This window comes from Rhinopithecus roxellana, chromosome 13 (genome assembly GCF_007565055.1).
Source record: "Rhinopithecus roxellana isolate Shanxi Qingling chromosome 13, ASM756505v1, whole genome shotgun sequence".
NCBI lineage: Eukaryota > Metazoa > Chordata > Mammalia > Primates > Cercopithecidae > Rhinopithecus > Rhinopithecus roxellana.
This window is the reverse complement of record NC_044561.1, coordinates 58,775,659-59,028,659: the sequence shown is the minus strand read 5'-3', so window position 1 is coordinate 59,028,659 and position 253,001 is coordinate 58,775,659. Positions and strand designations below refer to the sequence as shown.

General features: G+C 50.4%; 2 protein-coding genes across 9 annotated transcripts; both read right to left on the bottom strand.

The window, feature by feature from the left end:
* Positions 1–14,476: 14,476 nt before the first annotated feature.
* Positions 14,477–15,381, bottom strand: LOC104676310 (the record flags this gene model as incomplete). Its single annotated transcript, XM_030915889.1, is given in 2 exon segments — positions 14,477–14,912; positions 14,914–15,381. Coding segments are annotated over 2 exon segments (612 nt in total), but the record flags the coding sequence as incomplete, so codon positions are not given.
* MICAL3 (microtubule associated monooxygenase, calponin and LIM domain containing 3) lies at positions 14,477–247,905 on the bottom strand. Of its 8 annotated transcripts, none has more exons than XM_030915881.1 (39): positions 225,322–225,519; positions 133,423–133,759; positions 131,298–131,505; positions 129,335–129,451; positions 128,581–128,682; positions 127,544–127,699; positions 125,927–126,027; positions 122,896–123,153; positions 122,417–122,532; positions 121,461–121,587; positions 119,947–120,043; positions 117,612–117,759; positions 114,835–115,031; positions 113,108–113,220; positions 112,955–113,017; positions 111,606–111,779; positions 109,981–110,064; positions 106,918–107,016; positions 104,889–104,945; positions 101,942–102,049; positions 99,395–99,502; positions 98,488–98,674; positions 92,685–92,773; positions 91,681–91,768; positions 68,875–69,070; positions 58,681–58,931; positions 54,896–55,033; positions 50,229–50,342; positions 49,312–49,452; positions 48,709–48,791; positions 44,401–46,219; positions 43,798–43,892; positions 39,071–39,121; positions 37,276–37,386; positions 35,492–35,585; positions 30,193–30,243; positions 17,998–18,097; positions 17,794–17,867; positions 14,477–17,712 (listed from the first exon to the last, which is right to left on the bottom strand). In XM_030915881.1, exons 2-39 carry the CDS (start codon positions 133,684–133,686, stop codon positions 17,528–17,530), a joined length of 6,564 nt encoding a protein of 2,187 aa, XP_030771741.1. In that variant the 5' UTR covers positions 133,687–133,759; positions 225,322–225,519; the 3' UTR covers positions 14,477–17,527. The 8 variants fall into 8 exon arrangements, with proteins under 8 accessions (XP_030771741.1, XP_030771743.1, XP_030771742.1 ...); XM_030915883.1 differs by lacking the exons at positions 30,193–30,243; positions 54,896–55,033 and adding exons at positions 20,523–20,588; positions 53,708–53,770; XM_030915882.1 differs by lacking the exon at positions 30,193–30,243.
* Between the last annotated feature and the right edge of the window lie 5,096 nt (positions 247,906–253,001).

The window sequence follows — 253,001 nt, the reverse complement described above, 5'->3', positions numbered from 1 at the left end:
TGCTGGGATAATTCCTAATGACTCTCCGGGAAACATTCAGAATCCCTAGGCTGTTTCTGGAGTAGTATGGGATGGTCATTCTCGGTCCTCACGAAACCAGGGGTTTGGAAAATGAGTGAAGCCATGTGGGTTGAGAGAATCTGGCCCAGCCCCTCACTAATCTCTGTGCTTGTTATTCTTCAATTATTTGGATATGCAACTCTGATTAAAAACAGAAGTTTAACATGTAGATAATGCTGGGACTGCAGGCGCACACTACCACACCCAGCTAATTTCTTTTTCAGTTTTTTGTAGAGGTGGAGGCGGGGGGGTGGGGGAGGGGGGGTCTCCACCTCTGGAGGCGTCAGGCTGGTCTCGAACTCCGGGCTCCAGCGATGCTCCCGCCCCGGCCTCCCAAAATGCTGGAATGACAGGCCAATTCACGCATCCTCAGATGCAGCTCTCACGGACAGTGCTGTGCAGAGCCTTTTGTGGGCGTCTTCACTTCTCTTGAGTGCCATACCTAGCACTGGAACTGCGAAACATAGGGCTGGACGAGCTTCATGGTATTAGAAACTGCCTGCTTTCCAAGGTGATGCACACCGTTCGGCACTCCCACCAGCCCTGTTGGAGCCTCCAGTTGCTCCACGCCCTCGCGTGGGCTCACTCCCTGAGCCTGCTGTGGGGCCTCCACCTGCTGCCCTCACTTCTACCTGGGCTCTCTAGACTCTTGCTTCTTTTATAAAAGGTCAGAGGATGTCACTCACCCTTTAACATCCTCCGAATAAAGGCCAAGTTCCTTTCAGTGCCCCCGCAGAGTCCCACGTGACCTGCCCTGCTCTAAGCAAATTCTGCCCTGTCCCTGCTCCTCCTCGGCAGCCCCATGGCCTCTGGCTCTCCCCGGGCCTCACTTCATTTTCCTCCACAGCCGGCATCGCAGCATGACATACTATGGAGACGTTTGTGTGTGTGTTGCCTGCCTCCCCTCTCGGAATGTAGCCTCCACGAGGACAGGGGCTTGTTTCCTGCATGCTCTTCACTCAGGCTTCGCACTTCCGGGGTTAAGCAAATGGAAGATCCTGTGAGCAGGGAAACGGTCAGATGGCGTTAGGGGCTGGTGCCCTGCAGAGGACGAAAGGGAAACTTCATGGGCTGAGGCCAGGTCATCTGCAGGGTGGTGTTCAAATTCATGGTGCAAAGTCAGCAGGCGCCCAGATGGGAAAAAGAGAGGTACGTGCACCTGGGCACATGAAGCTTCAGGGGTCCCTCCCAGGGTAGGCGAGAGCTTGGACACTGGGGCACAGTGGGCAAGGGGCCAGTGGGGTGGCCTGAAGGCAGGGAGGCTCCAGCAGCCTGGGTGAGCAGTTGGATTTTATCCTAATCACTGTGGGGGCCACTGGCCCTGTCATGCAGGGCAGGACCTGTACCAACTGGCGCTCCCAGTCTCTGCCTCTCCTGTTCACTTTTTGCAGGTCTCTCAAGTGCTTCTTACAGTCGGGGTAGAGTCACCCCACCTCAATCCTTCCTGTCCTGATTTGCTGCCTCCGTGATGCTTTGGGCTTCAAAATCTATCTGTAGTATTTGTAAAATGAGAGAAAGTGATGTTTCCTGCAAACCAACCACTTCAAAAAGAAAGGGGGGCAGGGTGTCAGAAAACAATTCAGGGGGTGAGGGACTTGGGGGCTATGGAAGGGCCCAGGGAAATTCTGGGGATGATGGGATTCTTCTATGTAGGGATTGTGGTGGATGCCACACAATTGTACACTTTTGTGAGAACTCTGCACTAAGAATGGTGAGTTTTACTGTATGTAAAATTATACCTTAATTAACAAATGAAACAATATACACATACATGAGAGAATGATGACTTTATTTTTTTAAAACAGGATCTAGCTCTGTCACCCATACTGGAGTGCAGTGGTGCAATCACAGCTCACTGCAGCCTTGACCTCCCAGGCTCAAGTGATCCTCCTGCCTCAGCCTCCCAAGTATCTGGGACTACAGGCGTGCACAACCACGCCTGGCTATTTTTTTTTTTTTTTTTTAAGATGGAGTCTAGCTCTGTCGCCCATGCTGGAGTGCAATGGCACAATTTCCGCTCACTGCAACCTCTGCCTCCTGGGTCCAAGTGATTCTCCAGCCTCAGCCTCCCGAATAGCAGAGATTACAGGCACCCACCAACATGACTGGCTAATTTTTGTAGTTTTAGTAGAGATGGGGGTTTCACCATGTTGGCCAGGCTGGTCTCGAACTCCTGACCTCAGGTGATCTGCCTGCCTCGGCCTCCCAGAGTGCTGGGACTACAGGTATGAGCCACCGCACCTGGCCTTTTTTTTTTTTTTTGAGACAGGGTCTTGCTGTGTTGCCCAGGCTGGTCTTCAACTCCTGGGCTCAAGCAATCCTCCCACCTCGGCCTCCCAAAGTGCTGGGATTATAGGCATGAACCACTGCACTCGGCCTGAATGATGTTTTTGGCAATGAAAATGAAACACCAAACCCAGCCAGGTTTGACGGGGAAGGCGAACCGGCGACCACATAGTCACCTTTGGCCTTTGGTTCTGCTTTTTGCTCCAGTTTCTCACTGTCACTTCCTGCCACTGGGCTCCTCCTCCTGTGAAAACTCAGCCCCCTCTTCCTCAGTTCCCCCTTTGCAACAGAACGAGGCTGGCATTTTCTAAAGCATTCTCGGGGAGTCCAGTTCCTAAAAGATTATTTCAAAGTCCACCGTTATGGGCTGACTTGAGTGCTCTCAAAATTCGTAAGTTGAAGCCCTGACCCCCCAGGACCTCAGAACGTGACTGTGCTTGGAGATAGGGACTTTCCGGAGGTGATTAAGGTTAAGTGAGGTCACTGGATGGCCCTGCTCCTATCTGACTGGTGTCCTGATGGGGACATGGACACCCGCACAGGAAAGGGCCCGGGGAGAACAACACATTGTCTCCAACCCACGGAGAGAGGCGTCCAGGGAACCCAGCCCTGCCTGCGCATTTAGCTCTGCCTTCCGGCTCAGAATTGTGAGGAAACCCGCTTCTCCTGTGCAAGCCTCCAGTCTGTGGTACTCGGGCCCCCGGATCTGCATCGCCTCCTGCTCTGAGCCACCCGGCCACACCGGAAGGGCTGAGCGTCTTTCCCTTTCACTGCCTGTGTTCTGGGAAACTTTCAGAATCCCCAGGCTGTTTCTGGAAAAGTCTGGGGTGGTCATTTTTGGTCCTCACAGAACTAGAGGTTTGGAAAGGGGGTTGCAGAGAATCTGGCCCAGCCCATCACCAGCCCCCGTGCTTGTTATTTATTCTTCAATTACTTGGATATGCAACTCTGATTTAAAACATCAATTTAACATACAGATAATGCTGGGACTGCAGCTTCGCCAGGTGGCCTTCCTCTCCTGGTCGGGAGGCCTCACGCGCATCTTGTCCCCCCATGGTCAAGGGAAAAGGGCAAACTTTTTTTGTTTTTTTGTTTTGTTTTGTTTTGCAAAATTCAAACCTTTCCCTCCTTCCCAGGTCTGGGTCACTTGCGACCCTCCTCTCAGGCTGCTTCTGACAGGCCCAGGTCACAGCCAGCTTCAGGGGGGCTGTGTTGGGTTCCTCGGAACTCCTGGAATGATGTGACCTCTCCGGCTGTGGCCCTGGGCCTCCAGGTCAGACTCGGCCCAGACCCTGGCTCACAGGGAAGCAGAGCCTAGGGCTGGCCTCCACCCGCTCAGACGCCCGCACACAGGCCAGGGGAGGGGCTTGGGGACAGATCTGGGAGGGTCCTTGTTTGTGCTGTGGGTGTCCAAGGCTGGGTGTGCAGAGTCGAGGTTGCCGCACACCTGAGGGACTCTCGTGTGAGGACGGCACAGGGCTGGAAGATGGACTGCGGAAGGCGAACGAGACAGCACTGCTGGCTCCCTCCGCGCCACGGACTGGCTCCTGTGCAGTCTCAGGGGCAAGTGTGCTGTTGTCGTGTGCGTGAGCTGACACGTTTTCTCCACCCAGCTCCATCCTGGGTCCCCCCACGTTGCTGCACATGTGGCTCCAGTGCCCTGGCGTCCCCACTGTGGGCGGCTCCGCATTTCGCCCACCTGCTTCCCAAAACATGGAACCCCAGTGACCTCCAACTTGCCACCATGACAAACCACTCTCATTCATATCCTCAAACACGGCGCTCTGAGCCTAAATAAGGGTTTCCTTAGAGAGAGATCTGGGGACCGAACCGTAGGGACAGAGCTCCTGTCTAAGGTGGGCCTGTGGTGAGGTCTTCCCGGCGGTACACTTTAATCCCACAGCAGGGCTTGCTGGCCACCCTGCGTCATCCCCACCAACACCGGGCAGGATCTAGCCTCCAAACCTTTGCCAGTCTAATAGTATAAAATGATACCTCTGTGTTATTTTGGTTTTGCATTTCCATGGTGAACAACGAGTTTGAGCATTTTTGTTCAAAAGTCCTTTGGGAGTTCAAGACCAGACTGGGCCACTCAGTGAGATGTTCATCTCTACAAAAAAATAAAAAAGATAAAAAATTAGCCAGGTAGGCCGGGCGCGGTGGCTCAAGCCTGTAATCCCAGCACTTTGGGAGGCCGAGACGGGCGGATCATGCGGTCAGGAGATTGAGATCATCCTGGCTAACACGGTGAAAACCTGTCTCTACTGAAAAATACAAAAATCTAGCCGGGCGAGGTGGCGGGCGCCTGTAGTCCCAGCTACTCCAGAGGCTGAGGCAGGAGAATGGCGGGAACCTGGGAGGCGGAGCTTGCAGTGACCTGAGATCCGGCCACTGCGCTCCAGCCCCTGCGATAGAGTGAGACTCCATCTCAAAAAAAAAAAAAAAAAAAAAAAAAAAAAAAAAAAAAAAAAAAAATAGCCAGGCATGGTGGTGTGTGCCTGTGGTCCCAGCTCCTCAGGAGGCTGAGGTGGGAGGATGACTTGACCTCGGGAGGTTGAGGCTGTGCTGAGTTGTGATCCTGTCAGTGCACTCCAGCCTGGGCAACAGAGTGAGGCCCTGTTTCTAAAATGAAAACAAAAAAAAAAAAAAAGAAAAGAAAAGTCCTCTGGGTTTCCTCTTGGTATTACTCAGCACAGGACAGAGTCAGTTTCCATCCTCAGGCAAGCAGATGCTGAGAGAAAGCTGGGTGGGAGGTGACACCCAAGAGGAAGGGGCGGGATTGGACAGGGACAGCCTTCAGGTCACAGTGGGGATCGGACCCCTGGGAGGGGAGAGAGGGAAGGAGAACTGGTCAGCTGTGAAGCAGATCTGATAGGGCCCTGCTGCCACACCAACAGCAGTTCAGGGCCAAGGATGCTGTTGCAGGAGCAAGGGACAGACCCCCATACCACTGGCTCAGTGCCTGGAGCACGTGGCCTCTGTGGCTGCAGCCTGAGCCTGTTGGCTGAGGCACTCCATGCACTTGGAGAGCACATTCTCTGTGGAAGGAGATTGCAGCGTTCCTACTGCTCCAAAGCAGTAGCAGCAGCACCTGGAGAAAGAAGTCCACCATCTTCTTGATGGCAGACTCTTTCTGCAGGCACGCTGCAGTAACAGACTGGGAGCTCCGGGGCTGGTGTATTGCTAGCTCAGTCTGACGGGGTCCCGGCTTTCCTCTGAGGGTCTCCTCCCAAGAGTGCCGAGACTGATGCTGTCCCATTCAGCATCTCCACAGTCATCAGCCCTTCACATCCCTGGGTGAAGATGAAGAGACAGTGCACAGAGCTCACTCCCAAGTGACGGGGCAGAAGTCAGGACAGAGAACTCTACAAGGGACACTAGTGCACTGAAGAGCAGGGCGTGGTTCTGACCACAAGCATTTGTGCATCTGGAGGGCAGAGGGAGCATGGGCACAGGGGTCTGGGTGGCCTCCCAGGGCGGACGGAGGTCAAGAGGAGCGCGGGAGGCCCCTAGCTTGGTGGTTAAGAGCTCAGCCTTCAGAGTTTGTTTTCTCAGCTCTATCCCTGACGCGCTTCATGGCTATAACTGGCAAGGGCTGCCCCCAGAAAAGCTGGCCGCCAGCTCCTCCTGTCCCGAGGCCCCAGAGCAAGTTTCTTGGGCCCCGATGTCCTGTCATTAAGGAGATGATAGTACATTCCTCAGAGGCGGGCTGTGAATACATGAAATGCAAGGTCTTAGGCAGCCAGTATGCGCTCAGGAAGCGTGGCTTGTGATTACCCAGCAGTGTGGTCGGAGGCCCCTGACAGCTCCATTTGCTGGGAGTGGGGTGGATGGACTCCCTGTGGGTGCTTCAGGCAGGGGGCTGGATGGCGGCTCCCAAGGGGCATGGGGAGAAAGACAAGAGCGGAGAGGCTGCCACACCCTGCCCTTTTCCTCTTCCACCCCAGCCCCCTTCTCAGTGCACCCTTGGAATTTCACCCCTCCCCGCCAGCTGCCCCCACCGCCTCCCCCTGCCCTGAAGCCTCTATCCCGACCATCTGCCCCAGACACTTCCATGCTCTTCTTGATGGTGGGCTCGCTGCAGGTGCCACTTGTTCCCCGGCCAGGCCGCTGTGCTCTCACTGAAGCTCAGGTGCTCTCAGAAGCAGAAGGAATGAGGAGTGGAGGGGCCAGTGTCCTCCTGGCCTGAGGACAGGGCTGGGGAGGCAGGGGCAGAGCTGGCCTGTCCCCTGCTGGCCAGGGCTGACACTCGGTAATATCTATTACCAAGTGGGCCATTTCTCCCTCCTGTCCCTCCAGGCATCTCATCCCCCCACACCGCAGGAGGCGAGGTCTGCACAAGGCCGCTGCTCCCCTGGGAACAAGCCCATGGGCTCCATGGTGCCTCCTGGTCCCTGAAATGGAGCCTACCCCAGTACTGGCGGGAGCCTGATTGCTGGAGAGAAGGGTTTCTTTCTTCCTGGCCACCCCATTCCCCTCATCTCTGGGACAGAAACCGACAATGCCTGCCTGAGACCTGGGGTAGAAAATCAGAGTGAACGCACACCATCGCGTGGCAGGGAGGCCAGGGGCACAGAGCCCTCCCTGAAGTTAGTACCCCAGGAACTGGGGCTGCAGGGATGGCCCAGGGCTCTCAGCCAACATCAAAGGGCCACAGCGCAGGGGCTGGTGGCTCCTGGCCAAGTTAGCACCGACCACAGAGCTCCCCTCTCTGCCTAGACTCAGCGCTCTGCCCTGACAGCCTGGCTGGTGGTGCCTGGCTGTGTGGCTCCCTGCCCAGGTGGTGCCTTCCCCAGGCGCTGGGCCTTGAAGGGCCGGTGGGTTGTGAGGGCAAGAGTCTTGCTGGAGGAGAAGGGAGAGATGGCAAGATTCAGGACCAGAGGCGGGCAGTGCGGTGTGGAGGGGGGTGAAAATCGTGTTCACGGCCATGGTGAAGACCAGTCCCACCCACCGACCGGCAAGTAGACCCCAGGGATTCCCCAGCCCCGTTGCTGGGGCGGGTGTGGCCCCGCAGAAGCTCTGGGAGGCTGGCATGACTCAGCTTTTGCAGAAAGACCAGTCTGGGGTTTCCCATATTGCTTCAAGCAGCCTTTTCCGTGGGATTGCTCTATCTAATGCCAACACCCCTCAGCTGCTAGTGAGCCCTCGCCACCAACTTTTGGAGGGCTACCTCCTAAGGCCCAAGGGCTGGAAAACTCTGAGCACAGCCCTCCCAGAGTCTGGCTGTGGCTCAGAATGGGTGGGGGGGCAGGGCAAGCAGGATTTCCCAGGGGGAGCTGGGCCCTCTGGCGTCTGCACCAGGGCTGGCCCAGGCCAGGGACCCCCATGCTATCCTTCCTCTCACCCTGCCCTTTCTGAAGTGAACTCTGGATGTTGGTCAAATCAAACCCAGCAGAGGGAAGGGAGTGGAGGACCCGGTATGGGGTCCTGGCGTGGCGGGGGCTGTACCCAGCTGGAATGTTTTGTTTTCTTTGTTTTTTTTTTTTTTTTGTTTGTTTTTTTTGCTTTGTTGCATTTTTTTTTTTTTGATTTTTTTTTTTTTTGATTTTTTTTTTCCCCCAGCTGGAATGTTTTGCATGGTGATTTGTTAAAGGGATATTGAGCAGAGGGTAAACCACCACTGTGTCTAGCATTCTGCTCAAAGATGCAGAAACCAAGAATGCCACGTGTAGAGTGAGTGGCATAGGCTGTGGGCCCCCCGGGGAGGGGCTGAGTCTCAGCACTGCAGCCTCATGCTGTGCAAAGTTCAGACCTGAGATAGATGAGAGGCCAGGAGACACATGCCTCACCTTACGTGACGTTTCTGCCACCTTAATTCCTGTGTTAGTTTCTGTACCAAATCTCCCTCACATGTGATCTGACCCCGTGGCATCCTTCCTTTCCTACAAACTGCACTGAGGCCCAAGTGTCGTCCTCCTCCAGCCAGAGGAGCCACTGTGGTGTTTCCGGCCATTGGCCTGGGCAGGAGCTGCTCCCACGTGTGCCATGGGAAGGGCCGGATCAGCCTTCAGGGAAGGGACGCCTGTATGGGACCAACTCAGGCAGCCACAGAGGGATGGCTCAGCACCCCACAAAACCCAAAGTTCACAGCGTCTAGGATCTGTTTACAGGGCAGAGAAACAGATGTTCTTTTCCTGGTTCAAAGGTAGAAACAGGCTTGGAGAGCCACGTCCAGCGTCAGCCAGCCAGGCAGAGGCCTGGTCTAGCCCTTGGTTCTCACAGGCATGTGGCCCCCAGTAAAGGATCTTCCTGGAGAGAGGGAGGAGGAAGGCTCTTGGGATCATCTTTAGAGATGCTGATGGAGAAAGGAGGGGCTTCAGGTGGGTGCATATCCCTTTATCTAGAATGCTTGGGACCAGAGATGTTTCAATTTTTCACATTTTGGAATCTTTGCCAGCATGATGCTCAAAGGCAATCCTGCATTAGGGATTCTTAGCCTGTATCTCAGTTTTGAACGCTGGATCCAAAGTTTTGAATGGTGGACCCACCCCGAGGACTTCCCGGGGTGGGGCGCTGCCACCCCTGGGCCCTGTGTGGGAAAGCCAGCTTCAATAGTACATGTGCCACTGGCTCCCAACCCCAGCCGAGCTCACCATCCAGCTCTCAAAGCCAAGGGCGATTCTTTGGCACCTGAAAATGCATCTAAAACTATGACGTTCATAACTGCCTCAGCCCTACTTAATCTCTTTCTCTACACCAAATCTCCTCTCTACTGCGCGTGCTTACACCTACATGCTCTGCTGCTACGGTGCCTTGCCAAGAGCGTGACTGTGCTTTAGTTCTCCCCAGGGCCTTGGAGAACTCTCCAGGGAGGAGGAGAGGATGGTGCTGCAGGGAGGATGCTGGGGGTGGGCCTTGTTCTCATGCCCCTTGTCTCATGCACGAAGTTCTTCACCCTCTTCCAAACCTTGACCTGGTGGGAGCAGAGACTACACCCTCCCTGGGGCCAGGGATAGGATGCCTGTGCCTGGGAACGCCAGCAGGCCTTCCCCCCTCACTCAGGGCTCTGCAAGGTTCTGGGGGCTGGTGCTCTCTTTGGTGCCATCCGATTGCTTCTGCTTGTGGGCCTCGCCCTAGGGCTGTTCACCGAAGTCCTTCTTATCACAATCCTGGCTTGAAATAAGTGGGTTTCTGATTTTCCATCCCTGATCCTGCCCTGCATCTTGATTCTGAGACTCCTCCCATCCCACCCTCTCCAACAGCAGCGACCCCTCCCATTAGCCACGATGGAGATGAAAAAGCATTGGCAGATGCTGGTGGAGCAGGCCTGCCCTTGACGTGGGCAAGAAGCTTGGGGAAAAAGACCATTTTCCCGCTTGTCTTTTCTTGTTAAAATACATGGCCACACCATTAGGGAAGGACAGGAAGAATTCTCTTACCAGCCAGCAGCGGCAACTCAGTAGCTACAGACACAGAGGGCAGAGGGCGGTCAGGAATGACTGGCCGTGGAGGAGCCGGGACCCGCAGGAGCTGCCAGCGGAGGTGGCCTGACGGGGCAAGTGGTCCCTGTGCTGGGCCTCCAGGCGGAAGGCATCCCAGAGCCCTCTGGGCGGGAGGCGTCCCAGAGCCCTGGTCATGGGCACATCCCAGCCCCCCGAGGGAACAAGTTTGGTCCAAGATGCATTTTTGAAAGGTATTTAATTCTCTAAAAACATTTTTTTTTGAGGTGGAGTCTCTCTGTTGCTCACTGCAAGCTCTGCCTCCCGGGTTCACGCCATTCTCCTGCCTCAGCCTCCTGAGTAGCTGGGACTACAAGCGCCCGCCACCACACCCGGCTAATTTTTTTTGTATTTTTTTAGTAGAGATGGGGTTTCACTGTGTTAGCCAGGATGGTCTCGATCACCTGACCTCGTGATCCACCTGCCTCGGCCTCCCAAAGTGCTGGGATTACAGGTGTGAGCCACCATGCCCAGCCTCTAAAAACATTTTTCTTTTTTTTTTTTTTTTTGAGACGGAGTCTCGCTCTGTCGCCCAGGCTGGAGTGCAGTGGCCGGATCTCAGCTCACTGCAAGCTCCGCCTCCCGGGTTCAAGCCATTCTCCTGCCTCAGCCTCCCGAGTAGCTGGGACTACAGGCGCCCGCCACCTTGCCCGGCTAGTTTTTTTTTTTTTTTGTACTTTTTTTTTTTAGTAGAGACGGGGCTTCACCGTGTTAGCTAGGATGGTCTCGATCTCCTGACCTTGTGATCCACCCGCCTCGGCCTCCCAAAGTGCTGGGATTACAGGCTTGAGCCACCGCGCCCGGCCTAAAAACATTTTTAAAAGAAGTAAGACCTTCCAGGGAAAGGGAGCTGCTGGCTGCTAGGTGCCTCTTTCTCCTTTTCTCCCAAGAAAGACCTGGCAGCCACTTTGCTGGGGAGACAACCAGGGACTAGAGAGGCAGGTTTGGGCTGTGTGCAGTGGCTCATGCCCGTAATCCTAGCACTTCGGGAGGCCGAGGTGGGCGGATCACCTGAGGTCGGGAGTTCAAGGCCAGCCTGACCAACGTGGATAAACCGCACCTCTACTGAAAATACAAAAACAGCCAGGCATGGTGGCACATGCCTGTAATCTCAGGTACTCAGGGGGCTGAGGCAGGAGAATCACTTGAACCCAGGAGGTGGAGGCTGTGGTGAGCCGAGATCGCGCCATTATACTCCAACCTGGGCAACAAGATCAAAACTGTCTCAAAAAAAAAAAAAAAAAAAAAAAAAAAAAAAAAGAGAAAAGAAAACAAATGCAGGCCCTGGACACTCATGGGGGCTGGCCACTGAGAGGCTCCTCTCGCCTGCTGGACCTGGCGCCTGTGGGTTGAGCAGTCCCTCAGCACTGACACTCCAGCATCCATCTGGACAAATCCTCATCCTTGATGATGGCCCTGTGAAGACCCAGGGCCCCATGGCCTGTTCCTGGAGCTGCTGCTGGGAGAACAGCTCTGACCTGCTGCCTGGGTGGAGGGGTGGCTGGGGGCGACGGGGCTGGCCGAACGCTCTGGGAACACTGACTCCACAGGGGCCCAGCAAGTTCGTGAAACAGGGAGGCTGGCTTGGAGCTGCAGGGGGCTGCCTCCTGAGTCTTCCTAGGGTTCTCCCATCACGAGGCATCTATGCATCTACATGTGCCCTGACTCCAGAACCTCCAGCCTTCCTATGTGCTTCCTCATCCTAAGTTGGTCACTAGTCCCAAGTTGGTGGGAGGAACTCGAGGCAACGGCCAGGTAAGCGATGTGACCAGGCTGACGCCGGGGGAAGAGACAGGAACATATCCCGCCAGGACCCTGAGCTGGTACTCACCTAAGTTGTTCTCCCTGCTGCCCTCTTGCAGGTGGGCAGACACCAGCAGCTGCAGTTGGTCTCGTGTCACAGCTGCGCGAGGTGGCTCCACATGCACCCACCGGATCCGGAGGATGCTGGCCCTGGCTTGAGGACCACTCAGTGCTGGCAGCCTCACCACGGTCCAGGTGTTGACTGTGCAGGGAGGCCCTCAGCCCCGTCCACCTAGTCCTGGGCCACCCTGCCCTGGCCCCCACGGCTGGAACCCAGCCTGCTCCAGTACTGGATGTGCACTCTGTGGCTTGGAGGCCACGCGGGCAGAAAAGGGGCTGTGTGTGCAGCACACGTGGCCTACCCACAGCAACTGGAGCCCACCTTCCCCAGCAAAGCCCCAGCTGCAGGAAGACCTTGCTTGGGGCAGGGGGCACACAAGGGGGCTGCTGAAAAAGCTCCTGGTGAAGCCTAGCAGCCACAGGCTGTTGGGGCGGCCATGGGCCTGGTCTCACAGGCTCCTGGGCTGTGTGGCAGATGGCTCCGCCCCCCAACCAGTGTTTGGGTAGTATGGCATCTCACCCTCCTCACTGGGCATCACTGGGGAGGGTCATCCGAGCAGGGGACACGAAGTGGAGAGGTCTAGTACATGGGCCAGTGTGGCCAGCTTATAAAATGGAATAAAGGCTGGGCGCGGTGGCTCAAGCCTGTAATCCCAGCACTTTGGGAGGCAGAGACGGGTGGATCGCGAGGTCAGGAGATCGAGACCAACCTAGCTAACACGGCGAAACCCCGTCTCTACTAAAAAATACAAAAAACTAGCCGGGCGAGTTGGCGGGCGCCTGTAGTCCCAGCTACTCGGGAGGCTGAGGCAGGAGAATGGCGTAAACCCGGGAGGCGGAGCTTGCAGTGAGCTGAGATCCGGCCACTGCACTCCAGCCTGGGCGACAGAGCGAGACTCCGTCTCAAAAAAAAAAAAAATAATAATAAAATAAAATAAAATAAAATGGAATAAAATGGCACGTCTTGTCCCTTCATCATTGTTGGCTGATTGTTAAGACGGGACTGTGTGAGGATTCAGGGTTCAGGAGGGACATTGGAGCTGTTAGATGTGGCGGTTCATGGAAGAAGAGCATCTTGTGTGTTGTTTTAAAATAATTTTTAAAATTTAGGCCGGGCGCGGTGGCTCAAGCCTGTAATCCCAGCACTTTGGGAGGCCGAGACGGGCGGATCACAGGGTCAGGAAATCGAGACCATCCTGGCTAACACGGTGAAACCCCGTCTCTACTAAAAAATACAAAAACCTAGCCGGGCGAGGTGGCGGGCGCCTGTAGTCCCATGCTACTCGGGAGGCTGAGGCAGGAGAATGGCGTAAACGCGGGAGGCGGAGCTTGCAGTGAGCTGAGATCCGGCCACTGCACTCCAGCCCCGGCGACAGAGCGAGACTCCGTCTCAAAAAAAAAAAAAAAAAAAAAAAAAAAAAATTAAAAATGATAAAGGCTATACTTTTTTTTTTTTTTTTTTGACAGAGTCTCACTGTCACCCAGGGTGCAGTGGCACAATCTTGGCTCACTGCAACCTCCACCTCCCAGGTTCAAGCAATTCTCTTGCCTCAGCCTCCCCAGTAACAAGGGATAACAGGCGTGTGCCACCACCCCCAGATAATTTTTGTATTTTTAGTAAAGACGGGGTTTCGTCATATTGGCCAGGCTGGTCTTGAACTCCTGACCTCAGGTGATCTGCCTGCCTCGGCCTCTCCAAGTGCTGGTATTACAGGCGTGCGCCACGGCGTGACCTTTTCGTGTGCTTCTGACAGTGGCACTGGCCTGGCCCAGCCTGCCTTCCTTTCTGATGTCCTCCCTAAAGTAACACTCATCATTTCCTGCTACCTGAGGTGGCCGTGAACTGCAGCTGAAGCCTGCCTGGTGCAGCTCTGACAAGCAAGCCCTTCCGAGGAACAAGAGCCTGGGGGTCAGGTGACTACCAAGCCCTGTTTCCTTTCCCAGCAGGCAAGTGACCCAGCTCTCTTCGCACAGGATGTCCTCTAGGGCCACAGGATATGCACTTTGAGCTGCTCTTTCATTTCTGTCCTCTGTCCTACCTGACATGCCCACATTTGTCCCGGCCAGGCTTTTGTTCTGGAATAGGTGGGAATGCAGCTGGAAGGACTGGGAGCCAGCTTCCACGAGTGACTTCCAGCCGGCCTGTGGGCGCCGCGGCTCGTGTGCACACAGCCACTGCGGTCTTTCCCTCCCTGCACGGTGCCTCTGGATTGTCACGGGGCCAGCCATGCTCCCAACAATGCAACACACCAAGGGAGGGGTTAGAGAGAGAGCTGGAGGTGCCTCAGAGGCTTCTCAGAACAAAGAAAGAGGAGCTGGCCAGGACTGTTCCCTGCCATCTCCTGGGGACAATTTTCAGGCTAAAGAGGAGTGACCCTACTGAGTGACCTCGAGATTGTTGAAACATCTGAAAGGTTTTGGCATGGGTGCTGTAGACCCCATGCATGCCATGGGCTCCCGGGTCAGCTGTGCTGCAGGACAGAGCCAGGCAGGGCTGGAAGGAGGGCTGCCAGGACCACAGCATCGCCCTGACTTGGAGCATCTCCAATTCGAAGAGCCCACTTCTCCTCCACAGGTTACTTGGGCTTCGTCTGAAGAGTGGCTGCTTCTCCAACTTGGCTGCCTAAGACATTTTTACTCAAGTGACAGCAGTTGGTGGCTGAGCCAGGATATTATGGAGGACTAAAAAAAGCACAAACTTAAAAAAAAAAGATGCATTCTTTAAACAGTCTTGCACACACCCAGGCACAAGCTAGATGCATAGTACTTTGCACCTACACCATCCACGTGAAAAATACAGTACAATGACGTAAAAAACACACTATTTCTTTGAAAAACTTTTATTTAGCGTAAAACAGACCCATACCCTTCATGGGTCAGATGTTACCACCTTTAAAAAAATGTTTAACTCTCCTTCCTGTCCCACTGAAAAAATTTTCTTGAAAGGGTTAAGAAGAGTCTATCATTGCTGGTCAAAATCGGCCTAAGGATGGCCGCCAGGGGCAAAGGCCTGAAGGCACCACTTGGGCAGGCCTGGAAGCCCACGGGTGCGGCACCCTCAAGCCCAGGGGCGGCTCCAGGGAGGCTGCATGCAGACCTCCACAGTGTTCAGCCTCCAGTTTAGTCAGCCTCGAGTTTGGGCTGCTCCTGCGCCTGGTACTTTATGTGCATGATACATGTGTATCCATCCTGCTTCCCGGCCTTCAAGGGAAGACTTAACTCTTGGAAAGAAAACCTGCCTGGAGCTGCACGTTCTCACAGCTGGAGATCGCTTCACACAGCAAGTTACCAGAGTACTCAAGTCAACTGCAAAGTGGTTACAAAATGGGAGCTTTAAAAAAAGTGCTCTCCTAGAACCGATGTCCTCACAGTCAGGAGTGGGAGGCTGGGGCTGCTGTGCGGGCCTGCAGCTCCATGGCGCCCCTCTGCAAAGGCTTGGGTCCGCTTTCCAGACTGCAGGCCGCTGTGTGTGCTGCGGAGGATGCCACAGTGTTAAGGCTGTCCAGGACCAGGAGGTGACGCTGGGCTCTCCTGCTACACCCGGCCACTTGTAGCAGATTCCTAGGCCACACTCCTTCCGAGCCACTTTGCAAACTGCTTCCCCGTTGTGGGGCCAGCAGGAGCTACAAGGGCCAAAGGCAGCTCTGCCGGGCCTGGACTGGTTTTGTGGCCTTCGATAGGAGAGGTCTGGGAAAGGCCACACCGCAGTGAAGGTCTTTTCCCACGTCCAATTTTATGGGAAGACTGGGGTTTGAAGATGGAATCTAGGAACCCTCCTCTCCCCTTTTTTAAGAGAAGAGAAAAGGAGACCTTTGCCTCACATGAGAGCGGGTAGAGGAGAATCAGAGCCATGGCAGCCACCAGCAGCGTACTTCCTGGATGTGCACGGGAGAGAGATGGCAGCTTCTGAACAGGGATGACACAGGTTCTTTGCTCCTTTGCAGTTGGGATGAATGTTCAAGTTGAGGCACAGTGTGGTTCCCATGGAAAGCCCAAGGTCAGCACGGCCCCTCGGCCTGCTCCGCTACGGGATGCCTTGGAGGGGCCAGGCCTCTGCTCCCAGCTGGCCCCAGCCCAGGGAGGCGGCAGGTGGCTGGAGCACCCCTAGGGGCAGGTGGGTCTAGCCCGGGGGGCTCCTGGCTGGACTATGTGCTAACTGCTTTGATGGACAAGCACCCCACCCCCAATTAGCTCAGTGGCTTGATGAGCTGTACACAGCCAGGCTGGTGCAGAACCGTGAGAAAGGAACGGTTTGGCTATAGGAGCTAGTGATTCGGGGCTCGCCACCCTTCATGGCCCCATGAAGATCCGGCACAAGGCAGGTGCCCATCACCCTTGGGAGGGAGGGCGGGAGTCTCTTATCTGCTCGAGAGAGGCCAGCCTGCATCCCAGCATCCACTGCAGCTCTTGCGTTTCCGTCTGGGTGAATCTTAGGCTGGGAGGAGGGACTTCACCAGCCACGATTCCAGGGTCCCACCCTGTACCCTCTTGGCCAGTGTGGACGAGGGCCCATCCCGAAACCGTCTTTAACATACGTGTGGAGGAAGGTGATGCCCTGGCACCCAAACTGAGAAAAGGGTGAGTTCTGCAGAGCCAGAATTCTCATTGGGAGGGTGAGAGTGGTGGCTCTGCTGTTAGCTTGGTCCAAAACAGAACGGAAATGCCCCCTCATCACGTGAGCGGTCCAGACGGTCTAGCGCCAGGGTGAGGCAGGCACCAGGTGCAGGAGGGGACAGAAAGCTGTGAGCAGGACCCAACGGGGGTCCTGGGCAGCTCCCTGATGCCAGCCAGGCCAGTGATACGAAGAGAAAGGCTAATAAATAGATGCACGTGGCGAGCGCCGGGCAGCCCTGGACCAGGCCGTGTGGGACGCAGCAGATGCCGCTGTGGCTCCCGCACGCGGGCATCAAGTGATCAGTGTCTCTAGTAAAGAAATACAAACCAAGTTACTTCTTTTCAAGTATTAAAAAAATAAGTTAATTGACAAAAAGGGTTTGAAGCGGCTGAGCGTCTTGCCAGGTTGTCAGCTCCATTTCAATGTGCAAACACAGGAAAGACACCGAGGAAGAGGCCATCTCCCGCCCCAGCATAAATGTGGAACAGGGACAATGCCTGTCTGCCAACTGGGGGCGTAGAATGTAGGGCCTCATCCTGTCCCCCAAAGTCAGCATTTTCCAGTGTCAAAATGGTTGTGAACTACAAGCAAAATGCAGCAACCCACAGGCCTCAGGCCGCAGCCAGCGAGAGGCCCAGGCATTTGGCCACTTAGGGTCCAGTGTGTGGTGTTCGGCTGGAGAGCACACCCCTCCTGCGTCCTCCTAATTTGCATAATCAATTCCGGAGCCTGCCCACACTTCCATGTCTCCTGTGATGCTGGCGTGGGCATGACTGGACACCTCCCCATCCTGGGTCTCAATCGCACCCTGCTTTCGTGGGGTACTGTTTACGTTTCTTTGGTGGTGCTCCAGGGAGCATGAAGAAGACAGTGGCCCTTGCAGGCTGTGGTGGCGCACTGTGGTTCTGACGGGAGCTGTTTCCCTCTCTTACCAAATGTGCCAGTGGAAGAAAGAGGCATAGCCAGCACATCCTCAGGGAGCGTGCGGGGTGGGCCCCTGCGTCATGCCATACACACCGTGCTCCTCCTCTGAGCGGGAGGTCCAGGTGGGCCTCCTCCCAGGAGGTGGCACCGTCTCAGATAACCACTGTCCCTGGGGCTCCCCACTGCATGCGGGACTCGACCACTTTCCAAGCAGCACACGGGCATCTGAGCATAAACTCCAAGGAGGTGCCAGGCCTCCTCAGATCGTGGCTTCGGGTGGTTTGGAGGCCACTACCCGGCCAGGCGGATGCCAACAGAAAATGGAGCGCTGGGTGTGAGCTCAGGACCAGTTAAGGCTGAAGCCCTTGGACAGCATGGCAGCCTCCAGGTCCTTGTCCTCCTCTCTCTCCCGGAGCCGCTGCTCCTCCAGCAGCGCCACCAGTGAGTCTCTCTGCTCCACCACCTCCAGCATCTCATTGAGAATCTGCTTCTCTTCAGACAGCTCCTCCTCAGTCTTAAGGTGATCTTGAAGGAGAAGAAGGCATGAGGTGAGGGGCCTGGAGGTGGCACCCACCCCGGGCTCCATGGGTGCCTCACCCCACTCACCTTCCACTGCCATGCGTTCCCGGAGCTCCTGCTGCAGTCGGCTCTGCCGGTCTTCCAGCTCCAGCTCCCGGGCACTGAGGAGGGAGGGCAGGAGGGAGATCAGCCACTGTGACTGGGGACCACCCCTCACCCCCAAATCCGGAAGGACCTCTATGCCTGCTGTGACAAGCATGGCACCAACACCCCCTACCCAAGGCCACTCACAAGATCATCAGCTCCGACTCGTAGCGCACCATGGCGTTCTTCTCCTGCACTAGCTTGAACCACTCCTGCATCAGCTTGGGGTCGTCCTTCTTGCCCATGCCTGCCGAGAGAACATTCGTGTGGGGTGCAGGGAGTGCCGTGCCCACCCTGGCCCGCAGGAATCACACGGGGCAAATGTGCAAAGAGGGCCGAGCAAGATGCTGCCGGAACTTCCACTCCCAAGCCAGGCCCAAGGTTTGCCTGCAGCCATGGGGCCCTGGCGCCCCCTCCCCGGGGCCTGCGCTTCCCCGTGTCCTGCCGTCCCTGCTCACCCGTCAGCGACCTCGCCAGTGGGGACCTTGCTCTCCCCGGGCCTGGTTTCTGCCCCTCCTGCTCCCTGTGCTCTCCTAGGATGACTTATGTCGCTTTCTCTCTTTCTTCCCATTCAATGTTTATTTAGCACTTTCTAGATGCTGGGTCTCCTGGGAGGAAACCACTCTCGGAAACAATGCAAAGTGAATTTGTAAACTGCACCCTGCCCTCAGGTCATGCTCATTAACTCAGCTCTTTCTTGGGCCACTCCCCTCTCCAGGGGCTACCAGAATAGATGCCTTGTCATTTGTTTACCTCCTGACCAGGCAGAGAAGACACCACTCCTTAACTTGTGGCCTATCAAGCTTCCGGATGCCTCCCGCGGGATCCCGCATGCTGGACGCAGGGATCTCAGGATGGCCACCGGGTTTCTCACCAAGAGCAGAGAAACGCTAGCAGCCCCTGGGGATGGAAGGAGGTGGCCACGCCCTGCCCTGGTCCCGTCCAATAGAATGCCTGTGGCTGGTGGCTGCCTGCTAGCTCAGGCTGCCTGAACCAACAGGTGCCCATACCAAACTGCCCCCAGGGGCGGCCTGACCGCTGGCTTCACTGTGGCAGGAGGACAGAAGGAAGAAGTCTCCAAAGGACCAAGCCACCCAAGGAGGGAACGAGGTCCTTCTCCTCGGAGCACGGAAGTTCATGGCAAAAGTGTGGTCCCGCCTAAAACACATGCTGTGTCAGTGGTTCTTCAATAGTTTTGGATTACAAACCACTTTGAGAATCTCATAAAAGCTAGGGACTCTCTTCCTAGAAAAATGCCTATGTGTGCAGAGCAAACCATTGGATGCAGAGTTCCAGCTGCTCCTGGGCTTCCTGTGGCCCGTCCGTGGGCCTCAGGTTAAGGGGCACTAGACGGGGACATCTTTCAGAGGCCCCTGCACTCTCCGCGTCGCTTGGCAGGGTGTGTTCTAGGCCAGTTAAGACAAGCCCAGGAGTGTGAGGAACACGGCCTCTGAAGGGCCAGCCACAGCCCGAGCCCTCCCTCACTGCTAGCTGCCTTTCTCCACCTGCCTTTCTGGCACATGGTACACAGACACATCTCTTATCTGCAGTGGTGTCTGCTAGACAGTTAGTCTCTACCCAGTGGCCACACCAAGGAGGCAGAAACGCATCATGTTCAACAAGCAGGGGTGAGTGTCTGTACCGTGCCCTAGTGCCCATGCGGTTCTGCTCCCAAGGGGGTTCCTGCCCCTGAGCCTCCTCTGAAGGACGAAACACCCCCGGCCTGTCCAGCCCGTGACTGTGGAGTGCCTGCCTGAGGGTCAGGGGACCAGCGCTCTCCTCACCCAATCCAATAGGCTTGGGTCTTGGCTTTTAAGCCAGTCCCCACTCAGTTCCATGCATTGCTTTCGGAGCGTCTCTGCACAATGTGCCCACACAGCCGTGGAGGAGGGGCCCCGGCATGCAAGCTGTCCAGTGCGCCCAGCCGCGGCGGCACCAGGGAGACTCTCCCGCTGCCCACCTCCCCGCGAAGACACAGAAAATGCCACCGGAGACGTGCGGACAGCGCTCACTAGCTACGGTGAGCTCGCCCACGGCCGCCAGGCAGGGGCTGTGGTGTGTGGGCGAGAGTCGGGTGAGCGCTGTGGATGGCAGGTAAGAGTTAGCAGGGTTAGTCATGGCCACACCCCCCACATGCCTTTCAACGACAATCTTATCACCACAACAGACTTCAAATCAGACAAACTTAAAAAACACACACTCAGCAAGACACGAGGTAGAGAGGTTTGCTTTCAGTGGTTGTTTGGAAAGGGGCCCGAGGGCGCTTGTGTAGACCAGTCTTTGTAAGGACAGTATTCCTTGACGCTCCCATCCAAATCGCTGCACACAGGCGGGAGGATCCTCACCTGTATCCCTGCCCCTCTATCTGGATCTGAGACCTACAGGCCCCAGCCATGAAAGGCCAGCCAATGCTGCAGCCCTGAAGGGCCCAGACCTGGAGGCTCTCTGGCTTCACTCTGCACCCTGGTCCTCCCCATAGACAGTCAAAGGGATACTGTACCTTTAGAAACTGCCACAGACTCATGACATTTTGTAACAGGACCATTGAGGGTCAGAGAGAGACAGAGAGAGAGAGAGAGAGAGAGAGGTAGGTGGGTTCTGGCTCTGTGTTTGACTAGTGTGGCTACACCCCCTCCGAGGTAGCAGGGATGGGGTTGGCGAGGTTACGTTACCTTCCTGGACACAGCAAGGGCAGAAGGAGAGAGGTCTACGTCGTGGAGTCCCGCCACTGGGCTCAACTTCAAAAGGACCAAACAAGGAAGAGGAGGAGGAGACGGAGAAAGACAAGAAGGAAGAGGAGAAGAGGAGCAGGAATTTGGAAGTGGAGAGGGACAGGGAGAAGGTGGAATAAAAACAAGCAGAGGACAAAAAGCATAAAAAGTGAGAAAGGAACAACAGGAGGAAAAGAAAAAAATACAAGAAATGGAGAAGCAGAAACAAGGGAAACAAAGTCTACAAATGAATTAAGTCCTTTTTTCAGCATGGAACTGAATGAGAGCAGACCCAGCTCCGGGCAGCATCACAGAGGGGGTGTGGGCTCAGAGCAGCGGTGTGAGTTCCTCCAAGTGGGATGACGTGTCCCCTACATGATGGCAGCAGTCGGGCCACAGGGCCCTCCCGCCTCTACTCCTTATCAGGAGGGCAGTGGCATCTGGGTTGTCATACAGTGGCCTCTGGGGCCTTGGGCCCCCTCCTCAAAGCCCCTGGATAGGTCTGCCTGGCTCTGAGAAAGACTGCATTCAGTAAGTGGCCAACATGGCTTCCAGGCTTGTAGGTGACAACCTGGGGTCACCTCCCAGACCCACATGGAATCCTCTAAGATGTCACCACAGGTATGTGCTTGAGGCAAAGCTGGCCTTGACAAGTGCAGGGCAAGGGGGGCCTCTTTGTCTGTGAGGGCAGCACCCCATCCTGTGATGGACCTCCAGGACGCTCACACCTGCGCTGCTTCAAATTCTGAGCCAGAACAATTTTGGGGAAACGTACACACACAGAGGTGACTTCCACCCGTCCGTGTCACTGTCCCCTCTCTCCCCCAGGCATGGGGAGAGCCGGCCACCCCCTTCTTCCTTCTGGTCCTTCTATGGCTGTGCGGGGACCTCATGCTGCAGCTGGGGGCTGCCACACTCTGGACTGTGAGACCAAAGGAGTAGGCTGACAGGACATGGCGAAACTTACAGGAACAATGCTGGGAGGAGTGCTGGCGGGGCACCGAGAGCCAGTGTGCACAGACATCTCTAGATCTGGGGTCTGATGCCTACTCAAGGACGAGGGAGAGGAGTTTGGCAAGGGACCATCACAGAACCACAGAGCACACACAGGGACAACAGAGCCCAGGAAGACACGGGGCCTCAGCCCACGAGCAGGGCAGTGTGTGGTTTACAGAGAACAGGGTTGAAGAAATAGCCTTGACTCAACAGAAGGCCAACAGGACAAACGGCTGGCTGAGAGGCCCCTCTGCGGTGCCGCTGCATGAATACAGGGGTTTTCTGCCTTTGAACCCTTCCAGTGTGGTGCATAGTGCTTTGGGCACACTGAATCTGCTGTTGGGTACAACTTCGAAAGCAAAGCCAGGGACAGCGTGCATGTGTGTGAAACGCTGACTGTACACAGTGTGCTCAATACACACGGCACAGCCAGCCGAATGCACGGGTACGAGGGAGGGTTTCTTTCCGCAACATTATTCTCTGCCTTACAGCCGACCTACAGTCAACCTCGGCTTCAAAGTGTAGTCTGTGTTGAGGCTTGGAACACCTGGATGAATCCCATCAAATACGTCCGTGCACACTCCCTGCCACCTCCTGCGACTGGTGTCACAGGTGAATAGGCCACGCTGTGGAGTGGAACAGCGCCCATGTGACACACGTCCACAACACATCCAAAAGGAAGAGGCAGGCGCCTGCAAGGGTATACATTACAACACGTGTTTCTGCTTTCTGGACAGCACAAAATACAGCTTTCAGCTGTTTTTATGTAGGCCACATCCTCATACGCCCTTCCCAATACAGAGGACAGAACAGAAATTATGAAATGAAATTAGGGAAAGGGAGCATCAGGTAAAGCAAGCATTTAAAGAAACCAAAAAGGCTTTCTCCTAGCAAGAGGCGGAAGCGCATGTCAGTGGCGGTGAGTCCACGCTGCACTGATTACCTTCGGACTTCCCTGTACGCTCCACCACTTCCACAACGAACGAGGCTACTTTTATAACCAGAAAAAACACCCTATCAATACAATTTTCAAAAGAAGAAGTGGAAGGGAAAAACTAATCAAACAAGGGGAGTTCCACCGGACTGGAACCCAACCTGAGCATGCATGGGGCCGGGGTGGGGGGTTTATAGTAAATGCTTTGCCTTTTAGGGGGATGTAAGAAACAGAAGATTTGGTTCACTGATTCTAAGAACAAAGATGCTGTCAAGCTTATGGCAAATGGAAGTTTTTTGGTTTTTCTTAACGTCAGGGTAACGGGTTTCCATCTGTTGCTAACAGGTGCTATAATTTACCACTTCTCAAAGCACTCTTGCGTGCCCTGGATGCCGGCCACCCCTCCTGAGCTCCCGAGCAGTGAGCGGGTCCTGGTCAGAGGACCCCTCCTCTCTGGAGCACTCTGCTGAGTACCCAACACTCGTGGGCACATCTGCTCCATCTTTCCCTCTGAAGCAGCACTTCCTTTGGACGTGTGACCTGGGGTTGGCTCTTTAGTGCCACTCGCTTGACCCGTGGCGGGCAGGCAGTGCCTGTCACCAAATTTCAAAAGCAACAGTACACCACCAGGGAGTGAGGCCTGTCCAGAGCAGTGCATGAGATGAGCATGGACAGCACTCTCTGGTTTCAAGGGGCCCTCATATGCACCGCCCACGTGATCCTCACACCGGCCAGGTGTGGCTGCCGGGAGGGGCAAATTCAAATGAGGGTTCTGAGGCTCAAAGGAGTTAAGTGTGGCAGAGCCTGGAAAAGAAGCCAAATCTTCTTGCCCACTCTGAACTCAGAGCTTGCCCTCTTTAAGGCCAACACGGACTCCAGGCAAATCTAACAAATGCTGGCGTCTCAGGCAGCTCAAGGAAGAGCAGTCCCACAGACCCTGATCAGAATGTCACACTTGGAAGGGAGGCCCGATGTCCCTTCCTGCCTCGTCTTCTGAAGAGGCCCTCAGAGGGTAAGTAGAGGCTGTTTTGTCTGTGCCGGGGAGACAGTGAAGGCAGGACCTGAATCCAGGCCTGGCATTCTTCAGTCGGGGTGCCCCCTACACTACCACCTGCCCCTGAGTGCACCCGAGCACCTCACTCCAAGCCCTGCCTCTCATGGACCCAGGACCCAGTGTGGGGTAGAACGGCCGACAGGGTGGGGAAAAGAGTGGCCAGCTGTAGGGCAGGTCCCCTTCTCTGTACTTGTCCTTCTATAGTCCCACGTTCTCTCCGACCAAGACTCTTCACCTTTGCACACTGCATCAAGACACCTGGGCAGCTGGAAAAACAAGCCAGCAGATGAGCCCGCACACTGAGCCTCCATGATCATCTGAAAGGCAGGCAGGGCCTACTTTAGTCCTTCTGGTACTCAAAATCCAAGAGCTATAGCCCTGAGACTGGGGGGCAAGAGGCTTGAGTGCCTTGCTCACAAGGATTGGTGAGGATATGGTCAGAAAGCTCGGAGGTGCGGGGGCTCACACCTGTGATCCCAGCACTTCAGGAGGCCAGGGTGAGAGGACTGCTGGAGTCCAGTTTGAGAGCAGCCTGGGCAATGCAGTGAGACCCTGTCTCTACAGAAATTAGCTGGGTGTGGTAGCGTGAGTATCTATAGTCCCAGCTACACAGGAGGCTACAGTGGGAGGTCTGATTGAGCCCAGGAGGTCAAGGCTGCAGGGAGCCGTGATTGCACCACTGTACCCCAGCCTGGGTGAGTGAGACCCTATCTCTGAAAAGTAAATAAATAAGTAATACCCAGAGGGGCCAAGACAAAGGCCCAACCCTGTTCACAGCCCAACAATCACCAGTGACAACCTGTGTGGTGGTGGGTGCTGGCTTGACGCTCTGCATTTCTAAGGAACTCCATCATTCAATTCTGCCTGGTTATATTTAACCCACTGGCTTCTACATTGATGCTGATATCAAAAACAGAAATGTCATACGTGAATCATGGCTTGTGGTAAGGACAATGTGGGAGACTAATAATTTATACCAGAAATGTTTACTGAGCACCCCAAATGCACCAGCCACCAATGCTAACCACGTGGCAGCCAAAGCAGGAAAGAACTTCTGCTGGGAAGCAGAGGTGTGTACAGCCACAGCAGGCAGGCCAGTTGGTGGGCTGTTCTCCAAGGTTGCTGAACAACTGGCCCTAGGGACCGGCCTCATCTCAGTGTCCGTCTCTGCCCACTAGACAGGTTCCCAGCCCCCCTGGTTGGACAAAGGCACCATCACCACAGAGCTGGGGAGGTCCCTAAAGCAATGTTCAGTAGACCAAATGAGGCCCACTAGGGAGACTTCTAGAGACCAGAGGTCCCAGCCTGGAATGTTGCATTTCCCCAGGGAACACGGGTTAGGTTGTGGCGTGTCACCAGACTAGTACCATACACAGAGGTGTAATGAGGAAAACGGGCTTTTTATGAACTGAGCCACCATTTACCACTGTATTTCCATGTGAAAATACAGAATTCCAAATAATCAGCTTGCAAGCGCTTTAGAACACCAGCCTTTCAAGAGCTGGAGGCTGGCCCCACACCCTCCCTGCTGATATGCTGTTGTGTGTTTCATGCACACAAACTCTGTGGAGCCCCAAGGTTAGCGTCTTCCCCGTTCAGCCACACTTTTGGAACATCCTGCATAGACAGAGATCATTTTTGGTTTTCAGTTCCGTTGGGTCTCTGAGGATCACACTCCAAGGCGTCAGGGCCAGGAAAGAGGCTCACTTATTTCTCAGGCATATTTTGAGGCCCCACTTTCCTTCCTCTCTGGGCAGCCGTGTGCAGCCCTTAGCTTACCAGGGTGGACTCTCATTTCTCACACTTATTTTGGCGGTAATGCCACTGTACTGACTGCTAAAGATAGTACCACTATAAATAATAACAAATATTATGATAAATATAGTGTTGGAGCAATGCCTTTTTATCTAACTCCTGTCACAGACACCAAAGAGCTTTTGTCACCTTTTCCTAGGAAACACCGGGGGCATTACCTGTCACAGCTATGCCCAACTGACTGGATTAAACTTTCAGAAGGCAGCCAGGTGCAGTGGCTCACACCTGTAATCCCAGCATTTGGGATGCCGAGACCGGTGGATCACTTGAGGTCTGAAGTTCAAGACCAGGCTGGCCAACATGGTGAAACCCCGTCTCTACTAAAAACACAAGATTAGCCGGGTGTGGTGGCGCATGCCTGTAGTCCCAGCTACTCAGGAGGCTGATGCAGAATTGCTTGAACCCAGGAGGTGGGGGTTGCAGTGAGCTGAGATGGCAAACCCACTGGGTGGGTTCCAGCCTGGGTGACAGAGCCAGACCCTGTCTCAAAAACTTTCAGAAAGCGAAGTGCTCAGGGCTGGAATTCCTTGGCGGCTCAGGTTTATGGAATGGCGCCACCACAGATTTTCCACTCTGCCTCGCTCAGGTTATGCAGCCTGGGAAGTGTGAGGGAAGACTGACCAAATGTTTTGCTGACTAAGAAGGCACTCGGCTATTCTGAGTCCCCAACTCAGGAAGCCTATTTGGTGGGCACCACCAGTGCCATGCTCCTGGCTGGGGGCAGCCTTGGCACTGCAAGGCTGAGGTCCAGTCTAAAACCTTGAGTGACGACAAACAGCATGGCCCTGACAGGGGTCCCAGCTGGCTGGTGTGCAATACTACAGACATGCGAGCAGCTGTCATGACAGGGTGAGGGTGGTTCAGCAGTCCCAGTCTAGCATACACATAGCGGGGCTGGGAGACACCTGGCGCTACACAGACTTAGTGCAGAGATAAAGCTCCAGGTTGGGAGGAAGAGTAAAGGCAAAAAACCAAACAAATGCATGTGAGAATTACAATCACAGACACATACACACATACACACACACACATACACGTACATTGAGAAACCGCGCAGGTTCCAAAGTTCCTAAGCAAAGCAGAGCCAGGCTGACAGTGGACTAGTCAGGCAAACCAAGAATCTATCAACATGAAACTCAGAGAAGCAGACAGAACAGGAAGATGGTTGCTCAGAAGGGCAAGGGGCAGGCACCCCTGCACCCCCATCTCACAATAGCAAGAGGCCACCCTCCAGTCCTTCATGTTACATTTCTAAACCTTTCGTGTTCTTTAAATTTTCCTTTGAGATATATAAATCAAGAGATGAGGTCCCCGAAAACTAGAAATTATGTGTGTGTGTTTTCAATCGGTTTTAGAAGAAATGTGGTTTTCTTCTACATTTCCAGTCATCTGTCTGTTCTAGTGCAATACAGCAGGCTGGGCTGGGCCTGTTCAGGGTCCCAGGGAAGAAGGCAGAAGGGGAGTGGCCACCTGGGGACCCTTCCTCTCTGGCCCAAAGGTTGTTTTGAGTCTTTTTAATGATTTCTTTGGAAATCACAAGGTCCAGCTATACGAAGAAGGGAAATTTTCATTCTTTATGTCCTGTGGCTGAAAAAAGAGACTTTCAGAGCCTTTAGGTAGTTCACTGAGAGCCACTGAAAGAGCCTGGAGTAGGACACACAGAGCACAGGGCAGGGGCAGGAGGTGGCATTCCTAGCGCTCCGAGGGCTGCTTGGAGCTTTGCTCTGCCCACGGGAGAAATGAGACGGGTGCTATGGCACAGAAATGGGGCTTCGGGGTGGCCTTTTGGGGATGCAGGCACAGAGGGGCAACCAGGTTTCACATATGAGGCTCCAGATCTCAAAAGGGTGATTTTCCTTCCAATTAACGAATATTACCAAGTGCTCCAAGAATGAAACAGCAGAAACAGAAAAGAAACCTAATTCTGGCATTGACGTCATCCTCACGGGCGTGGCGAGAACAGGGCCTGAAGTCCACAAGAGACTCCCTGCAGAGGGGAATGTCCTCTTATAGCAGCAGCCCCCATGTGGTGAGCAGAACCCAAGAAGGCTTGAATTCACGCAGCATAACGGTCTGGGAGAGGGGAAGTGATGGGCTGACGAGCTCACCTCCAAAGGGTTTTGAGTGTCAGTGGTGGGGTGCTGTACTTCACAAGGCACCCTGAGTTTCCTTTTTCTATTTACTTCATTTCCTCCTGGAACTTGTTGGAATTCTAAATCCAAAAAGCTAGTAGCTGGAGTCTGGGGACCCAGAGGAGAAAGCAGCTCACTACCTCTTCTCACTCAAACAAGGTGGGTAAAGAAAGCAGGAGATGCGGGCCAGGCGCGGTGGCTCACGCCTGTAATCCCAGCACTTCGGGAAGCTGAGGCAGGTGGATCACCTGAAGTCAGGAGTTCGAGACCAGCCTGGCCAACATGGTGAAACCCCACCTCCTCTAAAAATACAAAAATTGGCCGGGTGGGGTGGTAGGCGCCTGTAATCCCAGCTACTTGGGAGGCTGAGGCAGGAGAATCACTTGAACCCGGGAGGCGGAGGTTGCAGTGAGGCCAGATCGCACCATTGTACTCCAGCCTGGGTGACAGAGCAAGACTCTGTCTCAAAAAACAAACACCAACAAAAAATAAAAAAACAAAGCAGGAGATGCGATGGGTGTGTTGATGGGTGCATTAATGGCATCTTGAACTGCAAGGGAAGGGTGGATACAATCCTAAAGAAATGCGTTCTGACAGCCCCTTCCAGGAGATTCTGAATGTAAACAAATCTCTTTTTCTTTTCTTTTCTTTTTTTTTTTTTTTTTAAGAGACAGCGTTTTGCTCTGTTGCCCAGACTGGAGTGCAGCGGTGCAATCACAGGTCACTGCAGCCTCAAACTCTTGGGCTCATGTGATCCTCCCACCGTGGCCTCCCTAGTAGCTGGAACTACAGGCACGCGCCACCATGCCCAGCTAATTTTGAAAATTTCTTTATAGAGACAGGGGTTTCACCATCTTGCCCAGGCTAGTTTCAAACTCCTGGGCTCCAATGATACACCTGCCTTGGCTTCTCAGATTGCTGGGATAACAGGTGTGAATTTTTTCACACATGGAAATTTGCTTAGCATGGACATGAACACTCGAGGTGCTATTAGGAGGAGGCAAGAGGCATGAGACGGGATAAGGGTCTGTTAATTGGAATGGAAGCACCGGCCCTTCTGCAGCACCAGTGGCCGTTGAGTGTGGAGGTCCAGGAACACACCAGAAGCCCTGGGACACCGACGGAGTCTCCAAGGGGGTGGGTGCGTGGGAGCGCGGGATCGGAGAACATAGGAAGCATAGACAGCAACAGTCTATCTTCCCAGGGAGGCGAGAGCCCCGCCTTGGATGTGGCACTGTCTGATAGATGGAATCACAGAATTATGACATTGGTTTTTAAATGAATGGGCCAAGAAGTGACCCTCTTAAAAGAATGGGGTCAGGGTAAAACATGAGACAATTATCTTTGCCATTCTTCTGTTTGAAGACCACCTCTAGGCATGGAGCCTCCACGGGGAGATGAAGTGGGTAGACTGCCACATCACGGACACAGGAACAGGGAGGAGGAGCCAGAGTCCCCAGCATTCCCCTTGACACAATGGCAGCTGCCCAGGAGAAAAGCTGCCCAAAGCTTAGAAATGAGACACAGGGATCAGTCATTCCTCTGAACTAGTACAAATGGCAAGATGCCAAACATACTGCAACCTCTAAGCTAGTGGTTCTCCTGCTCTAGAGGGCATCAGAACCCACTGGAAGGTCTGTTAAGCACATAACCAGGCCTCACCCCAGAGTTTCTGATTCTGCAGGTCTGGGGCAGGACTGTCCCTTTTTTTTTTTTTTTTTTTTGAGACAGAGTCTCGCTCTGTTACCCAGGCTGGAGTGCAGTGGCGCGATCTCGGCTCACTGCAAGCTCCACCTCCCGGGTTTATGCCATTCTCTTGCCTCAGCCTCCCGAGTAGCTGGGACTACAGGCGCCTGCCACCTCGCCCGGCTAGTTTTTTTGTATTTTTTTAGTAGAGACGGGGTCTCACCGTGTTCGCCAGGATGGTCTCGATCTCCTGACCTCATGATCCGCCCGTCTCGGCCTCCCAAAGTGCTGGGATTACAGGCTTGAGCCACTGCGCCCGGCCAGGACTGTCCCTTTCTAACAGGCTCCTAGGTGATGCTGCTGCTGGTCCAGGGACCACACTGTGAGAACCATGGCCTTGAGCTTTTTCTGTCCTCACTGAAAGGAAGTACAAAGTGAGCCCCAGGACACAGCAAGGAGGGAGCGATGTTGTTATGGGCACCTGTCAACCTGGCTTTGAATCTGGTGAATCTGGGCAGAAATCACAACAAAGAAGCCTTTCCCTCGCACTCGGCTCTTCGGGGAGAAATGAGAGCACACCCCAGTGGAAATGGTCGGGCTGAGGTCTTGGCATGTTTTCTTCTTTGCGTAAGGGTGGCAGGCAGTGAGCTCCCTAGCAGATATGACTCCTACAAGCAGTAAGGGATGAGATTCAGGGCAAAAGCTGTGTTGGACTGTGTGTATTCAGGGGACCAGGATGCAGATGCAAGGCTGGTGGAGTGGGGTAGGCAAAGTTTTATCACAAAAAATGAAAACGACCCCAGGCAGCAAAAGCAAGCTCAGATCTTCCTCTGGAGCACATGTGGGCAGGGGGGAGATCAGCACGCTGCTGTTTTGAGCTGGAAAAGGGTCTGTGCTTTTGCCATTTGGTTACTGGGTTGATTTCTCTTGGTTTCTGTGAGCAGGGGCTGGGAAGCGCAGGTGGAGAAAGGGTGTCAGCGGGGTTAGTGTCAGCACAGATGCTGCCATACATACCACCCAGATGCAAGTCGATGAGGTCACTGTAATAAGACTCTCCCCAATAGTCTACAACAAGGAATCGGTGAAGAGAGAGTTATTCCACCAGGTAACCCTCCTGTCCCCCCACACCCAAAGCAATCAATGATATGGAGCGTAAGAAACAGACACAGCGAGGCAGTAGAGGAACGGCTGGAAAGCATGCGTGCCTAAGTGCATCACACACCGCATGTCCACACATGCCGTATCTGCATACTGCATGGCTGTGGGAGGAGGGCAGTAAATTAAACCCACCGTGGGGAGTCAACAGTCACTATCAACACATCCCACGCACGCCAGGGATCATCCAGGACAGAGGCTTTGGCTTTGCTGGGAACTCCCACCCCTGGGACTGAACCTTCTCTAACTAATGGTTAATAGAGTGGGGCTGCCTGCTTGTCAGTTGTGATACTGGAAGCCCCAGCCTCAGGGGCTGGAGGCAGGAGGCAAACATCCTACAGAAGCTCTGCAATCCTTAGGTTTCACAAAGTCGGTGCTCTCCCAGGAATTCCCACGACCCCACTGCTGACTCTATCAAACGCCTTGCACACCCACTTTTGCCGAATGGGTTTGAAAGGAAGGGGATCCTGTTTCGAGGCTTAGGCCTCCAAATTCAGTTGGCCTTCTTAAAAACAGGAAACAAGCAGAGACTGATGCAGAGTTCTTCCCCCAGGCACGTGCCCCAAGGCTCCTGGAGGTCTGCCAGCCCAGGGCACTCCTAGCCTGGTAGTTCCGCAGCTGTCTGGTCAAGAGCACTATGTAATTTCCATGCCTGAGATGCAGACTGGGCGCTGCCAAGAGGCTGGGCTTGAGCGGGCGGTCCTCATCTCCCCAGAATCATAAAGACACAGAGCACAGCATTCGGCCGCCATGGTGTTGCCTTTTCTCCAAACCCCGCATTCTGAATGCAGATCCTCACAGTCTCCGGTCCCACCTGAGGGCCTCCCCTTGAGAGTGACACAGCAGACAGTAGTAGAATGCGGTCCTGCCCCAGCTTTCCAACGCATGCTCAAGGCTGAGCCGGTGGTTTTGTAACAAAAAGCCTTCCCAGGTGCCCCAGGACTGGAAATTACCTAAGTTGTGGCCTGGCCCTAGGATCAAAGGCGCTGAAGCTAATCCTTGCGGCCTGGCCATACATTGTCATACCTTAGACAAATGGAGAATGGGATGGCAGGTCCACGCCAGAGCCCTTCTCTGGAAAGGTAGCTTGGCTAACAAAGTCTGACGGCCTCAGACGGCGATGGAAGCTGGAGACCACCAAGTGAGATGGTAGCAGGTTCTAGCCAGTTGTCTACAGTCCCCAGGGAAGGGTGGACTGCCATGATGAGAAGACTCCAGATTATCATCATGCCCAGCTGCCACTGCCTTTTTCAGGGCTCAGCCAGGTGCCAAGAGACTAAGGAGAGGAATGGGACGCAGAAGCAGGAGAGAGAGCAGCAGTAGCACGCACACTTGGGCTTCCCAGACGGCATCTGCCAAGGAGGAGCAGGGCCACGGGGAACTGTGACGTGAGACCAGCCTTGGAAGGGATGTATTCAATTCACGTAAGAGAAGGAACATAATATATTTGTAAATTCTTATATTCTTATGGTAGGAACCATAATTCCTGAAAATTCCTGAGAGTTTCTCAAATGCATCACAAAGAAATATCCCAACAGACCTACTAAGGCCCATCTTGAAAAACAGAACAGAAACATCTTTGGATAGAGATATTTGCTGAAGACTCACCTAAAGGAAGGAGTTTGGACTAGGACAGTGGTTTTCAAGCTTCTGTGGAACCCTAAAGATTCTTCCAAAGGCATTCCAAGGGGTCTCCCAAATACCTGATGTACAGACACTTGTAGCTCTTTTAAGAGACCTTATTAAAACAAGACACACCACCTTCAAATATTTTTGTTTTTGTTTTTGAGACAGAGTTTCGCTCTTGTTGCCCAGGTTGGAGTATAATGGCGCAATCTCAGCTCACTGCAACCTTTGCCTCCCGTGTTCAAGCAATTCTCCTGCCTCAGCCTCCCCAGTAGCTGGGATTACAGGCATGTAATCCTACCACGCCCAGCTAATTCTTTTGTATTTTTAGTAGAGACGGGGTTTCTCCATGCTGGTCAGGCTGGTCTCAAACTCCCGGCCTCTGGTGATCCGCCCGCCTCGGCCTCCCAAAGTGCTGGGATTACAGGCTTGAGCCACTGCGCCCAGCCCAAATGTTTTATATGCCAATTTTTCACTCACTGGAGACCATGAACCCAATAATCTGTGCTGCCAGGTGAGCTTGAGTTTGTGGTACCCTCAGGATCAGGTTTCCGCCTCTCTCTGTGTGTCAGTGACTGAACTCCATGGGAATGTGTTAGTGAAGAGGACATTTTATTCATTATGTAAATTCTGGCCTGCAGCATCGTGCTCACCTGCCACCATTCAGGGTCTGTCCAGTAGAGCTACAGCTCAGTGACAGCACGCACGCCTGTCAGCGAGTCCCTTCATTTAGGTGGGTAACACGTTTTGCTGTGGTATTCTAGCATAGCTGGGTTTTTGTTTACTGTTTGGGAGCCTCTTGTTTGTCATGAGGAATAGGAACTGCTGTTAGGTCTGCTACGATCCAACTGTGAAAAAAAAAAGCTCTTGCCTCATTTTAAATGTCTAGTATCTACATCATGTAAACTGCAGATATCCTGAGATTTCTAAGTAAGCTGTTAAAAAATCCAAAAACCAACCAAACAAAAAAGCCCTGTTTTCACTTATAGCAACTACAGTTCTTGTGTGTACTGGCTGGATGCTGGGACTCAGTCATGTCCAAACTCTCTGCTATAACTTGTATTTTCTTTTTTTTTTTTTTTTTGAGGTGGAGTCTCGCTCTGTCGCCCAGACTGGAGTGCAGTGGCCAGATCTCAGCTCACTGCAAGCTCCGCCTCCCGGGTTTATGCCATTCTCCTGCCTCAGCCTCCCCAGTAGCTGGGACTACAGGCGCCCGCCACCTCGCCCGGCTAGTTTTTGTATTTTTAGTAGAGACGGGGTTTCACCGTGTTAGCCAGGATGGTCTCGATCTCCTGACCTCGTGATCCGCCCGTCTCGGCCTCCCAAAGTGCTGGGATTACAGGCTTGAGCCACCGCGCCCGGCCTATAACCTGTATTTTCAAATCTGTGTTAATTATCAACATTTTAGAGTGCTTCTTTTTGACTTTAAACTTGAACTTATAATATTGTAAAAAGGGTTCTGCTGCTAAAAAAACAAGCTTGAAAACCACTGACTTAGATGGCATTTGGGTTGTATATGTTTGAGGAGATGTATCTAACAACTAGAAGAAAGAATTCTGGCAAAATCCTACGCCAATCTTCAACAGCATGTTATTTTCCAGCCCTTTGGCAGAAGCTTGAATAACAGGGCCTGTGACAGAGGCACTGAAGCATAGTTTTACACTCAGACTTCTTGGAGGCCACGGGCACTCAAGTGCTTTACGGAAGCCACCAACCTCGATGGCACCACCACCTCCACCTTGTGAGTAAGGAGGGCAGGGTGCTGTCTTCTTCCTGAAGGGCTTAAACCACGAAATGTGGGTGCACACACTGCTGAGTTATTCTGCCTGTGTGTTGAGATCTATCCATCTTGGCAGAAGTAATTTGCGGAGAAGGGCAAGAAGGAATGAAGATGGGCCTAGGCTCTCTCCTGCTATCTTCTGCAAGAAGAGAAACACCATGAGGGCAGGGCCCTGCAGGCCCCGACGCAGTCGGGCACAGGTGGGCTGGGGCCAACTCCATCTGGGCTCAGGCTTAACTGAGGAGGGCAGTGGGGAGGGGTACTGCAGGTTCGCCGGGAAACCTCAGACCCTCTCAGTTGAACCCAAATCTCCTTGCTGTGCTTGTCTCACAGTAACACAGCCCAGTCGTCTTGGCCTATCGGACGCTAAGTGCTTCAAGCTTTTGCATTTCCTTTGGTAGCCTGGGCTTCATGCGTTAACAGCATCAGGTGAGCCCAAACCAAAAACATCCACATCCTCACCTTTCTCCCCATCCCCTCTCTTTACCTGAAGGTCATCACTGAGGAGACTGATAAGGTGCAATTTCCAGGCCTTAAAGGGCCTGGCAAAGGAGACCTACTTCCATTCTCGACTCCCTCACTCCCCACCGCACAAACTTCAGTCCTACAGGTCATAGGAATTCATCTTGACACCAGGCACTTCCCAGGAACCCATGGGTCAGTCTTTGAGCTAGATCAGATGGCAGCAGCTGGCCCTGCTCCTGGCTGCCTCCTCCCAGTTCTTCTGTTTCACAGACAGCCCGCCTGTCAGCAGAGGCACCCTGCTCCCCTCTGCCACACTAGAGTGAGGAAGTAAGAGGACACTCCTTTTCTTCATCCCCAGCTCACGATTTGAATGCTGAACCCGCAGGCTATCAAGAGATGGAAGTTTCCCCATCCAGAGACTAGACGAAGATTTGTGGATGCTTGAGAAGGCAGAGTGGCCACTGCACTCCCCGGGCTGGCCCTGCAGCTTCAAGGTCCCAAACCAACAGGACTTCCTGGGCCGTGGGGCCAGAGACGCCTCAGACACTCCCTTGCATTCTCTGTGCGCAACTATGCTGAGTGCAGCCCCGCAGGTTCCCTGGGTGGAAAGGCAGGAATGAGCGCACCACACTCTCCAGTGCTTCCCTGCCAGGAGCAGCAGTCACAAGCACAGGGCCCTGCCAGTCACTCCCCGGAGTCTGCTCCACGTCGGCTAGTCACGTGCCCTGAGCCTCTCCAGCCCTACCCTGAGTGACCGGCCTTCAGCAGACACAGGGCCCGGGTGCCCTCTGGAAATGCGTGTGTGCCGAGGGTGGCCACGTGCTCCCCCACCAGTGGTGCCTAGGGCTCTGTGGGCAGGAGGGTCCCAGGGAACTAACGACAGGAGGGAGCCTGTGGGGTGCAGGCTGGGGACCTGCTCAGTGCAGTTCTGTGATGGTTCCTTGCGGTTCAATCTCCCTCACTCTCAGTTATTCCCTCCTAGAGTAAATGGAGGGGCGGGAAGGAGTGGGAAGAGCCAGCGCTCGCCATCAACATGCTGGGGACTGAGTTTCGCTCTGCGGGAAACAGCAGCCCAGAGGGGCTGTGGAGCAGGATGGGCCTGGGGCTGTCTCAGACGGGTATTTTCTTTTGCTTAACAGGAAGCCCCAGATCTCAGTGATGAAGGGCCCCAGAAAATCCTGCTGGAAAAGGAGCTGAATTCCAGGTGAGGTGAAGCAGAACTAGCCTACCACGGCGGGAGGGAGGGCTTCCTCCAGGAGCAGAGCTTAGGAGGGAGCCCGGCAGTACCTGCTTCTCCCCGGAGCGCCTTCTCCACAGCCACGCCCCTTTCCTCCAGCCGCCGCTGCCTCTCCTCCACCTGCTGCAGCTGCCGCTGGATGATCTACGACAGACAGCACAGCCTGAGCACCCGGCTCTCCAGCCTGGCTTCAGGGGGACACACAACTCCACACCCGCATGAGGGGAAACAAATGAGTTGCCGCTCTGGAAAGGGCTGTAGTCTGTGGGCGGTGCGCTCAGGGTGTGGTGTGGAGACCACCTGCACCAGAACCACCTAGCTTGTGCAGACGCTAGGCTCCGGGCCTTGCTAGTCAGCACCAAAGCGTGTGGACATGGCTCAAGTAGTCGTGACCACCCTCCCCAGAGTGTTGTAGAGACAGGAAGTGGATGTAAACTGTAGCAGGAGTACAGAACCTGAGTACCAGAACCTCAGACTGTTCTCATGGCAAGACTGCTAGAGTGCTGGAGGGCGTTCCTGAAGAGTGCAGTGGAAATCCCATCTTTACAAGAAAAATTTAAAAGAGAAGGCTGGGTGCGGTGGCTCATGCCTGTAATCCCAACACTTTGGGAGGCCGAGGCGGGTGGATCATGAGGTCAAGAGATCAAGACCATCCTGGCCAACATGGTGAAACCCGTCTCTACCAAAAATACAAAAATTAGCTGGACGTGGTGGCAGGCGCCTGTAATCCCAGCTACTCGGGAGGCTGAGGCAGGAGAATTGCTTGAACCAGGGAGGCGGAGGTTGCAGTGAGCTCAGCGCCACTGCACTCCAGCCTAGCCATGGAGTGAGACTCCGCCTCAAAACAAAAAAAAAAAGAGAACTCTACAATGGTCTAGATTCAGGGTCTGTGCAGCCTTAAGACAAGCTGGAGAATGGGAAGAGAGCTCTGACCTCTTCCCACAAAAATTCCAGGCCTATCAGAGGCTGAGGGGCCACAAATGGAATCCTGGCGACAGTCCTCACAATTGAACAAGGTGATTTACAATGATTGTTCCACAACAAGGGATTCGGGAAACTCAATGCAGGGCTCTTTTTTTTTTTTTTTTTTTTTTTTTTTTTTGAGGTGGAGGCTCGCCCTCTCGCCCAGGCTGGAGTGCAATGGTGCAATCTAGGCTTACTGAAATCTCCACTTCCTGGGTTTAAGCGATTCTCGTGCCTCAGCCTCCCAAGTAGCTGGGATTACAGGGACCTACCACCATGCCTGGCTAATTTTTTTTTTTTTTTTTTGAGATGGAGTCTTGCTCTGTCGCCCAGGCTGGAGTGCAATGGCACGATCTCGGCTCACTGCAAGCTCTGCCTCCCAGGTTCACGCCTGGCTAATTTTTTGTATTTTTAGTAGAGACGGGGTTTCACCGTGTTTGCCAGGATGGTCTCGATCTCCTGACCTCGTGATCCACCCGCCTTGGCCTCCCAAAGTGCTGGGATTATAGGCGTGAGCCACCGTGCTCATCCAATTTTTGTTTTTTTTTAGTAGAGACGGGGTTTTCCCATGTTGGCCAGGCTGGTCTCGAACTCCTGACCTCAAGTGATCTGCCTGCCCCAGCCTCCCAAAGTGCTGGGATTACAGGCGTTGAGCCACCGCACCCGGCCTGCTCTTCCCTTTTGACTGACAGCTCCACCAAGGCAGGGCCTCTGTGGCTGCACCAGCCAAAGGTGATCTGGATGGCAGGGAGGCCTGTCTCCCACTGCTCTGCTCTGCGCTGGCTTGTGCGGCAGGGAGCAGCTGGTGGAGAGGAAGATGCTGCCCAATCCTCCCGCGCATGTGCCCTGGACCCATCCTCCATGGTTTTACCTGGGCTCGATGCAGCCGCTTAAGCTCCTCCTGCTTGGCCTGTCTCCGAGCTGCCTTTTGCACACGCCGGGTCAGCTTGGCATTCAGTTCCTCCTCTGTGTAGGTTCTTGGCTGGAGAGAACAAGAGAAATTTCCTCAGTCAGGTGCACGGAGGCCTAGGACGGGGTGGGCGGCAGGCCAGCGGGGGCCTGGAGAGGTCTGTCCCCCATGTTGGAGTTGGTGCCCAGGCAGACAGGACAAGCTATCCTCTGTAGAGTGCTAGCAGGACGGGGGTGCTGATAGGCAGAGGGCATGAGGTCTGCAGAGTCCCCAGCCTGCAGCAGCCCTCAGTGTCACAGGCACACCTAAGATCCGCAGAGTGAGACATTTCCCCACCTCTGCACAGGGACAGGAGGTGAGTGGGGACCGACTGTTAGGCAGTTAAAACAGTAAAGGGACGCACACTCCTTTATCACTGAGATCACCTGCTTCCCCAATAAAGATGTCTGCTCTTTAAAACTTTGTGGGAGTAAAAACACTGGTAGGCTGTTTCACCAAGCCTCCTGCTTCTAGGAGGCTTACAAGGGAAGGAAAGAGAGAAATCAGGATCCTTTTATTTTCCTGTTTGGTATCAAGGGCCACTTTCTTTAGAAGAGCAGTATCCATGAGAGTCTTCCAAGAAATGACACCCAAGTAGAGAGAACAGGGATGCTTCTCTTTTAAGTCAAATACAGTCTGAAGAAAGAATTGTGGAGGTGTACCTGGACCGACTCTGGGGTCTGCAGAGGCAGCTGTTGGCCACTGGGAAGAAGAGAGGTTGTGGCCTGGCCAGGGCTGTTGCACCCAGTGCCATCAAGAACACAGGAGGTAATGGGCCAATCCAGTGCAAGTCCATGGACTGGATGGCCACAGCCCCCTGCCTACGTGGGTGCCAAGGGCTCAAGGGAGCATTAGATGCTTTGAACAAACCATGGGCAACCACAGGGGCAAAGGTTAGGGATTTACCTTTATTCATAAGACTCTCTTTATTGCCTCTAAGAAAATGAAACAAAGAAACTATATAAAAGATTTTTTTGAGAGAGGGTCTCATTGTCACCCAGGCTGGGGTGCAGGGATGTGATCATAGCTCACTGCAGCTTCAAACTCTTAGACTCAAGTGATTCTCCTGCCTCAGCCTCCCAAGTAGTCAGGACTGTAGGCGTGTGCCACCTTGCCCAGACAAGTTTAAAAATTTTTTTTGTAGAGACAGGATCTTGTTACATTGCCCAAGCTGGTCTTAAACTCCTGGGCTTAAGTGATTCTCCCACCTCAGCCTCCCAAAATGCTGGCATTACAGGTGTGAGCCACCACACCTGGCCAACAAGAAAACTTTTATAGACTTCAAAGATGCCAAATGTGACTTGGGGTCTATACTCATAATCTTCACTCGAAGAGCTCAAACGGCAGAGGGTCCCCTGAACAGGCAGTCCCGAAGGGTCATCAGTGGTGTTTCAGCACTGCACCTTGCTGATTTGAGCTGAGGGCTGCTGAACTGCCCCTCTCTGGGGTGCCCAGCCACATAGGAGCAGCTCGGTCCCGACCCAAGGAACCTGGAGCACAATGACCACATGCACTCCAGCCGGTGAAGAGCAGGTGTCTCATCCTCCTTCCCGCTCATGACGCAGCTAACGGAAGTACTGCTGCCAGTGTGTGCCACTGCCCCATGCACGCACAAACACAGTTAGTGAGGATGTGGCTGGAGGGCCAGGGCCGGCGACAGGTGGTTAATCACAGACATGCATGCAACAGTGACCAGCTGACGAGAACGAGACACTACCTTTGATGCATGGGATCTCCTGAATGCCAAGGCGTGTGGTACATAAATCGACTTTTAAGGGGATGGCATCAGAAAACAAAACAGAATAGTAATAATAATAATGATTAACAAATTAAAAATTAAGAACACAGAAATGGAGCAAAATAAGTTAGAGGTTTAAAACAAACACACAAGACTTAAAACACGTGATTATTTTCACAAAGTCACTGCCTACGTAGGAATCTGGGTGTGAAGATCCTAGTGGCGGCATCCGAGTGGACCCGGTTTTGAATACAGCCGGGGTTCACTCTTTCATTGGGAATAAACAGCTTCTTCCTCACCTCCCCCAAAACTCGCCTCATCCCAATGTCCCTTGTGTAAAGTCAAAGCCGTTAAAATATGTGATTCTAGATGCTTTTCTCCTTGAGTGACCATGTGCTTGTGGAAATTCAGTCCACTTTTTCCTGCTGAATGCTCCGGGGGAGGGGAATGGGGGGTGGGAGGAAAGGGGGTCCTGCTCTCAGAGACAGACGCAGCAAAACTGGGAAGGAAACCAACCATCTCTCCCAACAGGCTCTCCGCTGGCAGTGTTCCTGTGTGCCACCCAGCTGCCATTTCTTGACTGTGCCCAGTAAAGGGAAGTAAACTAGCATCAGTAGCTGCTATTCACCAAAAGCACGTCAGGCAGCAGCAGGAGCCTCTTCTCATTCTATTACACCTTGCACAGAGTCGCTCTGAGGGCCAAAGTGAGTCACATCTGCTCTTCTGGTCTCACCAGCCATATTAAACAGCTGAAAGGCACTAAGGAAACCAGGGTGTGTGGTGGCACACAAGACAGGGAAGTCCTGAGAGCTCCAGGCCTGCTGCAGCCCCGGCCATGCTCCCTGCTGCTCCGTCCATCCCATCTGTGGGGCGGCCTTGTGCGGAGCTGTGCTTCCCAAGCCTGTTGGCGAGGGAAGAATAAATTTGCCTCCTTTGACTTTGAGCACCTGTGTCCCACCTGCCTCAGGTGGACCCACCTCTCCCACAAATCAGAGCAAGAGAATGTCGTTATGAGAACAAGCCGGTTCAGAAAAAAAGAGAGACAGATGATTTCCCAAAGCGGCTTGCAAAAAGTCCACAGGAACTACACACCGCACCCTAAGGAACAGCACTAACAGCTTCGCTTGTGGCTGATGTCAACAGTAATGGGAGGCAGTGGCTGCCTTCCCACAATCTACCAATTTTCTGGGTTGGGAGGGGTGAAGTCACCACCCGTCCTTGTGTGCCTGAGGTGGTGGCCAGCCACAGGAGCTGGGGTTCTGCTGTGAATCTGGATGCGGGGTGGCAGGGTGCCCAGGCCACACCCTGGTGGGCTGCAGGGCTCAAGAGGCAGCTGCGTTGCTTGTATTTAAAGTCAAATGGAAGAGAAGAAAAGAGGTAAACACAAGTTCTCTCTTGTAGGTCGGGCTACAGGTGATTTTTTAAAAGTCTGAATTATCCTAAATTTTCTATAATAAACATTTTAAATAAAAATATAAGTTATTTTGACTGGTTTAAAAATTTCTAACAAAACAAAACCCAGGCTCTTGTTTCACAGACGCTGTGAGGCAGGAGGAGGCGTCTGTGCTGCTAGAGTGGCCCTGGGATCCTGGCCTGGCAGAAGTGGCTTCCTCCTTCTGAGGCAGGTCAAACCCCATCCTCACTTTAGAGCCCCTGTTCCCCACACTCATTTTGAAAAACTTAAACCCACAAGAAAGTTGAAAGAGGAAGACAATGAACACCCACAAACCTCTCAGCTGTGTCTGCCAGACGTTACCATTTTGCCACATGCTTCATCTATCTGTCATCTTTTATATGACTTTTTGTAATGAATCATTGGTAGGTATTATGATCGTTCGTCCCGAAACATTTTAGGATGTACTTCCTAAAAACTCAGACATTTTCCTATATAACTTTCCTACATAAAAGTACATTAACAGTGCCTTTATCACTTGCAAGGAACTTAACAATCTGATAATATTACACATTTATACTACCATACAGTCCTCAAGTAAATTTAATTGTTTCCAAAATGTCCTTTATGGCTGTTTTTGTTCAGTTTGCTTTCCTCTTTAGAATCCATGTCTTGAAAACGCACAGCACCCAGCTCTCGCTCAGGCTGACTCCACACCATGTGGGAGTCAGGTCAGCTGCCCGTGGCTTGGCCGTCTCCCATGTCATCTGTCTCCTAGATTGGCCATCCCCTAGGTCATCCATCCCCTAGCCTGGCCATCCCCTAGGTCATCCATCCCCTAGCTCGACGGTCCCCTAGGTCATCCATCCCTTAGCTTGATGGTCCCCTAGGTCATGCATCCCCTAGCTTGACTGCCCCCTAGGTCATCCATCCTCTAGCAAGAACGTCTCCTCGGTCCTCAGCCGTACCCTAGGTTGGCCATCCTCTAGGTCATCCAACCCCTAGCTCGACTGTCCCCTAGTTCATCCATCCCCTAACTTGACAGCCCCTAGGTCATCCAACCCCTAACTTGACTGTCCCCTAGGTCATCCATCCCCTAGCTCAACCATCTCCTCAGTCCTCAGCAGTCCCCTAGCTCGACTGTCCTCTAGGTCATCCATCCCCTAGCTTGACCACCTCCTTGGTCCTCAGCCATCCTCTAGGTTGGCCGTCCTTTAGGTCATCCATCCCCTAGCTCGGCCATCTCCTCGGTCCTCAGCTGTCCCCTAGGTTGGCTGCCCTCTAGGTCATCCATCCCCTAGCTTGACAGTCCCCTACGTCATCCATCCCGTAGCTTGACTGTCCCCTAGGTAATCCATCCCCTAGCTTGACTGTCCCCTAGGTCATCCATCCCCTAGCTTGACCGTCTCCTCAGTTCTCAGCTGTCCCCTAGGTTGGCCATCCTCTGGGTCATCCATGCCCTAGCTCAACTGTCCCCTAGGTCATCCATCCCCTAGCTCAATGGTCCCCTAGGTCATCCATCCCCTAACTTGACTGTCCTCTAGGTCACCCATCCCCTAGCTCGACCGTCTCCTCTGTCCTTCGCCGTCCCCTAGGTTGGCTGTCCTCTAGGTCATCCATCCCCTAGCTCAACCGTCTCCTTGGTCCTCAGCCGTCCCCTAGGTTGGCTGTCCTTTAGGTCGACCATTCACTAGCCTGTCTGTCCCCCAGGCTTGACTTTGACTTTAGTATTCCCTATGTGACCTCTAGCAAATGACTTTGCCTCTGTGGGTGCCCCTGGAGCATGAGGCCTTAGAGGCCACCCTCTGGCTCTAGGGTTCCATGACTGGTGTCCATGGCTTGTTCCTGGGGTCCTGTTCCTGTTCCTCCCTTGCTCCTCACACCTGTTGGGCCCTGGGGAGGCTCACCAAGTACTAGCCTTGGCACAGCCAGCCCAGGCAGCTTCATGGATGGAGAAGCAGTGGGCACACTGCCCACCACAACAACGTGAGGGATGTGGAGGTGGGTGGCCAACTTGACCCAATAGGTTGAATGTCCACACTGTCACCACTGAGGCAGTGAGCCTGGGACCACATTCTCCATTCTTTGCTGTCCCCGAAGGCAGCACCCATCACCAGTGTTGGGATGTGCTTAGGGACCCACACAGAAACCCAGGGGAATTACAGCTCAGCCCCAGTGCGACCGCCTGGGAAAGCTCGACAGGTAGCCTTGATGAAGACACACTCTCCCGGTCCCTGAGAAGGTGCAGATCCCAACCCTAACTCAGTTGTTGGCCTGGCTGGGGCACAAAGAAGCCTGGCTCTGCAGAAGGTGGAGCAGGAGGAGAGGTCTGGTTCTCTAGAATCTTCTAGGAGAGCGGCCAAAGAGCTGGCAAGGCCAAGGGAGACGAAGGAGGGGATGAGAAATAAAGCGTCCAGTTTGCTGAGTTATTTAAAGAGGAACTGGTTCAGGCTGCAGGAGCCACCTTCACTGAATGGGCACGTGACGGGCTCAGGCGCACCATGTAGCCTGACTGGGTTACTGGACAGCAGGAGAGGGCAGACTCAAGTCCAAGCCCCAGAAGCCTTGCAACAAAGGCATGCTACATTCTGGGGAAGCTTTTCACACAAAAGGGAGGCAGGAAGCAGGAGACAGTCGGGCTGCCCCCAGCCAGGAAGAGGAGCACAGGCCCCAGGGCTGGACAGCAGAGGTGGGGTAATGCTCCGCAGAGCTCTGCCCACCCTGTATGCTGACAGGTGCCTGTTAGAGTGTGCTCTGATTCCTCTCCCCTCCACCTTCACTAGATCCACCCAAAGTCCTGGGCTCTGGAAAGCGAGGGGCGGAGTCAGACCTAGCAGCCCTATGGGTCAGTTCCTGGACCAGTCCTTTAAGACGACAAACACTCCCTAACTACCAAACCCACCAAGTGAGCAGGACCAGGCACAATGCTCAGTGCCTGAGGTCCCAGCTCCTGCCAGCAGCCCTGGACTGGGCAGTGTTCTCCAGGCCCTGGGGAAGAATAGACAAGGAAGAAATAGACAATGCCAGGCTGCCTCCTCCAGGGAAGGGGAGTGTGATGCAGGTATGGCTCCAGTCTTTACTTCTTCACAAGAAAAGAAAACAGGAACCCTTGCTGTGGATGCCTACGGCCCCAGCTCCCATGTAGAAAGCCCAGTGTGACCGCCTCAGTGTATAGGGGTCAGCGGTCAGCTGGCTGTGCGCCACTAGCTGTCCATCCTTGGCTTCAGTTTTGCTCTTCCTCTCTACCCCACCAGAGCCCAGCAGTGAGCAGAGGGCCCCAGGCCTGGTGAAGCCCCTCTGCCTGACTACCCACCTCTCGCCGTGACTTCTGCGAGGACCTCTCAAGGACATCGTCGCTGGAGAGGTCTGAGTCCTCGGAGAAGCTTAGCTGGCGCCGGAGCTGCAGCTCTGTGGAGAGAGGGAGGCCACGTGAGGATGGCGCCAGATAGCAGGGGCAGCTCTCTCCCGATACTACGTTCCCACGTGCAGTGGAGGCTGGGTAGGGGGCTGCATTCATCTTAGTTTAAGGGACACCCCATCCTGGGGAGCGCCAGGAGCTGGGACACCAACATTTGCCTCGACAGGGCAGAGCTGACCCCAAGCAGGTGGCACCCGGGCCTGCCCAGCCCCTCCTGGCAGCACTGCCCTCTGCCCTGTGCAGGAGTGGGCCCCTCTGGGGTCGTCTGACTTCAGGAAGGGCACAAACCTCCACGGTCTTCCTGATACAGTTTCAAGCTGGCTTTGAAAACTTGTTACGCAGCCGGCTATGCCCTGTGAACCCATGGTTCAGTCCCTTCTCTAGGTCAGCACGGCTCCTGAGAACCCCTGGGGGGGCAGTGGAAGCATGGATCCTCAGAGCCCCAATGACCGGAGCCCCTTCCGCCCCACCTGCAAGTGGGCCCGGCCGCTGACGCACCTGCCCTTACGACAGGAAGCACCCTGTGCTTGCCGGAGTCCACCGTGGTCCCGCTGGAGGGGGTGCTGGGGCAGGACTTGTCGTCGGCCTTCTTCTTCTTGTCCTTCTTGTACCCAGAGAAGACCGACTTCCACAGGGACTTGGGTTTGGTGGCAGCTTCCTCCAGGAGGCTGGGGCTGGGCTTCTCTGGGGGCCGGCCCTCGCCTTTGGACTTTTTCTCCTTCTTGTTTCTGCGGGGGGAGAAGAGTGATGACCTCTTCTTGCTCTTCCCACTGGAGCCCTCAGATGAAGTGAAAGAGCCGTCTGGGCCCCCCGAGTCCGACGGCGCGGAGAGGACCTCCTCGCTGACGGCTTCATGCTTCAGGGTGGGCTCCTCGGAGCCCCTGAGAGTGGGACGTGTGGGGGAGTCGGGCCGGCGCTCCTTGCCCTGGGAGAGTGCTGATGATGCCTTGCGGGACCTGGGGGCGCCCGTGGCCAGCTCCATCTGCTGCATCCTGCTCAGTTGCCTGGCCATGGCGTCCCGCAGCGCCTGGCTCTTCACGGACTTCTCTCTGGCTCGCATGCGCTCCTCGGCCAACTCCTTGGCTTCCGCGGAGACCAAGGGCAGCCCTCTCTTCTGTGGCTGCAGCGCCCCCTCCAGAGCAGGTAGCCTCCCGTTCTCCTTGCCCAGGGGCGGGTGGGGAGGCTTCTCGGGGCGTGGCCAGCAGGACGGGGGCGTGAAGAACTTCTCCTGCAGGCTTGAGTCCTCAGTCTTGTCGTCGTAGGTGTCTTCCACGTCATCAGCGAAGGGGATCTCCTCCACGCTCTCCACAAAAGACTTCCGCACCTCCTCTCTGGGGGGCTGAGCAGGCTCCCGGGGGGGCCGCATCCATGTGACGGGCAAGGGTGGCGGGACCACCGAGGCGCTGGGCTCGGCCTCCCTGAGCTTCCTCCGCAAGGTGGCGGGCTCCTCACCCGGCGGCGGGGGCGGGGGCGGGCTGGAGGGTGGCGTGAGCATGGCGGAGTCCGAGGTGTTGAAGCTCTGGCTGCCCAGTGTCTTCATGTTGGAGGAGCTCCCGTGCAGGCCCAGGCCAGAGCTGCTGGACAGCTCCCTGCGCTCCTCCTGGGCGCTGCGCAGCTCTCTGTCCGACGGGGACCAGGGGGTTGGCAGGGACAAAGGCTCGCCCTCTGGCTTTGGCAGACCCAGCCTTTTGGGGACAGACAGAGGCTTGAGAAGGTGGAGTCCCTCATCCTGGGAGGACTTTTCAACGGAATAAGATTTGAGGGACACTGGCCTGAAGGCAGGCGTGGGGAAGCTGGGCTCAGGCCCCTTGCTGCGATCCACAGGGGTGAGCCCAAGGCTGCGGCGGATCTCCGCACTCTTCATCCAGAACTCCTCCACCAGGTCACTCCTTCTGAGGGCCTCATCCACAGCAAGGGGGCTGCCCAGCCTGTCCTTGGTGTCACTTTGGCTTTGGACAGGGAGAGGGGCCAGTGGGGTGGATGTTTTGGCTGGGACAGGCTGGAAGCGTATGGGGGACTGGGTAGGGGATGGGACAGTGGCCTCGGTGGAAGGCTGGGGCTGGGAGCAGATGGGGAGTGGGCTGGGTGGGGGCGTGGAGGCTGCCACGGGCGGCCGGGGCTGTGGGCTCCCTGGTGAGGCAGGAGTCCTGGCTTCTGGCAAGGCTACTGGCTGCGATCGGATGGGAGAGTGCACAGCTTTCGAATCCGAGGGGGCATCAGCTTTGGGCTTCTCTTTGGGGAGCAAAGGCTCAGGGAAAAGGCGCTCCTCAGGTAATGTCTCCCAGGTGGCGGCAGGGACAGGTGGGAGTCGGGGCCCCTGCAGGGAAGGAAGACAGAAGCCGCTGAGAAGTGGGGGCTTTCACGGCCAGCAGCATCCTCAGGGAGCTTTCTCGCTCAAAGCGCCTGCACCTGTGCCTGCTGCAGGACTTCCCCGTCCTTCCAGCTGTTATTAGAACAGCTCAAAGAGAACACTTTTCACTTTCTGCTCCAGTTGTTCAATGTTTAGAACCACTCTGCTTTAGTTTAGACAAACTGGGTTTTCAGGGTTTGGTTCATCTCAAATACATCCTATACTCTTTGTTCACTCATAGGAACACTGGCCAAAAGAACACGGATGAATGCAGTTCTCACCCTCCAGGAGGCCCCAGAGCGCCAAGATCCCTGACATACATCCCTGTACGCCAAGATCCCATACAGAGGGGCCAAGACTGTAGGAAGACTTACAATAGCTACTTATCACGGTGCATTATGATCAAACTGTCCTCCCCAGGAAGCTCAAAGATGTGCAGAGATTCCTACACCAGTCTTTATATCACCCCATCCAAGAGTCTCAAACAAAGCCTCCCCATTTCACAGATGGCTGAGTGCGGAGGCTCACACCTGTAATCCCAGCACTTTGGGAGGCTGAGATGGGCGGATCACGAGGTCAGGAGATTGAGACCATCCTGGCTAACATGGTGAAACCCTGTCTCCACTAAAAACACAAAAATTAGCTGGGTGTGGTGGCGGGCACCTGTAGCCCCAGCTACTCAGGACGCTGAGGCAGGAGAATGGCATGAACCTGGGAGGCAAGCTTGCAGTGAGCTGAGATCGCGCCACTGCACTCCAGCCTGGGCAACAGAGCGAGACTCTGTCTCAAAAAAAAAAAGAATCAGTGAACAGGCTAGGCACAGCAGCTCATGCCTGTAATCCCAGCACTTTGGGAGGCCGAGGCAGGAGGATTGCTTGAGCCCAGGAGTTGGAGGCTGCAGTGAGCCATGATCATGCCACTGCACTGTTGCCCATGCCAGCCTGGGCAAGAGTGAGATTCTGTCTCAAAAAAAAAAAAAAAAAAAAAAATCAGTCAATCAATTAATCACTGAATAGTTCCATGCTTCCTAGAATCCCAAAGACTATTTCAAGCAGATGTAGGCTTTGGATTCCAGCTTTCTCCCTGATCTGGCCTGCAGACGGTATTTCTCAAACCATGTTCCACAGGACCTGCTGTCACAGTTGGCTTCGCAGCATTCTCCATGTGGTTCACACACCACAGGCTGTCTGCATGGATGTAGTTTTTTTTTTTTTTTGAGATGGAGTCTCGCTCTGTCGCTCAAGCTGGAGTGCAGTGGTGCGATCTCGGCTCACTGCACGCTCCACCTCCCAGGTTCACATCATTCTCCTGCCTCAGCCTCCCAAGAAGCTGGGACTACAGGTGCCCGTCACCACGCCTGGCTGATTTTTTGTATTTTTAGTAGAGATGGGGTTTCACCATGTTAGCCAGGATGGGCTTGATCTCCTGACCTCATGGTCCGCCAGCCTCAGCCTCCCAGAGTGCTGGGATTCCAGGCGTGAGCCACTGCGCCTGGCTGGATGTTGTAAATTTCAATGGTTATACATTTATTTTAACATAATGTTAAAAATGCATTTGTCAGCCGGGCGCGGTGGCTCAAGCCTGTAATCCCAGCACTTTGGGAGGCCGAGACGGGCGGATCACGAGGTCAGGAGATCGAGACCATCCTGGCTAACACGGTGAAACCCTGTCTCTACTAAAAATACAAAAAACTAGCTGGGCGAGGTGGCGGGCACCTGTAGTCCCAGCTACTCGGGAGGCTGAAGCAGGAGAATGGCGTGAACCCGGGAGGCGGAGCTTGCAGTGAGCTGAGATCCGGCCACCGCACTCCAGCCTGGGTGACAGAGCAAGACTCCGTCTCAAAAAAAAAAATGCATTTGTCATATCAAACCAATCATCCCATCAACATTATTGCTTTAATTTAAACATAAATTTGTTTTTAATAAAATATCAAATATTTTATTATACCATTTATCATAAACAAATTATTTATTTTTAATAAATTTGGTTATTATAAATTTATTAGTTATAAAAATAAATTTGTTTTAATAAATTTATAACATATTTAAACATAATTTTAATATATCTTTATTATACATTTGTTATGTATAATAAATTATTAATAAATTTATGTTTAAATTAAACATATGGTATGTGGTATGTGTACCTAACACAGTGACATGGGGTAGACGACTCAGGTTTGGGATCAGAGTGGGGCAGAGTTAGTAGGTGCCACCCAGACGGCCTCATCCCCAAGAGTACTGAGCTGGAACTCCAAGGCCACTCCTGTCATCAACAGCTCCACTTACTACTACAAGGAGGATGAGTTTTCAGTCTTCCTCAGAATGAGGAGGCCAGCAGGCTATGTTAGCCCCAGTTTGGTAGGACCCACACCATAAGTCCTGAAACAGAGGTTAATATGTGTCCTTGGGGTCCCATTAGTTCTCTGTACCCCACAGCAAGCCCGAAACCCTTACCTCTGTTGAGGGGCTGTGGACTGGAGTGAACAGAAGAGCTGATTCCTGGGCAGACCGGATGGGGCTGGTGGCTTGGGAGGGACCTGAAAAGAATGAACACAGGGCCTTACAAGAGGAAGCCCCGCCATGTGCTACGAGGGCACCCCTATCAGCCAGCCCCAGAGGGCGGAGAGGAAGGTGGAGGGCGAGTCGCTGAGTCTGCTCCCAGTTCTTCTGGAAAGCACAGGTTCTCTCAGAGGCCAGGGTCCTGGAAGCGTCTTCCCGGGGCTGCCCGGCACTTTCTGCAGGTGCTCCTGTCAACACCAGGTCAGAGTGTGGGCTTCCTCCACGTGCAGGCTCTGCACGCAGAGCTTCAGGACAAACCTTCTACCTTCCCCCAGACCCAAACTACACAAGGAAAGGGCCATTGGCCAAAGCATCTGCAGCAGCCTGTGGCACAAGGAGGGTGGACAGAGGAGGAAAAGGCAAGGAGCTCCCTGCACCTCGGAGGCTGGTGTGCACCGTGGCTCTGCTCTGAAGCGCCTGGCCCCTGAGCCACTCTCATGTGCACATGGCTCTTGCAGGAATTCTTGAAGTTGTCTCTCCCATCAATGACAGGCTCACCTCTCTCTTGGTGCTTCGGTGAGGCGGGCAGCTTCTCCTCATCTTCTGATACCCTCAGCTCCGGCTCTGCTGCCCCCTCAGCTGTGTGCCGCAAACGCAGCTCTCTGTCAGCATCTGACGGGCTGTCAGACCAGTGCTGATCTGGCAGAGGGAAGGGGCAGAAGCAGGTGCACACCCTAAGTGAGGCCGACTCCTTTTCCGCCTGAGAGCAGCCCCGCCACTTGCTCATTTGCAACACAACTGCTCAGGTGCAGACCAGGAGGCCCTTCTTACACAGGGACAGACCTGGCTGCCAGACCACCCTGGGTCCTGAGGGGTCCGGCCAAGAGCACCATCCTGCCCTGGCAAAGTGGGGCCACATCAAAGCCTGTGGGGCTCTGTTTTTTTTTAAATACACCAACAGTCACACATGATGGGCTATGACAGAGAAAGACAGGGTGTGCCTGTGGAAGGTAGGCCTGGCCTCACAGGCCCCCTTCTATGCACCTCCTCCTCTCAGCAGCCCTGACTGCCACACCAACTCCATAGCTGAGGCCTGCGCTCCCTCACAAGCTTGGGCTCTTCTCATTCCTCCCAGTCTCGCCCCTGACCCCCTCAGCCCTCCACAACCAGACTGTGATGCAGAACACACCTCCAGGTATCTAGCTTTGGGAGCCAGTCAGCTGGATTAAAGGCCTTGTGTAAAGTCGCAGGTTGGCTCAGGCGCCCAGCCGCAGCCGGATGAGTGCAGGCCAAGTTGCCTGGGGCTCGTGGGTAGGTGGTGGGCGGGTGGAATGAGATGCATTCCAGTCATGGCAGAGCCAAGAAGGAACCAGGAGGCCCAATGGTGGCCTCCCTGAGCTTGATTTTGCTGGAAAGCACATTGCCTTCATCTTCCCTGAGCTCCCACCACAGGGGCAGGAAGGGTGGACCCCTACCATCATCCAGCTCAGCACCAGTGTCCCCTGGGTCCCCATTCTCTGCTGCCTCCCCTTCTATCTCGGCTGGTTCTGAGTCCACATCTTCCTCTAGGTCATTCTCATCCAATGGAGCTGCAAAGCAGAAAGGTTCAAAGGAAGGAAGAAAAGGAGAACAGACAGGCTGCATCTTCATGGGGGCGAGACGTACTGCCTTTCTCAGGGCAGTGCCATGCAGGCCCCAGAAGGGAGATCCTGCCAGGCCCAGGGGGCTCTCCACATGCAGCATGGGCACTGAGGGGCCCAGGGCCCCCAAACACAGGAGGTTGGCATTTCTCAGTGCTAGGGGCCAAGTGGGAAGAGAAGAGCGGCTGAAGGTGGGGGCACTGTTCCTCCTTCCCCAAACGTTGCTGTAGGAACCTCAGTTGGAGGGTGGAAGGGGAAACGCTGCTTCTCTGGGCCGAGGCCCAGCAGCATCTACCAAAGCCTGGCCGTGTGCTGACCGCCTCACACACCAGGAGCCATTCAGCCCTCATAACGCAGTCTGAGCATCCCGAATCCGAAAATCCAAGATCCAAAATCCTCCAAAATCTGAAATTTTCTGAGTGCTGACAGGAGGCCAAGTGGAAAATTCCACAGCAGACCTCACGTGGTGACCCACAGCTAACACTCTGTTTCATGCACACAATTATTAAAAATATTGTATAATATTATCTGTAGGCTACGTGTACAAGGTATATATGACACATAAATACATTTCGTGTTTAGACTTGGGTGCCATCCCCAAGATCTCTCATTATGTATACGCAGAGATTCCAACATCTGAAAGAAATTCGAAATCCAAAACACTTCTGGTCTCAAACATTTTGGATAAGAAACACTCAGCCTGCAATATAATTAGAGGGCCTGTTTCTTCAGCGAGAAGGCTGAGGTCCAGTTGGGTGAGGGGGCTGTCCACAGTGCCGCGTGCAGGGGCACCAGACGAGCTTCCCTTGTGATAATTTAGAGAAAGTATAATACTTTGGGAGAGCACTGGGTGCTGAGGGTATGTAAAGTTCATCCTCTGGACTCCAAGTGGCCCTTCAGGGCTGCAAAATGAGGCAAAGCCCTCAACAACTTCCCCTCCCCAGGAGCCAGCCCCTAAGCACGCACACACCCTGTCCCCACCTCCCACACTCAGAACTTGCACCGGCAGGAAGAGGGCGGCACGCTATGCTCTGAGGACACTGAGACCCGCACCACCTGAGACCCACAGGACCACTGGCGAGGGGATCTGCAGGCTCTCCTAGGGTTCAAGCCCAGCCACCCCCAAATTACCCCTAAGGGTTTTAATTTCAGGAGAAAGGAGTTATGCTCTGATGTCCATATACAAGAGTCTGCACAGATCAAAGCCCCAGGCTGGGGAGCAGGAACTAACGGCGCCCGGTTAGGTGGATTTCTTAAAAAGCTGTGTGGAAATGGGAGAGCACAGTCTCAGAAGCAACGTCTTCTCTCCACAGGCCAGGCACTTAGAAGACACTGGTAATGTTTTATTCCTTGACCAGGGTGGGAGTTATATGAGTTTTTGTTTCTTTAATAATTCCTTAAGCTTATGTTTATCTTTTATGCACAGTTTGTAAGATGATGGTTCAAATCTAGTGTTTGAAGAACTGCATGAAACAGGTTTGGAAGGGAACAGACAGGCCACGTCACAGGGAGAGATGGGTGGGTTCCCAGACTAGCTGACAGTTAGGGCCATGCGCCTCCCTGAGATGCCAGAGCGGCCCACGGAGCTGGCCGTGCCAAACGCTATCCTACAGCAACGGCACCTGCTGGGAAGCAGCGGGGAAATGCCTCAAGTATTTCTATTGGTTACAACCTCGGTGTGAGAACACTGCTTTTGGCCACTCAAGGAAGACAGTTCCTCAAATACCAGGGAGCGGGACTTCTGACGCAAAGACAAAAGAATTCATGGCTGCACTATACCAATTCTGAAAAGGAGGAACAAAAGCCCCGTTTAGAACAGAATCCGGCCCGTGCCATGGAGAGGGCCACTATGCCTGACAGATTTGTTGGGGTGAATCTAGGTACCCAGGGATCCAGATGGCAACCCTACACTCTTGCTGGCAAGTGAACTGGAGGCCAGCACCAAGGAGACCCACAAAGGCCTCCCAGCCGGGCACAGCCCAGGGCACCCTGGGTTAGCCTGACCCGCCCTGGTGCCTTGGTCCTGCACGTGGCTCTCCTGTAGACTTTCTACTAAGAAATGCCTGTGGTAGAGTCAGGTGGGTGAGAGGTCTACACTCCTTGGCAGTACCTTGAAAGGAACAATCGTCACATAGACAAAACAACAGGTGAGAAGTTATCAACGCAGCAGCAGCGGTGTTGAAAGAGACACAGCTTGAGGGGTGGATCTGGGGGTGAAATTCAGGTTAAGACGGAGTGCAGGGTGCTAGAAGCTGCCACGCAGGTTGATGAGCCACGCGCTATGAAAGCTAGGAGCCACTGACCCGCTCAGTTCTTGGTTTCCCTCAGCCGCCAGCTGGGGGTCTCTTGCCCCACTGCCCTAGGGACCCACACCGTCTAGAAGGGGAGCCGGCTGTCTCTGTGCAAAGAGCAGTGGCCCTCCCCTGCGGCTGTGTGCCTGTTTCTCCCACTGCCGGGAGGACACAGGGACAGGCTGGTGAAGCCCCATGAGCTCCCATGAGTGCATCCCAGAAGTGACCGCTAGGACAGTGGTGCTGCTGGGGGCAACGCTGCCCTTCCTCCGGCAGTGTCTGACAACTCGTGGAGGGATTTTTGGTGTCTTCGTGGGTGGTGGAGGCTGCACGGACATTGCAAGGGTGGAGGCCAGAATGTTAAACCTTCTGTGAGGGAAAGAGCTGTCCTGCCCCAAATGCCAGTAGTCCCTTGGTGAGAAACATACAGCTCCAGAAAAGTTTAGGAAGGACAACTCAGGCTGCTCAATGATCTCTTGCACTTGATGAGACGCCTGCAGCTCAGGCTGGATTTGGCTGTTGTCACCCCTGGTCACACCCAGCCTGTCAGCTGAATAGCATCCACCCATCCTCTGCCTGTCCCTCTCCACCGTCATCCTCCCATAAACCCCCTGGTTTTGACTGCCTCCTTCTCTGATACCTTGGTAGGCATGTGGAATATCTTCTGATTCCTCCCCTTTCACACTCAATCGGTACCCACCTCATTCTCGACACACTTGAAAAATCTCAGTGCCAAAAACGTTCCTTTGGCTCTGGCCGTTTTACCCGACTCTATCAATAAAAACCCGCCTGTGTCTGTCCTGCCTGCCCTCCTGTTTCCCTCTGAGCTGCCCTGAAGGAGGGGGTGTGCGTCTGATCCATGCAAGGGCGGGCTGTCTGGCAAGACATGCAGGTGCCCCCACCCGCCTCCGCCGCCCTGGCATGCACTTGCAACAGGCCCAGGAGTCTAGTGTTAAGGTACCAGCAGAGCCGCCTAGAGAGAGGTTACGGTGAGTGGGGAGAGAATGAACATCACCAGACTACCTCCGGAGACCGTCTCCAGCCAGGCCTGCACCGCCGCGCGGCGTATGGAGGGAAGGTCGGGCACTGAATTTAAAACAGACGACAAATACAAGGTTACACAGCAATATGTGTTCCCAACGAGGAGAGCCGAGGTCATCCTTAAAATCCCAAACCGAAGAGAAACTGTGATGGCGTTCAGGACAGAGGCCTGTCCGGCACCAACAAGGGGTGCGAGTCCTGTTGTTAGCCTGTGTGATGGAGAATTGGAATGCGAAGAGAAGAGGGAAAACCCAAGGTAGGGCCGCCGCTGGCCCAGGGCTGCAGAGCACTCCCGAGCTCACAAGCCAGCCCAGTGCTGCAGGTGTTCACAGTGCCATCACAAGCCAGAAATGGAGGCTGGTCTTGCCTATAGGTGAAGATTTGGGGCCAGGGAGGAACAAACGTCTTATTAAATGCTGTTTCATGGTGGCAGGAAACGCCGCTTTTGTATGCTCAGAGCCTGGCAGGGTGTGTGGCCCGTGACCAGTGCTGAATGAAAATGTGAACACAGGAGTGACAGCAGAGGTGACACCGAGGGTGGGTATTTGGAAGACAGCACACTGGGGAGGATGGCATAGCGGCCACCACGTCCCTCAACAGTCTCCACGGTTCTTCTTATTGCTATTTCTTTATTAAAAGAAGCCAGAATAAGGTGCATCTTCATCCTACTGTGTGACACAGATCGTCCCACCTAAAGCCTGGGGCTGGAGATGATGCTACTCTAGAGGCCTCCTGGATAGAAATCTCTTCCCAAGACTTCATTTCACTTCCAAACACGCCCCTCCCGCCCCCTTCCTGCCAACACACATTCACGTCCAGACACACTCTGTGAGGGAAGGACCAGAACGTTTTACAAAGTGAGGAAAGAGCAGCCGTGGCCAGAAACATGAAAGACAGACAGGAAATTCTTGGTTTACCCAAGATCACGTTCATTTTACCACTTTGCATCAACAGAGAAAGTGTCCACAACCTCTTAATCCACAGAGAACTTTACATATCCTCAGATGAAAAGTGCAGGCGTCACAACCGACAGCAGCAAAGTGGGATGCGCCCGGCTCCCGTGTGTGACCTCACGCGAGGCTCTGCCCTGACAGAAAGGCCGCCTGTGGTGACAGGCAGCAGGAGAGCGGTGCTCCGGGCACACTGCAGCCTGCGGCTGGGAGCGTTTACCTCTGGAAGCAGAGGACTCAGAGGCCGGCGCCATCCTCTCTTCCTCCTCTCTCTCACGGATATGAGTCCAGTGCACGTCAGCCTGGATCTCCAGAGGATCCGCTGCCTGCATGACCTGCTGGAGCCTCTGGTTCCCGGCTAGTATCCCAGGATCAAGGGGTAGAGAAATGAGGTGGGGAAGGAGGTGATGAAATAGCATGGGAAAGGAAACAGAAAGAGAAGTTACAGCATTGGCCAGGATCAGTATGAATCAGAAAGCAGTAAAAATTAAGAACATGTATGCACAAGTATACACACACACAGAGACACACGGACACACAGACACACACGCACAGTCCTGCTGCTCATTCGGTGTGACCCGGTCATTTCCAGCCGTATGTGTACCATTAAATTCAGTGAAGAGAATCACACATTCCTTTCTGAGACTCCTTTCATCCTAAGCGGCATTCAGGCGACCCATGTGCCAAGATGGAAACAGAGCAGATTCCAGCCTGCTCCCGCAGGCCCAGCCCCAGGGGCCACAAGGACCTGCTTGCATCCTAAGCTGAATTCAAGGGACCCATGTGCCAAGATGGAAACAGAGCAGATTCCAGCCTGCTTCCGCAGGCCCAGCCCCAGGGGCCACAAGGACCTGCTTTGTGCCTAGCACAGTGTGAGACCTCAGGAATGCACTACCCTGCCCCTCTGCTGGTCACACAGCAAGGTGCCCAGCACCACTCACCCAGCTGACGGCCAGGTGACGAGAGAGGTGGGAAGAGATTGTGTCATTCTGCCACCAGCTGGCCAGCTCACACAGGACAGAGATAGACTTTGCTGGCACTTTGGTTGGCATCTTCTGCAGCTGGAGCTGCTGCTCAAGAGAAACAGTCCCCCTCCCTTAGTGGGCCTCATGCTGCATGCTGGGTCTGAGGCAAGGACATGGATCCCAGCGGAGGGTAGAGTCAGGGGAGGCGATGGCTGGGAGGGAAGCAGAGCTCTTTCATGTCCATTTCCAAACCTTTGGAAGTTCACAGGCGAGAATGAGACCAACACCTCTGAGGTCAAAGTCCTTACCTGAAAACTCCATGTGGTGCCCTGCTTATCACCTCTGGAAACAAGGCCTGGTTTCTCAGCTATATGGAAACTCACCAGTGGCCTCCGGATCCCTGCCCTGTGGGATCCCTGTACTTAGTGTCGAACCGTGCCACACAGTTGGGTTAAGATAAAGGGACAGCCAGCAACTGGGAAGGGAAGGTGGCTGTTCAGGCAGCAAGAGCAGGTGCCACCTGATCTGAAGGATTTGTGTTCCTGCCAGGAGCCAGCTTCCATCTGGGAATGGGTGACATGCCTCCTCTGAGTCTAACCAGACAATCTGGCCTTGGCTTCAATCACTATGACAGTCTCTTCAAGCAACAGGGAATGTGAGATGGGCAGAAAGGACCAGCAAGACCGCCCAGTGTCATGAGCTCTGCCATACGTGGGGTATCAGCCCGTTGCTGGAGTTGCTGGTCTCTATAGATTTGTGGACTTTTTCTAAGGTCAATTTGCCTTTCTTTATGGTGCTGGGTGGGACTGAGTCACAGCAGAGTCACCTAACAGCCTGGATGTCACAGGACTCTCTCTACCTCCTCAGCAACAAAGAGAAGAGAGGCATTCTTCTCTCAGAGTCCTGCTGTGCTTCGTGGTAATACATGCAGCCCTGGGGACGTATCGACAGCACAAGCCAGCATTTCCTCCTTTCTTGGAGAGGCATTAAAGTCACCTGTGCTGGTGACAGGAGGTTTCCTGCATCAGAGAAGCAGCCAAGTCTTGGCTGGAGATGAGCAGCTTGCAGCAAAACATATGGGGCACAGGTGGGGCCGCATTCCATGAGGCCACTTCTGGAGCCTTCTCCAACTTCCTCCAGAACCTCTTCTGACTCACATGCTACTTTGCGCCTGGCTGTCTGGGCAGGCTGGGACCAGCGAGGTGTGTGCAGAGCTCAGTTCCATAAAACACAAGCCTTTGTCTGTGAGACGTGCTCTTGGAGGCACATTTTGGATGGCTACCAGGGAGCTGTGGTAGAAGGTGGGCACGGGGCAAAGGGGGTACCTCTCAATGCCCTCAAATCTTCCTGTGGGAGGTACCTGGCGTGGCCACCCACCTTGCAGGAGTGGTGTGTCCCGGGGCAGTACTCCCCTTCTACACCAGGGGGAGCCAGAAACCCACACAGCATCCGGAATCCCACAGGAGGGTAAGTCGGGAGGGAAGAGAAGAGAGCAGTGGTGTCCAGCCACTGCCTGCACAGGCACCGAGGTCGGCTGCCCAACAGACTCACACCTGGGCTAGGGACACAGGCTTCTGTCCGGGACTCTCGGAGTTTAGCCGAATTTGTCAGTATGTGTTTGTGTAGTTAAAGCTCATTTCCTACAGGAAATGAAAAGGGAACATGCTTCGACCCTAAGCTGTGCCGGAGCTCAGAGCTGCTGAGTGATCATCATCACATGGAGATGACGATGTCTGGAACAATGCAAACAAAACACCGTGCCTGGACCAGCTGTGCGTGCTCACTCCGCTGGCTAGCAGAGGCCATGCCGGCACCTGGCTCTGCAGACACAGCGGCATGGAGGGAGAGCCCAGGTTCACAGACCCCATTTCTCCTACAGCAGACTGGGTGTCGGGTGCGGGCCACTAAGGGCTGCCTGTGGGTCCTGCCCAGCTTCTGCCTCTGGAGGGAAGAGTAGAGAAGTGGAAAAGCAGCTCCTTAGGGAGCCCGAGGAAGTCCCTGACCCCGACCGCTCAGGCGGACGCCCAAGGGTCCACCTCACTGGGGCCAGCATCCCAGAGCTGCACAGCTCCCTGGGGAACTGGATCAGGAACATGAGCCCTGTCAGGGAAAGGCTTAGGCCTATGTACCAGAGAAAACAGATCCCCGGATGAGACTGGGCAGCAAGCACACAGGACCCGGGAGAAGCAGAGACGAGCTCAGTGCCAGTTCTGTGGGATCTGGGGCCACCGAGAACTCAACTGCTCCTCTGACCATTGCAGGGAGTCACTGATGCTCAGAAGTTAAAGGTCATGTCCTTCCTGATCACTCCACATCTATCTTGTGGGGACTCAGATCTCCACCTGCCCCGGCTCAGTCTTTACCATCCCCCAGGTTTCTGTGCTGCCAGAGCAGAGAAAGAATGGCCTTCTCTCCTGCACAGGCCCAGCACGTCCCTCCTCATCACTTGAGGCCACACACAGCCAGAGATAGGGGCAGAATAGAAAAATCTCAAGTCCAAGGTAAGAGACTATTTCAGAACCAGCCAAAGCAGCTGGCCCCTGAGCCTGAGTCTCCCTTCAGGACACTGTCCCCCAAACGCTGCCCTGGGTGCCATCGACTGAGCCCAGTCCAGTGGGCACTAAGCTCATAGCCACCTCCGAAACCCTAGACTAGGATCAAGGAATCCTCTAGAAAGCTAAATTCTCTTTCTTTATTAAAATAATTTTTTCAACTGAAACTAAAGGGCAAAAAGAGAAAACGAGGAGGAGACAAGAATGAGTGGCCTAACTTGGACGAGTCCTTGGACTGGCTCTCTGCCTTCCACTTCCAATTTCTAAACCAATGTGCACAAGGGACATTATTTCCACTGCCAACTCTCTGCTCAACGCCACAGTGTCCTTCCCTCTGCCCCCCATGTCTAAGGTCGGGAGGGGTGGTCCCTGGGCTGTGCAGGAGGCACGCCCGTGTGACGTCAGCCCCAGAAACCTCTTACACCCACGCGTGAAACAGATCACCTTGGGAGACAGGGCAGGGTTAGGAGCAGAGATTTTGTTCTGACCTTCACTGGACTCTTCCTCCTCCTCGTCATAGTCCTCCTCCTCCTCCTCTTCATATTCTTCCTCCTCCTCTTCCTCTTCATTCCCAGGCCCAAAGCTCTTGGAGGCCTCTAGCTCCTCTTCACTTTTCCCTTTCAGAAGGGCATGGATCCTCACGGCCTCCTTCCACGGAACGCCACCCAGGTCAGAGGGGGGCAGGCGAGGCTCCTCCTCCTCCTCCTCGTCCTCCTCCTCCATCTCAGACTCGGAACTACTGTGAGGAAATAACCACACGGCCAGAGTGAGGGAATGAAGAAAAACTGAGAAGGGGTAAGGAAAGGGCCACCGTCAGAAGCAACACGTCCCAGGCACAGCAGCGGCTGAGCAGGCGGAGAGAGGCGGGAGGGCAGAGAGAGCGACGCCAGCAGGACAGGGTACCCGGGCATCAGAAGCCACCTACCCAAGCCCGACTAAGGGGACAAAGGGAAGAATGTCTCCTGCTCACAGACCTCGCGCACTTCTCAGGTGGATGGGGTGGGGAGGGGACCACCGAGGGCTGCCTGTGGGTCTGGCCCAACCTCTGCCTGTGGAGGGGAGCGTGCAGAACTGGGAGAGCAGCTCCTTAGGGAGACCATGGAAGTTCCTGACTGCAACAGCTCAAACTTAAGGCACAGCCCCATCCCTCAGGGCGCTTCAACCAGCAAACACCGAGATCGCTGGTTTAAGTTTCACAGGGCCTTGAGGGCACAAGCAGGGGCAGTAGACTCCTTCTGATATAAACCCATGACACTGGGAATCGAGAATGGTGGTCCTGGCCTGCTGTCTAGTTAGAGGAACTCAATTCTGTGTGACTGCGGCCTGTCAGAAGCCTCTCAGGAGAGCTGTGGGCGTGGTGGGGGAAGCGGGGCCCAGAGAGGCCTGGACTGAACCAGCTGATGATCAAGGTCCGTGTGCCGGGGTGGGGCGACAGATTCCATTTCCTGGCACTCCTCAGAACCCACCATGTGCCGTGGGGACACACAGGGAAATGACGGCAGAGGCACCGCTCACTGCAAAGCCACAGGACAGAGACGACAGGGAAAGGGTGGGGACAAACCTCCAACCCCAGGGCCGTCGCTCCTGCCGGCTGCTGCACTGCCAAGCACTCCCCTCGCAGCTGCAGGCAAGCATGGTGGACATAGGAAGCTGCACCCCCGTGAGAACGCACACGCCACAACGCACACTACCCAAACCGTAGCTCCTCGCTCTGGCCACCTCCTGCAGCAGTGTACCCCACTCCTGCCCTGTGGAGGGAGGCAGGACAGGAACAACACCGGGTTCCCTGCAACCTGTGGGGCTCCAATACGCGCAAAACCCCCAACATTGCTGCATAAATGGAGATGCTTCTGAGTGTTTCGTGGTCTGATCATTCCTAAAGCATCTTTTTCAGGAGAGGCCTTGCCTGCAGTGAGAGGCCGGGGGCAATCGGCTTTCACGTTAAAGCCACAGCCTGACCTCTGACCCAACAAAACCCAAGAAGCATCAGGCACGAGGGAGCATCTGCCCTGACCTCTCGCGAGGGTGTGTCCTCTCTCTGCCCAGGCAGGCTCTTCCACAGCCCGCTTGTGTGTGAGAGGGCGAACCAGCGAATACGCCGCGATGAGCACTGAGGGGCACTGCCAGGGTGATCACTGCCAGGTGAAGAAGCTCGCCTTGTCCAAAGGCAGCACCCCAGCCCTTGTCTTGGCTTCAAGAAGGTAACCCAGACATGCCTGGGATGCCCTGTCTACGGGGCTGTCACTGTTTGCCAGGGGCCTCAGGTCATGTTGCATAGTCTAGTAATGTGATTAGGATGAGGCTTTGGGTCGCACGGTATCCAGTGACCTGGAGACTGACATCAACCATGTGGACAATCAATCAATCATTGCCTATGTCATAAAAACTCCAAACACAGAGTCTCAGGATGCCTCAGGTGAGCAACACTCCTGGCGTATTATCACACATCGACACCAAGAGAGTACGGCCGTCCTGGCCCCACAGTGAGCACAAAGGAAACCGGGTCTGGTTCCTTCCTGGACTCACCCGACGTACTTCTCTTCCCTTGGCTCACTGACATCTGTGCCCTTTCCCTGTAATGAACCATAATCATGAGGACAACAGCTTTCGGTGAGTTCTGCGAGTTCTAGCAAACTGTCCAAACCTGCAGGTGATTCTGGGAGACTCCGGAACTCGCCACTGGGGTCAGAAGTGGGGCAGTCTTGTGGGCTGTATTCCCTCTTTCCAGTTGGCTGATTCCTCACTGTGCCACACCAGCTCTGCTACTGGCTGGCTGCGGGACTGTGAGTTGATTATTCGTGCACTCTGAGTTTGTTCATTCATTTACTTGGCGAACATTTCTGAGCACCCCCGGCTCAGCCAGTGGACACAGGAATATGCCACGAGGAGCTCAGGGTAGTGAATTGGCTTCACTCATTCATTTACCTGAATAAAACGTACTCAATTATCTTCCCCTTACAACGCACTTGCTAGACACTGCAGGGAACACAAAGGTGACACAGAAAAGACTCTTATGCTCAGCTGGGCCCGGTAGCGACCCATCTGTGATCCCAGCACTGTGGGAGGCTGAGGCGGGTAGATCATTTGAGCTCAGGAGTTTGAGATCATCCTGGGCAACCATGGGTACACCCCGTCTCTACAAAAAATAAAGATACTAATAAAATAAAAAAAAAAAGCTCCTTATTCTCAAGGGGAGGAAAGGTGTGGCACGCACAGCATGCTAAAGCGTAGCAGAACACAAGCACAGTGGGCGGAGGGCGGGGAGGAGAAGTCTAAAGTGGGCAAACCTAAGACTGGGCCATGGAAAACCTGGCATCTGGATTTTGATTATTTTCGGCATCACTTTTTTCTTTTTGAGACGGAGTCTCGCTCTGTCGCCCAGGCTGGAGTGCAGTGGCCAGATCTCAGCTCACTGCAAGCTCAGCCTCCCGGGTTTACGCCATTCTCCTGCCTCAGCCTCCCGAGCAGCTGGGACTACAGGCGCCCACCACCTCGCCGGGCTAGTTTTTTGTATTTTTTAGTAGAGACGGGGTTTCACCATGTTAGCCAGGATGGTCTCGATCTGACCTCGTGATCCGCCCGCCTCGGCCTCCCGAAGTGCTGGGATTACAGGCTTGAGCCACCGTGCCCGGCCTTTCGGAATCACTTTTACTGGTATTCTTTGGCCTTACGTTGGTGTTTTCATTACTTTCTTATTAATGAACACAATACACAACCTAGTGCATGTCATTTAACACTGTCTGAACACAAAGCAAGGCTCAGGATGCATCTATGCTCATCTCAAATCTTCGCTGGGCCAAGGGCAGGCCCCCGGTTCCTCCTTCCCAGCCGAGCAGCCGGGGCCTATGCAAGGCGGCCTAGCAGTTGGCAGCAGGGCAGGGCCGCACTGCAGTTCACTGGGAGGGGCCTCAGTGCAGGCCTGTCCTCACCCTGCGCCACGTCGTGAAGACAGCTGCACAGGCACGATGTGGCACTGAAGAAATGCCCCGAGATGAGGCCAGCGAGGCCAGCCCACAGCCGTTAGTGTCCCATCAGCTGGTTCCACAACAGCTCAAGGACCACGGGAGCACAGAAAACAGCAGAAAGCAACCCTCACCTCCGCACCAGCTGCAAACCCAGCCCACCTCCCAGAGACCTTGGCGCTTGCTTCTGCAGCCCCCAGACAGGCCACCCTCTCTTTGGGAAGGACACAGAGGAACCCAGCAGGGGTTTCCAACTCCTTTCCAGTCCATCATTTTCAAAGGACCGGGGCAGTCTCTGGGTCTGCCCAGATCCTGCGAGTCACACACAAGATTCGCAGTGTGAATTCAGTGCCTCGAGGTTCTGAGCACCTGCATCTCTGGAGGGAGGGGGCAGAGGAGGGAGGCACCTGGAGGGAGGGGCAGAGGAGGGAGGCACCTGGAGGGAGGGGCAGAGGAGGGAGGAACCTGGAGGGAGGGGCAGAGGAGGAAGGAACCAGGAGGGAGGGGGCAAACAAGGGAGGAATCTGGAGGGAGAGGGCAGATGAGCAAGGAACCTGCAGTGCAGCCGACCTTAGCCTGCAAACTTCTTCAGCACAGAAGATCACTATACCAGAAACAAATGCAACACAGACAACCAACTTCACCCTCCCTCTGGGGAGAGGGTGACTTTTCAGAACACTGCCTCCCAGGAGAGACAGGGGTCAGAAGATCTAGTCATCAGGATCACCTTTCCCACCTCACAGGATCTGTTTTGGCACTGGTGACAACGTATTGCCCTGTGAGATTGCTTGATTCGAGTCTGCCTCCCCCAGGGCCACACTCTCTCCAAGGGCAGGTGCTGGGTCCCTACTGTCCTCCTCACAGGGCCAAGCGTGGCCAGGACAGCAGGAATGTGCCAGGGGCTGCAGTGAAAGCCAGGACAGGCTTACGCTACTTTCAGAGGCGTCAGAGGTTGCACCCCGACTGTCCCCCGGAAAAGCCTCCATCAGAAGGTGCTGGCTGTTCCAGTTAGAAGAGTGTCCAGCAAAATCCCTCCCTGCCTCAGTTTATACCCAGCCACTCAATTCAAAGCACCTGCTCTGAATTTCCCCCCAGCTGTCTTCTCACTGAGACACTGGTGGACCTAGCATGGGAAAGAAATCCAACGGGCACGCCCACTTGATTCTAAACAGACAAGGTTAGACCTACTTGATGTGCTCTGCAGCCCTCTGCGTGTCAAGAGGGGTAGATCTGAGGATGACAGTGATTGACGGAGGGCGGCCCTGACCGCATGTCTGCAGCACAAGCTGCTTTCCCCCGGTAGCTCATTTAATCACACAAATGCTGTAGGTCACGGGGCTGCCCTGCTTTTATAAATGATGAGACTGAAGCCTAAGGAAGTCGGGTCATTTGCATAAGGAGAAGTCGGGATTCCACCAGGGCCCACACGGTGTCACACTGTACCTTCCTGGGTGGTTCTCCCAGAGCCCAAGAGTTCCCAGTCAGTAGCCTCTGTCAGAGTGACAAGACCAGGAAGAAGGTCTCGATCAAGCTCCTGGCTGCCGGGATGCAACCTGAGAAGACCAGGAATTCAAGCAGACCCTACCACGAATGAACAGGCTGCTGCCAGCAACCACTTGAAGTTCCTGGGTAGTTTTCAAAGGGCAATGGGGAACCATGGTTTTCACTTTTGAATTAACCCACTCGTAATCAGAGGGACTCGGCAATCCTCTGTCCTGTTGGGCCGTGCCCCTGGGTTCCCTTCCCTGACAACTGTGCAAACACTCTAATGTTGAGCAGGCTGCTGGAGAAGATGGACATCATGCGGCAAGCTTCACACGGTGGAAATGTAATCCACGCTAAAACTAGTGTCCTGCTCGGCAATGGCTCAGGAACTGCCTCTGCAGGAAAAGTGGGTGAGGCGGGAGGGACAGAACAGGCAGAAATCCCCACTTATTCATGGCCAGTCTTGAAGGAGTAGACTTCTCTCACTTGCGTGTTATTCTGATAGAGAGCAGCGCGTGCCATCTACTTTCCTGTGACCTCGCCTGTCTCATCAGAAAACGTACCTGTGTGTGCTAGCCCTCCTGACTTCTCCCCAGAGCCAAGAATGTGGAAACGCTGAAGATCTTCAGCACATGGGCACTTTGCCAGCTGCCTTTGCTGCCTGGGGCACATTGTTCCAGAAAGGAAGGCAATCATGGAAAAACAACACTAACATCACAAAGCCAGCTCTCCCTGGGCTTTGGCCAACTGACCTTTCCAGTGAAAACAAAGGTGCTATTTCCAGGGTCTCCTCCAGGAGACAGGTTCCACCTTGACTGCAAGGTAGAGGCATGAAGCTGATTAGGCCTGGGCCAAGGGTCTGAGACAGGGTTTAGGATTTATAGGCGCTCGTGTGACTAAACCATGAATCGATTATGAGACTCACCTGGGGATCTGTTAGAAACGGACCTTCCTGGCCTCCACCCCAAACCCACTGAATCCCTCCAGGGAGGGCCTAGAAATTACGTTTGTTTTGTTTTGGTTTGGTTTTGAGCCAGGGTCTCACTCTGTCACCCAGGCAGTGAACTCCTGGGCTCAAGCGATCCTCTCGCTTCAGCCTCCTGAGGAGCTGGGACCACAGGAGCACACCACCACACTGGCTCATCTGTAGAGACTGGATCTTGCTCTGTTGCCCCATCTGGTCTTGAACTCCTGGACACAACTAATCCTCCTGCCTCGGCCTCCCAAAGGGCTGAGATTACGGGTGTGAGCCACCATGCCTGGCTGCAATTTTATTTTTAACCAAGCATCCCAGGTGATGTTTATCATCAGAGCAATTTAGAAAAATTAAAGGGGTGTTCCTCAAATTGTGGTCTTCGGACCACAGCATCACCTGGGAACTTTTTAGAACTAAAAATTCTGGGGCTTTACCCCAGAGGCACTGAATCAGAAACTCAGCCCAACGTGCTGTGCTTTCATCACAAGCCCTGGGTGACTCTGGCATGGGAAAGCTTGGTTATCAACATTCTTGGACAGGGTGAGTTTCAGCCTAGCCCAAGTCCGGGCATTAATCCCCCGTTTAAGGAAACCAATACAAGACCGCCTGGTCCTGCCCCTCCCAGTGAGGGAGACCTGTGCTGCACCAGGAGAGGAAGAGCAGCAGTAACTCTGGGCATCGGCCTTTGTCTGTGCTTCATATGACTTAATCCTCAAAACAAACCTATCAAGTGCAGCACCTTTGCAGATGAGGAAACTGAGGCATGGAGAGGTTAAGTAAATTGCCAACAGCTAGCAGGTGGCAGAGCTGGACTTCAAATCCAGGCTTTGACTCCAAAGTCAGGTTCTGAAACATCATGCTGCTGTCCCCTGCAGCAGAGGCCAGAGTTAAGAGTTCACTAAACTTGTGAAATGAGAGTTCCTTGGCTGGAATGGTTAATGCCTTAAAATGATACCATTTCTCATCTTCCAGTCTAACATTTCAGCAAGGAAGGACGAGGGCTGAAGGGCACCCAACTCTGTGCTTGGTGCTGTAGGGAAGACAGAGAAAAACACCACACACTTCTTGTCCTGTGTCCTACGGCCACCCAGGGAAGTAAGACATTTATAGCTCCTTCCCTGGGGTGCTGTTTTTTTTTTTTTTTGAGACAGAGTCTTGCTCTATCTCGCAGACTGGAGTGCAATGGCATGATCCTGGCTCACTGTAACCTCCACCTCCCAGGTTCAAGTGATTCTCCTGCCTCAGCCTCCTGAGCAGCTGGAACTACAGGCAGGTAGGCAGGTCCGGATAATTTTTGTATTTTTTGAAGAGACAGGGTTTCATCCTGTTACCCAGCCTGGTCTCAAACTCCTGGGCTCAGGTGATCTGCCTGCTTCGGCCTCCCCAGAGTACTGGGATTACAGGCATGAGCCACCGTACCAGCTCAGGCTCTTCACTTTTTTTTTTTTTTTTGAGACGGAGTCTCACTCTGTTGCCCAGGCTGGAGTGCAGTGGCACAATCTTGGCTGACTGCAACCTCCGCCTCCCGAGTTCAAGTGATTCTCCTGCCTCAGCCTCCCAAGTAGCTGGATTACAGGTGTGTGCCGACACACCTGGCAAGTTTTTGTATTTTTAGTAGAGACGGGGGTTTCACCATGTTGGCCAGGCTGGTCTTGAACTCCTGACTTCCAGTAATCTGCCCACTTCAGCGTCCCACAGTGCTGGGATTACAGGTGTGAGCCACCGCATCTGGCTGGGCTCTTCACATTTTTTTTTTTTTTTTTTAGATGCAGTTTCGCTCTTGTTGCCTCGGCTGGAGTTTGATGGCACGATCTCAGCTCACTGTAGCCTCTGCCTCCTGGGTTCCAGTGATTCTCCTGCCTCAGCCTCCCGAGTAGCTGGGATTACAGGCGACGGCCACCACACTAGGCTAATTTTTTGTATTTTTAGAAAAGACGGGGTTTCACCATGTTGGCCAGGCTGGTCTTGAACTTTTGGCCTCAAGTGATCCACCTGCCTCAGCCTCCCAAAGTGCTGGGATTACAGGCGTGAGCCACCACCCAGCTCTTCACTTTTAGGAGACTATTTTTCATTCTGTATAGCACTGAACGCTAATTTTAATTTTTTTTTTTTTTTTTTTTTTTGAGATGGAGTCTCACCGTCTCCCAGGCTGGAGTGCAATGGTGCGATCTCAGATCACTGCAACCTCCGCCTCCTGGGTTCAAGTGATTCTTGTGTGAGCCACTGTGCCTGGCCTTTATTTTAATTTTTAATTTTAATTTTTTTTTGAGATGGAGATTCGCTCTGTCACACAGGCTGGAGTGCAGTGGTGCAGAGGCGTGATCTCGGCTCACTGCAACCTCCGCCTCCCAGGTTCAAGCAATTCTGGTGCCTTAGCCTCCCAAGTAGCTGGGATTACAGGTGTGCACCACCATACCCAGCTAATTTTTGTATTGTTATTAGAGACAGGGTTTCAATATGTTGGCCAGGCTGGTCTTGAACTCCTGACCTCAAGTGATGTGCCCACCTCGGCCTCCCAAAGTGCTGGGATTACAGGCATGAGCCACGGCACCCAGCCTGAATGCTAGTTTTAAAATCTTTTTTTTAACTTGAATCTGAGTAAGATGGGGACGTGTATTGCATTGCGTAGATGCTGACTGGCTTCCTGTTTTCTGTGCTGCCCTCCTGTCATACCTGCTATAAATGCCAGGGGTTAGCCTTCCTGGAATGTCCTTGCTACATTACATGAACTTGCTGCCCCACTGCCTCTCACAGTTTATAAATTACAGTGGAGAAAATGGCGCTGACGCACACTCAGCCCAAGGTCAAGCCAGTAGCTCTGCTCAAGGGTTTCTAAATGCGTTTTGACACACGCATCTCTCACCATCACTGCAGAGCCAGTGAAGAGAGAGTGTGGGCTCCCCCTCATCTGGGCACAGTGAGGACAGTGGGGCCTCTGCGGGTGCCCTGGATGGAGAAGCAGAGTTCTAGATGAGGATGCGTCATCGGTGACAGCTTTGGAACTGCAGACGCCAAGGCAGAGGCTGCCCCTGTCATCCATGGAGGAGCAGTCTGGGAGGCAGCCCAAGAACGAGTCTAGTCAGAGGGTGTCTGACACGAGGGCTGAGGTGGTGGGTGCAGCTGAAAGCAGCTTGGCCCAGCAAACACCTTCTGGAAAGCGTTCTTGGACCTTAAAAAAAAAAAACTGCTCTGCTCTCCTTATCCCCACATGTTCCCTTCATTGTGGCTAAATCAAGGTGCCTAGTGTGTGATTCAAACGCTCTCCAAGGCGACTTGGGGCCTCCGCCCCTTGGGGCTGCAGCATGAGTTCCTGTCCTGAAGCCCTGCAGGACACTGGCCCCCCTTTTGGTTCTTGGCTCTTGTGATCATCTGTAATTGGCTGAGCACTTTGAAGCCTTCTCTGCTGACACTGGGAGCCCGGGGGTGCAGGGCAGCAGATACAGGGAGTCCTGGAATTAAAGCACGCACATCCCCAAAGGTATCACCCAGCTGGAAGTGATTATAGCTCAGGAACTGCCTAAGCATGCAACCACTGGTGCTGCACGTGGCCCCTGGGGCACAAATTTTCAGTCCCTTTCTTTACCTACAGGAGAAAAAAAGATGCCTGGGGAGATGGGCTGGCCTCCCTCAAGACGGCCCGGTGCAGTGCGCTGGCAGTGCGCTGGCGGCTGAATCACCCAGTCCGTCTCTCCCCAAGTGCCCATCCTTCCCTCTGCTGAATCTGTAAATAACTGGGGGGCGGAGGCTGCTACTTTCCTTCCCAGTGACAAAGTTGGAGCTGGGGACATGTCAGTTCCTCAAGGAATAAATACTTCCTGAATCTCTGAATTGAGTCTGATGGAGGAGTCCTCACTGACTGCAAGATGAGGCTAAGAACCTAAAAGGGACTGGGGAGAATGGACTGTGGGCAGCAGGGAAGACAGCAGGCCTCCTGGGCTGGCACCTGGGAAGCCTGAGTTGGAATCTCAGCTCCAGCCTCTGTGACCCCAGCCGTGGTCACTGTCAGCATCTTGGTTACTTTATGGGGCTCCTGTGAGGAGGACCCAGTGAGGCCACTGTGCAGAGCCACCTGCAAGGCCTCCGTGAGCCAAGTGCTGCCCTCAACAGTCAGGGCATGGACTCACTCTCCCCGCATGCCAATTCCGTGAGGAGGCAACGAGCGTTACCTCCCTTCACGGAGAGGAAACTGAGGCACGCAGAGGTGAGGAGGCTGTTAGGGCCGTGTGGCGGGTGGGCACCCTGCAGCCCTGCGTGCTGACCTGCTGGCAACGTCCTCCTCGGCGCCTGTGTCCAGCACGCTGCTCAGGTTGTGCTCGGCCTGGGTCTCCTCGGGCACCTCCTGCAGCGCCTCGGCCTGCCTCAGGGAAAGGCGGTAGTTCTCCAGCTCAATCCGCTCTGGGGTGCCCCTCAGCCGCTTGGCGATGCTGGGCTCCTCCAGGCCGTTCACGCCTGAACCTGCAGGACAAGCACAGAAGCACCGCACTGAGGTCCAACCACAGACGGGGCGTGGGGGTGGGGGCTGACACCCAGGCTGCAGGCCCTCCTGCCAGGATGTGGGGCAGGCCGAAGGCCAGAGCATTTGCGGAATTGCCACAGGCCAGAAAAGGACCCTGGCATGAGAGTGGGAATTTCGCTATGTAGGAGAAAGGAAAGCGGCCCCATCTGCCCTCCAGGTCAGGACGTTCTCTCTCCTTCATCACCCTGAACCCCGGTCCCCAGAGGGGAGAGACAGTCTCCCCGCAAGGGTGACTGGTGGTGAGGGGTGTGGGACAGACCGCAGGCAGCCAGAAGCCAGGTGCCCCTGAAGCAGCCTTGCCTGAGAAGGGCATCCCTGGTGTAGCCTGCCCCAGGGATCCAGGTCCCCACCAGGTTCACGCCCCACCACAGCCTGCCCCAGGGATCCAGGCCCCCACCAGGTTCACGCACCCCCCCACAGCCTGCCCCAGGGATCCAGGCACCCACCAGGTTCACGTCCCCCCACAGCCTGCCCCAGGGATCCAGGCACCCACCAGGTTCACGTCCCCCGCCAGCCTGCCCCAGGGATCCAGGCCCCCACCAGGTTCACGCCCCCCGACGGCCTGCCCCAGAGATCCAGACCCCCACCAGGTGCGTCCCCCACTGTGGCCTGCCCCAGGATCCAAGTCCCCACCAGGTACGTGCCCCGCCACTGAGGGGGCCCAGCTAGCTGCCTGCAGAATGTCTCACACTGCGGATCTGTCTCCTCATGGTTAGATAAGGCACTTTCTGTTTTATAAGGCCACGTGGGTGATGCTGCCCCTACTGCAGCATCGCTGCTCAGAGGAAGGACACCAGGCCTGACTGCTCACGGAGGTAGCGCCCAGGCCTCTCTCCAATGCACAGGCACACTTCCCCGTCAGTCCTCCGTGGGTGATGCCCAGAAGCCACGGGGTGCCCTGGCTGCGTCCTTTCACCCTGTGGTTTCAGCATCATTGGCGACCTCGGCCTGAGTCCTTTGTGTGCACAGGGGTCACACCAGGTGATTTTAAAATCCCATCACTCTGGCCGGGCACAGTGGCTCACGCCTGCAATCCCAGTACTTTGGGAGGCTAAGATGGACGGATCACAAGGTCAGGAGACTGAAACCATCCTAGCTAACAGGGTGAAACTCCATCTCTACTAAAAAATACAAAAAATGAGCTAGGCCTGGTGGTGGGCGCCTGCAGTCCCAGCACTTTGGGAGGCCGAGGCAGGCGGATCACAAGGTCAGGAGATCAAGGCCATCCTGGCTAAAACGGTGAGACCCCGTCTCTACTAAAAATACAAAAAATTAGCCAGGCGTGGTGGCGGGCACCTGTAGTTCCAGCTACTCGGGAGGTTGAGGCACAGGAGAATGGCGTGAACCTGGGAGGTGGAGCTTGCAGTGAGCCGAGATGGTGCCAAGATGGTCTCGATCTGTATTAGCCAAGATGGTCTCGATCTCCTGACCTCGTGATCTGCCTGCCTCGGCCTCCCAAAGTGCTGGGATTACAGGTATGAGCCACCGTGCCCGGCCTAATCTTTTATTTTTTAGTAGAGACGGGGTTTCACTGTGTTAGCCAGGATGGTCTCTATCTCCCAACCTTGTGATTCACCCACCTCAGCCTCCCAAAGTACTGGATTACAGGCGTGAGCCACCACGCTCGGCCTAATTTTTTTTATTTTTAGTACAGACAGGGTTTAACTGTGTTAGCCAGGATGGTCTCGATCTCCTGACCTCGTGATCCGCTTGCCTCGGCCTCCAAAAGTGCTGGGATTACAGGCATGAGCCACTGCGCCCGGCCTAAGTTTTTATAGTTTTAGTAGAGATGGGGTTTCACTGTGTTAGCCAGGATGGTCTCGATCTCCTGACCTCGTGATCCACCCACCTCAGCCTCCCAAAGTACTGTGTTACAGGCGTGAGCCACCGTGCCCAGCTAATTTTTTGTATTTTTAGTAGAGATGGGGTTTCACCGTGTCAGCCAGGATGGTCTTAATCTCCTGACCTCGTCATCTGCCTGCCTTGGCTTCCCAAAGTGCTGGGATTACAGGCGTGAGCCACCATGCCCGGCTGTGTTACCAGACCTTTAAGGAGGCAGAGAAGGGGCAGAGGTGCTGGAGGGAGCAGGTCATGACTGGCCTGGCATCTTGGCTGGGCAGGTTACCGATTCCTACAACATTCTAAGCTCTAGGAGATGACGCTGGGTTCTGGCATGCCACATCATACAAGTCAGTGTTGAGAGACAGGTGGTCCATCAGGAAAAAAACAGCTATTAAGGAAAGCAGCAGGTGATTTACCAATTTTTGTGACAGGTTGTGTGTGAAGTGTTTTCTGAAGGCCTGCACTTCTGTTGTGTGTAGTGTTTGAACGTCTTTGTGGCGGCCTCAGAAAGAGCTTTTTTTTTTTTTTTTTTTTTTTTGAGACGGAGTCTCGCTGTGTCGCCCAGGCTGGAGTGCAGTGGCCGGATCTCGGCTCACTGCAAGCTCCGCCTCCCGGGTTTAGGCCATTCTCCTGCCTCAGCCTCCCGAGTAGCTGGGACTACAGGCACCCGCCACCTCGCCCGGCTAGTTTTTTTGTATTTTTTAGTAGAGACGGGGTTTCACCGTATTAGCCAGGATGGTCTCGATCTCCTGACCTCGTGATCCGCCCGTCTCGGCCTCCCAAAGTGCTGGGATTACAGGCTTGAGCCACCGCGCCCGGCCAGAAAGAGCTTTTAATGAACCCCGGTAGTCACAGGATAAGGTCTTGGCACATCTGTTGGAATTACTGGCATCCTCCACCAAATAGCATCTTTCAAATTTACTAGAGAATCTTTACTAGAAAAGCAAGATCCAGTGGCGTATTTATATACAGATTCAGGTGATGGTGTGATGAAGGGGCAAAACACGAATACTTGGGTTCACTGGTGCCCTGTACACGTGCCCACCTGTTTTAGCCTTTGGCTCCTTGGTGAGGGTCTTTTGTAAACATCACTGCTCCATTCTCCAACACTGAGCTCAGGGCACAAAAAGAATATGCTATGATGCTGGGCTAGGGCATCTGGAAGATGAGGAAATGTGCACTACAGGTAATGGCAGAAAAGAGGCAGAGAGCAACCCTGATACATCCGGCCTCAAGTTTCTCCAGACCTGCCCTCCCAGGCCCTGGGAGAGCAAAGGCCCTAACTGCACCAGCTCCTCATTCCCAAATACCAGTCTTCCCATCATTCCTTCTCCTCGTCAAAATCCACAGCCTCCCCATCATGAAGGGGAGAGGCCTGAGGATACCCTGACTGCGGCGCCATTCGATTCTTTCCATCATTTATTTTTGACAACTGCCACTCAACGGAAAGCAGATGAGAAAGGGAGATCAAGTCAAGCAACTACCCAAGAATCAGCTTTCTGGGAATTCCATAAACACGAATAAAAAGGGATATTTCTTTCAGATGGGAGAAGAAAAACAGGATTAAGAACCATCACTTCAGGGAAACAAACAACTAACAGCCATCAATTCGGATGGAAGTGATTTTACAGTAGAGTGAACAAACACTCAGGAAGGAAAACATCCAAGAGGTGTCTGTTTGACGTGGGTAACTCATACTGTCTGGCAAGAATGCTACTAGGACCATGGAAAACAAAGCAGGTTAAAACACTCTTTACTCTAAAAGAGCTGCAGGCTAGCTCCTGGGAGAGGGTCCTGTAGAAATCATTTCAGTCCAATGTGTCAAGTACCATGAGCGAGTATGCACGTGGTCCCATGGGAGAACACAGAGAGGGTGAGTGAGCACACCTGGTAGAGTCAAGAAAGGTGTTCCGGAAGCATATGGAGTTAGCCGGCTGCAAAATAAACACATTCTGTGAGGCACTATCATTTGCAAATGAAGTAACTGAAGTTCACATAGCTAGTGAGCCCTGGAGCCAAGATCTGAACATGAGGAGGAAAGGCATCACTCAGGAGATCACCATGCTGTCCCTAGACTTACAACAGCCCTAGCCTTCCCCTTTGGGCATCTTCACCACTGTCTCCTCCCCGCCGTAATTTTCCAGGTGAGGGACACAGCACTTCACGCAGGTTTCTTGGAGCGAGAATCTGGCATGTGGAACGACAGGCACTCAGTCTTCCCACTGTTACTGCCCTGGAGATCCTGCAAACCCCGCAGACTAATGGCTTGTCAGGCAACGGAACGTGGCAGTCCAAGCCCAGGGCCGGGGCTCTGGAAGGGGAAACACTGATTTAATCTGGGGCTTGGCTACAACCAACAAAAAAGACACCAGAAGCTCTGGGGACTGTGCAGGTCCTTCACACGCCAGTCTGCGGAGAAAGCCTGCAGAAACGCTGCACGGGGGACGGCGGAAGAGGGGAGGTGGGAGGCCAGTTGCCTCTCCTGTGCCAGACCCACCAGGCCACTGAGCAGGATCACACAGAGCTCCAGCTCACCCTGTGGCGAGACAGGGACACGGAGGCACACTGGCAGGCCAAAGGGAAGGTGGTACTCAGAGGACACCGGGCAAGGACCCCAAACTCACCAACTGCCAAAATATGCTCCACATTCCCAGCCCTTCACCTCAAAGTGCCATGCGAAATTAAAAAAAACAAAACAAAAAACAAAACCACACACACAAACAAATCAAAATAATCAGCATCCCGGATTCTCTGTCCTGAGGAAGGGGCTGTCTGTCAGATGAATCAGATGGTGATGAGAAACTGAGACAGTGAAAGCAGTAACAGCGGGGGCCTGGGCAGCGAAGACAGTCCTGTGACCTCCTCCCTCCTCAACTAACAGCAGAGCCCAGGAGACAGCAGGAGTGCAGATGTAAAGAAGCGCTTTGCAAGGTGCTGGATTGCAAAGCTGAAGTCCACCCTGCCTGACCGGCTAGCGGGCCCCACCCCCAGCCCTCTACTTCACATGCCTTAGTGCAACAACAACCCAACAGCGACTTTCCAGACTTTCCAGCTCAATGCGGGATGAGAGATCTGCAATCATTTCCAAGGTCAAGTCTTCACTGGGTCAGGGCAGGCAGCTCTCAGGTCACTGGGAGGCCAATTACAGCCCCACACATACCACAAGGAAACAGCTCCCAGGATCTGGGCCACATCCTAAATAGGAAGAAGGCTCTGGGCCTCACCTCAGGTTCTGTTTTGGAATATCACTGCCTGCATGAGCTCCATACATCATTCTGGAAGAAACGTTTCTCCTAACAGGACAACCTGCTCTTGGCTGACGGGCAAGAGCTGGCAGGGGGCTTTATTTGCTTCCACCTGACTCCTGGAGAGGCAGAGGCGGGTGCAGAGGATACTAAGAGGCGGGGTCTGCCCAGGGCCTCAGCAGGCAGCTCCTCTTCCTCCCCTCTGCAGTGGTGGCAAAGCCCCCGTACTCGGCAGGGCAGCTGCTGAGGGCACTTCAGGGCTCTGGGCCACCGAGAAGGGTGTCACATAGGAAATCAGGATGTCAAGGGCCTTTTCTGCCTTTTTCTGGCCTGTCTTCCCATTCCTTTTTCCTTTCCTTCTTTACAAGCTTGGGAAAGTTTGAATGGAATCCGAGTCTGACAAGGACCGAGGGAAAGGTGCTGTGTACAGAGACTGATTCCCGTCCTATTTCCCATGTCTGTAAGTAGGATGGCTGCAGGGGTTCATTCATCCCATCACTGATTCAACAAATGTTTCCTGACCGCCTGCTTCCAGCCAGACACCCTGCAGGTGCTCAGGCACTCCAGTGACACAGCAGACAAGATCTGTGCCCTGGGGCGGCCCACATTTGGACAGCGCATGGGTGTCACCCATCTGCTAAGAGAGGCTGATGACCCCAGGAAGATTAAAGGGGCCGACTGTGGTCACCTTCCGGCAAGAATGGCGCTGTGATTTGAAATGACTCGTCCATTTGAGAAGTATGCTCCTGCCATTTTAAAATTCAGAGATTCTCCTTAAGCTAGTCCCCGTCACTCCTGCTGCTTTTACCAGGCGGTACTGAGTATTTTTGCTGTGACTCTGAAGAAAGATCGACTATCATCATTTCATCTTGGTTATTTCTCTTATTTATGTTTTTGTAGGAAGAGGGTCTCACTATGTTGCCCAGGCTGGTCTTGAACTCCTTGTCTCAAACAATCCTCCCAGCTCGGCCTCCCACGTAGCTGAGATTATAGGCATGAGCCACCACGCCCAGCCCAGCTAACGTCATTTCAGCTGCCTTCCCCACATGTCCACCCAAAGCCTTCCCTGCCCCGATCTTCTTGAACTAAAGGAAGCACCAAGCCATGAACCCATTCTGAACTGCAAAGTCTCAGGGCAGATGTAAGGAAGAGAAACCTGAAGAGACGACCAGGCTGGCAGCATGGGTCTAAGTCCACAGCAAAATTGGTCACAGTGACGTTTGTGCTGCCTGATCCACTGCTCTCAGAAACTCACAAAATCACCCTGTGAAATTGGGACACCCTCTTCGCACAGAGCCCAGATCGTGGACAGGGCTGTAAGGGGGACCCATGCCTCCATCTGTTTGACCCCATTCAAGTTGTAAACAATACAGTCCCTACATTCCCCCACATGTCCTCACACACTGGGAAACAGGATGAAACCACGTGAAGTGTGGCTGTTCTGAAACGTTCGGAACCATGTCTGCCCAGACATTTTCCTGTGTAGGGCCAGGCCTATGGAATGTACGAAGCCGAGAAGGACCCCACTGCCTTGATCTGGGTTGGTCAAAATACAGTGAAGAATCATCTCGGATACTGGTTCGTTCCTATCTTGCTTTGAGCTAAAGTTCTCGCAGGAGATCCCATTGGCAACATGGGTGCCATCCTGACTTAGAAACCTAAGTAGTGGGATGGGTCACTACCTGCCTCGGGGACTTCACCGTTCCTCTGGTCAAGCTGCATGTCATCTGCTATCTGCAGGAGAAGGGCTCTAGCCTATTTTTAGGAGAAGTCACCCCTGGGGAGGAAAGATTCAGAGGGTTTGTTAAAGAGACCTGCAGTGTACAAAAGGTCTTCCTGCACTCATTCTCAGACACCTGCTGCCACTAACTTGGGCTTTTCTCCTCTGCTGCCCCAGTCACTTGCCTTAGCAGGTTGCTTGATGGGACTCATATTTTTGTACCGTTGACAGCTATGTTCTCATTCCAGGAGGGCAAGCCCCAGAGCTGTGTGTGGAAAGCAAGTTTCTAAGCCACTGCTATGGCAGGGTGGTTTCTGTCCTCACACGCTGCCTCCAACAAACAACTTCAGTGGCTTCCTACTGGCAGGGAGTGTGTGGTCACAAGAGTTCTCCAAGATCACATGACATGCGGTGTTTCTTGCTTGTGAAGCGGGCGATGAGGGAGCAGCAGCAGTGTTTGTTGGGCGACTGCCTGTGCTGGGCACTACGACGGGCAGGCTACACATGTGGCCTTGAACGTCACAAGATTCCAAAGTCCCTGTGATTACACTGAGGGTTCTGAGTCAGTGATGTTGAATAACATGTCCAAAGACTCACATGAGCCAGAGCCAAGGCTAACCCTAGTCTCTAACAGTCCTTTCACTCGATCATGCAGGAATTTGTTTGTTTTTGACACAGGGTCTCACTCTATTGTCCCAGCTGGAGTGCCCTGGCGCAGTCATGGCTCATTGCAGCCTCGAAATCATGGGCTCAAGTGGTCCTCCCGTCTCAGCGTCCTGAGTAGCTGGGACTACAGGTGTGCGCCATCACACCTAATTTTTGAATTTTTTTAAGAAACAGGGTCTTGCTATGTTGCCCAAGCTGGTCTCAAACTCCTGGCCTCAAGTGATCCTCCTGCCCTGGCTTCCCAAAGTGTTGGGATTATGGTGTCAGCCACTATGCCTGGCCCAGAATGGAATATACATATTTTTGAGAGGGAGTCTCACCCTGTCATCCAGGCTGGAGTGCAGTGGTACAATCTCGGCTCACTGCAACCTCCACCTACCAGGTTCAAGCAATTCTCTTTCCTCAGCCACCCGAGTAGCTGGGATTACAGGTGCACGCCATCATGCCCAGATATTTTTTGCATTTTTAGTAGAGATGAGGTTTCACCATGTTGGTCAGGATGGTCTCAATCTCCTGACCTCAGGTGATTCATCCGGCTCGGCCTCCCAAAGTGCAGGGATTACAGGCGTGAGCCACTGTGCCTGGCCAAGTTAGTTTGTTACTGTTAGGGTAGTTTTACTGTTATTATTACATCATCTCCCAAGGTGCCTTTTTGGCAGATGGAAATCCTGGCACACATCAGTGTATCTGGTCAAGGCAAAGAGGTTTCTTTTAAGCTATACACCCAATTCTCCAGTAACATACAACTCACCAGCGTGTCATGCAGCTCTCCTGAAAACATGTTTTGTGTGTTATACTATCTCACAGGTAAACCTTGACTTAATTCATATCAGCTAGTCAGGCCATCCTTCCTGACGGCTGCTTCTTGGTGTTGGGAGGCTGTGGACATGTCTAAAGCACTGGAATTCAGCTGGGTCTCCTCTTAAATCACACAAGTGCTGTGCTCTAGCTGTCTATCTTCCTTACCTGTCCACCCGGATGTAGCCGGGTAAGATCTCAGAAAGGGTAGTGGTTATGCACTGGGGTTTGAAATATTTTAACTCTTTGGTTCAAATATGTGGCTCATGACCTGGAGGTTCCCTACAGTTAAATAACAAGTAATCCGTCAAGTCAGTAGTTGCAGGGCTGACCTCTCAAATCCTGAGGGGCAAGTGAAGACAGGAAGGATGGCTTCTCCCCTACTTCTGCTGTCGTTACCCAATCCTGCTTCTGGCTCCACTTCGCACCCTCGAAGGGCTTTTACATGCATCTTTATTAGGGCATCCCTCCCCTTCTGTTCAAGTCTGAACGGACTCCAAAACCAGAGGCTCCGCTGGGGAGAACGATTATTCTCATCATCTTTGTGTTCCTGAAGCCATCAGTGCATCAGGGTAGATAGTCCATCAAGTGTTTTGAGTAGGTGATCAGGCTGAAGAATTCTAATCCTGTGTCTGAGCTTCGCTCCACTGTAATGTTGAGCACACTCTGGCCTTGGTTTCCTCATCTTAACGCAGAGAGTTTATACTCACCATGCCTGTCAGGTAGCTTGGTGCTATGCAGGGCCCCAAGAACCAATGGGAGCTGCCACCTCATGGAAAGGGCAAGTCTACTGAGACAGCAACAGTTCTCACAGTACTCAAGAGAAATTCTGGTGAAGATGCCAATGGCACAGAGGACGTCAGAGTTCTGAAAAGAGACTACCTGGAATGGCTTGATGTCCTGACACAAGCATTTGACTTCACGGTAGAGAGGAGTTTGGTTCTGGGAAGCAGCCTGCTCACCAGAAAGGGGCCGGCCCAGTGTTGACACGTGGCGGGGGAAGGGCAGAGGAGGACACAGATCGGCACGAGCAAGTCCAGGCTGACGTGCTTTTCCCGAGACTCCGGGCTCTATTCCAACCCTCCCGTCCTCCAGAGCAGAGTGCCCCTGGCCCTCCCAGTCCAGAATGCCTCCAAAGCCAGCTCTGATGTGACCCTCCAGTGAGCAGCCGCACAGCCTCAGGCAGGCTCAGTCTCCATTGCAGGATCCACAGAGACAAACCCATGTTCCAACAAAAGGCTCTCTCATAAATAGGTTCAGATGCCTTTCTTTCAGAGACATAAAATCACATATACATACTCCCTTGGCTAGCTGCAGATGGATTTCTGGAAAGAAACGAAAGTTGCCTGCAGCAGTGTCCAAAGCTACCCTATGAAACATCTATCAGAGTCACACTTCTATTTACACCTGTCAGAGAGCCACTGAGGCCAGCCTGGAAGAGAAACACTGATCACAGTCACACTTCTGTTTTCACCTGTCAGAGGGCCACGGAGGCCAGCCTGGAAGAGAAACATTGATCACAATCACACTTCCGTTTTCACCTGTCAGAGGATCACTGAGGCTAGCCTGGAAGAGAATCATTAGTGTCTAGGGATGGAGAGGCTCTAAACGAGAAGACAGACACTAAGAACAAAGGCTGACGGTGCAGGAGCGCACAGCCCAGGCTCGGGGCACCCTTTCTGCAGAATCAGCAGCAGCTGAGCAGCTGCAAGTCTATCATCACCCATAAAGCACCCAATCACGCACTGATTCCGAAAGAGGAAATCAGGTGCCCTCCTCTCCTCCAAATGGGCCACAGGGTAACACCGAGGCTCCTGGGTCTAACCAGCAACCCCAGACAAGCCCTGGGACCACGCATAAACCCTTGCTCTGCCTAAGAGAAAGCTACCTGGCTCCCACTCACATTTCCGACTTTCAGGTTAGGAGTTGAAAATTTAGCTTAATGAAGGCCGGGCTTGGTGGCTCACGCCTGTAATCCTAGCACTTTGGGAGGCTGAGGCGGGAGGATCACCTGAAGTTAGGAGTTTGAGACCAGCCTAGCCGACATGATGAAAGTCAGTTTCTACTAAAAATACAAAAATTAGCCAGACATGGTGGTATGTGACTGTAATCCCGGCTACTCGGGAGGCTGGGGCAGGAGAATTGCTTGAACCTGGGAGATGGAGGCTGCAGTGAGCCGAGATCACACCACTGCACTCCAGCCTAGGTGACAGAGCGAGACTCTGTCTCAAAAAAAAAAAAGGAGTATTTAGCTTAATGTAAATCCTGTGTAGGATTGTTTGTGCTTTTGTTACTATTGTGAAGAGCCCCTAGGGTGTCATGGAAATCAGGAGGTGCCTTCACATCCCATTCACGCAGGCTGAGGGAAAAAGCAATGCCAAATCTAGCCAAGCAGCCCACAGAGATTTCACAGTGCTTCAAAACAGCTGGCACGCAACGCAGGTCAACGCCCCCAGCCCACTCTGCTGCAGCCTGGAGACAGCCAAGCTCACACCTCTTCTGCTTCCCTCAATTTCTGTTGGCTGAAGATACATCTCAATGACCACCTTGTCCTAACCCCACAGCAGGCACAGGCCAGAGAGGGAGATCTGTAAACAGACAGTAGAAATGATTCTAATTCACCTTAACTCCAATTCTGCCAGCATTTCCTGGAATCCCTGCCAATGACAATCATATTTGATATTCTTGTAATGCTTTTAAATAAACAAGTTTCACACATCTTATGTGCTCTTCACAACAACTTTAGCAGACAGAGGAGCAGGTAGCGTTTTTCTTCATTTAAAAGTTTTATACGTGGTGAAACTGAGGCCCACAGAGGTGAGGACGGCAAGCAGGGCAGGTGTCAGAACTGAAACTCAAACTAACGTCTTCCGTTTCAAGATCTGTGCTGGTTCCACTGAGACCCAGCTCCACTCTCTGAGGCTGGGGCCACCACCAAAGGGTGTGCCCATCCACTGGGGTACAGAAAACAACACAGGATCTCTGCTTTTATTTTGTAGGTCTGCCTTCTAAAATGATCTGCACCGTCTTTCCTACAGCATGCAGTCTTCGTATGGGGTCCCGACGTGTGAGGAAGCACAGCCACCGTGAAGTGTGTTCACGGTTCTGTGGGGGCTGACAGGTCTGGAGGCCTGGGCTGGGAGCTGGCAACACCATTCTGGATCACTTTTCTGATTCTCACCGCCCTCTATCCTGATGGACTCCTCTATCCCACTCCCACTTCTCCCACAATACAACTGAGGCTGACAGCATGTCAAGGTCATGTCCTTTCTTCTAACTGTAGTCTAGATCCGTGGTTCTCAACTGTGGTGATTTTTCCCCTGGGTCACCTGGCAATGCCTGGAGACATTTTCTATTGACACAGCCTGGGGAGGGGGTGCCACTGATGTCTGACGGGGAGAGGTCAGGGATATACCCAGCACACCACGAGGCACAGGACAGCCCTCACAGCAAAGGAGGATCCAGCCCAAGATGTCCACTGTGCTGGGCTGGAGAAGCCCTGCCTTACACGTTAGATCAAGTCATTTCTAATCTCTCACCTAACAGGCCAACCAACCAATTCTCCGCACGCTCTGACTGTGGCTTGATCTGAGCAGCTGCATTCAGAGTGGTGAGCTCATGACCCTTCACCGTGGCTGCCAAGGTGCAATGCCTGACCAGCAGGAGTGCAGTACACGGAGGACCAACTGAGGACTGCCTGGTGAACAGGTAGCTCTGGGCTTGCTGTCCACAGAGAGGAAATCCACGACAGAGGTGCATGCTGTGACAAACGTGGTCCCTGCCACTCGCTGGGCACCTGCACCCCAAGTAGCTACATGAGCCGCCCGAACTTTCCCTTGTCTCAAGGCACAACTCCACTGACGGAAGGCGACTCTGCTCCTCCCAGCAATGCCCCTGGAGGGCACCTGCACATCTCCTACCCGTCCGTCCATGTGTGTCATGTGCGTGAGGCCGCAGGAATTAAAGGAGACCAGGGATGAATCTGATGGGCTTCTCGCCCTCTCACTCACCTTCTCCTGGCTGGATGCTAGAAGCCTCTGACAGACAGAACGTTCTACTTGGACATTACAGCAGGATGTCTCACTAAACCCAGGAAGAAAACTCACTGGAGAACATGGCATGGAAAAACACATCTCCCTTTACTCCGTCTTCTCAACTCTTCTTTCTCCCCATTTTCCAGAAACCTCCAACCTGAGGGCTCTGAGGGCCCCTGCCACAGCGTGCCTTGCCCAAGTCAGGCCAGGCCATGCCACGCGTGCCCAGGAGGCTTCCTGAAAACCTCTCTGTGCTGAACCACATTGCAGTTGGCAGGCGCAACCAGGACTTCCCACGCACACTTAGCCCAAAGACTGAAGAGTCAGTCCCGTTACGTGTGAGTTCAGTACAGAGTGGCCCAAGCCTGAGTAGATCAGAATGTCCATATTCAGCACAAAAAGAGGAACAAAATCATCCCTTCCTCCCCTATCCCAAACCCCACACAGGCCCAGGGCAGGCAATGTCGTAAGAGGACTGTGAATGGCAGCTGTGAAGCTGTAACACAACGGAAGGGTCAGCTCCACCATCACTCAGGCCTTTGAAGCGTATCAGAAAATGAGGTGGTAGAAGAAAAGCCGACAGACTGATAAGCTAGAAGCGGTGACACTGGAACGTGAAGAAAAAGCATCCCTCAAACATGTTCCCCCATCCTCCACATCACTGGCAGGGCGGACGGATGGAGGAAGGGCTTACTCTTCACAACAAAACTTCAGGCTTGATTTGAGAGGACCAAAACAAGGGATGATACAGAGAAAATGAAGAGAAGGTCCATTTCATATTATTTACAGTCAATTCGGATGGCTGCATTCTCCTCCATTTCTGTTGATGACTTCCTCCCTTGCACCTCAGTGATGAAATCCTTTGCCTTTACTTCATGTGCTGTCTTTCCAAAGGCACATTCCCAACGCTGGGATGGTTGTCAAATAAATTGGGAGACTATATTTTCCAGGAGTAATGAAATGGACACCCACTGGCTTCTCCAGGGCATCTCTGCATAGACCTCTTGCCTCTCGCCCACGCTGCCGAACCCAGGCTGCAGGGAATGATCAACGGCAGCTCCTGTGTCTTCTGCACAGCCTCTACCCAACTCTCAGTTTATTGGTTACGAGGCCTTGGCCAAGCATGCCTAACTCCTGTGTGCCTGTTTCCCCATGTGCAACACGGGGCCTCCCTTACGGCTGCTGTGAGGATCCAAGGTCAGCTACATGAAACATCTGCTCAGGGCCTGTGCACAGCGCATGCTACATGTTAGCTACTGCTGCTGCCGCTACTGTGTCTCCCAGCATCGTCTTCTGTGAGTGAGCATGGCGACGGCCCCCATGGCTAACTGATCAACATCAGTCACCCGTGGGGAAAACAGCAGGAGTGAAGGCACTGCAAGTTTTGCTGTCCGTTTTTATTTGGGGCAAGTATTTCAGCAGAGAAGAGGGCTTTCTTGGTTGCAAACACAGACAAGCCCTAAGCACGGTGTTTTCAGCAGCATGAAGGATGACTGCTGGCTCTCGGCGACACAGCAAACCAGTGTGGACTGGCTCTTGCCTCCCCGGCCCTTCACTCTCCTCACTGAGCACCCAGTGCTTCCTGTTTCTCTGAGATCCCAGAGCCCCTTCCCCGCACCCTGCACCCCAGCGTTCCTGTACCTCTACCAACGCCAATGCCCCAAGAAAGCTGAACTGGCCAAAAGGCAGGCAGCAGCTGGTTCAGAGTAATTCACATTAGATGAAACTCGAGAAGAAAATGTTTACTTTTAAAAGAACCTGCTGACCTAGTCTCTCGGTAGTAAAATGGTGGGAAAGAAATTTTATAGCTGGTGTCACTGTAACCTGGTCTTTTGAGAGTCTTAGTTCTGGGGAAGAGGGCAACCATAAATAAATATGCCGCTGTAATCCAGTTAATTGATACCAGCTCTTCCTTGGTTACCAGGTTGTACTTTGTCCATGAAAACTACTCCGGCAGGAGTCCCCACCCCCTGTGCCGTGGCCCTGGCTGGGTCATAGACCCATGGCCTGTCAGGAACCAGGCCGCACAGCAGGAGGTGAGTGGCTGGCTAGCGAGTGTAGCAGCCGGAGCTCCGCCTCCTGTCAGATCAGCGGCAGCACAAGATTCTCCCAGGAGCGGGAACCTCTTGTGCAGCGAGCATGTGAGGGACCCACGCTGCATGCTCCTAAGGCCTGATGATCTGAGGTGGAAGAGTTTCACCCCAAAACCATTGCCCACCCCGGTCTATGAAAAAACTGTCTTCCATGAAACCAGACCCTGGTGCCAGCAAGATTGGGGAACACGGCCCTGCGGCTTGGCTCTTTTCCCTCACGTGCAGGAGAGTCGGCTCGTCCCCCTCAGGTGCAGGAGAGTCGGCTTGTCCCGCTTTTTGGTTTTCAGGTCTGAGCTCTGAGCGGCGACCAAACGCCAGGGCTACGCCCCTCTCTGGAGCTCTCCTATACGGTGTTCCTGGCTTCATTAGCCTCGGAAAAACATCAGAACAGCATGAAAACATACTCATTGAGGCCTCTGCCAGGAAAACGGCTCTGGATTTGCCAGGTTTTTGTTGAGGAAAACCCAGACCCACGAAAGCCCTGATCCCGGGGCCCTTGGTGTTGGTCTTCAGGAATTAATTCTACCTTAAGGAGCGCCTGTCACCAGAACAACTCAGGGCCCGTGCCCTTCCACTGCTTCTCCTTTCCTGGGGAATTGGCACTGGCCGAGGCAGGGTAACACTGAGATGCAGGGGCAGGGACAATCCAACCTTGCAGAAGGCTCCAGAATCCCAGTGAGGAAGGAGGCACTGGGCTGAAACGCTTTGGGTTCTTCTGGGGACAGGGACTACTCAATGTAAAACAATTACTGAAGACCAACAGTTCCAAGCATGGACCTAAAAGAAATCAGGCTGCACTGTCTATGAAATAAGAGTGATCAAGTGGCAGTAACTCTGATGTCTTACAGAACACAGAATAAGGAAATCAGTCACTTAACAGTCACACCTGGGCAGTCTCATGTGATTAATGTAGAAGCACAAAGAACTGGGTAAGTACAGAAAGAAATAGAGGTAAAGAAAACACAAGAGGCCAAGAGAAGTTCTGTAAGGATTTTTCTAGTAGCTGTCACGGCATGTCCCCAAGAGTCTGTAGCGAGGCGGAGCTGGGGCCCTAGACTCCCTGTCTGTGGAAGGGTGTTCCAAAACTTCCCTTTCATGCCAACAAGGGCCTTCTGAGGGGCATGTGCCTTCTTCCTGTTTTGGGCACATTCTGCCTGTGCATGGCACACTTCTTACTGTTGGGAGGACAAGCACATCAGTGACAAGGTTGGGCTTAGCTAGCCTGAGTTAGGGTGAGGATGCTGGCAGTGATTCAACCTCTTGCCCACTGTCCTTCTTGGAGACCCATTAAAGTGCCCCCAAAATATTCAGAAAGTGTTCATAAACTGTTTTTGCAAAGCGACGTGGAAGTTGGCCCACAGGAAGTAAAAGGGAGCTGGTGTTCACGTGGCTGGTAGAACCCGGAAGTAATTGATGCAGAGTCCCATCCGCCTGGAGGCCCGCGTCCCCTCCCGGGCCATGAAAGGTGTTTCTGTGCACAAGCCTACCACCCCCTCCCGCCAAGGTAAGTGGTGAGGAGACAAGGAGCAATTATAAAGAAAGAGGTGTTGGCAGCCAACAGGGTGCTGAGAATTCTGGGCGGTGGTGAGAGGAGACCACAGTGCCATGACCTGACCAGGGCAGGAGTGCCAATGGGCCTCGCCGCCCCTTGTTTCATTATGACTAATCTACTTGCTGGCACTTGTGAGGAGCTTGGCCGAGTGAGCTGCAAGGGCTGGTTTCTGAGTCTCGAGGTTTCAGGGCTTTGTGAAAGGGGCTGGAATTTGGAGAGACTCACCCTGAAATCTCTGCCTGGCTGCTGCCTTTCAGAGCCCCACATGGGTGTTTTTATCGCGGGGGGCACTTGTGGGACCTGGGTCCTATACGGCATCATCCTGCCCTATTTTTTAGCATGAAAATAGAGTGGCCCATTTTCACAGCCTGCTCTCCTTCCATGTCTGTGCCACGGCATCCCTCTTAGGCAGTGTGTTCATTAGGGAAACTGACAAGGAATTTATGAGAAAAGAGAACAGATTTCAAGAAGTTTCAGAAGGAAACTGAGATCCAAAGGGGATTTTCCAGGGTGTTCCCAATGGGCAGCACGGAATCCCATTCCTGATTCCACACAATCCCCACCTTCCTGCTAGAAGCTTCAGTGCCTTGCTCTAAACATCCCCTCCCCTTTTTTGCTGGGGAATGGGAAAGCAGCAGTAGCCAGGGGCTAAGATTTGAAAATTATGCACATGTATGTATCCATCCTTATTACTGACTCTTAATTTATTGTCACTTATTGCGCCTTCCACACCCAAATTCCTTCTCTCCTTTCTGCAGGCACTGACTGACTTATTTCAGAGAAAGGGGAGCAAGAGGCTACGGACCTGGGGGGCTAAAGGGAGGGAAGGCCATGAGTAGGCCAGGAGACACCGCCCAGACTCTCGGAACCAGCAAGGCTCTGAGGAAAATGACAGTGTCACAGCAGAGCTGTGAGCGACCGGGGGGTGAGGCCCTCCCTGACCTGTACTGTGGTTGTCGAGAATGCCAAGCAGACCCTAGGGCCCTGCTGCTCTGATCTATCGGGAAGCCAAGAGAGCTGCTCCGGGGGGACGGAGGCCAGCGAGGGCTCTTGCATATGAGAACACCCAAGTGCCTAGGGCCTGGCAGGTGCAGACTCGGGGCTGAGAGCTCTGCTCACCATAGCACAGTGCCCTCTCCTGGGTCAATTCAGCATGAGGCTAGGCCTGTGCCCACTGCAGGTGGCAAAATGTGGGAACAGTGCCATGGCTGCTAAAGCCAGCAGCGGTATGTGTGAGAAGGGAATAGTCTGTTTTTAATACAGGCTAGTCCCTCCAGGCTGGAGAAGGGGCAAACAGAATCAGATATCCCAGCTCAGTGTCCAGGTTACACCAAAGACAGCATGAGAGAGAAATCAGCTTGGGAGGAAAGAGCAAGAACTTCCAACCTCACCAGGAGCAAGGCTGCTGTGCCTGCGGGCATGGCTGGCAGAGCCTCCAGGCAGAAGACAGACACGTCCCTGGCCCGAGCTCCCTGCCAGTTGGAGGCAGGAAGAAGGTGCCTAGCTCTATGTCCCTAGGGTTGACCAGGCTGTGTGTGGCATTTCCACCCCTCCATCTGCCCAGCCAGCGGGCCCTCCTGCTGGGGGACTGCACCCAAGGCCCATGGGCACAGGTGGCATCTGTCTTGCTTTTCTCCACTTGCAGCTGCTGCAAAGCAAAACTTCACACCACTCCAGCCCCTACACAGGAGTCCTTTGTTAATGGGAACCTATGTCAGGTATAAAAACCTATTTCCCCACTTTGCACCTCGCTGTCTTGCTGACCCCCGGAGTGGGAGTCCTGAGCCACAGCGGCCTCAAGCCCACTCCCAAGACCTGCCTGAGCTTCCCCCTTTCCCACCCTCTGGTCAAGAGAAAGGGAAGGAAAAGAAAAACTCAGAAACCCAAAGATTGTTTGGAATTTATTCTCTTAAATAAGAATGTAACATTTGTTAAAAAAAATAAATAAATAAAAGCACGACACCTTGGTTTCACAGTAAACGGCAAAAACAAAGTTACACAATTAAATAAAAACTCACAAAGAAACACACCAAGAACTCACAAGAGCACAGGTTAAAAACAAGGGTAAAAATAAAGGTTGAGAGAAGGTGGGCAGTAGACAGGCAGCAGCGGAGTGTTCCTTGGCACAGCTAATCCTCTCCTGTTGGGCTCTCGTACTGCCGCCGGGAAGCCGGCTGGCTGTCCACCCCTCCCGCATGCACCCCAAGCTGAATGCCTCGGGAGAAAAGTGAACCCCTTGGTGCCCTGCTCAGACCTTCAAGGCTATGGTGGAACCCCTTTTGGGACGGCCTAAGAATCTTCCAGTGTCCTGCAGAAAAGAGCTGAAGATGCACTAACCACCAAAAGACAGGAGTGAGCTCACACAGCTAACTCAGTGGAGCCAGCATGCAAGCCAGACAGAAGACACATGAGGCGGGTGGCCGGCTCTCCGTGGTGCCCTGGCAGCGGTAGCCCCCTGCTGTCCTAGTTTGCTCTTGGGGTCATTTCTTGGGGTGTGTGCTGCTCCTTTTCTGAGATACCCACCCACTCATTTCCCTACAGGCCTGCTGCCCTTAGGCTGCTGTGTGTCCTCAAAGCCCTGACCTGGGGTACAGCTCCCCAGTGTGAGGCTCCCGTGGTTCTCAGAACCAGAACAAGAAGCTTTAGAAACAGCTTCACAATTATTATTATTACTGTAATTTAGGGTGCAATAAATAAATACCTACCCATTTATGTGCAATTAGATCTATATACATATAAATGTGTACCTAAACATAAACACTCACACATCACTGTCAACTGTGGCTCTTGGGGTCAGGTGGGAGGTAAGCTGGATTGCAGAATTCCCTTGCTCTACTAAAAGGCTTTCCATAAATCCCTAGAAGGGAAGAGGACTTGGGAAGCAGTAAGACTTCCTAACTTCCTCTGTCAGGTGGGAACCCCAGGGCTGAATGAAATTCTACTGCCTGGCCGCCCTTCTCGCTGCTGTGGGAAAGGCCTGCGTGTCCTAACAGCCCATTCAGGATCTCAACTATGGAACCTCATGGTTATCAGGAAAGGAGTGTCTGGGGACACGGGTCAGGCAACTGCCACTTGTGACCTTCATTTTTTAACTCCAGATCATCTTTTTCATAAGATGAGAGGAAACTAACGTGTTTCTCCCCTTCCATCTCTGGCCGGCACTGCCAATGAACCCGGTGATGAGCACTCGGCGGAAAAAGCTCTTCTGTTCCCTTCTGGCTATGCCTTCAGCTGCCCTGCTTCATTTTTGGTTATCGACCACATCAGATAAAAAGAAGATTCCTCCGGACAAAAACGAATTCAAGAAACCTGCAACTAAACTTCTCATGTCCCAGGGGGAAATAATCCCATTTGGGGATTTCCTTTCTCTGCCTATTGTTGTTTAAACTTTTTCTAAAGTCATGGTGGATAGTATGAGGCCAGGGTAAGAAAATCTGTGCCAGGACCACTAATATGTAGTAGTAAGTATAAGCTTGGAAACAGAGCATTTATAGATTTAAGAACAAAAAAGAGAATTTCTATATTAAAAGCACATTACAAACAAAAATACTGTAAACAATGCCCCCAAACACTAAATTAGGCAGCAAGTACAGATTTGGTTACCAGAGAAAGACAACACTTTAAAGCCGACCTAGAGAGGGTTCTTTGAACTGTGGGTTTAATTGGGTACGGGTGTGTTGTTTTGTTTTTGTTTTGGCAATAGCAAGAATTTTGGGATAAAAAGAAAAAGAACATAAAGGAGAAGAGAGAAATGCCACAATATAAAGAGGAGGCACAGAGTAAAAGCACAGCTGGGTCAAACACTGCCCAGTCATAGCTTTACCAGCCCTGCCTCCTGGGGACGTAGGTCTAGGGAGGATGGTTGAGTTACACACAAGAGAATCAAGTGCCTTCATCATGGCCTCTTCTGGTCGAGCACACAGTGGAGGCGGCTACCATGGGTCTGCACTAATGACTAGTCTCTACCACATACATTCTGGGGCCCTGAAATACCTCAGCTTTCCCTTCTCTTTTTTCTTTTTTTAGATGGAGTCTAGCTCTGTCGTCAGGCTGGAGTGCAACTGCAACCTCTGCCTTCCTGGTTCAAGAGATTCTCCTGCCTCAGCCTCTTGAAAGCTGGGACTACAGGCGCATGTCATCCACCAGCTGATTTTTTGTATTTTTAGTAGAGACGGGATTTCACCATGTTGGCCAGGATGGTCTCAATCTCCTGACCTCGTGATCCACCCGCCTCAGCCTCCCAAAGTGCAGGGATTACAGGCGTGAGCCACCATGCCCGGCCACAACTGAGCTTTTCTGAAATTTTTCAAAAGGAAGTCTAGTTAAGTCATCAAAGCTTCAGTTTCATATTTAAAGAAGGAAATCTCTATCAAAGGACAAAAAGGTATCTATTTCATGCCAGCCATAAAATACCACCCATAATCTGTTCCTTTCCTAGTGAGGCTAGCAGTGGAGGGAGCTCACCGGGAGGCAAGGTGCCCTGGACTCTGAGCTGCCCGAGGGTGAGCCCCTCAGCCCCGAGCTCACTGACCTTTGCCACCTAAGCTGGGGGACAGTGCCTGTCATTAACTGTATGGGTCCACACTGTGATTCCTTTGGAATACCACATTGTGAACTCCCGTGCTATACCAAGTCACTTTCTGGCTCAGGATCGAGAGCCACGTGGACTGAGACGTCTTCAGGGCTCTGACTCTTTCTTGGAGGTTTTGTTCTTTAACCACACTGCCAGCTCTCACCCTGTATCCCCACTACGTAGAACATTCTTCTTCTCTATGGAACCCTTAATTCTTTAGAACTCCCAAAAACCTGAAACCCATTATACTTTCAATTAGACGGCAAGAATGGCAACCTGAACCAGGATGGGAAGGTCAGCAAACCTGGCTTCATTCAGGAATAATCTAAACTTCATTGTGTTTCATTCTTTTTAAAGAATGTTCTGTACTCCAAACCCAAATGGACAGTTTAATCTCTTTTGAGTTGTTCTACTGAGTAGTCGGGTTCCTCAGAAAATCCATCTCTGCTGAAACAGGGCCCAGACTAACAAGGTGGCGCTCTCCCCAAATGAATGTACCTTCTATAGCATAAAGCCGAAGTCTCTGTCTAGACCCCTTTGGTTATTTTTCTCTACCAGTGATTCTGCCCATGCTCTGAGAGTGTCAGCTGCAAAGGCCTGTTGGTACTTAAGACAGATTATAAAGATCTTCAAGACTGCAGAAGGTTTAAAAGTCATTAACGGTTGAAACATGGCTCTAAAATGTTGGTCCCACCTGCAGGGCACTTAAACAACTTGCTCAGATTATAACAAGGACACGTTCAGTAGCAGAAGCTGAGTTCACCTGGCTTGGCTGGGGTTTGCTGAGTCCTGGCCTCCAGTTCACTGCTCCCAGGGTGTGCCGCCTAGCCTCTGGGCACATTTTCCCTCTCCCAGAATGAGCACCACAAGGCCTACATGAACCAGCTCTTAGGGAAGGGAAAGGATGCATCTCTGGAACCTCTCAGTGAGGGTCAAATGGGTAATTCTGTTGTCCCACCACAGGAATTCTATGACCAACTCCTCCACGGTTCCTGGCATTGGCTGACCATCTTCAATTTTTACCAGTTTTGTACATAGCTGCTTGAGATATATGTGTTTTGAACAAGAGGAAAGTGTGACAGACAGAAACACAGCCCTGCTGGCCCCCTCTTGCCCCAGTGACCCTGGGCTGTGAACCACCTGGAGCTGCATGTGGGACATTCAGAACACCCAGCAGTTTGCGGAGCTGCGGACGCATCTCACAGACAAGTTTTACATGGAACTGAGAGAGGCCATTTTAAGGAAAAAACCTACATAATTCTTCCCAACAGGCCTTGTACCCACAAACCCGGCAAGTCCTGCCATGCTATGACAAGAATAAATGTGTTTTTAGAGGTAGAGATGGTTTTGTTCACCTCCCAACACAAGGAAATGGTCATGAAAGTGGGACAGGTTAGGGCTGGGACCTCATGAGAAGCCCAGTGGCCACGGGGTCAGGACAGGGCATGCCCCCTCACGGTGCAGGGCAGACAGGAGAGCAGCCACAGCTCATCCAGACACAGTGACACGGAACAGGACGCAGAATCTTAAGTGAAGGTGAACGCAAAGCCAGACCATGGGGCTTAATCAATGCAGCTCCAGGCCATCAGAGGAGTTTGGAAGCAAACTGCATGAGGGACCGAGTGGCCTTGGCCTCATCAGGAGTGATAATGGGAGCAGTGTCTGAGTGCCTGCAAGCTCCTGTCTACCCACACAGGACCAGGGCCGCCCTCATGTGTGATGCTGCTGGACGGGGCTGAGGGATCGCACTTCATGGCTCTGCCGCCCACCGGATGGCCCCCTCACTGGGCCACAGCCTGCCAGTGGAACTCCCCTCCGATTTGCACCAGCACCTCCGACAGGCCATAGAGAAAGGGGACTCCGAACGCAAGCAGCTGGCACATGAAAAAGGAGTCCAGAGGATTTTGGGCCACTTGATGCCCAAATGAAGAAATGTTGCTTTGGAGGTGCTGGCTCATGCCCTTGGCCTTGTCACAGAGGCCGAGGGAGTGACGCGCCACCCAGCCAAACAAGGAAGTGAGGCTACCTGGGGTTCTCTCAGTCGAGCCGGCCACGGTACTGGCCCGTCCATTGGCGTCTGTGGTGGGGCCATCCTGCAGGGGTCCTTTGGCCTCCTAGGAAAGTTCATGGAAAAACAAGAGTGGCTCTGACTGATGCACTCAAATCCTCAAAGCCCCAGAGGCACTGACAATCTGACAGGCTGGTTTTAAATTTTATTTATTTATTTTTAAGAGACAGGGCCTTGCTGTCACCCAGGCAGGAGTGCAGTGGCATCATCATAGCTCACTGCAGCCCCAACCTCCTGGGCTCAGGCAATCCTCCCACCTCAGCCTCCTGAGTCACCGGGAGTCAACGTCTAGATCCACCCAGGTGCACCTCTTCCTGCAAGTCCCTCTGTGGGCAACAGAAGCCCTCAAGGGGGACTGACAGGCAGGCGTGCTGACAAGGTGGCAGCCATGCTGAAGAGACTGCTGGGTTCACCTTGGCAAAGAGAGGTGGAGAAGCCACCCTCATTAAAAAGAGCATAAGAAAGGAGAAAGTTCTCAAATAACTCACAGAATGAGTGAAACGCCCCGTAGGCAGGGCGCCCTCTGGGTGTGGGGAGTGAAGGTGGGGTCACCAAGGAGCAGAGGGATCCTCCGGACAGAGTCTCCTCTCCCACTCTGCCCTTCTGGGGGAGGCTTTAATCATGTGGAACATGAGTGGGCACCACCCCAGTGGCAGAGTGTCCTCTCAGAAAGATGTGTGTTGACAAAGGCAGATGTCTACGCAGCTGAGACGGAGAGCTGCATCATCTCCTGGGTCCCACTCAGGCGGCAGGTGGGGCCTTCACCTTAGCGAGGCAACCTCAGATCATCCAAGAAAGATGCTTCCCTCCCCACCTGGGGTGCCACTGCGTCTCGGGCCCTCCCCACTCCCAGGAGAGGCAAGGCCGCAGGGGGGTCTTTGCAGGTTGGCCACCCCTGGCCCATAGCCACACTGCTGCAACACCCACTGCTTCTCCCCCACTTACAGGATGGTCACCATTACCTTTCCAGACAGGGGAGCCACCGCTGGTCTCTTCCTTTGTGCGTAGCCAGAGAGTCGATAGCAGTAGTGTGGCTTACAGTAGAATTTACCTGCGGACAGCAAGAGGCAGGGACAGAGGCGATGAGCCAGGCACCGATCCTGAACGAGCCTCCCTGGTCTCAGCCACTCCTTTCCATCTCCTCCAGCCTCAGGAGGCCATCAAGCCACCCAGCCTTCCCTGGGCCCAGCTTTCTGGTTTACTGGGAAGCCGGTTCCCCCCAGTAAACTTTGATTCTAGCCCTCCTCTCCCCTGGCCTGAACGGGGTCTTTTCCTTTGGGAATGTGAAGGCCATTGAGCCATCACCCAATCAGTGCCCAGAGCGAAGATGTGAGGCCTGTGTGGCAGGGCCAGCAAACAAAGTGGCAGTGTGTGAGGAACAAAGATGTGGTCACATGAAACGCTGGGAGTAGCATTGCTGGGGAAAGCAAGAATGAATACAAGTGCGGGGTGGAGGCTGCAGGGGTGGAGGCATGGAGGCTGCAGGGGTGCGGCATCGCTAGGCATCGGCTCTGACAGGCCCATCTCTGCTGCTCTCCCTCCTGCACCCTATCCGTCACCCCTCCCAGTCCCCTCAGAGGGTCAGGATCAGCAGGAAAGGACATTAGAAAACAAAAAATACTGCAATGGATTATAAGTAGGATGGAATAGAACAGAATAGAATAGAATAGAATAGCATAGCACATAATAGAATAGAATAGAATAGAACAGAACAGAACAGAAACGAAACGAAACGAAACCAGAGTGTACTGTGGCGTGATGAGAATAAAACATTACTTCTTGGAACTTGCAGCTATGTCTGGGTCTCAATGTAATGTGTATCCCCATGGGGAGTGTGGTCAGAAAAATGTGAACAACACTGGACTTGAATTTCCCCATGACTTTGGTAATGGAATTAACCCACAGAGTCATTTTTTTACTCTCACTTAAACAGCGAAGACTTTTGAATCTCAAGTGATAAACCCTACTATAAAAACTGCTGAAACAGAAGTAATCTCATTTCACTTTCCTCATTTGTAGAGACTGCTTCTTAGACAAATGAGCTTCCCTGATCTCAAAGCTACAAGAGGACCTAAATGTCAAAGAAAATAAGGGTAAGACGGCATTCTTCCCTTTCCTTTTCCCTGATGATCTATCTTTCTTCTTTTCCTTCAGAGAAACTGACTTGTTTCACCTGCACTCCCTACCCAATGCTGAATAAATCTATTAGGAAGACACAGATTTTAAATACTTTTCACAATGCCTAGTATACTTTCTCAGAATGATTCACTGGCTACCGGCACTTGGTCAGGATGCAGAGACTCTACAGTGGCGACCCCTGATCCTTACAGCCAAAAGCCCGCCAATCTTACCGCCTGTATCTCCACCAGGGGGGTGGAGCCATGGGTTGTCGCCTGGAGCTTGGCCACAACTTCCTTTTCTATCTGAATAAGCCACTCAGCTTTTGTACATGTTGGCTACCAATAATTAGGATAAGATAAGATGTACAAGTGCTTGGATCATGTGCTACTTGTTTTGGTCTGTTTTGTATCTCATTCTTTAAGAAATACCCTTCCCTCCTCCATGAGACTCTGACAGGGGCTGGCAACCACCTGGCCTGAGCTTCCACCACCAGTCACGTATGACCCAGGCCACTCAGCAACTCACTCCCTCCACCCCACCCAGGACAGGGTGCTCTGGGGACTGGCATGTGGCTAAAGGCAGGCAGGCTCGCTGGAGACGTTATGGGGATGCTGAGGGAGGTGAGGGAAGGGGCAGCCCTTCCCTGAGGACTGCTATCTGGCCGGAAGCTGTCAAGCTAAGGCTTCAATTGTAATCTGCACTGGGTTTCCATTACTTGTAACCAAGAGCATTGCTTCTTACAGTATCAGAAAACTAAAATGCTATCATGGCTTTCATTTCTTCCTTCTATTTTTTTCCTACATGAATTTGCTTGTTTTTGCAAAAGTGGAATCCCAGATCTTAAACTCTAACTCAATTGAACTTAACCGAATCCTCCTTGAACTCTGCTCTGGTATCCTCAACTAATAAAGAAAGAAGGTTTACATTTCAGAAACAAGACCTCCAAGCCTAATCAGAAAGTTCCAGCAAACTGTGTTCTCTAGGAAGGCAGTACAGGCGATGCGAGGAACGTGGGCGCTAAGTGTGATCTCAGTTCTAACACCGTCTCAACTGCTCAGCAGCCGTGTGAACTCATCTGTCTTTTGGAACATGTCTCCTCCCATGGAGATGAACACAGTACCCACTTCATAGGTGGAGATATTAAATGAGGTGGCACAAATCATGTGTGCGCATCTCCCCATATCCCTTCCCAAACTCAAGACGATGGCACTTTTTGCTTATTAAAAAAAAAAAAAGCACTAATTTTAATGTTAACATTTGCCAAGTGCCAGATACTACTTTAACTGCTTTCCATCTATCAACTCATTTAATCCTCAAACAAGCCGGTGAGGCAGGTGCCATTCGTATCCACCTCTTCCTCAGTAAGGCACAGAAGGCCGAGCGACCTGCCCAGCATGTCCCACAGTCAGTGAACCACAGAGGCGGATGTGGTTCAGGATGCTGGTGCCAGAGCCTGGACTAACACGACACTACCATGCCTGCCTCAGTGGGAAACCCAGCCTTGCTATATTTTTAAAAATTAGCTACGAATTGTGGGTGATTCAGTCAAGTGACTGATTCTCAACAGTCCAAATTAAGGATCCTGATAACTGAATACAGGAGTGACTGGAAAAGGGAAATGGAGAAAACAGATGGCCACAGGGCAAACCCAAGGTCAAGTGGGCCGTCCATTCTTTCATTCACCCAGGCCTGAGTGCCACTGTATGACAGCCTCCGATATGAACATCGAGACCCCCAGGCAGGCAGGCAGACTTGTTCTCCCAAGACGCATGGGTAAGATGACACAGTGCGAGCCCTGCATGGAGAACCACACGGGCGCACCGGTGCCTGGGCAGCTGCCCTCTTTCAAAAGAGCCAGACCCCTCTCTGAGGAGCGACACATGAAGATGTGGGCCACGTGCAGCTCACCCTGTGGAGACCAGGGGGTGTACTCCAGGAGAGGACACAGCAGAGCCACGTCCTGAGGAGCAGTGGCTTCATTACGCTTATGGGATGGAAAGACACTGGAGCAAAGAGTGCAGCACATTGCAGGCAGCTGACGGCAGACGCTGGGGTGGACACGCAATGCTCTCTCCACCTGGGACAAGGTTGTGGGCTCTGTCTGCATGGCAGTGGCTAGGACACTGGTGAGATCCAAGTCACACCTTTTAAAATCCCTCCAGTTGCTCTGTGGAAACAGACTGGCGTGTAACAGAGGCAGGCATGGAGACAGTCTCAGGCTCGTCACTGATGAGGGCCACCCTGCACACATCACCTGTGGAGGTAGTGTGTGTCTCTTCTCAAGATGACAGGGAAGGCCTGATACTAATTTAGAGCCCTTGTCTTAAAAGCTGGCAGCGATCACAAACAAGCTAGTGCTTTGCAAAAAAGAGCAGCTCTGTGTTTGAGCAGACGGCATCCTCGAGAAAGAGCTGAAGATAGAACAAATACCACCACAAGTAAAACACGGGGACATCTTCAAATATGATTCTTAATTTACTAGTATGGAGTTGGCAGCGGGCCTGGAGTCACAATCCCTGAATCTCTGCCCTGGAATGAATCTTAGGTGTCATTTGGTGCAAGTGAGCTATTACTAGTTGTGTCAATTTGGACAAACAACATATAAGTTCTCTGAACTCAGCTTCCTGACTTCTGATTACAATAATAAAAAGAGTTACCTAATGGGGTTGTTGCGAGGACAAAGGGCGTGATGAGCTGGGGCCCAGCACAAGGCCTCGGTTACTTCCTCATGCCACAACCTCCCCAGCTTATTCTTTGTTCTCTGAGCCTCTTCAGTTAGACTTCTGAGACACTCGGCAACTTGGATAAAAAACAGGCCAAAACTTCAGTGCCGCTAAAGTTCCTTACTGGCTGTACTCCATCTGTCCTCTGACAGATGAGGGGGAGGTCTGTGGAGGGGCTAAGCTGATGAAAATTTTAGCTGGGTTAAAATTTGGGGAGCTGGTTTAGAACGGCTGTCTTTTCTGCTCCAGTGTTAAGAATACTGCACTCAACCAGGCTGGCCTCATCCTGTCCCGGCCTCTCACTGCCACCCGAGCTCCTGCCAGGTGCGCACGTCTGCCCTCTACTCCGCCGCCATACCCTTCTCTCTCAAAGTCTAGCCAAGGGTCAGCGAGGTCATTCCAAGCCACTCTTGAACTTCACAGATTTCCTCCTCCCCGCGCGTCTACAAAGCCACAACCTAGGCTGTGCACAGAGCCATTTGCTGCACACACTCGTGTCGCCTGCTACTCCTCACGGGCCCCATCCCCACAGGACCGTGAGCTACTGGAGGCACACATTACACTTCCGCATCTTTCACAGAAGGCAGCAAAGATGCACACACACCCATGGGCAAAAGTACCCGTAGATCAATCAGCTGCGCCTTGCAGCATCTTCTTTCTGGGCAGACTCCACGGTGAGAGGCTAACTAGAACACCCTGAGCATCAGGGACAGCTGAGCGAGGTTGGGTGGCTCCCTGTGCCAGGCCCCATCCTTGACATCAAATGCGCTATCCAAAGAGCAGGTGTGTGGGAGAGGTGGAACAAAAGACTTGACAGCAAACAATCTGCCTGCCTTATCTAAACAGCATCCAATTCTTCCACTCTTCCCTGACTCGGGAGTGCTTTTTACCAACATAGTAGAAGGGCCAGGCACCATGCAGTGTGCTCAGTCTTTCTTGGCTCACCTCTCTAGGCTCCTTCCTTGCTCCTTCTGACAGAGGTGCCCGTTTGTTCAGCCTCGGGACAGCTGAAGTGACTAGGTCCTAATTGCATGGCATCCCTCTCCTGTATGACATCACTGTATAATCTCACAGCCATGCAATCTTCTATCAATGTCAGGGTGTTTATGCCACCTTATAAAGATCACTGCCTCTCCTATTAATCTAGGCCCCCTCATTACTCTGGAATCTATAAGACTGCCTCCCACGAAGTCCCTGCAGCATCCTATAGGAATGGGGATGGGGGTCATCAATGCAGGGGTCCTCAGATGGCAGCCAGCCTGCCTCTGCCCATGATGATGGCTCTATCATCTGTGTGCAGAATTCTCTACTGTTTACCTTGTCAAGGTCTTTTCATTGTAAAAACTGGCACTTGTTGCCAAAGACCAGGCCTTGGACACCACAGTAAATCAGATTCAGGCCCTGTGCAATGGTTCACAACCCACCAGAGAGAGATCAGACAGATGCCAGAGAGGCGTTAACACGGGCCGCCTTGCAGGTATCTCCAAGAGCAAATGTCTGAGAACCCAGGGGCCTGGGACCCAGTTCCAACTGGCTGTCATCATCAACCTGAGGCAAAATATATGACTTCTATGGATGTGCAAGTCCCCTTCTGTAAAGTAAAGACGAAAACCTCATCTTGTGTTCCTTTTACCTCAAGTTCGCAGCCTGAGGTCAGAATACAAGTAAGTGTCCCTGAAGTCAGGGAAATGACTTGGGTAAATGCATGCCATTCTCATCAGCCTGGTGACACTGGGAAATATTGATAGTAAGAGTCTTAGAGAAAGAGCGGTGGAGGGAGAGGGGCAAGAAAGGTTGGGAGAGGCATGATGGAAAAGATGCACATGGAAGAAGGCAGAAGGGGCCCAAAGGCGCCCAGCTCAGATGGAAACACTGTCCAAGCCCAGTTTCTCCGTGGGGCCCAAGGCGCAGGGCATCTCACCATCCTCGATGTCGTAGGCGTAGGCTGAGAGGCGCAGGGTGGTGGCGCAGTACTCGCACTTGAAGCAGCTCCGGTGGAAGAACTTGCCCTCGGCGCTCAGCCTCTCCATCACGTAGACCCGCTTCTGGCAGAAGTAGCACGTGTCGCTGCCTCCCAGGTTCTGCGGGAACTCCTTCTTCATGGAGCCCTGCAGGTGGTGGTCGGGAGGAAGGGGAGCACCTCAGGGAGTGCTGCACAGGCCCTCCTAGAGGCACAGCCTGGCGAGACAAAGCCAACCCTCACTAAGTGGTCTGCTTTGAGCCAGACTACTGACTGGCTACGGTCAACCGTGCTCTTGGCTCTGCCACAGAGTGATGGCACCACCACAGTCACTGCCTCCACACGCTGACAAGGAACACTGGGCACAACCGCGAAAGCCCGGGTCAGGCTGCCGCAGACGAGGGAGCCAGCATCACAGTGCCTCACACCAGACTTGAGTAATGCTATGATACAGCCTGGCGACGCTGGGGAATACTGATAAGAAAGAGTCTTAGAGAAACAGCGATGGAAGGAGAGGGGCAAGAAGGGTTGGGAGGGGCACGATGGAAAAGATGCACATGGAAAAAGGCAGGAAGGGGCCTGAGGGTCCCTAGCTCAAATGGACACGCTGGCAGAGTCCTGTTCTGAGGGTAGCTGTATCTGTATCTATTCAGTGCTGATGTAGTTCACATGAATATATGTGGGTCCCTGGACTCACACAACAACTACTGCAGTCTTAGAAATTTGGTTATCAAAATCCAGACAACCTCAAAAGCAATTACTGCATGGCATACACGGGCTACGCAAGTTATAAGCGACTCAAGCACACAGGTGTGTTTCCCACGGCTGTGCTGGGTCTAGCTAGACAGTGCCTGGAGACGTCTCTTACCAGTTCCTTCTTGTCTAGAAGGGCTTTGGGTTGTTCTTTCCTTTGAAGCTGATTGGCTATCTGCTCAGCCAATGAGCTCACTCCGCCCGTGTACATCTTTATATACTTCTATTGGTTGAAGGTTACAAAATGACCAGAATGAAGGAAAATGAGAAGGAAAAAAATACATAAATTAAGAAGACATGGGAAAAAAAAAAATCTCTGGAAAGTGCAATTTGAATACAAGGTGCAGCAGCAAACCATGCCAACACAGTGCTCACAGGCAGGGAAACCGGGTGGTAAGAAAAACATTGTGTCAGTGTTCACACAGGGGTACCAGCACAGACAGGACCGCTGCAGGGAAAGTGTCTTCCTCGGGAAGAACTGGGTCTCTCCCATCTCTGTGGAATGCACAATTCCAGGCAAGAGTGGTAGAAGGCAGGGCGAATGCGCACAGAGACGGGCAGGCAGGGCCTGGGTCCTGCGCAGCTAGGCTGCGTTCACAGAACTCGAGGGGCACCCCCACGCACGCAGCGGTGCCCAGGCTGACGCCACCTTTCACGGTCCAGGAGGCCATCTCCTCACTCAGAAGGAGCCATGCTCGCTCCTGCACAGGCCGCCTCCGTGTGGGTGGCGGACGTCGCCATCTCCTGCTTCCTGATGCTTGACCCCACAATGCCTGCCACAGGCAGCAAATGCTCCCAGGCTGTTTTGGAAGAAGCCTTCTCAGCCCATTCTCCCTGCTGATGGTATTGGGGGTCTCAGGGCAGCATGATGAGGCCCGTGTGGCCCATCCAGGTGCTGAGGCCAAAGCCTTCTAGACTGGGCTGGGCGTGTTGGCCACGAAGTGTGGCCATGCAGCCAAGCTGCTCCATCAGCCCAGGGAGGTGGGAATGTGTTCTAGGCCAGGAGGGATTACTTTAGAGGCTGAAGAAAAGTGAGAGAAAAAAACCCAACCAACTCAAGCCTCTTTCTGGCAACACTGAAGAAACCACAGAAGAAACTTTCAGGTCTCTATCGTGAGCTGCCCTGCTCACACCTAAGCTGGGTGCCCAGGCAGCCCTGCCTTGACCTGTCCCGAGAGGAAGTCCTCTAGAGACTCCCACAACCAGGTCACCCTTCCATGTGGAGATGGCCACGCCACCATGTGGGTGGCACTCCTCTCATGAACTTCATGGAGTAAGGGGGCTCCCTGCCCCCGGGGGGAACCTGACCCTAATTCTGACTCAGAAACTCACCACGAGCCATTATTCTGGGGATGCCAACAGCTCCCTTAGGGCATGGCCTGAACGGACAGACGCATAAGGCCTTGTGTGAGGAATAATCACAGAAGCACCGGGCAGGGGGAAGCAGGCGCTCGGGGGACTCACAGATGCACACATGAGGAAGCCGTTCTTGCAGCTCAGCTGAAGGCTCAGCTGAGCTGAAGAAACAATTATAGTTTTTAATTCAAAAATAAGATTCCCAAGGATTGGTGCCATTTGCCCATTAACTTCACAGATTATACCTATTAGTGGCCAAGACAAACATATGGCTCTTAGATCTAAACCTTCTTTAGGCACACTAAGGAAGCTTAGACAGACACCAGGAAGAGCTGAGCAGATAACTTAATAGCTGACACTGAGGGAGCAGAAAATGGCATTTGTCTCATTCTGCAGCAGACACACGGGAGGGGAGTGTGGGCCAGATGCCAAATATGAGGCCAGGACACCAAGCCAGCCCTGGACCCTCACTGCTCAGCCAGGACCCTTCTCTCCTGAACTAAACCATCAACCTCAGCAGTGACAGTCTGGGGCTGCCCACGCAAAGGCATCTGCCACATTCAGTTCTCAGAGAGTTGGCAACACTGATGAGCATCCCTGCAAGAGAGGTGAAGGCTCAAGTTCTACTTGTTTCTGGCATGAAAAGTAGTGGTTTCCTTCTCATTCCTCTTAAAAAGTAGCAGAAATGTAGCAATTGCAGGATCTATCCTGCTGCACACCACATGTGTACATATGCTACCATGCACGTATGCCGGGACGTCCGGCGTCAACCCAGGATGGGAAATACCAATAGGAGTGGCAAAGAGACCTTCCAGTCTCTCTAGAAACTCTACAACAGGACCAGCAGTACTTCAGGTGACAGCCGCGTTCATTCCTCAAATGATGACAACAGGCAGCCAGAATACTGCATGGTCACCCCTCCACTGAGGTGATTTAATTACACTGTGGTTCCTACTTTGTAACACATACTATTTTGGAAGACGTGAAGTTAAAAAAGCCAGGGGCCGAAAAACGTTTATTATTACTTGATATAGTTGAAATAGCGTCAAAGCCGGTTCACACTGACAGACCTGGATGTGTCAAATACAGTTGGACGAAAGCCAGCAGCCACTTTAGCTGAGGAGTGTGCCACAGCCCTCACACACCAGACCGACATACGCAGACAGCAACACATGCAGCCGGCTCCCTACAGGAGACAGGCCCAAGTGAGGAACACTGCAACCTCCTGGGGCACATGACACTCGCAAAAGTGAAGTGAGTGGAGGCTGCAGAGGGCAGAGTTTTAGTGAGTCCTAGGCCATGCTACCTGTCGGAGGGAGTCGGAGGAGGGAGAGGCGGGGCGGGCAGAGGAGCGGAGACTAAGAGAAAGCTCCCACTGGTCGACAAAAAATCGACGAGGAGGTTCAGGCTCTGGCTATAAAATACAAGATGGAGAAAAACAAAATTAAAGGAAATGTTAAGTCACACACTGACCTCTGAACATAAGATGATTGGCAGCTGTACAGCCTTTTACTCTAGACCTTTCTCTAAATACTATGTGTACTAAAAAAAAGTAGCTCCCAGAAGCATAAGTGGCCCATGCAAGGCTTCCGTTTTGCTTTGATCTGTCCTTCCCTCATGCTTGCAGCAGAGCACGCCCTGGAACGCAGTCCCGCAGCTGTGGGCCACCCAGCACAGCCTCGCCCTCCCTCTGTGTGGGTAAGGAGGGGAGGGAGCGGGGGTCTTGTTGACTCACATGCTCTGTGCTCTGCAGAGAGCAACCCCTGGCCTGAGCTGGGATTTCTCCTGGGCAAAAAGATTCTCCCACCACCCCATCACTCCATTGGCCTTAGAAGTAGCAGTCAGCAGAGACAGCAAATCTAGAGTGAAGCTTGCTCCTTCTATAGAAGGGCCAGAAATGCAGCATCTCTTCCTTCCACTAGTGCTCAGGGAGGCTCTGCTTGCCAAGGAGGCAGCTGAATCCCAAGCAAAGATGAGGAGAAAAGGCTTGAGCCCAAGACCTCTGCAGATTGCACATAGCACATATAACAAAACTGAGCAAGGGTCTTCCTTAGCCGTGGGCCCATGCAGCTAGGAACCCAGTCCCCAGAGAGTGAGGCAGTGACTGAAAGCTTTGGCAACCAGTAACTGCTGAGTTTCCCACCAGGTTCAGAATGAACTATTTACAGGTGGGAAGGACAGCATTAACTCATGGTACGAGGGAGCCGTCTGCTCCTCCAGCTCCAAGTCAGATCGGTCACACTCTCTACCTCAGTCACAACGTGCACTTCATAGCTCTGTGGAGTGGCAACATGGAGTGGCAGTTACCTGGTACTTCAACAGCCTCTGCTTCAGACTCTTCGCCAGCTCCCTGGCCCTGGGCTCAGCAACACAGGACCCAGAGGGAGCTGGGGAGGACGGCTGTAAGCACCACCCACCAGAAGGAAGCAAGAGGAAGACTCAGTAGCCTCCTGGGGGGCACAGCAGTCACAGCCAAGGGGAGGAGTGGGGGGCTGGGTAGAGGTGGGCAGAGAGCAGGTGAATACACATGCAGGGTTATGGAGGATGGCGGCAAAGTCCAAGAAAAGAACTTAAGTCCTCAAAAGTATCCAATCTGGAGCCCTGCACCGAGGAGTGCAGAAACCAGCTCAGAGGGAAAAAGAGAGAATCACCTCTGCAAACTATTGCCTCCTGAGCTCAAAACCCTACCTCTTCCCCTCTCTGCACAGCAGCCCTAAACTTCAAATTGTTTCTCACTGGCAATCTCTCCTATTCAACATGCTTCCCTCCCTTCTTCTTTTTTGAGACGGAGTCTCGCTCTGTCGCCCAGGCTGGAGTGCAGTGGTACCATCTCGGCTCACTGCAAGCTCCACCTCCTGGGTTGACGCCATTCTCCTGCCTCAGCCTCCCGAGTAGCTGGGACTACAGGCGCCTGCCACCATGCCCGGCTAATTTTTTTGTATTTTTATTAGAGATGGGGTTTCACCATGTTAGCCAGGATGGTCTTGATCTCCTGACTTCATGATCCGTCAACCTTGGCCTCCCAAAGTGCTGGGATTAGAGGCGTGAGCCACCGCGCCCGGCCTTCCCCTCCCTTCTTTTAGGCACTGTTTCATTAAACATTATCAGTCTCTCATTAAATATGCAATCCCCAAAATGGACGGCACTGCCTTGCTCAAAGAAAAGGGCTGTTTTCCTTTTTGAGGGGACACAGCCTGGGAAGAAGGGAGAAAGAGGCTGGGCACACAGTGCCGTGGGAGAGCAGCCCCAAAAAGGGTGAGCACAGTGGGGCGAGGCCATGGAAAGGGGATGGGGAAGACGCTCACCTCCAGCCCAGTCTCCTCTCCCCGACCCAGCACCAGGTTCAGGCAGCACACACACTGCCCGCTGCTAGCCTGGTGAGAGGGTGCAGGAAGATGGCACTATGATTAGCTCCTATCGGGTCCGAGTAACCTAATTTACTGCTTGGCCATAACTGCATTTCTCAGAGAGCAAAGGCAGAAGGGGAGTTAAAAACCAAAATGGCTTTTGTGAGATTAACAACTAGAGATGATTCTTCCCAGTAGCTACAGAGCTACAGCCACTCGGAGATCTTTACGGGTACGAACAACAAGAACAAAAGTTTCCTAAAGTAAGCCAGCTTCTTTAACTGGGCATCTCGGCTATCCCTCACATTATATGACAGCCAGCTGCAATCAGTAACTTCCCCCTTAGTTTTCAGAAAAGACTAAAGCTTTCCACGGGTACAGCCCCATTTTGCCATCACCTACCTTTCTCCCCCTCATTCTCACCCTACTGGAAAAATCCTCACGCTGGTAAGAGCTTTGGCTCTCTTAGGATTTCCACTTCAAGATCCGTGACTGTTGAATGCCACTTGAATACTGATCTAGACCCTTTCCCTAAGAAGTTGTATCTGATGGTCCAAGGCTACTATTCTACCACTGGCACATATTTTGGGGGTAGAAATAGCATGGTATTGGAAGGGGAACAGTGGGCAGAAATGGGAAGTCACTAAGGCCCTTTACCAGAACACACACACTTAGGGTCAGCATCCCATCTGAATGCCAGATGAGTGCCTGCTTTACAGCGAATGCTATCTGCACTGCTCAACACTGCTAGCAAAAATAATTCTGGCTCTTGGCTGGGTGACAAGAGTGTGCAAAAAGCAAGGGGAGGGGGCCGTCACCCACATCCCCTCCCGCTGCCCCACCACCACAGCGTGCCCCGTCTGTCTGGCTCTCAGCATCCCATGCCACGGGTTCATGCTCTTTTACCCTCTCACGGTGGGGGCTCTGCTTGCCACGGTTGTCAGCATCAAGATCCCTGTATGTCTGTTGGCAATAAAGTAGAAACTTAAGCTCCATGCATAATGTTCTGTTTGGACCTACTAAGCAACAGTGGGAAATTCAGGGGCAGAAATTCAGAGTTCAACACATATCCCCTTCCTCTACTAACCCCATTCCCAGGTAACCATAATCCCATCCGTATCAAATCCCACTACACAAGGCCAACCTTCTGCACAGCCATTCTGCCCCCGCCGGCCTCCAGTGAGGCCAGCTACACAGATCAATAACGAACTATGGTTAGCACAAACGTGGAACAAGCATACTTCTTTCACACAGTGGCATAAGATCAGGGCATCAAATAGAAGGTTTGGAAGGAGAGGCAGGTTAAAAGGGTGACACATTCCACAACAAGACATTTTAGAAAGGAAAGGTGGGGAGGTGGAAATTGGCTAGAATAAATGACTAAGACAGCAGTCCAGAGGAAACTCCAGAGTGGGGAGTGGTCCCTGAATAGGAGCATCGGGCCAAAGAATAATTTACTAAAGGGAGAAGTGAATGTGTTTTTGGTGAATGGACTGGAAGGTATATGTGAGAGGGTAGAGACCTGTAGGTAGGGACATGGCCTTGCTCATCTGAGGAGCCAGGAGCCGCACTCAACAGGACCAGGGAAGGCTGCTTGCATTACTCTTTGGCTGGCTGAGGGTTCGCCTTACAGCCGTGTGCCAGCGGAAAAACAGTCCCAAGGCCTCTGACGTGGCTGCTCCTATCCAGCACCCGTGAGCATAATGTCTCTGTGGGCAGGGGGAGGCTGGAGTGTGGCCCCGGTCCCACAAGCCAGACTCCAGTTTGGCTACGGGGCCGCTCTTGAATGCTCCGCCTGGTGTACGAGTGCAGCGGGGAGAAGTGTTTGTTGGAAGATGCTGAAGGGGCAAGAGGCAGAGCTCCCAGAATCAGAAGGAACAAAACTCACGTGGAGAAGCCCTGTGGCAGCGCCCGAAGGCCTTATCCCACCTCACTGTGCACTGAGCGCTTACTATGTGGCTCAGACACGTGACACGGCCTCTCCACCCTATGCTTCAGTCTCCTCCCTGGTAAAACGGAGCCAATAATAGCACCTGCCTCACAGTGTTACTGTGAGAACTGATGGAGACATGGCTTGAGAAGAATTGAGTGTGCTTCCCAGGCAACAGTGGGTGCTGAGGACGGCTAGCTCTGGTATAGATGAAGGCACCCAGCAGCTGCTCAATCTGCAATGGCTCAGTTCTGAGAACCATGGACACAGGTGGGGCCTTTAAAATCAGTCTCGTTACTACGGTCACAGTTTAAATAGGCCACCTTAGGTGGGAAAATGTCTTTCCATATATCCTGCTCTTAAAACTCACATTTTATTTTATAGAAACATACCATGAAGGTCAACAATGCCATCCTACAAACATGCCACAGACACATGGCCGTCCTCACTGCCTGCTGTTCTCACCAGCCACAGCTGCGGCTGGCTACAGGGCCGCTCCTGAATGCTCTGCCTGGTGTGCGAGTACAGCGGGGAGGAGTGTTTGTTGGAAGATGCTGAATGGGCAAGAGGCAGAGCTCCCAGAATCAGAAGGAACGAAACTCACGTGGAGAAGCCCTGTGGCAGCGCCCGAAGGCCTTACCCCACCTCACTGTGCAGCGAGACAAAGGGCTGCCTTCAGTGGGGTTTCAGAAAAACAGGCTGCTCTTAGGGCTTCCGGGCCTCGGATGCGTGACAAACACCAATTACAGCTGAACTTCTAGTTCATGGTGGGACAGTCGCGTTTCCATGATGTGGGTGGGACTGACCAGGGTCAGGTGTGAATGTAGGATGCACCATCTTGAGGGCCATAAAAGTTGCTTCCACCATAAATGGTTTCTACGCATGGCCTTTCTTCTTGACAGTTACTGCTGATAAGAGGGAAACTGATTTGGTCTCTACACTAGCCACCTACACAGACAGGCAGGGAGACAGAGACAGGACCACGGAGCATGCAGAGAGGATCACCTGCTGGCTGCCATGCGCCCGACAGGGAGGTGGAGTAGGGGAAGGAGACAGGGTGATCACTTTTTTGGGGCAGGTCCGAGAACACTCCTTTTCCCGTTGCTTTTACACCAACAGACACAAACAGAGAGAACATTATTCAAATAGTGGCCACATGGAGGCTGGTTCTGGGAGGACTGAAGGGCGTTTGTCAGAAGCACCCCAGGGAGGCCTTTCCTTGCCCCTCCATCCTCAGAGGGCAGCCCAGTGGTCTCCCATGGGCCCCCAGGTGGGACGTGCACCCTCTGCTAGGCACAGCCACAGAGGTGATCTGCGGGACTGGGGAGAACCAGCAGCGCAGCACCTTCCAGGTGCCAGGGAACAACAGTTTTCTCAGGGAAGCCGGGGATATAAGAAATAGGCTTGTTGATGAGTAGAGAGAAAGGGCAAACAGGCCAACCACCAAGAGGGGACACAGAGACCCCCTCTCAAGGGCTTGGTCATGTGCATCCAATACAGCGAAGCAGCAGCCTCTTCAGGGCACAGCTGTGACAGTGGCTGGCACTGCTGCCCTCCCCTCAGTCCCTGCACTCACGGAGGCTCAGAGGGCTTCAGGAAACTAACAAGGAAATGCAAGAAAGGCAGGAGCATTATATCAAAATTAAAGGTGTCTCACTAACATTCAAATGCCATATACACGTCCCTGGCTTTTCCCTCATTCTGCCCCCTCCACTGTATTCCCTTCAAGAGTCTGTCTACAATTTACAAAGCCCCAAAGTCCCTGGTATTTGAGAAACAACCACACATTCCCAGGCCTCTCGGGTATCTTCCAGGGAAACTCTCATCTCCCTGTGCCCAGGGCAGCATGCAGGGAGCGGGGGAACAGGGAAGCCACGAGGCCTGGGGAAACAGCCCCGTACTCGCTCAGAGCTCCCATGACAATCTACTTCCAAACTAGGGCTGGTTAACGCACAGAGCTTGCCTTCAGGATGTGTTTCTGAGATCAAAAGGCAAAAGGATGGGGAAGGGAAGAGCCACAGTGCTTACAAAGGAAGGAAATGAAGGGAAGCCACTGGCAGGCTGAGCTGCTAGTATTTTCCCTCTTCCATACGATGACCTAGGCTGAAGGTGGCCCTTCTGTCAACTCAGCTATCACTACCCTGCCAGGCAATGCCCTCCTGCCTCTGAACCACCTCCAGAGAAGCATTATGAGTCACAATGGGGTGCTGGCAGTCAGCCCCGCTTCCTGAAGGGAGATATGGAGGGCCAGCCATGGGAGGCATCAGACGCAGGGCCTGGGTACCACTGGGGTTCCTCTGTCCCAGGTTTTTGCAAGTATCTGATACTGCAACTCCAACTCTTTCAGGAGATAAATTTAGAAGGCCCAAATTCATGATTCAGAGCTGGGAAAGTTCTATGTGAATACTATACATTTCACATGGACATAAGAACTGTGAGTTTTGGTTCACAGTGCTACTTCCCTGCCACCTGGTAAATTCGCAGATCCCTACTGGATATCCCCTAAGGTATCAAAGAACCTAACGGGGTTCTCACCGCTAACGATTTCTCACCAATCAGGTCTCATTTATACATCCGCCCAGCTACTGTCTCCAATTGTAATCTCTGGTGCCCATCCCACAGAACCTGCGTTTGACTTTCATGGTTCTGTTCCACTGCCCATACAGCCTGCCAGTCTCCTATTCTGCCATGACCATACTGACTCAGGTGACAAGTTGCGCTGGCAGGGACTACCAACATTCTCCAGGGAGCATGCTTCCAGCGGCCCTCAGCACCATTCCAGCCACAGCCACCCATTCCCCCCACTTGCCTGCGTTACTCCTGATCTTCCTCTCCCTCTGCTCCTCCCACCTCAGGCACCTGTTATGAATACTGTAAGAGGTTTTGGAATCCAATTTAGAGTACACTTTCCCCTTCAACAGATTCTCAACTAAATATCATCTTTCAAATCATATCTTCCACCTAGACATCAAGGCAAAGGTTAAGAAAATGAAATGCAAGTAAATTTCCAATTAGATTTTTCAGAAGACCTCCCTCATGCACAGAGAAAGGGTGAATTTGTCTTCTGTTGTGAGTTTGGACATTGCTCCCAAAATTCCAACTCAGCCTTTTGGGCCCTGTTTTTAACGTGCTATGTTACAAAAGAATGGTTAGAAAGGAACGTTTTTGCCGAAATGTAACTTAAATAAAACCCAACTCACCACCCCTCAGCATCTCCTGACAATAAAGTCACTTTACAGCACAGGAGGCTGGGGAGACCGACTACGGAAGGCGCTGATGGCATCCAGGGCCAGCTCATGGCCCTCTCAGCATCTCAGCAGACCTAAATGATATCAGACTACAAGGCAGCCAACCCTGGCTCCACTTGAGAGCAGGGACTTGCTCATCTGGGACATGGAGGAACCACAGTCAGGGCTCCCAATTCCTCTGCTGGGTTTTCTCTTAGAAAGTGCACGCCATCACCTGCCCTATTCTGTACCACTTAGGATACGCAGTTTTCCAGGAGATCCTGCCAAGGTTTTAGTGAAAATTTCCAAAAACATTGATTTAAATGTAGAGAGAACACCAATAAAACATCCAGGAATACTTTCACCCAGGATTTAAAACAAACACAAACTCATAGTTCCAGACTATTTTCCTGGATAACATTTTCCCATTTAAAAGGCTCCACGCCCCAATTCTCAGGCTTGACATACTCAGAATTCTCTCTCCCAGGGTCACGAGGAGACATGCTGGAAAAAAGTCAGCTTGAGACAAATGGACAACAGCAAACCCAAGAGCTCGGGTACCCCTAGGTGAGCCGCCTACCACACCGCTTCAGCGAGTTTCAAACCAAATCAACAGTCTCCCTGTTAACGCTTTCTCAAATCCCCAGGAGTTACATAAATCATGCAGTCAATCAGTCCTGCCTGTTCAATGTTTTCCCAAAGCTACTACTCGAATGAGCAGAGACTTCCGGCCCTCATGAGCTAGGATTCCAGAGCACAGGCCTGAACCCTGGCTGGCTCAGGAGGCGGGTGGGAAGGCCTGGAGAGACAGCACCCATCCTGGCCCTGGCAGTTCCTTTACCTGTTTCCACTGCGGGGTGGGGGCAGGGCGAACCTGCCCAGGCAGGCAGCAGGACGGCTGGCTGGCCCCACGCTCTTGTGTTAGCTGGGACACACAGGCCAAGTGTGGGTGGGGACAGGACATGGAGACAAAACAAAATAAAAGTACATTAAGGTGGGAGAAGAACAGAAAGAACTCACAAGGGACAGCCCCACACCTGTGAACTGTGGGGAAGAGGGAGGATTCATTCTTAGAAAGTGACACTTCTGAAGCAAAGCAAACAGCCTCCCCCAAACCAAAAGCAAATGCAAAAGAACAGAAAAAGGAAAACAGAAGCTGTAATATGCATCATCTCTTTTCCAAGCTAAATGTTCTCTGAGTCGAAACCACTAATTCTGATTTGGAAAACTAATACTCCCATCCAAAATGAAGAAAGCAACCTTCTCTTAGAGGCAACCTTCCTCTAATGGGCAGCTTTCCAGCCTTCCCAAGGCAGGGGAACCTGGGGCTGCCAGAGCCTCCAGACAACCTCAACTGTTCATCAATGAATATCATCACCTTTTCTGTGAGCCACAGCATGAAAAGACTGGCGTGCAAAGACTAGATGTGGCAGGTAGTTAATAATGGCCAGACTCCAAACAAAGCTGCTTCCACCCATCTGGTCCATAGGAAGAATGGCTGATGGGCATGGAGAAGACAAAGAGAGTGAAGGGAAATTCAGACAAGGGGCCGCTGCCCTCTGGCTGCTCTCTCCAGTTATCATGGAGATTTATGAGACACTTTCAGTGTGAATCTCCAAAATCCCAGCCCCACCTCTTGTAAGAAGTCAAAGTGACTTTTAGACAAGCAAGGGGAGAGACACACCCTAACAAAGACACCCCAAGCCACAAGCTGCTGCCATGCACTCTCATGCATGGTGTGTGGGAGTGCCACTTAGCACTCAGTGCTCATATTCCTAGGAAAATATCCCGGGAAACAGCTGCAACACACAAAAGAAGCTTTATCATAAGAACGTTTATCTCTGTATCTTATCATGAAAGATGAGAAACAACTCGAACATCCAACACTAGAGCAACAGCTAAGAGAAGCCTGATGCCCACACATTCTAGAAGGTGCTTGTAAAGAGTCAGGGACAACATGGGAATGCCTAAGGTGAAATGAAAAAAGGATAATTGAAAAGTATATGTTAAGAATGACCTTATCTACAAAAACAAGAATACACTGAAAAAAAAGACCAGAAAGAAGGGCAGAAAATATTAATTAATAGAATCACAGGTGGCTTCATTACCTTTACTGTACTTCTCAGCATGTTCCTCAGTAAGTGTGTACTTCTCTAAATTTAAATATATCTGCAAACGTGCACAGATGTACAGGTATATGAATACAGATTGTTTTACACCCCTCTGCTGATTCTTGTCAGGGGACAACCCGGGTCGGAATGCTGAGGACAGAGTGACCCTCAGAGCCTGAAGCAAGCAGATAAAGGGCTCTTCTCTGCTGCAGTCAGGCAAGGGAAAGCCAGACGCCCGTCTTGAGCCCGTGAACCCCAGGGTCTGTGACACAGCCCATCTCAATGGACAGAAAAGATCCCCCCTTCTTGTGTGGCCTGACCACATCGGTGTGGGTGAGGCACAGGTTGGGTTTACCTGTCTCCGTGTGCCGACGGACTGTGCGGGTGCATTCTCTTCAAATTTGGCCAGCAGCTGGGTCGCCATGTACTTCACTTTGTTCTGGTTCCCAACGGCAACGTCCATCCTCCTGTCTGTCAGAGTGCTCACCAAGGTCGGTCTTTCTCCTCTATGGCCCCGGGGAGCTTCCTCCTGGTCAATACCAACCCCAAAGAACCCGACACTGTGACAGGAGGCTCCCCCCATGTCCCTCCCTCACAGAAGTGTGCTCAGGACCTGGCACGGGGGCTAGTGGTCTGGCTCAGCTCTCAAAGCTCCCGTGTCCACAAGCGGACAGCAAGTCTCAAGCTAGTGCCATATAAAGAGTACTGGGACCTGGCTGGGCGCGGTGGCTCAGGCCTGTAATCCCAGCACTTTGGGAGGCCGAGGCGGGTGGATCACTTAAGTCAGGAGTTTGAGACCAGCCTGGTTAGCATGGTGAAACCCCATCTCTACTAAAAATACAAAAATTAGCAGGACATGGTGGTACACATCTGTAATCCCAGCTACTTGGGAGGCTGAGGCATGAGAATCGCTTGAACACTGAAGGTGGAGGCTGCAGTGAGCCGAGATTGCACCACTGCACTCCAGCCTGGGTAATACAGCCAAACTCTGTCTCAAAATAAATAAACAAACAAACAAACAAACAAATAAATAAATAAATAATTTACAAAAATTAGCTGGGTGTGGTGGCACATACCTGTAATCCCAGCTACTTGGGAAGCTGAGGCAGGAGCACTGCTTGAACCCAAACCCAGGAAGTGGAGGTTGCAGTGAGCCCAGATCACGCCATTATACTCCAGCCTGGGCAACAAGCAAGACTCTGTCTCAAAAAAAAAAAAAAAAAGAAAAGAAAAAAGAAAAAAAGAAAAGAGGCCGGGCGTGGTGGCTCAAGCCTGTAATCCCAGCACTTTGGGAGGCTGAGACGGGCTGATCACGAGGTCAGGAGATCGAGACCATCCTGGCTAACATGGTGAAACCCCGTCTCTACTAAAAAACACAAAAAACTAGCCGGGCGAGGTGGTGGGTGCCTGTAGTCCCAGCTACTCCGGAGGCTGAGGCAGGAGAATGGTGTAAACCCGGGAGGCGGAGCTTGCAGTGAGCTGAGATCCGGCCATTGCACTCCAGCCCGGGCGACAGAGTGAGACTCCATCTCAAAAAAAAAAAAAAAAAAAAAAAAAGAATAAAAGAAAAGAAAAAGCCCAGCAGAAATTCTCATAAAGGATGAATAGTAAAAGACCTGGCAATACCATTGTGGAAATGAAGGATTTTAACCAAAAAGGGCTATTCCACATGACCATTCTAGCAATTCCCCAAGTGAATCTCACCTCCTCTGATTGACTGGTCTTTCTCCTCTTCCCAGCACCATCCAAGTCCTTTTCCTTTTTATCCTGTACCAAGGGAGAAGGGAAACTGCATTATTCTAGCCACACATACCTTGCCATTAGCTTTGCAGCTGGTCGAGAGACTCCTGCACATACCTTGGGAGAACGCTTTCGAGAGATGGTCTGGCCAAGTTTGCTTAGGAAGGAGATAGGGGATCTGGTGCTGGCTATCAGGACTGCTTTCTCCTCAGCATTTAGGTCCAAGGTGTCTGGGAACAGAAACCAGAGATGTTCAAGCACAGCCCTTGAGGGCACCGCAAAATCCCAACCAAAACTACTCTCCCTTATGGATGGTTCGCAGAGCCTCAGAAAGGTCTAAAGGTTCACCAGCTATGAAAACACGTGGCCTCAGCAGGAAACTCCACGGAGGAAATGCATACTTGGGTATGGACACTGAGCCTTCTTTTTTTCATCCACATCAACAAAAATGACTCTTCTTCCCAATCTACTTCAGTTACCAAAACCTGAACTTTTGCTTTTCAGAAGTTAGAAGCTGGCTGTGATTGTGAGTTACAGCAGAGTACTGAAGGCTCGTTTTTGTGATAAAAATTTCAGGACACAGACAGACAGGGAGGGAGACAGAAAAGCAGAGAGGCGATAAACTCAGGGTTCCTGGTTTTAGTGTATGGAGATGCCACGCTCTGAGCTGCACACAGAGAGGGGTGGCACTGAATGGGTACATCAGTGTTAGAGCTGTGGCTTTCTGTTGTAAGAATGGCACGGCTAACCAGGAAAAGCCACAGATCCCTACAAGAATACATGGGCTGGAAAGTACTGGAAGGTGGTAACACAAGTTTCTTGGATTTCAATGTTTCATTAATAACAACAGTAATTTTAAAAATAGTCATTAATTCATAGTAAATCACTAACATTTATTAAGTACTTCCACTGGCCGAACATCCTTCTTGGCACATCACAATGTAATTATACATATTATCCCCATTTTACACCCATTATCCCATTTTACAAGACAGGTTGACAGAAAGTGAGACACAGGAAAATTTAGTAACTTGCCTAAGGCCAAGAGTGGAAGCCTGGGATACTGTAAATCCAGGTCAGACCCCACAGCCAACACTCTAGCCTCATGCTACACTTACTCTAAGCGACAATTAATGACAACAGGAATATTTTTTGTAGCACTATGAGAGTCTGAGGCAGCAAGCTGAGGGCCAAGCAAAGACTTTTGGGAAGTGCTAAGAGGTAGGAGTAGAAAGAAGCCAGAGAAGGCACAGTGACAGGAGAAAGAAGGGGGACAAGTGTGGTTCAGGATCACAGACATGGAGGAGACGAGAGAATTCCAAGAAAAGGGACATCGTTCTCTGGCGCCCAACAATGCAGAAAAGCAAGTGCGTGAGAGACGGGAACTGAGAAAAGAGTTAGGAGGTGGGAATCCTCCTCACTGGGGAACAGCTGCGGTAGTGCAGTATGAAGAGAAGCTGGATTATAACCTGTTACGAAGTTTGGGCCGTGCAGAAGCAGAGGCCACAAGCACAAACCACTTCTTCAAAAAGGCTGGCTCTGAGAACACAAGCACTAGAAGGTGGTGGAGTCATGGAAAAAGACTTGGTACAGGAACGATTTCTGCATTTTTATAAATGCAGCAAGAAAGATTTGGGAAAGAATGAGGGGTTGAGAACATACTACTAGAGAAGGGAAAAATAATGAAGCAAAGCTCCAGAGATTTCTCTGACAGCTAACTGGTAAAAACACAGAGTAACTTTGTGTTTGGTAGCACTGCTGCGGGACAGTCGAGAGGAAGGAAGGAATAGCCGGGCCACAGCACAGCCAGCGGGGGCCGTGCAGCAGCTCCTCCCAGGCCTTACCACTAGAGGGGAGGGAGTCCTTAAACATCTCGTAGAACTGAGTCAGGTACATCACCATGGACAGCTTATCGGGCTCCCCCACGGAGGCCATTTCTTTGCCTGTCATGATGGGAGAAATGCCCAACTCCTTCTCAGCAATGTCAAAGGCCAGTTGGTTATTCTTCTCCACATTTTGCTCATCCAAAGAATCAAAATCTCTGAGAAACAGGACAAGGAAAACGTATCAAGATAGGCTGACTGTCCTTAAACAGAAACACCGTATCCTGGAGTCATCGTCCTTTCTCTATTTTCAGGTAAAATCCAGGGTGCTGTGCATCATGGACATCTGAGGACAAACCTGTTTTATATCACCTCTTGTTCTTTTTCTTTTTACTAAGGAAAAGCAAAGTAACCTCAGGAAATGATGAAAGGTTTACCCACCAAAGGAAAAATAAAGGGAAAAAGTCGAAAAACTACTCTCATTTTTCTGGTAACACAAATTTACTACTAAAATGTGAGCTTGAGAATAGGAACTGGCTGGGCACAGTGGTTCACACCTGTGATCCCAACATTTTGGAAGGGTGAGGCAGCAGAATTGCTTGAGCCCAGGAGCTCAATTTAAATTAAAAATTTAATTCAAATTAAAAATTAGCTAGGCATGGTGGCATGTGCCTATAGTCCTAGCTAAGTGGGAGGCTGAGGCAGGAGAATCACTTGAGCCTGCAAGTTCAAGGTTGCAATGAGCTATGACTGTGCCACTGCCCTCTATCCCGAGAAATAGGGCGGGACCCTGTCTCTAAAAATAAAAATAAAAAGTAATAGGAACTATCTTATCTTTAACATATTTTGATCCTTGCATATGGCCCGTCCATATTAAACTAATGTGAAAACATGCTACATCTCTTATTTGGATCAGATTACCCCTACAGGCGTGGGACTGTCACCCACCATGGCCCTTAGATCCGACGAGCTGTTAAGGTACTAAATCAGCTCTGATAAATCTTAGCCTTCTCCTGGAGGGGAAATTCCAAAATCCTCCTCAAAAAATTTTTCCATTGCTAAGTTTCCTATTTAGATTAATGGCCATTTCCTACTGGGTTTAAGCCTCTTGCTTTTCAGAAGACTGATCGCATTCTTCTTTACATGACTTCAGGCTAACCCAGCAGCCCTTATTCTGTGTTAACCTAGGACCCCACAGCATTTTCCACTTTCTCAAACTCCCCCTCACTGTAGGTTCAGCCTCTGAAACTATGACCCCACTGCTGCTGAACAGTGCCGCGCTGTCTCTGTGCTGCTTTGCCTTCCTAGAAGACGGTCCCCTAATCTTCTCCCGGTGCCCCTCCACCCCCACCTGCTAGGCTCCCTCAACCACTTCTGCCTGTTCCATTCGGAACACAGCTGACTCACCTACCCATCCTCTGCCACTGATTACAATCTTTCCCAAGCTGCTCTTCCTTGCCCCACCCCCTTTCTTTGGCGGGAGTGAATAAGCCCTATTCTTACTTACTTGTTATCAACTTCTGGGTGAGCTAAGTGACAGGAGCAGCAGAGGTCACCTACCTCCATCCAAGCACACCAGAAATCCCCATTGGTAATCCACACTGCACAAGGCTATTTTTACCAGCTCTTGCCTCGTCAGTTTATAGCCATCATATAAATAGCAACTGTATCTTGCAGGATTCTTTAAGCAATCATTAAACAAAACAAACAGAAACTGGCCTCTTAAGTGGACCTCATGATGGAAAGGACAGGAAACCAAAATAACGCAACATGCTCTGCTTCTGAATCCTTCTGTCTGGCTTCCGTGGTAACAAATGCCGATGGGGGAACCTGAGTGTGCTGGCCCCCACAGCTGACCTGGGGTCACCCTAGAGTGCTGATTCTGTAGACAGGTGAGTGGAGAATGGCCAAAGGAGATGTCACTGGGATAGGTGGGTAGGACAACAGAGTATGTCTGTAAAAAATGCAGTCTTTAACACAGAGAAAATACCAATGAACCATCATGAATTGGTTAAGTGTTCATGATGTTTTGCTTTGTTAGTAGTGACACATTTGCCTTGAGCTGGCCAAATGTTCTAGCCAGGTTTCCCTTGTGACCCACAGAATTTGAGAAATAGCTAGGTCGGGTGCGGTGGCTCACGCCTGTAATCCCAGCACTTTGGGAGGCCGAGGTGGGTGGATCACGAGGTCAGGAGATCGAGACCATCCTGGCTAACATGGAGAAACCCCGTCTCTACTAAAAATACAAAAAATTAGCTGGGCGTGGTGGCGGGTGCCTATAGTCCCAGTTACTCCAGAGGCTGAGGCAGGAGAATGGCATGAACCCGGGAGGTGGAGCTTGAAGTGAGCCGAGATGGCGCCACTGCACTCCAGCTTGGAGGACAAAGCGAGACTCCGTCTCAAAAAAAAAAAAAAAAAGATTTTGAGAGATAGCTGGCCGAAACGAAGAGTTCAATCGGGGTCAATAAACAGAGTTTTCCTCTGTGTGAAGCTAACAGGCCCAGGTGGGTGTCCAAACCAGTTTTTGACTTATCAGTGTTGTGATTTTTCAAACTCAGCTATAGGAGTGCAAAAGGCTTATTGGAAAAAAATAAAAATAAAAATCATTCTTGGGTTGAGCTATATAATACATGACATACAGAGTTTCAAATACAGTGAAATCAAAATCACTGCCTTCTAGAGAAAGTATCATACTATGAACCTCATTCTAGGAAAAAGGACAAAATGTTACTTGATAACAGAGTGGTCTGACATCCTTGGGGAATATTAAAAAAACACACAGTTTGATCACAACTTACATCAGGTCCGGGCGGTATCTATGGATAATTGCACAAAGGGCCAAGCCACTTTTCCAAGACATGGTGAGATCTGTCACGTTTACCCCTGCATAGCCATCTGTCTGCCTCTGGCACCAACCCAGCAGTTTGCTTGAACGAGCTACAGACTCTAAAACAACAAAACACATTATTCTTGGAGGTGTGGTCACCTGGTAACGCTGACAGAGAATCCTCTTTGCAGGACACATGTCCACTTTGAAAAATTACTGTGGGTAGGGACAAAACAGTCAACACTAGTTTCCATTCAAAGAAAACAGGAACAAGGTTATGCAAATGGTATCATGACAGTGAATTCTAAGAAAAGAAACTACTAGTTTATCCAGACTCTAAGGTCAGTGTCCACCCCGCAGCACCCTGAGGGACCACAGCCTGAGAGCCGCAGCCCGCTGTCCCTGCGGCACTGAGGTGGAGGAGCGCCACCTACTGTGTGGCCAGCCTGGCTTGCAGCAGCTCTGAGTTCCCAGGTAGTCACCGGCACCTGGCTGAGGAAGCCTTCCCCCTCCAAAGTAGCACTGGGAAAAGGAGAGGAGAAAAGGCTCCATCCTATAGGGTGGCACATTCAACCCAAAGCACCAGGTCCTGCCCCTGCACTTCCAAGGCACTGTGTAACTTGCCAAGAGAATAAGCCCTGCAGGGCTCTGCTGACAACACCGGGGCCCCAGATCAGACAGTCCCCGAAAGGAGCCTGGCACCTCGTACTATGAATTCTCAACCCTGAAAAACTGAATAGGCAAACACATGTGCTGGGATGCTTTTTACGGTTCATTGAAATGTCTTCTAAAACCTGAACAGCCTCTTTAAAAATCCTACTATTAATCACATCAGAAGAGCTCTGATACGGGCCATTCAAGAGAATCTATGAACTATTTATATCCAAGAAAGTCTGTTCCCTCACCGAGGGCAACTGAAGTTTGTACTAAGTCATTTAGTAATTTGTGAACACAAGATAAAAACCACGTATCATGAAAATCCTGTTTCATTTAGGTTTTTCACCATGAAAATGTATTCTGCAATAACACATAAAACCACTTTCTGGTGCCATCTCTTGGCTCAGAAATGAGCTTTTACTCAGATCTGTCTCCTATGTGTATATCCAACCATCCAATATGTAATAGGCAACTTCAATATTCCAGGCTCTAAAATAAAAACAGTGAATAAAGATACACTCTCTGCTTTCAAAGAGAAGACGCTCCAGTGGAGAAAAATGCAAATGTTTCCGACTGCCTGCTGGCCCTCACATCCACCCTGGCATCCCAATGGCACATCAAATTCACAATGTCCAAATGACTCAACCCTCTCAGCCCTCCCTCTGCCTTGCCTACACTGATATAGCACCATCTACAAACACCCACCTCTTGCCCCACAAGGCGATCAGCTGGCCCTGCCCATCGATTTCACCTCCTTACCATTCTCTCTCACATAACCAACAATGGGAATGACCATCCACCAGAGGCCTGGCACTCATGATCACAATGTGAGGTAGACACTGCTGCCCCCACGTCACAGACAGGGAAACCAAAGTTCAGAGCTATTCAATCACCTCTTCGAGGCCGCACAATTCACCAATGGCAAAGCTTGGCCTGGGACTCAGTTGCATCTGGCCCAAAGTCTGAGGTCTCCTCCACTACCTCCTCCCTTCTTCATCCTCAGCATCAGGGCCTTCACCACCTTCAGCCTGACCATGGCTATGTCTTTCGACCTGGTCTCCCTGCCTCTGGCACTTCCCTCCTCCATCCCCTCTCACGTGTGGCTGACCAGGTGTGCTCATGTCATTCTCTTTCAAAAAAGTCTTCAGGGCCTTCAATACGTACAAAATCTGGAGTGGTCCTCACCTGTCACTGAATCCTGGCAATGTTGCAGGACCCAGCCAAAGACTTCTTCCACAAAGTTTTCCCCCAAAACCTTAGCTCTCACACTCTCTCCTCTCTCCCCTCTGCCCAGCATCTGTATCTGGTTTCTCTCTATGCTCTCATAACACCTCAGGCCAAGGTAATTCTGTGTGATGGAGACCTGTCTTGTGCATTGCAGGATGTTTAGCAACATCCCTGGCTCCTGACCACTCCCTGGCTCCTGCCCACTCGAGGCCAGGAGTACCCACTCCCAATCATGACAATCAAAAATGTCCCCACACAACTACCAAGTATCCCCTGGAAGGCAAAATCACCCCTGGTTGAGAGCCACTGTCTCAGACAGTACTTCAGCCAAGGCCTCGGACCGCACCTTATGGCTTGGTGAATGAGTACAGACTTCTCTGAAGGGGCTGCCTGCATTTTAAAAAGCCACCGCCAGAACTCACCATTGCGAGTCAATTTGGGGGTGGTTCGGGAATTCACCAGGCTCTCCATTTCCAGGTGAATATCTTTTGTTTCGCCAGTATCATATAAATGGCGCACCTGGCAGAAATTTACAAAGTCAAACAGAAGGAAAATCAAATATCAAGTAACAAATTCCTACCTAAGAAAAGAATGGCTGAAAGGAAAGTCTGGGATAGCAGGCTGGGCAAAGTCCAGACAGAAGCTAGGATGATGACCTTTAAATCCTTTATGAAATAAGGTGGGGTTGAAGAAAAACAAATACATTTTAACTACGGGACTTTGGGCTACAAATCAGCTACACACAGGGCGGGGTGCGGTGGCTCACGTCTATAATCCCTACACTTGGGGAGGCCGAGGACAGCAGACTGCTTAAGGCCAGGAGTTTGAGACCAGTCTGGGAAACACAGGGAGGCCTCGTCTCTACAAAAAACTTAAAAATTAGCTGTAGTCCCAGCTACCTGGGAGGCTGAAGTAGGAGCATCACTTGAGACCAGGAAGTCAAAGCTTCAGTGAGCCGAGATAGTGCCACCACACCCAGAGAGCCTGGGCAACAAAGCAAGACCCTGTCTTAAAAAAAAAAGAAAAAAATGAGTTACTCGGCCATGGAGGTCCCTCAAAGAGTCTTGGTTGGACTAATGACGGACGCTGCCTCTTAACAGAAGGCTCCCTCTAAGAGTCTCGGTTGGACTAATGACACTGCCTCTAACAGGAGGCCTAAAGGTGGAAACTTCAAGTAGAAGGTGAACAGAAAATTACATCAGGGGCTGGGCGCAGTGGGCAGATCACGAGGTCAGGAGTTCAAGACCAGCCTGACCAACACAGTGAAACCCTGTCTCTACTAAAAATGCAAAAATTAGCCAGGTGTGGTGGTGGGTGCCTGTAATCTCAGCTACTTGGGAGGCTGAGGCAGGAGAATTGCTTGAACCCAGGAAGCGGAGGCTGCAGTGAGCCAAGATCGCGCCACCTCACTCCAACCTGGGTGACAGAGCGAGAGTCCGTCTCAAAAAAAAAAAAAAAAAAAAAAAAATTACACTAGAACAAATTCTTTCAAGTGAACAAACTCTTTTGTCCTCACAATAATCCTTTGAGTAGTCAGGGATTATTATTCCCATTTTTCAGGTAAAGAAATTGAGGCTCAGAGAATGTAAGTCACGGGTGACTGGCAGCAACAACACAGGTGGAAGTTACCTCTCCTCACTACGGGGCGAGTGCTCTTCCTTACAATAAGAATTTGAATTAGGAAACGTGGCATAAAGGCCTGGATTCTTATCACATTTGATTTTCTCCAAGTCATTTAACAACTCTATGCCTTAGCTCTCAATCTGTTAATGCAAAATAGTATCTACTTCTACCAATTCAGAGAGACATCTATCTGGATTACTAAAAAAGCATCCTTGTATGTGTGGTATTAATAGGTGCACGCATCTCAATAGATCAGCATTCTCATCAGTCCTGCAGATGGGCCCAGATGTAAATGCTGACAGGAAGGTCTCACCTGGCTTGGCCGGAGGAAGTTGACGTTGATATTGGGATACCGAGTGACTGGGTCGATACTGTACTGGCTGAAGTTCTTACTCACATTCTCAGGGGTGGTCTGAGGCAGCAACCTATAAATACTTTCCCTGCAATAACACAGCAATATACTCTGAGTCGGGACCAGCACCACGAACATCTCCCTCGTTTCATGGTAATTCTGACAGCCCAGCAAGTCACCTGACATGCCCGACAAATCCTCATCCTTGACTAGTCTTCTTGGGCCCTACGTCAGCCCCTGCTCCCCACACCCACTCGCAGTGATCCCATGGGAACCGACCGGGTAAGAGCCGAGGAGAGAGAGCAGGCACAACACCGTCAGTGCCCACAGACGCTGCCTCCAACTCAAAAGGCCACACGTTTACTCTTTTATTTTTTCAAGCATGCCAATATTTACTTCAATTTTAAAGATAATCAACACAAAAAAAGAATTATCACTGTATTTAGTCAGAATACCTTAAATAAGAGACAAAATAAAGTGATATCAACTTCCAATTTCATCCGGGAAATCTTGTCTCACAATTATTCTGGTCAAGGCATTAGTTCCTTATCAGAAAGCAAATCATAGGATTTTTATTGCATTTGCAAAAATCTGCTTCAACATAACCCATTTAGGGGTTTGAGAAACATTTATAAGCAGTTTGGCATTTTTCCTCTGAATTCAAAGCTACTTTTAATTTCTTCTCTGTCAGTAAGAAATTTATCTTGGAAAGGAGTAAGAGAAGACTTAGTCCAGGAGACTCATCTTTAGGTTTCTATGATTTTATGAAATCCTATCTCGCCTTTCCTCTTTTCCATGAAAACATCTTTAATTAAGAAAGCAGAAAGAGAAGGAAGAACTTGCACTCTGCCTGAAGAGTAAACCACTCCTTCTTCCCAGTTTTCTCATGAAAGGAACCCCGGATTACTTCCCATTACCTCTCTGCCAGCACTTCCAAAGGGCTTGTTCCTAGAGACCAACTTCGGACCATCCAGGCAGAGTCCATGGCAGCAAGAAAGCCCCGGGCTATTCCTGTTCCCATTGGCCAGAAAGGCTGTAAATAAGACATAAAACAAAGAATTAAAAAATAAAACACCTTTCAAAACAGGAAAAATAAACTAGGGAACAAAGAGTTAGCTGTTGACAGTAGCGTTTGGCAACTGTTTCAATAACAAACTGCTCTGCTTCCCCGACTGGTAGGGAGCAAGTCAAAAAAGGTGCAGAATTTCCATTCATACTTAATAAGCCTGGGCTCCCAGTGGCCTGTAGCGCTCCCCTACTTCCTGGTGTGACTCCTGCAGGGGGTTTACCTGTGCTGTACAACACTGCAGACGCTCATTCCAAGACCTAGGATGCCCAGATTCACTCCTAATTATTCCTGCCCCCACCACAGAGCGCTGCCATGCTTAGCACTCACCTCTAGGAGGCTGTCCCCGACCAGAGCCACTAGTAACTGGTGTCCGTTTTGCTCCCGCACCAAGGCAGCGTTCTCGGAGGCATACATACAAGTGAAGTCAAACATGGCCACGTCGGGCTGCCCATAGTGATTGATGGCAAAATCCAGAGACGGCAGCTGCTGTTGGGTGGAGAAGTCTGCCGCCTCCCTGGCATAGCTGAGCAGAGCCTCCTGGTCCACATTTTCCCGGGAAAGCAGGAGCTCTGTGTCGGCGTAGTCCTGTCTCCAGAGAAAGAGGAGGGTAGGGATGGAGAAGCCCTGGCACGGGGCCAGAACCATCCTATATGACCCAGGGCCACAGCTTATCCTTCCCCCTAAAGTGACTCCACATTCCAAAACCAAAACTTTCAAGCCTGTAATCCCAGCACTTTGGGAGGCCGAGACGGGTGGATCACGAGGTCAGGAGATCGAGACCATCCTGGGTAACCTGGTGAAATCCCATCTCTACTAAAAAAATACAAAAAAATTAGCCAGGCTTGGTGGCGGGCGCCTGCAGTCCCAGCTACTCGGGAGGCTGAGGCAGGAGAATGGCGTGAACCTAGGAGGCGGAGCTTGCAGTGAGCCGAGATCGTGCCACCGCACTCCAGCCTGGGCGACAGAGCGAGACTCCTTCTCAAAAAAAAAAAAAAATAAAACAAAACAAAAAAACCAAAACTTTTATACCATTAAAAGGGGCAAGGGGAAAGGCAGCCAGGCACAATGGCCCACAGCTGTAATCCCAGCACTTTGGGAGGCTGGGGCGGGCAGATCACTTGAGGACATGAGTTCGAGACCTGCCTGGTCAACATGGCGAAACCTCGTCTCTACTAAAAATATAAAAATCAGCCAGGCATGGTGACGTGTGCCGGTAACCTCAGCTACTTGGGAAGCTGAGGCAGGAGAATTGCTTGAGCCTGGGAGGCAGAGGTTGCAGTGAGCCAAGATAGCACCACTGCACTCCAGCCTGGATGACACAGTAAGACTCCATCTCAAAAAAAAAAAAGGGGGGGGGGGGTGGATTATTCCCAAGAGAACATAGACCTTGCTGCCTAAACACACAGTCATGGCTTTTCCATTTGCTTGGAATAATTACTATTCCTTTGATCTTATCCAATCTGCCTCAGGGTTGTTCTGAGTATCACATATGTGACAGTACTTTGTGAACTGAAAGGGCATTTCATTATCTTCTGGGTAGTAAATGACGTTTGTCAAATGGGACCACATGAAACAGTCAGCCTTGCATAAATCATGACACCCAAAGGAAGAAACCAAAAAAGCTTGAGTGCCAAAAACACATGGAGGTGGGAGCAATGGTAGTTCAGGAGGCTGGGAAGGAATATGTTGAAAATGAAACAGAGGGTGTCAAAATAGTAAAATGAGACTCTGAAGGACTCCATGGAAACCCACAAACAAAGAAGAACAAAGGACTGAAAAACTCCTTTTCTGTTTTGGAGGTTCCTGGCACACTGAGCCAAGTCTTTATTTTCTGAAAGTGGGGCCTACGGTTTCTAAGTGGCCCTGATGGTCCTTTCAGCCACCACTACAAGATGTTAAAGCCAAAACACAAACACTCAGGTTGGTCCTAGAAAGACTTTGTTCAACACTAAGTAGCCACATGGGTTTAGCGTTTAACAGCATACACCGAAGGTATGGCCCCTGCCCTCTAAAAAAAAAAAAAAAAAAAAAAAACACGAAGGCAAAGTAAACCAGGTCTTGGCATTCTAGACTGCTCCTATCGAATGCTGACCAATAACCACAGTTCTGCCTAGGTGGCAGATTTAAGTCTTCACCTTGTCTCAAGGCGTACGAACTGCTTCACTGGCTATTTCTTACTAACAGCAATATAACCCTGATGTAGTCCCAGATAACCAGCAAGACAATTTTAGAAAGCATCTAACTGGATATAACTTGCTTATGATTTTGGGAGAGTGGGCTGTATAAACAGCTTTGTCCTGGCTCTCCCTGAAGGCACACAGGATGGCAGTGCTGAGAAACAGCTCAAGGTTCCTGGGTAGAAAGAGGGAGCTCTCTGTCACTGGCACGTGCTCATCAGCTCACTCCCCTCTCTGCTGTCAGATAAGGTAGTACTGCAGCTCAGACTAAAGGGACTGCATTCACACCACCCTGCAAAGACAAAGGACTCCCTGAAGTTCAGCTGTGAGACTCTTGTGGGAACTGCACAGGCCTGAATCAGCACAACTGGTGTCTCTGCTTCCGTTCTTCTCATCACATGAGCTCAGTGATTCTCACGTTGAGACCAATGAGACCAGGCAAGACTTAAAAAACTCTCCTTCAGGGACCATCCACGTGGTGGTCTTCTGACTTCATATTTCAGGCCATCGTCTCGGGGCATGCCATGCAGTCACCTAGAAACAGCCTGAGCTGGACCTGGCTAGGATGGACGCTCAGACCTGTTCTGTGGTCATAAAGAGGCCTAAGTGTAGCCTGATCTTGTCGGTGCTGCCTGGACCTCTGAAAGCTGTCTCTGCACTGACAAGAGAACCCTCATCAGGCTCCCATAAACACCAATTACTGCTTCTTGGTCAAACTCCCTTCCCTCTATCACTCTCCCTCCCGGAAGACAATTCTTCAACCAAGCAATCATCAGTCAGCTATGGAATTCACAATAACCAGAAACCCCATCACCTAACATTAAACTGAATGTTTATGCATGAAATGCCGCCTGAAACTCGCTCTCCAAGAATCCCGTGGTGAAGGAGGAGTGCGCTGGAGTATTACTGACAGAACACTGGTCACGTGTCGACAACTGTGAAAGCTGGATGGTGGGTATGTGAGGGTTCATTACACTATTCTCCCCCCATTTTTATTTACATTTGCAATCTGCCATAGTAAGAGTTGTTCACGCTAAACTGGAAAACATCAGGGGTTACCAGAAGATGCGTTCAGTACTCATTTTCATTCCCTTGCAGGAAAAACCCATCAGACAATTCTTTCTCTTGGTGATATTAACCACTTCAATAAGAAAGAGTTTTGAAGGAAATCCGTGGCTCACATGTAGTATCACTCCTTTGTCCAGCAAACTCTGCTTTTTGGCTGTCATAACGAAATAGTGTGTGTCATCTTTGTAGTAAACGATGTTCTCCAAGTCAATACCTAGGGCCAGAAGACAAATGTGTGCATGTAAGAAGCCCTGGCACGGGGCCAGAACCATCCAATATGACCCAGGGCCACAGCTTATCCTTCCCCCTAAAGTGACTCCACATTCCAAAACCAAAACTTTCAAGCCTGTAATCCCAGCACTTTGGGAGGCCGAGACGGGTGGATCACGAGGTCAGGAGATTGAGACCATCCTGGGTAACCTGGTGAAATCCCATCTCTACTAAAAAAACACAAAATATTATTTTATTTTTGCTGAGATGAAGGTGCATCAGGGCAGCCTGAAGGTTACACACAGGCCTACAAAGACAAGGGCCTGAGGCTCCAGGCAGGGAAAGGTGTCTAAGCCCAGATTCTCACGTCCTGCATCATCAGTTCATGGAAATACTGGGAGCTTTGTTTCTCCGTATTCACTCAACACCTCAAACGATCCTAAAAACAATGACTGCTAGGAAACAGAACTGGAGGGACGGGAATAAAAACAAAACAAGCAAAAAAAAAAAAAAAAAAGAGGCTAACCTCTAAAGAGGGCTTGGATTAGTTATGGGGTTAAGCCTCTCGGGACAGTCATCAAGGAAGCTGGAGGAATCTCCTAGATTCTTAAGAACAGGATAGACAACTTGACGCCTGGAAGCAGAGAGTGAACTACTGACTTTTTAATTCAATTAATCTAAAAAATAGATGTAATGGAAAGAAATCAAGTTCTAGAAAACAAAAGAATGAAGGCACATTTAGCAAAATATCCACCTTGATCTATTCAAAACCTATCATACAACAATCTCACTGCTATCTGACACATGGTTTGTCTTCAAGCCTGAGCTGGAACTCAGGAAGAAGACTACATACTTAAAAGGCCTAAAGTCAGCTTCCCAACCAAACCAGGGAGCCACCAGCCGGCAGCTACACCAAGCAGCATGAATCAGCATCACAGCACAGGGCAGGCATTGGGAAGAACCAGTGGAGGCAGAAAGTACGCTTTAAAACAAATAAACAAACAAACAAAAAAACTCAGGCTGGGTGTGGTGGCTCATGCTTGTAATCCCAGCACTTTGGGAGGCTGAGGCAGGTGGAGCCCAGGAGTTTGGGAGCAGCCTGGGCAACATGGCAAAACTCTGCCTCTACAAATAATATGAAAAATTAGACTCTTGCCTTTAGTCCCAGCTACTCAGGAGGCTGAGATGGGAGGATCACTTGAGCCCAGGAGTTCCAGGCTGCAGTGAGCCGAGATCACGCCACTGAACTCCAGCCTGGCAAACAGAGCGAGACCCCGTCTCAAACCAAAAACAAAACCCAGAGCAGCCCAGTCACTGTGAGGAGGTTAAGAATACATGCGGAGGAGACAAGTTCTGCAGGAAGCATTGCGCTAGGAACAAGGCACAGGAGTGAAAAGAGCGGGAGGGGCAGACAGTGCAGGAGAGACACTGACGGCCACTCATCCCACCAACCCCCCAAGAAAAAGTCACCAGGGACTATTTAAGTTTCTATCCTAGGCTCCGGAGACATCAACACCAACCTGTGGCTTCCCTCAGTTCCTGGAAAAATTTTTGGTTGAATATAAAAGCCACACCACTGATCTCTTCCACTTTAGCTTCTGCTGTTGTATTTCGGTTGATAAAATTTGCGGTGATGGCGATGGCCAGTTTGCCACGGAATTCTTTCCGACGAAACCCTGGAGGGAGGTGATAAATCGTTGGCTAGAGAAGGAAGATCACTTCAAATGAAAGTGGGGGTGCTGATAAAGACATCAGGGAAAGCTGGGGATGAGAACTGATGGGAAAGTTAGGGCAGCTCTTCTGCAGATGAAAACAAGGTATTTACCTACCCAGGAATATGAAAATTCAGGAAAGAAGTCAAAGTCTCCGTTAACAAACAATTTGAAATCTGACTGGCCAGAATATTACTTAGTACCAGGAAGTCAGGAATTCCTCTTTAAAAAAGGGATGCGTCGGGGGAGCACCTGCTTATTAATATGTAGATTAAGTCCTACAGGTGCCAACCACTCAAGGTATGGCTGGTCTCCTAGTGCCCCAGCAAGAGTGCCCTGTAAGCAGCAGCCTGGGCGAGGTGAGGTGGTTCACGCCTGTAATCCCAACACTTTGGAAGGCCAAGGTGGGCAGACTGCTTGAGCCAAGGAGTTTGAGACCAGCCTAGGCAACATGGCGAAAACCCAATCTCTACAAAAAACATAAAAATTAGCTGGATATGGTGGCACGCACCTGTAGTCCGACCTACTGAGGAGGCTGAGATAGGAGGATCGCTTGAGACTAGGCAGATCGAGGCTGCAGTGAACGTGCTCATACTACTGCACTCCAGCCTGGGCAAAAGAACGAGACCCTGTCTCAAAAATGAAATAATTAAATAAAATAAAAGCAGCAGCCTGAGTGCCAGCTGGCTAGAGGAAGGCATGACCTGCCATTCCATCAGGGCAGGAAGCACACACTCAGGCTCTCAAAAGAGAGGACCCTGGTCACACACAGTCTCACCCCCGGGGCAGGACAGCATCTGCTTTCCCCTCTGCTATGAGTCAGGCAGAGGGGCACAGACCAATACCTTCCAAGGTGTTCCTCCGACCATCCCCACCGATGATCACTTCAAATTCATACTCTGACACAGGATGAGTCTTGGGGTGCACCAGTGCCCGCCAGCCTATCCCTGTGGACCAAAACCAAATAAATGGGGGTCACCACCCAGACCACATTCACAGCCAGGACCATCTCTAGATACCCAGTCATGTGAACTGCACAAAACCCTGGGCCAAAAACACTATGTGTAGAAGCAGTGGAGACAGAGGCTGGGCGTGGTGGCTCACGCCTCTAATCCCAGCACTTTGGGAGGCAGAGGCTGGCAGACTACTTGAGGCCAGGAGTTCAAGACCACCCTGGCTAGCATGGTGAAACCCTGTCTCTACTAAATATACAAAAATTAGCCAGGCGTGGTGGCGTGGGCCTGTAATCCCAGCTACTCTGGAGACCTAGGCAGGAGAACCGCTCAGAGGTCACAGTGAGCCAAGACTGAGCTACTGCACTCCAGGCTGGGCGACAGAGTGAGACTCTCGTCTTAAAAAGAAAAAGCAGTGGGGACAAACTACAGAAGGAAAGAAGCCTTGCAGATGGCCCACGAGGCCCTTGCCACCACATGTGCGCCTGCGACATCGAAGGCTGCATCCAGGCCACGTCCCCACAGGCACAGGCTTTGGCTACCTCTGGAAGCAGCCCTCAGGGGCCTTTGGTTTGCTCCCTCAATCTCATCTTCCTCACCCATCAACACCCTCTCACGCCTTCTTCGCTCCTCCAGTATAACTTACGTTCATTCTCTTGGTCCTCAGGAGGCTGTATAAGTCCTTGGAATTCCACATTGACATGGATTTCAATGCCTAGGATCAAGGCTACTTTCAAAAGTATTAGTTGGAGCTGACGGATACCTGGGAGAAAACAGAGATGGTGTTGGTGGGAACACATGGGAGAAGGGGGTACCCATCCGTGTCGCGGCTCAGGCTCCCACCCCACCACCCACCCTCCCTTCATTCAGATTCCCAAAGCCTGCTGTAGCAGGAGACATTCCGAAGCCACGCTCCGTAACTTCTTCCTTTCTTTAAGGCAAATATAACCCAGTGGAAAAGATGTTCTAGAGCAACACACAGGACACTCCTACCTCTTGGGTTCAGTGTTCTAAACAATCAAAAGCTTGGAGACAACACGGGATTGTGGCCTACAGGAGATCCCTTTCCATCTTCCCAATTCGGGGCTGCCATATTGGTGGCATCTCTGATCCTGCTAGGTCAGGAGGCAGAGGTGCACCCACAGGGTACAGCCCACAGTCAGATGCAGAGCTGCCGCATGACCTCCCCGCCCACGGGCGTCTCTTTCAGCCCATTCTCTGGTTGATCATCACACATTCTTACAAGGCAAGAAGGGAAATCGTAATCCAACCAGATCCTCCTCCCATTCCCCCTGCCACTCCTGGTCTACAGCTATGGAAACCGAGGCCAGAATGACTGACAATCTTGCTTATTATCTTAGTGAGACTGATTGATTTATTCGACGTCCATGAGCACCTGTAGGCACCAGACATGGCAGGGCCTTAAGGTGGAGAGATGAAGATCCAGGCTCTGGTAGAAGACCCTCTCATCCCTAAGATGAATCTTGCCACAAATAAGGCAGACAAATCCACTGAGTTAATGACCCTTGGTCCTCTCTTAAGACCAAACTTAACTGGGTCTAATGTGCCAGGAGCAATGCAAACCCTCCTCACGTCATCTTGGTTGTTCTCTCCAGTTTACCACAGCCACCACCCTTCTGAGTCCCACTCCCAAAGACTTGTTAAACTCTGCACTAGCACAGTATTTTTGCAGAGAACTGTGGGTTCCAAGATGCTTTATAAACTACAGCCAACAGATGGGCACAGCGCTTCCTCTGCCAGTGGAATGTGGTGACTGCCAGCCCGCGTCTGATAAATTGGCACAGCTGCTGCAAACAGCAAAAGGTTCCATGACTGAATGTGTTTACAGGACACATCTGGAGAAGCTCAGAACAAAGGCTCCTTGATAAAGCTTTCCTGAAAGCATTAATGATAATCAATAAAAAGCCTTCAGTTTCATAACGCACACTTTCTGTTCGAATTGCTTTTCTGGGCACTTACAGTCAAACACTGCTGATTGCATTAACTTGTATTCATACCCTGTCGGATCTCAGAAAAGCACAGCCCCGGGCTGAGCTTGGAGGTGAGAAAAGTACAGCAAGGGCTTGCAGACCACACAAGAACCACCTAACCAGAGGGATGCCATTATCCCCTTGCCATTAGTGGCCCGGCCAGGGCTCTGCTCCTTCTGCAAGTGTGGCTTCCCCCAGGACTCTGTCCCCATAGCACTTTGTTCTTACATTAGTAGAGCATGTATCAGGTCACAGCACAGACAGCTGCATGCCTGTGTACTTCTGCCACTGCAAGAAGGACCACCAGAGGGTCTGGGCCAAAACTGGTCATCGCTTCCCCAGTGCCTGGCCCCAGTGCCCATCCCGCAAACTGCAAGAGCTCAGTAAGAGTCCAAGAGTTACCGATACGCTCACATTTAAGAGTCCTAAATTACAGAACCACTGCACAGCAGGTGTTTTTACTTCAAGATGAGTGCACTTACTACAAGAAAGAAGGCAATGAGATTAGAAGAAATTGGGCAGCATATGAACTCCTCAGCTAATCCACCTATCTCTTTCTAATGAACCACGTGTGCGAGGGGTAGGGTGGAACCTTACAGGAAAGCTAGTTTTACTTACTGATATGGTCGATGGCTCCGGCACAGAACTTGCCATAGAACTTCTTGGCACCCAGACCTCGTAGATCATGTATGGTGAACGGCCAGAGATGCAAGACGTTGTTGCGGGAGAAGGCATCTCGTTTCTCAATAACAACCACCTTGGCCCCCAGTAAGGATAAGTCGATGGCTGTACGGAGACCACAGGGGCCAGCCCCAATGATGAGACACTGAAAAACACAGCTACTTTCAGGGCAGGCAGCACTTCCAACAAACAATTCTAAAGAAGTCTCATGATCGTATGATCATCACTCCCTAAAGCCCTGAAATAGGGCTATTCTCCCCACTGCCAAGAAACCTTCACACCTATGTGGGTCACAGCAGAACACCTGCCATGGCTGAAGAGAAGAGCTAGTGATCACCATGAATGGAGAAGACAGAACCAACAGTGCTAGACACAAGCCCGGCACCTGTTCACCTTGGCCAGCCTGGAAGGCCCTTGATCTGCAGCATATTTAAGTGGCCATCATCTCAACAAACGATATGAAAATCAAATGCAATCTTACATCAACAGGAGAGGACCATTTGGAAGGTTTCTAGGTCAGGCAGATTTCTGTCCAAAGAGATACAGAGTCCTACGTACACAATCTCAAGCCTGCTGGAATGAGTCTACCACACACGATTCCCAGGAAGCAATTTTCAAGACAAAGTTTTATGTGCTGAAAAGAGTTCCAAAATCCCCATTTCTAGATTGAAAGTCCAGGAATACGATCTTGAAAATCCACACTCCAGAGAAGTACTCAGCAGGAGACTGGACACATATCTGAAGTAGTTTGCTCTGTGTGTGCGGAAGGAAAACGTGCAATGCTTTTGGCTTTGTTTTTGTTTTTGTTTTTTTTGTTTTTTGTTTTTTGTTTTTTTTTGAGACGGAGTCTCGCTCTGTCACCCAAGCTGGAGTGCACTGGCCAGATCTCAGCTCACTGCAAGCTCCGCCTCCCGGGTTCATGCCATTCTCCTGCCTCAGCCTCCCGAGTAGCTGGGACTACAGGCGCCCGCCACCTCGCCCGGATAGTTTTTTGTATTTTTTAGTAGAGACAGGGTTTCACTGGGTTAGCCAGGATGGTCTCGATCTCCTGACCTCGTGATCCACCCACCTCGGCCTCCCAAAGTGCTGGGATTACAGGCTTGAGCCACCGCGCCCGGCCTGGCTTTGTTTTTGTTTTGCTCTTAGTAGAGTCCAGAATTCACTCATGAATGTCACACCTTCACAGTTCTTGAATTTTGCTGATGAATATCTACCCCAATGCAAATCCACTGGGGGTGGGGCTCTAGGTATCCCCTATTGCACAAATTAAAGCTCGTGAAACATAGCCATGAAGTCATCTGCAAATTTGTGTCCCTGCTAGCTTGTTCCAAACTTCTCACATTAGGTGTTCTTCTAAGGAGGGAAGTAGGAAATGTATTTCTCCATAGCCGCTTCCTTGCAGCTATCCCAACAAAGGCAAGTGCATAACTCAGGTCTTTGCCTGGGCCTACCTGCTTCGTGGAAACCCTATTTCTCCACGTGGTGAAGAAAGAAACAGAAATACTTTGGTTCACAAAGTCGTTGCTTATGAATCAAAACAGACCTTTGGAACATGGATGGGAAGAGGTCGGAAGCTCGTGGCAAATCCCAAGTTGGCAAATAGCATACCTTACCAGTTACTGAGTATGGAACGATGACTTTGGAAAGAGGACATGTCAAGAACCCCAAAGCTGTGTTCAGACAGGATACCAGCAGGGCTTGGCTCCGTCCCTGCTAAGTGACCTGCATCCTCCAAACCACATGAGGTTCAAAAGAGAGCTTTGGCAAAATAAAAAGTTCCCATGCCACTTGGCTTTGGTTGTTCTTAAATACTTGAAACTTTGAATGTTCAATATGTAAATACATGAAATACGCTTAAAATAGGGTCTGGGTCATGCACAAACAAAAAGAGGTAAGAGATCCACAAAGTTTCAACAGGGTCGAAGCTTGATTTCCTGTGCTAGGTTGTGGCTAGACTTTGCGTGGTTCTCACTCAGCCTACCTCTAACTCAATCCTCCTCTTTGGCACCTGGATGAATCCTCATGTCAGTGACCCCCAGGGCCCAACAGGACCAAAGCTTACCTTGGTGTTGGTGCATGCTTTTCCCTTTTTGTAGTCTTTGTGACTGCCCCGTTTGTCCAACTTTGCCCAGAGGGCTTTGGCCTTCCAGTAGTTAAGCTTGGACTTGAGCTTGTGATAGAAGGAGCGGTAGTCTTTTGGCTTCAGTTCCAGGTGGTCACAGAGCTCCTGGAAGGCCTTGAGGGTTCCCTTGCAGGTGGTGGCCTGGACAAACCGGTCAAAGAGGACATGAGCTGGGTTCATGGTCTCATGCTTCCTCTCCTCCATGCTGCCTCACTTTCAGCACTCCCAGAGGGGGCGGTGGGATGGCTGTGGGTCCACCTGACACTGTCACGTTAATCTGACAAAAAGAAAAAGACGGTCAGTATTTCTCTGTCTACAAACATTCTCCAGGAGACATACTCCTCTTCAAAGCAGAGTTCTCAAGTGTCGCAGTCATCCATCCGCAAGTATGGACTGCACACCTGCAATACTCCAGGCACTACAAGACACTGGGGCTGGAAAGGTGAGCAGGATGGTTTTTGCTCTCAAGGATCTGATAGTCTAGGAGATGAGGCAGACACACACACAGAATGTCTTGATGGACTGTACCAAGTGCCACTAAAGAGGGAGACACAAGGGGAGCTGGGAAACAAGAGAAAGAGGATCTAAGTCACTATTGGTGGTGAAGCGGGAGTCCCCACTGAAGGTGAGCCTCTGAAAGGTGACAGCTGAGTCTCTCAGCATAAATGTTAGCCAGGCAGGGAAGAAGTGCAGGACATGGGAAAGTGACACAGGCAGGCCTGAGTGACTCATAGGGATCAAAGGGGCAAGGATGACTCCCAGGTTTCCAGCTTAGGCCCCAGATTAAACGGAGACATCAGGCCAATGGATTAAAAATAGAAGCACTCCTCGGTGCCGGTGGAGCAGCGAGCCACCTTCCCCACCTGCACCCACCGGCTCCTGTGAGTCTGCGGAATCGTTTTGGCGTCACATCTGGTGAATCCTTGCCACTGGAACTGTATTGGGAGGCAAAAGGACAAAGGACAAAACTAGAGAGTGGAGAGTGGGTCAGGGTGGCGAGGCAAGCGTGACCACAGGGCTGAGCCCACACAGCCAGACCTCAGCGGCATGACCCCGCTCACAACCCAGGGTGAGCACTGTCACACGAACCCTTGGTTTCCCTGTGTGTAAGGCAAGTAGGTTAGACAGCACCCCTAAGACTCTTCACTTCTGAAGTTCTCCAAGGCTACTGCTGAGAAATCCACATGCCCACAGCACTTGTTCCTGGTGCTCACATCACAACGGTCCAGCACAGGCACATCACCAATTTACCACGAGGCTGACCAACACAAGTGGACTGGACTTTGCTCTAAAGATGTAACCTTGGGGTTGGGCGCAGACAGAGGAAGGGAGTGATTGATGCACTGTGTTCAGGAGGCATGTAGAAGCAAGAAACTGCCCACTCTTCAGCTGCAGGTGCTGCTGAAACCAACTCTCGGAAGATAGGCGCCATGTTCCAGAATGACACAGAAGAGGCCCTGAAGCTCTCACTTTGGGTAAGACACTGAGCAGCAGTGTGAAGCAGAAATGACATGCCACTTCTCTCTGCACCTCACCATGGTATCATGGGATTAAACCAAACCAAATGAGATGCACCTTAAGTTTCATGAGAGAAAGTCATAACTAAATACAAGGAACTCCCCTCTCCGCCTTATGTTTTCTATGTCAACAGACACAACACTCATCACATAATGTGGAGGATACACTGCAGACAGAACACACCGGCTCGGCTGTTCGCTTCAAATATGTCACGTACTCAACAACCGCTCTTGGCTCTAGATATTAAAAACTACACTGTTGGCCCAGTGCGGTGGCTCATGCTTGTAATCCCAGCACTTTGGGAGGCCAAGGCGGGTGAATCACTTGAGGTCAGGAGTTCAAGACCAGCCTGGCCAACATGATGAAACCCTATCTCTACCAAAAAATACAAGAATTAGCAAGGCAGGGTGGCACATGCCTGTAATCCCAGCGACTCAGGAGGCTGAGGCATGAGAATTGCTTGAATTCGGGAGGCAGAGGTTGCAGTGAGCTGAGATTGTGCCACTGCACTCCAGCCTCAGCGACAGCGTAAGACCCTGTCTCAAAAACAAAACAAAACAGGCCGGGCACGGTGGCTCAAGCCTGTAATCCCAGCACTTTGGGAGGCCGCGACGGGCGGATCACGAGGTCAGGAGATCGAGACCATCCTGGCTAACACGGTGAAACCCCGTCTCTACTAAAAAATACAAAAAAAAAACTATCCGGGCGAGGTGGCGGGCGCCTGTAGTCCCAGCTACTCGGGAGGCTGAGGCAGGAGAATGGCGTGAACCCGGGAGGCGGAGCTTGCAGTGAGCTGAGATCCGGCCACTGCACTCCAGCCCGGGCGACAGAGCAAGACTCCGTCTCAAAAACAAAACAAAACAAAACAAAATCCAGAAAAAACAATACACTGTTAACACATATAGCTTCTTCCAATAGCCACATGGCCAAGAGGCCAGCAAGAAATGTAGCTAACTGGAATTAACATTCAGTTTCCCCCAAAAAGAAAGGTTTTATTCTAGGTAGCAGAAAGATAAATACTTTACAGCTCCTAAAAAGGGCCCATTGTTTCTCTTACAAGTCAAGGCTTATCTTAGAAATGTCAGAAAGTTAAAAGATGGCTTGTAGGGCAGGAAAGAGCAGATGTGCTTATGTGAAGGCAGGAGAAACGGTGACAGCTGACAGCCCATGACTGGAAACAAAGGTCCCGCAGCATTTTCTACATCAGGGGCCCTCTTTGCCTCCTGACCTCTTTGTGGGGACTTCGGAGGCTTTACCTGCTCTTTGAGAAGCACACAGCACGGCGCAATCCGGACCCTGTCTGTATGCCCTGCCTGCCTTCACAGTCAACCTAAACACCAGAGTCACAGTGTTTGGTAAGCTTTGCATACACTGGGTCTCATCCACCGCTACCTCATGTCAAAGAAGAAAATGACTTTTCTTTGTTCCTAAACAGTAGCCACTTTCGACTCCTTGCCAGGATTCAGAGCGCTCAGAACCACGACATTCTTGCTGAAGTCAAGACATTAAAGATCCTGCAACCCATAATTCCAAAACCCTTCCCGTCATAGCGCCTGCCTTGGCTTACATCTCCCCTGAAAGAGGGTCTTGGGCACTTATTTCCCAAAAAGAGTTCTTCCGTGTGAGCTAACAACCCCTTGGTTAGCTGTAACCCACTCAGTTTGAAATAATTCACTTCCGAAGAGCTGCTAACCACCATAAAGAATTTCCAAATTGGCCGGGCGCGGTGGCTCAAGCCTGTAATCCCAGCACTTTGGGAGGCTGAGGCAGGCGGATCACAAGGTCAGGAGATCGAGACCATCCTGGCTAACACAGTGAAACCCCGTCTCCACTTAAAAAATACAAAAAATTAGCCGGGCGAGATGGCGGGCGCCTATAGTCCCAGCTACTCTGGAGGCTGAGGCAGGAGAATGGCGTGGACCCGGGAGGTGGAGCTTGCAGTGAGCTGAGATCCGGCCACTGCACTCCAGCCTGGGCGACAGAGCGAGACTCCGTCTCAAAAAAAAAAAAAAAAAAAAAAAAAGAATTTCCAAATCAAACCCCACTACAGAGGAACGCCTTCACTAATAACTGTCCCCAATCCTTCTGCTAGTGAAAAACACTTAAATTAACAGATGTCAGCCACAGCTCCCAGAGAGCTGCAGAGCCAACCAGCAGGCAAGTATTAAGTCTCTGGCCGAAGAGATTTTGACCTGCAGGGCACTGGGGACAACAGATGAACAGAGGCAGGCTGGCTACTGGAACAATGCGACCAGCACCCAAGGTAAGACAACACAAGATGAATTCCCTTGGGCTGCCTCACTTTTCCTGCTTTGCGGCTGAATGACTGCAGCACAAAGATTCCTCCAGAGTGTGACAGCATTGCTCTGTGGCTCTGCTGGGCTGGGCCTGTCTCACTCTGCAAGGGGCTTACCCAGCATTCTCACTGGCTCTGACAACAGCCGGGAAGCAGGGCTATTCCTGTTACCGCCCCCATTTCCTTCATTCCTGAAGGTCAAAGCCTGATCATGCTCCTCCTGGCCTGTCCTGTACCACCCTGTGTACAGTTCATAATCACAGGAACCTGGAGACCAGGAAACCTGGCAGGAAGGTGCCAGAAATCCCAGCAACTGAAAAGCCAAGGTGTGCAAGGAAGGGGTAGAGGAAGTGCGGAGCCGGGCTAGGGGGTTGCGGGGAGGAAGAGGAGGTGATGCCAGGTTTCCAGGCATCTGTGAGTCTCTGCCAGCTGACTCCAGCCTGCATGTTTTGTCCGCGGCAGCTGACTGCTGACTCAGAAGCCCCACATGGGCCTTGTCTGTGGAGGACGGCACTGCAGAGACCGCTTCTGAAGCACATGCAGGACCCGGATATGTTTCTATTTACAACAAGAGTTGAAGGTTGTCACTGACTTCTAGCTGGCTATGAGAACACGCAAATCCCTAGTTCTTAGAAGAGGTAGCTGGATGTTTCTGGGGGAGTAGAAAGGAGAATCATCTTTAAAAACAGAAAAAGAAAAAAACAAAACAACAAAATACGAATGACACTTCGAGAGTATGGCATCAGAGTGAAGCTTAGTTTTCTCCCTAACCAATGCACCATGAACATACTAGCGAACGTGCAAATCTCTGAATCTTACACAGCAATCTGTGAACTGCGCCTTCCCCTAGTCCATTCAGTCAGAGGTATGTCTCATCTAAATAGATCTTGAAAGCGGGTAGAAGGCCAGGTGCGATGGCTCATGCCTGTAATCCCAGCACTTTAGGAGGCCAAGGCGGGAAGATCACCTGAGCCCAGGAGTTCAAGACCAGCCTGGGCAACACAGTGAGATTCCGTCTCTTTAAAAAATAAAAAACAAGAAAATTAGCTGGGTGTGGTGGCATTCGCCTGTGGTCCCACCTACATGGGAAGCTGAGGTGGGAGGATTGCTTGAGCCCAGGAGGTCAAGGCTGCAGTGAGCCATGATCATGCCAATGCACTCCAGCCTGGGAGACACAGCAAGATCCTGCCTCAAAAACCAAAAAAAGAAAAAAGTAGGTGGAGAGGAACACTTGCTTTGGAACGCCATCAGGAGGAAGCTTAGATGAAAAATGCACTATGGATTACTGAGATTCCCTCATATTTTCCCTCAGAAACCAGGACCCAAATTGCCAACATGCCTCGGGCTCCTGATCCGTCTTCCTGCAACATAGGCAACTTAGCATCATCATTTGAAAAGGCTGTCCTTTCTGTACCAAGTAGTCTTGGTATCCTTGTCAAAAATCATTTGACCACAAGCGAGGTGCATGAGGCTGAGGCAGGAAGATTATTTGATCCTCCCAGGACCCTGAATCCAGCCTGGGCAATACAGCAAGACCCCATTTCTTAAAAAAAAATCATTTGACCATATATGTTAGGGTATGTTTCTGGGCCCTCTATTGTATTTCCATTGGTTTATATGTCTGTCTTTATGCCAGTACCACATTGTTTTGATTAGTACAGCTTTATAGTAAGTTTTGAAATCAGGAAGCACGAGTCCTCCAGCTTTGGTCTCCTTTAGAAGGACTGTTTTGGCTATTCAGGGTCCCTTGAGATTCCATGTAAATTTTAGGATGAATTTTTCTATTTCTTTTTTTTTTTTTTTTGAGACAGAGTCTCACTCTGTCACCCGGGCTGGAGTGCAGTGGTGCGATCTCCAATCACTGCAAGCTCTGCCTCCCGGGTTCACGCCATTCTCCTGCCTCAGCCTCGCGTGTAACTGGTACTACAGGCGCCCACCACCGCGCCCGGCTAATTTTTGTGTTTTTAGTAGAGACAGGGTTTCATCATGTTAGTCAGGGTGGTCTTGATCTCCTGACCTCATGATCTGCCCGTCTCAGCCTCCCAAAGTGTTGGGATTACAGGCGTGAGCCACCGCACCCGGCCAAGGGTTTTTCTATTTCTACAAAAAAAAAAAAAAAAAAAAAATCACTGGGATTTTGATAGGGATTACATTGAATGTGTATTGTTTGGGTAATTCTGATATCTTAACAATAGTAAGTCTTTCAGCCCATAAGGATGAATTTGTTCTCATTTACCTTGTAATTTATTCCAGTGATGTTTTTTAGTTTTCATTGTACAAAGCTTTCACCTCCTTGGCTAATTTCGAAGTGTTTTATTATTTTTGATGCTACTGTAAACAGAATTATTTTCATCATTTCCTTTTCAGACTGTTCACTATTAGTATATCAAAATGTAACTGGCTGGGCACTGTGGCTCATACCTGTAATCCCAGCACTTTGGAAGGCCGAGGCGGGCAGATCACAAGGTCAGGAGATCGAGACCATCCTGGCTAACACGGTGAAACCCTGTCTCTACTAAAAATATAAAAAATTAGCCGGGTCCAGTGGTGTGCACCTGTAGTCCCAGCTAGTCAGGAGGCTGAGGCAGGAGAATGGCGTGAACCCGGAAGGCAGAGTTTGCAGTGAGCTGAGATCACGCCACTGCACTCCAGCCTAGGTGACAGAGCGAGACTCCATCTCAAAAAAAAAAAAAAAGTGATTTTTGTGTATTAACTTTGTATCCTGCTACGTTGCTGAATTTATGTATTAGCCTTGAACAGGTTTTTTTTTTGGTGGAATCTATAAGATTTTCTATACATAAGATCATATCATCTACAAATGGAGATAATTGTCTTCCTTTCCAATTTAGATGCCTTTTAATTTCTTTTTTTGGCCTAATTGCTCTGGATAGAACTTCAGTACTATATTGGATAGAAGAGGCAAAAGTAGGCATCTTTGTCTTGTTCCTGATCATAAGAGGAAAAGCTTTTCGTCTCTCACTGTTGAATATGACACGTGCTGTGGTTTTTCACATATGGCTTTTACTAGGTGAAGGTAGTTTTCTTCTATTCCTAGTCTGGTGAGTATTTCTATCATGAGAAGGTATTGAATCCACATGTATTGCATCCTGGGATCTATCCTAACTGTCTATCCTTTTTATCATCAAGCTGACACTCGGCGGGATGGAGAGAAAACATGAAGCCAGCTCCTCCCCCCACCACTGTGCCCTTCCCCTCTCCTGCCTGTCACTCACCCAGCTGCACTCCTCATCTGCTCCTGCCACTCTGCAAGGACATTATTTAAATGTCTCTCTCCTCCACTAACTGTGAACTTCCTTAGGGTAGGGACTGGGTCTCTGCACTATAACCCGACTTGGAGTAGAAATAGGTCGTGTTTCTGTGGAGGTGATGAGGGTAGGAAGGAGCCCAGCAGCTCTGTACTTGAAGGACCGGTCCTGGGGAAAGCACTAGCCTGGCCTGTGTGGCTGCAGAAGGTGAAGGAGAACTGGACACATGTTAGAGAGAGACGTCCAATGTGCTACCAAAAAGCAGTATCCAGGAGTGCACAGTCAGCCTGGGCGGGCAGTGACAGTCTATGAAGAACACTCCCAAGAGTGTGGCACTTTTCTCATGACCCGCACTCTGCTGGGCTGAGTGTGGATCACCCCTCTCTAGAGGCATCTGAGAAGAGCCGGGCCCAGATAACCTCTTCCAAGTCCCTAATCCTGCAGGACCATATGGTCCTAACCCTTATGTTGTATCTTTTCTAATTTTTCATTTCCATTCTTTGCTAACAACCTATTTCTTCATGAAAACCAAGTTAAGGGCCGGGCGCGGTGGCTCAAGCCTGTAATCCCAGCGCTTTGGGAGGCCGAGACGGGCGGATCACGAGGTCAGAAGATCGAGACCATCCTGGCTAACATGGTGAAACCCCGTCTCTACTAAAAAAATACAAAAAACTAGCCGGGTGAGGTGGCGGGCGCCTGTAGTCCCAGCTACTCGGGAGGCTGAGGCAGGAGAATGGCGTGAACCCGGGAGGCGGAGCTTGCAGTGAGCTGAGATCCGGCCACTGCACTCCAGCCCGGGCGACAGAGCGAGACTCCGTCTCAAAAAAAAAAAAAAAAAAGAAAACCAAGTTAAGAACATCTATGCAACTGAGAAATGAAATGAGTTAGAAGTGAGCTGACCTCTGCCTTGCAGTTCTGTCACCCCAAACACACATTAAAGTGTCTGAATCACAACGAGGCACCAAATAAACATAATCACCGATGATGATGTCAGTTCATGTTCAAAGTAACCCCCAAAACAAGTAATGAAGAAGAATGCCTGAGGTCCACCATCTCACAGTCTCCTCATCTGTAAAATGAAAATCACAGGATTCTGTAGGAAGTAAGGTAATGAATGTAGAATGTTTATCCGTGCCAGGAACAGAGCAAGGCCCAACCAACAGTAGCGCTGTTATCATCTAGCAGTTTATCAATAAACCCCAGCAATGAAAGTGTATACTCAGTCTATACGACGGAACAACAGGGTTCAGATGGTTTTGTTTTTTGAAGGAAAGAAAAATGGTTTGGAACTTTCTCTGCTCCATGATCACTCTTCCCCTCTCCCTCCATCTGCTCTAGAAAGCGTGAGAATGGCATTGGGTGGGCGGACGGGGGGTGCCTAAAGGAGTAAGATCTGTGTAACTCCTGCCAAACTGTAGTGTTAAACATGACAGAAGATACTGAGTCGTTACTACTCGGTGTCACATCCACGCCTATGGCATCTTCGCCACCATCCCGCAAGGCAACATGTATGACCTCCATTCTGCAGGCGGGGCAAGTGCAGCTTAAAGAAGGTGAAAGGTCACAAAAGCAAGAAGGAGGCAGTGCAGGCATGTTTTGGGTCCAGACTTCTCCAATTGAGAGCCTAAGTCCTTAGCCATTACGAAAAACCACCTGAGAATACAGCTTGAGAAATAAAAGTTCATGAGAATGCATGCCTCCAGTCCCTAACCACCCGAGAGCAGGAACTTGCCTGCCAGGAAGATAGCTGCCCAGCTAGCAATGGATATGCAGTTTCAAGTAAATTTAGCAAGGACACACAATACAGGATTATTTTTCTCCTCATGATTTATCACTGCATCTGCTCCTTTGAAATGGAGCCCTTTCCAAATGGCAGTGAGAGCAGTCTGGTTTCACAGTAATTTTTCTCACGGGCTGCCAAAAGGCTAAGCAACTAAAACAGTGCTAACACGGTCTGGATCAGTCAGCGTTCTGAAGCAGCCTCCTGCACCTCAGCAATCAGCAACACCTACGAGGAGTCAATTACAAAACATTTTCCAACCACCTAATACCACTCCATCTATTGTAGGAGCCTGGGGAAGGACAGAAGGTGGACCTCAACTTGCCCACTGTCAACAACAGTACAGACCAAAAGACCAATACCTTCCTGACCCACCAATCCAAGAACCCTACTCTCAGGGGTGATGAAAGGCCTCTGGGTGGGGAGAAAGTCTCACTGAGGATTTGGGGAAACACAACTAAAGGAGAACCCCAAGAAAAAGCTGTTATCCTCAAGGGCCGGAATCCAATCTATTAGGCTGGTGCAGAAGTCAGTGTAGTTACTTTTGCCATTACTTTGAACGGCAAAAACCGCACTGACTTTTGCACCACCAACTCTGCTGAGCACCACGTACCCAGTTCCAGGTACACAGCAGGTGCTCAATAAGATTCTGCTGATTAAAGGGCTTCCCAGTCACCTACACTTGTGCAGACCCGGGAAGCTGGCTGGTTGGTAGGCCACACAGGGCAACCGCCAGGCCACGGCACACAGGGGCTCAGAGAGGGCTAAGGCTCCAGCAGTCCGAAGGGAGAGAAATACCTCACGAGATGACTAGAGAACTTGTGGAAAACAGGCAAGGTCCCACCAAGGCACTCGGTCAGGTCGTTTCCTTCCTCTCCCCGGACAGAGCCCGCAGCTAAGGCTTTCCAACACTGGCCCAAAACACAGCTGGCAGGAGACTAACCTGGAACAGAATCTGGGGTTTCTCAGATGTCTCGCCTACCTGTCATCACTGCCACAGAACCACAAAATACACTGCAGTCAAGGCTCAGCACCATCTGAAAGGTCATCTAGGCCCACGAGCCATCCCACACCTGCCTATCGATGACATGTCAACAGTACCAAGCTGAGCAGCTTGCAACCAATGTTCATTCCTTCAGGATTCCATTTCTGTGTAGAAGACCAAAATAGGCTGGGTGTGGCGGCTCATGCCTGTAATCCTAGCCCTTTGGGAGTGTGAAGCAGGAGGGCTGCTTTAGGAGGAGTTCAAAACCAGCCTGGGCAATATAGCAAGACCCTCATCTCTACAAAAAATTAAAAAATTAAAAAATTAGCAGGGCATAGTGACACACACCTGTCGTCCCAGCTACCCAGGAGGTCGAGGCTGCAGTGAGCCATGGTTGCGCCACTGCATTCCAGCCTGCGGAAGGAGTGACACAGTCTCAAACAAACAAACAAACAAAAAACCATAAACAAAAACACCATTTCTCTCAAAACCACCATGGTTCTCAGTTTCTCCACCTTCTTGGCATTCTTCCACAAGCGTCTATCGGTAATCAATGTCTATGCCCATCTCATCTGCCTTCCCTCCAATGACAGTGAGCAACATCTGGCATGTCTAGCTGAAGCCAGCCTCCGCCTGTGCTTCTGACCCTGTCCCCGTTCTTACTCAAGCATGGTGCCTCCCACACTGGTCCCTTCCCTGCAGTGATCCTCCCTCACCCCACTCAACTGTCTTCGGCAAGGACACGTCTTTCAACACCTAGTCCAAGCCCAACCCACTCCAACTAACTTACTTTGCTCCCCTTGACGGTAAAACTCGCTGAAAGAATTGTCAATGCTTTGTTCACAACTTTCTCTTCTCCCACTATCTTTGAACCTCCAACAAGTAGACCTTGTCCTCAGCCCTCCACAGAAATGCCTCATCAAGATCATGAATGACCTCCATGCTGTCCAATCCAATGATCAGTTCTCAACCCCTGTTTTCCTCAACCTGTCTGCATCACAAGTCACAGCTCACCTGCACACAACCCCACCAGCCTCCAGGACAAGGGGACACTACCCTCTGGGTCTGGCTGTGGACTCATAGCCCCTCTCTGCATCCTTTGCTGGTCCCAGACCCATCCCAAGCCTCTGCATGTTGAAATGGCCCTGGAATTAACTCAGTCTTTGATCTCTTTTGAAAATACATCTCCTTCTACATCAGTGGCTTTTAAACTGTGATCTACAGTTAAAAAAAAAAAAAAAAAAAGTCTCGTACTGTGATCTGGGACACAGCTCTCTTTTTACATAAATTTAATTTTAAAAACGTTTCATAGGACAAAATTCCCCCATCAGTCGACATAAAAGTAAACATTTTACAACAGCCCTTACTACTGAGATATTGTTTTCAATTCTATTTCATTTTTTGAAAATGGCTGGTGCCCACTGTACTGACTTCGTGACCCACCGAGATACAACCCCCTGTGAAAGCTATGCCCTGGAGGATCCTCCCTCCCGTAGCTTCATCTACACAGTAGCGATAACCAAAGGTGCCTTAATATTTATTTCCTCTCTCCTGAACTTGCACAACCAATCGCCTGTGTGACATTTCTACCTGACTGTTTGACAGGCATCTCTAACTTGAAGCACTGGAGTCCCTACTCCCGATGCCTCTCGCCAGAGCCTGTTCCTTCCCTAGTGTTCTGCGTCTTGGTAAACAGCACCGTCAGATACCCAGAAGCTCCACCCAAAACCTTACCCCCGTCTGCCTTTCTGTCACAACCCACGGTTCGTTCTTCAGAAAATTCTGTGTTCTGCCTTCAAATACAGCCAAACCCAACCACTTCTCACCATGTTTTCTCTGTCATCCTCATTGAGACACCACCAGCTCTCACTTGCTCATTGCATGAGCCTCCCCTACTTCTGCTCCTCCAAACCCACCCTCCAGCATATTCCACAAAGCAGCCAGAGCATCCACTTAAAACATGCATCAGATAAAACATGCTAAACGTGTGGCGACTGCTGCACCTCAGCCCCAGGTCAGGTCCTGCCACTCTCCCCAGCACTCCTTAGGCCCAGCCAGACGGCCTCCCTCCTGCTCACCAAGGCCTCCCTGGGCGGGGCTGCCCTGGCCAGTCATGCAGAGTGCCCCTCGCTCTTCAGGTCTTGGCTCGCCTTATCAGAGAGAGCTCTGCTGACCACACCCAGGAAAGAACGCCCTGCCCCTGCCCGTCACTCTCGATCTGCATCCTGTGGACACTGTGTACAAAGCATGTCCCTTCCCTCTATCTCCCCTGGCAGAAGTAAGCCCAGCTATGAGAAAAGAGTGGAGCATGAGCACACAGTGACTCCAGAGACTTCTCCTGCTGAGGTGCCCGTCCACAGCCTGCCACCCGCCCGGATACACCTGCTTTGTCCTCAAGGACAAATCAGGAGTTGGTAAACTGTCTTCACTAAATTTCCTCAGCTGATTCAGCCATGACTTCCCATCTCAGCCAGCATAAAAGCAAATATAAAATAGTGGCCTACAAGGCCCTATAAACATGTCATAAACATTTTGGTCTCAGGACTGCTTTATACACTTCAGAGCTACGGAGGACCAGAGTTCGAGGCTGCAGGGAACTACGATCATGCCACTGCACTCTAGCCTGGGGGACAGAGCGAGACCGTCTCTGAAAAAAAAATTATTGAGGACCCAAAGAGCTATCAATATTTACTATACGTAAAATTAAACCTGAGACAAAATTTCAATATTAATTCATTTTAAAATAACAATTAACATACCTTATGAAAAAAATTACTTTCCGGCCGGGCGCGGTGGCTCAAGCCTGTAATCCCAGCACTTTGGGAGGCCGAGACGGGCGGATCACGAGGTCAGGAGATCGAGACCATCCTGGCTAACATGGTGAAACCCCGTCTCTACTAAAAAATACAAAAAACTAGCCGGGCGAGGTGGTGGGCGCCTGTAGTCCCAGCTACTCGGGAGGCTGAGGCAGGAGAATGGCGTAAACCCGGGAGGCGGAGCTTGCAGTGAGCTGAGATCCGGCCACTGCACTCCAGCCTGGGCGACAGAGCGAGACTCCGTCTCAAAAAAAAAAAAAAAAAAAAAGAAAGAAAAAAAGAAAAAAACTACTTTCCAAGACAGAAATTTAGTGAGAAGAGTGACAGTGTTCTACATTTCTGCAAACCTCTTTAATGTCTGGCAGCCAGATTCTCCCGCCTGCTCTGTCTGCAGCAGCAGCACAGATAACGTAGCCTCTAGAAAAGCCCACTGTACACACCTGGGCAAACAAGGGCGGAAAATGCACACAATAGCACTCAGTATTATTACAAAAACAGTTCTGACCTCATGGAGCCCCCATGAGACCTGCGCCCATACACACGCCTTCCCTCTGTTGCCTCCTTTCCTGCCACCAGCCTCTCCCATCCCCACCGGCCGCAATGGCCTCCCCATGTTCCCCACCTACCAGACACCCTCTCACCTCAGCCTTCGCATCTGCAGCTCCTTTTGTCTAAAAATGCTCTTCCCTCCGATCCATTCACTCAAAAAATATTACTGAGCATCTATTATGGGCCGAGCACTCTTCTATGCTCCAGAAATAACAGCGGTGAACAGAGAAAACAAGCTCTGACTTCCAGGCCATGAGCCTTCTACTAATGCAGCTGACACATATATTCAAACGCCAGCTTCTCAATGTGGACTTCCCCAGCCACACTGTTTAAACCTGCTCATCCTCTTTCCCTGGTTTTCTCCAAAGCACTTACCACAATTTGACATACTCCAAATGTTTTTGTTTTTTGTGGGGTTTTTTTTGTTTTTTTTTTTTCTTTTGAGACAGGTTCATTCTGTCACCCAGCCTGGAGTGCAGTGGCATAATCATAATCAAATCATAATCATAGCTCAGTGCAGCTTCCTGGGCTCAGGTGATTCTCCTGCCTCAGCCTCCTGAGTCGCTGGGACCACAGGCGCACACCACCAAGCATAGCTAATTGTTTTTTATTTGTAGAGATGGGGTCTCACTATGTTGCCCAGGCTAGTCTCGAACTCCTGGGCTTCAAGCAATCCTCTTGCCTTGGCCTGCCACTGGGATTACAGGTGTGAGCCACCACACCCAGCCTCTAAATGTTATTTACTTACAATCTATCTTTCTGCTACAATGTAAATTCTGGAAGGGTGAGGATTTTTGCCATTTTGTTCACTGTTGCATCCTTGCACCTGGAACAGTTCCTGGACCACAACAGGTGGTGGACAGTGAGGGCCACCTGATGAACAAATGGCTATGTTTCCGAACTTCTCCAGGCAGAACTGAGTTAGGATATGAGACAGAAGTCGTATCAAATGAAAATGAACTGTGTGCTTTCAGGCAGTGTTACCAGGCTGGGAATCACAGAGACTGGGACCCCTTCAAGGGGAGTCCAGATGGCTTCTGCCCAGCGGGGGAGGTGCTACCCTGGAGACCTGCCCTTTTTCCATGACCACGACCGGCCCTGGACCTGGCTCACACAGGCTCTGCCCAGCAGGCCCTACACCCAGCTCAGGACCTGTTCTTGCCAGCAGGAGAAGAGAGCCTGTCAGGAGCCAGGACCTGGAAGCAGCTTTGTTTCAACAGCCAAACACTTTCAGTGTAACTGTGCCCTATAAAAAGAAACTGGTTTCTAGAAAAGAACTGTGGTATCAGTGTCAGCAAATGCTATGGAACAGGCCCAGCCTACTTCCCCAGAGATGAGTAGGACACATAGTATTTCTGATTCCAAGTTACCTGTATGGCTAACATCTGCAGGAGAAAGCCACAAAGCTGCCACAAGCCCAGGTGTCAGACAAGGCAACACTTCTTCGTCGGAGGCAGGAGGACACAGGACTCAATGGATACTCGCTGGGCGGCGACGAGGAGACTGCCCAGTGAGAGGGAGAGCTGCATGCGCGAAACGCCAGCCTCGGGAGTAGAATGAGGGTGAGACAAAAGCATATTTTCTGCAAGTCCCTGCAGTGAGGAATGATGTGGCCATACCTGCCCCGTCATCTCCACACACAGGTGGGACCCCAATACTGCCTTCTGCAATACCCCCACTGGTTCCTCCAGCCTGGCCTTGTGTCTTGGGGCCCCCAGCCCGTCCCCACCCTCCTAATGACCCTCTTCCGATCATCTTTTCACTCCCTCTCCAATCTGGCCTCTGTCTCCAACACTCCACTGACGGTGACAGTGGCTTTCAAGCGAGGCGGGCTCAGATGCGTTCCAGTCCTATCTGGCTAGCTCCCTGGCTGCAGCGCTTCCTGGAACCCGCCCTCCCCCTGGCTGTGCTCTGCCTCCTGCTTCTGCCCTCTCTCCTCACCGGCCTCCAGTCTCTCAGCAGCAATTCTTTCATCTGCCACTCTCGTAAAATTGGATAGCCCTTGATTTTTATCATTCTGACCTTGCTCTGGAGATCCAAAGCTACTAAACATCTCCACTTAGCCATCTACAGGTGCCTCCCACCAAGGAAGTCTACCTACCCCACATGGAGTCAAACCCGCCACCCACCAAATGGAAATCTGGGGTCATCTCAGACCCTTCTCTGTTCTTTACTCCTCAACCCAACCTGTTGATTCTAACTTTACAATGTTCATCTCCCTACCATGATCCTGGTGGAAGCCCTGAGATTTCTAGTGTTAAAGGAAAATAAATCTCAGGGCCCCAAACTCACTAAGCCAAAGGAAAAGGCCAACTGGGAAGTGTCATGCAAACCCACCTTCCATTCTGGTTCCTGAATAAGATGACTACAAAGACGACTCCCTCACATTTTGCCCACAGGGAAATTCCTTGTGGGTGCCAAGATCTTTACCCTAAAGCATTTCTGTCAAAATTCACCATGGCAATGTGAGTTGATGGCTTATCTTCACAGGTGCGGGGACATAAGACAGAACTCAAGTCACCCCTCTGCCCACCTGTGACAAACGCATATCTGACTGTTTCCTCTGCTCTACTGTCTACGTTATCTCATGTAAAAATGCAGATTCAGAGTCAAAGGCATCAATGACTATTTTTCCCTTCCCTCAACATGAAAATTGTGTATTTCTCAATATCCCACTTTCTCCCTTAAATACTGAAGCTCTCAAAATCATCTTCGGAGAAAGGCATAGACCCGTCTCCCGGGCGTGCATCCTTAACTTTGGCAAATGAACCTCTTAAAATGACTGAGACTTGAGACTTGTCTTGGTCATTTTCCTTGATTGACACCAGCTTGGACTAGCACAGCTGCCCCTTAATCTTTGTGTGTGTGTGTGCTCTGTTGCCCAGGCTGGAGTGTAATGGCGTGATCTCAGCTCACTGCAACCTCCACCTCCAGGGTTCAAGTGATTCTCCTGTCTCGGCCTCCCTAGTAGCTGGGATTACAGGCGCGCGCGACCACACCTGGATAATTTTCGTATTTTTAGTAGAGATGGGATTTCACCATGTTGGCCAGGCTGGTCTCGAACTCTTGGCCTCAAGTGATCCACCCACTTCGGCCTCCCAAAGTGCTGGGATTACAGGCGTGAGCCACCGCGCCCGGCCAACTGCCCTTTAATCTAAACTTGCTCCAAAACGTACCCCACAAATGCCAGAAGGGTCTTTCGTAGGAACCAACGTGACCCGTTGCTGCCTCCGTTGACACTAGGAAACAATCCAAACCCGCAGCAAGGCTCAAAAAGCCAACTCTTCTCACTACTATTTATAGATGCAACCCATTCTCTCAGGTTCCTGGCATGCACCGCGCTCTTAGGCGTTCCTCACCTCCGCCGCCTCCTCACCTTTGCCTACAATGCCCCTCCTGCGCTGGAGACTGCAGCTCGCATTCTGGACTTCACTAAAGTGACCCCGCCCACCCCAGCCCCAGGCAACCAATCCCCTTTTCCTCTGTGTTCCCTCCCACCTGGGTGCGTGCCTCCCCTTCAACATTCCTCACTTGCTCTGGAATTAAGTCCAGGTCTGCCTACCCGTTTGTGTTTGGGTCTGGCTAGGTAGAGGAATTCAGGTTCATGCTTGCACGTAGTACAGATGCGGGCAGACGCCAAGAAAGAAGGGAAACGGTAAACAGAAGGCTCATCTGGGTCATAACATCTAATGTCACAGAACTACACAAAAGGAGAAAGGGTATTTGCATGATGATTAATTTGTTACTAACTTGTTACAATTTAGGGGGTATAAGAAGGACCAGGAAGCAGCCAAAGTTGAGTTCCCTAAGGCATGTCTGAATGGCTCCTGATTGTGAACAGGACTGCTGTTTTCTGTTCACATTCCAGGATGATCCTTACCTTTTTCAGACACTAAGTCACTGGTATTGTGATGTTGAAGCTTCCAAGAATTAGACTGGCTGAAGGGAAGGCTCATGCCCCACAGGCTTCTTAGAGATGCAAATGGCTCCGGAAGGAAGAAAACCAGGTTCAAGTGTATGCACCAGGGCACAGCATGGTGAGCACAGGAGGGTCTTTATTCTCCAATAAGGTAGCTGTGCATGCTCAAACCCAAGCACAGAAAGGAATGGGGAAAGAGGGCTAGCTAGCTCCAAGGCCATAGTTTTCTTCCTATTTTCATTGAGAAAATCTCAGTTGTTCTTTCCAAAACAGAAATAAATCTAGACAACCAACCCCAAACCAGCTCAGTGGAATGTGTTTTCCCTTGAAATTAGCTTAAAAGAGGATGGGACTTAGGCACAATTAATCAATGGATCAAATGCTTCTCCAAGCCAAACCTCTCCCTCTGCTGATGGCCACTGACCTCTGAGATCACTCCCCCAGCTACATCCCTCACCACACCACCTCCATGGTAAGGAGACACATTTGGTTGAAAATGAAACATTCAGAGAAAGTGAGTCACAAGCTTACTTTCTTCTGCTCAAGGAATACTGCAAATTCCCCAAGCTACACTCAGGCAGGGTCTTGAAAGTTGACAGCCCACAACTTCTCCCCACTTATGCATCCCTGGCTCTAGGGGTGACCCTACCCTGTCCAGGGCATACAGAACTATAGCCAAAACTGTGGTTTCTTTTCTCCCAAAAACCAGTTGCCAAAAACCAACTGCCATGACCTCTTTGGGCTCCAAAATTCCAACTGCTCTGGGCTCCAAACCAGCAACCTACATTTTTTTTTTTTTTTCTACAAAAGACTTATTAATCTTTACTCAATTCAGCACCAATAAGATTAGCCAGTGTAGAGACAGAGGGGCCTACTGGCTCCATTCCACATCTACCCTGGCCTAAGATGCCAGCACCTGATGGCCAAATGGCCCGGGCCACCTTCCGGTCCCTGCTGGGGCCCAGTGGCAGTCTCGGGTTCTGAGCTGGGCTTTGCCCACCCCTTGGTTTTCTAAAGCACTTGTCTAGTTTGCTACAGGCACAGGACTCACTGGTCTACTGGCTCTGGGATACATATTCTTTGGCTTGCTCCAAGGACTGAAACCTAAAATCTGAAGTGTTCCCTAAGGGATATTAGAAAGTGTTACTGCTGTGACCCTCTTGCCAACTGCGGCTTCCACAAGTCTAACTCCAGGGAAGCCATCTGTATTAGTCCATTCTCATGCTGCTAATAAAGACATATCTGAGACTGGGTAATTTATAAGGAAAGAGGTTTAATTGACTCATAGTTCAGCATGAATGGGGAGGACTCAAGGAACTTATGATCATGGTGGAAGGGGAAGCAAACACATCCTTCTTCACACGGCAGCAACAAGGAGAAGTGCACAGGCGAAGGGGGAGCAAAGCCCCTGACAAAACCATCAGATCCAATGAGAACTCACTATCACAAGAAAAGCATCGAGGTAACCGCCTCCATGATTCAATTACCTCCCACCAGGTCTTTCCCACGACATGTGGGGAATATGGGAGCTACAATTCAGTATGAGATTTGGGTGGGAACACATCCAAACCATATCACCATCCTTATGGGAAGGCCACCAAAGGACACCGTCAGTCCTCTCACAAATCCTGCAGACAGCTCTCTGCAGCCAAGCACCATAGACTCCAACTCACCAGGGCACAGCCAGCAGATCAGGCATATCTCACCCCCTCGGACCAGTTCAGGCACAGATTAAATATACCACCTTGAGAAATACCACTCACTGGGGCAAGGAAAAGCCAATGTACTCTGTTCAACTTAAATCAATATTTGATATAGATACAGGTTATAAATCCCAAATTGGAAATATCCCAAAATCTGAATGTTTCTGAGCATCAACATGACACTCAAAGGAAACAATGGGGCATTTCTGATTGCAGACTTTCAAATTAGGGATGCTCAACTGGTAGGTATAGTGCAAATATTCTAAAATCTGAAAAAAATATGAAATCCAAAACACATCTGATCCCAAGCATTTCAGAAGAGATACTCAACCTGTGCTAAACACCATGGACATAAAGACTTTGTTAAAGGGCCTTAATTAAGCAACCCTGTATTTCAGAAGACATCCAACTGGAAGCCCCAGAGCATCTCAAGCCACAGTGTGAGAACAGCAGGTATTTCATAAATACTGCTGCAGGATGACATAGTAACATGCCCACAATAGCTTCAGTGCTCTGACCTTCCTTCCTCAGGGCAACTCAACCCACCATTCACAGTAAGCTTCCATCCCTGTTGGCAACAGCAAATCCGTGTATTAGCAAACTGGTATGTAACAAGAGCTGGCACAGCAGTGGGGGCAGACAAGACCTTCACCATCATGGAGGCTACTACTCTTGAAGAGAAGATCACTAACAATCAAATACTGAAACAAACTTGCCTTCTACCACTGCAATCCAACGCATAAAAGGCATTTGGGACAAAGGCAGGGAAAGTGTGTTACCTGATTTCCAATCACCTAGATACTTTTAGGAAGAAAGCAGTAGAAAGAGCGTAAAAAGTTAGAGAGCATAGACAACTGATATCATTCTTTAACCACAGGTGCAACCTCCTCTCCTACTTCAAATGAAGTTTCACCAAAATTCCCCGCTTGCTGTGTGAAATGGTTTGGATGTCTGCTCCTCCAAATCTCATGTTGAAATGTGTTTCCCAATGCTGGAGGTGGGGCCTGGTGGGAAGTGAATGGATCATGGGAGTGGATCCCTGATGAGTGGTTTAGCGCCATCCTTGGTGATGAGTGAGTTCTTGCTCAGTTAGTTCACATGGGATCTGGCTGTTTAAAAGCCTGGGACCTCGCCCTCTTGCTCTCGCCAGGTGACATGATAGTTCCTCATTACCTTCCACCATGATTGGAAGCTTCCTGAGGCCTCATCAGAAGCAGATGGTGGCACCATGCTTCCCGTACAGCCTGCAGAACCATGAGCCAATTAAACTGCTATTCTTTATAAATTACCCATCTCAGGTATTTCTTTATAACAACACAACAATGGCCTAACACACCCTGCAAACTGGGTGTCAACAGAGCAATGAAACTGACCAAATAGCAACAGAGGGGAAGAGTCATGGGATCCGAATAAGCCACAAACTGGATATTGGGCTCTGGATCCTGGAGAGCTACCCTCTAGCCAGAAACCAAAATGAGCTTGTCTCATTCCTGGTAAATATTCCAACCATGCTAGGTGCCGAGCACCTGGGAGAGCAAGGGCAGGGGAGCAAGGGGAGGAGAGCCAGGTGAGAGCCACAAGCTGTACCAAGTTCCTGACTTCAGGACCTCTGGAGGGCTCGGCCAGGAAGCCAAAGGACTCGGAGCAGGGCTTCTCGCTCCCCTAGAACCGCCAGGCTGGAAAAACATACTGTTCTCAGGACTGGAGGGCATGTTTTTCTATACCACTTGATTGCGGTATAACTTACAGACAATAAGATTCACTCGTTTTCGGTGCACAATCAGTGATTTTTAGTAAATTTGCCAACTTGTGCAACCATCACCACTATCCAGTATCAGAATATCTCCATCACCCTGGAAGGGATATTTAATATCTCCCAAACCTGAAGATGATTATGATTCAGTCAGTTTTACGAGGAATGTGAAAAAAGAGGTTGATATTTACCTGTTGTTGCTGCCCATTCAGCAACACGAAGGGAGCTCAGAGCAGGCAGGAAGCTGAGGAGGTCACAGCTATCCTGCCTCTGCCTGAAAAGCATTCAACTGGGCTTGGCTGGAGAACCTCGAAACCTAAACATTTTTTTTTTTAAGTAACACTTGTTGAGAATAGTGCTCCCCAAACTAAAACGAAGAAGCCGTTCACCTGTCCATGTTTTCCCGGCACCCCTCCTTCCACAGTGCCGGAACGGTACTACCGCACAAATCTCTCTTCACCATGACAGATCTCAGCACTACAGCCAAGGAACCAAACACGTTTCGGTTAAATCCTCAAACAGGCACTGTCCCTTCCTCCCGGATGCTTTCAAAAATACTGTATAAAACGACGGGTTGTGAGTCCCAAACCCAAAAATCTTCTAAATCACTGATCAAAGAAATAAAATTTGTGAAAAAAAATGTTTTGACCTTGGAAAACGTAAATGCACAGGCATTTTAATTGATGGTATCCATGGGACTGTAAGGTCTTACCGATGTCTTTCATCCTGACTTTGATGCTGGTCAAAGCTCTCAATTTTTCTTCATATGCAGAACATGAGCAAAGATGCAATGAAGGGACAGTGGAATCAACAAAGCAGAAACGGTTAGAAGACTAAAGGTCTACAACTTCCCAATACACAGTCCAACTTAGAGAGGAACACCCTTCCCTGAGCCCATTTCACCATCCTCAACCTTGGCATTCCAGGACGTCTGTGCCCTCCCAACAACAGCCTGGCTTGGAAAAGGAATATCCCAAGGGAGAAGTGTGAATCTGTAGAGTAACCAAAAAGCCAACCTGGTGGAGAACAAAGGATTATACAGCTGAACTCTCCCGCCCTGGTTTCTCTCTGCATGCTCCTCTGGCTTTTTACGCCACTTTCTAAGTAGAGAGGGCGCTTAGGGCTCTGTCCTTGGCCCTCTTTCTTTCCATTTCGTTCCAGCGCCATCTTTGTAACTGTCCCCTGGACATCTCCATCAGAATATGCCAGGGCGCCTCCAACTCAGGTTACTCAAAACAGAACCCCATCTTCCCTCCCAAACTTATGTCTCTCCCTGAATCACAATTCTAGTAAAACTGCTTTCTACCTAAGTCAGAACTCCAGGTGTTGGCCTCCACACCGCCCTTACTTCCCACTGGAAAAGGCTGGGGGCGTGGGCGTGCAGGCGACTGTACCATGACAAGCATGGTGGGGACACAGCGCAGTGCAGGGTATATTCGCATTTGCTCTTCCTAAATTCCTCGCCCATTTATTCCTTTCTTTCTAACGTCACTGCATTGGACTTCATTGTCTACACCTGGACTCCTGCAATAGTCTCCTAAATGTAGACCCTTCCTCAAGGTAATTTTGGTTTATTTTCTTAATGTGTTAAGCTATATACAATATAAAAGTTGTTTCTAACCATTTTTAATTGCACAATTCAGTGGTATTAAATTTATTCACAATGTTGCACAACCATCGCCACTGTCTGTCTCCAGAACTTTTTTGTCATCCCCAACAGAAACTCTGTACCCATTAAACACTGGCTCCCCATTTCCCCCTTCCTCAGCCCATGGTGATCACCATTCTATTCTGGCTCTATGAATCTGTCTACTCCAGGTACCTCACATAAGTAGGATTATGTATTTGTCCCTCTGTGTCTGGCTTATTTCACTTAGTATAAAGGTTTCAAGGTTCAACCACATTGTAACATAAATCATGACCTCATTCCTTTTCATGGCTGAATAATAATTCCATTGTAGTCCACACTGCATTTACTTTTTCCATTCACCCATCAATGGAGAGCTGGGCTGTTTCTACCTTTGATTACTGTGCATAAGCTTGCCGTGAACATGGGGTGTAACACAAATACACCCTGCTCAAGTGTGCAATTCCCATACTATGTGTCTTCCAAAGTGATCTTTTTAAACAAATCTACTTAAGCCACCCCTTGCTTACACTTTGAAAGACACCATTTTCCTGCCAGGCTAAGCTTGGGGTTGCAGGTCCTGCTTCACCTCCACCCTCATCACCTAACCTCCTAACACCCCTGTGCTCAGCCCCTGACGTCTGCCTGCTGCTCCAGGAACACCCATGTTCTTTCCGGCACGGTTTGTTTTCACAACCTAGAACACACGTTCCCTGCCCGTGCACACACTTCTCTGAACCTCTGCTTGTCCTCTGAGCTGCTTCGGTCTTCTCTGAACTAAGGCAGGTAACGAACATGAACCTACTTATCCATCAGGGCATTAGGGTCACATCTCCAAGCCCTTCCCAGAACAACTCTGCAATGCCCTTCTTCCTACACACAGATCTTACCTCTGCTCTCCAAGCACCTCCTACCAGGTGCTGGGCTCCTAGAAGACAGCAAGTGTCTCTCCGTCCGGCTTCTATTTCCAGCATGTAGCAGTGCCAGAGCCCCAACACACACTTTAAGGAGTGAATTAAAGGTTTGGCTTCTGCGTGTATACTCTGAGCACTCGAGATAAATTGGGGTTTTATTTACATGTGTCTTGCCATAGTTTACTATATGCAGCACATATGCAGAGGGTGGACACATTCACATTACTATATGCAGCATATATGCTGTGGGTGGACACATTCACCCACTGCAGGAACATGACCTGATGCGAGGAATAGTACTGTTAGAAACACCTGTCTGCAGGCCGGGCACGGTGGCTCATGCCTGTAATCCCAGCACTTTGGGAGGCCGAGGTGGGTGATCACGAGGTCAGGAGACCGAGACCATCCTGGCTAACATGGTGAAACCCCATCTCTACTAAAAATACAAAAAAATTAGCCTGGCGTGGTGGCAGGTGCCTGTAGTCCCAGCTACTCGGGAGGCTGAGGCAGGAGAACGGCGTGAACCTGGGAGGTGGAGCTTGCAGTGAGCCGAGATTGTGCCACTACACTCTAGCCTGGGCGACAGAGCGACTCTGTCTCAAAAAAAAAAAAAAAGAAAAAAAAGAAACACCTGTCCGCATGCGTCTTCCAGTAGCATATGAGACATATCTACTGTGGTGAACACATTCACTCACTGAAGTAAGACTGCTGTGATCACATGTGCAAGGAGTACTTAAGAAACATAAAGGCAACTTTACGTAACGCAGTACACGCACCACACTTTGGTGAACACATTCACTCCTGGAAATAACACTGCCCTGATACGATGAACAACCAGAACACTTAGAAAGACATGTTACCCTGTGGCTTTATATACTGTGCTACACGCACCATAGGGGGGTGAACACAATTACCGTAATGACACTACCCTGATGACTGTCACCCTTAGAACTTTTTTTTCTTGAGACGGAGTCTTGCTCTGTCGCCCAGGATGGAGTGCAGTGGCGCAATCTCGGCTCACTGCAAGCTCCGCCTCCCGGGTTCCCGCCATTCTCCTGCCTCAGCCTCCCAAGTAGCTGGGACTACAGGCGCCCACCACCACACCCAGCTAATTTTTGTATTTTTAGTACAGACGGGGTTTAACTGTGTTAGCCAAGATGGTCTTGATCTCCTGACCTTGTGATCCATGCGCCTCAGCCTCCCAAAGTGCTGGGATTACAGGCATGAGCCACCGCGCCTGGCCCTTTTTTTTTTCCCCCAAAGAAAGAGTCTCCCTTTGTCTGCCAGGCTGGAGCGTAGCGGTGCCATCATAGCTCACTGTAACCTCAAACTCCTGGGCTCAAACAATTTCTCCCACCTCAGCCTCCCAAGGAGATGGAACTACAGATGCACACCACCACGCGCGGCTAATTTTTTTTTTTTTTTCGCAGAGTCACGGTCTAGTTCTGTTGCACAGGCTGATCCTGAACTCCTGGCTTCAAGCAATCCTCCTGTCCTGGTCTCTCCAAGTGCTGGGATTAACAGGCATGAGCCACTATGCCCAGCCTTCAATATTTTGTTTTTAAAACCATGTGTAAGTTGGGCTATTTAACTTCCAATTCCTGAAAAAAGACCAGTAAGTAACAACATTTTTTCCAAAGGCTTCCCTCTGTAAACAGGCCTGAAAGCCATCTGTGCTCTATTTCATTTTTCTTTCTCTTTCTGTTCTTTCTTTTTTTTTGACAGGGTCTTGCTCCGTCGCCCAGGCTGGAGTGCAGTGGCGCGATCTCAGCTCACTGCTACCTCTGCCTCCCAAGTTCAAGCAGTTCTCCTGCCTCAGCCTCCCGAGTAGCTGGGACTACTGGCATGTGTCACCATGCCTGGCTAAGTTTTGAAGTTTTAGTAGAGACAGGGTTTCACCTGATGCCCAGGCTGGTCTCGAACTCCTGACCTCAGGTGATCCACCCGCCTTGGCCTCCCAAAGTGCTGGGATTACAGGCGTGAGCCACCGCGCCCAGCCTCAGTGCTCTATTTCAGAAGGAACAAACCTCTTTAAAGCAAAAGGGCTATGTGTAACCAAGAAAACTCTCATATCTGGAATGTAGAAAAAGTTTGCATAAATCATTAAGGAAAAAAAAAACACAGACACCAAAGGAAAATCAGGCAGAAGATTTGGTCAAGCATATCACAAAAGAGGACACTCAAATCACCAAGGCATATGAACAGGTGTTCAATGTAGTAGTCACTAGGAAGTCCATCCAAACCACAACGAGATCCAATTACCCATCAGAATAACTAAAATTAAAGACTGACAATGCCACAAGTAGGCAATGATAGGGAACAACTGGAACGCTCAGACAATGTGTGTGTGAACCCGTACAACCACTATGGAAAACTGTTCAGCAGTGGTTCTTAAAGCTACATATACATCTACCCTAAAACTCAGCAATTCTGTTCTTGGGGATACAGCCAACAGAAATCAATGTCTTATGTTAGCCAAAAGACAAGTACAAGAATGTTCATTGCAGCTTTATTCATAATACTCAAAAATTGGAAACATTCAAATGACCAACAGCAGCAAAGTGATACGGTGCAGTTACAGTCACACAATGGAATACCACACAGCAGGAAAGAGGAATGAACTACTGCAACATCCAGCCACACCGACGAAACTCACAGATTAGTGCTGGGCAAAAGAAGGCAGACACAGGACAGAAAATACTGCATGACTCCATGTGCACAAAGACAAGAGCAAAGTTCATGTCTACGGTACAGAAATTGGCTCACACAGTAGCTACCTGGGCAGGGCTGGGACTTGGGACCCTGATCTGGACAGTGGTGCTGTGTCGACTTGGTTAAGCTGGGAACTGTTTCCCAGGGCCCCCAGTTAGAGTCTGAGTTAGAACTGGCCACGCCAAGAAGTTCCCTAAAGCTTGGAAGGTAAACTGAAGCAGTGGCCACGAGGTGAAGGACAGAGACATGGGCACCTGGAGGTCCCAGCCTGCCCCGCCCTCCACACTGCGGCCAGCTCCTCTTCCTCACGCTGACCCTGCTGGCCAGTCACAGGCCCCAGGTCTCCCACCAGTCACTGGGCCGGGAACCCAACTGGACAGCAGCTCCCCAGATGCCGCGCCTCCCCACACACTCCCCTCCGGCGGCTCCACCTCCGCAACGTACTGGGGTTCCGGGCGTCCCTGTGAGCTCGGGCACGTCCACCCACACCAGTGCTTCAGGCGACCAGGGAGTGACTCCTCTCTGACCTCCCCACCATCTGGACCCCCACATCCCTTGGTCCCCCAACTTGTGCAGAGTTTAATTCCTGCAATAAGTCCCTTATCCCTAACTCCGCTGACTAAACCCTGCTGGGTACACACAGATGTTCACATACATAAAAATTCAAGTTGCACACTTAAGCTTTGTGCACTTTATAAAATGTATGTTATACCACCATTTGGAAAGAAACTAAAAACAAAAGCCCCACAAGGGTTATCGCGTAAGTGGTCTGAGAAACAGTGATCTGAGGGGCCCAGCAGCCTGTGAATGGCATCTGCACCAGGCTTCACATCCTAAGGAACACCCACACACCACCGCTTGGCATCAGATCTGGCAGACAGCTGGGAGCCCAATGGGGTGTGGCTTCTGACCAGGACCAGGGTTGTGTGCTATATAAATAGCCAACAGGACACATGCTCCCTGCCTGGCAAGCTACCAGCAAGTTACCAACTCCATGGAACCAAGTCCAGAGTGACTTGTCCCTTCTGAAGGGACAGACTGATCAAATTCAATGTGTACCCTGAATGCAAGCTGAGTCTGGCATCCCTAAATGAGCAGAAAGGGACATGTGGGGGAAGGGGAGGGATGAGTCACAGATCCAGCCTGTGGCATTTAGAACCTGCACCAGCAGGGTTCTTAGATACCCTTCTCAGATGTGCACACGGCTTTGCATGAGAAGACACCAACGAGGTGTGCACCTGAGCATCCCCAGAGCAGCTGTGTGTCAAGCAGAGACCCACGTGTCTTGCCACCTTTCACTCCATTTGGCACATTATTTATTGAGCGCGTGGTATACGTCAAGACCTATGCTTGCAATTAAACTGACAGTGGTGAATGGAAACACAGTGCCTGCCCTTGGGGAGCTTACCGTCTAGTGGAAAATACAGACAATAAACAAGTAAGCAAGCAAGCACATAATTACAACTTATGGGTGCTGGGAAGGATATGCACAGGCGATGGTGACTTAGAACAGTAGGAGAGGCCCAACATTCAAATTCAGGAAATACACAGAACACCACAAAGATACTCCTCGAGAAGAGCAACCCCAAGACACAGAATTGTCAGATTCACCAAGGTTGAAACGAAGGAAAAAGTGTTAAGAGCAGCCAGAGAAAGGGTGAGTTACCCACAAACGGAAGCCCATCAAACTAACAGCAGATCTCTCGGCAGAAACCTTACAAGCCAGAAGAGAGTGGGGGCCAATATTCAACATTCTTAAAGAAAAGAATTTCCATCCCAGAATTTCATATCCAGCTAAACTAAGCTTCATAAGTGAAGGAGAAATAAAATCCTTTACAGACAAGCAAATGCTGAGAGATTTTGTCACCACCAGGCCTGCGTTACAAGAGGTCCTGAAGGAAGCACTAAACATGGAAAGGAACAACTAGTACCAGCCACTGAAAAAACATGCCAAACTGTAAAGACCATTGACGCTAGGAAGAAACTGCATCAATTGACGGGAAGAATAACCAGCGAACATCACAATGACAGAATCAAATTCACACATAACAATATTAACCTTAAATGTAAATGGGCTAAATGCCCCAATTAAAAGACACAGACCGGCAAATTGGATAGTCAAGACCCATCACTGTGCTGTATTCAGGAGATCCATCTCACATGCAAAGACACACATAGGCTCAAAATGAAGGGATGGAGGAAGATCTACCAAACAAATGGAAAGCAAAGCAAAAAAAAAAAAAAAAAAAAGCAGTGGTTGCAATCCTACTCTTTGATAAAACAAACTTTAAACCAACAAAGATCAAAAGAGACAAAGATGGCCATTACATAATGGTAAAGGGATCAGTTCAACAAGAAGAGCTAACTGTCCTAAATATATATGCACCCAATACGGGAGCACCCAGATTCATAAAGCAAGTCCTTAGATACCTACAAAAAGACTTAGACTCCCATACAATAATAATGGGAGACTTTAACACCCCACTGTCAATATTAGACAGATCGACGAGACAGAAAGTTAACAAGGATATCTGAGACCTGAACTCAGCTCTGCAACAAGCAGACCTAATAGACATCTACAGAACTCTTTACCCCAAATCAACAGAGTATACATTCTTCTCAGCACCACATCACACTTATTCTAAAATTGACCACATAATTGGAAATAAAGCACTCCTCAGCAAATGTAGAAGGACAGAAATCACAACAAACTGTCTCTCAGGTCACAGTGCAATCAAACTAGCACTCAGGATTAAGAATCTCACTCAAAACCGTTCAACTACATGGAAACTGAACAACCTGTTCCTGAATGACTACTGGGTACATAACAAAAAGAAAGCAGAAATAAAGATGTTTTTTGAAACCAATGAGAACAAAGACACAACGTACCAGAATCTCTGGGACACATTTAAAGCAGTGTATAGAGGGAAATTTATAGCACTAAATGCCCACAAGAGAAAGCTGGAAAGATCTAAAATCGACACCCTAACATCACAATTAAAAGAACGAGGAAAGCAAGAGCAAACAAATTCAAAAGCTAGCAGAAGGCAAGAAACAACTACGATCAGAGCAGAACTGAAAGAGATAGAGACACAAAAAACCCTTCAAAAAATCAATGAATCCAAGAGCTGGTTTTTTGAAAAGATCAACAAAATTAACAGACTGCTAGCAAGACTAAGAAAAAGAAAAGAGAGAATTAAATAGACACATAAAAAATGATAAAGGGGATATTACCACTGATCCCACAGAAATACAAACTACCATCAGAGAATACTATAAACACCTCTACACAAATAAACTAGAAAACCTAGAAGAAATTGACAAATTCCTGGACACATACACCCTCCCAAGACTAAACCAGGAAGAAGTTGAATTTCTGAATAGACAATAGCAGGCTCTGAAATTGAGGCAGTAATTCATAGCCTACCAACCAAAAAAAGTCCAGAACCAGATGGATTCACAGCTGAATTCTACCAGAGGTACAAAGAGGAGCTGGTACCATTCCTTCTGAAACTATTCCAATCAATAGAAAAAGAGGGAATCCTCCCTAACTCATTTTATGAGGCCAACATCATCCTGATACCATAAGCCTGGCAGAGAGGCCACATAAAAAGAGAATTTTAGACCAATATCCCTGAAGAACATCGACGCAAAAATCCTCAATAAAATACTGGCAAACAAAATCCAGGAGCACATCAAAAAGCTTATCCACCACAATCAAGTCGGCTTCATCCCTGGGATGCAAGGCTGGTTCAACATATGCAAATCAATAAACATAATCCATCACATAAACAGAACCAACAACAAAAGCCACATGATTATCTCAATAGATGCAGAAAAGTCCTTCGACAAAATGCAACAGCCCTTCATGCTAAAAACTCTCAATAAACTAGGTATTGATGGAACATATCTAAAATAATAAGAGCTATTTATGACAAACCCGCAGCCAATATCATACTGAATGGGCAAAAACTGGAAGCATTCCCTTTGAAAACTGGCACAAGACAGGGATGCCCTCTCTCACCACTCCTATTCAACACAGTGTTGGAAGTTCTGGCCAGGGCAACCAGGCAAGAGAAAGAAATAAAGGGTATTCAATTAGGAAATGAGGAAGTTAAATTGTCCCTGTTTGCAGATGATGTGATTGTATATTTAGAAAACCCCATTGTCTCAGCCCAAAATCTCCTTAAGCTGATAAGCAACTTCAGCAAAGTCTCAGGATTCAAAATCAATGTGCAAAAATCACAAGCATTCTTATACACCAATAACAAACAGAGAGCCAAATCATGAGTGAACTCCCATTCACAACCGCTACAAAGAGAATAAAATACCTGGAAATCCAACTTACAAGGAATAAAGAGGTCCTTCAAGGAGAACTACAAACCACTGCTCAACGAAATAAATGAGAACACAAACAAATGGAAGAATATTCCATGCTCATGGATAGGAAGAATCAGTATCATGAAAATGGCCATACTGCCCAAAGTAATTTATAGATTCAATGTGATTCCCATCAAGCTACCAATTACTTTCTTCACAGAATTGGAAAAAACTACTTTAAAGTTCATATGGAACCACTAGCCGCCACTGCCAAGACAATCCTAAGCAAAAAGAACAAAGCTGGAGGCATCATGCTACTTGACTTCAAACTATACTACAAGGCTACAGTAACCAAAACAGCATGGTACTGGTACCAAAACAGAGATATAGACCAATGGAACAGAAAAGAGCCCTCAGAAATAATACCACACATCTACAACCATCTGATCTTTGACAAACCTGACAAAAACAAGAAATAGGGAAAGGATTCCTTATTTAATAAATGGTGCTGGGAAAACTGGCTAGCCATATGTGGAAAGCTGAAACTGTGTCCCTTCCTTACACTTTATACAAAAATTAATTCAAGATGGACTAAAGACTTAAATGTTAGATCTAAGACCATAAATACCCAGAAGAAAACCTAGGCAATACCATTTAGGACATAGGCATGGGCAAGGACTACATGAGTAAAACAACAAAAGCAATGGCAACAAAAGCCAAAATAGACAAATGGGATGTAATTAAAGAGCTTCTGCACAGCAAAAGAAACTACCATCAGAGTGAACAGGCAACCTACAGAATGGGAGAATATTTTTGCAGTCTACCCATCTGACAAAGGGCTAATATCCAGAATCTACAAAGAACTCAAACAAATTTACAAGAAAAAAACAACCTCATCAAAAAGTGGGCAAAAGATATGAACAGACACTTCTCAAAAGAAGACATCTATGCAGCCAACAGACACATTTTCAAAAAAATGCTCATCATCACTGGCCATCAGAGAAATGTAAATCAAAACCACAATGAGATACCATCTCACGCCAGTTAGAATGGCAATCATTAAAAAGTCAGGAAATGAGATGCTGGAGAAGATGTGGAGAAATAGGAACACTTTTACACTGTTGGTGGCAGTGTAAATTGGTTCAATCATTGCGGAAGACAGTGTGGCAATTCCTCGAGGATCTAGAACGGGAATACCATTTGACACAGCAATCCCATTACTGGGTATATACCCAAAGGATTATAAATCATGCTACTACAAAGACACATGCACACGTATGTTTATTGAGACACTATTCACAATAGCAAAGACTGGAACCAAACCAAATGTCCGTTAATGATAGACTGGATTAAGAAAACATGGCACACATACACCATGGAATACTATGCAGCCATAGAAAAAGGACGAGTTCATGTCCTTTGCAGGGACACGGATGAAGCTGGAAACCATCATTCTCAGCAAACTATTGCAAGCACGGAAAACTGAACACCGCACGTTCTCACTCATCGGTGGGAACTGAACAATGAGAACACTTGGACACAGGAAGGGGAACATCACACACCAGGGCCTGTCGAGGGGTGGGAGACTGGGGGAGGGTTAGCATTAGGAGAAATACCTAATGTAAATGACGAGTTGATAGGTGCAGCAAACCAACATGGCACATGTATACCTATGTAACAAACCTGCACATTGTGCACATGTATCCTAGAACTTAAAGTATAATTTAAAAAAAAGAAACTTTCTGAGTTAACAGAAAGAGTTTACATCTTGATTATGGAAGTTATGTGGATATATATTCATCTGTCAATGCCCACCTAACCATAAGAGTTTAAAAAAATCTGCGGATTATTTTGCATGAAAATTATACCTCGGCCGGGCGCGGTGGCTCAAGCCTGTAATCCCAGCACTTTGGGAGGCCGAGACGGGCGGATCACGAGGTCAGGAGATCGAGACCATCCTGGCTAACACGGTAAAACCCCGTCTCTACTAAAAAATACAAAAAACTAGCCGGGCGAGGTGGCGGGCACCTATAGTCCCAGCTACTCGGAGGCTGAGGCAGGAGAATGGCGTAAACCCGGGAGGCGGAGCTTGCAGTGAGCTGAGATCCGGCCACTGCACTCCAGCCTGGGCGACAGAGCGAGACTCCGTCTCAAAAAAAAAAAAGAAAAAGAAAAAAAAAGAAAGATGGATTGCTATCAAAGACAGATTGCTAACTTCACCATACCTCAAACTAACTTATATCACGACACCTGGAAAGTTTAATTATTCTCTCATAACCAGTTTACGTGATTGTCTCCCCAGATTCATGAGCTCCTGGGAGTGAGGACCATGTCTCATCTTATTTTCAGCATTAAAGCAGTCAAGATATGAATGAAGCCAACAAATTACTTGCAAAAGTGCACATATTCTCTTCGCCTTCTGACAAACAGTTATATTTCAAGGTCAGATTTCAAGCTCTGTATTGAGACTTCACAAACATTCCTTTCTTTGCAAGGAGGAGGCATGAGAGGTCTGTCGGCCGTGTCTTGCTGATTATAGTATCTATCTCCATTTATTAATTATTTTTAAGTGTCAAGCATGGTACTGGGCACTTCACAGAAATCTTTTCATTTCATTTCATCCTCACAACAATCCAGTAAGAACTCATGATTCTCACCGTACAGATGAGAAAACTCAGGATCACAGGGTAATTAACTTGCCCAGCTAATAAGCAGAGGAGGACAACATTCAAACTCAGGAGTGCCTCACTTTAAAGCCCTAATTATTCCACTTCGCCACAAAGAACTCACAGGTATCAAGAATGAAATACAAACTAATACCTCCATGTGGCGACCACAGTAACCAACGGGGAGGGAAGTAGGTTTGAACTCAGATCACTCAATAGCTGGACATATGGTCAAGCTCAGCAGGGTTCTGCCATGAACACAGTTCCACAGGCAATACAGATTTGGTAGGGGTGGGCTGCTTTTTCCTTACGCTGCTGTGTTACCAACGTTCCCCCTTACCAACGGAGGAGGCTGTATTCGGCCGCTGGGATTCTGTGCATTCCTGCACTTAAACTTGGCAGACCATTGTGCTGCACTCTGATGCCAAGTTCAATTCTGGACAACAGATTTGAGTGTGGAAATGAATGAGGAGTCCCTCGGTCTAAGCTGATGCTTTGATACCTAGAGTCTAAAAGGACTAAATGGAATTGTGGCAGAGGGTGAGGCCACTGCTCACTTGTGAAAGTCAGCCCACCACTCTCCACACCAGTGCTCCTGGCTCGAGCTGACATCTCAAGGTCACTCAGCACCTGTAGCAAAAACCATCTGGGTAACACGCAGTGAAGGCGAAGCACACATCTACACAGGCGTCAGAGCTCAGGAACTGCGTGAGTCCCAGGCTCTTGCTCCCACCCCGGCTACCATGTACAGTACACAAGCTCCCAGTAAAGGGGTGTTGTGGTTGGAATGTTCGTTCCTTTTGAAGTTCATGTAGAAATTTCATCTCCAATGTGGCAGTACGGAGAGGTGGAACCTTCAGGAAGCCACTGGGGTTAATGACTAATCCATTCATGGACTAATGGGTTAGTGGATTAATGGGTTATCATGGGAGTGGGACTGGTGTCTTCAAAAGAGGAGAAAGTGACTTGAGTTGGCACATTCAGCTCCCTCACCATGTGATCAACCCTGTACCGCCTGCAGAGTCCCACTAGTAAAAAGGCCCTCCCCAGACACCACCCCTCAACCTTGGACTTCCCAGCCTCCATAACTGTTAAGAACAAATTTCACTTCTTTATAAATCACTCAGTTTCAGGCATTCTGCTACAAGCAACAGAAAACAGACTAAGACAAAGCAGGTCAGGGAACAGGGCCTGAGATTCAGCTGGCACCCCACTCAGCAAGCCACACACCAGCTGAGGACCAGTGCCACAGAGAAGAAGGACTGTATCTCCTGTCATCTCACAAAGGTGCTGCAGGGGCAAGCAGTAGCCACGTATCCCTGCCATCCCCCCAGGAGACCAAACTCCAGAGGCAGGGCGTGAATGCTGGGAGACTGGGCTGAATTCTGAATAGTGAATTTGGCCACACGAAGGGCTCTGACTCAACCCTCTATACCTTATGAAGAACAGACCTGCCTCTCTCTGCAATTCTGTTAAGATGACATCAATTATTTCCAAAGGAGCTAGACAAACACTTCTTTCCACATGCAGAAATGAAAAGTCCTCCCTGGCTGGAGAGTGATTGGGAAACCAGGCTGCTATCTTTATGTTAAATTAGAGCAACTGCCCTCCTCTACAGCAAATAGTCTCAGTCAATTCTGCCTATCTAATGCCAGAAAGAGCTACTCTACACAAGACACCATGGAAACCTGGACAACCAATTCAGAGGACATCGGGACCAGCAACACTACTGCACACTGATGACCTGAGCCCTTTTCCGCAGGCACAGAAGTACGTACACACTGTATTTACTGAAGGTACTAATAATCCCTGAGAGTCAAAGCATCACAGCCGGCAGTCCTGTACCACTCCCAGGCCAGAACATGCCTTCAGATCACCAGAGAAGGCCCCTGGACTTCATACCTCTGAAGTTAAGAACAAAAACCTAGGCAAGGAGATGCCACCATCTGATTATTTTCAATGTATCAATCAACTGTCATTTTACTATCTGCCCTTTCAGGGCCAGTTGGATACAATTTCCAAAATAAGATTTCTTACGGTGAAAAGTATTGTGAGTCAGCCTACGAAGAGGAGAACTGATCCTGCCAGGCACGGTGGCAAGCACCTGTAGCCCCAGCTACTCAGGGGGCTGAGGTGGGAGGATCGCTTGAGCCCAGGGGATCGAGGCTACAGTGAGCTATGATCGCACCACTGCACTCCAGCCTGGGCAACATAGTGCGACTCTGTCTGAAGAAGGAAGGACGGACGAGGAAGAGGGAAACTGATTCTGATGAAGGATGTTAAACCCATACATCACAACTTCAGAAAAGCCAAATCAAACCCAAAGATGAAAGGGAACAGGGAACGACTAGTTCCATGAAATAGTCAAGTCTAGCGCCAGAATACAGGGAAGAATATGACAACTTTGAGAGTAAAAGAATAAAAAATAAGCTCATTACAAGGAAAGAGGCAAAGGTAGGATAAATCCAACAATGTAGCATAAAAACAAAAGCAATGGCAGCCAGAGAGAGGATCAGAAAGGGAAACCAGGCAGAGGAGGCAGTCAGAATCAGGCAGAGAATACTCGAGCAGTTGAAGAACATTTTCCAGATCTGTGGACTAATTTCTCAGAGGAAAGGCTATAAGCCTTACCTCACAGGACAGGCCAGCATCAAATAGCTCAAGAGGTATTTAATCAGGGTAGGATGATTTACACAAAACAAGCCAAATGCCACATAAAATCCTGTGATATCAGAGCCCTCGGTAGAATTATGAGCCCACCCACTCCTCCCCAACCCACCCACTAAAGAAAGCACGAGACAGTCAGTTATGCCCAGGCCATGGGATGAATAGACCAAGCAGAGCATTGCTTCCACTCCCTACCAGACAGAGCAGGACCCCACGGTTCACCTGCTCTCTTTGCCTCATAACAAGTCTTCACTCAGAACTGCTCCACATCATGCTTCTCAGCCTGCATTTGCCCTAACAGACTCGAAAGACTCCTGCCCAAAGAGATTCCATCATGAGAACAATGGCAACACGGCACCCATGTAAGCCAAGTTGAAAACTAGTCATTCTAGGGTGGAGATGACAGCTGTCAATCAGTGGATAATGATGACGCTAAGTGTGGTCTTGAGCTCATCCCCATTCTCAGCTTTTCTGGAAGAAGAGTACCTGGGGCTTGGAGAGAGGCCAGTGGATTATGAGGACCTGCATGAGACCCTGCAACTGGGTTCTTCCCAGGAGACAAGGGGCCCCCTGCAAAGACGAAAGTCAAAAGACGGAAAGTAGAAACAGGTTGAGCTTCAAATGCGACACCGGAGCAACAGCTGTCGCTGTTCATAAAATTCAGGCAGTTCTCAGTTCGAGAAAGAACTGCCACATGCTTTCAATATGCCACTCTTGGGATACAGAAACTGAGAAGCGAACAAGAAAAATGTATTTTTACTGTACTGTAAGGTTAGCTGTTTGGTCGGCCTTCACAGGGTATACATAAAGCTCAGTAGAATCACCAATGAACTTTAAAACTACACCAATGTTCAGGCCCCGCTCCAGACCCATCCAATCAGAATCTGTGGTGGCCTGGGGCAGGCATGGTAATTCATTCCCTCCCGCCCCCATTCTAAAGTGCCATCAGGGCCCAGGAAAGGGAAAGCTGAAGGCAGGCCTGGGGCTATAGCACAGGCAGAGGACCAGGCAGAGGTTCACCTACCGTCAGGCGGGCCTTCTCCCCTACCTGCACATCATCCACCAGTGTGGCAAATTCCTCCGACCCCCAGCCTTCACACAACAAGGAGAGGCGCCCAGCCACAGCACTCAAGGAAACGACTTGCCTAATCTCGGAGTGTGTCTGTTTTGTTCAGGAAAATGTGAACCAGCTATAACATTCTGTCTCTCCAGAGGTGCAGCCACACCGCAACATGGCTAAAGATAGCCCGGTGATTGTATGCTTGCAGGGAGGCACAGGATTAAACACAGCCAAGCGGGCAAAGGAAGTCCATGCACCAAGTGACCGTGGCTGTCCAGCCAGCTGCAGAGTTTCCTCTCAGCCAACAAATCAAAGCCCAGGGTGCTCCAGAAGGGTAAACGGAGCCCAGTCCCACTGAGAACAGCTCTGTGGGTGGGGAGGGAGGCTCATCCAGTCGTCTGCCTGTACCGCCTCCTGTCAGACATGCCTCACCTCCTCCACTCAGCGGAGTGGTGTGGCTCTGACAGCCAAGCTTTCTAGAAGCGGCCGTGAAGGTCTGTGCAGATCCATGGGCAGGAAGTGGCAATGATCATATGTAAAATCTAAGGAGAGTGGCTTTCAGATGCTCAGAGAACTCACTGAGTCTGAAGACAGTCGCCCGCAGACCCCTGATGAAAAGAGAGCTTCCTGTGGGGGACTGCTGTCGGGCCACTGTGGAAGCCCTCTGACGGAGCCTGGCCTCACACCAGGCTTCCAGAGGGTCTGACCAGCTGTAGATGGCAAGCACCTAGAGACGCCCGTGACGCTGCCAGGCAGCACCGGGTGGGCCAGGCCCACAGTGTCAACCAGGGCAGTCCCAGAGGGCTCCGGCCTGATAGGTGCTGCCCTAAGAAACTTGGGCGAGGCCTGCTCCGCTGAATTCTCAGCAGCACGACCGTCCTCTCTACAGCACAGCAAAGCCCAGGGTGAAAGCAGATCTCATAGAGTAGCTTCTGCCCTCAGGCCCTTCAGAACACAGGCGATGCTAAACTCACACAGGAGAGCCACTGCTACAGAACTACAGTTCACCTCTGTGATGGACACATGCTGACGGCAGGAAGAATTCCCAAGCTCTGCAAGGAAACGAGTGACATTTTTCTGATTATTTTTTATTTCTCTAAAAGCAACTCCTCTTCCTACTCTTTCTTGGGCCAGAAGAGATTTCTCTGAAATTGTATCTATCTATCTTTTTTTTTTGAAATGGAGTCTCACTCTGTCCCCCAGGCTTGAGTACAATGGCACGATCTTGGCTCCCTGCAACCTCCACCTCCTGGGTTCAAGCAATTCTCCTGCCTCAGCCTCCTGAGTAGCTGGGATTACAGGCACCTGCCATCATGCCTGGCTAATTTTTTGTATTTTTAGTAGAGACAGGGTTTCACCGTGTTAGCCAGGCTGGTTTCAAACTCCTGACCTCAGGTGATCCACCTGCCTTGGCCTCCCAAAGTGCTGGGATTACAGGCATGAGCCACCGCACCCTGAGCTACATCCATCCTTCTCTTAACAGAGATTAAAGCAGACAGGCAAAATATCTCCAGTGCAAAAAGTATTGTTGCTCTCGTGAAAAACAAAGGCTTTTTCCTGATGTGAGAAGCCCTCCTTACTCTAGGGGCCAGAGGCTGAGCTTTACGAATAGTTCAGGAGATGTGCAGCTGTGGCTCTGCTCCCACCTTTCCCATCTTGTTTGATAGCGTGAACTGGAGGAAACAAAAGAGCAATAACAGCTTTGCTGTCTGCTGTTTTGGGACCTGTCCCATAGAGAAAACAATCAGTTTGAGCTTTATGCCATGACATCATTGGCCACCAATCAGCACAGAGAAGGTGGAGTACGTTTTGTCTGTGAAACCAACCACTGCAATCGTTGCATTGGAAAGGGCAGTGCAGGTGGGAGGTGGAGTTTTTCTTTTACCTTTTTCTACATCAAACTATAGAAGAGAGTGAGAAGCAGAGGACAAAAGCCTTTCTATGGAAAAAAACAGGCACCCCAGGGATGCACCTGCACTCCTGCCCCTCTCCACCTCCCACCCCTGCCAACACTGGCAGTGGAAGCCTCTGTCCCATCTGCCCAGTGCTCCCTGCCAAGGACAGAGTCAGGGCCTTAGGAAAGCTGTTTTTGTTACCTGAGTGCATGTGTGTGTGTGTTTTCAAACAGGGTTCCACTCCAGTGAAGAGAGAGAAAAAGACTTTGGTTGATATGGACATCAGTTAAAGCCTCTACCCAGAAACTAACTAATCAGTGTTTACTTGTGGGTCACAGCCAGAGGTTCTTGAGACTTCATTATTTTCAGCCACTTTCCTACCAGAAAACACTGGCCATCTCATGAATGAAGCTGTTTAGCCAAGGTTAGAATATGCAAGGAGAGAGGGGGTGGCAGTAGGAGAGGGCGCAGGGTCCCAGGAGAGCAGGGGGTGAAGGAGAACGCTCACAGAGCAAATATTGTTTACAACTGCAGAGCCAAGCTAATGTGATCTCCCGCCTGTTCAAGCATATTATTACATTAAGTCCCGAACAATGAAGTCGGAGGCAGGGAGAGCAGAGCCGACCCAGCCTCCGCTTTGCTAATGGCACAAGGGCAACATTCCATGCAAAGTTTCGGTGTGCAGGCCTCCTGAGAACCCAGCAGTGCCAGGCAGCAGGGAGCACAAGCACCCACCAACGACAGGACTGCAGGGACAGGCAGGTGTCAAGAGGAGGGCACTACACCCTTTCACGCACAGCTCCAGGGGAAAGCAGGCGGGAGAAACTGCATTTTTAACTGAAAATAGGCTACAACTGAACATGTTAACAGAAGCACAGGCTGCTGGGCCCTCCAACAGCCATCTGAGGGTGGAGCAGGCCACGGCAGCAGATGGGAGAAGAGGCTGAGGCAGAGCAGGGTTCTCCCCACAGTTCCTGGGACCACCATACTATTCAGTTCCAGGAACATTACTGCACACCTCTGAGATCATCAAACTTACTAGAAATGAAAAATATACTATCAAATGCCACTAAATATGAAGTTCGCACTCAGACACCAGGACACCAATGGACCTTTTTGTTTGTTTTTGTTTTTTAACAGTATGATCAGGTATAAAACTAAGATTAAGCCAATAAATATAGGGTCTAATACCTCAGGCTGGACTCAGTCTATACCCATTAGGGCTGAGTGCTGTCAACTCCAACTCTCCCTGACTCCCAGGAAAAAAGCTTCAAGTCCTCTCTCATACGCCATTTCAGCCTTTACCCTTCCCCATAAGGAAGCCCCCATCCCCGTATTTCTTTCTGCATTTCAGCCTAGCCAGCAGTGGTGTAAGACGACTGCCAGCCGAGGGCCCAAGTCTGAAAAGCACCCGAGGGCCTGCGTCTCCTTCGCCATCGTCCACTAATGCACATGAAAATCTAAATTAAGAGGGCACCTTGGGCGCTGGCCCAGACAGAAAGCGGGGTCCTTGGCCAGCTCCCCACACACGTGCTGCCAACATCCGCTGTGGGCTCTGAGCACCCCTGCACAGAGCAGGGTGCAGGAGAAGCACCTCAAAGAAAAACAACCCGAAACTCAGGCACCAGCCAGAAGACCTTCAATCATTCACACTCCCGGGTCCCCACGCTCCCGAGGAAAACAGCAGGATTCACAGGAGGACCTGGGTTCTTCTCCCCGAGATGTGGAGAGCAACTACTGCCCAGGGAGAGGAGGGGCTCGGTGAAGGCAGCGGGCCCCTCCACACAGCCCCCGCATGCCCCAATTCCACCAGGCACCTCCCTCCCCCACCCAGGATGCCTTCCAGTCTAGCCTCCCACATCAAAGACCGCAGCCAAAGCTTCTCTTCTGCCCAGAGAGCAGAGAAAGAAGGGATGAGGGAGAGAAGAGGCTGTATTTAGCAGGAAGACCGAGATAAAAGGGATGAGGTGGGTCACACAGGCCAAGTCCCACAGGAGCATGTTCACTCAGTGGCGAAAGGGCCACAGGAGCTGAAGGGCCCAGCTGCTCTCTCAGGTTACAGGGAGGGGCAGACACAGGCCCAGAGGGATCCAAAAGCAATCACCTTATCAAGTTATTCAAAATCCAGACTGAAAGTCAGGACAGCAAATCCTTCCTAGTAACAACAGGGTATTAAGTGGAGGAGAGTGTGGCAAGCAGGTACAGATGACTCAAAGCAGGTGGCATCTCAAGTCCTTGGCTGGGTTTTCCTGGAAGTCCCCTGAGGCTGTAGCAGGCAGCAGAGACAGGATTCTCTTGCCAGTTTTAACCAGAGCAGCTCTACCTGACCAGGAGGCCAGAGAAGACTGCACTTTCCCTGGCTTCGGAGGCGGGCAGGCACCCCTACTTTCTAAAAGAACAAAGAGAGAACAAAAGCTGCCTCACAGCTTGTGGACCATCTTAGAGCAGCCAGCACAGCTTGCATTCTGACACTCTGCCCTGCAACCAGGACACTGCCCGTGTGAAACAACGACCCACATGTGTATTTACTGCATGCACACGGCCCAAGAGAGTTCGCTCATTTAGTGTAGGGAACTAACTTATAAATGGGACACATGTTTGTATGTGCAAAGATCCCTCAGGCGAGCCTCTGTGAGAACACCTACCTGCAGCCCCGGAATGTCTCAGCACGTGCGACACTGAGTCATCTTACTGCCACACACACGCAGACACAGGCACTGCACACACATGTGGACACATCCCCAGAGTACCAGGGGACACAAATCCAAAACCACTAGGTGATTGGAGAAAGTTCCCCTTATCTGGAACACGGAGGAAAAGCCAGCTGCTAGTGTGACGTTTAAGTGAGAGCTGGCTGATCTATTTTCCCCCTCTCTGCTCCAAAGCCATCCTACCCCAAGTGTGTGCATCACAGGAGGACCACATGTGACCCGAGGGAGTGGTGAGCAGGTTCCTACAAGCCGCCTATTTTTAACCTCTGGTCTTTCCTGCCCTCTTCCCTGGGGAACACCCCTCCCTCTGCCCTCCAGCAAACGGCCCAGCTGAACCACACGATACCCTTGCCAAGCCGGAAGGTGGGTGGGGAGGGCCCTGGTATCGCCTCTCCATACTTCAGATTTCAAAGACTATGGACTGCAGAATTTGGACAAAAAGTGGGAGGGAAGAAATTGTTTAAATCACAAAGAAAGGAGGAGTGAGACTTAAGAAGAGAAATGCAGCACATCAAATGTCTGCTGTCCATCTAAGATCAGAACCGGCTGCAAGGCCGCATGGCTGGATTGGCACCCTCTCCCCGCTTTGTTCTCCCAGGCCAGCCTACAGCCCCTGCACACTTTCATCCTGCAGCCTGGACCCTGCCAGCAAGGCTGTGCCCGCCAAGACAGCCTCTGCACACCCAGAGGACAGCAGGCCCCCCAGCATGGCCAAACTGCCAATGAGACGGTGTTTTCCCTTCATGAAGAGGTAACTGGGAGAAGGAAACCCCTTAAGGAAAGAGGAAAGGACCTGGGTGCCTGCCTCGTTCCAAACTCCAATTTGCAGCCCTGCTTTCCCTCACCTTCACAGTGTTCTGTCCACGCCACTGAGACAGAATTCCCAACACGAACTGAACAGGGAATTCTGCTCATTCTGGTTTTGCATCAACTTGTCACTGTAAAATCACAAGTATCAGAAGATGCCTCAATCCCCTCAAGAGCAAATTTTGTTCTTATTTTCATTTGCTCTGTTGTCCAGGCTGGAGTGCAGTGGTGCCATCATAGCTCACTGTAACCTCCCAACTTCTGAGCTCAAGCGATCCTCCCACGTCAGCCTCCCAAGTAGCTGGGACCACAGGTGGTGGTGCGCACCACCACACCCAGCTGATATTTTCTTAAATTTTTTGTAGAGATGGCATCTTGCTATGTCACCCATGTGAAACTTCCTGGGCTCAAGTGATTCTCCCACTTCAGCCTCCCAACGTGCTGGGATTACAGGTAATGAGCTACTGCACCTGGCCCTAACTTAATGATGTTCATCTTCAAACCGCTTCAAATACAGTAATGGATTCATCTACATACACTGTGCCTTCTACCAGACTGACAAACATTATGCGTTTAACAGCAAAAGGTTAAAAACAAAAACAAAAAACCCACCAAACTGCCAGTACAGATCTAGGATACCAACTCTAAGGTCCTGTGTTCTCAAGCCTCTGCTCCTGTAAAGCAAGGCACGAGAGCTTGAAAGCTCCAGAGATGATCTACCAGATGCCTGTGTCATCCACCTCCCTCCTATCCCCACCACCGGAAAAGAAATCACACTGCAGTCTGGCAAGTCCCCACTCCCGCTGCCTGCCCCGCTCTGGTGTGGCCTTCCTCCCTCCACAGCAATCTGCAAGCGCCCCCGCAGGAGGATGCATGAGAGCTGGGGAGGATGTTTCCACAGTGCCGCCACAATCTTGCTGGTTCTCCAGCTGGAACCCCAAGAGCTCCCAGGACGGTTACTTTGGTAGACTCCACCTCTTGGTAGTTTGTTTTGTGCAGCATGGACACCGGGAGCCACGACGGTGTCCCAAGGCAGGATGTGCCAAGGCGGCAGTGCTCTCCCTGCCCAGCTCCTGCTCCTCCCCTCCCCAGTCCTCACATACCAGCCACAGAGCATTTGACACCAGGCACCCACAAAACATAGACCCTGCTCCTCAGAAGCTTGGGACTCGTCTTGGAAATCAGGGAGCAGTACAGGGGAAGACAGAATATGAGTCTCAGAAGGTTGTCTATTTTGTCCCTCTTAAGAACAAGATTTTTCATACCTGCAGTCCTAGCACTTTGGGAGGCTGAGTCTGGGGGATCTCAGAGCCTAGGAGTTCCAGACACCAGCCTGGGCAACATGGTGAGTGAGATCCCCGTCTTCCCAAAAAATACAAAAATTCGCTGTGCCCAACATGGTGGCGTGTGCCTGTAGTCCCAGCTACTCGGGAAGCTGAGGTGGGAGGATGGCTTGAGCCCAGGAGGTGGCAGTTGTAGTGAGCCAAGATCGTGCCACTGCACTCCAGCCTGGGTGACAAAGCGAGACGCTGCCTCAAAAAAAAAAAAAAAAAAAAAAAAAAAAAAAAAAGGCAAGCACGGTGGCTCTTGCCTGTAATCCCAGGCCTTTGGGAGGCCAAGGCAGATGGATCACTTGAGGTCTGAAGTTCGAGACCAACCTGCCCAACAGGGTGAAACCCCATCTCTGCTAAAAATACAGACATGGTGGCGTGTGCCTGTAGTCTCAGCTACTCTGGAGGCTGAGATGGGAGGATGGCTTGAGCCCAGGAGGTGGCAGTCGTAGTGAGCCAAGATTATGCCACTGCACTCAAGCCTGGGTGACAGAGCCAGACACTATCTCAATAAACAAATCAATCAATCAATCAACCAATCAATCAAGATTTCTCAAAGATGAACAAGAATCCAGCTAATGTAACTGAACACTTAGCTCTGGCTGAGTACATACACCCAGCTACCCCTTACAGCCAAACACTGTGACATGATTCACTTGCACTATCTCATTTTATCTTCCAAGCAACATTATGAGTATAACGTTACCCCACTGGAGAAATCAGGCAACTACATTAAGGTTCAGGAAGCCTATACACAATGAGCGACGAAACAGGGAGAACTGCTTGGCTAAGGGTGGGCTGCTTCCAACACCTGTGCCCCTCCCCAAACAGTGCCTTACCTGGGGGATTCAAATGTATTAACTATGCCCTCTCTTACTTGTCCTTGCCCTCTCTGTCATAAACTTTTGTAAGTGTGCCTGCCGCATCTCTCCTGCAATTCCCTATATGATCTCACAAGTTTTCAAATAAATGGGGACTGTCAGTCAATCTCAAATACCACAGTGCCTGCTCAATGCCAAGGATGCATCAGGTGCTACAAAGGGGTCCAAACAAATGATGGATCTGTAAAGCAGAGGACGAAACAGCCAGGCAGTGACCCCTAATAAAACGTGATAAGGACAATACACGATGCAGGGGCAGATACTCCCTGTGCGCACACAAAGCACCGGGGGAGCCAGGCACAATGCGAATCTGGGTCCAGCAGGTCTGGGTGGGGCCAGAGATGCCGTGCTTCTAACAAGCTCCTGGGCCAAGCCCATGCTGCTGACCAATGGGAGCTAGAGTGCTTCCAGAGACTCTCTGGGGTGGTCTAGAAAAGGAGAGATGTGATCAGAAACAGCCTGTAGAGGACTAAGTAGAATCTGCAGAAGTGTGGGGGCAGTGTATCATCAGGAAGAAGGAAACAGTATTTCACAAGGAGGGAAAAACTCAGGCAAGGAAGAAGCACAAACGCACAGGTCATTCACGTGGTACAGCCGCCTTTTTTTTTTTTTTTTTTTTTTTTTTGAGACAGAGTCTCGCTTTGTCACCCAGGCTGGAATGCAGTGGCGCTATCTTGGCTCACTGCAACCTCCACCTCCCAGGTTCAGGCGATTCTTGTACCTCAGCCTCTCAAGTAGCTGGGACTACAGGTGCCCACCACAACACCCGGCTAATTTTTTTATTTTTAGTAGAGACAAGGTTTCACTATGTTGGCCAGGCTGGTCTTGAACTCCTGACCTCAAGTGATCCACCCGCCTCGGCCTCCCAAAGTGCTGGGATTACAGGCATAAGCCCGGCCAGCTGTCCGTTTAAAAAGACGTAACAGCACTCCTCAACAGCACCACTCTGGTGCCAGGACTTACAGGACAACTCCCTTTGAAGAGAGTCTTACTGACTAGCTTGGGAATGAGTTCCGGGAAGGGAACGACTGCTGCTGCTGATCTGAGGAAGAGTCACATCACGACAGATGTCTTGCGGAGGGCAGCCCCACCAGCGCCACTACTTGGTAAAGGCTCAGAGGCTGAAGCCATGAACTCTGCACACCACAGCCTCTAGCCAAAGAATGCTTCATGAGACATTTTTAAATACCCACCATCCCATAAAGAACAGGAAAGGAAATCCCACGGTCAGCCCCACCCTGGGCCAGTCTCCTACCACGGGTCTCCCGGGAGAAGGGCCAAAGCAGTGCTCTCTCCAACTGGGCATCTGGCGATGTGGCCTGGCTTCCTGGCTGGGCCACTTCCTCCACTGTCGCGAAGTGGCACTGCCCTTACTTCACAAGTTCCTCCACAGACAGAAATGAATGCCCAGACTGTAAGGAAAGGTCACCGCGACCCTGCAGTATGCCCACTGTGAATAGGCAGGGTGGCACAGCTGGGAGCGCTGGATCAGGATCAGGAGACAGGGATCTGGACCCGGGGTCCGTCATTTAGTGAGCCGCACAACCTCTCCATGTCCATCTTCATGCTTACACAATGAAAACTATGACCCGAGCTCCATCTACCTTCCTAATGTGGGTGCAATTCAGCAGTGGAAAGTGCTTCACACACTGGCAAGTATCATAAAGGCTCTGAGAGATAAGAGTCCCTGTATGATGCTCCTCCTTTCATGACACACTCTGCTGCTGTTTGATCTAGTACTCATTATCCCTGCTTCCCCAAAGGAAAAGGTCACAGAGGCACAGAGAAGAAACATGACTTTGTTCAGGTCAAACACCAAATCCATGACTGCTGAGGAATAAAATGACTGCTCAGGGTTGCCATGAAATCAAACACTCTTCCGTTACGGAATAACCAGAGAATAATCTATTAACTTGCCTCTAGAAAACCGGTATTTAAATTTTTTTTTTTTTTTTTTTTTTGAGACAGGGTCTCGCTCAGGCATCCCAGCTTGAGTGCAGTGGCGTGGTCTTGGCTCACTGTAACCTCTGCCTCCCAGGCTCAAGCGATTCTCCTGCCTCAGCCTCCTGAGTAGCTGGGATTACAGGCACTCGCCACCACGCCCGGTTAATTTTTGTATTTTCAGTAGAGACAGGGTTTCCCAGTGTTGGCCAGGCTGGTCTCGAACTCCTGGCCTCAAGTGATCCACCCACCTCGGCCTCCCAAAGTGCTGGGATCAGAGGCGTTGAGACACCAGGCCCGGCCTAAAATTTCTTAAAAGTGCCCCACAAGAGCCAAATCACTTAGAACTCAAGTGCTGCTATGTGATGCATGAACACTCAGGGTGGAATGAACTGCAAGGATGGGAGCGAGACTGTAGCACTGGCTCCATGCTTACTGGACAACCCATCCTGGGAAAGGATTTGGTTTTCTTTTCTGTACAAAGACAGGACTGGACTAAGTGATTCAACCTTTTGTTAGCAGCCTATCCCTAACACCCGGAACAAGTAAGCCCCCAATCTCCCCAGCAACCTCCCCAGCAACCCCCTCTCCTCGCTAGACCCTTCCAACACAACCTTGAGTTTTCATTTCCTTGAGAAACCTCCAAGGAAATCCGCAGCATCCAGCCCACAGGCCTGTACAGTGGGGCATATCAGCAGCCTGGCTCCACTCCCCTCTGCTCTCCCAGCCTCACCCTCGCCACAGGCCTGGAGTTGAAGAGGCAGAACTAAGTCAACCTGGGTGCACTGTGTGGGGGAGAAGTAGCAACAGAAAGAGGGAAGAGGCCCAGGAAGCAGCCAATCACACACTATAAAACACAAAGCAGCCAATCAAAAGCTATAAAACAAACAACAAGCAGCCAATCACACGCTATAAAAGACAAAGCAGCCAATCACATGCTAGAAAAGACCAAGCAGCCAATCACATGCCATCTGAGCTCCCATGGCCTGCAGCGAAGGCAGTGGGTACAGCGGTCCAGGCGGGGCTTCAGAGAGGCCACTGAGCACAACCCAGGCGCCAGTTCTGCAGGACCTGCCTGATGAGGAAAAGACTGGTCTGTGCATGAAGTCCCGGAAAGAACACTGGGACTTGGAGCCTCGGTTCGATCCCAGCTCTGTCCATGTGGCTTTTGGGGAGTTCTTAACCTCTCTGTTTCCTTTTCGGGCAAAAGAAGATAACACCCACCTCAGAGCACACTTGTAACATAGGTAAAATGCCTTTACCGTGCCTGACTCAGAGCGGCTATCCAACAAAGGCTGGAGATGACGACAACAGCGACTCTGCCTCCCATCCCTGACATCGGGAAAGTTTTGGCAACTTCAACCAAAATCCTCGCCCAGCGGAGCTCAGGAACACAAGGTGTGCACAGCCACTCCAGCCCTGCACACGCGGTTTGCAGCGGGAAGCACTCTCCCATATCCTTCCTCGATCAGACTGAGGCATCTCTCTCCAGGTCCCTGAATCTGGTCTGAAGATAGACAGTAACATTCAGCCAAGTTTCCCTTGTATCTGTAGGGCCTGAACCGACTCCAAAGGAAAAATAATAAATTACTCCACTAAAATAAATGGAACACAAGAACCTCTCTGCAACCAGCCCTAATGTCAGCTCCCAACTAAGGGCTGACCGCACGCCCTTTACTCCTTCCCACCTCTGAAACAACTTCTGGGGAGTGGGGTGGGCAATGCAACTGGATGTGAGCCAGGAGAACCCTTCCCTGGGAAGATGGGACACAATCTGTCCAGAAAGGCCAGGTTTAAGGCCTGGGAGAATGTCCAAGCCCCCTACAAGGCACTCTACCTTGGCTGTCCTGCTGTCTGGACATGATCTCTCTGGCACATGGGGGCTATAGGGGACATCAGGGTGTGGGACATTAATACCCCAACGTCCAACAGATAAGAAACTCATCGCTCTAGTGTTGAGCAAAGGAAGACCGGCTGGATGTGGTGGCTCATGCCTGTAATCCCAGCACTTTGGGAGGCCTAGGTGGGTGGATCACCTGAGGTCAGGAGTTTGAGACCAGCCTGGCCAACATGGTGAAACTCCGTCTTTACTAAAAATACAAAATGGGCCTGGCGCGGTGGCTCAAGCCTGTAATCCCAGCACTTTGGGAGGCCGAGATGGGCGGATCACGAGGTCAGGAGATCGAGACCATCCTGGCTAACACGGTGAAACCCCGTCTCTACTAAAAATACAAAAACTAGCCGGGCGAGGTGGCAGGCGCCTGTAGTCCCAGCTACTAGGGAGGCTGAGGCAGGAGAATGGCGTAAACCCAGGAGGCGGAGCTTGCAGTGAGCTGAGATCCGGCCACTGCACTCCAGTCCGGGCGACAGAGCCAGACTCCGCCTCAAAATACAAAATGTAGCTCAACGCAGTGGTGCGTACCTGTAATCCCAGCTACTTGGAAGGCTGAGGCAGGAGAATTGCCTGGACCCAGGAGGTGGAGGTTGCAGTGAGCCGAGATCGCACCACTGCATTCCAGCTCAGGCGACAGAGTAAAACTCCATCTCAAAAAAAAAAAAAAAAGAAAGAAAGAAAAAGAAAAGAAAGAGTCATGTAAGGGGCATTCCAGGGAAAGGGTGTGACATTTATATGAAATATATGAGGTGAGACAGATGTAATACAGGAAACTGTGAAAGATGGTGGGAAACTCCCCCTGCTAGACTAGAGGTTCCATGGGTATAGAAGCTTTTCTCGTCTGGCTTACTGCTATCATCCTTAGCACCTAGAACCTGTTAAAAAAAAAAAATTATTTGGTGCTACTTGTGAGAATACAGTAAGGAAGCACCACTATGGTAGGTGCAGGGACCTTCGCAACAGGGCCTTGCAGTCAGGGACAGAGACCAGATTCAACTCCTAACACTGCATGGACCAGTGGGAATTCAAAGCCAAGGAGCAGGTGGGGTCAGTGCATGGAAAATCACCAAGAGGAACATCACAGGGAAGGAGATTCTGGCTCAGCCAACCTAACAGGATTCTTGCTGAAGATGGGCCAGGGTGATCGGACATCCCCTGGGGCATGGGGACAGTAAGGAATACATCAGTTACAGAAGATGAGGGTTTCTGGCTAAACCAACTCAGCAATGTTCTTTGCTAAAACTGGATTTTACAAGGAAGTGCACAGATGGGCCTAGTGAAAGATTCAAAAGGCTGGCTAAAGTTTGGCCAGGCAAAGAGGCAGCCTTGTTAAACCATGCCACGAACACCATGGACACGCCAACACACTTGATGAACAAATGAAACAGGACAGCAGAATCTCAGTGTGGTTAAGGGCAGAGGCAAGTGAGTCAAACAAACTGGATTCAAGTCTTTTCCCTTTTTTTTTTTTTTGAGATGGAGTCTCTCTCTGTCGCCCAGGCTGGAGTGCAGTGGCATGATCTCAACTCACTGCAACCTCGTCCTCCCGGGTTCAAGCGATTTTCCTGCCTCAGCCTCCCGAGTGGCTGGGATTACAGGCACACATCACCGCGCCCAGCTAATTTTTGTGTTTTTAGTAGAGACGGGGTTTCACCATGTTGGCTAGGCTGGTCTCAAACTCCTGACCTCAAGTGATCCTCCCACCTAGGCCTCGCAAAGTGCTGCGATTACAGGTGTGAGCCACTGCACCCAGCTTCAAGTCTTTTAATTACTTACTAGCTGTGTGACTTGAATCAAGTTATTCAACCTCTCTGATAATACCCACATAGCAGGATTCTTGTTAAGGATTAAATGACAATGCATTTAGTCACTGAGAATGTCCAGCACACAGCAAGCTCTCAGTAAATGGTGGCTATTCACTGTGATCACCTCCTTTCTCCTGCTCCACTCCTTCAAAATCTTCCTGGTTTAGTGTAGAAGAGAAAAGCAGGCACCATAAAGAATCCAAGGATCTGTCCGGAAGAGACGCTGCAGCCTGTTCCAGCCTAACCCTCTGCCACAGGTGTGTCTGCCCTGCCCCCAATACCCGCTCTTATCCCTCTGTTCCAGTAAAATCCATGCTCCTCCATCCCATTCTCCACAGGGAACCTTCCTCATATCCTCCCCATTGGGAGGGGACGTAGCTATCAGTAGGCTGAGGAATAGGCCGTACTTAGCCAAGGCCTTGGAGGAAGCAGTGTGTGGCAGGGAAAGCAGACTGCATCCACAGAGGGCCCTGGCTGAGAACCACTGTAAAGCCAAGAGATGCCTACACTCACTCACACACTTATTCCCACCTTCCAACATCCCATAATATGCTCATTTAATTCTTACAAATTAACACTTTCTCAAGCTGATCCTTGGAACAGCATTTTCTAAGATGAACCCCACATTTCTCTTGACAGCTGCATTTGCTATGCATCTCAATATGTCAGTGACAACTTCCTGGACAACCTCCAGCCTAGAGTGCGAGGTGGAAATAGATCTCATGCCTGAAAAGCCCCAGCCAGCATCACAGAGCTGCCGAGCACTGGACCTGGAAAAGATCTGCGAGATCGACTAGCTCACTCAGCTGAATGTTTGCTCCAGGGTTCCTCAGGACTTGAATCCACAGAGATTTTAGGAATTTCAGATTTTTAGTCATAAACCAAAATCTTGGACCATTAAACGGTGTTTGTGAATGTCTATGAGCACAAGGGAAGAAAATGTCCAGGAAGAGGGGCTCTTGAGAGAGTGTCCTCTGAAATTCCTGGTCTTGTAGGAGAGGCAGCTGCAGAAGGGAGCCACAGAGGGCACACACATGCCTGTATCAGGCATGACTCATGCCGACATCTGCACTGGCTGGACCCAACATGTTCAAGGGTGCTGTGTGCTCATCCAGAGCCCACTACTCCAGGGCCCCACAGTGCTAAGCTATGGGGCTAAAAGGGCCACATGTCAAGATCACAACTTCCAAACAGAACCGGACTCAGAAAGGGGATGGGGAAAAGAGCCCAGAAACACAGAGGCAGCAACCTCCCAGGTATGCCAAGCTTCGCACTGACACTGCTATGGTACCTACAGAAATCCATGTACTTCCGGTCGGGCGTGGTGGCTCACGCCTATAATCCCAGCACTTTGGGAGGCTGAGGCGGGTGGATCACCTGAGGTCGGGAGTTCGAGACCAGCCTAACAAACATGGAGAAACCCCATCTCTACTAAAAATACAAAATTAGCTGGGCGTGGTGGTGCATGCCTGTAATCCCAGCTACTTGGGAGGCTGAGGCAGGAGAACTGCTTTAACCCAGGAGGCAGAGGTTGTGGTGAGCCAAGATCGCACCACTGCACTCCAACCTGGGCAACAAGAGCAAAACTCCATCTCAAAAAAAAAAAGAAAGAAAAGAAAAAAGAAATCCATGCACTTCTAACCGACTCCTGCACTGCGACGACGACTTAGCTCCAAGAAGAGCAAAGGAGAGCTGCGAGGACAGCCAGCCTGTGTCTGGAGGGAGGACTGCTACGTGCATACAATGCTCAGCCCGTCTTGATGGCCACAGGAGACAGGGCAGGCAGAAGTGGACTCACATGAAGCAGAAGGTGCTCATGTGAGACACTACAGAGACGAAGTCAGACACCAACTGGAGAAAGATTTCTCTTTTAGTAACAGTACCCCAGTCTTACTAGAGCCAGTGATGCACTCGTTTACAAAACCGCATTTCTCAACCTTCCTTGAAGCTAGCTGTGACCATGTTTTCTAGGTTCTGGTTAATGAGATATAAGCATGAGTGTGTGGGTCTTCCTGAAAGACTCCTTTAAAGGAGTCTCTCACCTAGAAAAACCTTTTGTCGGCCGGGCACAGTGGCTCATGCCTGTAATCCCAGCACTTTGGGAGGCCGAGGCGGGCAGATCACGAGGTCAGGAGATCGAGACCATCATGGCTAACATAGTGAAACCCCATCTCTACTAAAACTATAAAAATTAGCCAGGCGTGGTGGTGGGCACCTGTAGTCCCAGTTACTTGGGAGGCTGAGGTAGGAGAATGGCATGAACCCGGCAGGCGGAGCTTGCAGTGAGCCGAGATCGTGCCACTGCACTCCAGCCTGAGCGACAGAGTGAGACTCCGTCTCCAAAAAAAGAAAAAAGAAAAACCTTTTGTATTTCTTTCCATTTCCTCCCTTTGGTGTTCGACCTAGAAAGAAAAGAAAGATGGCTGGAGCTCCAGCAGCCATGCTTTGTCATGAGGTAACCTTAAGGATGAGGAAGCTATGTGCCATGGCAGTGGAGTTAGGTCAAGTTGAACTCTTACCTGTCAATCCGTAGAGTGGACTACACAATCACCAGACTTTAGCTGGCAAGTCCAGGTAGAAGGAACGAGACAAAATCCTGATGGTCACGCAGCTGGCTATACTAGCTCTGGGCTTCCCATCTCTAGGGTCCTTTTACATAAAAAGAAAATCTTCTTTCATGCTTAAGACAATTTTGCAATTTCCGACTGAAACTAATCTCAACTGATACAAAAATCTGAATAGAGAGCTTTCTTTACTGAGAGCCTGGGCTCGGTGACTCACGCCTGTAATCCCAGCACTTTGGGAGGGAGGATCACTTGAGGCCAGGAATTATAGACCAGTCTGGGCAACATGGCAAAACCCCATCTCTACTAAAAATACAAAAAATTAGCTGGGCATGGTGGCGTGCACCTGTAATCCCAGCTACTCAGGAGGCTGAGTCAGGAGAATTACTTTAACCAGGAAGCAGAGGTTGCAGTGAACCGAGATCAAGCCACTGCACTCCAACCTGGGCGACAAGAGTGAAACTATGTCAAAAAAAAAAAAAGAGAGAGAGAGACAGAAAGAGAAAGAAAAAAAGGAAGGAAGGAAGGAAGGAAGGAAGGAAGGAAGGAAGGAAGGAAGGAAGGAAGGAAGGAAGGAAGGAAGGAAGGAAGGAAGGGAAACAAAAAAAGACTTTCTTTACTAAGAGAATCTCTGAAGAAGATGAAATGGTACAGAGTCACAGGGAGCCTAGAGAGACCCCACCATGGCAGCTTGTTAAATGGTGCCTGCATATGGAAGACAGCTGTGGTGACTGGAGTTTCTTAAGTGGCAAGCCCTGCTACTAAGAAAAGAGCAGAGCTTTCCTCGGGGAGTTAGACCAAGGAAGATTCATCCCGAAAAACCTAAAAATTCCACATAACCCATAACTGAAATCTTAGGAAAATACCCAGTGAGTTGGCATAACATGATCTCTTTAGTGGACCCCAGATGGCATAAACCTACAGATTTTCCTCACCAATTAAAATAACATGGACCCCATTACAATTAACCCATGACACTTTTTGGATAGCTTATCTTCTACTACCTCCTGCAGAAAAACCCTATATAGAACTCAACAAATCTCCAGTTCCTCTGTCCATTACCTCATCGGCCAAGACTCACCCTTGCTAGGGTCACTTTGGGTCCTCAGGCCATGTTGTTAATTGTGTTCTGTTCCCTAAAAACAGTCAGAGAGACTGAGTTGAATGCACTCAACACACTGATGATGATGGCAGATGGCCAGAGGCAGTTACAGAAGAAAGAAAAGACAGTGGGGCCACAGCTCAGATCTGCCTTCCTGCTAAGGCGTCTCCTCCACTGGCCTTGGGCCTCAGCTGCAACCCATCCTCACACTCATCCCCTGTTAAAGCTAGAAAACTGGCTCCCCTATCCCAAAAACCAGAGGGAGCCCTCAACAGGGTAAGAATCATCCATCCATGGAGTGGACCACAGCACCACCACACAGCAGCCAGCAGGGACAGAACTGACCACAAGAAGTGGGCTGAAGAGGGGCAGCCCGGTCTCAGGGCCTGTTGTTTTTTAGTTTTTTGGGCTTGGTTTTTTTTTTTTTTTTTTTTTTTTTTTTTTTGAGACGGAGTTTCACTCTTGTTGCCCAGGCTGGAGTGCAATGGTGCCATCTCAGCTCACCGCAACCTCCACCTCCCGGGTTCAGGCAATTCACCTGCCTCAGCCTCCCGAGTAGCTGAGATTATAGGCGCCCACTACCACGCCCAGCTAATTTTTTTTGTATTTTTAGTAAAGACAGGGTTTCACCATGTTGGCCAGGCTGGTCTTGAAGTCCTGACCTTAGGTGATCCACTCGCCTTGGCCTTGCAAAGTGCTGGGATTACAGGCATGAGCCAGCGCGCCTGGTCTGGTTTTTTTTTTTGTTGTTGTTGTTGTTGTTTGAGACGGAGTCTTGCTATGTAGCCCAGGCTCACTGCGAGCTCTGCCTCCCAGGTTCACGCCATTCTCTTGCCTCAGCCTCCCAAGTAACTGGGACTACAGGCGCCCACCACCACACCTGGCTAATTTTTTGTATTTTTAGTAGAGACAGGGTTTCACCGTGTTAGCCAGGATGGGCTCGATCTCCCAACCTCGTGATTCGCCTGCCTTGGCCTCCCAAAGTGCTGGGATTACAGGTGTGAGCCACCACACCCGGCCATCGGCCTGGATTTTTTTGAAACAGAGTCTAGTTCTGTCATCCATGCTGGAGTGCACTGGCGCAATCTCGGCTCACTGCAACCTCTGCCCCTAGGTTCAAGCGATTCTCCTGCCTCAGCCTCCCAAGTAGCTGGGATTACAAACACCAGGCCCGGCTAATTTTTGTATTTTTAGTAGAGACAGGGTTTCACCATGTTGGCCAGGCTGGTCTCGAACTCCTGACCTCAGGTGATCCTCCTGCCTCAGCCTCCCAAAGTGCTGGGATTACAGTCATGAGCCACCACACCCAGTCTCAGGGCCTGTTTTATATGGAGTATATTCTAAACGCAGCCAGCACCAGTGGAGGTTTACAAAGATGACTGCCTATGTGTGGAAAAGGGTGGGGTTGGGGGGGGCAAGACTGTTTTTGTTAGTAAAGACTTAAGTAGGTTAATTCTCCCCATAATAACAGAATCCTTCTGGGATAGAAAAATAAAGGCAAATAAAGGCGGGGGCAGGGGGGAACCTGGAAAGGGTACAGAAAAAAAAAAAAAAAAGATTAACTGAATGGAAGACAGACCTTATAAGGCAAGGCTGAAGGAACTGAACTCATTTGACATGAGATGAAAAGCTCATGATACCTTCCCTACCTTCAAGACTCAATGGTATTCCAATGCCTAGGAGTGGACTCTGAAAGCAAAGCGCACTTAACGTCTGTGGATAAACTGATGAGCAAAAGGAGGCTTCTCTCTCAGCCTCACGGGGACACAGGAAGAGAAAGTGTGCACAGAAAGCAGCACCACAGTTCCAGGCACGGCGTCCTCTCTCCAGGCTGAGTGAGGCTGTGGCTCCCTGCCCCAGCATGGCTAGCTCGCTCCCATTCCCACAGCAGCTTCCGCAGCATCTCTTCACGGGTGCTGTTCTCCCTACACTGTTGCTACGTGCTCCGCACCAGGCAGTGAGCTCACTAGGGGCCAGTGATTCATGTCCTCTTCCCTGAGGGTGTAGGACTCTGTGTACATGCATGTGCATGTGCCCCGAAGCCTGGTCCTAGGACATAATAGATGCAGAACAAATGAAGTCCGCAAATACTTACTGTTCACTCTATGTGCCAGGCACGGAAGGCAGAAGAGTGAACAAAACAAAAATTTCTGTCCTTATGGAGCTTCATTCTAGTGAGGGGACAGGTACCACACATGTGAACCCAGCACATGGGAAGGAAACACGTGCCCTGGAACAGCCCGCCCAGGAGTGTGTGTGGAAAGGAGACTCCAGGAGCTCTGCGGAGCTGTTCTGGACCTGGACCTGTTCAGGATTGGCAAGGGGCTCTGGGAGCAGATTCTGTGGGTGTGAGACTGTGTGCCCGTCTGCTTAGGGAAGGACCATGGGGGTGAGAGGGTGGGCGGAAGGAGGTCAGATTTGACCTGGGGGACCTGCAAAGCGGGGAAGGAGGACAGGAAGTGCTAGGCTGTGCCGGGGAGATTCTGAGGTGAGCAGGAGCAGAGCAAGGTCGGAAGTAGCCGGCACGGGGTCGCTGGCAGTCCTCCAGGCACGGAAAGAGCACACGCTCAGCAGGAGGTGCTGGGACCCAAGGTAAGCGGGGCAACCAGATGTGCGGGACCTGGTAGGCCACCTGGCAGCTTTGGCTCTGACTAGGGTGCGAGGGGAACCACTGCAGGAGTCTGAGCAGGAAAGAATGACGTCGCTACCGTGTTACCAGGGCTCCTGGTTGCCAGCTGCCAGCACACCTTGGGATGCCAGGGTGGGCATAGGGAAGCCAACCTGGAAGTGCCTGCAAAAATCCAGAGGATGGCTGGCGGCAGCCTGGCCTAAGAGTCAGTGTAGGTTGTAATGAGAAGCCAAACATGAAGGCAGGAATGACAGGACCTGCTAACGGATAAAACATGAGGTGTGAGAACCAGAAGGAAAAGCAAAGGTTTCTGGCCTGAGAACTGAAGAGATAAGTGAAAAACAAGCTAACAAAGCACAAACATAAATCTCCTTCCCTCTAGTCCTACTAGAGGCAGCAGAAAGGACTGAAAAACCTGTGGCCATTCTCACTGGGGGAGCGTCAGCCCTGGGCAATGGTAACCTAGTGGAGGCCCCTTTCTCCCTCAGATCTGACCGGGCGGGTGGTCAGTTTCCGAACCTGCCTCCTCCCCCACGCTCCCCGGGGGTTGTCAGTTTCCAAATCTGCCTCCTTCCCCCAGCCCTCTCACCCCTATGGTCCTTCCCCAAGCAAATGGACACACAGTTTCACACCCATGGGATCTGCTCCCAGAGCCCCTTGCCAATCCTGAACAGGTCCAGAACAGCTCCACAGAGCTCCTGGAGTCTCCTTCCCACACACACTCCTGGGTGCCACTTCCGGAAGCAATCGTATCTCCAACATGGCAGGAGGTGGCCCAGACTTGGGGTGTGTGTGGGAAAACAGGGCCTGCACCCCTAACCCACTCTGGGGCTGGGCCTGCCCTTAGCCATTCTAGAATTAGCACCCCTTCCGAGGCAGGCCCACCCCACCCCCACCCTGCTGCTGCCACCAGCACCACGGCCTGCCTGCCTCCAGGTGCTTCTCTTCACCACCACCTCACCTTCCAACGGGCAAACGGCGGGGCTGTGCATTGCCACAAGATTAGCCTTTGAAAATATCTGTTTGGGGTTTCCTTTCCTAGGCGAATCCATACAATCTATTTCTCTTCACCACCACCTCACCTTCCAACAGGCAAGCGGCGGGGCTGTGCAGTGCCACAAGATTAGCCTTTGAAAATATCTGTTTGGGGTTTCCTTTCCTAGGCGAATCCATACAATCTATTTCTCTTCACCACCACCTCACCTTCCAACAGGCAAGCGGCGGGGCTGTGCAGTGCCACAAGATTAGCCTTTGAAAATATCTGTTTGGGGTTTCCTTTCCTAGGCGAATCCATACAATCTATTTCCTAAACATTCAAACTAAAAGAGACCATAGGACCTACAGAAAAATGGGTTCAGAATGAGGCAAAGATAGGAAAATGCTTCTTACAGATCATTTTCAAGGCCAGTGACTGGAGAGAGGGGTAGGTCTGTCAATTAGGCGCTTGCTGACTGTACATATCATGTGACGACTGCTGGGAGAGGAAAGCGAGACATCATTCCAACCCTCCAGAAGCTCAAGATCCTGGAACTCAAGAGGAAAACTAACATAAGTGCGAAAGCGAACAAACAAACATTTCCTAAACTGCATAGCCGGGCTGTCGGGGTACAGCGTTGGGTTCTGGGAAGGAACAGAGAGGGCCACTCAGGGAGAGGAAGCACAGTGCCAACGGAGGCGCACACTCAGCAGGCACTCGCAGGCTGGGCAGAGGCAGAGAAGTGGCGCTGCACAGGCAGGCAGCTGACCCAGGGCTCTCAGAGCCAGGTAGGAGAGCTGGTGTGGGACCTGGGGGGAGGACAGGAGCCTTCAAAGCAGCACTGCCCGACTGCGGCCAGGAGGGTGGCATCAAGGAAGATGGAACTGTGGCCAGGCCACTTCCACAGGTGCTTGAGCACAAGAAAAAAGGGGACAGGTTAGAACTGCGGTAGTGGGAACCAGAATTTAAAAAGGGAGAGTCAGCCAGGCGTGGTGGCTCACGCCTGTAATCCCAGCACTCTGGGAGGCCAACGCAGGCGGATCATGAGATCAGGACATCGAGACCATGGTGAAACCCCATCTCTACTAAAAATACAAAAAATTAGCCGGGCGTGGTGGCAGGCGCCTATGGTCCTAGCTACTAAAGAGGCTGAGGCAGGAGAATGGTGTGAACCTGGGAGGTGAAGCTTGCAGTGTGCCAAGGTCGCGCCACTGCACTCCAGCCTGGGCCACAGAGCGAGACTCTGTCTCAAAAAAAAAAAAAAAAAAAAGAAAAGAAAAGAAAAAAAAAAAGGGAGAATCATTTGGCAAATGTGGAGCACTAACTATGGCAGGTGTAGTTTTAGGTGCCAGGGATAAGCAATTTGCAAAGACCCTTTGAAGAGAAATGAAGCAAATGAGCTACACAGGGCAGCATAAAAACCAGCTGCTGGTGTTACTCACTGCTTATCTGTATCCTGTGAAGGGGCAGGAAGGTCACAAACACTTGTTTTTTTGTAGGTGCCCAGGTTGGTTTTGAACTCCTGGCCTCAAGGGATCCTCCTGCCTTAGCCTCAGGAGCACACCACCACGTGCAACTAAATTTTTTTAAATTTTAGAGACGGGGTCTCACTATGCTGCCCAGGCAGTCATGAACTCCTGCCTTCAAGTGATCTTCCTGCCTCAGCCTCCCAAAGTGCTGAGATTAGAGGTGTGAGCCACCACACCTAGCCAGTGAGAAACACTTCTATTCCAATCAATAATTTAACTTCAGCTACAACCTTTCTAGACACAGATTTATTCATGTTTTTTTGAAACAGGTCTCACTCTGTCACCCAGGCTGGAGTGCAGTGGGGTGATCTCAGCTCACTGCAGCTGCCGCCTCCCAGGCTCAAGTGGTCCTCCCACCTCAGCCTCCCAAGTAGCTCGGACTACAGGCATGTCACCATGCCTGGCTGATTTTTGCATTTTCGTAGAGACGGTTTCGACATGTTGCCCAAGCTGGACACAAGATGTTTAAAGGAAGACAGGGACACCCATGGCGTGAGATGAAATGACAGCCATCTCCATTCTTTAGTGACGATGATTTTCTTCCCCTTGCCTTCACATAAATGCAGGGGAAGGACCTGACAGTCCCTATCTCCCAAGCACTGAGGCAGGACAGCTGTGAATACGTGATGGGCCTCCATCGCCGGTTCCTTACCCTGCCACGGCCAAGCGCCATCCTACCTCCATGCGACCCCAAGGGGAGGAGGACAGTGAGCATCTCTGACACCCCTTGGCACTGCGGTGAGACCCTTCCTCTGAGCCCGTACCCCCATCAAAGTGCTCCATCAGCCATAGGAGTCACCATAAACTTTGCAAGTGGATAATAAAGTCAGGCTCCACTGAAGACACAGCCACCGGTGCTGATCCAGCCAGGAGGGTCGCTTCTACATCTCCTCCTACTCCACACCCACATGAATCCCACAGGACGAGCGTCGCCTTGCAAGGTAAGATGCCCTGGTGCAGACAAGGAGCCGCTTTACCCATCAGGCTACCAGCTCAGCATCAAATAGACACAAGGTCGTGGGGACATATTTTAAGGACGTGGTCCCTACTCTCGTTGCATTTGTAATACACAGTATAATCTGAGACCCTCACAACTTTTGTAACACAATGGCAATAACCACCATTATTGGTAACCCACTAATTGGTACCATTAAGGTAATAACAGAAAGACTTCCTTCTGGGCCTTCCCCAAAGGCAGACAAAGGTTGGTTTGCTTCCTAATCCCAGTCTCCACGACATTACAAAGGATTCAAAATGGTGTTACTACTGGAGCTGGAATTCCATGTTCTAAAAGAAAAGAGCCGATCAAGACCCAAAAAAATCTGCCTCTCCTCAGCTCAAGAGGAGGAAGGCCAGCCTGCTGGTGCCCTCTGTCCCTGCATTCCACAGCACCGGGCTCTTCCCTCACATTCGTATCTGATACGGTTGAGGCCAAATGCGCAAAGCCCGTCTCCCAGCCATGTACACAGTAGCTGCTGGCTGAGGACACTGCTGCCAACACCAGAGGCCTCAGCGAAGAGCCCTGACTCTTACGTGACGACCTGCTTTTGGGTCCTGGCACTATCTCCGCACACAGCACACGTCCAGTGTATCACCGACCAGCACTAACCGGGCGAGGGTGGGATGTCAAAGAGATGAGCTCCACAGGACTTTGACCCCACGTGAGATTAAAAATTTAAAATCAAACTCACGCGTTTCTGCCATCTGTAACCCACCTCCACACGAGAACCTGCTGACAGTACGTTTCTGCGGGTAAAGAAATCTGGTCCACAATTAAGCTGTCCCTTTAAAGATCTGCAGCAACTAAAAACCAGCTGGATTCTGGTACAAGCCAGTCCTCAGAAAGCAACTCTCACTTCATCTACAAAGGATAAGGTCCAATGATTTTGAGTTTTGTTTTAAAAAACAAAGCAAAACAAAAACTCCAAATTGCTCTACACAGATAAATGCTGAGGCACTGGCTGGTTCAGGAACAAGGGGTTGTTTTCAGAAGCAGCAGCCGCACAGCACTGCGGACCGTAAGTGCATTGCTAAAGTGAAGCGTGGTGGAGGTCTGGGAAAAGGGGAAAGCAAACAATCCCAAACAGAAACGCCATCGCTGAAGGGGCACAGAGCAGGTGCGCGGCTCCCCGTGGGGGCTTGGTACCACTCAGTCTCAGGAGGGATCCAGCAGAGCTGGCCCTGCCCCGCCCAGGTGTCTCCCACTCCCTGCGGTAGGAAGTCCTCTGACAGAGGGAGGAAATTGGGCCAAAGGAAATCCATGCATCCTCTGCTCTCCTTTACCTCCCTCCCCTTCTATTTAAAAAGGAGCTTGAGACCAGCCTGGACAGCAGAGTGAGACTCTGTCTCTACAAAAAAAAAAAAAAAAAAAAAGAAGAAGGGAACTATTTCTGTGCCTAAGAATGGCTGTGCTTACGAGAGTTCTTCTGTATTAGAAGGCAATTACTGACTTTTTATAGGATTGCAATAATACCTGGAACCCCTAAAAGACCCTGGAACTGGCACAAGGGTGCCTGTAATTTCAATGCTTAAGAGAGGCCCTGAAGGCATGTCACTAACACAGTGATTAGAGACGATTTCTTACCACACATCAGAGAGTCTCCATGCTTTGGTCTCCCACCTTCGAGAAAGCACTGACTCCATCCCAAGGACTGCGGTGCTGGTGCTGATGAAGATGAGGCTCCCAGGAATAACTGCAGCTATAATGTATTCACCACTTACTACTGAGGTATTGATTCTCACTGTGAGTTAAGTATTTAATACAATGATCAGCCTGATGTGATAGACAAGAAAAAGGAGACACAGAGAGGCTAAGTAACTTGCCCAAAGTCACACAGTAAGAGCTGACACCTGATCCCAGGAAGTCTGGAACCACAAACACTTAATAGCTTCCATAGTGATATCTGCTATCATCTTAATCCAGAAACCACCGTGTAAGTGGTTATAATTATCTGCAAGTTACAGATAAGGGGGAAAACAGAATTAAGAAAGGTCATATCACTTATCCAACTAGTAAGCTATAAAGCCAGCAGTCAAAAATCCAGGTCTCCAACCTCCACATTCTATGCCTTTTCACTGCACTGCATTCCAGGGTGGTTTGACCAACCAATGTGGAACTTCCGTATAGACAGCTGTTCCCATGACCAGAAGAAATAATACCGGGCCATGGGACACACAGGCAATGAAGAGTCAAGAAACACAAACTAGAGAGGAGTCTGAGGCAACTCCATGCCATGCAGGATCTGCCATCTGCTGCCAGCTTCATCATTCTGAGACAGAAACCTCATCCTGCCACGTCGTGCTTGACAACCATACACATTTCCTTATCATTCACTGCTTCATGCCTCCCGTCGAATTTCCAGTCCCTGACTCTGGTCACCCAGCTTCATCCCACTTTCCCTGAAATAACTGCCCTCCAAGGCGGCCTCACTGCCCATGGGCACATTCCACTCCCTTGGGCCTGGGTGTGCTCCCCACACCTGAGCGCTCTTCCTCCCCTCTCCAGCCTTATTCCAGAACCCCGCAGAAGACCTGCCTTCCTCACGAAGCCTCCATCTCTTCTTGTTCTTTCTGAGCCCCTCCACCTCCTTACTCCTCTACAGTTCCAAACAATTCAATCCTTATTCATATTCAGACAGTATTGTTTGCATTGTTTCTGTTTCTCCAACGGACTATTCCTCAGGGGAAGAACCATGACCAATCCTCAGGAGACGAGGGTAGCAGAGGGCTTCAGAGCACAGGCTTGGGAGTTGGACTGAGATTAATCCTGACTCTGCCACACACTTGGCTGTTCAATTCCTAGTTAACTCCCCTGCCAATGGTGATAAAGACAGTACCAACTGTATAGGGTACTTCCAGGAAGTAAATGACAGAATGCATTTCTAAAGCACCTTCCATGATACCTGGCAAAAATGGTCCATGAGTAATTATTTCAATGATTATGTCTCTGCCCCCAGTATAGCCTGAGGCTTGCTGAATGTGCAGGAGGCACTCAGGAAGCAGCTGCAATTAATTGACAGAAAATTATTGGAGGTTAGAGGTTATCTGTAAAAACTAGACAAAGGAAGAAAAGTAAGAGGGATTTCAAGAAAGTAAAACAGCAGATGGGAATGGGTAGTGGAACAGGGGAAATCGGATCCAACGACTAAGTCAAATCTGTAAGTATTTCCTGGGCATCCATGTGTGCACGCACTCCAAGGGACATCAAGGGTAAGTGAGACAGAGGTTCCACGGACAAGGGCCACCATCCAGCTAAGGGGTCAACCAACACACACTGAAAGAACAGAACACCTGCAGCACAGATGCAAATGAACAGGATGGCCAGCGTCCCTGGTCTATCCTGGCAGGACGACTCCTTTTCACCATCAGTGATTTTGTTATCTTTATGTGATAGAGGCTGTTCCATACGACCTATTGGTTGAAAATAATGCCTAACAATCAAAAAGTTACTAAGAATTCAACATTCTCCCGTGCATTTGTATTCTGTTCGTCACAACGGCATCTACGTACACTGCAAAAAAAGTGGAACACATATATTTGAGGCATTTACTCAAGCAACAATATTTGATGAATCTGCCCTATGGACTCACTATGGATTCACAGTCTTTGCCACTTGGCAGTGTGCGTGCAAACCACACACACACACACTCAAGCCTACAGCATGGGGATCCCACTGACAACAGCTCAGAAGAGAGGTAAAGGTTAAGGACAGGCTTCTAAAAGATTCAGTTCAATAAACATTTACATACATATTATAATAAAAATGAGGACCAGGTGTGGGGGCTCATGCCTGTAATCCCAGCACTTTGGGAGACCAAGATGGGAAGATCACTTGAGATCAGGAATTTGAGACCAGCCTGGGCAACACAGCGAAACCCCTTCTCTACTGTAAAAATGAGTAAAAATTGGCTGGGTATGGTGGCTGACGCCTGTAATCCCAGCACTCTGGGAGGCCGAGGTGGGCAGATCACAAGGTCAGGAGTTTGATACCAGCCTGAGCAACATGGTGAAACCCTGTCTCTACTAAAAATACACAAATTAGCCAGGTGTGGTCATGCGCACCTGTAATCCCAGCTACTCAGGAGGCTGAGGCAGGATAATCGCTTGAACCCGGAAGGTGGAGGTTGCAGTGAGCCAAGATTGCATCATTGTACTCCAGCCTGGATGACAGAGCGAGACTCCATCTCAAAAAAAAAAAAAAAAAAAAGAGTAAAAATTAAAAAAAAAAATTTAATGATGCTTGTAAAAATAGGTAAATAGATGCAAGTTTCATGGAAAAAAGGGTGGATCTGAGATCCTGAAGCATGAGACCAAGTTCAGCAGTGGGAAGAGGAAAGGAAGGAAACAGAATTCACATTCACGGCCAAATGAAGTCTCCCGTAAAAATACATGTACTTTTCTCTAAGGGACGAGAAAGAAATGTAAAATGACGGCCGGGCACAGTGGCTCACATCTGTAATCCCAGCACTTTGGGAGAGCAAGGCGGGTGGATCACGAGGTCAGGAGATCGAGACCATCCTGGCTAACACGGTGAAACCCTGTCTCTACTAAAAAAACAAAAAAGTAGCCAGCGTGGTGGCGGGCGCCTGTAGTCCCAGCTACTCGGGAGGCTGAAGCAGGAGAATGGCGTGAACCCAGGAGGTGGAGCTTGCAGTGAGCTGAGATCACGCCACTGCACTCCAGCCTGGGCGACAGAGCGAGACTCTGTCTCAAAAAAAAAAAAAAAAAAAAAAAAAAAAAAAAAAAGTAATGTAAAATGACGAGCAGTTTGTCCTGCAGATCATGCTGCTTGGTTGGTGTGGAGCCGACAGGCATTGTGGAATGACAGTGTCCGTCTTGAGATTAACATGAGAACTCCTTTGATCTAGGCAAGACACATGCTTTTTTTTTTCCCTTCTTTCTTCCTTCTTCCCTGCTGCCTTTACTCCTTTTTTGGCTTATCTTAGAAATGATTTAAGGCAACACGGGCCCTTGATCTGTAAGGAGGGTGAGGCAGGACTGTTATTCTGTTCTGTGGAATTCTAGAAACTTATTTTGGGACTTTGGAGGTATTCACTTTTTCCTAAGCTCTCAGAATCATTTTTGAGAAGCAGCCGATGCTGCCAGCCAGAACAGCTAGGAGAAGCGCAGCGTCTAGGACAGTCTCTTTGCCGACACCCTGGGATGGGTGCATGCTTCCTCATGTTTTAGAGAGGACTGCGGCTCTTGGCTCTGTGTGCTGGGACGCCGTCTGTGACTTGCCTGAGAAAACGCCTATGGAATGAGTGTGAGGGCCTCATGAGGTCACGTCCATGAAAGCACTGGGAGCTCGTCAGAGGAGAAGGGCACTCTGAGGTCATACTATAGTTGGTAATCAGACTTCCCTTTGGTCCACATCTCTGCCCTGGCTGCCAGGATTCAGTGTGCGGAGGGACCGGGCCATTGCTCCAGCCCCTCCAGCAGGTTAGCAGGCTCTGTGCCACTGTCCCCAGCAAAGTCTCCCTGAGCAGGGTCTCTGGGCTCTTCTCTCGGCCCCACCTTCAACATCCACCTTTCTCAGCCTGGTGAGAAATGAGAACAGATGGCTTCCCCTCCACTGTCCCCGGCCCACGCTATTGAATGGGATTTGAAAGTGGATGCCAGGTTCTAAATCTGCCGTTCCGTCCATCCTTGAGTGAGCGGCTGACCAGCTGCAGGGCCATGCTCAGAGGGTCTTCGTGTTCTGCCCCAAGGCCCACTGGTCCTTGAGTGAGCAGCTGACTAGCTGCAGGGCCATGCTCAGAGGGTCTTCGTGTTCTGCCCCAGGGCCCACTGGTCCTTGAGTGAGCAGCTGACTAGCTGCAGGGCCATGCTCAGAGGGTCTTCGTGTTCTGCCGCAGGGCCCACTGGTCCTTGAGTGAGCGGCTGACCAGCTACGGGGTCATGCTCAGAGGATCTTCGTGTTCTGCCGCAGGGCCCACTGATCGGAGGCCCCTTTGGGAGTCAGATAACAGAACTCTGCAGTCACGGCTGTGACCGACTCACTATGTGGCAGATGGGCTTCTGTGCTTTTTAGTTCTCATTTCCTAAGAAGCATCAGGTTTTAGCACTAATATGTATACACTTTTTAAAAATCCAAAATCGGAAGCAGAATTTAGTAATTTCCCACCACTTCCTGTCTGTGTTCCCTCCCCTAACACCTGTAATATTCCTGGCACACAGTACATGCCTTAAATAGGTCCTTGAATTGGAGTTGGTGGGAAAAGGCACTAAGTCCAACTGTCTTTCCAAGCCATTTAATTGAGCAGGATTTTTTTTTAATCTGGAAATTTTTTTTATCTGTTATGTCTTTCCTATTCTATTTATCTTGTCCTTGATTTCAGCACCCCACCCTGCTTGCAGGCAGTATTTTCTAAACTGTGTTCCATGAGCTGTTAAAAAGCCTTCCGGAGGCCAGGCATGGTGGCACACACCTGTGATCCCAGCACTTTGGGAGGTCGAAGTGGAGAGACTGCTTGAGCTCAGGAGTTCGAGACCAGCCTGGGCAACATGGCAAAACCCCATCTTTACCAAAAAAAAACCAAAAAAATTAGCTGGCCATAGTGGCATATGCCTGTAAGTCCCAGCTACTCAGGTGGCTGAGGTGGGAAGACCACTTGAGCTCCAGAGGCAGAGGATGCAGTGAGCCGAGATCACGCCACTGCACTCCAGCTTAGGCAACAGAGCAAGACCCCATGTCAGGAAAAAAAGGGGGGCTGGGCGCTCATGCCTGTAATCCTAGCACTTTGGGAGACTGAGGCAGGTAGATCACTTGAGGTCAGGAGTTTGAGACCAGCCTGGCCAACGTGGTGAAACTCCACCTCTACTAAAATACAAAAAAATTAGCTGGGCATGGTGTTGCGTGTCTGTATTCTCAGCTACTCAGGAGGCCTCCGCCTCCTCGGCCTCAGCAGGATAATCGCTTGAACCCAGGAGGCGGAGGTTGCAGTGAGCCAAGATCGCACCATTGCACTCCAGCCTGGGTGACAGTGCAAGACTCCATGTCAAAACAAACAAACAAACAAACAGGTCATTCATCTAGCATTGACTGAGTCGACCAGGCACCAGGCACTATGTTGGGGCTAAGCACAGAATGTGAACAGAACTCCTATGTCTCCTGTGCCCCAGAGATGGAAGCACAGTGGTGGACACAACCATTTGTGTAAAAACACCAATACATAGATACGTCCATACTGACACACTGTGAGAAAAAGAACAGCAGAACGTAAGAGAAAACATCAGAAGGGGACCCCTGGCCCTTCAGGTGGTAATGAAATGGTATCCAGTCCAACCCGGGAGGGAGGATGCCCAGGGAAAGGAGGAGCTTGCAGGTGCTCCTGCAAGCTGTGCTGCAAGGAGAAGCAGCACAGGTGCACAGGCAGGTGACAACAGACATGGCCTTCCAGCACCACCGGCCAGTGGGCTCAGGGCTCAGTGAGAGAGGAAGAGGAGATCGCAAGGCAGGCAGGCCACTCCACACAAGGCCAGGCAAGACCTCTTAATGAATCTGGATGCAAGGGCCTCACTTTTTTCTCCATCTTTCATTGTCTGCAAGCCCAATGCGCTCCTCAAGGCAAACACTAAGAACACGTGCTCATTCAGCAAATCAGTTACAAACCAATGGCTACTTAATAAGCAAGGTACTGTTAAAATCTTGGCCCACAAATTTTATAATTTGGTTTGTAGAAAAAAGGAACCAGACCATCCCATCCCATCTCAAACAAAACACAAAAAATCTTGAGACAAGAAAATATATATCCTGAGGCAGTATCTGATTAAATACCAAATGAAATGTTCAAGTCACATGGTCCACTGGAAGGGGAAATAATTCCCAGGTAAGGTGGTGATGACGGGTTTCCCAAAGAGGGCGGGACTCCAAGTAGAAACTGAAGTCTGGGGCGAACCGGGCTAAGCCACCTGGGAGGGTGGGCCAGGCACACGGAACAGGTGAACAGACATACGGGAGTAGGGACAGCAAGGCACATCAGGGAGGGGTAAGCACACAGAAAGGTTGTACTCCCCTACAACACACAACAGCCCATCCCGGGTAGCTCACCCCCATCTTCAGGGCCTTGGAGGCAGAAGGAAGATTCCCACAGGTCAGGACCCTGGGCTGGTCTCCTGGCAGACACACTTTGGGGCAGCAGAAGAAGGAAGGTGGGTAAGACTGTCTGCCCCAGGAAAAAGGGCAAGGGCAGAAAGATATGGATCTTATTCACTGCAATAAAAAATTAAGTGCCAAGGAGGGAGAGGAAAGGGAGAAAAAAGAATCCAAGTTGTTGTAGTATTGTGCAACTGAAATTCCACGCATAAGCCAGGAAATTCAGAGGCCACAGTTCCCACAGCAGCTGTAACTTGACCCGTCAGCATAAGTAGCCTTTGGCACTGCCAGCCCCCAAGCGCCCGCAGTCCCGACAATGCCCGCACAGACCTGCCCTCAGGCCCCTGCGCATCAGGCATGTCACGCCTTGCCCAGCTGGGCCCACATGGGCTGCCCACCTCCAGCTACAGGGGGCCCTCAGCCATGCCCAGTAGTTCTCAGTTCTTTAAGGAGTGTCCTGTGACTCCAAGCCTGCCTGCTGTGTGTCTTTACTCCTGACTCTTCTGTGGGGTGAGTAAGCCTCCTTCACCACCCAGATGGGAGGAAAAGGGAGAAGAGAGGCCTGTGCATGCAGACAGAGGGTCTGCTGCCACCCTCTTCACTCATGTCCTGTGGCATCAATGCTTGCCAAGCCTCACCATGGGGAAAACAAGGGTTGGGGGAGGCCTGGGGAGGGAATGTTGTACTTCAAAGGACATCAGAAAAGATGGCTCACCAAATGGGAGAAACTTTCTACCAGTCTCAAATCTGGTAAGAGACTTCTTTCTGTAGGGTACATAACTGAGCATACATATGATCCTTCCCCAGAAGGCCTGGGACACAGGCTTGATCATCATGAGGCCCAGGATGGAGCCACACACAGGTCGTTGACAGTGGAGGCAGCACAGGGCGTAAAGCTGCTGGCCACAACCGACCCCTTCCAGCCCCACTGTGGAACCAGGGCAGCAGTTCAGTTTCGGTGTCTGCTGTGTGCAGAAGGGAGACCAACCAGAGCCAGGCTTAGATGCAGGCAATCATGGGCCCTTTCTAAAAGACAGACCAGCCAAGTGCAATGGCTCATACCTGAAATCCTTGTACTTTGGAAGGTCGAGGCAGGAAGGTGAGTTGAGCCCAGGAGTTTGACACCAGCCTGGGCAACACCGTGAGATGCCATCTCTACAAAAGATTAGTCAGGCATGGTGGCACACACTTGTGGTCCCAGCTACTGAGGAGGCTGAGGTGGGAGGATCATTTGCACCTGGGAGGTGGAGGCTGCAGTGAGCTGTGATTGCACTACTGCACTCCAGCAAGAGTGAGACGCTGTCTCAAAAAAAATTAAATTAAAAAATGTTTAAGATAAATAAATAAAAGACAAGTTCCCTGAGCTCCTCCTCCTATTTAATTACCACAACAGAAAAGACTGAAGATTCACCCAGGAGATGGAGATCATCTTGGCTAACACAATGAAACCCTATCTCTACTAAAAATACAAAAAAAAATTACCTGGGCATGGTGGTGGGCACCTGTAGTCCCAGCTACTCAGGAGGCTGAGGCAGGAGAATGGCGGGAACCCGGGAGGCGGAGCTTGCAGTGAGCCGAGATCACGCCACTGCACTCCAGCCTTGGCGACAGAGCGAGACTCGTCTCAAAAAAAAAGAAGTCTCTAGAGCTAAGTAGTCTGTAACACTCTCATAACCTTTAATACGCAGAACTTATGTCTGGTGACTGTTCTAGCTTTTGGAAACTTAAAATCCTTTGAAAGCAGAGCCTAAGTCACAAGAGCTCTTTAAAGCTTGCAGTGAGCCGAGATCGCGCCAGTGCACTCCAGCCTGGGTGACGGAGTGAGACTCCGTCTCAAAACAAACAAACAAACTCTATATATACATGTATTCTATCCACCATGCCACTGATTTAAAATAAAAAACCAGCCATAAACTGATGACTGCTGAGCACAGTGATTGCTTCCAGGCTTCTGGGAATAGCTGGAGGCTGGATACAAGTGTGTTGAGGCTATATTTAAGCAAAAGCCAAGAAAATGGGGCAGTGCTGTTTCCCACTGTAGCCTTAACTCCCTTGTGTTATCTAATTAGATTTTCAGCTTTATTTACTCTAGTATAAGACATGGAATTTAACACCAAGAAGTGAATTTGGGTTATGTGGACAAGTTACCAGAATGAAAAACTTACACTGTCTTCTACCCTGATCCCCACAACATATTTTGGCAATCCACCTCTGCCTATATTGTTCAGCTAAGATTACAAAGAAATAAAACATTTAACTTACAGACTAATGTTCTGTTGGCCGTCTTATTTGCTCCGGCTTTGAGCCATGTAGCACTCTTTTTTTTTTTTTTTTTTTTTTTTTTTTTTTTTTTTTGAGACGAAGTCTCGCTTTGTCGCCCAGGCTGGAGTGCAGTGGCGCAATCTCGGCTCACTGCAAGCTCCGCCTCCCGGGTTCACGCCATTCTCCTCTCTCAGTCTCCCGAGTAGCTGGGACTACAGGCACCCGCCACCACGCCCAGCACCCATGCCACCACACCCAACTAATATTTTAATTTTGTATAGAGATGGGGTCTCGCAATATTGCCCAGACTGGTCTGGAACTGCTGGGCTCCAGTGATTCTCCCACCTTGGCCTCCCAAAGGGTTAGGATTACAGAGGTGACCACCGCACCTGGCCCCCAGCAAGTCTTTCTGAAAGTGCCTAATACGAGTTCTTGAGGAACAGGAGGAAGCATGGGATGTGGTCCTCTCTAGCAGTCTGGCTAGAGACAGAATTAGCATTCATGAAACAGCAGCAGCTCAGGGCAGGGGAATGGAGATAAACTGGGAAATAAAGACGGTAAGGACCTTTGGTGAAAGGTGGGATATTCTTCTGAGCTTCCAAAAGGAAATTGCTGCGACTACTTTCCTGCCTTCCCCATTCCGCAATCAGAATTAATGGCCTCCTCCACAGCATTTTGTTCAAACCTGCCTGCTACCACAGCAGACTGCAAACACGTCTGGTTCCCTACCATGGAATACATTCCTAGTGGGCAAGGACACCTTTCGGCTCCCGGAAAACCATCAGCAGAGTCTTGAACACAGGAATTGGACAGTCTGTATTTGCTGAACTTAAGTATTACTTCACAACAATTATTACTTTAACACCCCTTTTCTGAAGCCTAAAAGTATCTGTGGCAACGGAGGGGACAACCCGCCTGACGGCAGAATCCTCAGGCTGTCAACGTGCCCTTCATGCAACCTCCAACGAGCAGCTGTGCACTCCGGCCACACCCACTTTCTCCAGAGTGCCATAGTTTCCGCCTTATCACTCCACGGCGGCAAACCATCTGCCCGTCTGCTCCACTGCCTCAGCCTCGCCCAGATGCAGCTGTGCCGGCCAGTCACCCTCGGTTCCTGCTCAACTCTATCCTCACCTCTGACTAAGTGCCAGGTCCTGCACTTTGGCTGGACCTGCCCTGGCCCCCATCAGTGCCCTGCACACTTGGAGGAGTCTGTGATCATCTGTCTATCTGTCCCCCCAGACACTGTGGACTGCAGGAGGGCAGTATTTATTTCACACACTGCGGTACTGTGCTAGTAAATGCTTAACAGACTGGTCTCCAAAAACATGTGCATGTATTTATATGGACACACATTTATTTTCAATTTTAATGATATAAAAGATATGCCACACACAATGGTAATAAAATATATAATATAGTAATAAATATATATCATAAAATACACAATTATATACTGTAATAAAGCACATAGGAATAAAATCTATAATACTCTTCATTGTTAATTCCACAGAGCTAACTGATTCTTCCAGAAGGCTTTTCTAGATTTTTTTTTTAATTTGGTCCAACTGTTACATCTGTGGCCATTTACTGTACTTTAAGGAATAAAACAAAACTGAAAGAAAGAAGATAAAGATCAATCATGATATAAGCAACTTCTCTGCTGCACTGGACACTAGTTTCAAATACCAGAAGAATATTTACTCAATTTTCTTGTACTATTCACAATATAATGACTATAGACACAAAACACTGTAGGTTTAAACTGCAATGTTAATATTTTCTTCATTACTTTCTTACACAACGAACAAAACAATAAACCCAGCCTTACTAATGTGTCATGTTTGTGAGTGTCCATGGTGTAAATGCTCCCACCGAGGCTAATGTCCAGACCCCAACGTGACATATCTGAGCACAGACACAGTTGTGAAGAGATGCGTACGGCACATCACTACATGGTGTCTCCACCAGACACAGCAGATGGGATGGCACAGGTGATGCTAAGGTCACAAGGAAGTGATGAGTTTTGAGTATTTATTACCTTTGTCTTTATTATAATTCATCTAATCATAATGGCGGCAGTTAACAACCCACTTGCAAAATTCCTTAAGAGACGGGTGAGGTGGCCCACGCCTGCTGAGGTACAAGGATCGCTTGAGCCCAGGAGTTGGAGACCAGCCTTGGTAACATAGCGAGACCTTGCCTCTACAAAAAAATTAACAAAATTAGCAGTGAGTAGTGGTGCTTGCCTGTAGTCCCAGCTACTTAAGAGGCTGAGGTGAGAGAATCGCTTGAGCCTCGGAGGTCGAGGTTGCAGTGAGCCAAGACTGCACCACTGTGCTCCACCCTGGGCAACAGAGCAAGACCTTGTCTCAAAAAATAAAAAAAAAGTAACAACAGGGTATGAGCTGGCTCTGGTAGTCCACGGCTCACTACTGAATTCCCAGCATTCAGCACACGAAAGGTGGGTCAGGCACTTGTGGAAACACAGCGCAGTCCCGCAGTGGCTGCACTCCTGAAGTCTATGCTCCAAAGGGAATCCAGGCTTTCCCACAGCCGGGCACTGGAGGAACCACACATGTAACACATTATCTTTTCAAAAATGGGGGAAAATGCCATTTTTAAAACTTAGCATAAGCTGAAATAGAAAACGTTTTCTTGGCCAGGCGCGGTGGCTCATGCCTGTAATCCCAGCACCTTGGGAGAGGTGGGTGGATCAAGAGGAAAGGAGTTCAAGACCAGCCTGGCCAAGACGGTGAAACCCTGTCTCCACTAAAAATACAAAAATTAGGCAGGCGCGGTGTCAGGCGCCTGTAATCCCAGCTACTCGGGAGGCTGAGGCAGGAGAATCGCTTGAACTCGGGAGGCAGAAATTGCAGTGAGCCAAGATCGCACCACTGTACTTCAGCCTGGGCGATAGAATGAGACTTCGTCTCAAAAAATAAAATTAAATTAAATTAAAAAGTTTTCTTTAATACATTCTCCCTGAGGTATTTCTTCTACAAAAACACTTAGGCAGCGGGGAAGTGCATTTTAAATCCTTCAACAGTCTGACTGGGTTTAGCACCCTGGGTGGCGTCAGTCATAGAGTATCCCTTAAAGCTTGTGAGCTCGGCTCCTGATCTGGAAAGGACAGAGTCCAAAAAGTACCTCAGACCCAGAGAGCCTTGGGCTGAGGCTGCAGCCTGGGAATGCCTCTGGGCCCCATGGGTCTCTTCTAGCTCAGTAAGTCTCTCTCATTCTCTCTCTTGTTTTTTCTTTTTTAGAGAAGGGGTCTCACTTTGTTGCCCAGGTTGGTGTCTCCCGTCTTGGCCTCCCGAAGCGCTGGCATTACAGCTGTGAGCCACCGCATGTGGCCAATTCTGTCTCTTCTTACATTGCTGCACCACCTTCCCTTCAACCTCCTTGGGTCTTCACCCCTCCCCGTTTCCCTGGGACCCTTCCTGCACCCCCCTAGACTGGCTTTGGCCCTTGGCTTCCCACCATCCTTCCCACTCTTTAAACAACCAAGGGTCTTAATTCCACCTGCTGTTGTCACTAGTGACTCCTAAGTCCACACGGGACTACGGCACGCTCATCTCTACCTATTATCCTCATGACAGAACCTTGTGCACCCCGAGGATGGAGGCCGGCAGCGTCCTTCAGACTCAGCTGCACCTCCAAACTCTGACTCTGTGCTCCCAAGCATGAGGCTGAAGTTAAACCTGCCTCCTTACAGTCTCCACACAGCTTTCCTCCCCAGAAGACAGCGCTGCTTGTCCCACTCCAGGTCTCTTGGTCCACGTCTCTTCTCTGTCCCCAGTCACTACCCTGTCCTCACCACCCCACCCTTCAGTGGATACTGTTCCACACTGCCTGCCACACCTTCATCCTCTCTGGACACCTTCACACTGTGCCACTTTCTGTGGAAGCACCCTACGCTAGGGTGCCCTATCAGACTCCGGGAGAATATTCTTGTTCCCAGGAAACAGACACTGAAGGATTCAGGAGTTAAGGGGGACATTTTCACTAATTTACAAATTGTTCTGGGGAAAAAAAAATTCAAAGAGAAGAAAAAAATATGAAAAAGCAAATGGGGCAAAACGCAAACCACTGGTGACTCTAGGTGAAGGGTAAATAGGAACTCATGTACTATTCTCAAACTTTTCTGAAACTATACCAAAATAAAGCTATCCCCCAAAAATCCAAACCCTCACCTTAGCATCAAAGTTCAATAATCAACAGCTCTTCTTAGAAGCCACTCCTGCCAGGCGAGTTCCATCTATCCAACATCTTGTTTCCGCCCCCGTTCAACACCTAGACTCAGGATTTCCCCAGTCCCTCCCTTGAAGCCACTTCCTCCACTGCCCCGAGAGCCAGTTCCCGACTCACTTATTCCAGGGGTGCTGAGGAAGGAAAAGGAACTAACATTCCCCAACCATCTGTTGCCAGCCAGGCCAAGACTGCACTTGGCACATACTGTACAGTGTTTCACCTAATCCTGTGTACGCCTCTGTGAGGAGGGCCTCCCCGGAGACTCCGAGAGATGAAGACAGTGGTCCAAGATTACGCAGTCACCAATGCAGAGCTGGAACAGGGACCCAGTGGCCTGCGCCATCCACAGCACTGACCCATACCCCACCGCTCCCTGACGCCTTCCCAGACCACCCCCCCAACTCCCCACCCAGTCACTTGTTCAGTGAACACAGATGGGTTGCTCTGCCCCACGTCCCACTCTAAATGCTTAGGGATCTGTCAGAGAACAAAACAAATAGGGTTTCTGACTTCATGAAGCTTCTATTTTTGTGGAAGAAGGCGGACAATAAAAGCTGTATTTATTAAACACTTACATAATACAGCTCTGACTCCAAGGCAGGTGTTATGCTATGAATTTTATAAATATAAATTCACTTGATCCTCACAAAACTTCTGAGTTAGGTATTGTTCATACAAATGAGGAAACTAAGGCCAAAGGGGTTAAATAATCCACCCAAAGCCATATGAGTAGCAAGTGGTGAAGCTACAAATCAACCCCAGGCAGCCTGGCTCCAGAGCCCGGGCCACCTCTCAGTAAGCATGAGTGAGCAACACAGCATGCTAGAGGGGTCAGTGCTCCGGAAAAATGGAGAGTAAAGCAGAGTACAGGGAATCCGGAGCACTGAGGGAAGGAGACACACTGACATTTTACATTGGGAGGCATGAGGATTCCCGGAGGAGGTAACATCTGAGCAAAGGCATGAAGGGTTGAGGGAGTTCGCATGCAATATTGCAGGAAAGAGTGTTTCAGAGAGGGGGAGTCTGTCCCACAGCCCTGACGCAGGGCGTGCCTGGAGCATGGGAGGAAGGACCAGGAGGGAGGGAACAGCCCCTGCCTTTGTGCAGCAGAATGCCCACGCGTGCTGCGTGTCTGATTCCCTGCCTCCCTGGTGCCCACGTTGCTCTTTTAGTATTCACCTTGACTTCCAAAGTGAACTGTGAACTCTGAGAACAGAGCCCGTGACCTCTAATCCCTCTGCTTGTCCCTAGTACTTTCAAGCTGATGTTTGCTGAATCTGTCTGCCTTGCCTTGCGGATTCCACAAAACTACAAGGTCCAGGAGGATGAGCAGGTCCTGCCAGGGAAGCTTCTGACACCTCTGTCACTGGTCCTCCTACACTAGTGATGAGCAGTAGCCTCTGCCTGGGGCGGGGAAGCAGCAGTAAGTAAACGGCACTTGTATTCTGTACTTTTTTTTTTTTTAGATGGAGTCTCATTCTGCCACCCAGGCTGGAGTACAGTGGCGTGATCTCGGCTCACTGCAAGCTCTGCCTCCTAGGTTCATGCCATTCTCCTGCCTCAGCCTCCTGAGTAGCTGGGACTACAGGCGCCCACCACCACGCTCGGCTAATTTTTTGTAATTTTAGTAAAGATGGGGTTTCACCGTGTTAGCCAGGATGATCTCGATCTCCTGACCCCGTGACCCGCCTGCCTCAGCCTCCCAAAGTGCTGCGATTACAGGCGTGAGCCACAGCGCCCGGCCATACTCTATATTTTCAAAGCATGCCTGGCCAATTCTATATTCAAATTTTATTCCCAGCCGGCCCCTTTAAACTGGCAGGCAGCCAATTCCACCCTACTTGACAAAGGCGAAACCATCAGGTTACTCACCTGAGCTCACTGTGCAGCAGCAGAATGGAGGCTTTCTCATCTAGACTGGGAGATCAGGGTCTGCAGAGGCCATTCGCATCTTCACCCTCCTTTATGACCCACCCGCCTTCTCTCAGGCCCAGCCCCAGGCCCTGCAGAACTCATGACTCTTGAATTTCAGATATGCTGGGACACAAGAATCACTCTTTTCTTTTTTTTTTTGAGACAGAGTCTCGCTCTGTCGCCCAGGCTGGAGTGCAGTGGCAGCAATCTCAGCTCACTGCAACCTCCGCCTCCCAGGTTCAAGCAATTATCTGCCTCAGCCTCCCAGGTAGCTGGGATTACAGGCACCCGCCACCACGCCCGGCTAATTTTTGTATTTTTAGTAGAGATGGGGTTTCACCATCTTGGCCAGTCTGGTCTTGAACTCCTGACCTTGGCCTCCCAAAGTGCTGGGATTACAGGCGTTAGCCACCTCGCCCGGCCACAAGAATGACTCTTAAGAGGTCAGTAGGCCAGGCGCGGTGGCTCAAGCCTGTAATCCCAGCACTTTGGGAGGCCGAGACGGGCGGATCACGAGGTCAGGAGATCGAGACCATCCTGGCTAACCCGGTGAAACCCCATCTCTACTAAAAAACACAAAAAACTAGCCGGGCGAGGTGGCGGGCGCCTGTGGTCCCAGCTACTCGGGAGGCTGAGGCAGGAGAATGGCGTAAACCCGGGAGGCTGAGCTTGCAGTGAGCTGAGATCCGGCCACTGCACTCCAGCCTGGGCGACAGAGCGAGACTCGGTCTCAAAAAACAAAAGAGGTCAGTAATGACTGGTCCGGGCGCAGTGGCTCATGCCGGTAATCCCAGCACTTTGAGAGGCCAAGACAGGCAGATCACCTGAGGTCAGGAGTTCGAAACCAGACTGCCAACATGGTGAAACTTCATCTCTACTAAAAATACAAAAATTAGCCAGGCGTGGTAACACATGCCCGTCATCCCAGCTACTCGGGAGGCTAAGCCAGGAGAATCACTTGAACCCGGGAGGCAGAGGCTGCAGTGAGCCGAGATGGTGCCACTGCACTCCAGCCTGGGAAACAGAGTGAGACTCTGTCTCCAAAGAAAAAAAAAAAAAAAAAAGAGGTAGGTAATGACTGAACAGTACAGGGTCCTGATCCCATCTAAGTAGGTTTAAGGCAAAGACTGAGAACTTAGTTAAGTCACAGATAATTTAGCTCAACGCAGTGAGTCATCCACTTCACACAGAGAAAAATGCATCCCTCTACTCCTGTCTCATCACGCGCAGAATGCCCAGATTTCCTTCCCATGGTTCCCCTTGAACTATGCAGGCTACGCATAAGGAATTATGGAATACGCATCAGACATTTCCCTATTTCTAGTTTCAGTCTTTTAAGTAGCCAAAAGAAAATGCCTTTTTGTCCTACGTCAGAAATGGTAGGATACCTCTTTTTTCCCATTTATTTCCAAAATAGATTACACCAATTTAATTCCATTTTATTTTCAGGAGTAAGCACACAAAAAAATCCATCCTGGAAGAATCATTTTCAACTGGGTGTGGTGGCTCACCTCTGTAATTCCAACACTTTGGGAAGCTGAGGCAGGAGAATCACTGAGACTAGGAGTTCGAGGCCAGCCTGGGCAACACAGCGAGACCCCATCTCTACTAATAATAAAAGAAAAATTGGCCAGGCACAGGGGTGCACACCTGCAGTCCTAGCTACTCAGGAGACTGAGGAAGGAGGATTGCTTGAGCCCAGGAGTTCCAGGCTGCAGAGAGCTATGATCATGCCACTGCACTCCGGCCTGGGTGACAGACCAACACCCTGTCTCGAAAAAGAAAAGAAAAGAGAAAAGAAAAAGAGGGCCGGGCGCAGTGGCTCAAGCCTGTAATCCCAGCACTTTGGGAGGCCGAGACGGGCGGATCACGAGGTCAGGAGATCGAGACCATCCTGGCTAACACGGTGAAACCCCGTCTCTACTAAAAAAATACAAAAAACTAGCCGGGCGAGGTAGCGGGCGCCTGTAGTCCCAGCTACTCGGGAGGCTGAGGCAGGAGAATAGCGTAAACCCGGGAGGCGGAGCTTGCAGTGAGCTGAGATCTGGCCACTGCACTCCAGCCCGGGCGACAGAGCAAGACTCCGTCTCCAAAAAAAAAAGAAAAAGAAAAAGAAACAAGAAGAATCATTTTCCATTTTCCATAGATTGACAGGCAATGGAGGAGAGGAAAGCGGAAAGAGAAGGTGTCTGAAACTGTAACTGAGCAGCTGTTTTGTTCAGAAGATGGCCTTCCTCCTGGAGGCAGCAGGGACTGGCAGGAGCTATGTGAAGGAAAGCACGGCCCCCATCCTCTGCAGCTCACATGCTCAAGACAAGTGATCCATGAGCCCTAGAACTGCTCTCCCTTTAGGCAACTGCTGGGCCTGCTGCCCCCCAGGCAGCCTAGCATGGGTGCTGGGGAACCGCTGCAGGCGTGTGTGTGCAGAGACGGGCAGGTACCTTCCCACTTGTATGGAACAGCTGCCACGTCAGTATTTACCTACGGCAGGTACTCTGTGAGCAAGGGCAATTGGAGGGATGCTAGCTTCAAAGACAGAAACAGCACTGTCACTGGGAACTTTCCCGATCACTGTCCTGTGGTGTGGACAAGAACATCCTTATTCTTGATAAACCACTGGGAACTTTCCCGATCACTGTCCTGTGGTGTGAACAAGAACATCCTTATTCTTGATAAACCCACACTGAATTATTTAGGGTAAAGGGGCACAGTGTCTTCAACTTTCAAATTGGTCTGGGAAAAAAATGCGTCTACACATGGGGAGAATGATAAAGCAAACAAGGTCAAACGATCCAATCTAATAAATCCAGGTAATAGACAGGGAGTGCCTAGTAATCCTCCTGCAACTTCTCTGTAAACAGGAAATTATATCAAAATAAAGTTGCCCTAAAGATGACTACCTGTGGCCCCAAAAACAGGCGGGCATGCTGCCCCAGTCACAGCGGGGGGCACCTGCTGCCCAGCACACCTGAGGCCAAGGCAGCAGAGAAACCGGCACAGCACCGCTCCCAGGGAGACGATGGGGACAGCTAACAATGCAGATGGAAGTCTGCGAGCATCCGTCATCTCTGGGTTTTTCTTCAGAACCAAGTCATACTGCTGACACTTGGAAAACAAGGCCAGCTTTACCAACGGGGGCTGGGAAGGCACCTGCCCAGCATTATCTGGGGCGCTGCCCTTTCCTTATCCCTTCTATCTTATCAGTGTCCTCTTCCCAAAAATGTATCTGGCATCAGGTCCCTTCCTCTCCACATCCACTGCCAACATCCTGTTCCAGTTCCGTGTCGTGTCACACCTGAATCATCCCCACCTGCCAGGGGTGGACACACCACCGCCCACGCGCCAGACCCGGAGGTGGGCACACCACCACCCACGCACCAGATCCAGCCTGCAAGCCAAGAATGGTATTTACATTTCTAAAGGGCTGGGGGGAAAATGAAAAGGAGGCTATTTTGTGACATGTAAAAATGACATAAAATTTAAATTTCAGAGGCCACAAATAAAAGCATTACTGGAATCCAGCCACAGCCATCTACTTCTGTGCTCTCTGTGGCTACCTTCACACAACAGCAGAGGGGGCCAGCCACGGAGTCCAACCAGCTCATGGAACCTAAAACATTTACCTTCTGGCCTTTTACAGAAAAAAGTTTGCTGACTCCTCCCCAGCTGATCTTGCTTGACTCAGTTCTCCCGCCTCCACAAGATTGACCTAAAACTCGACTTCCATGCCGTCGCTCTGTGTTCAAACCCCCGACAGATTCCCCGATGTCCATAAAGCCCACACTGTACCCTGACATCCATTCGACCATGAGAATAAACAAGAAAAGCCCTCAAGGCCATGCCTTTGCTCATGCTGTTCTCTGCCTTTCGAATTCCTTCCTGCCTTCCAATTAAGCCTGCCGTTACCTTACCTCGCCCTTGCAGTCAGGGCAAGGCTCTGGGAACGCTCCCGGCTCCCTCTGCTCTGCTCCCACAGCTCCCCATACTTACCCTCATCGCAGCTCTTACCATATAGCACTGAAATCATCTATTTGTGTGTCTGTCTCACCAGCTGCAGCAAGATCCCAGAGGGCAAGGAACACATCTTACTTACCTCCCCTCACACAAACAGAACCAACGCTGAACGCAACCCCAGCCTGGCCAGGCTGGCCTCCTCGCTGCCCCTGAGCGCATGCTGCTCACTCTCAGCCCTGAGCCTGTGCTCACCCCAGCACCCCCACATCTCACTTAGACAATCCTACCATGGCCTGGGCACAGTTCAAATTGCATCTCCTCTGTAGGCCCACAGAAGTCAACACGGTCACAGGTTCAAACCCCCAGCTCCTCTCACCCATGTGCTGGGTGTCCCTGCACAAGATGCTTCTGTCTCTGGGTCCTCACCTGTAAAGAGGGAATGACTCAGTATCCCCTAACTTGCAGGGTTGACGATGCATATAAAGCTTCTGAACCGACGCTTGGCATATAATAGATTTTCAAGAAGCAACAGCACGCTTGTTTTCCCGAACCACACTGTCTATGCCATGTGGGTATTTCGGCCCTTTCCTTCTCCATGACTGTTGTGTACATTACTCCTGGCTCTCCTGAAGCAGGCAGGTTTGTCATGAGCAGAGACAAGGTCGTAGTACACTTCCATGAAGCCACCCCTGCCCTAAAACCCAGGACAACACAACACGTGGAGTTAGGGACTAATGGATACAACTTTAATAAATGAGTTATTTCAGGAGGTTTAAAGAATTGCTAATAAAAAAATGGAAAGCCCCAGGGGATCGGGGGTGAGCCAGAGAGCAGGCTTCTGCAGATGCTTTCACACTGATGAGAAAGGTAGTTAGAGAGCGGGAGCAAGTGGGATGAGGAGAGGACCAGCAAGACAGGAAAGAACTCCCCCTTGGAGGTGGTACTGTTCATTCTCACCCATCCAAACACTGCAAAGAAACCTGTGCTGATCACTGGATAGTGTGGACCCAGCATGCTCCCCTGAAGACTGTCTCTGGAGGAGAGGCAGCCCCAAGCCTCAGAATTCCGTCCCAAGTTTCAGGAGCACCAGTCAGTGACAGTACCAGCTGATGCTTGGGGTGCTCGCTGCGTGCTTACCACGTGCCTGGGAGGATTCTAAGTGCTTACGACCATACGAGGTGAGCAGGACTATTACGCCCTTCATTGCACACATGAGGAAACTGAGTCTCGGGAGGATAAGGAACACACTCGCGGTCACACACTCTAGTAACTGGTATAGTACAGCACAGTCTGCTTCCAGAGTCCAAGCTCTTAACCACAACTCATTTTCACTGTCTTGCTCTGATTTAGCTCCACCATTTACCAGGTGAGAGATCTCAGGCAAGTCATCTAACCTCACTGTGCCTCATCTTTCAAGTGGGCTTCACATGGGTAACTTTGTGAGACTGTCATGAGGATTGAAAGCAAACATGCCATGACATATATTATAAAGCGGACTCCTGAGAAATCAGTTCCCTCCCACTTTTCCCATATCCCAATATAAGCGAGATTTTTAGCCAAACCCCTTGACCTCTTTTACTACTGGGAATGATCTATATGCCCTGCTGGATTTTCCTGCCTACTGCCTGTGCCTAAGCATCTGGACCTCATAAAAGCTTAGAAAAATGGCCTGCAGACAAGCAAGAAAGGAAAGCAACTGCACACGGAGCTGAGTGGGGCAGCATAGCAGAGATGGTCCAGACGGCTCCTGGCGTGCAGATGAATACTGCATGAGCAGAGACTAGGCCAGCCAGGCCCTGCCAGGACACTCCACAACTGACAGCCTGTGACAGCACCTAGATCCATGTGCCGCACCAACAGGCCCAGATGACAGGCCTGGGAGGCTGCAGGCAGAATCAGGAGCACCTGTGCCTCTGAGCCTGTATGTAAGTGCTGTAGTGGGACAAAGAGGGGCGGGCAGGTGAAAGTGACAGGCAGTCATTCCCACCAATGGTGGGATATCACACTGCCTAAAATATTGTCTGTAGCAAGGTAACTTTTAAATTACTACAGAAGGAATTCTGTTGCAAAATTCCTTTACTGTGAAGAATTTAATTTCAAGCCAAGAAGTACAGATACACACTAGTTTATTTTGAAGATAAATCCACGTTTCCATACATCAAGTATGCCTGAAGGGTAAGAGATACCTTTAAGCTATGAACCCTTCCCCCAGGCTGGTGGTCATACACGGAGAGAACTTGTCATTAGCAGCACGTAAAGTGTCCTTCATGTTAGCCAGTCAGCTATATTAATATAGCAGGAAGCAGAGATCAGGTGTTTAACTCATTTCTAGAAGATATACATAATTTCTATTTGAATGGACCTGATCAAATGGAACCAAAGGTCTTAGAAAATAAAAGTTAAGACCCAAGCAAAATGGTATCTCACTCATCATATCCAGTAGTAAGAAGTCCTATTAGGCCTTTTCCCACAATACATCAGCTTCCAAATACAGCACATGACAAAGAAATACTTCAGGAAGATGGAGGAACGGGGGACTTGCTACCGTGCTGGCTGATGACATTATTACAAGGCTCCAACCAGCTCCAAGGTCATGGTAGACACAGCACTGTGGTCCTAGGGTTAGAAAGGAGCCCTAGAAGCAGCATGGACAATCTAATACCCAAAGCATGGATGAGGCGCCTCCATGCCCAGGACTGCTCCCATCCACCACTGCTAGAGCACCCAGGAAAGAGCACAGCCCGCAAAACGCTCCTCTGGGAAGGGCTGCCCGGTCCACTTGGGGCACCTACACCTCTCGATGAGTAGCTGGGCAAGGACAAGCACATTGAGAGCACTAGGTCCAAAGTGGTGACGGGCCCAAGGGCAGCCTGCAGGCAAGGGAAATGGTCCCAGCCTTTCCTGCAGCCAAAGTGCAGGGCTGGTCCTCAGGAAGGAGTTGCAAAATGATCCTGTTTGCAAAACACAAACATTCCACAAACAGCAGCCACAGGGGGTAGGTAAATTCTAGAAATTCTCAATCTTATGTGCAAGAAATAAAACCAAATCAAGAATATTTTACTAGTTAGCATAAATTTGCTTAGCACTCTACGTCCAGGGCTTCCTGGCCAGTTAAATCCAGGTTACTGCACTTGCATGGCTGACAATGCATCTAACCTCTTAAAAATATCAACCTCTTGCAGACACAGGCTGTCTTACCACATGGCACTTACATACAACAACAGGTGCTCAATTAATGTGCTGAAAAAAGTCAGTGTGTAAAGGATCGCTAAAGTAGGAATCCCCTCTGCTCCCTGGCTCCCTGGGGGTGGTTGAGGCCCAGGGGCTTGTTTGTGTCCCCACCCTCCGCTAGGATATAGCATGGTGCTCCTACACCCTGAGGGCTGATTCAAGCTGCCACCTGTGAATTTTTTCCCTGCCTCATATTGTCTTTTTCTGCCCCATTCCTCCTCCTTTTGCTCCCTCAACATTTATCTCATGGGATTTGGAGTCATTAGCTATGCAGATTATCGGGTTAATGGCCCTTTACCTCACTGGAACAGTTTCCCTGCGTAAAATGCAGTGAAAGGACCCTACCTGAAGATTAGAAATGAAGTGTGCGCAGTCTGGCCACGGGAAGGCGAAGCGGTCACTGTTACGACTCTCTTATATAATTGTCCACACGCCCCACTGTCTAAAGGTGCTTAGAATACCAAAAGCAGAAAGCTTGTTTTTCCTACCCCTGCAAGGGTGGTTTTGAGAAAGCCTATCTGTTTTGGAAAGAAACTGACCCAAGCCCATGTCACTAGTTAAAATATTTCCTTTTTCCTTTTTCTCAGGGAAATGGATGACTCTGACTAGTCATGGCCAAACTGGGTAAAAGGTTCTGTTCCATAAGTTCACGTGCCAATTATACACAGTGATGCAGATTCCCAGGTGGGTCCTTCTCTTTAATTTTTTTTTTTTAATTTTACTTTAAGTTCCGGGATACATGTGCAGAATGTGCAGGTTTGTCACACAGGTATACATGTGTCATGGTGGTTTGCTGCACCTATCAACCTGTCATCTAAATTTGAAGGCCCATATGCATTAGGTATTTGTCCTAATGCTCTCCCTCCCTTGCCTTCCTCCACCTCCAGCCCAGCTCATTCTCTTAAAAGAACCATCCATAAAGGACTTTAGCTGGGGCAATAATGGATCTGCTTGGGTTCCACAACTTGGGAATCAGAAGGAAGGGAAGGGCTTCCTCACCTTTTCCAGAAGCAGGGCTGCCCTCAGCACTCTCTGGATCCCAAGGCACAGCCCCAGGTTCCTGAACACACAGTGTCCTAAGTTCCTCCCTGGGAAGTCCCACTGCACCCATGCTCTCCTCCCAGTGCTTCAGAATTACCTCCTGACTGCACCCCCGAGAAACAGGCCAGGAATATTTCAAGGAATATGCCAATTCACCTCAATGCACCTCTCCCAGCATTTCAGAGATATCTCCAGAGTGAAGAGAGGGAAATATGGAGGAGGGATCTGAAGACAGCAAGGGGTGACCCCCAGGATGGAGGTAACCCTGTGGAACACGCCCAAGTCAGTTGCCCTCAACTGGTCTGCGAGAGCATGAGTCCAAAACCCAATGCCTTCATCTAAATCCTGACGCCACCATGTTTTTTAGCCTTCTGTGCCCCACCTTCCTAGTGTGAAAAGCAGAGATCATAACAGCACCCAGCCTGTCCGCTGTGGTGAGGACTGAGCGTATTAAGACACGTGGGCACTCAGGACAGAGCGTGCCACGGCCAATGGTCTCTAAGCATCTCTGCTGCTGCCATCGCTGCAGTGCTCATCAAGCGCCAGGTGCTGCTCTCCCACCCCGTCCCTGTCCCCTCACAGCCCGACAATTCTCAGCCACAACAAGGAGCTTTGTTGGTGGAGGAGGGAGGAATATGCTAGAACCTTTGTAAGCTGACTTTCTGTGGGCTGGGGACAGTCCATGCTAAAGGGTAGCTGCCATTCCCCCAGGGGCTGCAGGTGCCACGAGTGAGCACTCTGCATCTTCCCCCCCCCCCCCCCCCGACCAAGCTGCTCCTCCTCTCTTCCCAAGCTTCCAACACTGGCACCGGCCTCCCGGGACCCATGCCACCTCCAGACTTCAACTGGCAACCGAAAAGAGACAGGGGGCTGGTCACAGTGGTTCGTGCCCATAATCCCAGCACTTTAAGAGGTTAAGGCAGAAGGATCGCTTGAGTCCAGGAGTTCAAAACCAAACTAGGCAACACAGGAAGAGCTTGTCTCTACACAAAATTTAAAAATTAGTCAGGTGTGGTGGTGTAGGCCTGTAGTCCCAGCTACTCAGGAGGCTGAGGTTGGGGGATGGCCTGGGCCCAGAAGGTTAAGGCTGCAGTGAGCCAAGATCATACCACTCCAGCCAGGGCCACAGAGAAAGACCCTGTCTCCAAAAAAAAAAAAAAAGAAGAAGAAGAAGCATGGGCAGGAGAGAGGAGAAGGCTGGCACCCACTAAGGTTTCATTTCACCTTTACATAGGAAAAGTCCATTAAAGCTACTAGTTAACCACATGGCTGTGCTGTTCATCCCTCTCCTGCCAGAGTTAACCAGACCGAATCTCCTGTCAGAGTTAACCAGACTGAATCTTTCAGCAGATAAACAATTCAACAGACACCTGCAGATGTGCCTAATGCAGGAAGACTCCTCTGCTAGATTCCCTCACACGTAACACATGTGCACTCAGCCGGGTGCTAGAGAGGCACGGCCTAACAGAACACCAAAAAGATACTGTTGTCCTTGCCAAGGTACTCACTACTTAGCAGAAGCTCTTGCCCTCCACTTCCACTTTTCATCAAGGTATAAGCCAACAGTCTCACTTCTTCTCTCTTCTTTAATCTGATTTCTGTCTTCCCTTTCTTTTTTCTTTCAAGAGACAGGGTCTCACTGTCATCCAGACTGGAATGTAGTGGTGTGATTATAGCTCACTGCAGCTTCGAACTCCTGGCCTCAAGTGATCCTCCCACCTCAGTCTTCTGAGCAGCTGGGACTATAGGTGTACACCATCATACCAGGCTAATTTTTTAAATTTTTGTAGAGATAGGGTCTCACTGTGTTGCACAGGCTGGTCTCAAACTCCTGGCCTCAAGCAATACTCCTACCTTAGCCTCTCAAAGTGCTGGGATTACAGACGTGAGCCATTGCACTCAGCCTTTTCTTTTAATTTTTTTTTGAGACAGCAGGGTCTTGCTCTGGCACCAAGGCTGCAATGCAGTGGTAAATCTCCGTTCCCTGCAGCCTTGGCCTCCCAGGCTCAAATGACCCACCTACCTCATGCTCCTGAGTAGTTGGCACTACAGGTGTGCAACACTCACAGCCGGGTAATTTTTGTATTTTTTTGTAGAGAAAGGGTTTCACCATGTTGGCCAGGTTGGTCTGGAACTCCTGACCTCAGGTGATCTGCTCGCCTCAGCCTCTCAAAGTGCTGGGATTACAGGTGTGAGCCACCATACCTGGCATCTTTCTTTTTTAAAACTATGGCAATCATCTCTCCTCTGTTGAACTCGTCAATGAGAAAAAGTCAACAGGCCAGGCGTGGTAGCTCACGCCTGTAATCCCAGCACTTTGAGAGGCAGAGGCAGGCAAACGGTTTGAGCCCAGGAGCTCGAGACCAGCCTGGGCAATGTCACAAAACCGCATTTCTACAAAAAATTTTTAAAATTAGCTAGGCTTGGTGGTACACGCCTGTAGTCCCAGCTGCTCAGGCAGTCAAGGTGGCAGTGAACCATGATCGCACCACTGCACTCCAGCATAGGCGGCAGAGTGACATACTATCTCAATTAAAAAAAAAAATTGCAACCAACTGCAGGGTTTGGGGTGACAGTTTCCTGGTCATTCCTCCCAGTTTCTTGATAGTGGTGCCTTTATAGCTAGAGATGACTAAAGCCCACCTCCAAGAAAACAGCAAGTCATGTACTACTGAGGCTCTCCACCGGAGCAACCCAAGCGCTTGAGTGTCTGACACCACCCATCACCCCCCAACTCCATGGGATCAGAGTTGAATTCTGAAGAGTGGGACCAAAGATGACAGAGTGCGTGGCTGGAGAGAAGGGGAAGTCCACAGAGTTTAGGTAAATTTCTGAACCACATTCCTACCATGCCCACAATGTACTGCATTAAAGTACATTAGAAGCTAAAGACCACAAAGGAATCAGATTTTCAACTCTGCCACCTAAAGTATAACCTGAGAGCCTTATTTACTGCACAGATTTTAGCACAAGTGCCTCCAGTTTCACAATTTCACCAGCAGCTTAAGCAAAATGGCCTGGACACTAAAGATGGTCTCTGGGTATCAGTATCACTAATTTCCTCTGTCCACAAACCACTTTGATTCTCTTTGATTCTCTGATTCTCTCTGTCCCTAATCTCCCATCTAGTTTTTTGTTTGTTTGTTTGTTTGTTTTTGAGACAGAGTCTTGTTTTGTCACCAGGTTGGAGTGCTGGAGTGCAGTGGTGTGATCTTGGCTCACTGCAACCTCGGCCTCCTGAGCTCAGGCAATCCTCCCACCTCAGCCTCCAGAATAGCTGGGATCACAGGTGCACACCACCATGCCCAGCTAATTTTTGTACTTTTTGTAGAGATAGGGTTTAGCTATGTTGCCCAGGCTGCTCTCAAACTACTGGCCTCAAGCAATCTGCCCACCTCAACTTCCCAAAGTGTTGGGATTACAGGCATGAGCCACTGCGCCAGCCCATCTGGTCTTATCAAATACTTCATTCTCTGCAAATGCAGATGTTTTCTCAGCTCTGATTATTTTTTCTAAAGTAATGACCCTTACCTGGCTAGATGAATGCTTCTAGCAAAGGAAAAGACCAGGGCGTGAAAACTGTACTGCAATAGAACATAACATAAAGCTCCGTCCAACCCCCACCACCCATCAGACCTGGGGTGGTGGCAGCAGTAGGCGTTGGGGCTCTCAGACTTGCCCATTAGTCATCCCTAAGGCCCATTAGCACACGGGTTAGGAGGGGCACACACTCTGGAATCAGAAAGTCCAGGATTGAGCCCAGTCTTCTCAAGGCTTTGTCACTCACTATCACTCCATTGACCTAGGACCTCACAAAACCTTGTCATGTGCAAAACTGGGGATAGTAAGTTCTACATTGAACGTTGTTGTGAGGAATAAACGAGGTAATGTCTATGCAGCACCTAACACAGATTCCTGCAGATAAACACTCAATAAATGTTAACTATCATCCACTATCTAGTCATCAGAAAAGCACAATGATCTGGGATCTTTCAATCCTTCCGCTTCCAAAAAAAAGAAAGAAAAGAAAAAAGAAAAAGATGTGTGGATTTTTCTCCCCCTAAAGGTACCAGTGAAGTGAAACTTCAGAAGGAAAACCTGGGCCGGGCGCAGTGGCTCATACCTGTAATCTCAGGACTTTGGAAGGCCAAGGTGGGCAGATCACCTGAGGTCAGGAGTTCAAGACCAGCCTGACCAACATGGTGAAACCCTATCTCTACTAAAAATACAAAAAATTAGCTGGGTGTGGTGACAGGCGCCTGTAGTCCCAGCTACTTGGGAGGCTGAGGCAGGAGAATTGCTTGAACCCAGGAGGCAGAGTGCACGAGCCAAGATCACGCCACTGCACTCCAGCCTGGGCACAACAGAGCAAGAGACTGTCTCAAAAAAAAAAAAAAAAAAAGGAAGAAAAACCCAATTCAAATCCCACTTCAAGGACCAACTCATTTGCAACTTAAAGCAAATCATGTCACCTCCATTTCTTTGCCTATAAAATGGGAATAACAGACCCTACTAAACTTTGACGACTTCAGAGATGAGTAAGAATCAATTAGATAACAGGTCACGAAAAAGTTTTCACTTCCTCAAATAAAAAGCAACAAGTAGTAAATCCAGAGCATAATAATAATAATAATAATTTTATATATATATATACATATTTCTTTTTTTTTTTTGAGATGAAGTCTCACTCTGTAGCCCAGGCTGGAGAGCAGTGGCATGATCTCAGCTCACTGCAACTTCCACCTCCCGATTCCCGGTTAAGCAGCTCTGCCTCAGCCTCCCCAGTAGCTGGAATTACAGGCACGCAACATCATGGCCAGCTAATTTTTGTATTTTTAGTAGAAACGGGGTTTCACTATGTTGGCCAGGCTAGTCTTGAACTTCTGACCTCGTGATACGCCCGCCTCGGCTTCCAAAAGTGCTGGGATTACAGGCGTGAGCCACTGCGCTGGGCCCAGAGCATAATTATTATTAAAATGCCAGGTCCCATAATATCATGGAACAAAAATAAGTCAGTGATGACTCTTACTTTTTCTAGAACATTAGATTTGATGGCCCTTTGGTCTGTTCACATGAAATCTGCTACAAGCTGGAGTAGGCAAATGGCTGCTCCCAGCAGATCCCAGTTCAGAGGCCCGGCCCAGCAAAGCTAGCACTCTGCCAATGGTCAGGCTTCGACCACCCTGGGCCACTTCTCAGATGCCAATGCCAAGAGAAATTAGGTGATTCATCTGGTTCCACCTGGACATGTGAAACCAACGACAACCAAAATCCTCACCTGCAGGACTACTCGACAGACACAAGAAAGGGTCCACTTTGACCCTCTGCTCTTCTGTACTGAATGGTGCTCCACTCTTCCAAGGCACGTGCCATCCTTCCTTTAAAGTGCAACGCATGATCCAGGAGGAAGAGCTCAATTTTTCCTTATTTTTACTTCTAGGTCCAAGACGTGAGTTTCATTTTTAATCTACCACCGAAATGTCTGGAGAGCTGGAAGTTTGAGTGGGAGGAGGAATGGGGGGCACCTCATCTCCCTAATTTAAAAACAGGCATGCAACCAAAACTGCATCCAATTTCATCATCTCCGGGTCTCTCCAACCCAAGGAAGAGGGGAAAAATTACCTTGTTGAACATCTGCTATGTGCCAAGGACTGTGCTAAGTTCATCACATACATTATTTCCAAAGCCCATTTTCTCTTCCACACCTAGTAACACCATGGAATAACCATCACAGAACAGGATCATCCCAGGTCGGGGGGTGGGGGGAAGAATCACAATATGCAGTCCAGTTTAACACGTTTCAAATGTTAGCGTCGTAAACACAAATAAACAGCCTTGACTGAGGAACCAGGTCTAAGTTCCGAAACATCCTTTATAGGAGGAACACCCAAACCAAGTCTTTCCTATAACTATACAATTGGCTCATGCTATTGAATACACTATCAAAAAGACTTTAAACTTTTAAAACCTGGAGCACAAGAACTCACTACAGGACTCGCATAATCTGGGGCCGGGTTTCTGACCTGAGAAGTACATCTGGCAATCACATACGGAATGCAGGGCATCCCCTGAGAGGGATGCAGAGATGTGCTCACGGAGAAGGCAACCACAGTGAACTGGCCTGTGTGCGGCCAGGGAACCAGAAGGCGGGGCTTTCCCGCAGGCGGCAGCGACTGTAGGAAGATGTCTTTCTCAGCTTAAAACCTAGTTCATCCTCATTCCTGGGGTACAACGACTGTCTGTGGAGCAAACTGTCAGATGGGGCCAAATACACATTGGTGGCCCGATATTCAAATGTCATTCTCTCCATGCACATCCCACTAAAAAGAAGCTTAGGGAAAAAACAAACAAACAAAAGCTGTCCACCTGTCCACAGTTGACCTTCATTCCTCTGCATCAACCCGTTTCACATAAATCACAGTTAACATCTGCACTAAACACCATTAAAAGAACACAAATGTGGTTTGAACTCTTGGACATACTTTCTCTGCATTCGGAGTCAGGAAAATCAGCCAAGATATGGGGCTGGTCCCCACCCCTTAACGGGATGCGGCACAGAGGCCTTGCCTGAGGGGCCTGCCAGACCCCTTCTTCCCCGCAAACCACTGAGCACGTGGGGTGGCGGCTCACCAGTGCCCCATGCCAGGCGGAGGCTCTGGCTGCAGCCGGCTTTCTGCTAGGCCAGGCAAGCCCGACTCCATGTAGGGCTCCTCAAGGTGGTTTTAAAGTTGGGAATTTCCAATGTGCCCCGGAGACCTCCAAGAGTGCGGTCCCCTCCGAAGGCAGCTAGCGAAGGGGTGTCACTGAGACCAGAGGCGCAGGCGGCTGCCATTGCCCGACCGCACCCACCGCCCCCACAAATAGGAAGGCGCGCCAGGGTCCTCTCAGCCACCTACCTGCCAGGGTCGCAGGAGCCCACCACCCCTGGCGCACGCCAGCGCCAGGCCGGGGCAGCGGGACGCGAAGGCCCCGGGGACCGGGCCGCGGAGGAAGGACCCCAGGGAGCCTCGGCCCCGAGCCTGCGGACTCCGGTAAAGACAGAGACCTCCCCCGCCCCAAAAATCCCCCCATCCAGCGCCGGGCTAAGCACCCTCCCTCCGCCTCCCGCCTGACGCGGGCAACGTCCCCGTGGTTCCCCGTGCCTGCTGCCCGGGAACTCGGAACCCGCCAGCGCAACTGGCCGCGCATCCTCCGGCGGGAGGCGACCACACGGGAACGCGGGGCGGGGGCTTCCTCGCGGCCCGCCGGCCGGGCGCAGGGCTATAAGCGCCGCCGGAAGGAGGCGCCCGCGCCGCGGCGGGTCCCGGCCTCAGCGCTGCCCCGGCGGGAGGCTCGGCGCGCGTCCGCTCGCGGGGCCACCCGCTCCAGAGCCGCCTGCCGGGGCCAGCCCGGGGCCCGAGACCCCGAGCTCGGGCGCGAGCACGATGCGGCTCCCCGGGGGCGGTTGGAGTCCCGAATCCCCGTCCTTACCTCTGCCTCATGCTGCGGTGTCCCTCAGGGCCGGCGTCACCGTGGTCGGCCAGTGCTGCCCTGTCCCGCAGCTCCGGTGTCCGGCTTGGTAAGCAGCAGCCGGAGCAGCGGCGCAGCCGGGGGATGGGCGGGCACATGGAAGGGCGGGGGTTGCGGCCCTCGGGCCGGACCACAGGACCCCAGCCTCGGGGGCGAGAGATCTCAGCGCACCTCGAAAACTGGCACGCGACCCCGTCCTCAGGGACCCCGTTGCTAACTGCACGCTGGCCTTGCCAGAATCTCACGGGATATGCGCAAAAGGAAAAGAAATAAGCTGTCGCCACGCCCTTCATCCTCTCCTTCCCCCCGCAGGGTCCATATGGTACATTCCTCAAAGCCCAACGGGAGACGGGAAAGAGGTGATTGGTTGGGAATCTTGGAAGGGGCGAGAAGCCACATGAAGTGGCCAATGGAGAAACCCGGTGGGCATATCAAAGCCTGCCAGCGGAGAGAAGAGAGGATGTATTTAAAGGGGACTTGTCGGCCGGGCGTGGTGGCTCACGCCCGTAATCCCAACACTTTGGGGAGCCTGCAGCGGGCGGATGACTTGAGGTCAAGAGTTCAAGACCAGACTGGCCAACGTGATGAAACCCTGTCTGTACTGAAAATACAAAAATTAGCCGGGCGTGGTTGCACGGGCCTGTAGTCCCAGCTACTCTGAAGGCTGAGGCAGGAGAATCACTTGAACCAGGGAGGCAGAGGTTGCAGTGAGCCGAGATGGTGCCACTGCACTCCAGCCTGGGCAACAGGGCAAGACTCCATCTAAAGAAATAAAAAATAATAATAAAGGAGACTTGTCTGTTGCTCTTAGCTGCCACAAAATGAAACTAGAATTTTCATTCTGACACTGTTCAGATGGGAAGCAAAGAGGTTAGGGGAAATTTCAGATTTTTGGAGGAAGGAGCTAAGAGAAAATATAGAGCAGAGGCCGGGTGTGGTGGCTTACGCCTGTAATCCCAGCACTCTGGGAGGCTGAGGTGGGTGGATCACAAGGTCAGGAGTTTGAGGCCAGCCTGACCAACATGGTGAAACCCCGTCTCTACTAAAAATACAAAAATAGCCAGGCATGGTGGCACGCGCCTGTAATCTCAGCTACTTAGGAGGCTGAGGCAGGAGAATCGCTTGAACCCAGGAGGCAGAGGTTGAACTGAGCGCAGATCGTGCCATTGCACTCCAGCCTGGACAACAGAGCAAGATGCTGTCTAAAAAACTAAAAGACAAAGAAAACATAGAGCGAATTGAACCAAATATATCTGTATGACCTTGAGCAGGTAAGTCCAACCCTCGGCCTCAGTTTCATCATCTGGTCCAGTAAGGATACTGGACTGCACTTGGTGTCTCACAGCCTTCACTCACTTCATGTGGGATCCTACCATCCTTTGCACGGGAATAGCAATACCTACAAATATTCTTCAACTTTGGGCACAATCCACCATCTTAAAGAACTTTAGGCCTGGCGCGGTGGCTCATGCCTGTAATCCCAGCACTTTGGGAGGCCAAGGCAGGCAGATCACAAGGTCAGGAGATCGAGACTATCCTGGCTAGCACGGTGAAACCCGGTCTCTACTAAAAATACAAAAACAAAATCAGCCAGGCGTGGTGGCAGGCGCCTGTAGTCCCAGGTACTCAGGTGGCTGAGGCAGGAGAATGGCGTGAACCCAGGAGGCAGAGCTTGCAGTGAGCCAAGAGCGTGCCACTGTACTCCAGCCTGGGTGACGAGCGAGACTCCATCTCAAAAAAAAAAAGAACTTTAGTTGAAAGTGGATAGACCCTCTGACACCTACTTTCAGCAACAGTATCGACCCCACCTTTGGTAAAGGCGAAGCCAGTCTGCTTTCTGGGTCCCTCATCTCTTAGAGAAGAATATTCTTGTTATATGTGGAGCCCCCCACCTCCAAGTAGTTCATAATTTCTACTTCTCCAAGAGGCATCCCTTTCTCTTACTTCTCCCTTCCTTCTCATAATCAAAGCTTCGATTAATAATTCATCCACCCAATGAGCTATCCACAATTCCTGCCTTCAGCAACAAACCCCACTGCTCACCCCTCCCGAGAGCTGCAAAAGTGCTTGTCCCTAACTCAGTCTGTGACACGCCATTCAACCACACATGGCCAATTGTGCTTTCAAGCTCACTACAAGCCAAATTTCAGACTTTCTAACCATTCCTTGGGGTCTGCTCGGTTTTAGAGTTTTACACTGGCCTGCTAGGCTTACAGTTTGGCTACCAAGCTTCAACTCCACCTTCTTTATTTCAGAACTTTTCAACTTCCCACAACTTCCCAACAGCTGGTCACCCCCACTCAACCAGCTTCCAAATCATGTAGGGTGTCTGGGATGCCGTCTCTTTTTTTTTTTTTTTTTTTTTGGATGCCCACTCTGTTGCGCAGGCTGGAGTGCAGTGGCGCAGCTCGGCTCACTGCAAGCTCCGCCTCCCAGGTTCACGCCATTTTCCTGCCTCAGCCTCCTGAGTAGCTGGGACTACAGGCGCCCACCACTACGCCTGGCTAATTTTTTCATTTGTTTTTAGTAGAGATAGGATTTCACCGTGTTAGCCAGGGTGGTCTCAATCTCCTGACCTCATGATCTGCCCACCTCAGCCTCCCAAAGTGCTGGGATTACAGGCATGAACCACTGTGCCTGGCCTTCCTTTTTTTTTTTTTTTTTGAGATGGAGCCTCACTCTGTTGCCAGTGTGAAGTGCAGTGGCATGATCTCAGCTCACTGAAACCTCTGCCTCCCGGGTTCAAGTGATTCTCCTGCCTCAGCCTCCCGAGTAGCTGGGACTACAGACATCCACCACCACACCCAGCTAATTTTTGTATTTCACCATGTTGGCCAGGATGGTCTTGATCTCTTGACCTCATGATCTGCCCGCCTCAGCCTCCCAAAGTGCTGAGATTATAGGCGGGAGCCACCACGCCCCCCCCCCCATTTCTTATTGACAAATTTCCCTGTCTCCCTGCTGGCTGCAGCAGGAGCAGCCACAGCTTACATAATAAGTGCTCACTATGTACTAGGTACTGTTGGGAAGGGCTTTGCCTGCATTATTTCATTTCACCCTCATATCAACTCTGTGATGTTCCATTATTATTCCCATTAGTACCGTTTTGCCCTCCTGAGGAAAACACGAGAGCTTAGTGAAACTGATCTGCCCGAGTGCACACAGAGGTCTGACATCTAGTGCCCCCCGCCGTAACTCCACAACGCGATACTGTCTTGAGTTTCTTGAGAATCTACTGCATGCCAGACGAAAGATAATCTCATATATTTACTTATTCATTTTTATTTTTATTTATTTATTTTTTTTGAGATAGGGTCACACTCTGTCACCCAGACTAGAGTACAGTGGCACAATCTCGGCTCACTGCAACCTCTGCCTCCTGAGTTCAAGTGATTCTTGCGCCTCAGCCTCCTGAGTAGCTGAGATTACAGGCCTGTGCCACCACGCCTGGCTATTTTTTGTATTTTTAGTAGAGATGGGATTTCACTATCTTGGCCAGGCTGCTCTTGAACTCCTGACCTCAGGTGATCCACCTGCCTTGGCCTCCTAAAGTGCTGGGATTACAGGCGTGAGCCACTGCACCAGGCCTCATACATTTATATTACGTTTACATTTATTTCTATACCTATAATATCATTTCAGTCTCAAAACAGTCACGTGAGGAAAGTTGGTAGGAGTCTGTTCACAGATGAGGAAGGAAACTACAGCTCAGAGAGCAGAGTTTGGCTAAGGTAGCAAGGCTGGTAAGTAACTGAGCCTGGCTTTCCACACTGCATTCTCTCCACTGCAATTCCTGCTCCCTGCATGAACACAACCTTTTTGCATGTAACAACCAGAGAAGGAGAAACAAATACAAAACAGCAAAACCGAAGCTGCGCGGTTTAGGGAGTGTGGTACAAGGAGCACTTACAGGGGTCAGAAAACAAGCCAAAGAAGACTTCCGTGAAGGGGGAGAATCACTGTGGACTTCTTTATACTGGTTTGTTGTTTATATTCTGCCCATGAGACTGTCTCGGACACATCTGGCAAATTCAATAGCAAAAGGCCACAAAACTGCCCCGTAGCACTGGAGTGCTGGTGGCTAGAATTAGCCCCGTGTCAATGAAGAAGGGACTTCTGTGTGCAATGCTGCTGCCGACCAGTTTGGGAAAGTTCTCAGCTGGCTGTTTAGCAAACTATCCTGCTCCACTAGCAGTTTTAACACTCCCCTGCAAATACAGGCTGGGCTCATTATTTCTTCTTTTTCAACTGTTGACATCCTCACAGGGTTGGAGAGCCTAGCAAAATTGTGTGGAAGCAGCGAACTTTTAATATTGATTACGCAGCCTGAACAAGGTAATTATGAGGCCAATACTTCTGAATTGTTCTTTGCCAGGTCCAGCCATGGTCAATCAAGTTAATTCTCACTCCCATAGCGCTCTCTTTTCTCATCCCCAGAGAGCTCTAAAATGTCTGCTTATCTGAGTGCTTTCTTTATACATTCAAACATTTATTGGGCACCCACTACAAGCAAAGAACTGGCAGGTTGTGTGGGTTATCCTGACGGATCGCACATGAAGTGTGTACTTAGTGCATGGGGTGATTACATGTCAGACCCCCTTCCCTAAGGAAGGAATCTGCCTGAGCCCCTCAGAGAGTGCAAGTGGATCCCATCCATGGCTAAATGTAGGTGCTCATGTTGGAAAGTCCGCCCCCCTAGTAGGAGAAGGAGCACTGGGTTGAGAAATGGCCCTGGGTTGGGGAGATGGGCAGTGTCCTGGGGAGGTGGAGGGTGCCCAGAAATAACTGGACACATCACAAACAACAGGGAGAATCATCTAATTCAATCCACAGTGGAGCCAGTAGAAGATTTGTGGAGTATGCTCTTATTTTCAATTTAAAAAATATTTTCTGGGCGGTGCACAGTGGCTCACGCCTGTAATCCCAGCACTTTGGGAGGCCAAGGCAGGCAGATCACTTGAGGTCAGGAGTTCAAGACCAGCCTGACCAACATGGAGAAAACCCATCTCTACTAAAATTACAAAATTAGCCGGGTGTGGTGGCGCATGCCTGTAATCCCAGCTACTTGGAAGGCTGAGGCAGGAGAATCGCTTGAATCCAGGAGGTGGTGGTTGCAGTGAGCCGAGATTGTGCAATTTCTCTCCAGCCTCAGCAACAAGAGTGAAACTCCATCTCAAAGAAAGAAAAAAAAAACTGATTTCTTTTTTTTTTTCTTTTCTTTTTTTTGAGACAGAGTCTCGCTGCACCACCCAGGCTGGAGTGCAGTGACCAGCCTGACCAACATGGAGACCAGCCTGACCAACATGGAGTTTGAGACCAGCCTGACCAACATGGAGAAACCCCATCTCTACTAAAATTACAAAATTAGCTGGGCATGGTGGCGCATGCCTGTAACCCCAGCTACTCAGGAGGCTGAGGCAGGAGAATTATTTGAACCCAGTAAGCCAAGGTTGCAGTGAGCAGAGACGACGCCATTGCAGTCCAGCCTGGGCAAAAAGAGCGAAAATCCATCTCAAAAAAAAAAAAAAAAAAAAAAAAAAATATGGTCAATAGGAGCTCAGTCCCTCCCTTGCATTCCAAATAACACACCCGTGACTGCCACCAGTTCAGTTTATCATGACCCCCAAGAGTATTCTAAGCTTTAGGCAATCTCCAGGGAAATCCCAAGCCATGTATAACCTAACCGCTCCCAGGATGCCTGAACTGGCTCAAAAGCCCATCCCATCTATCCTTTGGCTAAGACAGTCAAGAAGGAAGAACAAAGTGGTTTAGAACAAATGTGATTCCTGGGCTGCATTCATAGTCATGTGGACCTACTGAAGACATGAAAGGCTCGATGTTCTTGCCCCTCTTCTATACTAAGGGACTGGTTTGGAACCTACCCAGTGTTCTGGAGAAAAGCTAAGGAGATCCATGGATTGGGATGTCCTAGAGCTGGAAGACATCATCCTAGGTTCTGGGGTTTGTTTCTAGGCTAATATCTCATAGTGAGGTTTAAGAAAATTATATATCTTTTACTTTTTAACTAATTCCAGACTGATTTGCATGTTTTCACCCTGCCAGGAAGAAGGAAATTAAGATTAGGTGTGGTGGCTCCACTCGTAGTCCCAGCATTTTGGGAGGCCAATGTGGGAGGATCACGTGAGCTGAGGAGTTTGAGGCTGCAGTGAGCACCACTACACTCCAGCCTGGGTGACACAGCAAGAGTCTATCTCTACAAGAAAAGGAAATTAAAATGCAATTTGACAAAGTTGCAAATCTACTTCTGCATCAATTTCTCACAATACAATGGCTAAAAATTGGGTGGTTTTTCTCCTAACTGATTCCATATGTATGTTCAGCAGTAGCCAGAAATTCTTTTTTTTTTTTTTTTTTTTTTTTTTTTGGTATTTTTTTTTTTTAGTAGAGACGGGGTTTCACCGTGTTAGCCAGGATGGTCTCGATCTCCTGACCTCGTGATCCGCCCGTCTCGGCCTCCCAAAGTGCTGGGATTACAGGCTTGAGCCACCGCGCCCGGCCTTTGAAATTCTTTTTTTTTCTTTTTTTTTTTTCTTTTTTATTATTTATTTATTTATTTTTGAGACGAAGTCTTGCTCTGTCGCCCGGGCTGGAGTGCAGTGGCCCGATCTCAGCTCACTGCAAGCCCCGCCTCCCGGGTTCACGCCATTCTTCTGCCTCAGCCTCCCGAGTAGCTGGGACTACAGGCGCCCGCCACCTCGCCCGGCTAGTTTTTTGTATTTTTTAGTAGAGATGGGGTTTCACCGTGTTAGCCAGGATGGTCTCGATCTCCTGACCTCGTTATCCGCCCGTTTCGGCCTCCCAAAGTGCTGGGATTACAGGCTTGAGCCACCGCGCCCGGCCTCTTTTTTTTTCTTTTGAGATGGAGTCTTGCTCTGTCACCCAGGCTGGATCGCAGTGGCGCGATCTCGCCTCACTGCAAGCTCCACCTCCCAGGTTCGCCATTTTCCTGCCTCAACCTCCCAAGTACCTGGGATTATAGGCGCCTGCCACCACGCCCGGCTTTTTTTTATTTTTAGTAGAGGCAGGGTATCACTGTGTTAGCCAGGATGGTCTCGGTCTCCCGACCTCATGATCCGCCTGCCTCGGCCTCCCAAAGTGCTGGAATTATAGGCATGAGCCACCGCGCCCAACCAGCAGTAACCAGAAATTCTATGTAGTGAAAACAGACAAAACCAAGATGGGAATATGCAGAAGAAATCTCTAGTTACCAAGGCACTGCAAAATAAAGTCTACAATTGCACATCACAATCAACACCAAAACAGGGATTTCTAGAATCCTTCTGTAACTCATAGGAAGACTCCTTCCCTAAGCAAATTTGGGCTGAATTCTTGAAAGTCTCTGGGAAACACAGCAAATTTTATAAACAGGGTTTTTCTGGACTTATATTTTCATATGCACTACATCCAAGAAAAACTTACATATATTATATATATAAATATATATTAAAATACACATGCACATTCTGTAGGACTTGATTCTTTGAGCACAGACCTTAGGGCTCTGTGCTCTGCACTAGACAGGAGTAAATGCTATACCTCTGCAGAACTAAAACAAGTAAACTTGCCCTTGTCATTGGTTCCTTTTGCAGTGAGGAGGGGAAGTCTTTCTAGTCCTGCCTTCCTCCACTGCTTAGACACGTTGCTGTTAAAGATAAAAACAGTAGGGTAGGCATAGTGGCTCACGCCTGTAACCCCAGAATTTTGGGAGGCCGAGGCAGGAGGATCTGTTGAAGCCAGGAGTTCGAGACCAGCCTGGGCAACAAAGCAAGACCCTGTCTATAAAAAACACAAAACTTATCTGGGCCTGGTGGTGCACACCTGTAGTCCCAGATACTCAGGAGGCTGAGGCAGGAGGATCGCCTGAGCCCAGGAGGTGGAGGCTGCAGTGAGCTATGATGATGCCGCTGCTGCACTCTAGTCTGGGTAACAGAGTGGGACCCTGTCTTTAAAAATAAAAATAAAAAATAAAATTAAAACATTGGCTTCAAAATTACCTGTGGTCAAATTCAGCCCAGTTGGGTTCTATCTGAATATGACTTATTTTACACAGCTCTGTTTTCAATTGTGAAAGAGAAAACGACAGAGGGAAAGGACTGAGGGAAGGGAAGGGAAGGGAAGGGAGGGGAGGGAGGGGAGGGAGGGAAGCGGGGAGAAAGCATACGATACTTCCCATTTAGGAAGTGGGATAGTGGTAGAAGATGCCCTGATAAAGCCTCAGAATAGAGCTAATGAGCTTGAAACCGCCAGCATACACATCGGCATTTTCAGATTTCAGAGAAGACGCACCTGAGGGGAGGAGCCTCTCGTAGGGACGGGAAAGAAGTCAAGCCTTCCTTTGTCCTGTGCACAGGACAGACTCCAAATCCTTCTCTTCGCTCGCATTTGAGATCATGTGAACTTCTATTTGATTTAAGCGTCTGATTATTTTTCTTTCATTCATCCCTTGGTGTCTGTGACGGGCAAGGCACTTGTCTGGTTGCTGAGAGCTGTACCAAGGACAATTAGACATAGGGTCTAACCTTAAGGAGCTAACAATAGTGCAGGAAAAGTGAGACTTGGGTAGAGAGAGTCTTTGTCAGGTGGAAAGTGCTCTCAGACTGAGAAGGCTTCTATCTAAGAGAGCAGGGAACGTTCCATGGAGGAGGGGGTATTTGAGAGGTCGCTCAAAAGAATGGTAGGATTTCATGGGGAGATGAAAAAGGTATTCTGAGAGGTGAGCTTCCTTTTTTCTTATCTCAGCTCCCACTGACAGAAAAGGAGCAGAGTTCCTTCCACCTTCAGCCAGGGTTTTTCAGGCAAGGCACCTCACCGTCGGGAGGTGGAGGCTTGGAAGGTTAGAAAGAAGGAGAATTGAGATGGATAAATACTAACATGTTCACAGCCAGGTGAATAGAGGGATGGGTGAGGAGTTGGGTGTTTTGAAATTATCTTCTTTTTGCTTATTTGTACTTTTTCCTTTGGGAAGAGAATGGAGCACGGAACATACTCTAATATGGGGAAAAAATAAACACAATTTTAAAACAGCAGCCCCCCTCCTCCGGCAACCAAAAGCAAAAAACAAGCAGGAAGAAAAGAAAAGCGATTGAGAAGAACATGCATATCTCTTTGAGACTGAATGTCTCCTCTGTGCTCTGACAGCCTCAGCGATCACAGGCCTGCAGTGCTGCTTTTGGCCCTGCTTGGAAACCCCCATGTGAGCACCAGCAATTGCAGCTCGGCCTCCAGGGAGTGTATCACAGCACAGTCATTGATTTTCATAATCAATGCCGTCACTGACAAGTAGGCAGAGAGATAAATGCTCTAAAATCGTCTAGGCCCCTTGGGCCAGATGTTCCCGGCCTCATCAAGAAGAGAAGTTGGCCAGACGCAGTGGCTCACGCCTGTAATCCCAGCACTTTGGGAGGCTGAGGCAGGCGGATCACCTGAGGTCAGGAGTTCGAGACCAGCCTGACCAACATGGTGAAATCCCATCTCTACTAAAAAATACAAAAGTAGCTGGGCATGGTGGCACATGCCTGTAATCCCAGCTACTCAGGAGGCTGAGGCAGGAGAATGGCTTGAACCCAGGAGGTGGAGGCTGCAGTGAGCTGAGATCAAGCCATTGCACTCCAGCCTGGGCAACAACAATGAGACTCCATCTAAAAAAAAAATAAAATAAAGGCCAGGCGTAGTGGCTCACGCCTGTAATCCCAGCATTTTGGGAGGCCGAGGAGGGCAGATCACGAGGTCAAGAGATCAAAACCATCCTGGCTAACATGGTGAAACCCCGTCTCTACTAAATATACAAAAAAAAAATTAGCCGGGCGTGGTGGCGGGTGCCTGTAGTCCCAGCTACTCAGGAGGCTGGGGCAGGAGAAAGGCGTGGACCCGGGAGGTGCAGCTTGCAGTGTGCCTAGATCGTGCCACTGCACTCCAGCCTGGGTGATAGAGCGAGACTCCGTCTCAAAAAAAAAATAATAAAAGAAAGAAATAAATAATTTTTCAAAAATTATAAAAAGAACTTACAGCAGGGTCTGGTGGCTCACACCTGTAACCTTAGCACTTTGAAAGGTCAAGGTGGGTGGATCACCTGAGGTCAGGAGTTCAAGACCAGCCTGGGCAACAGGGCGAAACCCCGTCTCTACTAAAAATACAAAAATTAGCCGGGTATGGTGGCAGGAGCCTATAATCCCAGCTTCTCAGGAGAATCACTTGAACCCGGGAGACGGAGGTTGCAGTGAGCAGAGATTATGCCACTGCATCAATCCTGGGCAACAGAGCAAGTCTTTGTCTCAAAAAAAATAAATAAATAAGAAGAGAAGTTACTTTTTATTTCCTGAAAAGCTTGACTTCCTGACAATGAAAGCCCTAAGGAGTGAGTGGCAGAAGACAGCTGGCAGTCATTGGTGGGGCAAAGGCAGAGGTACCACTGCTGACTCTACTGGGCCTCAGGCCTCAGCCCTCAGCCCTCATGGGGAGGGACCCTCTTTCAAACTTTTGGAGGGGTAAGGGAGGGCCAGGCAGAGCTGGGACCAAGGCGATGGTGGTGGGCGGGGGGCCTGAAGTTCTGTCATCTAATTGGGCTTCTTCACTGGTGCATCGCCCATAAGAGCCGTATTGATTCCCGCAGCTCCCAGGGCTGCCAGATAGGGCCGGGGTGGCCAGAGCCTCCCAGCCAGTCTCCTCCTGCAGGAGCACCTTGTCAGTTGACCTCAGATATTCGCTGCTCAAATACCATCTTCTGTGTGTATCACAACATGACACGCCTACAAAGGATGCTGAGCTAGGATTTCTAGGTGCACTGTTACATGGTGATTTACTGGTCTGGAACTGCGGCCTCGCAGGAGGTCATGTGAAAACACCACCAGCAAAACCAAGCATTTGTGGAGCCACTCCCTTATGCCAAGTCCTGGGCTGGGACGTCTGACTGCATCAGCTCCACGGTGGATAACTGTGGCTTTTGCCTGCCTGGCATTCAGACCCCCTTGGTTGGTAACAGTGCCTACATCTTAGCTTCTATTGTGGAAACTACTTTTCCCCCACTGCAAGCAGGCCCGGTGGGCATGGGGATGGAGGCACCTTGCTCTCCATCCATGAGGAAGGCAGCACATGGCTCAGCCTCGTCCAGTCTGACCTCTCTTCCTGGAAGTTGAGTGTCAAGCAGAGAGCCACAGAACTGAAAACAACTGGAGCTGCTTCATGCAGTCAAGAATCCACTGAAGAAGGAAGGCAGTTACCTCCCTGTTCTTGAGATCTCTTCAGCTGGCCTGGCTCTCATCCTTTTCAAAACCTGGCTGTTTGCTTTGCATTCAGTTATGTGAGCTAATTCATATCTTTCTAATAAATATCTTCCATCCTTCTCCAAAGTTAGCCCTAGAGTATATTTCTGTTGTTTACAATCAAAAAGCCCTGGAGGTATACTCACTCTCTCTCTCTTTTTTTTTTTTTTTAGACAGAGTCCCACTTTGTCACCCAGGCTTGAGTGCAGTGGCATAATCTCGGCTCACTTCAACCTCTGCTGCCCAGGTTCAAGTGATTCTCCTGCCTCAGCCTCCCGAGTAGCTGAGATTACAGGCACCTGCCACTGCACCTGGCTAATTTTTTTTATTTTTAGTAGAGATGGGGTTTCACCACATTGGTCAGGCTGGTCTTGAACTCCTGACCTCATGATCTACCCGCCTCAGCCTCCCAAAGTGCTGGGATTACCGTGAGCCACTGCGCCCAGCCAAGGTGTACTCTCTTAATTTTCTTAATAACTTCATTTTCTGTCATTACCCCTGTTTTAGTACAAGTAGCTGAGCTTCAGAGAAGTTAAAAGATGTACCCAACGTCACACAGCTAATGAGTGCCACAGTCAGAATCTGAACCCAAGTCTGTCTGATGTGGAGTCATGACAAGAGCATGGGTTTTCTTGGGAGAGCAAAATGACTTCAAATCCCCACTTCCCGCATACAAATGCACAATGGGTGTAACAATGCCAAAGCCACAGAGCTGTTGAGGATGGATAGGTGATGCATAGGAAAGCACATAGCCTAGTGTATGTGCTTAGTAAACAGAAATACCTGTCCCTAAGAATGGAAATTATTTTATCTGCATAGTAAACTAAACAAAGCAATTGGCATTTTTAGTCCAAAGATTACTGCTTCTGAGTTGATCCAAACACAATCTCTCTGTCTTTCTCCCCCTCTATTTTTTTGTTTGTTTGTTTGTTTGGCATGGAGTCTCACTCTGTCGCCCAGGCTGGACTGCAGTGGTGCGATTTTGGCTCACTGCAAGCTCCGCCTCGTGGGTTCACGCCATTCTCCGGCCTCAGCCTCCTGAGTAGCTGGGACTACAGGTGCCTGCCACCACACCCGGCTAATTTTTTGTGTTTTTAGTAGAGACGGCGTTTCACGGTGTTAGCCAGGATGGCCTCCATCTCCTGACTTCGTGATCTGCCTGCCTCGGCCTCCCAAAACGCTGGGATTACAGGCGTGAGCCACTATGCCGACTCCCCCTCTATTTTTTAAAAAATAGAAACAAGGTCTTGCTATGTTGCCCAGGCTGGCATGCAGTGGTACAATAACAGCTCACTGTACCCTTGAACGCCTAGGCTCAAGCAATCTTCTCACCTCAGCCTCCCCAGTAGCCGGAACTATAGGTGTGTGCCACCACACCTAATTTTCAAATTTCTTGTAGAAACGGGGTCTTGCCATGTTGCCCAGGCTGGTATCAAATTCCTGGGCTCAAGCAATCCACTCACCTCAGCCTCCCAAAGTACTGGGATTATAGGCATGAGCCATCATGCCTGGCCTCTCTCTCTCCCGCTCTTAGACACACACACACACACACACACACAAACACACACAGAGACATTTCTTGGTTTCCTGTCTGTGGAAGTCCTACCAGAAAATTCAGACACCCTTAGGAAAAAGAGCATAGGGTGTGCATAATACAATCGAACTCTCCCATCCAACATGCCCTGAGAGAAGGAAGACAGTAAGAATTTTCATTCCTCTGAAGGATGATGAAAATGAGGCACTGAGACACCAAATGTTTATCTCGAGTTTATGTAGCAAACCAAAGGTTCAGGAGAACCCAGGAACTGTATATTAGGCCATTCGATCTGAAAATACCAGAGCCTGGAAGGAAGAGAACAGCTTTTCCAAGTTGTTGGGTTTGTTCCTGCTCTTACCGTCTTCCCCTTCCCTCTTTCCCACGTCCAAAGAAAAAGCTCCATCACCTAAACATCCACATCAGGCACGCTTCTAAAAAAGCTGCCCCACAGCTCTCCTCATTACATACGCTTCTTTCCCCTAGGACTTGTGGCCTACTTAGAATATTCTTACAATTCTCTTAATGAGGGAAAAAGTCCCCAAAGATATGTTCCCTATGCTGGAAAAATTAAAGTCCTAAAAATAAACAGTTGAAGAGAAAGTGTTAGGCCGGGCGCGGTGGCTCACACCTGTAATCCCAGCACTTTGGGAGGCCGAGGCGGGCGGATCACGAGGTCAGGAGATCGAGACCATCCTGCCTAACACTGTGAAACCCCGTTTCTACTAAAAATACAAAAAATTAGTCGGGCGTGGTGGCGGGCACCTGTAGTCCCAGCTACTCGGGAGGCTGAGGCAGGAGGATGGCGTGAACCCGGGAGGCGGAGCTTGCCGTGAGCCGAGATCACGCCACTGCACTCCAGCCTGGGTGGCAGAGTGAGACTCTGTCTCAAAAAAAAAAAAAAAAAAAAAGAGAAAGTGTTACTTGTACTAAGATTTCTGATGCTTTTTCATAGATAAATTCAAGTTTTCCCAGGCCTGTGATTGTGAAAAGTACAACTAAAAGATGGCCTTGGCATTGATCAACAGTCAGTTGATATTCACAAGCTACCTGCCATAAACAAGGACTTCACCAAAGTTAAATGACAGCAAGAGTGAAAGAAAACCTACACAGCCTGGATTTATTCAACATAATTGTGAGTCTTGGGATTCTTCTGGTTTCTGGGGCTAAGAAAAAACATTCTACATTGGAATATATCATAATTTCTGGGATTTCTCTTTTCTTCTACATTCATTTCTTCCAATCTCGAAGGTTTTATTGGAGGCTTCTTTGTTATTGAAAAGGCAGTATAACAACAGCAAGATAATTTTGCAAATTTAAGATTTAAGACTAATTTTTTTGTTTTGAAATGGAGTCTCGCTCTGTCACCCAGGCTGGAGTGCAGTGGCGTGATCTTGGTTCAAGCGATTCTCCTGCCTCAGCCTCCCAAATAGCTGGGATGACAGGTGACTGCCAGCACACTTGGCTAATTTTTGTATTTTTAGTAGAGACGGGGTTTCACCATGTTGGCCAAGCTGGTCTCGAACTCCTGACCTCAGGTGATCCGCCTGCCATGGCCTCCCACCACCCCCGACCCTAAGACTCATCTGTAATCCATCACTTCAGCACAGATATGGCACATGCATACAGATTATTACAGTTACGAACATGATGTGCTTGCTGGGCTCTATTCGCTATTGTTCCTTTTATCAGAAGTATTTTCCATGTTTCTTTCTACATGCCTCTTGATTTAGGCTTTGGTTGTAAATGCAAGATATTCCATTGTATCAATGTACCAACAAAATTTCAAACTGTCCCTGTAATATTAGACATTTCAGTGATTTCTACTTATTTCTATTATAGCCAACACAGTAGAGAGTATTTTTTATGCATCTGAAATTTTAAAAATATCTTTGTTAACGAAGATATTTGTTTATTGGGACAAATTCCTGGGTCTGGTAATTGTATGGCTTTTCCTACATAGTAGTAGTAATTTTATGGCTTTTCCCATATGTTATCATGTTGCATTCCCCACAAATGTTATCTGTTTATAATGCAACCCATAATAAATATGGAATTTTACTGCAACCTCAATAGCATTATGTTGTGGTTTTGAAAAATTATTAACCATTAGCAAGAAGCATAACAGTATAATGGTGTTGTAATTTGCACTTTTGATTGCTTGAATCAACAGTGAACACATATCAATGTATTGTTCATTGCATTGCCTCATGTAGATGAATTTCTTTCTATAAACTGTGAATTTATCCCTGGGGAGTTGTTTTTTGTCTTCCAATCAGGTTTATTCAGGTATAATTTACATACCAAAAGTTATTCTTTTTCGTGTGCAGTTCTATGGCTTTTAACAACTATAGACAGGTCACCGAATGGTTCTATGATCCTGAAAAGTCTCCTGCTGGGCCTTTGTAGTCACATTCTCCCTCCAAACAGCCCTTGGCAATCACTCTTCTATTTTCTTTCCCTATAGTTTCAACTTTTCCAGAGTGTTATATAAATAGAATCATACAGTAGACAGTTATGCATAGAATTGTAACGCTTTAAAATTCTTTAAAATGTTTCTTTTCTTTCTGCAGTATTCAAAATGCTTTATTAAATATGTGGTTCAACATCAAAAGAGCAGTATGTAGTGGGGGAAACAGAAATTGTAACTAGTTTACCACTAACTCTCTTGCACCACCACACTCAGGAAAAAAGCCTTCGAGAACCCGGCCTTCCAAAGGCCCAAGTCAATCCTCCAGTCTCTGCCTCTCCCTTGTCCACGTTCCCATGCCTCTTCTCCTTTTCTGAAATAAATTATTGGTTTAACAGAGGTTAACTTTTTTTTTTTTGAGACAGAGTCTTGCTCTCCTTGCCTAGGCTGGCGTGCAATGGCGCGATCTCGGCTCACTGCAACCTCTACCTCCGGGGTTCAAGTGATTCTCCTGCCTTAGCCTACCGAGTAGCTGGGATTACAGGCACCCACCACCATGCCTGGCTAATTTTTTGTATTTTTTTAGTAGAGATGGGGTTTCACCATGTTGGCCAGGCTGGTCTCGAACTCATGACCTTGTGATCCACCTGCCTCCGCCTCCCAAAAGTGCTGGGATTACAGGCGTGAGCCACCGTGCCCGGCCTAACACAGGTTAACTTTTAATTTGCAATATATAATGCAAATATTTCCCCTACTTTGTTCCTTTTTCATTTGATAGAATTTTTTTTTTTTTTTCTTGAAACAGAGTGTCACTCTGTCACCCAGGCTGGAGCACAGTGGTGCGATGTTGGCTCACTGCAACCACCACCTCCCAGGTTCAAGCAATTCTCCTGCTTCAGCCTCCCGAGTAGCTGGGATTTCAGGCACCTGCCACCACACCCAGCTAATTTTTTGTATTTTTAATAGAGACGGGGTTTCACCATGTTGCCCAGGCTAGTCTTGAACTCCTGACCTCGTGATCCGCCTGCCTCGTCTGGCCTCCCAAAGTGCTGGGATTACAAGCGTGAACCACTGCGTCCAGCCAATAGAAATTTTAAATTTAAATGAACACAGTTTTTTCCCCATGGATTCTTCTAACTTGAAAATTATCCATAGATCTAAAATATATTGAATTCTATTTTTTTGCTAGCTCTTGAAGAATTCGACCTTTTAATACTTCATTTTGATTCAACTCCAGTTTCTGTCAGTATTTGCTTAAGGTAACAACTTTAAAAGCTTCTTCACCATGATTCATAACAAGAAATATATTTTGCATCACAATTCAGTGCACACGCACAAAAATATATATACAGGCTGGGCGCAGTGGCTCACGCCTGTAATCCCAGCACTTTGAGGGGCCAAGGCAGGTGGATCACCCAAGCTCAGGAGTTTGAGACCAGCCTGGCCAACATGGTAACTCCATCTCTACTAAAAATACAAAAATTAGCAGGGCATGGTGGTGGGCGCCTGTGGTCTCAGCTACTTGGGAGGCTAAGGCACAAGAATCACTTGAACCTGGGAGGCAGAGGTTGTAGTTAGTCGAGATTACACCACTGCACTCCAGCCTGGGTGACAAAGACTCTGTCTCAAAAAAAAAAAAAATACACACACACACACACACACACACTATACAAAACTGAAACACAGGCCGGGTGCAGTGGCTCATGCCTGTAATCCCAGCACTTTGTGAGGCCGAGGCGGGCAGATCATGAGGTCAGGAGATCGAGACCATCCTGGCTAATACGGTGAAATCCCGTCTCTACTAAAAATACAAAAAATTAGCCGGGTGTGGTGGCGGGCGCCTGTAGTCCCAGCTACTCGGGAGGTTGAGGCAGGAGAATGGCATGAACCCGGGAGGCGGAGCTTACAGTGAGCCAAGATTGTGCCACTGCACTCCAGCCTGGGCAACAGAGCGAGACTCTGTCTCAAAAAAAAAAAAAAAAAAAAAAACTGAAACACAAATTTCAAGACACAAATCTTCCCTTCACTACATGTATGCACTGTGGTATTTTCTATTCTTTCTTTTTAAAATGGCCCACCTGGCCGGACACAGTGGCTCACGCCTATAATACCAGCGCTTTGGGAAGCAGAGGAGGGTGGATCACTGGAGCCCAGGAGTTGGAGACCAGCCTGGGCAACATGGCGAAACCCTGTCTCTACAAAAAATACAAAAATTAGCTGGGCATGGTGATGCATGCCTGTAGTCCCAGCTACTCAGGAGAATGAGGTGGGAGCATCGCTTGAGTTGGGAGTTCAAGGCTGCAGTGAGCTGAGATCACAACACTACTGCACTCCAGCTTGGGCGACAGAGGGAGATCCTGTCTCAAAAAAAAAAAAAAAGGACCCACCCCGGATGAATATTCCATTTTTCCTCAAACTCCATAGACATTAATGGTTGTATTATTGTGTATTCTGTCACATCAATGAAAAGTTCTGAAGTGATTACAGTTATCCATGGCAAATTGGTGGCACTCCAGCCTGGATGACAGAACAAGAGTCTGTCCCAAAAATTAAAAAAAGAAAAAAAGGTGATTAGGGAAGCTTTGGCAGCTTTTTTGGAATTTTCTGCTGGAGAAAATGAGACTGCTGCTGATGTTTTTAAGAGGACAATTTTGGAGGCAGATAAAATTGACAGGGCAGCTTCCCAAGGAAAATCTTCGTGCTCAGTGATATGATTCTACTGCAAAACCTGACGACACTGGGAAAATATTCCACCTGAAGAAACAAACTCCTGTCATCCTTTCAGATAAACTACGCTTCTTTTTCCTTCTCTTAACCTGAAAGATACATTTTGGGTCAGAGATCCTCTCCCTTCAGATTATGTTAAACTCTGTCGAAACGAGTGCACTTCCATTTTCAATTTTTAAGCAATCATATTTTCTTTTCTTTTTTTTTTTTTTTGAGACGGAGTCTCGCTCTGTCGCCCAGGCTGGAGTGCAGTGGCCGGATCTCAGCTCACTGCAAGCTCCGCCTCCCGGGTTCACGCCATTCTCCTGCCTCAGCCTCCCGAGTAGCTGGGACTACAGGCGCCTGCCACCTCGCCGGGCTAATTTTTTTTTATTTTTTAGTAGAGACAGGGTTTCACCGGGTTAGCCAGGATGGTCTCGATCTCCTAACCTCGTGATCCACCCGTCTCGGCCTCCCAAAGTGCTGGGATTACAGGCTTGAGCCACCGCGCCCGGCCTATATATGGTATTTCTTAATATTATGACCAAGAGTTTTATCAGCATTAATTTTTCAGTGTAGTTTGTTGTTTAAAATAATGTAATCATCAAAATGACATATATTGTCACACTACTATTAACCAGGCTTCAATATATCAGTGTTTATTTTATTGTGTTAAATGTATACTTTTAAATAAAACAGCTATAAACCTTTAAAATGTACTAAATAAATAAATAAATAAATAGGCCGGGTGCGGTGGCTCACACCCGTAATCCCAGCACTTTGGGAGGCTGAGGCGGGCGGATCACTTGAGGCAGGAGTTTGACACCAGCCTGGCAAACATGGTAACCCCATCTCTACTAAAAATACAAAAATTAGCTGGGAGTGGTGGTAGGCACCTGTGGTCCCAGCTACTTGGGAGGCATAATAATCACTTGAACCTGGGAAGCGGAGGCTGCAGTGAGCCGAAATCTGGTCTCTGAACTCCAGCCTGGGAGACAGGGTGAGACTCTGTCTCAAATAAATAAAATAAATTAATTAAATAAAATAAGATGGCCCACCAAGTTGATTTTATGACTCACTGATGAGTCACAATCCACAGTTTGAAAAAGTGTGAAAAGGGAATTTATTAAAGCCACACAATGTCTCCAGTAGTCCCACTCTGAGTTTAGGTAGCGCCCTACAGATGAACTGATTTACATGGGTTAAGCTGGATCAACTGGACTTTTTCCCCCAGTGGCCTGTGCAGTAAATTGCCCTTTTCAGAGAATAGACATTGGTGGTCGTGGCAGGGAGGGGTAATAGAAATGAGACATGGTTTTGCTATTCCTGGATTAGCCATCTACCGGGCTGGCAGCCCTCACATGGCTGGCCTGCCCTGTCTCGTGAGATGGATCAGCCCTGAGGTGACCTGTCAGGAAAGGACATTTGGGCTGGAAGTAGCAGAAGCCTCTGTGAGCCATCCTTCACGCAGAATTAGTCAGGGGCAGCTCCGGCTCAGCGAAAGATTGAAGCACGCCCATCGCCCAGCTCAGCCAGGTGAGTAGTAGGGAAACCTGTGGGAGGCCCAGGTGAAATGAAGGCATTGTCTCAGGAGGTCAGATTGACTCCAGGAAGGAACAAAATGATGTGTGCATGGCTATGCACAGACTAGAAAAGCAAAGACTAAAGGAAAGGATGGAAGTTGTTCTAACTGTTTGGGGTTGCTTGGAGGGGAGGGAGTGTAGTCAATGCGAGGGAATGCAGAGAGGAGCATGCAGAGACAAGCAATCTGGTAGGCCACGTGGGAGACTGGCCATTCTATGGTAGGGAGACCCTTCCCGGCCACTCCCTCAGTGGCCCTAGCACATCAAGCTTTGTCGTCCACATCGGGTGGGTTGTATGTGCTTTAAACAACATCTTAATCCTCTTGCCTATTGATGAGTGTATGATTGAGCCATGCCCGAGGGTTTCAGAAGATATGGTACCATCATTTATACCTATCTTCCAGGAGATCTTAACCCTTTCTCTACTTAACCAAAATGAAAGCGAGGGCACTGGGAAGCTATGCCTGGTGAAGCTCTGACACTGGGTGGGTAGATCACATTTTCTAGTGTATGTAAAATTTTAACATTTCAGGCCCCGAGTTTGAAGGCCTCACCTAATTTCTTTGAGCCCCTTAGTTGTTGTGAACTCGCTGTGTAGTGTAGTATCTGCGTCCGCCTGCCTTGGTGTTTACGAGCATTCACGGTAACTTTAGAAGGCAAGGGTTAGAGGAAACTTTTTGCCCCCGACCCCCAGTCTGCAACAGTACCTGTGGGGAAGATCTTACCCTGGGGCTCCAATTTTCAGGGAGAGGAAGTGTCTAGGATTTCCCATATAGGCTTAGGAGGAACTCGCCATTTGGAAGGATTTTAGGCCTGAGAAGAAAAACACTTTATAATTTCTAGGTAATCTTATTTGTTGCCCCTTCTTTTTCTAGAGTGACTACTGCTGCATTCCTAACCCCTCTTTTTTTTTTTTTTTTTTTTCCTTTTGAGACAGAGTCTTACTCTACCACCCAGGCTGGAGTGCAGTGGTGTGATCTCGGCTCACTGCAACCTCCGCCTCCCTGGCTCAAGCTATTCTCATGCCTCAGCCTCCCAAGTAGCTGGGACTACAGGCATGCGCCACCACACCTGGCTAATTTTTGTATTTTTAGTAGAGACTGAGTTTCACTGTGTTGGCCAGGCTGGTCTCCAACTCCTGGCCCCAAGTAATCTGCCTACCTCAGGCTCCCGAAGTGCTGGGATTACCATGCCCGGCCCCCTCTTCTGACTTCTAAGTGTCCATTCTCCTTGTAGTGGGTGGATGGTGGGGGGACATATACATGTGACTCTGGTTAGTACCTAGGCAGCCATGAAGTCCACAAAGGTACAGGGGGCCACAGCTTTCACACTACAGACTTGCAAAGATATGCATCTGCTTTCCCTTGCCCTGAAATATAGATCAGAACACTTCATTTAGTGAAGGGACTTATTCTGAGAGTGATGATCCCTCCCTCGTTTGAGACATTGCCTTCATCCTGAGCTTCTTGGAGCAGCCCAAGGCCCTGCCAGCTCTCTTTGCCTGCAGCTTGTAGGCATTTATGACAGTTGCATACCCTGCCCTCCAACAGCAGCCTGAGAGACTAAACTATTACCAAATTAACCTGGAAAAATGTCACCCTGATTGATTAGAATGGTGGGTGGCCACCTTAGCTCATTAGAAACACCTGGGAAATTAAAAAAAAAATCCAATATGCACTCCAAATTTTCCCCCCACCACTCCTCCCCACAAAAAGAAAATTTAAAAAATCTCAGTGTTTGGGCCATATCCCAGACCAATTAAGTCAGAATCCCCGGGGATGGGACCCAGGTAGCAGGATTTTTAAAAATCTCCGCAGCAGCCAGGTCGGAGAGCTAATGAATAGCACCACTGGGTCCAGCGTTTCAGCCTACAGCTTGTCTTGGTTTCACCCTTTTTTTCATTTCTTTACAACAATGAAAATTCTAAACAGTTGATCACAGTGCCAGACCGATAAGAAAGCATTTTAGGGAGGAGAGAGGAGGGAAGGGGTTGGCAGGCACGGAGAGGACTTCACACACAGAAAGCATTTGCCATGGAGTCATAACCATTTGATTCTAAGACACATGCCGCCTCCAGAAGTCATGCGGCCCCTCCCTTTGCTTCCAGTAGGGAATGAACTTGGCGGTCCTTTTGTTGCATACGCCCGGGAGCTGCGCCGGCGCAGCGCGCCCTGCAGCCTGGGAGCGCAAGCGGGTGCGCCACTGGTCCTGGCTCACCACCGCGCGCCGCGGACTGGCGCAGGGCACCTCTGCCGGAGGGAAAGCGGCGTCCCCCGCGCGAAGCAGCCGTTGCTCCTAATGAGTTCATGGGCTCACCGTGCTGAGCTCGCCAGAGCGGACCCGGCTTCGCCAGGGGCCTGCTGGCTGTCCTGACACACCTGGCCTACCTCGGGGGTGCCTGGGGACGCCCTTCCTTTGACTGCGGGATAGGAGCACAATGAAAATGGGGCGGACGTGGCTGGGAGACAGCTCTGCTCTCCGGCAGGCTCTGGGGAGTGTGTGGTACGTGGTATCCGCACTGGTGGGTGTCGTGCCGTGATCGAGACAGGGAGACAGGGTGTCGTTCCCACTAGGGGAGAGAGGACAGCATTTAGAAGGAAACAAAATAGATCCGAGAAACCCAAAGATGTCACAAAGGAAACGCTTCCCCGTCATAAGCAATCTAAATAAGTGATTCTTAAAGGCATCCATCAAAACACATAACCTTGTCATTTAGATTCGCTCGCCCACAGGGGGACTGGAGGGTACTCACCGACTAGGGCTTCACAATCGCATCACCGCCAGCGGTGGGCGCTTGCCTCGGCAGTGGCAGGGTGGGTGCCCGCAGGACACAGGTGCCGCCGTGGCTGCTCGCACAACCCCTGCAGCTGCGATCCCGCCCAGTTAGCCTCGGGGGCTGCACAGCCCAGCCCGCTCGCCCAGGGCCCGGGGGTTCTCAGGCCGCGCTGCGACGACGCAAGGCTGCCCCGGGCGCCTGCCTACGCGGGCGTTCCGCGCCGGGACTCTGCCGGGGCTGCAGGAGCGCGAGCTGCTGGCTGGGCGGGCTGCTGCTCCGCGTGAGCACCATGGCAACGCGAGCTGGCGCCCCCAAGAGGCCGCAGAGCTGCGGCGTGGGACGCTCGGGTGAGGCTCAAGCCAAAATCAAAAGCAAACCATTTCTCCTCCTCCCCATCTTTTCATTTTCTCCCCCTCTCCGACCCCTTCTCTCGACACACGTTGCTAGCACTTCTAAGGGTGGAAATTCCAGCACTCTCCAGAGGCCACTTCCCCAGCGAATCCTGCTAACTACACAGCCAGTGTTCGCTGGGCTCACAATCGAACACATACCTCCTTGCAGTGGCTTCGGCACCCAGGTCTCCGGAAGCCAGAGAAGGAACTAAGTGTTGGATACTGAGCAAGTCGCGTAACCTCTGAAGAGTCGTGAAATTTCAACGGTATAAAGGATACGACGTTGTCTTACCGATTGAAAAATGCTATAAAATGAAGTTCTTACTATTACTATGATGCTGACCCTGGAGATCAGGGCAGAGCTACAGTTGCAAGCGCTCCAATGATCAGATCGCGCACCCGCTCCCCACCGGAGAAAACCTCTTGCTGCTGGAGCCCGGGCAGCCTCTTCCACACTTCCAGCCAGCCCCGGCATTGCCACAGCCGGTGGAGCTGGACAGAAATCTACCAGGCACTAAAATAAGTTAGATGGAAGACGGGATGGATTTGACTACATTCCTATCAGCATCTGCTCATTATAATTGCAACATTATAATCAGAGCAAAAGAAACCCAGAGATTATTTTGTCTTCAAGGATCATTTGACCTCAGTATATCTCCATCTGAAGCTGTGTTGTCCAAAGCAGATTGACTCCAGCCGGACGGCTCAGAAGAGGGCCGACTCTGGGCTGGTGACTCCTTGGGAGGGACTCTTGCTGGTCCCAGATGGTATTTCCTTCGCCGTGTTCCTCATTCGTGTTCCCCTCATGTCCATCATGTGAGGAGGGGAACTGACAGGGCCAGGGTGCTGGCTCAGACGCAATCTCTGCTCATCCTCTGGAGCCCCACTTCATCACCCAGCCACTGTGTCCACTAATGTCTCCCCGCCTACAAACCTGCAGGTGTCCTGCTCCAGTATTAGAATAAGGGAACACATTTTTACTGAGCTCTGACAATGTGCCTGGGCTTTTCAGGAGCTATTTCATTTAATTTTTAATGTAAAACATTGTTTTACATATTAAGAACCTAAAAGCAGAGAGTAAGTGACTTGCTTGTGTAAGGTTATACAGCTAGGTAAGTGGTAAAGCTGCAATTCCCAGTTTTGTTTGATGGCACAGCTGAAGATGCAAGGCCATCTGGGCATGGCCTGGGTGGATATTAGGGAAAAATGTCCTAGAAGGTCCAGAATCTCTAATAATTTCTCCTACCTCTCATTTTATTTTATTTTTGACCCTGGAGATTTTTTGAGTTGAGAGTCTTGCTCTATTGCCCAGGCTGGAGTGCACTGGCACAATTTCAGCTCACTGCAACCTCTGCCTCCCAAGTTCAAGCGATTCTCCTGCCTCAGCCTCCTGCGTAGCTGGGACTACAAGCATGCACCACCATGCCCAGCTAATTTTTGTGGAGATAGGGTTTTGCCACATGGCCCAGGCTGGTCTCAAACTCCTGAGCTCAAGCAATCTGCCCTCATCAGCCTCCCAAAGTGCTGGGATAACAGGCATGAGCCACTGCACTCTGCCAAAACGTTTACTTTAGAAAAACTGAAAAATATAGAAACATAAAGGAATAAAAGCATCCATAATCTTACCACCTAGAGAAAGCCATGAGTAATATTCATATTTCTTTCCAGTCTTTTTTCTAGCTTTCTAGCTTTAAACTAAGTTGAGATAAAACCGTACACACACCGGGCGCGGTGGCTCAAGCCTATAATCCCAGCACTTTGGGAGGCAGAGATGGGCGGATCACGAGGTCAGGAGATCGAGACTATCCTGGCTAACACGTTGAAACCCCGTCTCTACTAAAAAAAAAAAAAAAAACTAGCCGGGCGACGTGGCGGGCGCCTGTAGTCCCAGTTACTCGGGAGGCTGAGGCCGGAGAATGGCGTAAGCCTTGGAGGCGGAGCTTGCAGTGAGCTGAGATCCGGCCACTGCACTCCATCCAGCCTGGGTTACAGAGCCAGACTCCGTCTCAAAAAAAAAAACAAAAAACCGTACACACATACACACACACACACACACACACACACACAATTGCATCCTGCTTTTTGTTAAAAATAACTTTGTAGGAAATTCCTCCTCCTTTAAGGACTTTTAAAAAACATTAGTTTAAATGTCATGCAATATTTTTATCATATGAATATCTCATAATTTCCCTTTTATTGAATATTTCCAATTTTTATTGATTGTAAATATTGCAATAAAATTTTTTCTTCATAAATCTTGCCCATGTGTGTGAATAATTTCCTTCCAGTTGAGTCCCAGAAGTGGAATATTTGGTCCAAGGGTAATAACATTTTAAAGACTTTCCAATCCTCTCCAATGGGGATTTCCAACTCACTGAGCCCCACTCCCCACAGGGCCTGCACGGTCCCACTCCACTGCCCTCCACACATCTGTTGTGCCCTCACCTGGCATATGGCATTTAAATTATTTAGCTCACAAACCCTTTCGGAAACTAGGGTTAGTTCTTTGTAGCTTTTTGGTTGATTATTTTGATTTACTCAGAAAAACACAGTAACTCCTTTACTATTTTAAAATCCCCTATAAGTAAGAATAGGGAGAGAAAATAAGAGAAAGGATGAGCTTTCCAAGGCCCTGGGTTAAGCCAGGGATGCTGGAGCTTGGAGTTCACTTCATACTGACCCTTCTGATGGCCTCAGCCCCAGCCCTGCTATAGAAAAGCTGCCCTGTCCCTCTGATCCTCACGTTTTTATCTGCTGATGGGCTTACTGCTGATGGGATGATTGGTAAATTTAAAAACGTTGTCAGAGAGGGTTGGGCTCGGATGGGTGAAGCGGGGGAGACCCCTCAGGAAAAGCAACTAGAGTAATAGACCGGTCAAAGGTCGGCAATAAGGCTGTGTGATCTCATCCTCCAAGATGAAATGAGGCCTAATGCTGCTGTCTTCTTCCTTGAGAGAAGACAGCAAAGGGGGAGGGCTCAGGGCGGAAGATGGGGGTGGGGGGCACAACGTCAACTCTAGAATCCCTTTTTGTTTGTTTGTTTTGAGACGGACTATTTTAAAATAGTCAAAAGAACTAGATTCCCTCCCATCACACTTAACTTTCTCAGTGGAGAAAAAAACAAATGCTGAAAAAGTTTAAAGAGATTCCAGGCCAGGCGCGGTGGCTCACACCTGTAATCCCAGCACTTTGGGAGACTGAGGCGGACGGATCACGAGGTCAAGAGATCAAGACCATTCTAGCCAACACGGTGAAACTCCGTCTCTACTAAAAATACAAAAATTAGCCAGGTGTGGTGGTGCGCGCCTGTAGTCCCAGCTACCCGGGAGGCTGAGGCAGGAGAACTGCTTGAACCTGGGAGGCTGAGGCTGCAGTGAGCTATCACACCACTGCGCCCCAGCCTGGGTGACAGAGCGAGACTCTGTCTTAAAAAAAAAAAAAAAAAGAGACTAATATTTCATCATCAAGTAGTTTTAGATAATGTACTGAATTTAGGAACGAATGTATTGCAATTAAATTGACAAAATACCTGTAAATCTTGCAGCTCTTCTCCCCCACAGACTAGCACTATGCAAAAATTGAATGTTTAATTATGAATGAAGGTATCTACCATGTTGTTCTCAGAGTTTAATTACCTGAAGACAATGCCTGAGGTTTAAAGTTGAAATACATATATTTGAACACAGAACATTTATTTGACCACTTTATGCCATGAGTGAAAGGGGTCAGTTCATGCTCTTTTCCCCTTCCCTGTCTTTTACCAGCTGGCCATTTTATTTGCATAAGGTATACTGAAATTCCTAGGGACCTATGAGGTCATTCTCTGCTCGCTTGCTTTCCTCAGATGAGGAAACTAAGCTCTACAGAGGTTAACTGACTAGTTCAAGGTCACTCTGCATCTCATTAGTAATCTTGAAGTCTGAAGACAGGCTGCCTACATTTGCAAGTGACAGAATAGACAGCTAATCAAAAATAGATGAAAATTTAGTTATAATCTATAGTTGATAGGATAAACATTAAGAATGAGCCTGTAATCCCAGCTACTCCAGAGGCTGAGGCAGAAAGATCCCTTAATATTAGGAGTTTGATCAGCCTGAGCGACGTAGCAAGAACCTGTTACTTTTTTTTTTTTTTTAAGGGTCAGGGTCTCATTCTGTCATCCAGGCTGGAGTGGAGTGCAGTGGTGCAATTATAGCTCTGCAGCCTTGAACTCCTAGCTCAAAGGATCCTCTCATCTCAGCCTCCTGAGTAGCTAGGATTACAGGTGTGCACTAGGACTCCCAGCTTGAGACCCTGTCTCTATGAAAAAATATTAGAAATTAGCCAGGTGTGGCGGTGCACAAGAGTGGATCCCTTAAGCCTAGGAGTTTGAGGCTACATTGAGCTATGACTGCATCACTGCACTCTAGCCTGGGCAATGGAATGAGAGCCTATCTCTAAAAGAGAAAGAAAGGTCTTCCTGGACTTTTTGCTAGACTAAAACCAGTAAGTTCAGATTTAGCATGAATAAATATAATGGCTTGCACTTTTGGTTGAAAATATCTATTGCAAAGTAGAGGCCTGACTTGTGCATGTGAAACAGAAGATAGGGGAGTTAAGTCAACCAACAGGTTCAGTAAGAGCCCCACATGGGAAGCGGCTGGTGAAAGAGCTAATGCAACCTCAGAGCTCTATTAGTAGACAGAGAGTAACCTACTCTCTGTCAGATGTTTCAGGGAGCAACTGGCCCAGGAATCTTGGTGCTGGCCAGGTCATATTTGTACCACTCTGTAGCACAAGGTTCCAAGAGGGACCTTGATAAACTAGAGTTCATCCACCAGAGGAGGAGGCTGCAGGCCTTGGGCACTGCTCAGCAGGATATGGGGCCACTGCAGTTGAGCATGTCTAGCCTGGAGTCTTCTGAAGGACATGATTACTGACTTTATGTATGGGAATGGCTACCAATGAGGAATAGGTATGAG

Excerpts from the sequence above, each read along its gene's own strand:
- MICAL3 (XM_030915881.1), bottom strand. The coding sequence starts at position 133,686 with ATGGAGGAGAGGAAGCATGAGACCATGAACCCAGCTCATGTCCTCTTT. Across the intron at positions 117,760-119,946 it reads CCCCAAATTGACTCGCAATG|AGTCTGTAGCTCGTTCAAGC; the intron begins GTGAGTTCTGGC and ends TTGTTGTTTTAG. Across the intron at positions 55,034-58,680 it reads GGAGGAAGAGTCCAGTGAAG|CCGGGAACCAGAGGCTCCAG; the intron begins GTCAGAACAAAA and ends CTGGGATACTAG.